Raw genomic sequence first — 228,667 nt, forward strand, 5'->3', positions numbered from 1 at the left:
GGTGCGCAGAAACTACGCGGCGCTTGGTCAAAAGTTACCAGGTCAAGAACCTGGATAGCCAGAACTAAGGAGCGCTTGTCCCTGAAGTCGGGTTTCACCAGGTAGCCGACCTGGAGCATAGAAACTACGGAGCGGTTGTCCTGGAACTCGAATTGCACAAGAAAGCGGACCCGGAGTGCAGGATCCAGGAGATAAGAGAACTCGGTACTCGAAATCTGCGGAGCGCGATTCTGATCCGTCCGCTCTACTGCGCGATTGTTTCCAGACTGAGGAATCCGGCTAGCTGATTACTATAGATCAATGACGTCAAGGGAAAAAAAATTTTGGGTGACGTCACTTTCTGAACATCCGAACTTTGGTATCGAACTTTAATAATATGTATGATGTATGAAGTATGATGTATGCTGTATGATGATATGATGTATGATGTATGATGATATGATATGATGTATAATGATATGATATGATGTATAATGATTTCAGTTTTTACATTTCAGACAAGAAATACGCACTTTATCTTTCCTGCCGTTTCCAGACTTAAACGGCTAGGCCCTTCGATGGTCAGCCGGCGACTAAAGATATATTCTTCAGTCAACGGGTCAGCTAATAACGCTGCCGTTCTGCGACAGTTGGATGAAAATAATTTTTGCTCGTACCTTTCGAATGTGTGTCAAAATACACTCGAAGATTTAAGAAGCTTCGTTCTATCTTTTTCCTATCAAGAAACAAAATTGCCGACAATCACCTTTTTAGGTCTTTAAATCAGGACGCTGCATTAAATACTGTCTCTTGTACGGAGCATATATTTCATCTCGATCAAAATTAGCGCATCCGTGATGTTTACAGTTACTCTGAATTTTTTTCCATACGAACACTTTTCGAAAAACAATTCTGCTTTTCTACCCAATGCAGATACTTCACTTGCGACTAGCTAAAACAGAGTTTCGATTCTATGCCTACGAAAATTAAAGATCGAGAGAGCAATTGAACAGTTGTTGGAATAATTAGGAATATTAATGTTATGGAATACATCGAGCGCGTGTCGAATCGAATCCCATTTCGAAATGAACAATTCTTGTATTTTCATATTATAGCTGATGATTTTCGGTTGTCACACCAAAGCTCATTAGGGCAACAGTCTTTATATTCTTCGGTCGACGGATCGGTACATATGAAACGGGATGAAAATGCCAGCGAAGCAACACACCCTAACTTTGTACAAATCCTGCGCCCAGTCGTACCGCTACCAATCAGTACGGTAGGTAGCCAGTAAATATCGATGTATACTAAGCTTGGGGGAATTTTTCCAATCTTCAATTGACAAGGATTGATATTTGACATTTTGATCTTTCACGTAGCACATGAGCAGTTGTGTCATTAAGACACAGAATCTCGAACCATTTGGGATATCAGATGAGAATTCTACTGAGAAACGAAGATACTAGCGTCATCTAGTTGTAGTTTCACTAAATACAACGTCCACGTTTTGAGTTTCGAGTTAATCGCCTACTGCTGGTGGGTGGAAAGATACTTGGTAGCTGGCTTTGACGTGGATTGAGCTTAACACATTCAACGCTATCTCGTCATTGGTTACGTGGGTTACGTGTTAAGCTAATAAAGATCGAACAGTGGACTTCAGCCTCTCAGTTTATCAGTAGTTGAAGCGAAGCTTGTTCGTTCTCATTCGTTCTGTGATCTACTCCTTGCATTTACTTGAAAGTCGTGAAAAATTCATATCTACTCTTGATACATTTTTTTACTCGCAAGTGTTTCCATTCGCGTCCTGCATTTAAAATGGTAAGACTAATTGCTATTTTTCAATCGATTTTTTTTTTTTTTTTTTACAAATCAAGTAGCCTGGGTTATTGAATTTTAGTATTACATTACGATATAGCGGTCTATTAACCTACATATGACCTTCGTGTATCAACTATGTAAAACTATGTTATGACGTGAGTGATTGTTATTGATTGCACTGTCAATGAGTATTATGGTCAATTTCAGGAATATGTTAATTAATTTCCCTCAATTTTGATGAATTTGCTACGATGCAACCTATTTCTTACAGGTAAAACTCCCTCTCAAAAGTGGTCTTTGTTAGATTAATCAAAATATACTGTGCTTCGTTTGCTCCCTCTAGTATTATCAAATTTCATTGGTTTAAAAAACACTTTTATTCCCAATGAACTTTTGGCCCCAACTGTGTCTGAATATTTACGCATATACTAATTAAGTAACAACAGCTTATCATTCCAGCAGGAGATTAAACCTGTTATATAATTGATAAGACAATCTAGAGTTTAATCTTTTTAAAAAAGTGCTCTACCAACAGATATTGCACAATATTGTAAACACTTGACAAACTTAGTCGATAATTTTTACATAGTTAATCCCGATGTAAGCTAATAAATTTTATATTCGTCAAGTATATTTGCAATGTTTCAGTAATTTACAATGTACCAAAGGATGACACTTTTGTGCCCAAAATGCATGTCACATGACTGATATGATTTGTACATAAATATATGAATGAAAATTTATAAATAAAACTATGAAAATTATCCCACATCCATTCTAGTTGTTGTAGTCAGGCTTTTTCTCATCCTTTACAATTTTTACGATTATTGTCCACAATTTCAGGCTGAACCAATAAATGTCGTCGTCACCGGGGCTGCAGGTCAAATTGCGTATTCCTTGCTGTACCAATTGGCAGCTGGTTCAGTTTTTGGACCCGAGCAGCCCATTAACTTGAGACTCCTGGATATTCCACCAATGATGGAGGTACTTCAAGGCGTCGTTATGGAGCTGGATGATCTGGCACTCAACCTTCTCAGGGGTAAAATTTATGCATTATGAATCTTCAATTTCTTTTTGTATTATTGGTACATAGTATGCCATATTAATTGTCTAGTACTGAAAAACAGTTTTTGCAAGTTGTCATCAGTTAGTCATTTGTTACTCAACAACTGTGTACCATTACATGACCGACCTGAAAAATCAAAGATGACCTCTTCTTAGAAGCAGGGAATTGAACTTGAATTCCTGTTTCAATACTAAATACATATCTACTTAAAGCTTAAAATATATTGTTAAGTTATATAACTAGAAAGATATTTCCAGCCGAGTAAAATTAGGTTGTTTATAAATACAGCAATTTTGTGTCTCATGCTTGCCAATGAGCTTGTGCATATACCTACTTAGTTGAACCTCTACAAAATCTGTAGGTATTGTTCTCATTTTAAAATTATTATTGTCCATCAGTTGAAAGACTAAAATAGTCCTTTACAATGTACGGTTTTCATCAAATGTCTGAACATAACTTTATTATGAAATTTCCATTTTCTGTAGTGTAAAATTTACATTCAAGCATCTAAAAATACATCGATTCTCATCAATAAAATTCATCTGAATACTACCGTCTCTATTTTTCATCCTCAAGTTCTTCAAGTTCAGGTGAGCATGGCAAGCAGCCAAAATATCTAGGTGGCCTCTAAATATTGGCTGTTGCATAATATATCCAATAATTGGACAATATTTAGTTACCAACTCTTGAGTTGCCATAAACAGTGACAAACTGATTATTTACTCATTTTTGAATATCATTCACTTTGCAGAAGTAACGCCCACGGCTGACCCAGCAGTAGCATTTAAAGATGCAGCAGCAGCTTTCCTTGTTGGCGCAATGCCAAGGAAACAGGGCATGGAGCGCAAGGATCTGTTATCAGCTAATGTGAAAATCTTCAAAGTACAAGGAGAGGCACTGGATAAATTTGCACGAAAAGACGTCAAAGTATTGGTTGTTGGCAATCCGGCAAATACCAATGCTCTAATTTGCTCGCACTATGCGCCTTCAATTCCAAAGGAAAACTTCACAGCTATGACCCGGTTGGACCAAAACAGGGCCCAGGCTGCCCTAGCTGCTCGCTTGGCTGTACAGGTGAATAAATCATAGTTGATTTATTTATCAATGATTTCCTCGTGCTTCTGAGATGTAGTTGGCACTGTATTTTGTCACTAATTCCTAATTCAAACGATATTAGTAGAAAATATAAATGTAGATCCAACAGTTTCCTCATTTTTTCGCTATTAAGCTGTCTCTTGGTCTTTTCTAATATCTTCTACCCTTCTTTTCATTTCAAATAGGTTGATCGCGTCCAGAATGTAATTATCTGGGGAAATCACAGCTCCACCCAATATCCTGATGCGCATCATGCTTTGGTTCACCTTCCAACTGGAGCGAAACCAGTTCCCGAAGCAGTTAATGACGATGCCTGGTTAAACGGAGAGTTTGTGGAGAAAATCCAAAAACGCGGAGCAGCCGTTATAGCTGCCCGGAAAATGTCTTCAGCTATGTCAGCTGCCAAGGCTGCCGGAGACCACATGAGAGATTGGTGGATTGGTACACGGCCTGGAAAATGGGTCAGCATGGGTGTCGTATCCGATGGAAGCTACGGTATTCCTAAGGACATAGTGTTTTCATTCCCAGTCACGATTAAGGATCATCAGTTCAAGATTGTTCAGGTAAGTGGGATGGAAAATATTTGTAGTAGCTTTATCTTCAAATCCCTGTATTTAATATCGTATTTAATACCAAATACCAGGGTCTGCCAATCAACGAATTTGCAAGGGCCAAGTTGAATGCAACAGCCAAGGAGCTGGAAGAAGAACGCGCTGAGGCCAACTCCGTTCTGGAGCAGTGACTAGACAGAGGGTCTACAATTGCAACGAGAAGGAGAGATCAAACACCGGCAAAGCTGTAAGCTTACTGTAGCAGGTTGCACTGAAATTGTATAAAGCAAATCGGAAAAAAAAAAGAATAATTATTCACCGTTGAACCATGTTATTTTGTATCGAAATTCTAACTCTGTTTTATATAAAGTTGGGTATGTGTAATATGCATAGCATCTTATATATATATGCACTGTAATTGAATTGCTAATCGCAATTATTATTCATTAGAGGTATGTAAATGCTCAAAGAACAGGTGAAGATAAAGGGCAGCATTTTGCACTATCGAGTATACTAGTGTCTATTTAAAAGCCAATTTTTTTTACGCCTAGCATAACTTTAGTTGTCTGTTCTTAAAAAATATCGAAATTCCGTATTCTGTATTTTCAGCTCGGCATAAGTTTCTTAACTTGCATTTACTTAATACCTATACAAAACAAATATTACTAACATGATCAAACCCGCGTAAATATGCAGTCTACGCCTAATATTAGTATTAATGTATTCCAATACTAAAATAAAAAACTGTAGTAGACAGTTTGTGTACTCGTGTAAAGTGTTGGTAGATGGCAAATAAACTCTTATCAGCAATGGGATAGGAATAAAAAATGTTTCTTTTATCTCTGTATATTTACCTAAATTTCCTTCTGACCTACCTCCGCCTAGCATGCGAGTTAGTTGATTTCGGATATTGAAAACAACTTCTTCATTACTGAATTATTATCAGAGTCATGATCCTTTTGAGTTTCATCACGTACGTACCACAAACTAATTTGTTTTTACAGTTTACTGTGTCAACTGTACGAATTACTTGGATTCTTTTTTAGTTTCGAAGAATTTATTCTCCCGCAAAGCTTTATTCACATATATTTATTCATTAAACTTATACAAATAATCATTTTCCTTACAAGCTTTTATAGTTTGTCATCACAGTTATATCGCGGGTGAAAATAAATATTTCATATCAACTTTTTATTCGACATATTTACTTTTGATGCACGTAACATTAGGCAACTCAAGTTACACCTAAAAGTGTGAAAGAAAAATTTTAGCCGTTTATCATCTCGTATTATTAACTGTGGATGGGTTTCATTTACCATATGCGTAACTCATTTTTTGTTTTACTCACTGACTCTCCATTAATATTTTCAAAAACGTAGAATTTTCTCAACAATTATCGATAAATTTAATGTAGGTTCTGTTATTTAATTTAGCTTTTCGAATAGCATCATAGTTTCAATTGATCAAATTCAGTAGCTAGAGGAGTTCGAATTTCTTGAAAGTTGAATGGTGCTTAGTTTGCATTTTTGCTATATGCTGTGTCGTATTGTCACCGACTATTACCGCATTTTCGATTCATCCGCGATCATAATATTAATAATTTGTTGAAATTTTTTAAATATATTTAACTCTAACGCGACTCTACTAATTATTACATACCTTACGTATTACTTATAAATGTATATTTTTCTTTATACTTGTGTATACTATCTTGTTAGTACTTCTGGCTACATTTTTACACCACAGATAATGTAACATATTTTTTTATTATTTTTCCCCAAGATTCAATGTTAATAATAATAATTTATAATACAATAATAGTTACTATTCTGCACTTAATATTGTTAATTATTCTTTTCTTGACATTTATATTAACTTTATATTTTTCTTTCTCTAATCACTATCATTATATACTGATTTACGTTTATTTTATGTTAATAAATATTCAATTAGATGAGCATTAATACCATATTGTATGAATATGTAAAGTATGCTCCACTTGCCAAGTCTCTATTGTCTGGATAAAATCGTAAACTCCTATTTGTCTAATTTAAAGATAATTTTGTTTTATAATAAGTAATTCGAGGATATCACAATAAAAGCGAAAAACAAATAACAATCAATTCCCGAAAATGCGATAATAGCGAATCAAAACATGGCGTCTGTTCTGTAATGTCAGTAATAGGCGCAATTAAAAAACAAAAAAAAATATATAAATAAAGAATAAATCTTTGCGGAACAGTAAATTTCAATTGTTTCATTGTTTTATCCGAAACAACTAGGGACTTAACAACTGTCTAGGATGAAGACGCATCCATGTATTGAAAATATAATTATTCACCAAGTGCGGCTGTTTTATTACATAAACTATTTTCTATGTAGGTAATATTTATCACGAAAAAAATCGGGTAAATATTTTTATTGGACGACAATTTTTGAGTTTACTTTTCACATTTTTGTATGTTTTTCTGTTTTGCTTTAATTGTATTACATTCAATTTGGGATTTCGTTCAGTTTACGCAGAATTTTCTAAGTTATTGCAGCACAGAAAAGCGGTGTCACACTAGATATTTACTCCCAACGCTCACAAAATTTTTCCTTCTCCCCGAAAAATAATTTTCTGTATCCTATACGCCGAAATAAAACAAAAAAAATAAAAATTATTTTTTACTACTAAGAAATGGTTGCAGTATTTTTTTATTTGGTTTCTACAAATTGACTGTTGCTAGTGATGCACAAGTCATTTATCAGAGCTTGTGTTTACACTTATTTAGGCATGTGTTGGTACACGTTCAAGCTACTTTTTGTCAACGTACTGTTTAGATCGTAGCGCTTTTAATTTAAATTGTGATTTTGTTTTCAGCACAACTGACTAATGATGCATTATATAAGCATACAGACGTACATACATATACGAGTACATAGTAACATAAATATATGTACATGTACGTGGGTATGTAAACATAAGTATATATGTATAATATGTATACTTTACAGATATGTATGCCAATAACTACTAGCATATGGTCTAATTATCAACTGAAACGAAAAAGGCTTGTTTTTTATTTATCAACTTATTATAATCATTGTTAATGCAATGTTATCGAGTTTATCACTGACTGAAGAAACTTATCAAAGTTAATAGTTTTGATGCATCATCTCTTCAAATTAAAGAATAATTTCAACCTGTTTATATATTCGTAATAATGAGAGATGTACAGGTGAAAAGTTCTTAGGTAAACTAACATCTAGAAGTCATTCCGAATATATTATTCATTATCAATTGCATATAATTATCACAAATATGCCGAATGCGTGTAGATGAAAACAATTCTTCTCAAATGAAATTATACATACAATATATGTATATATACGTTTTATTATATATTTCATATATAATATATAGGGGCATTCCACGTCAATTCGCCGGGCCATTGGTGTAACCCCTTCCGATCTTGATGTTCAATTTATTTCGGATTCTGTTTGGCCCAAAATATGACCCCAACTTTTTGGAAATTTTTATCTCATTTTTAAGGTGTTGCACGAGCTCAAAAATCATAAAATTGTGATAAAACATGAAGAGGTAGTGTTTTCAAATTGACGATTTTTTTTCACAGAAACTAGGACCCAAAACATAATTTTTCGTCCTAGTCCGAAAGTGGGCCGAGAACTAGCATTGTTGATTTTTTTTTATTTTCAACAATATTTTATTTTATTTTGCGGACGAAAAACAAAAAAAAAAAAAACATAGTTTTTTCTTGTGGAACTTGTTTTTTTTTCCTTAGATTGAAAGTAGATATAAAATAGTAACTTAGTAAAAAGTAGAGCTTCTTCGACAATTTTCGGACCTCTTTCCTTATTTTATAAACAATATTATTTTGTTTTTCATCCGCAATATAAAATAAAATATTCTTGAAAAAAAAAATCGACAATGCTAGTTCTCGGCCCACTTTCGGACTAGGATGAAAAATTATGCTTTGGGTCCTAGTTTCAGTGAAAAAAAAACATCAATTTAAAAACGATCCCTCTTCATGTTTTCTCACAATTTTATGATCTTTGAGCTCGTGCAACCCCTTAAAAATGAAATAAAAATTTACAAAAATTTAAGGTCGTATTTTGGGCCAAACAGAACACAAAATAAATTGGACATTAAAATCGGAAGGGGTCGGGCTAATGGCCCGGCGAATTGACATGGAATGCCCCATATATATTCCACGTATAACATATATATTTCATATGTATACTTCATTGCGAATTTGTGATAGATGTTCACCTATCCCCATTCCTTACATAGTATAACTACCTGTGGTTGTTATCAAACTTAATTCAATCCATAAAACATAGACAGTTCATTTTTTCGATGACTCAATTTTGTTTTCTCTTCTTTTTACTTACCCACAAATACAAACATTTATTTTCATTAAGTTACAGAGTGCCTAGTTCAAGTGGAATCCTCTTTCTCGAGTTGCAGCCAAAAGCCTCACCTTTAGAAGCTCTTCAGTTGGGTATTCTGGTAACTTTAGATAATGCACACATGTGTTTACTGAAGGAAAACCTCCGGACCCAGCGTCAACCTTACGAACCACAGTTAATCTAGGATGCAGGTTGCATAGGCCACCTGGTGGCAATGCTGAACAACCTGTCGCAAACTGAAGAAAAGCTTTCCGCTCCGGTCCCGTAAGTGATAGCAGCACATTCACAAATCGTTGGAATCCAGGACTGTAAGAAAAAAAGGAAATAAAATGAAATTTGACGAAACTTAAGCAAGCTGCCAACATCATTTCCCATAAGTTGATGAGATATTTGCTAACCTTTCTCTAGTATATCCCAGTTTGGGCTCCGTGTAATTCAGTAAGTCCTCCCTGGTCCAGTGAGGGTCCTGTTCCCCACATAGCATGGCTCTAATTTCTTCCGGGCTGAAGGCGTGTAATTTTTCCATTAAAAATACCTTGGAGAAGCCAGCTTTGAACGCATCCAGCTGCCTGGCGATACCTCGTTCCAAGCAGTATTTTACTGTCAGATCTACATATTCATGGACATTATCTAGCGTCACAGGAATATTTACACTTCCCTCTTTCAGTTCAACTTGTTCGTGTTCAAAGATTCGCGAACTGGGGGCATAGCTCATTGTCAAAGCCAGATCTTCAATGGAAATTGATGTACCAGACGGATGAGTGATGTGTAATGAATCTCTTACTTCCTCTGTTAATGGACCGTCAGAGAGAGTTCTATCGCGTCTTGACACTAGGCTTTGGGTTTGTTTAAGAAACTCGCCTCTGACCGGATCTACAATGGCTAAATCGTCGATGTTAAGTATACCATCATACCAAGGAGTTTGCTCAAGAGAATATTGTGCATCAAGTTCGCCTTCTTCGGAAATGAAACTACTCGCCATGCTGGATGGCATACTCTCTTGTGGAACTGTATTTAACCCTATTCTTTCGTTGACATTGTTGGTGATATCTCCGCGACACATAAGTTTCAAGAAAGGTTGGGATAGCGGTATATCCACAAGTCTATTATCTTGTAAAACTTTGGCTAAGAATACACCTAGGAACCAGAAATACCGGACAGCCTTGTCGCAAACTGGCGAATCTTGAGGTAATGGAGCTGGGAAAAGTCCACTTGGTCTAACGACATAGTATCCTGGCGGACGAATTTGTTCCCCAGGTGGGCAGGATTTCTCTTCCTCGCAAGTTTGCTCGTCATCGCACAACCACAGGCCTAAATCTTTGCGTTGTAATTCAGCGGCAACTAACGCAAAGAATTCCAAAGTAGGTCCAAGGCCGGTGCCTTCTTCACCAACAAACTGCACCTCTAGTATGCTCTTACGGCTTGCATGTACCTGTAAACGGGAAATAGTAATTCGTTCCAATTATAAATTAGCCATTTTGAACACAGTTCTTCAAGTATGTGAAAAGTGAAAGTTCCTTACTTTGAGCACCTGCTCAGCCCAGTCAAGTAATTTCTCTCCCCTGGGCACACTGACCCTCTCGTGTTTTAGTCTACCTACTCTAAATTCATGGCTATCGTCTCTTCGGGGACTGAGCCCTGGCGCCCTTTGCCTTTCTAATACAGCATCTCTTTGAGTTTGTAGCCAAACTATTGACCTCGATGCTCCGAAAGCTGTGCAACTGAAGTACAATCTTCTTGTCTCGAACGGTAGCAAAAACGGGCAACTTCTTGCTAGCTCCTCGCACCAACTGGGTAAGGCTCCAGCTGCGAGGGCCAATGGATCTTGAATTTGCTGTACAACTTTGTTTGTAATTTTTTTCGACGTGAAATCGTCTGGATTGACCCAGTAGCTTTCTGAACTACTCTCGTCCATAATAGTATCTTTATTCTCCTCACGCATCGCGCTCAGTACAAACACATGTCGCAAAAGTTGTAAGACGTCTTCTACTGTACAGGCACTTGTGTTCTGTATTTGATTCCGTGAGTATAATGTTATTATGGGCGTAGCACGGCCGGATGATTCCTCGTCTTTAGTTTCTTTGTAAACTATTCTGTTGGATAAAAAAAAATAGAGAATTAACAAATGGTCGAAGATTATACATATAAAATTCAAGTGTTTTTGTTCGAGATTTTTTTTTTCACATTCCCGATTGTTTTATACGTAAATGCGGAAACTATGTATTACGTGTAAGTCGGTTCCCATATCCTTCTCAATTTCTCCTGTCTGCTACCCAATTCTGTAAGCTGCATTAGCTCTTGAACCACCTGGAATATTGTAGACTGAGGTTCAGTGAGAGGCACTTCAACATCAGGAATACCAGGGAGTCCTGGACCTTTCAGGGTCAAAGATAGTTTAGGACTTGTCGGTAAACCTGAGCGTGTACTCATTTGTAGTTCACTGCCTGGTGGCGGAACTTCGAGATCTGTCGTCTGCAAAATCACATGAAAAAAAATAATTCGATTAAATGAACGGTAGAATCTACGATACCACACACGTAAAAAATCCAATTTGTTAGCAAAAATTTTTCATGAAAAGTACCAATTCTTACCTGATTAATATTTGTCCTGCCCGGCCTTGGGTCGAAAGCAGGTATTAGAGCGGAAAACTGACGTTTCAGCACAAATTCATCATCCCAAGCTCGTCTTTTAGTAGGCTGAGGCTGTGCTTCCTCTTCCATGAACGCTGCCAATAGGTTGCGACTCACCATCACCTCTTCATATTCACCTTCACCTCCGTCACCTTCTTCTTCATTTTCTTCATCGTCTTCCTATAGTTACGCGGAACCAGTATATGTTGGATTAGAAACATAGTTACGGAAGACGAATTTTTGCGAGCTTTACTTTACATGATTAATGCTGGCTAAATACCTCTTGTTCATTTTCTTCATTATCATCATCTTCTTCGGCAAGAGCGCCATCTTCGTCATCTTCTAATTCACCTAACAGAGTTGGGCCACCTATACCACGGCCACCAACAACACCAGTTCCTGCGACTCCGCTGCATGATTCGACAAAATCTTCGACACTAACCTGGAGCCACAACTTCTCATTACATTAAAGGAAAGCCCCGATCAGGGGTCTTTCTCTGTCTTCCATTTATCACGTGAACAATAGTGGCCAATAATCTAATAGCGATATTTTGAAAATTAAACAATACAGTTTTTTTTTCAACATTAATACGAAACTTCACTTTGTCTACAAAATCATAATTTTATTAATTTTTTGACATAAGTGAAAATGAGTAAATCGATTTCACTTGTCACTCACGCAATCATTTGTTTCATCGTTAGCATGGCACGTAATTAATGAAGGCAGATAAGAACCAAGCTGCCCTGGAGGAAGGAATGCTAAGAATAATATTGATGTATGTAAATTGTAAACATTACAATTTACTGAACACGATAAGTACTGTAACAATAGTTTGTTGGAAGACAAAAAAATTCATGTAGAAAAACTTGTGCCTTCAATATTAATTCGAGTGGTATAAGACAAAATTTGACGTGGTGTTTCTGTTCATGTCATTAAGGATATGCCAGGAATGGAAAATATTTCTTAAATCAATAAAGAAAGTGAAGCTGGTGAGTGTGTAACTTAAGATAAAAAGCAGTAGCACTACCTACTAGTCCACCTCCTATTCTAATTGCATTGAATTCAAATCAAAGTACAAACTTCATCATATCATCTTACCTGTTCGCTGTCACTACTTGTACTAGTCAGAGACATAGTAAGAGCTTGACCAAGGCTAGGTCCTGTAGTTGTTGTAACTCCACTGCCTGCAACTTGGCCACTGCTAGTAAGACTTGGATAGCTTTGAGCGGTGCTCAGCAAGCCTCCAGGGAAGTTGGAGCTCAATGCTAACCTCACCAAACTAGACACAGAGTTTGGCCCGCGAGGATTTGAACCGGAGTTTGAGTTTGGAGCTATGTGTTGGCCACCTGCGGGACCTAAAAATTATTAAAATACCCAACTAATGCATCATCAGAATGAAACAAGTTCTCATACCCTATTTAAAAAGGTATTCCAAGTGTAAAAAGAAAGAAACACCTACTTGTAACATAAAAGTAACTGAAACAGATATTAAACTAAAATTGGATATAGGGCAGTTACACAAATTCAACTGGGTTCTGAAGCAGTGTTCGAAGTTTCAGTGTATCTTTTTACAACTATGCGAAATTACTAAGGAAATAATTTTAATGGATCGTTGTCCAACTGCAAATGTTTCATACCTCTGAATATTGTAGTTTGCAAAGATTTTTAAAAAAACACAAACTACATAGCATAGCGTAGACATTTAGAATTCACGATGCATAAGAGACAGAAATATATTGCAGAAACGAACATGTTTGATACATCTAGCAGTATGAATGTGTATAAAATTTTGATTTTGATATTCTATTGATCTCAAGATTTAGAACTTCAAATATTTGAGGCAACCAACCTGACAAATTATCTTGTTAACTCTTTGAGTTACACATTTCTAACGAGACTTTGAAAATCTCAAATGATATTCCACTATCCGATTGTTTTGGCACAAGTTTGGGTTAAGTTTTATTATTTATTACAAAACTTAGAACCAATTTTGAATTAGGAAAAATAGATCTATGAGGGGTTAAATATACTTCATAAATACCAAACTATTTCTGCTCCAAAAGCCATTACATGGTAATAAACTATTCTGAATGGAAGAAAAAAAGACTTTGATCTGGGGAGAGCATGAGAGTAAACCAAGCAAAGCAATTCGAAAACAGACCCAAAGTTCGTCTGCGAGCCATTGCAGCAAAAGTCTCTAGGAATCCGGTAGCTGCTGCTGGTTCCAAGGTATTGTTAGCTTCTGTACAGGTAAGATTTGGTACAGATACAGACATGGGATTTGTTACTACGATGGGACATCCAGGAGCATTCTGAGATGACGAACTAGCTTCTTTGTCACGCCCGCACTCTTTCATGTCTATTGTAACAAATATTCCATGCGTGATTTTTTGATGAATTTCAAGTGGAAATATTACATAATTTACAAATCAGCATTCAACATTTGCAGCTTCACGAATAAGTACTCAAGCATCAAGTATTTCTGAACCATTCTCAGGTTCCTAAAATATCGTAACTACATATTTGGCAATTAGTAAGAATTTACCTATACATATATATATATATGCATATATTTGAAACGATTCAAAATGCTCAGCTTCACTGGATAATCGTAAATTATTATTAGACTGCAATGTGACGTAAACGTGAAAAGAATAGATGGGAAGTGAAAATCAAATTTTATTAATTCTAAGATCCAAAACTTTTGCTTCAAAGTCAACCAACTATGATAATTGGTAGAGCAGATGGATTTCACATTCAATTACTCACTGTCAGTGATTCCTGGATGATGTCTAGTCACGGGTCGAATCCTCATTGAACTCTCGTCAGTCTCACCAGACACGCTAATCCTAACAGGAACCAAACCGAGTAATTCCCCACTCAAGAAACTGTTAGTATTATTACGCAACCTGTCTGCACCTTCGCGCATACGATCCAACACTTCTGCTGCTTCCAAACTCAACAGACCACTCGCAGGCTAAAAAAATTGTTCATTTTTCCAATTAACCAGGTGAAGTTTGTAAATAATTTATACGATCCAACCAGAGTTGAAGTAACTCAAATGAAAGTGGAGAAGAAAAAAGTATACGTAGCGGCGCATTTGTCGATACTATGGACGTTATTAAATTAATTTGTGTGGATTAAATCAGTGCACGTGAAAACAGCTTGTGTGTTACCTTGTTCCCTCGAACTGTAGGAAAGTGAGGTTTAGAACTGTTTGTAGCACGATTACTGTTGCTGTTAATTGAGTATTCAGTATTCAGCGCAAGACTTTCAACAATAGTTGCCAAGTCACTGGTTGCATCGGGTCTTGGATGTAAAACAACAGACAGTTCACCCGCTGCACTGGCAGCGCCTTCTCCAGTTACCGCTACAACTGCTTCTGCACGGGCCACTGACAGGACGCTCTCTGCTATGGACTCTGCTTGCTATTTTCACAAACACAATTGGTACACAATTCTCTTGTTAGGCACAAGATTAATTTTTGAAAAAATAACCATGCGTTGTATTTGAATTCTTAGTTCCCCTGTCAAATTGTACTTTAAATTTTTATCTTTGAGGTAGTCACAGCAATAAATATTTTTTGTAATAAGAGGGTGATAATTGTTACATTATTTCAAATCAGAACTTTGATATTTGAGTCAGATTAAATTCTTTATACCTGACAGTCAATAAATTTATCGACCTTACCTTTGCAGCCAAATTGTCAGCACTAGCGGCTTGGTCTGTCGATGCGACAGATCCTCGCATCACAGCATCTGTACAGTCTGGTAAACTGGGCGTACTGCTAGACTTCCTGCTGGTTAGTACACTTGCACCATTTTTAGTTTTCATGCCATTTTCACTTTCCACACCTGTGCTCACTAGCCTTAAGTCGTATTTTCCTTCTGCACCCATGCGATATGAGTTAGAGCCACCGTGGTCCCAAGTTACATCTATCCAACCATTGTGCAATTCTCCCGTTACTGTGCCTTCTCCTGAAGTAATAAATTGGGTAAAATTTCTTTATTCCTGACCAGATAATACAATCAGATATCCGATAGTCTTTTGAACTCAATATTTTGGAATATCAGGTTCACCTTAATCGGATTTTTCCACAATATAATCATATTACAGTTACAAGGTAATGTAATTTGAAGTGTGACCAGACATCTAAATATCTATGAAAAAAGATAACTAACCCGGTGGAACACCATCCTGTTCTCTCCATTTCCAGTCAAGTCCTCTGGCGACACGTGCACCCGCAACCAAATGCCTAAGAACTTGAGTTCTGACTAATCTCCTTTGTCTGCGAACGCTCGCTTCAGCTTCCCTAGCAGCTCGACCTAAATCTTCGCATACTCCTGTGACTTCACCATAAATTTCCAAGCCAGACATGGACAGATAATGCGTTTGACCAGACGAGTTTTTGCCAGTTTGCTGTAAGCGAAGATGACGCCAACCCTGAACCTCTTCAGCTGGAGGTTCAAGAGTCCAAGTTGCTGTACTTCCGGGTTCATTGAGAGAACAGTCATCAACATGCGTGTACAAGGTAGTCCAGTTTATCCCATCCTTCGATACCTGAAACATTGTTACATTTATTGGTTACTGACTTTATTCTAATGACTTTAATCGGCATTCTTTCTAATAAATTGACCAGAAACAAAAGCATTTGTTGATTTATATCATAATCGGCTTACTTGCAACATCCAGTTTCTCAAGGCACTTCTGCCATATCCTCTGGCATGCCTCAAACTGTACGCACTTGGTATAAGCCATACACCTAAGTCTACTGAGAACCAGGCCCGCTTGTCGTCGTTTGTGTGACAATTTAAAGCTGATGTATCGCGACTCAAGATGTCTTCAAGTCGGCCGTAAGGCAAAATACGACCATCACTGGAAGTCACCACAACAAGTCCATACTGGCCCGGATTAACCCACTCCGAACTGGTTCTGAAATAAAAATTAAATTTTTTGGTTTTGAGACTTAGACAGTTAAGAATTCTGAGATTGTTTCTGTTAATTTAGTTTTCTTATGTATTATACTGCCAAAAAAATGCTTGCGTTATAACTTACTTGGCATTAGTTCCAATCCAGTATATCAGTCCGTTCTCGTCGAAATCATACTGATATTTGAATGACATTTTGTTACCCTCTTTCAGTTTTTTGACAAAGTTAAATGTGGATCTATCATGATCATGCCATTGCTTTGCAACCATTTTCAACAAGTGATGTTCCAACTGTTGTACAGTGCTCAACGGTTCCATTTTCAAACCTCTGCCAGACCGGTCAATCAATGCACTTTCACCGGCTGCTTTTTCCAAACGGAAACGTAGCCTCCTTGTCAAAATCTACGGGTGTAATTTCAAGTTGACTGATTGCAAATTGAAACTGAATATTTTGTTACCTGACGCAATCATTGAAATATAAATTTTCATTACCTGAAGTCCGTATCCAGAACCTGGTGTATCGTACAAATATACAGGAAGTTTTTCGATTGATTCTAGCACAGAAACGAGCTTGTGGACTAAAACTTTGGCAGAACTCTGTTCATGATTGATATCATTAGCTTGGAAACAATTTTTGAACAATGCTATCCTCTGAAGCCTCAATTTAGTAGCTCTCAACGATGGTGGTTGTGGTCCCGGTGGCGCAGCTAAAAGTGCGAGTAAAGTCTGCACAAGTCCACTAGAGTGCAACTCATAAGCTGAAACTTTTCCTTCTTCATTCAACAAGATCTTTAGTTCTTCCAACGTATTTTGCAACACGTTACGCCATTCACGATTTCCAGACTGCTGTTTCTGACAGGCCTTTTCTATCTGACTAACAATGGTCCCAAGTTTTGCCACCACTCCACGAGGTTGAGCCTGAGCCACTTTGAAATAACGCTCATATATTTCTTGCGCTTGACTCTTAACTTTTTGCTTAATCGCTTCAAGCTTAGATCGTAAACGTTTTCCACGCTTGCCTGCCCAGCCAGCTGCAAACTCGGGGCCTGTAAAACAATTTTTTAGTTAGAAATATGGTGACCCCCCAAGTTTTATTCTCACATTTCTCACGATATCAAGAAGAATTACGAATCGTGGTTCAAAGTTTTACCGTCAACTTACCCAAGCTTGTTTCAGCCGTAAAGGAATGTTTGGTGCCTCGATTAGATTCGAAAATAAATCCAGGCAAATCTTCTCTCAGAATAGTTGCTTGCTGCTGTCCGTCGCTGTTATGGATGTACAATTCACCTTCTCTTCGACTAGAGAGAGACCAATTTCCAACTACCAATCGTGCCGTACCAGGACGAGAAAGAAGAGGCTGGCTTATAGAATTTGGTTTAACTTGAGTGCGAGCTCTTTGTAATTTCTCAAGAAACTCTCCACGATTTTCTGAAAAGTTCAGTTCGGTATAAGCCAACGTCGTTGTGGCAATTATTAATTTTTATTGTATTGGTATCAACACTATGGAAGTATAATGAAGTACGATACATCTCTTAAACATGTTTATACATCCAGGATTATTTAGACCACGTTTACGGTTATTGTGGATTTGCAATTTTTATAGATGTTTCACCATATATTTTATAGACTAGATGATAAGTCAGACTACATGCATTAACTGAGTTAGATGGAATATTAAACCATTAATATCGTGTTTCACACATTATTGTTACTTTTTTCTTTCTATTGTTATTGTTCACAGTAATTATACTAAGAATTCAGTGGTTCCTTTTTTAGAAAATGATGGTTGAAAATTTTCACATAAACCTACCGATACCTGGAAATACTAGATATTGCATATACGATATCAGATTGCTTGATGTGGATCTAGGTTTTCCAAAAATTTCATACATGTGATAATATAATACAGTTATTGATCAAGGATTCATTTAAAAGACCACATACCTTCAGTAGTGAGCGACTCTGTATTCCGTCCTTTCCCTGTAGGCAGTTAGTAAAACGAGTTAACACTTAATCTATATGCTAAATTCTAAAATTATTTACAAATGATATATAATTAAGTAGTAGATGAGTTTAATATGAACAATAAATTTGAAAAGAAAATAATGCAAATGCAATTGATACAGATTAAAAGGCATGTTAGACCTTACAGGAGAATTGTATTTTGTTGACGAATAACTCACCCGTTGTATCCGTACCACCTTCTGGGCTACCACTCGAGTACATTGTGGCCAGTTTACCATCGAGAATAAACCTGAACCAGCCATTACTTCCGTTTGACAATTCTAAAGCAGCTGCGTCTGACCAAACATACAAACAATCACGTCCCCTGCAAATACACCAATCCCTCCAATGATAAGCTCTGCCAACTAGAAGTTCCCTAGCATCTTCGATGGTTTGTTCTTCCCCGGACTGACTAGTCTCTGATTCTGGCTCTGTCGCCAATGTAGCAACTTTGGAGAATACACCTAGTCTTGCGAAATGTTCCAAAAATTCATCTTTTCCTTTCACCATTAGATCTTGAATCATTTGGAGGACGATCAAATGCCCATCTTCATCTTCCTGTCAACATTAAATTCCAAATAGCTTTCTTGAGACGTTTTTTTATATATTATTATATATATTCAAATATCGTAATTATCCAAGTGATCGAGATGTAAATATTTGTATCAAACTTTCACGAGAAGTGATAGGTTCAACATTCTTTCCAAGCCCAAGAAAAGACTGATATTAATAAGCTATCTGCTGCTATCAGACAGTTCTAAGTTATATTTTGGCGTAGAAAAAATTATCAAATTAATAGCAGAATATAAAATCATTAGAATGACATTATACTTATTACTCGTATTATACAACAGAATAAAAAAAATCACTCAATGATGAATCACATTATGGTGATATTGGGACATAGTATGCGTTATTACTTTCAAGAAATAGTTTAATATTACTCAAAAATAACAAATCTCACAGCAGTATGTATTAGTTTGGATTTGTTAACACTTTCATGAAAAAAAAAGGTCATATGCATCTACAGTATTCAATACAAAAACTTATAGAATTCCATCTCGCAACACTACACAGTAAAAAAAAAAAAAGAAGAAAAATCAAAAGAATAGAAGGATGACACAAGTGAGTGCCTTTACTCAGCTGCTTTCACATCTTGTCACTATAATGCACATTCTGCACCTGTGAACTGATTCTATAAAACTTCAATGAGTTTCATTGCTTCTCCAAAGCGTAGCTTGTTACAACACATAAAGGATTTGAAGTACGAACTCTGTATTCTTCTCTCACGGAATATGTCCTGTTAGTGACCACACCAGCAGCAGGCAGATGGTAAGTACGATTTAAAAAAATTATGAATACACATATGTTTGTTCTCAAAAATTGTCATGAATTTTTCAATATTTCCAGTTATTGTGTCTGATGCTATAAGAAGAAATATAGCTTAGTAATAAATTTTGTTCAATCTTTGTGTACCTGTTTTTTTCGGACAGTGGGTTTGATTGCTGCCGCAATAATGAGGGAAATTAGAATCTTGCAAGATGTCCCGCAAAAGTACTGTTAAGGTTTTAGGTCGTCTTGTGCGATCCAATTGGAATCGTGATTTACTTTGATAATATTTTCAAAAACGGTCTGTTTAGCTATTTAACGTTTGAATTGGAATAACCAATTATTCATGTCGATTATTATTTTCATCTCTCTATGTTATATGAAGAGAAAATGAATAGGAAAGGGAACGTTCAAGCAGAGTGCAAGAGAATGGAACAGCAGACGTTACCGTCTTCTCGATAATGTACTTCTGGGTACTAGAAGACTTGCGCGGAAGAAGGCAGGGCAATTTTGGGCCGACGAATGACTTGGGAGGCGATGGCGATATGTAGATCTCTGCCTCCTGCGAACAGTCTTACCTAAGTAAACGTACCTGCCTGCTGCCTTTTGTGATACACTCTTCACATTTATCCATAATTACCGTCACAAGATTTACAAAAGATTTGCTTTGGAAATAAAAAAAGGGATAAGCCGCTGAAAATATTTTATATCAATAATTTATTTTCATAACTGAACTCACCTCGTTATCCAACACAGTAGCGATGACCTCTACCAGCGTTGCGCCGCAATCCGTTCCTTCAGATCCGCATGCTTCGACAAGCAGCTCTGGCTGAATGTAGTGTACCATTTTTCTGATTAAACTTAGACTAGCTTTCCTCACACTGGACAGCATGGTGGACTGAAACGTGGCACAGAAAACTGGCAACAATCTCTTGAGGTAAACAGGAGCCATCTCTGGATCACCTTTAGGCTCGGTAAAGTTCTCAACTTCAGTTTCTGGTTTTCGATTCTCTTGATTAGGTGGCAGCATCCACTCCCCAGGAGACTGCAGTATTGCTGCAACTTCCCTGTGACCTTCGTCGACACGTTCTCTAGCCTTGTCTAGTGGTGTTTTACCGTCTTCATCCCTCAAATCCGGATTAGCACCGTGTCTGAGTAACACTTTTGCGATAGCTGGCCTTCCAAAGCAAGCTGCATAGTGTAAACTGGACGATCGTTGGCCCTTGTTAACGTCCGCTCCTCTGTCGCATAAAAATTCTACCATTTCTTGCGTACCAAAAGCTGACGCCCAGTTCAAAAGAGTTTGTCCAACGTCATCCATGAAATTAACTTCTATACCACCAGAGTCTATGGCTTCTATTAACGCGTCAGTATCTTTTGATCTAATACAGTCGATTAACTGTCTATGAGATTTTTCCCCGGCACTGTCGAGCCTCCTAAGTCGAGGCAATAAAGGACCAGACGGACCCCCCGCTGCACCTCTACCTAGAGCCGATCTTCCTTCAAATAATAGAACTAAAAGCAAGTCTACTAATCTCATTGAATCTAGGGCACATCTTTCATCGCCCTTTAAAGCTTTCTCTATTGCGTCAGGCAACTCCGAACGAAGCAAGTCGTGCGTTATCGATGGAGACCCTCTGCACAATGTTGATAAAAGGCTAATTATCGTTGAAACTGAAGCGCAAGACTTTGGTTCTGGGGCTGGAGCTGTCGATGTTGTAGACGGGGGTGGAGTTTTTGTGTTACTTGATGTAGTAGCTGCAGATGCACCAGGTCCAGCTGCGTTTGATAATCTGTGAATGTGGGAATGTATATTTTCAGTGAAACATGCAACCTGACAATTTAGTTCAGCTCGACAATACATATGGTTTTCCAAACTTACCTATACAGTAATTCAGAAACTAAGCCATGGGAAGCTAAAGGGGCAGGGTCAACACCTCTTCGCGAGAATCTATCAGCTAACGAGGCGAAACACCTCAATGCACCGTCAGCAACATGGGCATCTTCATGCCGCAGTAGAGTGGATAAAGCTTCAACGCAATCCGGCAATGCCTTATCCTGTGGCTCAACTTTTCCACACAAACGAGAAACAACTGCCATTGCAGAATGCAATGTGTCACGGTGTACTCGCGCTCCATGTTCACGTATGAATGACAAGGCACATGGTAGACCGCCGGCTTCAAAAACTGCTCCTGCTTCTCTAGCGCAAACAAGCTCCAAGACCTACGACAGAATGCAACGATACTTTAATATTATAGTTTCAAGTCAAATTATGAACTGTAAATCTGAATTTCTGAATTGTAGAATATAATTGGATCCTTTATTTCACAAATACAGCTGTAGTCTATGATCTATATGCACACAGTTATAAACAATGTAACTTTTCTACCTTGATACACTGTTCAGCTAAATCTCGACTGGCTCGAGATCCAAGTCCTGCTCCAGAAAGACGACCGCAAATCGCTTTGACAGCACCATCCATAGAGATTACTCTTCGCGTACATTCTGCCGATACATCAAGATAATATGTGATCGCACGAGCTGTGACCTCCAGCACACTATCAGGGGCAAGTTCATCCAAAAAGATGCGACAAAGGGCCGGGAGAAACGTACGTGGAGGACAACTGGAAGAAATTTAAAGTTGTTATTCGTTTTATGAATTTGATTTATTTCAGTGCTAATTCAAAATTCTGGCTCAAAATTTCGTCCGTTTTTCAACATTATTCACTGAAATATTAGATGTCAATCTCGAAGGAACTCACCTTTCAAAACATCTGTCAACATTATCAGACATAAGTAACAACATGCACAGCTGTTCTAGGGCTATAAGTTGCATATCCCTTTCGTCCCCTTGACCCATGCTGAGCCATTCTAGTAATGTTTCTGGGTCTACTTCTGCCATCTGAAATAACAATTACATGATACTGAGTAATAATATACAAATAGGAGGTCCATTGTTATTTTTATTATTAATTGTGCATTTATTGTGTATTTGAGACACGAAATAAATTCAGCAGGGTCTGCAGAAGATGTTGCAGTATGAATCTATTTACGTTACAAAATATGTGATATCGTTGCGACGAGAACACGAAGTATAATTTTGTTACAAAATTCTGTAGCGATAGTGAATAAATAATCTCTCATATACTCTTATGCAAACTGCCGACGCATTTGCCAAAGTGTCTGTGATACATGGCGTAGTTTTTAAATAAATAAGTTATCAAGCTTGTATCGTGTATTTTGGATTAACCTGAGTTACTATAACATATTGATGTTCTATAATCATAATTTATTGACTATTAACAGGAATATCCTAGAACAATGGGGTCTTACTCCAACATACATACATACACAATTGTAGAATAATATACATACCTTTTCAGTGCTGCTCCAGGGCTGTTCCAAATGTTTGAATTATTAAGTCTGAAACATAAAACAAAAACTTATTATCATAGCAATCAAAGCTGTCAACTTTCAGCGATTCAGTGATAATGTTTACAGTTGATAGCAAAAATCAGGTAAATTTAGTCTCAAGAGAACACAGTTTGGCCTCGATAGAATAAATCGTTAATGTATGATATACGATGTCAATTTCAATATAGTTTTAGAGCCATAAGCTTTTTTGGCTTATTTTTGAACTCAATATTATTATGGTTGGTTTTTTGAAGTCGTATCACAGCAGTGAAATAATTTTGCTAAAATATGATCTGAAGTAAAGACTAGTAACGAATCATATTTAAAGTTAAATGTTTGATAACTGTAACAATTTTGCAGGTGACTAACAACCAGTTTTAAAACGTATGTACATGAGGGATTATGATCTTCGAATCTTTAAATTTTCTAAAATTTCCTCAAGAATTTGGAAGTTTGTTTCTGGTATTAGTTTAACATAGAAATACGGAATAGTTTTTAATAAAGAAAATGTTTCGATTTAATTTGCAATAAAAATTTACATAATCACTATAATCAAAGTTCGTAAATTAGACTACCGTGATTTAGAAACGCATGTTAATCGTGAAAACACGTGGATGTACAACCTCAAAAAATATTTATCACGTAAAAAAAAAATTATCAGCTTGATGATGAAAATGATGAACTTATGACATAATCTTTCTACTTTTGTGCTATAAGGAAATAAACATGTTGATTTGCTGTTTGAACGAGATATTATGATTGAATCATGATTCGTTGACGATAAAACCTGTTACCAAGCAAGGTTTGTAACCAAACTCTAAATCGGTAACCTTTTTATAACATCATGTGCCTAGATCGTTGAAAAATTATTCATGAAAATTAATTTAGCAAACTCGCATTCAAGTTTCGAGATACTAAATGCAAGCGAAGACAAAAACAGAAGTTCTAGATTTTGAGTAGAATTATTGATAATGGAAAAATGCAACATTTAAATTTGTTGCACAATTTTCTGCAATCGATAGCAACATCAACCAACGATGCTAATTATTTTCTCTGAATCAAATTTCAACCAAACTGAGCGAGTCGTTCCTATAGACAAGGATTGTGACATGGTCTTCCTTTGTGATGTTAAATAAAACGCAAGAATACTTGACTGGGCAATCTATTGAGTCATACAAGGGGCCGAATAGAGAAATTAGGTAAATTTATTCTGCTTTCGGTTTAGTGGATGATGATGATGGTACTGATAGTGGGTAGAAATGCGACGTGATTGTCTTAGAAGTGTAACAGAAAGATGTTTTATTTTTCAAACGAATTCTGCGACAAGGTATAAACATACCCGCGCACACATGCGAATATACTTTCGAGTTCACGCACGCTGTTTAATTCGATGGATAATAGTTCGTATTCAGTAATGCAAATAGAATCAAGGCCATTGTACAATATAACGAATAACAACAAAGGTGCATCGTGGCCCGAGAGGAGAAAATTTCACGGGTATGAAAGGCATCGGGTAGAATTTCGGAGCTTATGATTAACAGCAAAAATATTTGTCGCAAATACCGGGCGCTCGGAACGTATAACTAGAATAACAACGTTACCGATTTGCATGCGGATCGCTCGATGGACGGGACACACGCTGCTAAATGACCGATTAAGCGAAAAATATATCGTAACCCATTTTAGCAAGAACGATGTTGCCGCAATACATACGTACGTACCGTTCCTTAGTTTTCCATCCTCCGTAGGTCGTCAGGTCGTCATACTTCCTCGAAAACAAACATTCTTTCCTAACGAATTATCGTCACTCTTGTTTCGTGCAAACTACCATTCACGACGCCTATCGAAATACCTACTTTCTTCACGACGAGACACTATTTTCAATCGTGTTTTCGTATTCTGCCATTTACTTGTGACGTGCATCCAACGTCCCAAGGGTCTCGAATGTATTGAAAGCTCGCATAATGGGAGCGACGGAACGACAGCCAGCGATGCGTGGTCATGTGACCTTCTGCGCTGACGAAATTTCCCGCAGCCATCCGCTGTGACCGTAGCGCTTCGCAGCTATCACGGCGGCGCTTCAATTCAAACTTTACTTTATCGCTTACCGAGCGTTTGCTTTTTTTTGACGTTTATTAGCCTCGTATTATCCTGCTACTCGCCAAATCTTGACGCAGACTTTATCTGAAATCCAACTTTTCTACAATTGATAAAATTTCATCATTCGTGAAACACTATGGAGTGTATCAGGCTGATAGATACACTGGATCTTTTAGGGCACGCCGGTGTTTGCGTGGGTACCGAAAATTCTCAGCTCCTTCAAAACTCTCTGATAATTCTACAGAACGAAAATCATTTCCGCAAATGCTATTACTGGGGACGAATTAACGGGATACAGAACGACTACCACGTTGCTTATGGTTATGAAAAGGAATGTCTTAGTGGTCGGATATATTTTTATAGGTGAGCAGATTTGCAAAATTTGTGTCACTATCCCCGTGTACCGTACTTTGATAACATTTTGCAGTGAACTTCGATTATATTTCAATCTTTACAATTAGTACAAACTGCCTGGACTGGCTGTTGATGCCGAAAGTCACAAAATGTGGAAGGTTTCTAACACCGTTAGCGGTGACAAGATTCGAAGGTGATCCATCGATAATCACCAACGTTTATAAGGCGAATCCACCTTTTCCACCAAACGAAGATTCCAAACGGCATTATGACGTACTTTTCATCGTGAAATTTACTTGACCCCAACATTCGATCTTCTAATCAATTTACAATAATCTAGGGACCTATTCCAAAAGAATTAAAGGAAGAGGATCGCCTGGCTTCGCTTGTAGATCTAATAAACGAAGATGCGTTCGTCGTTCCCAGGGGCGCTTGGTTCAAGGCTCCCAATGGAGAAGTAATAGAAAATCCAGGTTTTGAAGGGATAACCCTTACCGAAGCTCAACATCTAAAGTCATTTTTGCACGCCCGACTTCCGCAGCAAAAGTGGAATACGAATCTGCTGACTAGATCAGATTACAATTACGCTGTTGATTTTCTAGACACTATCGACACGGATGTTCCAGAAGGTTCGAACCATAGCTGGGAGTTTATTTCTCTAGAAAAACTTGAAAACGAACATTTAATTTATACTCCTAGGATGCTGGGATTTACAATTCCTGCTCGGATGTCGTATGGTTACTTTACACAGCCTGTACTGGCCGGGAATGACCTTTTATCATAAATTAAACTCACCTCATTACGGATCAATGTACATCGGATATGGAAAGAAGAATTTAGATGTACCGTTCATGGTTTGATATATTTCGAAAACATCTGCCTGAAGAATAAAAAATTTGTTCGCCCTTCAACGATATTTGAATCGTGATAACAGTGATTGGATTAATTTCCTGTAAATGAGATTGTTAATTGATTCAATTACAGGCGTACAGTTACCTCAATGTAAGGAAACCATTTTACATGATAAATATATTTCATAAATTTAATGACAAAATCACATTCAATTACATTTATTTATTATCTTGAATTTCGAATCAAGGTATAATAGCTTAACAAATTATGCTAATTTAATTGAAAGAAATTTAGGACAAACAATGGGTGTCATCATTCGACAAGTTGAAATTTAAATGTCGCAGAGAAGATGTCAATAAAAAGAATGCAAGGTAAAACATTTAGAAAATCGTAACTTACAATTAAATTCGGATAATAATCGCTCTTATGAATTCTAAGAATTTCTCTATTGAGTAATACATTACCCTCCCCCAAACAATGCCTGCAATAATTATGATTAATCTTTGTGATGTCTAAGGCCAAATTATTTGATTTATTACGAAATGTTAATTACGTTGAGATTTGGATACATTTATCAAATTAACATTTTTTAATTATACATATTCCAGTTCTAAAAGTTTTTATAAAATGGTAACTGATGTGATAACAGAGTATGAAATTAATAACAATGACGGACAGATCAGACAACCCAAAAAACAGAATCTCATGATCTATTACCTATAATAAAAATGAGTCGTCGATCTTTTTCAATTTCCAATACTCTCAGATTCTCGCGTACACTGAATCAATATATCTGCGTTCAAATATTTTATATGCCATGAAAAAAGTATTTAACATTAGCTACCTACTATATAAAGTAATTTTTGCATTACCTCAGTATGTCGAGGTTTACTAATATAGACCAGTTTGGGTCTCACAATCGTAGAACTTTGTGTATAAAATGGTGAAGAAAAAGCTCATGAAATTATTATAACGGTAATATTGGATGACAATGTACTAGCCCTAGAGCGAATTGTAGTAAGACCGTATTGCAACAAGTAAAGAGAACAATGTAATACACAAATTTATATTCTATTTTTTGTGGACAGATTCACATTAATTGTTCGATTGCACAGGACGCGATATCATCATCTAAGAGCTAATACAGTTCTGTGAGTAATCGTTTTTAATAATTTGTATATTTTGATTTTGATACATACCGCATACAGAGTTTTTAGCTCCTTTCAGGACACAGAAGTATGTGATCTGTTAGACAGAATACTCAACTTTAAATTCATACTATATAATTTGTTGTCGTCTACAGCGAACCACTTTTTTGGATTTGATAGATAGTCGCTCAGCTAGGTTTCCAGGTGGAATCGAGTATCCTGCGCTGTACAGATGAACCTACATGTCTAGAATGGAGCATAGCACTCTGTATAACGTTAACAAATCACAAACGATATGACATGCAAGATTTATCGATTTAGTTTGTTTAATGCTTCAAGATTAATTCATGTTGTGGATCTGGGAATGGACTGTATTCAATTTTGTAAGACATGGGAGGAAGAAGGAGAGCAAGCAAGGAACAAATTCATCAAGGATAGAGGATGTCATAGTGGCCAGGTCGGTAGAGAAGGTGAACAGCAGGCGGTACTCCCTCTGGGAAGTCATGTGCTGTTGCTTCTGTTCCAGCACCTCGATCCATGTAACGCACTTGGACTCCTGTTCCCAAAGCAGCACTCATCGCTATAATATGGATGTGGTCTGATTCTTTGTACATTGGCTCCACTTCCTGTATTAAAAGAAAAATGATATCATAGTGAAATGCATTAATTGAAACATAATTACTCTAAGTGTCACTTTATAAAACTTTGTTCGAATTGATGCGATTTGGTAAAGTCTGACATCCACGATTTTGACAGGATTTAAAAGCAACAATCACAAAGCCAGTGATAGTTTCAAGTGTTTCAGATTTGCAGCTTCTATAGAAATGATGTTAAAGTATCAGCTATAGTTTTTTTATACATTGAGTATTAACAACAGACCTGATGGCAGAACTCAGTAACCGTGCGATCTCCCTCGATAAAATGCTGATAGAAGTCAGCCTCGCGTTGCAACTGGCCAGATGCGATTAGCCTGAGATAAACGACAACATAATCGGAATATCCTTGTTCATTAAAAAGCTTATGGAGCTCTAAGCGACTAGCTTCGGTACCAGCACCCACTTTGTCGATGACCTCCATGAACTGAAAGCACAAGTTTAATTGAAGAATTTATCTGAAACTTTTGGTGTAATAATTCTAAACAGAATTTAAAAGGATATGTAAGAGGATTACTTACCGTGTCGTGAAAGTCTTCGACAGTAAATTCTGGGAATCCTAAAGAGACAAGATTATCTTTGCTCTTAAGCGCGAGCTCCCTGAATTTTTCAAATTCATCTTTAATGTCGATCAGTCTTTCTAGATAAGCGTAACTGAAAGCACGGAAGAAGCAATTGCCGTCGGGTCTGGTCCTCCGGATATAAGAGTATTTTTGTCCTAAGGTTTTAGCTTTGGAAAGATAAACCTCATCCTCCAGGTATTCACGCTCCAAACTTTGGAGCGGCTCCTTTTCCCCTACTAAAGCTATCGACTCGGAAATCTACAACGTGGAAGCAGAGCTGGATAAGTTGCTGGAGAAAAATTTCCAGATTGAAAAAAAATAAATAAATAAACTTTTAACCTCTTTTTCGATTCGCCGCTGTTGTTGCAGGATCAACTCATCTTGATTGACTTCTGCAACAAAAGTAACAAGGTCAGTTGGTACGGATGATTATTTATACAATTATTCTGTTAGCGTTGACGACCTGTGTTTTCTGCCGGCTTCTGTTGCGATGGCTTGTTTTCCATATTTCGGGTAATTTTCAAAGCTAATTTCACAGCCACTGTTGGCCACTGTCAAATCAACCAGCCGAAAACAAAAGCCAAATCCCTGTTACGGCCATTCATTGGAAATCAGATGTTTTTCGTGCGGAATCCTAGCGAGGCTTGCCACTTATTTGAAATCTATTTTACCCACGGTTGATAATACAGAGAATTTTCGAAATCACTCGCTCCACCAATAAGCACTCCCCGTATGTACGTACTTACTGTCGGCAAGAAAAGAGAACCAAAGACACTTGGTCATGGCGCGAAATTTTGTTTATTTAGAAATAGGCACGCTGACTAACAAAGCTAGAACTCGCCTTTATAGTCTAGGTACTTCGATTAGGTTGATGGTATGAATGCGAGCCGAATCCAATTATCGAGATCCGATACTGTTCTCTATGGTCGCAAGTAGAATTATCTAGATATTTGATCAATTCAGGAGGTAACAAAAAAAAAAGAGAGAATCTTTGGAATTAATTTTCACTGAACCCAGTTCGGCAAGCCATAGGATGATATCTAAAAAATTATAACCACATTTAAAGTTACGTCTGTAGGTATTAATCAGGTGGCCTTTTTCCTGGAACATATATGATCATTTCCCACAGGGCAGAAAGTGCATTGGAATATTCAAAGGAAAGGTGGAGTATTCATATCTACGCCTTGTTCGTGATATGTAGCGAACGGATTTGTCTCGAGACTGTGAGTGCCCCAGGGTGCGTACAAGGCAACACAAACTCTGATCCACACGCTGACAAAAGTTCATCAACCTGGTACACAACGCGCGGGGATCACGAAAAATGACAATAACCAGACGGTATGGTGATTAAGAATGTCTCTTGCTCGAATCCGTACTCCATTTACCAATTCCGTAGAGAATGTTCGATGTTGTCGAAATCTATGTGGATGAACTGTGGTTCTATTTTTAATAGTAATCTTCATAATTTATACGTACTATCGTGATTTCCTGCGAGATACATCAACGTGATGTAACTCAACGTACCCATTTTAAGAGTAAGCCATTACCCACATTACATGAATTCTAAATTTCAGGAAGATTTTCATAACTTGGATGCAAAAATGGTTCTTTCGATCCAAGTATCCAGCCGCAGTTTATAAAATAATAAGAAAAATCTTACTCGTGCATTTCACATGTGAATGTTCTCATGAAATCAACATGGCCATCGCTCTCTCACTTGCGATTTTATTTCGGCTGTACGACACTTTCGTGAACTCATCAGTTTTTCAGCGGTATTTCACGCTGAACAAGGTGATGGCAGGAATAGCTTGATTATGATTTCACATTCAGTATACGTCTGAAAACTCATGTCAGAATTCATTCGAAATTCATTCGTACCTGCTGAATACCGATTAGCTCACATGATTTGTGATTGGATTTACTTGAAGAAAGTAAGCCGTCAAAGGCCTGGTATTTTTTATAAAATATGGCAGAAGCCGCAGAAGCAGTTCTTGGATATCCTGATTTTTCAATTACGTTGGCTTTGGAGATAAGGTTATGTACGCTTTTGATATCAATTTACCGATGATCGTTGAGAATGTCACGCTGACTTGAATGCGAGCCAGTGAAACAATGCACCTGGCAGGTGGAAAGACAAACGGCTATTGAAAAACAATAGCTGGTAAAACAGACAATGGACCGAGGAGCGTGAGTTGTGGCGACTCCAGGGGGAGGAAGGTCGGTTGATTTATACGGGACAACGAAGTCTCCACAGTCGACAGACCTAAGTGAGTTCGTCTTTTCCCATGGTGTTGTAATATGCATGCTTACATCCCCCAGTACTTTCGACGGGGCATTTTTCTCCTCCACGTATCTTCCCAACAGATCGCAGCCCCTTCCCCCGTTTCGAAATATACAGGTTATCTGCTCTCCTGAGTTTTCCCGGGTTTCAGCTCGACGTAGTTTGTATTATACGCGAACGAGTACCACATTATGAAACGTAAAACGTAGAGTAATTCGGTGGCTTGTTTGCACTGGTCCACTGGCTTTCATGCGGTTCGCTACTTTGGTCCGCATTATACATCGCCTGCAGCTCCTGAGCAATTTCTATTCAAACTAGTAGAAACTCAACCGCGATGGACCATGTGCCGTAAATAGGATGCACCGTAGTGCCGGTGTTCATCTCTGTGCATTCACAAATTGGCTACGAAATTTTTTCAAACTAGTAGCTAGCAAACTATCGCAAACCATGTGGTGTTTTATTCTTGAGGCGATTGATAGTATCGAATGAAGTAATCATGCGGAGCAATTGTTGGCCTATGTACAAATTCATGCTCTCGCTTCCTCGTTATGGTCCATCCTGGATATCCGTGTCAAATGTGTTAATCAAACGATTCGAAGCTACAGACGTCAGCAAAACGTAAATTGAGGATCAGGTCAGCTGCAAGCTCTGGTCGCGTCTGTTCAGCAAAAGTGGAGACGAACTTTGAGGGGCTTCGCGGAGTAAAAGCCGAAAACTGGCTGCGAACCTGTGGTTAAGTATGGCAGCCGACTACGTGAAACAGAAGGTAGCGTCAAAAGGAGAGTGGATATATGCGAAGCAGAGCTAACGGGTAATTAGTGATCCCTGTATTCATGGGATCATTATGATGCTAATACCAACCTAACGCTCAACAGCCCCGTGCAGAGGAGAGTTGCCTTTTCGGGAAATACTCGGCGACGATGACTCGACCCAAGTCGACGTAGTTGATCCTTGTTGAACCCATTTGAAGCAGGTCTCGTAGCTCCGTACATGGTGCAGGTGCTCGGCTGAAATAGTGCCAAATTCCGAGGCTAACGACTAGGAGTTTCAGACGCAATATGGTTTCTCGGTATCGGACACTGTCCGCGTGAATGGTCCGTTCAAATATCGTTCGAAAATTCAAATATCTGGGGTCAAGAGGCTGCGCGGCATTAATAATCAGCCCGTTCTGCCTGCCTGCTCCATTTGCGTCCCCACTGCTATATTTATACGCCATGTATGTACATAGCTCGGTTAAGTACATGAGCGCATTATATAAAACAGCACCAAGTAGGGTGAAGGATTATTATCGCGTCTCTGGCTCGGTCTCTTTCTACTTTGCTCCCTTCTGCGACGGAGGTATAAGGTAATTCCCGGAGGGTTCTGCGGGCTTTGCCCTTGGCCCAACTTTACCCGCCTTGACGTATCAACATATCTATACACTGCAGCGCCTGCTTCCCTTTGACGATGGAGCGACAGGACGCATGTATTAATCTTGGTCTTGCAGACTAAGTTTCTCTATCAGTGTCTGCGAGAGCGGATAAGTCGTCGACTTACATTATAGATTAGGTGGCAGTAGTCAGCAGGAACAAACTTATCTCGATCGTGTTCTACGTATATACGCGAACGAATGAATTGATAAATTGTTTCTCAGACTTTTTATTACTCTTCAAATTTTTGAGAGGAGCGCCACTTCGGAACAATTCGAACGATTCAAACTCTGTCTTTAATTAATTAACTCAATAAAGTCCGTTAAGCGTCTTACATATTCATCTTACATAATACGTTATGCTGGTCGTAACGTCAAGCCTGAAAAAAGTTAATATAAATCTGCAAGTGATTTAGCACACGGAAAAAAAATCATATTACGCGCAGTGTACGGTAGTATAGAAAAAGTAATCGATCCTCCTGTTTCAAAGACTTCGGTGGTAATTTTGTGGGCCAAATTTTCGACCAGTTTTATATTGCATCTTATCTCGTTTGAGAGGAACGTCGAAAACCAAAGGCTTGAATTTCGAGGCGTCATTACGGACGAAGTGAAGGTACAAGAGGGATCTTTTATGGGATATAGAATCGCGGGAAGATTGCGCATTGAAACTTTGGGTTTGACGCGACGGCCTAATGCCTGAGGCTTTTGGGCCGAGGTTGATACGGTCAAACCGCACCATGGCCGCCAAAGCAGAGCGAAGTGTTCCTCATTATGATCTCGTTAAACGTCGATGGAATCCCTTACCCCATCGATTCGACCGGCTTCACGATGTCGCCCATTTTACGAGCCATACCCCGAGCAAAGAGAATGTAATGATTTACGAACAAGCTTTGCTACTCCTCCCCTACCGTGTATTCTGCAAAAGCTTCCATGAATTTATCTAGATGGACGCCTCAAGCCGCAACCAATCAAGCTGCGTTTTATCCAACTACCACCGCGAAAATCGGTCGCAGATTTTCTTCTTCGTTTTGCAACTGCCATTTGCCGCTGATCGAGTTAGTCAGAAATTACCTGCATGTATAGGAAAATGTGTATGGGCATTTCTCATAAAATTCCGAAATTTCAGATAGGGCTTGAACGCAATTTTTTGTACTGAGAAGAACATTTTTTATCGCAGAAATCCGAAGTTTCACTGAATAAGGTTTGTTTAAAAGTAGTGGTCTTCCATATTTTTGTTTTTAGGATACAGAAAAATGAGTTTGAAATAATTATAAAATAGGGGAAACTTCTTTTGTCTTGCCATTTTTTCGCTATACATCTGTTCAAAATTAAGAAACATGCTATATAACCTGATGATAAACAATGAAGAAGTCCAAACGACAATTTTATATAAAGTTAATAAGATATGTATAATATTGCATAAGTCATTCCCTCGTACAATCGTCATCCCCCTTACTTTTGAATGTAATGAAGAATGGCCGTGAGGGAATGACGAATTCGAACAAAAGCCACAGAAAACACCGGCACATTGTCTCAAATTGCTTTAGCATTTTGTGTATGAATTTTATTCCCCAAACCGCGATAAAAAATTAAAACATATGCATATATGATGATTTACCTTTATATACGTACAGTGAGATAATAACGAATAAAAATGTAACTGTTAAATAATTTCGACCAAATGCTTTTCTGCAAAAACTCATTTCAGTATTTTAAAAAACCACACATACATATCAAGGATGTTACCAGGTTTTAAAAACTTAAAGCTGCGATCATAAATCGAATCTTCGTAACACGGTGAGGGAATGATTTTATTTAACGGGATATATGTTTAAAATTGGTTATCTGTTTTATGTATTTGTCAAGATTTGACGTACAATTAACACTCGTTTTCAAATATCTTAGCAATATTTAATGATTAAAAATATTGTTACATTTGAGATGAACAACCAAGGGACAATGACTTTTAGAGCAATAAATTGACCAAATTTTTTTCTTTCTCGGTTTTTGTCTCTCACAATCACAGTGTCAATAAGTTGCTTGTAAATAAGAATGTTACATCGATAATAAATCCTTGTGGCTCAGCACTAATGACTCGGGACTTAAATTCCGGAATTTAATGAGAAATACCCATGTAAGCTTGCGAATAACCGTTCATCGTACAAGTTTGAAGGGAAACCGGCTAGCGCTATACGGCGTGAAGTGCAGCGTATCTGATTACTTGCTCTTCAGTGGTTGATATACGAGTATATTGTGGGAAACAGTGGTAAGACTTCGATCGCTCGGTTCACCGCAGTCAGTTTCCTGCATCAGCATAAATTTCATCCACACCCACCTTACGCTGTTCGTTGGTTTAGAAACTTTGACGAAAGTTGGGTATCGACCTTCAGTAAACTCTCCATGTCCCTCTCTCGCAGCAAATCAGTCATATTGTCCGTACATCGCAATATAAATTTTGGTATCATGGAAGAAAATTTTCTCATCGTCCCTCCCGTTTTAACTTTAAGTCACGTTTTGCAACAGCAGCTAATGGAAAACAGACCAAAGAACTCTCGATGGGTTTCGATTGTGCTGCAGAAGTTTCAATTGACAAAGAAGATGCGAAATTTCCCTGCAGCCAGAAGCGATGGGTATAAACAGTAAGATTTATCATAGATATTTTCACGGTGTCGCAGTTATTCCCTGTACCAGCCGATTTCAACCACCCTCAAAACGACTTTAAGAGTATATTTTACAGCTAACTGTCTGGACGAATTTAACAAGCCCAGCGTGAAACCTTTCTCGCCAACTGTCTGCGGCAAAGCGGATTTCCCACCCTTCGTAAAAAGTTTTTTCAGCATGAGAAAAATACGCGTCTTTCCATTACATATAATTTGTTTTCTATTTCCACAGTCGTCACGTTTTCGTTTCTTTTTTGCGATAAGAAACGTCAGCCGTAACGCGCCGCTGCGATGTATTACATTTATTTATTCACTCGTGGAAATATTGGTGTTGATTATTGGTATCTGTACAAAGGCTTCGTTGAGAACGGCTAGCAATATTTTCTAAAGCCCGTGTACTTGTAAAATTCTAACGCCAATAAATACATCGGCGAAAGATAGACTCTGTGAATTTTAAATCGTCGCGGGGAAATACGAATCTTCTGGTCTAGATTCAAATTCCACCCGAATACATCGATATACATATATGTATATATGTTCATGATCTGCATGTGAAATTTGTGTATAAACCCATTGCGTAAGTATTTCCTTCGCGATATCTCAGCCCATTGATCGTTAAACCCTCTTGGTATCGAGTTGCGAGGATGTTGCGTAATACGGATAAGCCATTCGTTATACAGGCAGTATTATAACCCGGAATATATTATCGATCTTGAAGCGCTGTGAATATTCTTGACAAATTCCACTCTAAAAAAATACTCCAGGGTCTCGATTCAGTTCCCATTCAGAAGATGTATGCAGAGTGTTTTCGGGTCTGCCATCCAACCTGCCGTGTTTTAGATCGTCCTGTTTTATCAACGACCGTGTTATTTACGGATCAGTAATACAAACTGCGAGATTATCGGTATATCGATCCTTCGCTGTAAATCGCTCCGGCCTGCCAAGATTATTCAAATTTCAAGCCGTGGAGCAGGATCGCTGCCTGTGATTTATACGTTAGTAGAAATAATTTTTATGAGACGAGTTTCAATATTCTTAACTAAAAGTCAATTTTATACATAATCTCCGATCCGATTTGTCCTGCAGCGCTGAAAGAGGAATAAGATTTTTCGCAAAATGAGCATGAAAAATGCGCGAACCGAGGAACTGGAGGGCGTCGCGTTTCTCGATCTGCATCAAAATCGCATATTTTTCTCTACCGCAGCAGCGGCTCGCTTCAGATGCACCAAAAACTAGGATTTCGAACCTGCAAGTTCATTCGGTAGACAACCAAAGGTTCGTGGTGAACGACTCGGCTAGCAAGAAGTGTAATTTACGAGTTTTCGCTACAGCTGGATCCTAGCGCTTTTTCACGAAGAACGATCCATAGGTATAATATGATTTGCACCTTCAACTCGTGCAATTTTCCTACGACGGACAAAGTCGTTGAAAACTTTTCCCCTGGTTTTCGAATTAGAAAACTCCCCAGCGAAGCCCGAGTATCACGCATTGTATTTACGATCATGCGAACCACGGGGGAAAAATCCTACCGTGTAGTGTAAATTACAAGAATCTGCGATACGTGCGATGTGCAATAACTCAAGACTCCTGTCGGCCTCCATGTACACACGTACATTCGGCGAGCATTAGTGCGAGCTTTGCAGTGCATCGCGGCACACGGTCACATGCAGGCGTATAACACATAAGTAGCGCGAAGCTTTTGACGGCTGAAGCTCGGGTAGTTTTGGCCAAGAGCCAAGAGAGATCGCAGATTTTCCGCCTCGGCTGTAATTTCAACTTTACTTGGCGAAATGCTCGAATGCAGTTACTTTCAAAGAGCGAGCCTTCGAGCAATTATTTCAGAGACGGAGCCGTTAATAGGAAGTCGGCATGTGCCGGTATCGTTTCAAAGAGTTCCGCACAGCTATCGGCCGTTTCCAATTTAACGATTTTTACTCGGACTACCGGAACAAAAATAAAGTGCGAAATGTCACAAGGAGGAAGCCGTTTACCCGTCACGTTCAAATTGCAACCAGGTATTCAATTCTTGTCACTCTGCATCAAGCTTGTCGATAGTCTATCTATGTAACGCTGTACCAGCCGTCGTTCAAGAATGGATATCCTCTTAAAAGTGATTGGCCATTTCAGGATTTATCTCGTGTACTCACGTAGAGAGCCTTCGTGACAAACGTCGACTCTCCTCCTTCCTCCAGTCTCAGAGTTTCTTCAAGATAATAACACAATCTTCGGTATTCGCAATCCGGGAAAAATTTCAACATATTTCTTTCAAAGGTTTATATATGCCTATCCACTTAATTTCTTATTGAAAAAAAGTTTTCCATAATTCAACGTGATATTCTTCAAGCGAAAATACCTTGGACTCAGCAGCCCGTACAAAGTAACGACTTCTTCTTGCGAAATTTCCTCGCAAACATCACATTATATATACGTCTCGTCCTCCTGGTGTGTCTGTAATCTGCTACTCCAAAGTAACGGCTCCGAGATTTGAATGGAAATAAGAATCCGATTGGGCGAACCTCTTTCTTCGTTATTTTTCGCACGGGTTTGCAGATTTTTCGGGGTTAGATCAGATTGGAGAGTCGCGTTCCAAGCACTTCATCGAACGCTCATCAAGTGATTCTCCGGTCTGGCTTTATCCGGTGATTTTCCAATCTTCGGCAAATTTCCCCATACAAATGATCGAGTGTATGGAATAATCGAATCATCCAAAAAGATTGATCTTATGCTTCGATCCATCCCGAATTGTAACATGTAATCGTAAATTCCGAGCCAAGTTCTTTGAGACAGCTAATTTATCGCATTATACATACCAAGGGTTGTATTTTCGGGGGTGGTTTATACCGCCCTTATGTTTTCACGTTATTATTCGGGTTGACAGAGTGTGTGTGTGTAATACGGACATGCAGCGTGAGCTTTACGCAAGGTTCGGCATACATACCGAGCGTGGAGTGGGTCATTTTGACGGTGGGGAAAATCGGGGTTGAATTCCAAGCCTCGTATGGCATCCATCGAGTAAGTACCATCTCGCTTGTCTGAATTGGTCGGACCAATGCGCGTTCCGGGCTTGAGGAACGGAAGGTCCTTTGCCACATGACCGTGTATACGTACCGTGTTCCGTTTGTACGCAACTTGACCGCATACATCGAGGGTCACAAAGGCAGCCGCTGCGTCGCAAAGAGGCCTACAAAGTTGGAGAGAGAGAGAGAGAGAGAGAGAGAGAGAGAGAGAGATACATAGAAAGGGCCGAGTCGTAGGTCACGCGATGAAGCGTAATGCGGGGTGCGATCCTTCAGCCTTTTATTTCCCGAGCCTCACGGTCCCCCTTGAAAAAAATGAGGGACAAAACGAGAAATAAATTTACAAAAAAAGCACACAAACAAAAAATAAAAAATAAACATACGGATGCGACAAATGCAGGGAGCTCTTCATCTCTCCGTTCGTCCCTTCGTATGTGACGTAAAAAAAAGCATGTAAATTTAAACGTTGCTTTTTTTTTTACTCTACAGTTTTCTCTGTCATTTCTTTGTACGGAAGTTGGACTACTCATGAGATTTATGGCAATTGCGAAAGGATATTCTCTCGACGAGCACTAAGGATGAGTGTGTTTGAAAAATTCAAGCAGTCTATTTTCTGAATTTCCAACGTTTACGCCCGCTGAATTATTTCCGACTGTTTGGGCAGCCGCGTCTATACCTGCTGCAATATTCTACCCACTTGCGTAAACACCGTGCATATCACGTAGGGCATGGTGTACCATGCGTGGTGCATAATAGATATATAATACGAAACCCTGCAGCCCGCATGTAGGATGATAATTTATGCGTCAGGCAGTCCGCGGTGGTGGTCTGTGTCGAGGTCCCGAAGCTCGTTACGCCGAACAGAATCTTGGTGTTACAGTACATTATACCTGACACACATCGCTACAGAATCACGTGCGGGATTGATATCTCAATGGGGTGAAGTCACTAGTCACCGTGAATGTTTAAGAGGTCGTAACACCTTGTGTACACGAAATTAAGGATCATTTTCTCCAATTTATGTGACAAAAACTAATCGATAATTTTTGATTTTGATTTTCATACATGTTAAAATGTAATGTAATACAAGACTTGAAGTTCGGGAAATTTTTGTTTTTTTCCGTTATTCTAACACGAAATGGCGGTGGAGTGGCTGATGAAAGGAAGTTTCTTTTTTTCCACAAGCAACCACCAAGAGAATAGCTGTTATTGCATTTTTTGAATTTTTTCCTCAGAATTGACGCCATTTTTCGAAAAATTTGTATTCCTGAAAACTTCTGATTTTGACATCTTTTTATAAAATCCTTTTCATTTTTTACTCTAGATTGAAAATTTTCCTTTTCGTCAACCTCTCCACCGGCATTTTGTTTTAAACCGATTAAAACAGATTTTTTTTCTTATACTTCAAGACTTATATTAACATGTGTGAAACTCAAAATTGAGAAATATTCATTCATTTTTCTTAGAGAAATTGGAGAAAACGACCCTTGATTTCATGCACATGAAGTGTTATATTACCCCTTAATACGACACGGCGACGCAGCTATAATGTAACGTGTATATAAATCTTCGTTGATTGGACTGCACTGAAAATAGAGCTGCTAGCAGTACAGTGAAAGAAAATGGATGGTCTGCTCTTACGTGTCGTGAGGAAATTTCTATCGATTTATCGAAAAAGTATATACTGGCAGTTTTTTGATAATAATAAAAAAATGTCTGGCGCGCGTTTGGTGGAAAATCGGTGGATACTTGATTCGCGAACAAGTATCAACGACTGACACGGTGTACGTCGAGTAAATGTATCTACTGACGAAATGACACGGATCCAAGGAATTCGACAAATATTCTGGTAATTGGGTTGACTTCAAATACCGCCGACGATGGTCTAATGCCGAGATCAGGAAAACGGTTCGGAGAATCGTTAGTGAAATATATATAAAGGAGCGTGTAAATATTGGAGTTTCATTTTGAGATTGAGGTTGAACTCGTTTGCCAAGGGGAGATGGGTTTCAACTAACTCGTTAACTTCGGCCGTTAAAGATTCCGTGAAATTTTCATTGATATTTCATACGCGATCGCTCGTGCTTGCAGTTCTTGAATGGTACAAACGCCACCTCGATCGTTGACAGAGACGAGATGAAAAAGTATAAGTAAATAAATAAAAATAACGTGAGCCTTGTACGATTTTTGGGTGAAAAATGTAACCGTTTCAATCCGGCACCTCTTATAACCTGACCCTGCATCAAATCGCAATCCGGAAATCCCGTCACGCCGAGTAGATAGAAATATGGAATCCAAACGTAATTTGCAATGTAATTCCGCAGCCCAGATACGTTTAAATGAATTACACGTCCCCGAGCACGCGGCATATTCTGAAATGTAAAAAAATCTGGGGAAGATCGGTGCCACGCCGCATATATTTATACCCGACGTCGAATCCTCGGTCGTGTCCGTTTTACTCGTTTTTCACGCAAGCTTTGCCCGGCCAATTTTTCACCCTCATTTGAATGTTCGTTTTGCCATGAGCGCAGATAAGGGAAGAGCGTGACCGCTTCGTTCCGCCGCGACTCCGAATGGTTTTATTCCAGGTGCTCGAGTGTCGGGTGAAAAAGCTTTTCACCAAGACGCCCGGTAGGACCTTGCACAACTCTATCGCGGATCTAATCAACACTGTCGAGATCTAATAACGGTAACATCGCCGAGAATACGCAGGTCAGATCGAGGCAGACGGGCAAGGGTAAACAGCCGAGGCTCCCTAACTCGACCAGCAGGGTTTTCCATTATCCGGCCAGGCTCCTGAGCGACCGGCAGTTCGACCCCATGCCGCTATTGTGGTTCTAATTAAAACGGTCAACATCTAATCATTGTACTTCTGAGGGGAATGAGTATGAAGGGCCATTCGTGGCTGCCCTGGGTCAGACATGGTCGGTAACTAGGAAAGGAAGGCCCGGCAGCCAAATCACAAAAGCTCCGGATGTGCATTCGAGAGTTATTTTCCCGCCTTGGACGATAGGCGAAGAACGTTGGACGCGAGGGGAGAAATTAAGTTGGGTGGACAACTGACTTCGTTAACACTTAAAGTGGGACTCCGTGATTTCATGAATTCAGGTGACTGCACGTGACTTCACGAGACTCGACGAGGCATTTTGACACCGTGACTTTACGACTTCAAAAAACTTCACGCGACATCGTAACTCCATAATTTTACGACTTCAAGTGCCTTCAACTTACTTCGCAAGACTTTTTTACGGTGCGTACCTGCATCTAGATTCCATACGTTCGATGTACAAAATTCCTGTACCGTGTGAATTATCGGCGAATACGCAGCAGCCGCCGGAAATTACATGTGCATATAAAACGTTGTTCGAAAGGTGTTAAAAAGTCCAATTCCAGAAGGCGTAGTGTCAAATTTCCGGAACCATTCGCGCCGCCGGGTCTTGACCCAATCAGGGTACTCGTCGATTAAAATCGCGGGGGTTTCGGGAATGGGAAACAATCGGCAATAGTGCCGAAAGCAGGCTTCGTGGAGGGACGGACAAAGGCCGACGCGATGGGTCGAACGGGTATGTGCGGTACGTACATTGTACATGTATATAGGGTTTAGCCGCGAGCTTAACCGATTTAAGCGAGGTTCCTATGTAAATTGTGCGAAAACACGCCCGGCCGAGGAAATGTTGCCTTTGTAATGACATCGGGTATTTAATGCTGCGAGTCACGAGCGCGCTTCACGTTGGAATACTCCTGATCGCTAAAATCTACCAAGCTGCACGACCTACATCGAAGCTACATGGTAGATACGCTCAAGCGTCATTTCGAGACTTCGGTGAAATTCCCGCATAGCTCTAATCGCCTCTTACGTCAGACAAACTGCGCCAGGGGAGGATTCGATCACTCCATGTTCAACGTGAACACCCGATTCGAATTTATCACCCCCGTGACTTGTCGTTCGGAATTAATGTTTTGCTTTTGACGCGTGTCCGTTCGGATATTTTATTCGGCAGCAAAAGGTTTTCTCACCTCCGTTTGAAGAAATTTTTGTAAACGCGTCGCGAAAAGAGAATCTTTGTATTATATACCAAAGTGTCCATTGTGCGATATCCATAGCTCAAATGGTTCAAAGTTCTAAGCCTCGGCATTGAAGTTAATTTCGTGTAAAAATTAATTTTCAAATGTTTTTAGTCGCTGAACTCGTGACTTCGCAACAAAAGTTCGAACTACAATATTGGAGAGAATCTCACTGGCTGAATTTTGAATTTTGAATGGCAGTTCTCAACTCGGAATGATTTCAGGATCGAGTCAGAATCATTAAATGTAGCTGAGCGGTGATACTTTGAAACGAGCACGGAACATTCGGATCAGATGAAAATCTCCTCGAAAATCAACAGGTGAGATAGTAAAATATCGAATGACACGGACCGAGCTTTGAACCCTAAATACACAGAGAAATAGAAACTTATGTCCATATCTTCCCTGATACACGTTTCGCAGAAAATCAGTTACTGCAACTATTTACTTTGGCAGGGAACGTATAGCGTCGTCCGTGATGGAAGGTTTCAGAGTCGATTTGGTGCGTTGTACCAAATCTGTTCACTTCGACTTGCGTTCACACATCGAGGTAAACGATTCACACAGCATTGAAACAGAATTTTTAATTGTAAGCTCGCGTGAATGCCTTGTATTAATTCCAGTCTAATTTGGCTGGTATGACAGACATGTTTCACCGAGACATTATTCAGCCTAATAAAATTGACACCGTTTTTCATTAAAACCCGAATTAATTTTATTCACATCTAATTGCAGTACAGAGTCGGCGAGCCAATGTTCAAACTATACCTAAGTTACAAGAATTTAATGTAAGGCGAAACGTGGAGGTAAGAAGCGAAGAAAGCGTGGAACCGTCATTTAAACTCAACGAAATAAGTTATTCGGACTACCATTTCAAGGGAGTATTTATTCACGGCAAATAAAACTTTGCCTCTCCTCTCGGTCTCGTTTAAATTAAACACATTTCGAGTCGAGTTTATATATTTCGTCGTAATGAATCTAAATTCGCTTGGCCCGAATTAGTAATAATGAATACAATTATTGTTTCAAGTACAATGAAGCAAAAATGATACCGTTCAAATAAGTTCGCAGCGCACAATCGAGTATTCGCGTATTATTTACCGTGGATTCGCAATATCCGTCGACAAAAGAACGCTAATCCATTCAATATTCACGAATGTCGGTATAACGAATGGAACGAAGTAGAAAAAAAAAGACGAATTCACGATCGAGCGAAACGAGGTAACTTTTGCTTTTGCAAAGTATGCGAAAGGAACAAAATCCAAAGGTAAAAAAATCAAATTCCCAAGGGTGTAACGAAATGTTCGTCCGAATTTACATTCAACAAGTTCTTTCGCTTAACTTGAGTCGTAGGCCTCTTTCCCTTCTTTCACCATAAAGTTAAGCCGGCCATTCGATCAGCCTAGTTTGTTCATGGGTATTCCCTCGGTGGCCGTTCCGTTAGCATACCCGGTGGATACTTCAAACAAACTGAAAATTATGCAGATTACTTGTCGAACGCGAATGGCCGGAGTGCATTAGAGAAATATCGTTTAACGTCCCGTATATCACAGTTTGCTTTGGCCAAACCAGAAATTTGGTTGGCTCGGTTCGATTTTGGGCCAGCTTTTCCGGTTCTGGTCGAAAATCGAGCACGTGAAAACCTCGATGAATTGAACAAAGAGAATGATTGATTTATTCGCGGGATGACACCGAAGTGAAATAAAAAGTTGTCCGAGCCCGTTTTACAACCATCGTGATATTTTCTTGACGTTACGAGCTTTCCGCACTTTCTTTACATTTTTAATAGCTTCCACGAAAATTCTTGACGTTCGTCGCAACGGGTCGTTCAATTAATTACCGCAGCTAACGTCGCACGGACCAAGCGACAGAGCATTTATCTAGATGAGATAGTAACGGGTGAGAGTCGTTATAATTTACAGCAGTGTTGACGATGTTTGCGCGATAATTGCCAACCCCCTGCAATGTCGAGGCATAAAACAGCCGTATAACTGATTGTCTTCGCTTAAATTAGCAGTTTGAACCAACATTCCACGGCCACGGATTTTATTGTTTTTTAAATTTCGTTTTGTGCAACGATTTCCTACAAAATTACCACTTAATTTTATAGACGAGTAGATCATACAGAGACGAATGAATCCACACACTAGACTACAAAACTCGTAATCAGCCGGATAGAAGACCGTGTCTGTTAGTTGTCCTCATTGTTGTTCGTCTCTTTGTATTTATTTTTTTTTCTCTTCTTGTCATTTTATCAATTCTTTTATTTTCTTTCCCTGGACGCCGAGTCACCGGAGTGCAATTCTCTGACAGGCATTTCACACCATCGCGAACACAGAACGTATTATTTCGCGTTGAAATACTTTGTGATGGCGTTCTCGAGCTTTTTCTGTTCAATCAACACTCTACGGTTGATTTGCCCAAAGCGTAAAGCAATTTTTTTGTCCTCGCACGTTTGAAGTATAATAATTTTCAATCACGGCGTTTCATCCACTTCTGCGAGAGTGATTCTAAGTTGTCACGAAATTGAGAGAAGTTTCTACCGGACTTTCCGCTTTCATTAAAAATCAGGCCATTTTCTCCAGAGAACAGTTTTCATCGGTTGAATCAGCTGGTCAAATAAAACTGTCCCCGAAATCCCACCAGACGAAACGTCGAGGAAAGTTTGATACCTTATAGAACAGGACATGAATCATTCTGCAGGGTCTCGTTAATCTCACTTTGTTTAACTTGTTTTCAAAATTGGCCAGGTCAGGACACCGAATTCCCTCCCGACTCCGCATCGTAGGTACGTGAAGGTTATAAGCGGAAGTGTTGGGTCGGAGACTAGATCCGCAGGACGTCGATTGCGCCGGTTCTCCAGCCTCGAGCAGAAACTAACGGCGGACTTTCAAGGCCTGGGGATTTGCAGTGTCTGATATATAATACTCGGAGTCCGCCCAGTGTGGTCACCAAAATTTAACGTACCTACCCCGGCGGACTTCTGTATAAACTTTGTTTGACGGAGACCGCGCACGAAACTGGGGCTGGCTAAGTCTATTTGCCTGCTTGTTTTCATCAAACGTACGAACCCCGAGCACTTCTAACGTGGAATAACATGCGTGATGTTGATTTGCGGTGCCGAGATTCCCGCCTGCTTTGCCTGGACTTAACGCCGAGAGACGACTTCGATCTTCGACTCCTCCGCTGACTCGTGACTGCGGGAGGAAGAAGATGCAATCTAGATTTTACATTTCATGTGATAAATGTACGGACGGCACTTCTTTGGAGTCAAATCTACATAAACTGTGGTCGATCTACCTCTAAGCATATCGTAACTATTGTTATCGGATTTGTAAAACTTGCCGCAATTATTGTAGATTTAACTCTATACCCTCACGGAAAAAAAACCCAACTTGGGTCTATATTCTTAGCCCCGAGTTTTTTCTTATCGGAAATTATCGTTATCTATGAGTTGGTGGTACGAATTTACACCCAAGTTGGAGTTTTCTTTTTCCGTGAGGGTAAAAAAGTGCTGTCCGTGTATCAATCACGGAAGATATAACGTCTGAAATATTTTTCTTGCGTGCAGCTCTGCCGATTGTTTCAATCCATATGATTTTCTATCTCCAGAACACTCTTCTCAGATTGTGTAACGCGTATAAGTTGCTTGCATAAGTTACTACCTACAAGCAACACCGTTCAGTGGTAATTTTTAGTCATTTAAATCCCAAGGGTGTACAGCATTCCGTATCTTAGATCTGCGTATTTATCGTGTCCTGACCATTTTTCAATCCAAACGAAACTAACCCTGCGCAATTTATACAGCCTATATTACACCGGCAGACATAAGGAAGACATTTGTGCAAGTTTCATGTGATTCGGTCCGTTGGTTCTTGAGTTTATCGGTAACAAACATACCAAACAAACAAAAGCTTTTACGTAATAGTGCAGATGGATACTTGGAACAAGAGTCTCCCCCCTCATCCCACCATCCCCGAACAGTTAGGGGATGAGACGACGGGAAAGATTGTCGAAAAGTTTGGCGAGGTTTTTGTACTTTATCAAAGAACTACCGTAACTCCGTGGAAATATTCATCGTCACTCTTCCGATGTCAATAACAATCTTTACATTGTGCTTTCCGTTATAATTTATATTTTAACTGAAAAAGCACAAGAAGAAATGAAAACAGAAGGGAAAGTTTTGCCACTTTCCGTGATGAAATGTCAACTAATCTCCCCGCAGGAAAGAGTCGAGCTTGCATTAAAACATTGCAGAAAGAGTTGTACAACGCTTTCAGCAATTAGCTAATTGATGCTTCATGGAGTGTACAAGGAACTGCTCCAGGAAAAGTTTTCACATTTATTTCCGAACGGATAAAATATCGCGAGGTGAGGGCTACCCGAGCAGTATAATAATATTCGTGCTGTGTATGAGGCATTTCACCTGAAACCGACCTACCTGTGACCCTCGCGATCTGCATTTTTTTTATTTTCACCTATGGTGTGGAGTTTATTTTGAAAAAACAACTTTCATCGGGTTTCGTTTTCGTTTTTACTGTTTCCGAAAATACGAAAACCTAATTTTCAAATAAATAGCTCCAATCGATTTCTCATGAATTTTTTGTTACAAGAAAAAAATTTTTAGACCAACATGGAAGTCGGCAAGCTTTTGGTTCAGAAGCTACAGGCGAAACAAGCAATTCCAATTCGAGAAAAATCGTATTAAATATAAATTGAAAACATTCGAATTCATATTTCATTCAATTTTTTTCACTTGTGGTTTAGAAGCTGCAAGAGAAATCAGTAATCGAAAAATGAGGAATAACGAATAAAATATGAATTTGTATGTTTTAAATTTATATAGATGATTAATTCGATATTTCTAAATTTTAAATTACTTGTACTCCTACAGCTTCTAATCAAAAAATCTTCCCGACTTCTATCTTGGTCTCAAAATTTTTATTATTCAACAAAGAAACTATGAGAAAAATTTGAAGCAAATCAATTGAGGCTGTTCGTTAAAAAATTGGGTTTTAGTGTTTTTGTGAGCAGACAATAAAACCCGTGGTCCAAAAAATCTAAACTTCGGTGAAAGATATTTTTTTGTACACTACACCATACTAAAAAGAACGCCGACGACGAGGGAGTTGGATAGATCGGTTTGGGGTAGAATGTCTCGATTGTATAGCTTCGGAGCTTTGCGACGAAAAATGGATTGCAGCCGAAGCTCGGCAAGACACGATAATTAGATATCAACCGTTTGTTAAAATCAGCGACGATGCCAAAGGTCGATTCAATCGCCCTGAATCCCGGAGACCAATAGAAAATCCTGCCCCGCCCCAACATCGCAATGACAGCAACACTACAGGTAAATAAAAATTAACTGCGACAAGGGTCATAGAGTAATTGGATTCAGTGGTTTACGGGGGCGTCGAGGAGGTCGAGGAAGGTCGAGGGCCTCGAGGGCGATATGAGGGCGCTGCAGGACGTCGAGCGGAGCGGAAGCTCTTTGACGGATTTGCGGAACGGCTGGGTGGCTTTCGCAAAGGCGTCCGACACCGTCGACTTTCTCTTTTGTGCGACATGTAAGGCTGTTGCCAGCTGTTGACCCGCTAATTGCTGGTCCACGCCGGAACCTACATCTCGAGGAGAACGCGATGCGTGGAGGCTCTTTGAAATCTCAAAGGGTTTAGCGCCGAATTTCCATTACCCTTTCGGAGTCTCTTTGACGGTAGATTCATCGCGGAGTAACTTATTTACCGAAAATTTTTCCGCGTTGCGGAAATGCAACGTACCTTCTACTTTCCTTCTCCCGATCTTACCAACAACGTATCGTAAGATAATTCATTATTCACAAATGCAGATATTATTTATTCGAAAGTGTTGACGGAATTTCAACCCTGCGTAACGGAACAAGCGGAGGAATAAGACCAGGTCAGATTTACTCCGACGTTTATACATCCGTCCATTCGTTGGATTCTGTTTCGCAAGTTGCGGTGGTTACACCTTGGCTTTAGATTCGCGAATCGCGAAAGACGTCGTGGGATTTTGATACATGTATTTTTTTTTCTTTACTCATTCATTCTTAGCTACTTATTTAGGTATTCGAAAAGGAGAGGGACTGTATCTCTTCATCCGGTGATCACAGTCGCGGAACGGTTTCAAAGGGTGGAACAACGGAGTGAGCTTTTGCCGGAGGAAAGACCGTCGGCAGTCGGTTCTCGGGAGTGGATATACCGAGTCCATTATACCGGTACTTCCTGATCCTTCCGCGCACGACATATTCTCTTCGTAACAACAAGTCCAGATTGAATAATAGCTGCAGCGTGTAATCCGAGCAAGAGAATTGTTGAGTGGTTGTTTGAATGGAGAAGAAGAAGACTGACTGAGGAGCGAATGGCTTAATATTCGTGTCGAATAAACACAGCATCCTTCTGCGTATACATCGTAAGTTTACGTATAAGGATCAAGGGTAAAACGTGCATACAGCCCACCCATTCTCTCGTGTGCTAAGTAAACATTTAATTCGGTTTCGCGCTGAGCCGCGGGTAGGGATTTGCTTTTTCGTTGTAAAGTCTTCGAAAGCTCGAGTGTGGGGTAATTTAATCCCCGAAGGACACCGCCGTCTGTTTCGAAATATTACTCAGACGGTGCGCGTCTCGACGATGCTGCAGCGGCTCGGAATCACGTCGTTAAAATTCAAGTAACAATAATTTTCCAACCGCAAGATATACCCGTGAGACTGTTTCAGGGGGCTCGGAACCTCGCAGGTCGAATAACTACCCTGAAAACGAGCCAACGCGTATACCGAATTTATCTCGACAACGAACGGAACTCGATCGATTACAACGCCTCGGTCACAACCAGAAATAAGGGGGGAACGATCGAAACGGGTACCCGCGCCAAGGCGTCCTTGGGTAAAAGCTCGTCGCAGACTTACTTCGAGAAGTTCCTCGAGGAGCGACGGGAAACTGCGCGATCAAGTATTTAGATCGTATCACAACCCGCTCAGCGCCGCTCGCGCATATAGGGGGTAATTTGACGTCGTGCAAACGGTGGGAACGTGATAATCTTGCTTACAATTAGTACGGTGTATAACATTAATCACACCGCGGGGGTGGAACTAACCGAATTCGGGTGTACGTAGAACCTTCGCCCGCTCACCGTGACTATATTTTTATTTCACACACGCAGAGAAAGCGATGGACAGTCCGATTTCACCATTGGTAAGTTACTGTTTTTATCGAAGCAAACCGCGGCGAAATTATTACACTTTCTCGTTCAACATTTTACCGAATTTTTATTTTTAATTCACCGCAGAAACTGTTACACAAAAGTGGACGTCTCCTCGGGCGACTGTGTTCTTTTTTTTTTTTTTTTTTTTTCTAAGTGCATTTTAGCGGTTGATTCAACAGAGAACAGGTTCGACTTCATGTTTCTCTACTCACGCATTATTTTCCGTCCTTGGAAAATGATGGTTTCATATTTTACAGTCGAGGGCGGGAGCATCGGGGATTGTGGGAAAGAATTGACAGGCTCGATACGTACGAGGGGTTCGAATTCTTGAAGGAAAAGGTAAGTTCTGGGTGTCGTTCAGCGTAGATGGGGGTGAACTGATATACGAACTCCGGTAAAAATGAATGACTTTGGGAGTAAGAATGTAGAATGATCGGAATATAGAAGGGTAACAATGCCAAATTTTCATGGACGAGAATTTGTTGTTGTTTTTTTTTATTTGAAATTGCATAGAAAATTGAAATGTAGAAAAAACAGAATGACTAAGAATATAGCAAGTCTAAACACAGAAATTGTCAAAGTTCCAAGGGTTCTATGTATTTTGGTTTCTTTTATTTAAATTTTTTTATAGTTTTCGTTTTTTATGTATCGCCTTTCTAAATTTTGAAATTCTATACAGGCAACACGAGTTCTGGCGTCTTTGGAAATTCGACATCGTGATTTGTGACCTTTCTATTACCTAAACTTTCAACACTTTTGCCCCACGCAGTGAAATTCTGAGTGACAATAAGAGACATTAAGAGGGTAAAAACACGGAGCCGAGTGGCGTGAGAATAAGCAATTTTCCAGAGCTCAATAAATGTCTTCGTCTGTGGAAATGACAATTATAATTGTTTCCTTTTGTCTTTAACGCTTCTTAATCATTTTCAAAGTAAAGTAGAGATTAAAAAACTTTATCCTCCCTCGAAAGTATCACGGAGGGCATAAAAGCTGCTATTTTAGACGCTAAATAAATTGCCTATCTCTTGGCCGGTTTTTCTCTTTACCCTTGTCTTTTTTTCCTACTTTTTCTGGAAAAGTACACAGCGTCGACGCGCAGCGCGGTTTCTTGTACAATAGCGCCTTAATTAATTCTCGTGGGGGGGGGGGGGGGGAGGAATCCCCGTCGCGTTATCCCCCCCCCCCCCCCCCCCTTCTCCCAGCGCCCTTCACTATATCCATAAATTGTGCTCTCCTCATCCGCAGACGCGGTCCTTTTGTTCCCATGCCCGTGCAAAAGTAGAAATCGCTCGCCAACAAATGTATACATGTATACATATGTATGTACCTCTATACGTATACATATATACGATATAACGTTGGGAAATCGTCGTAATCGCCCGGGTGTATTTATAGGTGTGTTCGAGGAGAGTAAGACGGCCGCTTATCATTGCGAATGAAGGTGAGAGGGCGGAGAAGACAACAGGCTTTCGGAGAAATTGTTGTTGAAAATGAGAAACAAAAAAGGAGGAATTATATGCGAGGAAAGTGGGAATTATTAGAAACACTTTCGCGTCGACGTTTCAAACTATTAAACGATTCGTTTAAAGTTTTTTAAAGCCTTCGTTTGTCCCGTCGAATAATATAAAAATTGCTCGTTTCTCGAGTGCCTGGATAAGCGATCGGATTGTATGCTGACAATAGCTGCCAGTTATGCAAATTTTAATATTTCATATTAAAACGAGTCAGCCGGGAATTTCCGCGATTTTTTTAATGGCTCGTAAACTCTGCGCTGCTTTGAGCTTTTCGCGGCTTATTATTTATAAGCCGATTGTGAAAGACAGTCGAGGATTGAAGGGGTGAAATGCGTATGAAATGACTGTGGCGTGATTTGCGAATAAAAATTCGTGCCGTCCCTGTAATCTCTATATTTATCAATTTGTCGTACATCGATACTCGAAACTCGCCTGTGAGCTTTCCAATCCGGTGGTAACGAGGTCTTTTCACTTCGCAGGCACGTTGAGGGACCGCGGCGTTTATAGGTCGTTCTCTTACAAATGCCTACCTACGTAATTCGCCTCGAGAAGAATGAATTGAAAAAAGAGATAATAGAGAACAAATTACTGCGGGCTTAACCTGCTACGAGAATGGCGCCGGAGATAATTCTGCCGTTTTAACGTATACAATATCCCGATTCTCCACCCCTCGCAATTTTTCTCCAACCCTCAGCTGCGTGTCCTTTCTTACCGATTCTTTACTTCGCGTGAACTTGGTTTTGTATCGTTTTGTTCTGTCCGCTGCATTTGAACAGCTTTTTCTAAGCCCGTTGATTGAAGACCTGGAGAATTTGTTTCAACCATATTTTCTGAGATATTTCACTGCCGCGGTAAAACTGTCAACGATGGATCAAATTGTGACGAAGAAATACGAGCTTTTACGATGCGGGAAGGAAGACACGGGCTTTTCATCGCCTATCGCAGCGAATAAAAGTCCTGAGATATACCGAATAGGAAAAGCTCGCGAAAATGTAAAATGTCACTGAACTCCGGCGTCGAAAAAAATTCACTCCGCAAACTTTACCTTCAAAGGTTTTTCAAATTTTCCGGTTAAATTGTGAGACAGTCAATTTTGATAATTATTTCCGTGAAAGCCTGAAAATTTTTAATTGCACGAATCCATGATGTGGGGTCAGTTCAAATTATCAGCTCTTAGACTGGTGTTTAAAATTTTTTTTGGTGACATGTTTTGTGGATGCGAATACTTTTGGCGCCATATTTTGTTGGCCGAATCGCTCTCGTTGCAATTTTACAAAAGACACGATTGCAAATCTGTTTATATTGGTACGTCCGAGTGGAGAATTGGAACAGAATACGTGGACAAATTATTATTCCTGCGAGCTTCCGAAAGTGGTTTTCTCGCGAAAAGTCCCGCGCTACGCAAAGTAGAGGGAAAATTGAAACTTAATCTCAGTTGCGGTATTTTTATAATTCAATTTTCCCGTGTGTCTGCCTACCTGCAAAATTACTCAGTTTATAACGGTGAAGAAAATTTGCTGCCAGTTTTTATACCGGTCTTGCCCAAAAACGAGATTAATTAAAACCTTTCCTCGCGATTCTTTGTCCTACATAACCTTCGGTCCCCCCTTCCCGACGGCGGTATAAGCAGGCTTTGCGCGATGAAAAAGGGTCCAATCGTGAAAATTGATTACACGAACACATCTCGGATATTCGTTTTGCACGCGATGAAAGCGCGTATAAACGGGAAAGAGGAAATCATTTCGTACTCGCAATTTCCTGTGTATACCTGCATATAGAAAGTGAGCAGGCATGAAGTACACGAAGAGATTTGAGAATTTTGTTACCTTTGAAAAAGTCTGCAAGCTTCAGGATTCATGTTTTCTTTAATTATTCGCGAAAAAAATTGCAATCAATTCTCGCCCTTGAACGTATATGGTACTCGATTTTTTCTGACGCCTTAGTGACGCTGCGTTTGGATTTCCGTTCAACCGGCGTTTAAAGTAAAAGAGAAGAGAGAAAATACAAGGCAATCGTACGATTCCAGGAGAGGATTGAACAAATTTTAAGGGTGCAGAAACTGTCGGAAACAGTGAAATAACAGGCAAGCGTCATTCTCAAGGTCTGCTAATGTCACTCTAATAAATGTATAAATATAACGGTGCACGGTCTTCTATCCGAGTCGACAGAACTGGTGGAATCCAAGACGACCGCCTGCCGAGAGAGGAAATTAATGGATATCGATTAGAGGCTAATCAGCATTTCCATCTTGGTCCGAGCCTTCGAGCGAATTTCTGTTAGATACTCGGGAGACGGAGGCTGCGTAGGATTAATTAACAATGATTAGACGACGTTCTTGGCTTCCGTGAAACAAAATTGACAAATTTTTTCGCTGCACCGTCTCGCTTGTAAATTCATACATGTTGCAATAATTAACAAATGTAACACGTGTGGCTTACCGACTCTTCAAGGCGCGTCACGTGACACCATTTAACATCAGGTATGCATTGCCCGGGGCTCGGTTAATGCCTATGAATATTAGATCGCATAACCAAGTTCATTCTCGTTACGCGAGGTACGTCGTATACCTATAAGTGCAATCAGGGTGCGTCTCGAGCTTCCGTATAACGCCCAGGCATACAGACGTTATCACTACGCTTCGCTGATAAAGACATATCGTGCCCCCCGTCTAGTTCTGATTCACCGTTAACTAAGAGTTCGTTCCACGCTAGGTAAGAATTGCAAAATTGGAAAAATTTCAGACGCCGAGTCTTTGTTCTTATTTATCATCAGCAGTTCGTATGTTCGCATCTGTACGAAGTGAAAGAGAATTAGGATTTTGGATACAACATAAATACAAATATTTGACGATTCGATCGAAACCGTGCAACTTGAAAATAACAAGTTGCGGTCGATGCTCGCCTTTTTGTTCGGTATTATATAAAATATTTTCTAATTGAGAAAGACTTGCTTTTGGATTACAATATCGATGAATTGGTCTTTGTTGAAATTTGACGTCCGAGGAACGGTTTTATAGCTGTAGGCGTGTTCAAAATGTAAAATCTGTTATCCCCATAAAAATGCGATCCTTTATCACACAGTATGCCTACAGCTACGAAAGGCCATAAAAAGTTTCCCAAGGGCTGACAGCCCGCGGTTAGGCTCGTAAAATCATTCAAAAAATCATCAGCGCGTTGCTTTAACGACGTTGCGGAAGCTTTACGTCGTTAAATGGTGGTAAAATTTGACCAAGGTTGGACTGGAATTCAAATGAACCATGGTATGTGGAAATCCAGCCGAGATTCTTATATGAGAAACGAATCGCTGTAATGTTATTACGGTTCGAATGCTTTAGTCAGAGAATTTTAAGTTCGGTCTGAGGAGAAAAATTTTTGAAAATAAAAATAAAAAGAAAACGTGCTGCGGTGGTTATTGAATCGAGCTTTGCAAGCCACGGTAAATTCTCCTCCCCAATGCAATTCTATTTTTCACGCAATCCATTTACTCGCACCAACTGCCCAGTTCCCTAAATCCAAAAAGTATAAGCACCATTTTCTCTTCACTATACCTACTGTATTTAGTCTTACACGGGAACAACATTCGCGCAATCACCCTCGTCGGATGTTTCGTGCTGAAAACACGCGTTGTCACTCAAGCGTAACATTGAAAACAGAAAAGCACTGCGCCGCTAGTGACTCGTGACTAGCGTGAAATGTTTGAAAAATTTTACGTGAAAACACGATTTTGAAAGAGCGTCGAAGGCTGAAATTCCCGGAGGGACGAGTCATTTTTACTCGGTAAAAAATACACTTACGCACTCGTATTCTCCTTTGGATTCCAATTAAATTTTATAAGTGCTCGTCTAGCTACACTGACAGGGACAAATTAAGCTTTCAGAAACTAAATGAAGAGAATTTGAAACGTTCCATAAAGTTTGGCGTATTTATACCGCGAGCGAAAAGGAAATGACTTTTTAGGATGAGGAATTTTTTCGCCAACGGCGACGGCACTTGCCATCGATTAAATTACCGCGCGTGTATGTGCATTAAAGTCGGGACCCAACTCGGCTGGTGAAGATGTCGCGATAACTTTATCGGAGGAGTTTACGCCGATGAAGAGATGCGATTTAATTTCCGCGGCTATTCAATTTGTCGGCAACTGATGACACGCTCCACGTATCGCCGGGCTAACGACTTTCGGTTGTATATGGATGGCGTGTCTTAGACAATCTAGTACCACGGCTCGTGCTAATTGCAAGCTCCGGGAAGATCGAGGCACAGCCATCTTGGCGTCTGCACTGAAAACAAATTAATTCGCTACGCAGCCAACTCGGGCATCGGCTGGACTGACGGGGCAAAATTGGATACCCGGACCTGGCCCAACAAACCACCGCAAATGATCCGATGGATCGGAGCGGCTTAATTACACTTTAATACATCGCCGCTGCCCGCGATCCCTGAATTTGAAGAGCGGAAAATGGCGGTGCACTTAATTGAGGGGTGTGAATGACGTGGCGGGATGTTCGTTTTTATCCTTGCATTATTCGGGAGCGAAGGTTTTTACGATTCTGGATGGATTCGATTTTTGCATACGTCTTTGCAAACTTCAACATATAATCTGGTTATCCGGAAAGACAATCGACACCTGTCGTAGGATTCAAACGCTGATTTTTTATTTTATCATCACTATAAATTTTGATGACTCGGAAAAATTCATCGTTGATATTTGCGAGTCGGAAATGAAAAACCAAATTTGACGTAATATCAGGGTGTAGATCAATTTTTCGATCAAACCACCTGGTTGTCGTACAAGGTTTGAGGAGTTAGCTGATTGTCAATTTTGCGTCACAACTTACTCTTCTCTTCAAAAAACATGCCGTTTTCGATCGAGTGTGGGAATGACCGAAAGAAAATGTAGTGTAGAAAATATAGTTGGTATATTTATACTAGACTGAGAAAAATCGTAGAAAATCAATTTGGTAGAAGTCAATTTGGTTCGAAGGTGTACAATAACCGCTGAAAAATAAACCTGTGTACTGCATAAAATGCGGTTCCGATGTTAAAACAGCAAACGTGAAACGTGAATTTTTGAAAAATCTCCGGTATTCGTACTACTCGAAGATAGAAATAAATATTTCCATCCCTCGGCAATCAGCTTTTGCCACATAATAGCTTCCTCAAGGGGCACCAGTATTTCACTTCAAATTTCCTCTCGCTCTCTTTGGCCGCGATAAAATAGAGCCGAACGATCCGACGGTTCAGCGAGTTCACGAGTGACCAGGCGAGTGGATTTGATCCATTTAATGCAGGTGAGTAGCGCTTGGTGGGTATTTGTTAGCTGGATTGGCCTCTCAGCGGGTTGCGATATCGCAAAGGCAAAGGGTCTATACCTAATACGATTCCCATAGAGCCGGAAATCTCGGTGGCGATGTGACTTGTACGTCTTGGAAGCGTCACTCCGTTCAAAGTCCCGCATTGTTGCTTTTCCATCGGCCATTATCGTTCACGTCTCAATTGCAAAGCCGCGATTCAACTTCGCGATTCGATGACGTAACGAGTTCAACTTAAAGCTCATCCACTCCTGAACGTAGATATACATTAGGGTGCTTCGGAACAAAATAATTTGCAATTTTCCACCGTCACACCACCCTAAAAAGTTTGTTTAGGGCGAAAGGAAGATTCCGTAAAACGATGAGCGTTCTGCGTTATGTGGAAGATCGCGCTCATTTGGTTTTTCACTTTTTTTGACAGTTTTTTCAATTTGTGAAGAAACACGTTCTGGCACTTGAATTATTATTTCTTTCCTAAAATTTATATTTAACCCGAAATTCACGGTTTGTAACACAACGATACACGAACCGGGAATCTTATTCTCCTAAATTAAAAGCTCACATTAAATTGTACCTATTTCGTGAGATTCAATTAATAATGAAACAAACGTCAGAGACACTTCTCAAACATCAAATGGATACTTAATATTAAAGTGCGGGTCTTCTTAGTGACGTAAATTTATATTAGGTATTAGCTATAAAAACAAAATTTTATTCACGATTCGTAATGGATTTATAAAAATGTAAAAAAATGAAAAATCAACGATCTTCCGCCTAACGTAGAACGCTCGTCAGTTCGCAGAACCTTTTTTTTAATCCAAACAACTTTTTAGGTGGTGTCATGATGGAAAATCACAAATTGTTTTACACACGTATGCGCCATTCGTAGAGTCTTGACCGACGCCCTTTGTGGTCGTGTGTACAAATAAAATGCATTATATATAGTGAGCTAACAGTAAATGCAAATTGACGCTCATTTGCATAGTTCAAAGTTCAAATTAATTCCCCACCGAATCAAAGAGCGCGCCGAGCATGCACGTGCATTCGTATATATATATATATATTGTTATTTAGATTGCATATACGAGAAGTGCGGCACGTGATCATATGTGTAGGTATACGTACACCTTATATATATACGAGTAAAGTTATACGCCTCGCCGTTCTCGAGCTATAATTAACTCTGCTTTGATACGCTTTGTTTTCAGGTTTGAAAAAAAACGTTCACTTCTCGGGAGACCCGATTTGTCAGTTAATTATCGGTTCTTTCTTCGCTACCGTATTTCACTTATCTCTGTGAATTTTATTCTCGTTTCTTTACTCAAGTCACGAATAACCTGATCAATATCAAGCCAGACGCTAAAGTACGTGTCACAAATCATAAAAACAATTTCTCTTCACTTTTATCGACAACTTGACAATTATGCACTTGGTGACGTTTAATTTCGAAACAAGTATCAATCGTGTAGGTATATACCTACTATGCAGTGATTTGATTTCTGTTATTACACATCAGCGCTGATTGTATGTCAATTTGGTATACGTGCTAATTATTCCATCGTCTGTTCCGCATCGGAATTTTTTTACGTCTTCTGTCAATTACACTTTGCGTGCAAATCGTTGATATTTCGAATTTGCTCAGATTCATTTCCGTCACAAACAGTACGCCTGAATTACGTTACTAAAGATTTCATCCAAGAAACCTACTTATTAATTTTTTTAAACCGTCTTATTCCGGGTCTCATTAATCCTCGAGCTTTATAACCGTTGCGATTGTTTTATGCAATTCAGCGGTTTTTATGAGACAGATTGTATATTAAACAAATTATTGAAACCTGAGGCGTTTCCGATGCAGTAAAAATTTGCGAGGGAGTAAAGTATTAAGTATTTTCCGCGTTGCGACGAAGTCGAGTGAAATAAAAGGCAGGTCGAAACCGTTGTCCGTAACCGCGTTTCGTCCTCTTCGAATAACAAACAGCCGAGAGGGAAGATTGATTGTACCAAAGGGTAGCTATCCAAACCCTGGGCAACTTCCGGAGGTTCGCAGTTAATATTTTCCCTCAAATAAACCAGCGAGGATCATGAGCGCACCGTTTAGCTCTGGCCTGGTTTGGAACTGCGCAGAGAGATCAGTTACGGTGAATGTATCGTCCCGACCCTCCAAATCTGTTTGTATCCACTCGAACCCAGCGCGGCGTTCCAAATATACTTTTAAACGACACCTATACGTTTTGTATGCCGGCCTACGCCACGGCTAGAAAGTTCCCACAGTGTGAATTTTTGTCACGAGAATATACATCCGAAACACCATACACGGAATTTCAATTTTCCTCCATTCGAACGGCAGGGGGTTAATCAGAGTTTCCAGTTGCCGTATCGTCACAACCCGAAATTTGACGGATGATCGTCCGTACGAAGATGAATATTCCTTTTGGGGCGAGATTGTGAGGTTGAAAAAAAAATTCTATCCTCTTTGGCATCGTCCGCACTTTTCTTGGTTCTTCGACCCTTATTTTTCACTTGCCATTCTCTTCTCCACTCGTCATACGTCTCAACGTCAACGGCACTTCACTCGATCGTATGTTTCGACGTTTATTTTTATTTTTTTTTCTTTATACTCCGCAGAAAAAGCGGGCTTCGAAATGGATGAGACTTGGATTTTTATTACAGCACGTATATACGTATACACATGTGACTCGAGACGAGAATTTTTTAACGAATTACTCCATCCGTGTTATTTTTATTTTTATTTTTACGATCGCTAACCGCTTTCAACTGCACTTGTGCCGTGGATCGACGTACGTGGCAGCACGTGGATTTTTATTAGATTTTCCCAAAGCCTCGGAACATTTTTCTCGAGTTCTCGTACGCGGCGTGAGCGTAGCGATTTGGGGTGAAGGGCGAATTTGCCCCGTCTTTTGTTCTCCTCTTTTCGTTTACTTTTCCCCGGTCCAACCTGCTTTTTTCTTTCTCTTATTTATTTATTTCGCTTCGCTTCTTCATGTTTCGTTATTTCGTTCCTTTTACTTCTCTTTCTCTTTCCATTGTTTTTTTTTTTTTTTATTATTATTTTTATTTTTATTTTATTTTTTGTTCCGTTCGTTCTTTTATTTTTTATTTTTATTCATTTTCATTTTGTCTTTTTTTCTCAAGACAAATGCTCCCTCTAAGTAGCACATCTGTTGAGTTTCCATTCCTCCTCGACGCCCCCGTTTCCCACCCATTCCCGTCTCTTCCCTTCCCTTCGACGAGTGCCTACAATGTTTTATTCAGAAGAAAACCCGGCCGCCCCGAATGGTCTCTCTCCATTTTGTATTGCTTTTTTCCGAACATTTATTTACACGCAATCTAACGTCGGGGATATTTTTTGCTCCTGTACCAGCTCGGCAGGCATTTTATATTTCTAGCCACTTCGGCTGGCACAGATAAACGAAACCATCTTGCCAAATGAAATCCGTGTCCTTTTGTTGATACTCTTGAAAGCCGGAGGATGAGGAGAGCGAGAGTCCTTCCAAATCGGGGAATTATAAATCTCAATGGATTTTAAAGCGAAGCGGAAACGGTTCGTTACTCAAATTGACGTTTTCGCTCGAGCCGAGGCGGAAGAATTAGGTGGATTTTAAGATGAATCCGAATCGGGGATATCAGAGGGCAAATGATACGTTAAGCCTGATATGGAGGAGGGTCAATTTTCCTTACATTGGAAACCTTGCTGGAAATTCGCCGTGTTGAGCTGCTAACATCGCGTGAGATCGTCCGGCAAAAATTACTGTTAAGGGATGAAACGTTCCGAGGTAACGCCTGATGAGATCCTCGGGCAAGGGACTGGCAATCGGTAGGTTTTTAAATATTAACGAATTTCCGAGTATTTACAGCGTTGAACGTCGGGAAAACGGAGAAAAACGCGGTATCTACAATTCTACACACCTCGGACGGGATTCCAGTGAGGCTGGTAAAATTCTTTCTCCTGAAATCGGAACTCACGAACACAACTCGGACGACAAACCAGAGGTACGAATGAAAAAATTGGCGGGTAATGTTTTTCCTCATTTTGCCCCCTACTTGTTCGTTCTGAAAAATCCATCATAAAGTTTGGAGCTTCGGTTATACAGAGTGGAACTTTGATAGTTTATAATAGTTTCCATCGAAGTGTTGTAGGAGAGCGAGTTTTAAGTAGCTCGATAACAAAGTTCTTCTGGTGAAAATAGGGTAATGTAGGTAACGGGCGTTGGGGGGGATGAAAAGAGACAGAAGTCTGAGAAAATAAGAACGCTTCGAGACGTCGTCGCTGAATAATCTGCGGGATGTGTTTCAGACTCAGACTATACTTCTTACAACTTTCGAGAAGTTATAACAAACGTTAAATATCTCGACAGTATAATATAGTGGCAAATTCGAAACTTTAACCAACGAACTCAGTGCCGTCTATTCTAAGCGTAATGATCAATTACCTTTCTATGTACAGGTACCGATAGAAGAAGGTCGGAGCGAGGTAGAAATTCGGAATTTGAAGATTGACGAATGCGCCAAATTACGAATTTTTTGATGGCGAAAGTTGAAGTAAAGAAATCAAACTTTGACGAAACACCAAAATTTCTAATAGTCTGAAACCCGACGCTCAAAGTTCCGAAAGTGCTAAGTTTCGAAAACGCGAAATTCCGAATGGGCATAACTCTGATAAGTCAAAGTTCCGAAACTGCGAAAATGAGCAAAATTTCAAAATCCGAAACATCGAAATTCTGAATGATCATAGATTTTCAGTTCTGTGAATTTCTGGTTGGGTGAAATTTCACCACTTCGATTTTTCATTGTTTCGAATTTTTGATATTTTTAAGTTCGGTTTCTCTGATATTTCACACCTACTCGTTGAGCGAACTAAGCTGCGTGAGTATATTTTATTTTTCGGAATTTCGTTCTATCGTAAATTGAATTTTCGAAATCTTTCATTTCGGAACTCTGAGTCGTCGGATTTCCGATCATTTCAAACTCTGTTGTTTAACAAAAGTTTGATTTCTTCACCTCAAGTTTCGCCACCAAATAATTCGTAATTAAGCATTTTCGGAACTTTTCAATTACAGAACTTCAACCTCGGCCCGGAAGGTCATTTTCTTCTTATTACGGGTGGTAATGAAGCCCAAAGAGAGGGACGATCATCGGTCTCAACTTCTCGAGCAGCGAGACTCTGCAGGGTGACAGATATTGCAGGGTGTTTATTTCGGGAACTTTCCATCGGAGCGTACTCAAAGTCACGTTCTTCTTGATTCACTACACCTTAAACTTAAGCTTGGCAATTTATAACCGGAACTGTTTTACACTCGCGATACACACCGTCGGGAAATACGGTCGAGCAACAAGTGTTGAATGTAAGCCGAGCTTTAGGCGACACTTCCAGCATGAAATTTACCGTCTTCCACCAGGCTTATCTGCGACGGCACTTATTGCTCTCGTTAAGTACCCGATGCCGTATCCATAACGCGGCTACAACGAGCCGACTATCGGCGCTGCAGAAGTGCTCGCTGTTTCATGGGAGTTTCAACCTTGGAAATTTGTGGCTGATACGACAGACTTTTGTCCGTCGTTTCACCGAAGCACCGATTACTCCGCCGCGATTAAAACCAATCCGAACGCTCTTTTTTCATGAGCAAAGAATGCACGAGTTGTTTTAAAGAAATTCTTCAGTTACGCGCAGCTGTATAATCATGGTTAAGTAGGCGCACACGTGAAGCTGGATATCCGACGAGTGAACCTGGGGCAGATTTTACTCTCGCGAATGGAAACGGAAATGGAAATGTTTATTAAAAAAGAAAGCACCGTTGCTAATGGAGAGAGTTCTTTTAATGCCCTACGGCGACTTGTCAGCAAAATCTTGTTATCATTATTGTTGACTTTAGTATACGTAGCTTTGCTGCGAAAAGCTCGTCCGGTCTTTTGTTTTACGCTGGCGAAAATCGGACCGCATCTTCTACTGCCGACTTCATTTGGCCAACTATCTCGAGGCGAATTACGATCGGTAATTCACGAGTTAACTCGTAGACCAAGGCGCCGACTAATTGCCAGAAAATTATCTGTCTGCGGTTTTACCGAATTGCCCCACTTTTACCACCGCCTTAATTATTTACTCTCTTGCCCTTATGTACGCCTAATTTGATTATTTGCTTGTTTCATGTAATTGCAGTGCATTTGTACTCGTCTCGTTCACCGTTCGTTAAAATGAAATACGCAATAAACGTCTACTTTGTTGATCTAAATTATGACGACGGATTTATCCGCTCAATACATAGCTAATACGGTGTTTTGGAAAACCAACTTAACCAGCTGAAAAGGATGTTAATTTATTCAAACTGAATTAGGCGTAATGTAATATCGGACCTGAAATGATCTTCTCAACTCGAGTCGAGAAAAGCTAAACTCCCTTATTTATAATACAGACAGAGAGTGAGAGAGAGAACTTGCGCAAGCCTAAATTGAATAAAGGAGTTTTTACTAAGAAAATATGTAGTAGCCAGCGTCTACGTATCCGGTCAGTTAAATTATACACGCGCAGTTGGGTTCACAAGTTCTTATACACGAGTGCCAATTAGAGACTACCCAACTTTTTATCGTTACGGCTTTGGGTTAGATTTCTCAAGAGCGAGAGGGCGTCCCTAGAGCTTTAGGCGTGAAAGAGGATTATAGCCAGTGGGAGAAGATATTTTTTCTTCCCTTGCACCTTTATAGGGTCCCGGAACTCGCAAATTTTTTGAAAAATTCAACACCATCGTCGTCTTCGATTCGGCGAATCGCGGCGTCGAGGAAACCGAAGATATACACGAGGAGAAATCTCTAGTTTTGGTTACTCGGCAGTCCTTAACTTATAAGTATTTTCATTTTTTATCGTAACTAAAAAATATAGTTCTGGATACGTAAATAAAATGAGATAGGGTATGTATATTACTATTCCATTCGATTATGGTCACTTGTAATGCGTGTTCATGCGACTATTGTAAATTGGCAAAAATTTAGTAAACTAACCAGAAAATGCAGTATCGATAGCTTATAAGATCGCACTGAAATAGTTACTTCGTATTAAACTTTCTTGTGCTTCGAACATTACTAAAACTGTTGTTACAACGATAACTATTTTATTACAATTTTCTAGTAACTGTAACGAATGAAATTTTTTCCCACTAGGATTTCCTTTCGCTGGTCTAAAAGGGGAAGCTTCAGAGATAACGAAGCTATCTCGCTATTAACTCCACTTTAAAACAGTAATACGGCTTGGCGGTCGCCCGGTTTTATGGGAGCACATAATCAACCACGATTAGGAAAAGGCGCTTAGGGAGAGCAGAAGCGTAACCAGAGAACAATTTTCTTCCGATCCGTTCTGTTTTCAACGCATCCGTCCATTGATATTTATACGTATCCATAAAACTCCCGATAAATCCAGAGTGAATATACAACGTTATACGCGTTGCAGGGCAGGCGGACAAATAACGAGGAGAAAATTTTCTCCTCTCTGCACCGGCCGACGCTGTGGAACATTATCCGAATTCCACGGGGAATTTCCTTTTACGAACCGCCTCCATCGAACGCGGCGTTGCCATTACCTCGTTTTCCCGACGACGTTTATTTTCATACTCTGGAGCGCGAATGAGTCTGCATAATTATCCATTTTTGACTTGGCAAGCGCGTTTCGTCGCTTTGTCTCGATTGCGCGACACTGATCAAGAAAACTGGATTAACGAGAAAGAATAATCTCAGCGAGTATTCGATGTGCCTTGGTAACTTCGATTGTTATACGTATAAGAGGGTGTCCCAAAATTCACGCAAGAAGTAATTTTGACAGAGAACACAGGATTATAATTAAAAATTGTATATTTTTTGTTGATCCGTAAAGTATAGAGCATGGGATTATCTATGGAAATATCGGGTAAATGGCCTCGACGTCTTTGCACTCTTTTGTTCAAATTTTCCTGCACGCTTAATTTCCGTTGGACTTTTTTATTTGATGTTTTTCAAGTCTAAGGTTTATTCCAACAAGCCATTGACCAGCCACGACTTGACGGAAGAAACTGAGCGCTGTATCAACGAAATTCAACCACATTTACGTGAAACGGTCGTGGAAAATTTCAACAACAGAATGCGTATGTGCCGGCAAAGGCGTGGTGGCCATTTATCCGATATCCTGTTCCATCGTAACCCTGTATACTTTACGAATCAGTAAAAAAATGTACAACTTTTAATTATAAACCTGTGTTTTTCTATAAAAATTACTTCTTGCGCGAATTTCGAGACGACCTTTACTGGTGAATACGGTAATATTACAGCACAAGTTTCCGACTAGCATCACACTGTCGCGCTTTGTTCAGAATCTGATCTCTGATGCTGCTACTGTATCCAGAACACAACACTCGCTGGGTATCGGACTACCTGAGTCAGAAATTCAAACGAAAGACGCTCGTTTTGGAAGACGAACTCAATTCTGCAGATTGTCAAAGCCTAGAGCAGGCTGCGATTCTCGAAACGGAAACTCCGAGGCGAGGATGCAGGTTGCAGGTATAAAGATCATCCACGAGCACTGGAAACGACGGAGAATGCAGCTTGGCGAAATTCTCGCTCTTGCTTAAGCTTCGGAAAGTTCCGAAAGCCCTCCAAGCCCCCTTCTTCTCACTGCAGTTCCATTCACTTCTGTTTGCCAGAACTTTGTCCGGGGCATTGGACGACAATATGTCCGTGAATTGTTATCGCAGAAAGGAAACGCATATCGCGAATTCCGATTCTTTATCCTTGCGCCGACTCTGATATGGATTAATTTCTGAATAGGAGAACGATTTTGCCGGTTATTGTAACTGATATGGACGGCGTGCGGGTGAAGAAGTATGATGCAATGTCCACACGACAGAAAGGTCACGATGTAGAACTTTTCAAGAAGTGAAAATATGTTTCACAGAAATATGTACGGAGAGCCAAATTGCAAAGTCGTCAGAACGAATAATAGGGACGAATTAGCAAGGCAAATACAACACAGCCAGAACTCGGACGATTTTGGATTTTCGTTTTCTTCGCGAAATGCTAATTTGATAAATTTTTACTATCCTGCTTGTATTTTCGATCTCGATCAATTTCGCATTATACGAATTAAATCTTTATCTATATGAAAATTGGATATTTCGATCTTTCCATTCTTAGTTTATTCTATACTTTTTGCGTCCCAGTGATATCGACATCTGCACAAATCACGGCAGGTTAAAAATTTGTAAATTCATAAGCACCAAGATGTGCTTTAGTTCTCCGTTTCGATCGGCAATCTTTGCGCAAGCACGCACGCGTCGCTAAAGGGAAAAATCGTAAAATATTGATGGGTCTGACATTGTCGAGGCAAACTGCGGCTAACTGGCGTTATCGTTAACTGGATATTTGCATGGTAACTGATGTTCAATACTAAACTAACCTTGTAACCGGCAAACCGGCTGCAGGGTTGCGAAACGAACACATGAGCTCGCCTTGGGTGAATTTGGGTTGTTCTCCGTGTTTACTCAGGTTACACCCACCGTCGCTAATCCAGGTGCGTTTCAGGGGCCGCGTTTGAATATTAAGATGTTCCTCCCGCGCTGTTCGCCCCTGACAATGAGTCAGGTTAATATTTCAGGCCGCATTAACCGTCGGTTAACTTTTAATGAACAGAGAGAGAGAGAGAGAGAGTCTCGACCGTTTCGGTCAGGCGATGAAACTTGTATTCTCGAAGTTCATTCGAAACTCGTTTACATTTTTTTACATTTCCAAACTCTCGATCTGTTCAACAGGGTTCGTACGCGCAGAGAAAACCTGGAAAACCGGAAAAACTCTGGGAATTTCTTACAGCGTGGAAAAGTCAGAGACGGTCGGGGAGTTTCGAAAGTAAGACTGGAATTTGGATTCTGTCGAAGTAGTAAACTCGTTCTTGTAAAAAGTACCGTCGATATTGAGAAAAAAAGTTGCACCAAAAATTTTGCTTCGTCCGATCACTTCATACATTCTACGTATATAACATGATACCAAACCTTTTTTCGTTTTTTTTTCTCACGAAAAATCGCAGGCTGTTGTTTGTAAATTGATAGTCAGACAGTAATAACTTAGTTACCAGATAATATTGAAGGTATTAGTTATAACGTGTAAAAAAATTGTCACTAATCAGCTGCATATTTCACCAAAGGTTACGGGAATAATCATATTTTCAGGCTGAAATTCCTGGATTATTCGGGAAATTTCAGATTCCAAAAATCGTACGAACCCTGAACTTCAAGGACGGAGGTCCGGGCGAAAAAGAACTCACCCATAATCACCCCTCAGAGTTTTCTTCTAAACCGAACGAGCGCGAGGGGTGAAGGAGAAATTTCTCGGGAGTTTAGACGGGCGAAGAAAGTCTAAACCGTTCCGTTTTTTCAATTTCTACCAACCGCTCGCAAGCCCATCGGATATATCCAGAAAGCGGATCTAGAGGTATAAGGTATAAGCGCCTTTCCGCGTTGCCGAACTTTCGATTCAGTGAGAATCCGCAACTGTGACGTATCTGCTAATGCCTCCGGTGTCACGTATTGTGTCGTTCTCGTTGCCGAAGGGTTGCGCCCCCGAGATTTCACAGTCTCCGCACCGGCCTGCATCCAGTCCTTTTCGCATTCTCCCTTTCCCCTCCTTTCAATCAACCGCTCTGCTTCTCACAACCTCACATGTACGTTACAGTCATTCCTTTTCTTCGCGACGCTCGTCTCTCTGGCTCCCGAGTTCCAAGAGACATCGACGAAGGTCGTAAGGATCATCAAAAACGCATCATCGTTTCGGAAAGTACATCCAACCTCCCGGCGTACTTACGAGAGATAAGATTTACCGCGCGGGTGTGCTTATGAAGCTGTAATACGAGGATTAGATAACTTCCAGTTTCCTGGAGAGTCCTTAAAGCGGCAGTGAACACACACGCATCGTAACAGGGGCGGCTGATGCACGACCATGCGAATTTAGTAAACAACGACAGCGGGTAGTTTGTTAATTAATCGCCGCCGTCATTGCAGAGAAATTCGCGTGATTTGGAGAGGGTCGTTTCACGATCGACGATCCTCGGAGTTCAGCTCAATTCTACCCGGATGTTGTGCTCTGTTCGAACCTCACCCCGGAGAATGAGAAGAAGTAAAAATCGCTCGCCTAGGCAGATTTCTTCGCCCGAGATTCGCGCCGAAATTCAGAGATACACTCGAGCCGACAAGGGACCAGAGTAAACTCTTGCGAAACCTTCGGGTGTAGTGTAAGTGCCTTTGGGTAGATATATTGTAAGTGTGCCTAAGTTTCGCACAGCAAAATGGTTCGAAGTTAGCCGCCTGATTCTACAAATTGTCGGAAGTTTATCTCGACGCAGCCGAGTAGCTGCTGGTCCTCGACCCGTACGAGTGATCCTCGAGAAAGGACGTTCCTTCGTATTCCGGTTGCCGGTGCAAATCAACTACAAATGCCGATTACTCGAGACTTTGGAATCCCTGAGTAGTCGGCCGACATTCGCGACTCGGACAAGACAATTCGAGAATTTTTGCATTTCGGTTGTGCTTGTCATTCAGCTACGAGCAGATTTTTCGAACGGGCAATTTGTAACTTTTTTTTTAGAAATATCGATGCCTGAACGAATCTAATAAAATTTCACCGCGAATTTTGAATTCTTTTATATTGTAGTGTCGAGCTTTGCTGAAGGAGAAATTTGGGCACAGACGAATTGAGTGATAGCTTACCAGTTATTGACACGTTTAGATCCAATTATCGATCCTTTAATTTTCCAAAATTATAAATTGACGGCAGAAATTCTGAATTTCTCGATCAGACTAAACCAATTAAAAACACTACAAATTTATTTTTGGCAATTTTAAAACCAACGATCAAACAGATACAACCAAAAAAGGTACACAATTGGGACAAGATTAATAACTGGTAAAATTACCTTGCACACGTTTTTTGTTATCCAGTGACATACTTACAGCAACCATTATCGTGAAAGATATAATTTCAGACGCAGTGATACTCAGCTGGATACTTTATTTTAGATCCCACGGGTGTTCTATGTCCATTATATACCCATTCTTGCCGAAGTTGTATTGGATAGGAAAACCCAGCTAGGCCTAGGGTATATGAAATTTCTTTCAAAGTATATACACATACATATATATACGTGCGATCCAATAAGTTTTTCAGAGATGCGGCGGCGCGGACAATTGCAAAAGTTCGAAGCAGTTTAATCGAGGTGAAAGATTTATGTATTGCTTCGATAATACCAGAATGTTACCTGCGACTATACGTACACGCATACATAGATTTCCAATACAGTGCCAGAATATATCGCGTGGCAGCAGCAGCAGCAGCAGCAGCAGCAGTGAATTTATTCATGAATAATTTTCGTTCCAAGTTTCTCTGCGGTATAAGGTAACAACAAGAGCTTTGGTCTCTCGCAAGTTTTAGTAAACAACGTCTTTATTCGCGATCTTCGATTATCTCCGTCGTCGTTGAATCTCAGGCCCGAGTTTCGGAATCGCGGTGTCCGTAAGCTTCTACCCCGGTGAACGTGTAACTAGGCTGCGTTGCCGGGAGGTAATTATTCAGCCTGAAACTAGCCGATTGTTTAATTAGTCATTGGAGCCGACGGAACGACGTCACGTTTAATGGCGACGAGCGTGTGCAGTCGTAAACTCAATTTCGCCGAGCTGTTCAGCGTTACCGAGTTACCTGCAGTTTCGAGAGAGACTTAAATTCCTGTGCAATTATAACGCGCACGGAAATCCGACCAATTCAAGTCCGATGCATTAATTATCCGAGTCGATTCGGATTTTCACGTACACTGCATCGGCGACAATGAATTTTTTTTTCCACCGCACACAGTTATTAAAATCCTTTTACGATCCGCGCGGCTACGATGTTTCTGATTTACATTTGTTTTCATACGTCAAAAGTTACGCGACGTCCGTCCGCAGCAGCAGCCTTGTTTGTGCCGAGCTGGAGAAAAAAGAATAAATAAATAGGTAAATAAAAAAAGATTCCTTGATTATATCGCGGTTTCTCGTTCCGGTGAAACTGCCTCGTTGATCTCTGTCGAAATGGGCAGAAAAACAATTTTTTTTTATCCCTCTTTCCCCGGCAAAATCCCGCGTACGCGAAATCGTGATATTTTCATATTTCGGCTCGGTTCATATACCGCAACGCTTATTGCGTTTCATAAATCACCCAACTTAACGGTTCTTGCAAATGAAGAAGTTTTATCACGCAGCGCAGAACTTGCAAGCTCGAGAGAAAATCTCCGCCCTGAAAGTGACGTGAATTTCTGTTTTCTTATTACGTCTGCAATTAGACGGGTTTACTTGATTTCGCAATGACAAGTCTGTGCCGGGGATTCGTTGAAGCGCAGCGTTCTAGGTGCGAATGTGTAGTTTGAATGGGAAATCAGGAGATTAGCGAGCCATTCCTAGAGGGCGGTAGACCGGCGGCGGCAAACAGTTGGCGTTGAAAATAGTTGGCATTCCGCACTTAGTAATTAGTTAACTTGAAGTGTAATTGCCCCGACACGTCGACCCCGCCTCTTTACTTTACTCGCATCGTCGACTCTGCAGTTGGTTTGTCAAGTTGGAAACTCCTTCCGGTTTGTACCCGAAGTTATTACCTGCACCGTGTTACATTCTGCTGCACTGCTGTAGATGTATTATATCTATATTAGGTTGCTCCTTGGTAGGGATGTTTTTGAATTTCTATGCTGACAGGGACTTGAACGCTTTTAAATTATTAGAAAAAAAAATTCCCTCAAAAATCGACCACGCTATGTCAACTCTGAGATAGTCCGCTTTGTGATCGAAGTATTTTATGGAAATAAAATGGGAAAAAATTTTGTTACTCTTTGAAATTTTACAAGACGTTGACGAATATATCGACAGTAATGGAAAATACATACTCTGGTAAAAAATTGCTCGCTCTACGATCAAGCTCTGACGCATAAAACGATGCGTAAATGAAAGCGTTCATATGTTGATTAACGTTCAAAGTTTAACTTGTATGAAATTTACATTCCGTCAAGTTTAGCTGCGAAATAAATAACTGCAACGTAAAATGTATTGCATTGTATTTTCCAATAATTGTCGGTATATTCGTCAACGACTTATCAAATTTCAAAGATCAAAGAAAGTATTTCTCTAGTCATTTCCATAAGATATACTTCGATCGCAAAGCGGACTGTCTTGGAGTTCACGTAAGGAGCTCATATTTCCGGGTAATTTTTTTTTATATCAATTAACAAGCAATTGAGCCCCTGGGGGTATGAAAATTCAAAAACAACCCTATTAAATATCACCCTAATGTTATAATGTTATTCTCATGTGAAATCCACCGACCACCTATAAATTTTCACCACAGTTTCCGTCGCTGATTATTTTCCTTCACCCGCTGACCGATCAACAATCCATTCACGCGTTAATTGCTTTCGCTGTGAAGCCATCTGGACCGCGTTACGTTTGGTATTTGCTGCTGGATTCAACCTGGTTCGAGCGAATGCTGGTTTTGGTTACAGCTAGTTCCGGTTATATCGAACCCGACAGGAACGTAGATACGCCGACTTGGTAAGTGGATTCTGGTCAGGCATTTCATAAAGGAAATACCGTTGTGGTTCTGGAACCCGGCGCGTCCCGCTTAACGAATTCTGCTGCAGCGATCACGTGGATTAAATTTTACGGACAGCGAAGAAAAATTGACAAGCAGATCAAGGCGAGTGCAGGAATTTTATGGCGAAATCTCCGATTTTCTGTGAAACGTGTGTAATTGACTGATCGTGAGAGCAATTCGCGAAAGAATGGAAGAAGACCCGAAAACGACGAGGTTCGAAACACTCGACGGCATCTTTGGAGTGGAGATCAACTTTTCATCCCAGATATTCCTGCAAGCTGCTCAACTTCCCCTTAAAGTTTGTCGATTTAATTACGAACCCTATACGGCTGCATAATTTACCGTGTGATTGAAAGTTCTGCAAAAGAAACGCAAGTATGCACATGTGACGCTGCACGTGGAACGAGAGTCTCTATTCTTTGGTAAAGGGAGAGTAAATTTGTAATACGAAAAGTTTTAACGACCTCCTAAAAAGTTGGTCAACTCTTCCGAAGCAGGATGAATTCGCGGAGGGGTTGAAAAAATTGGAACGTGTAACGCGAACGGTGATTCGCGTTTTTGAACTTATTTCTCGGCAGCCCCGGAAGTACGATACCCGTACCTAAAGCTTACGGTGCTTCTCGCTGTATGGTGGAAACAGAAACGGAGGAAGGTATTCCATAACTTTCGAGCACGTGCCGAGAGTCTCGCGGTTGTAATTCTGGTCCGGTACTTCGGGCAGCTGGATTATTATACACGCGGTTTCGCATACCTCAAATCCGCCAATTTCATTCGAAGAACATCGAGTTTGGTCTCAAGGATTAAAAAAAAGTAAGCCCGTTTCCATGTTTCCGAATCAATTTCGATCCCGAGACTCGAGGGGTTGTAATTGGAAAACGCTTCGGGCGTTTCGTGGCGAGTGAACCGCATTCTTGAAAATCCTGTCGTGCGAAATTGGAGGAAAAAATCGAAAGACGAAGAAAGTTTCCGGATACAGCTGCCTCGATCACACTCGTCCTGCGTGTGATGAATGTACGAATGTACGAATGCTTACCGCTGGATTCGTAGTTCGTTATATTTCGCCCGTAAAGAGACGCGCGATTGGCGATGCTGGGATGTTCGGGGGTTTATGTTATGACTGGCAGTAAAATTGGTAGGTGGTCGTAGGGCACCCCGGTAATCGTGGGAAAACTTTGGGCATCCAGATAGGACGAGCTATCAGTTGCAAGATGGGAGGATCAGGCTGGAAGTCGTCTACCGTCGACCCTGGTCGAGGGTTTTCCGACTTGCCTGGAATTGCAAGTGGACGAGATATGATCCGCAAACTCAGGCATAACGAGCCGAATCGGAGACTTTTACGCGACGAAAGAGTTTCGCGCTGAGGAGGATTTTTACACATCCGGTTACAATTATATCGGTGAATCGACGATCGGCTGGATGAATTAAGAGAGAAAATATGGTACGTTGTAATTAATGCGAAAATTTTGGAATTGAAAAAATTTTATTCGCCGCATTGGCTCTCACGTAATATTTTAATATATTGTAGGAATGTAAAATTCGTGATTTGATGTATCTATATAATAACATTTTTTTTCTCGTTTTTTAAATCGAATACATTAAGCTGTAAGGATGTTAATTTTAATGCGCCTTTGTGTAAAAAATCTACACACGTACGATATCTTTATTGATCGGAAATATGAGAAGGTGCAGATTTTTACTTTTAGACAATTAATTAACACGTATACAAACTGCGGCTGGTTTTGCAACATAGACACGTATTACATATATATACATATATATTGCAATTATGTGTGAAAACGTGACGCAGGAAATCAGGTAATGAACTTCACTGAAACAATTTGACATTTTAATTTGCGTATATTTTAAGTAATTTTACATGAAAGATATTTTTGTTAGGTTATACATTTATTATTATATATTAGCGTTTATAATTGTTATGTTATTGAAAATTTCATTAACATATTTACGGTTAGTTCATTTATATATTTAATGTGCAAGCGAGCCTACAACATTAAAGACGTAATTTTAAACATCAGCTTGCCAGTGCGCGGCGCCCAACTGCAATTTACAATCTCGATGAAGTTTTGCTCGTTAATCGAGAACGGAGACAAGAAAATATTTTCCTTTTCGCAGCGAGAGAACAAAGTGAATAGTTTTCATCGAAATATCGGTAACACTCGATGTAAAAAAATTGCAACTCGAAGGCTTCAACATTCACTACAAGAATCAATTTCCGTCTTGCATTTTTTTCAAAATTTTCAGCCTCATCGTCAATCACCGATGATCCGGAATTTCGCTACTCGAGTTAATCATCGCCTGCAGAATAACGCGCACGCAGTAACAAGCAGGATGAAATTTTATGAATAAGAATTTTAAAGATTACAAATTTTTCCTAGGCCACCTCAAATTTTCATTTCAATATCAGATTAATTCTTCTTACCAATCTGCTAAATAGTAGAAAATTTGAAACGGCCAGTATGTCATATTTATTAATATAATATTATATTTCTAGCGTTTTAGAAAACGGATCTTTTTCTTTATGTTGTTGTTCTTGTTGTTATTATATGAATAAATTTTCTATTTTAATTTTGTATATAATGTATATATATATATATAATATTCTATTTATTAAGGAATCAGAAATATTCACGAATAACAGACACAGCACGTTGTTTCTTTTTCTTCATTAAATTATTCTTTCTGTATAATATATATATATATAATATATATATATATAATGATTATTTATAACACGGTGTTTTTCATTTTTATTCACGTTTCCGTTTCTTTTTTATTTCCGTTTCTTTCTCCCCAAGCGCTGGTGTAATATAATCTCATGAGATACATTCAACGATAGATTATATAATATAATATGTAACTACATAGTAAGTTGTCTAAAAACTTTTCTTTTTTTTCTTTTTCATATTAATCTTTATTTTGTCTAACAGTTAATTAGTAATCGGTTAATTTCATGCCAGCAGCGCGGCTTATTCCTCGCGTTCGCCATACGTTTTAATTAATCAATACGTACCGCAATTGTCTAAAATTCTTTATTTCTCACTATTTAAATGGTAACATACAATATGCCAAACTCGATAATTTTATCCGACTAAAGGACAACGAATCAATAGACTTTACATCGATACGTGTAAAAGAATAGAACACTTAGAAAATTCGTTGCTCCTTTGGACTACGTTCCTGCATTCATTACAGCGACAAAAAACAACGGTTAAAATTCCCGATTATTTTTTATACCACATCTGAGTGGTAAAATCGATACTTCCTATAATTATGAACGCAGAATTCGTTAACTTGCCCCTTCAAATATTCAAATTTCCCTTAATTATCAACCGCCCGCCGTTAGCTCCGAGGACACTTGACGTAACCGCGATTGAGACTACTAATCAATATTTAATAAATTAAATGCAATATTCCAAAGCGAAGTAAGCGAATACCGTACAACAAGCTGCCTGGTGGCACAAATTCAACTTGAAACACCGACTTTATTTTCTAATAGTTACTTCGATATGTACGTGCAGTGTGAGATGTGTTGGTGTTTTTTTTTTCTTTTTTTCTTCTTCTTCCCCTTCTATTCTCTCTAATGGTGAAACCGAAACGAACAACTCACGTATTTCTAGTTATTGAATCGCGCGACTGATTGTGAAATTCTGACGATGAGTAACGCGAATTACGTCGTATTTGTATTACGTATAAAAAGCGCCAAAATTCAGAGCGAAAAAAAAAATTGTAATAAACTATTTATAAGTAAATGAAATAAGAGACCGATAAAACATTCGTTTTTCTTTCCTTTTTCGTTTTTTTCGTTTTTTTTTTTTTTTTTCTTACTGCGAAAACGGAATAAGGGCACATTTATTGTACACAGAGCGAAACAATGTTCAGAATTGTACTTTTTCTAATATCGTCATGTAATTGTGTGTATATTATATTATGCATATAATTCTATGTAGTATCACTAATTAGTAATTACATTAGGTAACGATTTCTTCGTCTTTTCTCATTTTTTTTTTTTTTAATTCTTTTTTTTTTATGTTAATTTACCTTCTCACGTTCTCTTTTCGTCCGACCCTTCTTATACGAATCTTAAATTTATACTGAATCTAATTTGTGAACCGAACGCTATACGTGTAGGTGAGAAATAAAATATATAATTTATCTATGTACAGGGAGTTTGTTCGTAATTATTTTTAAAATTTGAATAACACCGCGGGCTGATTTTGACCGAGAAATTTTAAAATATTAAAATTTATTACGGATAGTCCGGAGGACAAACAATATTTTTGTAAATACCTGATTTCACTAACCATTTTTCTACGACACCTTACTTATCTATTTCAACTGATATCACGGGATATCAAACTAGATTTCTCTCGACTAGAAAAACGTTGATCAGATTCTAAACAGTTGGAGAAACGAAGTTTGCGTTATTCGACAAAAGCATCAAATTTCATGTTATACCTTGAGCGTACATGTCGAATTTTCAAAATTCACGTTATGTGGATTTTCACATTATGAGCACCACGTGAATCTGAAAGCTGTTTTCTCTCTAGGTATAATGGTATTTGACTTTGTTTTTTAACAAGCATTGTACAAGTTATACACGTAAGACGTACAGGGTATATCCATCAATGGTGCCCGTGTTGCACATCGATTAGTAATATTATCGGTACATAATGTAAATTTTATAATAACAAGTTACAAAGCCCTGATCGATTCGTACATAATGTAAGAACAATAATATATAATATAACAATTCAGAATAATAACTAATACAAGAGGATCGATGGATTGCGAATGCAATTATAATACATGCCTATGCATATATATGTTTAGGTACATGTTTGCCAAGTATGCTTTTTGATAGTATACGTTGCATATTCGTGGAACGTATTTTTTTTTTTTTTTAAGCTGAATCTCGCTTGTTTTAAGAAATTCAAATTTACCTATTATACACAAATAGTTAGTTATTTTTACGATTAGATTTATCCACTCGAGTTTACGTTTGCTATTAATTATGAACGACAAACTTGGCATATTTAAGTGAGAAAAAGATGGTGGTGAGCTGCAGTCGTTTGGATGAAAATCGATAACAGCTGTGAGAGGAATTATGAGACGTGAGAGCAGGTGAAAAATGGAACGGAGAAATAAATCATCTTATAATACATGGTAATAAAAGTGAAATAAATGGGAGAGGAGTATCTACATCCTTAGCAAAAGAGGGTGCTGATTGGTCCGTGCGAAATGCGCCGTGTTTTGTTTTGTCTTGAATATATTATATATATATATATATGTGTGTGTGTGTATATAATAATTATAAGCGATCCCTTTACACTTATAAACTTTGCTTCAATTTCTTTTATACATATTACAACACACGGCACTAGGTATTTAGTGTGTATATGACAATTTATCCTTTTAGTAACGTTGTGTGCAATTAATTTGATTCCAAAAGCATTAATTTGCATCAATATGAATATAGGTATAATCATATTGTTTGTGGTAGCGGAAAACGTAGACAGAGATAGATATAGGTAGGTGTTATTAGGTATGATCGCTTACCTACGTAATCGCTTAAAACGTAGTTTTTCAATTTATTATAATAGTACTTATATTTGACTCGATAATAATTAATGCGTTGTTATTTTTCCTCTTATTACCCTTCTTCCTATTCCTCAATTCCGTTTTCTTCTTCTTCTTCTTCTTCTTCCTCTTCATATTCTTACTTTTTGGCATTGGCGTACGGTCACTTCGCCGCTGAACTCTGCGGGCCAAGTAATTATACTATTCGGAAATTTTGGACCTGGTGAAAACAGTAGCTTAAACGAGGTTGACTCCCGCCATGAAATCCTCCCGCAGGATGGGAACCACCGTCGCCCCAGCGGCGGCCCTCCTGAAACAGTGGTTTAGAAGAAAAACCTCCTGGTTATTATACATCGGAAACAACACTTGTTACGACATCACGTATCATTACGCTGTACGCGTGGCCAATGACACGCCAGCAATTAAAAGATCACCGTGAAGGACAGTTGTTACATACACTTTTATCTCGACAAAATTCCTCTCTTGCAGGACAGTGTAATATTCATGTACAAAAGCAGAAAAGTTCCAGGAATTTTACACTCGAACTGCCAACTGCGATGATGCGTATAAAATAAGTGAAAATAGGTTCAACTTCAGGATGACAAAAAATGAGAACCCTCGCGTCATTTCAGGTGTAGGTTTCAACTGTCAAGCCGATTTAACCAAACCGCACAATGTCCCTACGTATGGTCCGAGAGGAGCCGTAAGAGCTTTTTTTGTACCGACAACCCGCGTACGTTTTTTCTCCGATATTTCATTTTCATTTTTTTCGCACCGCGGTAACTCGACACCCTCTCGCATACCGACAGTGAGCCAAGTTGTACCGAAACTAAAAGCGAAGCTCGAACGGACAGCGTCTGGGCTTTGATAATTTGCGGTAACCTCACGTCATCAAAGGCACGCTCGTATAACTAATGATTTATTTCACCAAACAGACCCTCGGAGCTTCGTGCCCTTGAATTTTCACTCGGTGTCACTAAAAAGTTGTCTGAAGTAGTCGAGGAGAAGTTCGCCAACTTTCAAGGCACGAGCTTTTTCACCGGCGACACGTATTTAGCAATGGTAATCGCTTCCAGCGATCGTTGCAAAAAAGCACCGGTTATTTGGTTTTTAAGAAGGATTCGACCGTGTGTGAAGACGGTGAAAGTGCACGGCGTTGTAAAAAATTTTCGTTTTGCGTAAACGAATTAAATAAAAAAATATCCCGAGTTAGACCCACGTCACGAGAGGTCGAAATATTTTTTCTTTTTTCTTTTACGAAGACCTACGTATCCAAGATTCTTCCGCATACAAAGTTGAGCTCAAGATCATTTCTACACACGTGCGTGAAGATCTCCCTGGTTCTCCACCACCGCAGTCCAGGCACAAGGACGTCGAGTTTGCGGGAATGATTAACGTTTCAGCGTGACGCGCACTGTTCGCCATCATCGCTCCGAGCGTGAGTTGGCGACATCCGATGTCACGTCGGCCAATTTCGAATGTGGTGCCGGTGAATATCCGAGAGCGTTGAGGGACACTCAATTGACCATTCTATCGGATAATTCGAATGAGCTACAGGTATGGTCTGAATACGCGAAGCGTAGCTCCAGCGGCGCAAGCTGCGGGTGTAAAATTACACCCAGATATCGTCACCCTTGGAACAAACACGAATGCACGAATCATCGTACCTACGTGCAGTTCGCGTCGGTACTCACTTGTTGAGCCATGAATATTCATGTTTTGTAGGGACTCCGGTTCAGGTCACCAAGGCAATTCCCCGCGGGCAAGTAATTGGTGAGGACCTGTTCCACATGTGTCTCCACCCGTGCCAAAGAACCTGCATTATAGAGACGCGGGTGCTGATTGCCCGAAAAATAATTCGGGAGTTTCGCGGGCTTGCACAGCTTTTGTGGGTTCTGATTGAATCGGGATTTCACACCGTTTCAATCGGCGCGGAGGTGCTACGGGAGTTGGTAACGATCCAATCGAGATGCTCGCGTCTAGGTGCTAATCTAGCCCGATTAGCACCGGTAATCGAATTTAAGGATTTTCGAATGATGTAAGAACGGCATTAGGAATCCCACTTTCCGGAATTAACCTTGCGTGTCCCTTCCACCTTGGATTCGCGGCCTTTCGGAAAGGTGGCCGTGCCTCGAAACGCCTGAAAGTTCTGTGCCTTGAGCCGTAAAACCGATTTTATCACCTCGTGAAGAAACGGTCATTTCTCGACACCGGGTCATCAATTTCCTTCGTAGCGGTCAGACGGGGTCAATGCCAGGGTAAGCCTACAATCAAATCCGCCAATTTCGTAAGGTCTAACTATTCAAGTGCAAATAGCTTTCGATCTGGTAAGGCTGTACGGTCGTCTAGACCGGTTATTGCATCGAAAGACCCCCAGGTCGATACTTTCGATAGACCGGCAATGGCGTATATTTCTATTTTCATGCACTTATATATACTTTTGTGCGATTTGAGAGGCTGGAAAGGTTCGCGTCGAAGGTGGTGAATTGTTTATTATAGAACTCGGGCGCCCGAAAGACGTTATTTTTACAATATCGGATTCCTAAGCCAGCCGTTTCGATGTATACTTTGATATAGAATTGATTTCAATTAAAAAGTGAATCGTGGGTGTGATGAAACTGCTAGAGCAAAACGGTTCTTCTTTCACCGTTATTGGCAACGATTCAAGTGGAAAAAAAAAAAAAATCGTCAACGTGATCATAACTAGCGTCGTAAATGTTCCTCTCGAAGATTTTCCCATGATTCAATCGACTAATATAGTCCAAGATAGTAAACGTCGAGCGTCTACTACTGTTTGACGTCTGTTCTTTTTTCACATCGTCCAAAGTCGAAACTAGAGGGAGAGACGGATGGGCAGCTGCGTATAATCCAATTTTAAAGTTCCCTTGTATTTTCAGAAGCTGCAAGCTTCTTACAACCATTGTTCCAATTATTATCGTTGGAATTACGGTCTCGCCCTCTGAAATATTAATTATTCAAATCTGTTTCAAACTTCTTACCCAAAGAAGTATCTGCAGAGTGGGTGGTGTAAGGTTGTACCAACACGGATCAATTCTTCGAGAATACTTTACGTGGAATACCTGACACCAGATGTTGCGGGAGGTTGAATAAGAGCTCAAACTTGAAGGAATTATCTGTAGAAAGTTTTCGTGCTTATGCCAAGGTTGTAAGAACTTGAATCTGAATCTTACCCCCTCCCATCTCTGTACATATCCGAATAAATGTCAAACGAACGATTCTCTTGATTTCAGGATGAAATGTTTCGAATTAGAGAGAAACAAAACTTCAACTCACGTATCCAAAAACACGAATTTGTAAAGCCTACGAAGTCTGGCTTCATCCCTATCACAAATGCTTTTCAGAAGTTTCGTCAATAACCGATTTCGGTTCTACGGTGAAGGTTTTCACACTTTTCTTCTGATCTAAAGAATGGAAGAAAAGTGACCCTAAATTTCCACACCGATTGCTGCTACAGGTCACTCGAATTCCCAATATCTGTCCTGAGAAACGTGAGTTCCTCTGCACACTTTGATCACTTTTGAAATTTGTTTTGCACTTTGATGGAAATTTTGTAACAGGATTTGATTTCTTGCTACGAATCCGATCACTTCAATAACCAACCTGCAGCTCACAAAGACGTCGAAACATGTGCGAAAACGACAAAACCTCCCGGATAGAAAAGGTGATAAAGTGCGGTTGAAAGGGTCATGGAGCAATTTGGAAGGTCTCAGATCGCCGGAGGATCAACGAGGTGCTTGCGTTAATTCTTCGAGTACCTACACGAAAAGCCGAGAGTTTCACATATTGCGGCTATGCGCTTCTTACAAAGGGAATAGACGAGCTAACAATAAGCTGCTTGTACTTTTTTGCGGACCGAGTGTCGAGCTGCCAGGCCACGCCGCGTTAATAAAAGAGCACAGTAGCGGGAACGAGAAGGGAGAATAAAAGGGGAAGGAGGAAGAGTGTGTTGTGTGAGGAAATAAAAGGGCGAAGAAATTCTCCCGGAGTTACTGGCGCCGTCTGTCAGCGTGCGGAAATGAATTATTGCACACAGCTCGGGTCGTCGCCGATGAAGAGGAGCCGGTGTTATTCATTTTATAGACGAAGGCAGGGCGAGAGGTGAGAAGACTCCCTGTTTTGTGCATTTATAGCTCTCTTTACGAGACACCCGGTCATCCATACGTGTTGGATCGGGGAAGGCGATGCCAGGTGGTAACATATCGATGACGCAAATATCTACGCTCATATGTGTAACTCCGATCGTAAAACCACTGGATTAGGTGCAGAAGACTCCGAAACGATCCTCTAAGTTTCGTATTATGTACCCCGTGGAGTTCTCGAAGAGAATTTCTGACATCTGTGATTGGGACTCGTTTCATCGATATTTTACGACTCGCGTCGTGCGGCGAATTCGGGGCGTTAAACTATCCGTAAAGATCGGCGAAGGGCAAAATTACGTGATTCTCGATCACTCCGAATCGCGCACTCAGTACAGCAGAAACATGCTTTTAACGTTAACGCGTACTTTGAACGGGTCGGAAAAATTCTTCCCTTCTTTTCGAGGCGTTTCTTTGCCCTGAAAGGGTAGTTTAAAAAATGGAGGGTGGTTTCGACTTCGCTGATAGTTTCCACGCGGTGCGTATAAATTAGGACGTAGAAACTGCGAGTTTTGAACTAGCTTCTCGATTCTCTGGGCAGTCTGGCCAAAACTACGGCTGGAAATATCCCGCAACGATTACCGGGCAGCTATTATTGCCATTATCAATGGAAGTTTACGGTCAGTTTCAGCGGCTCAACTGCGAACCGAAATTTCAATTACAAATGGTCGGACAACACCGCCTGAGTTTGCTCGATAAAGGAGATAAATGGGGTATTTAATTGACTCGATATTCAGCCGCTCTACTTTCTTTTTCTTTTTTTCTTGCACTCCTTTCGCATTCGCGGCTACGATCAGGATTTAGGAGATTCCATATGACAGATAGCGAACCCCTTTCGCCAATTTATTCTCACCTTCGGGAAAACCAATATCTTGCTTATTGTCGTAGATTTCGCCATTTCGCGTCGCTGTTATTAATCACGTTTCGTCGCCCCAGGCTAGATTCGATCATCAATTTCTACTCCCCATCAACCCTCACGCAGTCATTTTCCCACAATCACGAGTGACTAATTCGAGATGGAATATTCGAAAGATTGCGGCTCGCGCGTCGTTCCGCGTCTGCAAATTACGACTTTACAATAATAAAATCCGCCAAGCTTCCTATCTCGTTAATAATTCATGTGCGCAATAGTTCGGGTGAATTTTTACGTGGAGGGTGAGTTTGAATTTTTTCCTGGAACAGATTTGTTCCGCGGGTAAATTACGGCTGGGACGCTCGGTTGGCGCGGTGCGGATCTTTATTCGTCGATTGACCCCGTGGACAAAAAATGCGAAATACGTGAAACGGAATGATTTCTGCGGCTATATCTACTCCGGCTGTAATCCACGGTCGCAGGTGGAGGAACGGAGAGCAATTTCAATTTGATCTCGGCGCTCTTCGCGCGTGGCTCGGCTCTCGAAGCCTCTTAAGTAGAATCAAGTAGGTACCTACTTGGCTTTACAGCTCCAATTTTACAGGTTTTACAGACTGATAGACCTGCAGTTTTACTACCTCAACGGGATTCACGTTCCCCGGAGGTAATCACTCTGCGTACCCGATCAATGATTGAAAGTTCCCATCGAACCCGATCCGCTTCTTTAGCTCGTTTCAATCGATCAATCCGTCTTCTCGAATTGTTTATATTTTTATTTATTTTTTTATCCCGGCACGGACGGTGATGTACAATGAAAGAATTTTCATTATTTTTCCGAGTCACCGTATTTTCAACGCGGAGCTTCCGGTCTTCTGACATTTCGTTTTATGATAATAAGCAAAAGTCAATTTGCTTCCCTGTCGTTACGGACTTGCAGCGACGGGGTGAGATTGGAGTGTGTATACATATATACGTATATTGTGCATAATTGAAAAAATTATTACCGAGAACAGATGAGAGAAGAACGAGTGTATCGCGTAAGGAAAAAATATGATTCCTCGAGGGTCGTTGAGACGCGGGGGAGACTTTGACGTTCTAAAATCTGCCTCTCTGGTTATTTTGCAATTTATTTGAATCATTTCGTGCTTCATTTATCCGCTCGTTCGCCTTCCACGTTCATTTAGTAGGAATTAACTGCCGCACAGGTGCTTCAATTCCGCAGGGCAACAAAGAGTGGAAGAAAAGTAGACACCAATTAACGTGGGTGGAGATCTCATTCTCTTTGTCTCTCTCCCTCTCTTTCTCGTTAGGTATTTCAAATTTCTCCTTTCGCTAATTAGTGCGCACGTAGATTACAGAAGAGAATTTTTCAACTAGATTAACGTCGTAATTACTCGACAATTTTGACCCTCTCTATTGATTTTATTCTCACCCTTTAAACCGGTTCAACTTCTGTCGCTGGTTTCACTTCGTTTCGGACCCAGCTGGGCTAACGAGCCGAAAAAGTTTCTCGTGTTATTATTATATATACACTACGAGCAGTGTATGCGAGAGTCGAGTTTCGGGCTTGTGTCAGAAAAGCGTTAAAAAAATGTGAAAAAAAGAAAACGAATGAAAAAAAAACCGGAATCGCACTCAACTTTGCGGAAAAGTTTGCCAAGTTGTAAAGAAAAAGATGTGCGCGTTCACCGGTAACGGCGCCCCTCGTTTCTGAAGCAGCTTTTATTTGCGAAAAGGAATGTAGGCGACTTGCATAAGTACGGGGCTTCGGGGGCGTGGCGGTTAACTATAATTTAATTAAAATTCTGTCTACTGAGATTACTAATTAAACTTGAGATTGTTTCGTTGAAACCTTTCTTTCCTTATTTTTTATTATACTCACCGTGAATAAGTGGGCACTGCAAGTTTTAAGAACCAAAAAAAAAAAAAAAAAAAACAAAACAAAAACAAAAATAAAAAAAGAACAAAAGGAATAATCTCGGGTAACAAAACGAAACACGCACCGGAGTGAATTCAACTTTTCAGTACGGCACGTATACATATATAAGTTATAAGTTCTCTTTCTCCCTTTGAATTTCACCTTTTAAACTAGTTCTATAAAATGCTCGTCATGCAGACGACGCAGAGCTTTGCCGTACTTTTCAGAGCATTGATACCCGTTCCGCGAATCCATTTATTGCTATCGCATTTCTTACTGCAATGAACAGATTTGAAACACTTTATACTGCAAGTGAGGAACCTTGAAAGTCCGTGTTTTTATTCCTTCGTCTCTTTTGTGCCACCGAAAGTTGAAGGAGAGGTTCAAAAATTGTAGAAAAGTTTGCGCGAATCACCGTTTACGACGAACCGCGCGAACTTTCTCTCCGTACAACATTTCCACCAGACTGAATTGTGGATACGTTGAAATTGCGCGAGCGTACGTACAACTTTTAATTAGGTATGCGTAGATCCGAAGCTGGCCGTAATTCGACCTTACACCACGCCGTCTGTTAAAATCTAATAAGAACTTGGAGTTATTCAAAATGAGACGTATCTGTGATCGGGAACTAACGAAACTTTGACTCACCGTGCGTTAATGTACAGAGTGTGCAAAGATATCGTTGAAAATTTTATTGAATCAATTATTCTTCACGTTACTTTGAAAGTTGAAAATGCACCGTATAAAATTTAAGAATGTACGTAAACGTCGTTACTGAGGAGTCATTCTTGTTCATAATTCCTGTGCAAGAGAAATCAACAAACAAATAAGAAGAAAATCGAGTGGAATTATTACTTTCAATTATTTTCAACGTGAAAACTGATTCCGAGCAGTGCGAGCACAGAAAAAGTAAAAACGACTTAGAGTCTGACCACACCGTGTCTTTACTACTTGAGGGCCATGTTCATTGAAAAATGTACGTTGTGTTGGCCCCTAGTTTTCATTTCATGAATTTGTGCGAAAACTTGGACTAAACCATAATAACGTAAGAAAAAAAAATGTAACGAATGACAAAATGTAGATTCCCATTAATGGATTTTCAACCCACTACTTCGAAAAAAAGTAACACAGTGGTTGAAAATTTTTGGCACTCTTTGTGGACGGTTGGAATACAATTTATTGGGTGTTTGTCGGGCTTTGTGTTAATTGAACGGTAAGCCTTGTTGGATCCGACCGTATTGATCATTGATAAATCTGTAGGGGAACGGTATGTTCTCGCTCAGTACAGAACAGATACATATTTGTTAAACAATTGATTGGTTTGCCGACGTGTACAGTATTCCACGCATATTACGACTGGGTCCGCAATATTCGTAGCCGCCCGATGATCAGTGCTGGTAGCCAGTCGCTAGCTGGTCCGAATCAGGAACCTAGCATCCTACCTTGGGTTTAAACAAGTCCCGGGAAATTGTTAACGAGGGGGCGGAACGAACTACCCTCGCAATTAAAAGAGTACGCCCTCGGTGAAGAATGCACCCCAATTATAATTGACTAGAGATAATATACGGGTGTCGGGTATTTTCGCAAATTTTTTTCATTCCATCCGATCGGCAAGAATTTCGGCGTCGTTCCGAGGCGGTGATAAATTTTCGACGGAGGAAAGCACTAATTATCGAAAATGCGGGCCTCGCACGCGTCGTCGGCTCATCGTCAGTCGCTCGATGCACGTCGAGTACTGTTGCTGTGGCTTTTGCCGCGGAGTTTGTAGCGGCGTGGTTCCTGCGGCGCGACGCAATTAACATGACGTAATTAATAATTAATCTGCAGCTGGGCGATGCCGCGTTCCTCGGGCTTGCATGGAAGGGAGAGAGAGAGCGAGGTAGAGAGCGGAAGAGAAGGCTGGAAGGTATATTCCGCACGGTGGAAGGTTGCAGGCTGCAGCCGCGATGCGATATTACAGCTTCGCTTTGCCACTTTGCAGGAGGGCAAAATTATCCGACGAAACGAAACGCGGCTCTGTGCGGTTCGTTCGCGAGGGACTCGAAAGCTTATCGAATTAAATGACGCCCCTGAACTTCCGCCATCGCACAACACTGCACACTGAATATCGCACGCATGCGACAAATAGCCCGACCACTTCCCGCTGGATTGGAAATATTCGGTCAGAGGTCATCGATTGATGGATTGATCGCTGTGCAGGCGCGTGTATACCGTTAAGTTAATTCTCCGGCCGATGCGGTATAGATTAAACGTAGATCGTCAAAGCTGCACCTTCGTTGAGAAGAGCAATCAGCGCGATGACGCGAGTATAGACTTCGTTTTCACGAATTGTCTGGCGATCGAGTAGACGAGAAAAGAAGAAAGGGAAAAACTGACCCGCCTCTGAAAAAAAAATTCACCGCAGCGACGAAACACCGAAAAATAAAAAAAAAAAAAAAACAAAACGACGGTATTATAGATAACGCGGAGATCTATCCCCGTCCCGTGAAGAGGAAATGGCTGAGCTTTTTTGGCGCGAAGAAATAAATTCAAACGTTTGTGCGTAGCCTGATCCCTCGGAAAAGTGCTCGTTTGAAATATACGTGTGTTCGCCGTTTTTCTGACTGCACTCATTTGTCGGTTCCTGTTTTGAACCCCGCGTAGCTCTTAAGCTTCTGCAATTTGTCAACGCTTCATAGGAAATATACCGTTGAAGAGTTTCGCTGGATGCACACATTTTGGAAGAATTTTCTTTCAGTATTTTATTATTCTTTCAGTCGCTTAGCTTCGAGAATAGAAACGAGATGGAGTCCCTGCAGTTGGATCTTCAATTTCCCGGTATACGATTGTTCGGGATATTAATTTCCTATTCCTTTCACAGCGGATGGTACGGATAAAAGTCTCTGAAAGGTATAACGTCCAGTCCCATTGTCAGGCTAAATATATGTTACACATATATATATATGAAAAACATAGAGAAATGATGAATTTAAGGTTGTGTAAGTTTGATAATCCAATCTGAATTTCATAAAAGGAAGGAAAATTGAAGGAAATTATACTAATGCGGATATCTGATTAATCCTTCCATCAACTGGCCGACTGCTTTCGATGACGGTGTATCGTGTGGTTACACACGATTCGATTTCCATCGAATTAAATACGAGATAAATATCGACCTTGTAAGATGTGAATTTTTGTGACAAGGAAAGCGGAAACGCAGTTTTTAACCGCAAGACGGGGTTCGTCGACGATAGGCGAAATTCTCTTCTGCACACTTGATGCAAATTAAATCGGTCGAGAATGGGTGTGATTTGTGTGGCGACAGTTGAAACGCCGATGCTAGTCCGCAGGGGTCGGAAGTGAGAATGGAAGCCCTTGAGGGAAATTCACGGTCGTGTTTACCGTCTTGGTCGTTTGAAAAATGCTTAAAAGTTTTGTCGGAGCGGGTCGTTCGCCGAGTTTGAATTCTCAAAGTTTCCGAAACGTCGAGGGTTATAGGTGTTTGTTCACGCTTAGCAACGACTTCGTCAGCGCGAGTAAAGCATTCCGTCATTTTATGTGCGCGGCGAGGGAGCAGAAACGAGAAATTCTTCGTGCTGAAAATTCGAAAAAAAATAAGCGTGTATATTACGGTTGAGCGTAAGAGGGAAAAGTGGCGTTTTTTCAATATGGCCAAAATAAAGATGTCGCTTTTGGGAAAAACATTTTTTTGGAGGATGTCGTGTAAGGAATTTAACGGAGAATAACAAATGGCTCCAATTCCCACGGGCTGCTTAGCACCGTCGGCGTTTCCAACATCGAACCTTGGGATACACACTCGATTGAACGCCAAAGGGAAAGATTGATTTATCGGTCACGCGGCTCCGGTAACCATTGGTATTTACAACATTGGCCAATTCCAAGGCGGCTCGATTCAACGGGCACAATAGCAGAAGCCACGCCACGGTTGTACTAAATCGACGAAATTCGAGGCATCGATTTCCTTGAAATTCCCTCGGTATGTCTACTACCGTTTTCCTTCCCTCCCAGCTTCCTCTTCGCGAATGATTTCCTGCTCAGAACTCCTAAACAAATTATTTCACCGATAGATTTGAATATTGGCTCAAATCCATGGCTTTGCAAACGCTCGCGGCACACAATGACGACGAACGACGAATAACCACGTCGTACGTTCACGAAGAATCAAAGATTTATACACTGAGACTTGTAGTTAGAAACAATAGTTTCAGAGTGAGAAGATACTATCAGTTGTACAAGCTCCGAAACATGGTGAGAATAAAAGAGTTCGGTCACCAAAAAACGGTTGTTTGTTTATTAATTCGTTGCAGTGAATCATGATAATCAATAAACTAAAATCAATCTGAGAAAGCCAGAATCTTTGGTGATACATATCTCGGTGTGAAAAGTGGAGTATCTCATATTAAATAGGTGAAACTACAATATACAGGAGTCCTTACAATTTTCATTATTAAGAGCTTATTCGGAAAATTTGACGTTGTGAGGGGTGATTAGAAATATTGTTAACGGGTAGCAATCGACATAATGAAGTAGGCTCACGATAATATATAGATAAAAAGGTTTCGTTACTGTTAAAAAATTGAGGGCTCGATGACTGATATTATGCCTCCAGAATCCAGTCAGCGGATGGCTTGATTTATAACATCTCCGATGCGCGTTTTTCAATCGAACAAAAGGGTTAACGGACTCGATGTTGGGTTCGGAAATTCAATTTTACATTCCGAATTTTCGTTTGCGTAGACAGAATAATTTATGACCCGAAGCCCTGGATTTTCGGGCTGTATGATAATTAAAAAAATAATCTACTGCCACGTACTGGGATGGAGAACCACGCTCATGGCTGCGAGGAAGAATTAGTGCGTTCACAAATCACTGACTGCAGCTCCGATCATTTATTATTTTAGCCGTAGAATTACTTCGGGCTTTCCTGCGAGCTTCTGGCGCTGATCCAAAGGCAGGTGGTCAAGGGGATCTGCGTCGAAGTCATCGGCTCGTCTCATCAATGATTTAAGACTTGTCTGAATCCAAGGCCGGCGGCAGATGCCGGAACGTCGTCTCGTGTGATGTTTTATTCTCCGTTATTCCGTAGGTACGGAATTGAAACCCCTTCGGGGTGATCGCTGTGTGCGATGCGCCCTCTCCCAGGCTTCAGGTTCTAGACTCATCTCTGAAGAAGCTGTACACTCTTTCATCTTACCTTCATCAAGACGAGCTGCTCTGAGTCAACGCTTATTAGCTTACCCCTTGAAATGTAGAATAAGCGCGCATAAATTGCGATCCTTATTCTATGCAGCTTGCGTCGCTTCGCAGCGAGCACTCGAAGATTCATATCCCGATATTGCAGAGCTCAGACTCAAGCGAATTCAGCCGTTTATTTTATACACTTAGATATCAGGGGATTTGTTTTGTCAAGATTATTTTACAGAAATAGCATCGAATTCATGGGCGCCAAACGTGGCGGGGTTCGTGTTCCGAATTTGAAAAGTTGCGAAAACGCCGGGTTTCAAATTATTTCGTGGCAAAGCTTGAAGTGAAGAAGTCGAACCTTTACAAAACAATAAGGTTTCGAATGGTCGGGAATCAGAAGGTTCGACATCTACAAGGATCTATGTTGAATAGGAAATAATTATACCTACGTGGTGAAAACTAACAAGTTTTCACGTGGCTCAGGTGAAGGTGAGACGATAAGCTTCCAGCTATCGATTTTCAATGTTTCAATCGGAAGCTGTACGAGAGAAAGAGAAAGACAGCAAAGGAGCTGCAAGCTCAACTTGATAAGTCGGGAAATTCTAACAGGATTCTTTTGAATTACGTACAATTACGCTTTGCAGAAGCTTGCAGAGTTTCAATCAATATCGACGAGGTAACTTTTTGTCTCCTCCTTTTTAATCGTTTCGAAAAAAATAAGAATTCAATCACAAGGAAGGTATCAAAAGTCTACCTAGCCGATTTTCTTCATTCTGTGGTGCATATTGTAGCAATGGATGAAAATTACCCCCAAAGTCCCAGCCCCCAAATAATCCTTTTTCTCGAGTTAAATTTCACAGCTAATTCTTACCCCGTGAAAGGATGAATTGGTATGCGAATAGAATTCAGGTACAACGTTTTTCTTCATACACTGCAACATATCGCAGAACTGTGAAAATCGGTGAGGTAACCTCAGTGCACTTGAAAAAAAAAAGGAAAAGAAAAAAATACCATTGCTACGACTATCACAAGAAGTGCTTTGACTTCACTGGACTTCTCGAAGACACCAGGGTAACTTATAATAATTTTTGTGAAATCGGTATGAACGAACAAGTTTGGTCTCTTTGTACGTCGAATTCTTCAAACCATAACATTGCAGTGAATGCCAAATGGATCGATTATCGTGCTTCAACCCTCCGCGCACAATCCCAGGGGCGTGGATCCGACTCTGCAACAATGGACTGAAATATCGAGGGCGTTGAAGAACACGCGAATCTATCCAGTGATCGATGTGCCTCACCTTGGCTTGACAAATGATAGTTAAGGCTGATAACACTCGAGGAAAGACGCGAAAACTTTGAGTCAACTGACACTGTTTCTGCTTCACAGGTGCCATAGAACAGGACTCTGCTTCCATAAGGATATTCGACCACAATGGCCACCAGTTTACAATAATACAGACCTGTTCCAAGAGCCTGGGACTTTACGGTGAGGAAATAACAGAATATAACTAGCATCATGTTACCTGGTAGTTTTTTACGATTCAGGGGAACGCGATGATTCTTTGGCGTTCATCACGTTTAGTGCAGAGGAAGCGACCCGAGTAAGATCCTAGCTGAAGATTGTCATCCCCCTGTGAATGGCCTCCGTATTGAGATCAGTAATTTGCGAAACGTGATAAGATAACAGAATGTTCCACACTTATACTCGTGTATATCGGTCTGCGGAGGAAAAAATTATACCGGTTCCTCTCGTTGTCAAAGTTAATCGATCGCAAGCCATAACTAACTCGTTTAAATGTTAAAAGCCGTTTATGGCATTGCAGCTGTAGCGGGTGTCAGAAGCACGCGTATCTCCGAGAATTATAGAAATGGTTTCGGGGAGGATTAAAGGCACGCAGGCAGAGCAGCCTGCGCGTAACTCCCGATGCAAACTCGCTTTGTGTGTGTTATACCTGTGGTACAGGGGGACAGGGTGAAATATCCCGGCACACAACCCGCGATGTCGAACAACGGGATCCCTCCGCCCACCAACTCTGCGTGTGTGTATTATAAGTGTACATCTCGAACCAACCACGTCCCGAAATGACCGACGTAGTTTACGAGGGTTAACTACGCCCTTCGTGGACAGTTAAATTTCCCTCGAATCCCTCCGACGGGGTAATTCAATCGCGTTTGGTTCCAATTACAACGGTTATTGTACGAGCCTGCAGTCTTCCGATTGTGCTTTGATTTCCGAGAAAGGTTGAGCTTCCGCCAGCTCTTTGTCGCGCGTGTTAAACGCGGTATGATACCGTTACCTTGTTTCAGAACCAACCCGAATGTTCGATACCTTTATTACTGTCTCCAGGGTCTGTGAACGAATTGTACCAGGATGAGATGGTCTCGCTCATTTGTTTCGACATTTGAGGCTTACTCGAGCTTGCGGCTTATTAGCCAGAGAACCTAAGGTGTGCCCTTCGCCTCCGCGGTCGGTTCGAAGTGCATTTGAGCACTCGGTCGCGAAACCTGAACGTCACATGAATTTCATGACACGGGGTGGCGCATAAGACCCGAGATCCCGAGGGCTCTTGAACCACTTCGGTAACGGTGCTGCAAAGATGAGCCGTTCGGTTCGGACAAGTGCCCGCGGGGACAACAGCCCGTTTACCACCCCGTTTACCGGACATATTTATTCATCTTTGAATGGGAACGCGGCTACCGATAGCTTCCGACTTTACGCTCTGCGAGATCCGGCGACGTGTTGACTAAATTGCGGTTTCGTTCACACGGCCGTCCCTTTTTCGTACCTTTTATCGTCCTTGGGTCGTTCCCGATCTGTCCGAGAGGGTCGTCGAGTATAAGCTCTCCGCGACGAATGTCTGAAGGATTTTTTGTCCAATACATACCCCTAAGACATTTCGGGATAACGCAATGTCTGCGGATTATGGTCAGAGCCCGGTTTCACTCTAGTCGAGATCGGTCGCAGTTGGAAGAAGAATAAACAGCTTGACGAGTCATCGCACGTGAGGGACTTTATCGCCGCGCCACTGAGATTTGATATTGTATGGATGTTCGATTCGTTATCGACGGTTACTCTGACACATCTTTCTTGACTCGTACCAGCATTTTGCAGATTCTTCTTACAGCACTCAAAAGTTGAAAGTTACGTTCAAGTATCTAGGTAGCGAAGCTTCTGGCGTTTGACTGTCGGCAAAAGCTCGATTATACGCGGCCTGTTCGATGTTCTTATCACTCGAGGGTACGTTGTGGAATTATAGAATTGAGGATGGCGCGAAAGCTCGAGATTTTCCGTGAAGCGATTAAGACCGTATTCTCATTCGAGTGGCTTTCTTATATCTAGTGGAAACCATTCGGCGAATCAGCAGCGCAGCGTCTTCTTTGCTGGCTCTGCAAAAGCGCGGATGGTTTACATGGAGCCTGGAGGCTGTAGAAGGCGGTGGATAAAACCGTAGATGAAATTGAAGGAACCGTGGTTTTGATCACCGGACTCAATTCCGTGGAGGCTACCTTTTTTCAGATTAAAGCGACAGGGATGTGCACGGATGGGAAAGAGGGGAAAACGCGAGAAACGAGAGAGTGCAAAAGTGGCAAAGAGAGAGGCGAGGGGGCGGAACATCTTTCCGAACATTGATAGATGGTATAAGGTATGAGCATTGGGAATGGCGTAGGCAGATGGAAAAGAGAAACATTAGGATGCATAAGATTGATCGGAGAAATGTGTAACTTGAAATATTAGCCAAAAGTATGATGCGAGATGTGGGCTTTAAGCGAATAATCGCACCCTTATTTTTCACCTTTCAATACACGCGTGCACGTACAATCTGTTTTGGAACCGAGCCTATCAATCTCAAGCATCGAAAGTTCGGGGTGAAGGTTTCTGTCATTCCGGTGGCAGCGGGACTCGAATCAATAACTCGACGAAACGGCGTGCAGGGTGAAAGGAAAAATCTGACTTTTCGTTCGGTTCGTTTCTTTTCCACCAAAGTTTTAATCGTTTTTTCTGCCTCGCTGAAGAGTTTCACAATTTTTCAGCACTTCGGTAGGTATATTATACCGAACGAGTCGAGCGGTGCGTGAGAACACGAAGAAAGCAGTCAACGTTGGAGATTTCGTCACAGGACAGTCTCGAGGGGTTGCCGTGACTTGGCCAGAAACAAGTTTCGGAATTGGTTTATTTACCATTTCGTAAATATTTCTTGCGAGTGGCACATCGCACGGATCAAATGTAACAGCTTGACTCTCTTGAAGAATTCCGCAATGCTGTCGCGAGAATCAATAGTCGGATATATCCAACGGTATAAAGTTTGGCTGCAGATTTTTCCAATTTTCTCATCCTATCACCTCCCGATAAAATCCACCACATTATCGATGTAGTCACAGCCAGGCGATCATTGTTCGTCCTGACACATATTGCGCTACCCTCCTTCAAGCTATCTTTCGCTTCGACAACACCAATCGAAACTGTGGTCAGGTTTATAAGCCTCTGCTGACATTCGCGTGCACGAGGGGTTTCGCCGTCACGGTTCAAGCAGTCAATTCTCCAAATAGTGCAAAGTTCAAGCGGCCCAAAACTTGTCACTTGGCAACTTGTATCCCCGTCCAAATGCCGCGGTCGTCTTGTAAAGTATACAACAATACGGGTAAAATCGACGGAATTCTCGGACCTTCGAATCTTGTTTCCCAGCCTGCTGCTTGTTTATTGAGACAAGAGAAGTTCGAATACAGTCGATCAATTCGAAACCCTCGGAAGCGAATGCAAATTTTGATAAAATCATTACGTCCGACACCCAGATCTCAATTCGGTTGCTAATTTTTTTCTCTTGCTTTAAAGACTTTCTTCATTTTCGTCTTTCGAGTTTTCATATTAAAAGCACGAAAGGAACGTTCTGGGGTAACTATCCGTCAGCATTGAGATGCTAGTTTGAAACTAAAAGAAGCTCTTTAATCCGGCGCTTGGTAACGAGTCTTTTCACAGATATGCGAGTGCACCTCATTAACAAATAACGTTAATTAAAAAAGTCTCCATCCCCCTCGTCTCTTTGAGCCTCGCGAAATTCCCTTTGCCCGTATGATATACAAATTTAATGTATAAAACTCGTGCCAGAATAATTCCGAGGAATTGTTTACCCGTACCGAAATACGTTCCGCGTTGAATGAACGAGATTTTCCTCCGGCTTTGATGATTCTCAATATCGCGCGAAGTGACGAATGAGAAGGATGAAAAAAAGGTCGATTGAATTTTCGAAACTAAAGTCCCGCATGCTGGAGAAAAAGCGAAGAACTCTGGGGGAATAATTTCTCCGCTCGGAATGCGAGCTGGAAGGCCAAATTGGAAACGTATATCTTGACCTACGCGCCATCAGGTTTCTGTGAGTATGGCAGCCAATCCTCGCATGACGTCGGGATAAAAGCAAACTCTCGAGTTCACATGACCCCAAGATTTTCGCAGAAAAAGGCCCGGAAACCCCTTCGGTCGCTTCCATTCTTCTCCGAAGGTTATATTGATCCTCGCTCTAACAATTAAGCCCGCCAGACTCACGGATGTCCACCTAAATCTGAATTTGTCGAGGGATTTTACCGACTGGGGGTGAAAAGAAGGCCGGAATTTTCATTCAAATCGGACGGTTTTCGTCCCCCCCCCGTCCATAAATCCTTCCCCGATATACATATATACGTATATATATGTATAACAGCGGCTCCCTTTGAATTTGTGCCGCAAAACAATGACGCTAAAATCGAATCTGTAATTGTTATTCAAGCTCCGCCGGATGACTGCGTAGAATTTCAGTCCAGGTATGTTTAAATCTATAAGCGGGTCTGGAACCGAGGAGATGTTCCTCTTGTCGAATATGCAGCGCTCACGCTGACGTGACGAGAATTTTCGAGCACCCTGCATATATAATATCCGTGCCGAAATGTAAACGCTGTGGTTTGCGCTCCGGGTCAAAGGGAAGCACAAGCTCTCGTCCTGAATGGTGCTCGAAATGTCAGGGTACCCGAGTGTTGAAGTCGATCATTATTTTCCTCGGCTTTATCGCTGGTCACCGAGGCCGTCAACGAATTAGATCTGCGAAAAAACATCATGCGATTTCGAAGGAGCTCGTCTTCGTTCCTCGCTTTCTCAACAAAGCTAAATAAAAGCTGTTTACGAACAGAACGGTGTCTATTTGGGATTTTCGGAAAAACATCTAAGCTCGAAGAAGAAGAAGAAACCCTCCCTTTTCTTCGGCTTTTATTCGCGGCTTTGCAGGCGACTACGGGGATGACTAGGACCTTGAATCACCCGGGCAAAAACCGAGAGCCGAGGGACGCGAGGACGACACTTGGACGAAGCTGCAAGCTCGTTACCGCCTCGCGTTTTGCAGCCACCGGCTGGGGTGACCGAACCTCGAACTTTGTCATAATTAAGCCTCCCTGCCAACTGGAGTGACGTATTGTTCATACTCCGTCCCCGCAACTGAGACACTACGTACTTCTCACCGCTTTCTACTTCACGCGTCGGGCACGCTATACTTCCAGGCTCCACGCACGCGCAAGGGCTCGCGTTTCAATAATCACGGAAACTACGTACGCGGGCTTATGAATTCTAATTAGCTGCATAGAAATGAAAGATGAAAAACACGTCGGTTTTCGAGGGTTGGTATGAAGCTCACAATCATTGCAGTGCGAGTTGCGTCACTTGAGCTGTGCTACGTTGATCTAACGATTTATAAAGAATCGGGCCGCTGAGTTTGTGATGTTAATGGTAACGATGCATTTTTATAGCAGTACTGACAAGGAAGTTATCCCGTTGTTCGATCTCGCCGATTTGATTCCTTTTATAATGTGTTATAGTAGACTAAAAACTAAGAGACACGTATTTTTTTTTATCCGCCATTAAATGCTTTAAAGGGGTGAAGCCACCCTTCAAAGTAAGGCATGTCAAAAGGCGATTTAACAGTTTTTATGTCGTTATGCGAAAACTTTTCCATTTGGATTGGTTAAAAATTAGTATGTTCTTCTGGGTGAAATTTCCAAATTACATTGGAGGGTGGCTTCACCCCTTCAAAGTATTTAATGGCAGATGAAAAGAAAACAAAAAAAAATGCGTGTCTCTTGGTTTTTAGTCTAGTATAACATATTATAAAATGAATTAAATCGGCGAGATCGATCTTGGATACCTTCCTTGCGAGTAAGCACACCGATATTTTTTCCCGTTCACGTTAAAATTGCGAACTTCAGCATCGTCCCAAAGAAGTCTTCCAACACTCGTGTGTCATGGCCAACGACATACCAGGCGGCAAAAAGTGTGGTGGAATAAAGCATTGGTACTCACTGCGCGTGAAGCAGGCCATGTATCGCCGGTGGTATGACTTGGTGCTGGGTATGTGGCGGCAGGATGGACTGTCGCTGGGAAGCCGTGGTGTGAGGAGAGGCCGCTTGGGCCGCCGCCAACTGAAGCTGGGACACTTGGGGCCCAACCGGGGCCTGAGTTCCAGGCTGCAAAGCTCCGGCTGGAAGCTGGAGCGCGGCTTGAATGAGTGGTGCCGGAGGCTGAGGGTGCGTTGGGTGCGCAGGGTGTGCCGCTCCCACAATTGAGGGTGGCGGCGGAAGCGGCTCTTTGTTTTGGGCCGCACGAGCCCGAGCCAGGAGCGACATCACGGTCCGCTTCGTCGGCGACATTGTTGGACGACCTCCAGGTAGTAGCGGTCGCTTCCGGCCCCCTGCCAACACATGGATTCGTACTATAATGTACTGGACACGTTGATAGATCACGATGTACATGCGAGGGGGGTGTTGGGATGTCGTGAAAAGGAGCGCGAACGCTGGTCTATCAACGCTGTTCGAGCGACAAGCATGCCTGCCACGACTCCATGGGAACGAATCGATGAGGAGTAGTTAAGTGTGGGTGGTTCACCATGGCAGCCGTAACTCGAATTATATTCAAACTGAGAGGGCATGCAGGTGTGTCGTTTGAAGTGCAACCAGCGAAGGACGAGGAGCGCTTCTGCAAAGTGCATCGTGGTTATGGTGGTCACACGGACCTTTTCATACTCTCGGCTTTCACTCGCTCATTCATATTCGTTTCGCATGATAATTCTTGTTGCCATTATTGCAAGCAGTATTGCAAGTATACACTGCTTGTTGGCTGAGTTCTTTACACTTAGCGATCCGAGTTACGAGTTGTAGCAGTTTGCAAGAAGCGAGGAACGAAATGGAGAATTCAGGAAATTTTTAAAGCAGCTAGACGAAACATCGTTTGGGATTCCAGTTCTCTGAAGGAGTCGATTATCCGAGAGAGTCGTTGGAAATTTATTCGCACAAGAAACGCGATATGACCGGGAAGACAGTCGCTGCTCTTCAAGTGGTCGTCGAACCGGTTAATTATCGTTTCGTTACAACCCGAAGAACGAATACGTTCTCAAACAAATTTTATTTTCTGACGATTCCCGTAAGCCAGATCGACGTATTCCTCGTCAGATTTTATTTCTGGTTGGTTGTAGGTGAGCGCTTGAGTTTTCAAGACTGAAGTATTTCAGTTTCAAAAATATCTAACTCGAATAGTTGGTGAAATAAAATGAGACGCAAGAAGCAACGACTGACAGGTTCCTATAATAAGCCACCACTTGTCTCGTTACGGAATGCCGAGTCGTGTTCGGATAACGAACAAGTCCGACGACCGTCTAACCATAGCTTGGAAGGATTTACTTCCTCGTTTCTCAATCTTCGAGGCATTTCATTCGCTGAATCTTTCATCCGAGAGATTCCGTGAAACAAAACTGACTTTCTATTATTCACGAGAAATCCACCGATCTGGCTTTTGAGGTCATTCCGTGTTAGAATTTCGTTCCAATTTCACGAAGAGTTTGGAGATTCGTTGAAACTGAAACGCGGCGACGACGGCGATAAACCGAACGCGTTTTCAACTAATTTCAGCATCAGATATAATCGACTCGCGAGTAATTCTCGGGATCAGAACTCGCGTTGGTGTTCACCTAGCGTTGATGTTACGGTCTGAAGAACGGTACCCTGTGTTTTGAGGGTCGCCGGATTCGGCGGCGACGGTGTTGGTCTTGGAGTCGAGTCTTGGCCTTCGATGGACGCCGCCGTGGTCGCAGCGGTTGGAGAATTCGCCGCGTCCGAGCTGAGTTCAGGACTGGAGGGCGCCTCCGCAGCTTGCGAGCCTTCGCGTCCCTGTGTGCTTAGGATCTGCATTTCCCACATTTGTTCCTGCCTGATGTCGTCGTTGTAATCCTAAAACCCAAAGACACACGAAGAGCTTAACAACTATCTTTGTCAGTTTAACCCGATTCTTTCCTTTTCTTCCTCTACTTATTCTTCTTATTCTCAACAGCTTTACCCGCCGAACTGGTGCAGAACCTCACAAACGAGTAGGGAGTTAAGCCGCTTATAGAAAAGAGTTTTTTTTTCTTCTTCTTTTCGACCCTATATTACCGCGCCTGTCTCCCGCCGACGCAGAAGTCGAATTTCTCTTCTCCTCTCCGATTCTATTTTTCTTTTTGCTTTTGGATCAACATTTTTTCCACCCTACCGCTGTAGACTTTTATGGTGGGCCGAAACTTTACACTGTTAAATCATTGTTGTCACCATGAGCATAGATGAGGTAAGCAAAATTATGTTTTACCGCAAACTTCGCTTGTGAATTTTGCTGGTCGATTATATTAGAGAATAAAGAGTGAATTTCACCATCGGTGGCTCTTAAGAGACCGAGCAATGGTACGAAATAAATTTTGATACCTCCGAGGCCGGCGAGGGATTCAATCAGTTATGGCGAGCCGTTAATTAATTAATGAATTCTCTTTTAGACGGCCGTTCAACCAGGGGTGAAGATGAATTACGTTAATTTCGTTAGCTGATAGTAAAACGAGTGGCAAAAAAGCGGGAGTGCGGCGTATTTCATTATCCCTTATGAATCTTCGTTCAGGAATTCTTACGCATCAGGAACCTCGAGGTCTTCTCCTTTTCACGAAATTAAACGCCTTCACGTCCACAAAAGAGTTTCAGAATTCTTTCCATCTTAAGATCAACGATCTGTAGGAACAGATATCACACGAGCGTTATATCGAGAATGAAATCGGCGAGAGAACCTCGAAGAATACAAAAGCTCGTGAAACAAAAGTCGGATTTCTTCTTTAGTAAAGGTTGAAATACGAGGAAAATTTTTTACGTATGAAAGAAAATGAGGTAAAAAAAAAAACGAAAAAACAAAAACAAACACACGTACACGTATCGCTGGCGCAGAAAATACTTGGAATCCCCGCATTATCCACGATTCGTAGAATCCGGTACGGAAGCCCAGTTGAGCGAAAAAATCCGTTCGCTTACAGGTAAATCCCTCGATTGGTAAATTTACCCTTTTCAACGGAAGCCCGACTTTCGTTTCTCGTTCGGATAAAAAACATGTTGGCATTGAAAATATATCGTTGAATGCCAGCAGCTGGTATCCGATAGGTCGGAGGTAGATGGGAAAAGGAAAAATTTCAAATTTGATACCGAGAAATGATTATTCACTCACAATCAATGTATCGGTAACAAGGTATACATATACCTAAGTATCGGTAAAATTGTCGTTGTAGGAAATTTAACGTTTATTTAAAAAACAAACTTGTACAGTATTAGCTGAGACAAAAAAAATTAAACAAAATTTTTCTCAAACGCAGCTCAAGTAACACAATGAAATTACTTCGTGGTTATTAAACGTATCAAAAACTCGCTTTAAAAATACCGTATCGAAAAAGGTTTAATTTTGTATAATGAGCTAACAAATCGGAGGATTTGAATTTTGGAAGAAAGTTTCTCTCTCTCTCTCGTTCTCTCTCCCTTGTACTTTCACTTTAGGTCTATTTACCTTTATCTATTTTTATCTCTTTCTCTAGTCATTCTTTTTCATCCTTAATTTTAACGTATGTTAATTTGTCGTTGGTTTTATTGTATTTTATGCCTATGCACACGATTTGATTGCATGCGCTTTTCGTATGCCGCCTCTATCGTAAACACTCACTCACTCTCTCTGCAGTTTTCTCGCCATTCTCCCGCAGACCGTCCTCCGGTCTCCGGGGAGGATGCAGACCGCGCATCAAGAGGGAGGCTGCACAATTTTCAGACAATGAAATCAAGAGCCGTGCCTCCGATAAAGGCTGGGCGGGGTGATCGAACGATGTCGCACAGCCCTGTGGTGATGCGGGGCGAGGGTGGGCCGGGGGATGATTACCGCCATCTCGCCGCGACGCGGACGGGGAAGCCCCGGGGCTTTTGCCGGCACGGATACGATCAGTGATTATAAATCGACCGGATGGCCAAGGTGTTCCTTTCGCAATCGGATGTTAGATATGACGTCGCCGTCGCGGAAGTCGCTAACCTCGCGTTAAACGAGCTGGCGAGCTTTCGTGAAATCGTTTTCGTCGAAGAAATAACAAGTTATTTTCAATAGCTATGCTTCCTGAAATTTTATCATTTCAGTCAGGTCTTGTTCGAGTATATAACCTCGTAATCTGAAATCTTTTCTTATTACCAAGCGGAGGAAAAAATTACTTTAACGAATTGAGAACATTTTCGTTTGATGATAGAAATGAATTAATTGCCATCTGTCAGCGGGATTTTATACAGAAATAAAATTGTCCGTCAAGAGGAAGCTGAAGATATTTTAAGCTTTCTAAAGGAATAATATTTATTTAAAACCAGTCAACATCCGTCAGAGACAAGTGAATATTTTGTGACTTCAACGTATACTACAATGTGAAATTGAATAAATATTTAATTGACGTCCCGTAAATGCATTTAACTCATGAGATCAAACGAAATTTTCTCATTTCAACCCGATAAGATTCTGAAGGATAAGAACCGAAGCTCAGAATCAATTGGAGATTAAGAAGGTCCGTATACAAGGATGTTGCTCGGCAATTTTTTATTTTGTATCTCATGGGATGATTTTTGTTTTTCGTTTCAGGATCGTCGTTTCAGTTTCATCCTTTGAACTTTTAAAGTTTTTCGAGCCGACAGCGATTTCAATTTTGCCAAACCACAACGTCAACCTTACGCTCGATACAAAATACTAAAATTTATTATTCGCAAGTGTTTTGACGGAATAGGCGATAAGCTTTTATGCGAAATTGTTTTACACTCGAACTGTAAGCTTGGGTTATTTTACGAGCGTAGGTAATTTTGGTTCAAAGGTACAAATGTATCGTCACACGATATGCTCGCATTAAATACGCGCGCATCAAACTCACTCGTGTAATGCGAGAATTTAACAATGGCACGTCGTTGTTCGCCTGAGCGAAATGTTTGTGCGCCGGCTCCATACCGAAACTTCCCTCGGTTTACCATAGAAACGCGAATTTCGAATAACTTGGCTATTTTAATGGGCCCCAACGCACATTGTACGTACATACATACATCGCGCAGTGCCGAGCGTACTGCAAAGTAAGGGTTGAAAAACGATAACTTAACCGACGAAGAACCAACGCTAGGAATGCAAATTTGAAATTTTTGCAAACCCGCGGCGTGGCTACGATTTTGAAGTTTAGTGTAAAAAGATGCGGAACTTCTTATTACAAATTTACTAATTTTCGAACCTGTAGGAATCGTGACTCGGTCAATGATCGTGAAAGCTCAAGAATTTGAAGACTCCGGTTTGAGTCCGGCTGATTTCATTGATTTCAGATCCCTTTCGGTACCCATCGCGCAGCGGGTGGCTCATTAATTCGATATCACCTTTTCAAGCGTCACACAGAAGACGTCAAAGTCAGAAACACACAAGCGATGAGAATAACTTCATACCCCACGTCTGTACGCGACAATTCGGCCAAATGTCAGCTCGCAGGCCGTTACTTTTCACCCGTCAATACAGCGACAGCAAGGATCGGCGTATCCTTTCTCGTCCAGGGCTCATTAGTGCTGCGGATGGTATAATCGAACGTGAGGACCAAGAGGAAGTATCGATCCGGTGCTAATTAAACCGAGGAGCTTGCGTCAGTGCGTCTTTCAAAATTCTCGAACAGCTTACTTTTCTGCTTATCCATTCCTTCAACCACACTGTAACCGTTCCGAATTGCACCCCTAAATTTGCCTCTCCACCTGCTCTGTACATATAATTGGCTGGATTACCTCACAAGCGAAAATAATGCAATGAATTGTTGCGTTCCCAGGTGTAGCCCTCTCCAATTTCTGGGCCGCGAAGAAAAGGCGGGAAAGAAAAATTAGGGGGTTGAAACGACGATTCGTACCGCTTAGACTTGCGGGAAAAATCCTTCCGCGGGCTTCCGTCGTACAAGCTCAGCTGGTAATAGCCGCGTCGGGTATAGCGAGAGTTTGAAGCGAGATTATTTTCAGGAGGCGAACCCCCGCCGTCCCGGGACAATTAACTCTCATTTCTCATCTCGAGGCGGCCCACCCCCAACCTCTCGACCTCCCGTCGGCCCGAAGGGAGCTAAGCGCTCTTCCAGACTTCCCTGCAAGGCTGCAGAGATCCTGCAGGTTATAACCAGAGCGATCTTTTGGATCTTCTTGATTGCGCTATAATTGAATCTGACTCACTCGCTCTGCTCCTATACATTTATATCTCCTTCGTCACCGACGTTTTTTACGCCGTCGTATCATCTATTCGCACTAGTCTGCAGGTATTCCAGAAACGGCGCATGATTACGACGGATTCATGCATGGGTTACGCGATGTAGGTGTAACGTAATCATTTCGTGTTTTCTGGGTTGTTTTTTTTTCCATACCGAGAGGATGGGGGCGGGTTTTTTCTTTCTCAGCAAATCTCGCCTCGTGATCTCACGATTTTATATTTCAGTGCGAGTTTCAACGAGAGTCTAGAGATTCGCTCGCTTGACAAATAGGTACCTGATAAAATCTTTGCTAAGTCGACTATATTTGTAAACTGATGCGAGATAAACAGCCTGACAAATTTATATGGTTGAAAAAACAGTCCAAGTTCGGGTAATATTGTTCGTTTCGTGTTTTTTTTTTTTTTTTTTTTTTCACAATTCACAATCAACGCCGTACACCAACGTCTCTCTGTAAAACGCGCCTTTGAAAAACGTATACGCTTTTATTTTCAATGTAAATCCATTATCTTCCACGGATAAGGATTATTTATTTGTTTTTTTTAAACTCACGCAAACTCCCGAACTGCCCAATGGCAGTAACTTGTTAACTTGTAACTAACGATCCGCGTTGAGAGCATGGCGGGCAAAAGTTTCATTTTAAAGCTATTTCCAATATAAAATTGAAACATTAGTTATCAAACAACGTGCATTGAAGAATTTTGATATTTCAGAACTCTAAGAAATAATAATATTATCGTTTATTTTCAGCCTCGGGGTTACCATCAAGAATCCAGAACATTCATCCGAACCACAATGTACAAGCATAAATTTAATCGCAATATTTTTCTTGACTCTAAAATGTAAAAGTTCTAAAACTTTTCCAAGATTGTTAAAATTCCAAATTTGGTTATTAATGGTTAGACTAATTGAACCGTGCACCGTAAAATAATTCACCGGACATTCGCTCAAGACATAAATTGGTAATGGAAGAACCGACTCGTTTTTTCTACGCCAAGTTTATTTCACTAGGCGAGTTTTGCTACACGGCTGAAGGTTTACTTTTTCATCACGTATACGAAATATTTCAAACAGCCGGATGGGCATAATAATTGGTCAATATTGAGGTACCGCGAGGATTTTACAAAAAAATTTTCCCCTATATATTCTATCGCACGTTTCATTTGGCTTGTTTGCAAAACACTGACCAAAAAGGAGACCCGAGGTCACCTCAAGTCGGGTCATTTGCAGTACGAATCCTCGGTTAATTAACGACCGTGCTCTGAGGATAAAACGTTGGCTTAGGACGGCAGGCTGTGTATACGTGTTTGATTTGTCTCTCACAATCAAAATATACTCCGCTTTGAGCTCCAAGCCGAAGTAAGTCCGCAAACATTACATGCGCGATCGATATTCTAACGCTTCGGTGTATTATAATCACCGCTGACAGAGTCTGTCGATTTAAATAAACGACTTCAATCGGTCGTCGTGGAGTGAGTACAGTAATCAGTAGTCAAAAAACGGTTGTTCGGTTAGGAGAATAATACTCATCAACCAAAAGTATCGAAGATCGATTTTAAAATGTTGAACTGTAACCGATGAAATACGAGGAAAAAGGAAAATGGAGTATTTTCAGCTGATCGTGAGGTGTTCATCGGATCGAAGCGTACATTGACCCGGCTACGTTGCGTATATTATATGGAAACATACGTATATGTGTATAATCGACGCGTCGCGAACGGCGGCGAGTAATTTTGTGCCTTCGGTATCGGAATGCCGGCAATTTTTTTATTTTTTTTATTTTTTTTTATTCTCTGCTGACAATAGTTTTCCTCGAATAAGCGCGAGAGGCCTTTGTTGTGTCGAGGAAAAACTGCAGAGTCGCGTGTCGCGTGGAAAAATTCACCCGAATCGACCTGCCAAACGCAGAATGAGCGAAATGAATCGCGAAACCGTGACTGCATTCGGATTCCTGCAGATATCGGCCTTCGCATGGTGAAAAACGCTGAGATGCGGGGGTGAATTTCAGTGGCAGTAAAAATGAATAAATCGGAATAATAACGGCGCGCATGTATTCTTGGCAACTGTTGGAACGAAGCTATAATCGCATGAGACGGCTCGCCGAATCGTCGACGGTGAAAATGTCATCGGCAGTGCCTTTAAATTCTGCGTCGTCGTGTCGAAATAACGTGACGCATCCGAGCGAAGTGCCTGATAATTGTAGTTGTGTTCGGGTCAATGAATAACAATTTTTTTTTTCATTCGTAATTATCATCAATGACGCGGACTTGGAGGCGTAAATTTTACAGCGAGTCTGAAACGCGAATCATTGCTTGAAGTGATTCGATTGTCGATCGAATAATCCGTCATTATCGCAATCTGATCAACGTAACTGACGTGAAGTCTCGCCCGGTGATTGGAATCGAATAATTTCGTAACGGTTTGATAATTCGTTTCTATGTCGCGCGTTCGGAAATATGTGTGACGATATTTGACGGATCATTCGAACTCACGGGTGATTGGAAAATTAATGAAAAACGAACGTATCGGTGGTGCAATTAAGCGATTTCGCGGAGGATATTTTCGCCACTTCCGTACACCGAAAATTCGTTTCAAAAGCATTTGATCGTTGTAACACTGGCACTCGATTCGGTGGCTGTATTCTCCTCACGTATGGGTGTGTACGAGCCTTTTATTTCAACAATTTGAAAAGGGTGTGTGACACAGAGACAGGAATACACTTCCCTTCCGAAAAACGCGTCGGGTGTTAAAAATTTACGGAAATGTGGAAACACCATGGGTCTCTAGCAACGCGGCACATATTCCGAACAAATAAACCGTAACAATGAAATAACGGATTCACGTCTCCCGAAGGGCTGAAAGAATGTGAAATCGATCAATAACTGTGAAAACCACGTATAACGACGCTGCTGGCCACTGACGAAAAAATATGATTTTTTTTCACAACAATTATTCACGCCGACCGGATGATTTGTGATGAAAAAGTAGTAGCAATTACAGGGATTGGGATAATACCGGAAGGTGGCAATTAATTCCAGCATAATGGTATAGTTCGATAATGCGTTACCTGCATTCGTTATGTACTACTCTACAGTCGTATAATATTCATTTCGTTAATTAGAAAATATGCGCCAAGCATCAGCCTTAGAAATTCAATTAAGAGGAAATGTGATTGCAGGTTCTTTCTCGATATAACTTCGTTATGGAACAAACTGGAATTTAATTAAAGTCCTCAAGACCTTCATCAATGTCATAATTGCCGTGGAATTATCATTATTGTGACATTAATGATTACACTCATATCAGCAGCAGCCATTATTCGATGTCCAAAATCTTGTCAATATTTAGACAGATGTATAGCACAGATATAATTATCCCAACGAGTTGAAATCAAAGTCAATTCTTCTCGCAATTTAATCCTCATATTCGTATAATTTCTACAGCGACAAAGCATGCGATCGTTTGAATCGCAACCGAGGCTCGAGGATATAATGACATTAAATTTTGCATGAAATCCGTGTGAACGCAAAGTCGAGGCTAAAGAATTATCCCGTTTCATGCTTACGAAGAATAGAAAAGTGGAGAGAAAAAAAAAAAAAAAATCTCTCTCTCGTCCCGCCGCGGGTGTTTCCCCCAGGAACCCCTTTGGAGTCGTGCGACTTTCGATTGTTTCCCGGTTCTTTGGAAAACATCTGCTGCAGTCCTTTCCCGCGGCTGTATAACAAACTCGATAATTCCCCAACGGTATGCTGGAAAAAGCGCAGGAAACGAGACGAACTCGGGGAAGCCGGAATTCGCGAATCCCTGTTTCAATCTTAACTTCTCAACCCAGTTGAATGTACACTCTCGACTCGGAAAACACTACAGTTAAGGCTGAGCGTTGAAACATGAACGGATTATAAATTAAAACGCAACCGCGGACGGTGTGCGCAAGTCGAGTCAACCCGCTTCACGGGTCATAAGAATCCCCGCGGGGTGTGGAAAATTTAAAAACACGGATTTGTGCGCCTGTAACCCATTGGAACCGTTGTTGCTTTTGTTGAAACTCAGCCCCAGTTTGTTGCAAATTACGCCCTTACCTTTCAAACTTTCCAAAACAATAGAAATCTTTGTTTCTCAGAGCTTTCAATACCCGCCTTTGTCAAAAACTGACGTATAATTTCAACCTTGAAGAGTTTGCAGTGGGATATGAATACTTTTGGAACTTGACAAGATCGACGGATTCCAGCTCAGGTTGTTCGCTACTTTGTTTAATTGGGATTGAATATTTTTTTACGGATATCGAGACATTTTTTTTTTCCTCTTTCACGCAGAGTGCATGAAACGAGGTCAAATTTGAGGTCAAGAGTTTAATTATAGTAGGCTGTAATAATTAGTTTCTCAAACATTTTCGTTCAGAAGTGTCCCAATTTAGTTTCGGAAGGTCCCTTCGCAAAGATCGGTATCTGTAGAGTCATTGAGAAGATAATGAAAAAAGTCGTGGCACAGTGAAGTTTCTCCGAATCGTCGTAAAAAGTACCTACCAAGTTTGATAACTCGGTAACTACTGTTGGAGTTTCTTAAAATTGCGACTTCTACAGGCAAACTATATATAATACAGTCAAGACAAGAGAGAAAACACGGAAATATAATAAGCGCAAAGAATTCAACGAAGGAACCGAAAACCGTAGAAACGAGGTATGGACTTATGGCGGAATAAAAGTATCCCCATGACTCGTCAATTCGGCGTGAAAATGAAAATCGGAGAGACGATTTCAAAAATTAGTCGGTAATGAATTAGTTGATAACATGTCTCCAATTTCGTCAGTATCGAACGGTTTCGAAAAAGCGTTTTGCGCGAATTCGACAAGTTTTTCAACCAATTACGTGACGCTCAGTTATTCAATTTTTCTTACCCTCGACTTGTTTCTGAGAAATTTATTCTGCTGGCACCGAAACTCGTTCCCAGCGATCGTTGAAGCGTACACAAAATTCAGATGTTGAAAAGAAAATGGTAACATCTGCCAAAATGAGGTGTAAAACCGTTTTTCATAAACAACCAAAAATATTTAAGGCCCAATTTGAAGACGCGCAAAGAATGTAAGGAGCAATATTCTAACCTCGAAGAACTTCTGAACTCGTTGGGAACTAGTTCAAGTGAATCGTCACGCAGAAGCGATATTATCGTGTGAAAATCCCCCTCGTGGGACATCGGCTACTCTTCTGAGCAAATACACACCTTTGAAGACCACTTTCAACTCGACCTGCAGGACGAGCTTTAACCGAGAGGTGAAAATAGCCAATTGCAGCGGCGAGCAGCGTAGCGGCAGCTTTCCTTGAAAATGATTAAACGGTGAATGTACGCAGATATCACTCACGCATTCCGTCTCAGCATCTTTCCGTTTCAACCCAACCTTCGATATCCATTACAATCCTCGAGCAAACGACGGGCCATAAAGCTCCGACTGTACTTTTACCGCCTTTATACGCGTTACGTCATGCGGGACGGGGTGTACTTACTGGAGCGCATATCGTATTATACCAGGGTAAAAGCGCAGAGTAGGTGCGGGTGTAAAAGAAGCATCGGAAAGGTATGTCACGTAAGCACTTCGATCCGACTTACGTTATGTCGCAATCATTCGGACGCTAGTATCAAACCTCATAACGATATATAGGCAGCTGGAAAGATTCTAGAATGACAAATATTCCTCATTTTTGTGGCGTAAGAGTGAAGAGATCGTGCTTGCAGAGCACGAGTGTAATAAGCTCACTTCAATCCGTATTCACTTGTCTGTGTCTTTGTCGAAAGAAAGTAAAAAAAAAAAAATATAAATAAAAATGGAGTTAGAAGATTTCTTTTTTCCATTTTACACAAAACCACGATTTAATTAATCCTGCGATGCCTCGTGATGTTACATAATTGCAGGAAATTTGTCTGCACACATCTGCAGGGAAATTAAATCGGAAAAAATTACGACGATAAAGTTCAGATGCACCGGTTGTCAGACGAGAGCTTTTTTCGCGGCGCAGATGCGGGCGGTGAAGTTGAGGCTTCGGGCTGCTGCATGTGGTGAACTTTGGAACAAATCGCGCTTACCGCGATATCGCGTCCGCAGTTTTCCCAGTTTGACGTTAGAAAAATAAGACCGTGAGTTACGAGTCCTCCGTGCCATGCTAAGAAATCTCCACGGGGGCCTTTAAAGTATAAGTTACCCGAGTAAAAATTTAGCGTCTACATTTGACCTTACCAAGGTTCGTACAAACCTACTTTGATGCAAACTGAACCTAGAAATCCTAAATTGATCCTTTAACTCTTAAAAATTTAAGAACAAACCCTACATTGAAGCTTCAACTCCTAAAAATCAAAGTTCCAAACCGTACTTTGACGCTCTCTGTAGACGATTGAACCTATTCTGACGATATGTTTGACACGAATGGACCTGTAAACTCCTCTACAGAAATATTATTACAGCGATATTGAAGTGTTGACATTGAATAATTCAAGGGCTATTTCGACATAATTTTGATCAGTTTCAATAACGTTGGAAAGTTAAGTATTGCATTTCAACTGTATTTATTCCACGTTCTTACGAATACAAAAACCCCTTTACCGATTTAATATACAGAAAATACGATCGAACTCACGTGTGAGCCAATTCTCATTTATTGGATCTTAATTTGATTCCATACGTTTTAATCGTATTTTTCGTATTTAAATCACAATCGATCAGAAACGATGGACTCGCTTTGTCATCGGAGTAGGATTTTGAGCGTTAAAGGAGGGTTTCAAGCAAGCAGATTCAACCCACCTACCTCTCGAGGGTTAAAGAAGGTTCTAAAAAGACCTTGCTTTGAGCCTAAGCTTGGTAAATCAGGAAATTTCGGACATTTTTAGCGCCAAAGTAGGATCTGATATCGCATTGAAATAAAACCCAGTTTACTATCTTCGAACCTTACGTAGGTTTTAAAATAGGCGGTAAATTTCGACTCGAGTACACGATGCAAGTAACGAGCGGGATGCTGCGACGAAGATAAGACGCAACCGTCGAAGTCTGCGGTCCGGAGCTTCGGGTTGTTTCCGCCACGCGAACGGACGGCCCCGATTAAATTATCCGGGGAATTAAGCTTTGGGGGAACGCGGAGTAATCGACAGCCTTTGATCTTTTCACCTGCGGCAGGCAGTTTCTCCAGCCAGGCGATTGGATTTACGTGTTTGGGGTGCGTATAATTATCCAAGGCGTAATTCACGGTCCTGTATTACTCCGCGAGGATATACGTGTACGTATGTAATATGTAACGTATACGAAGTGCCTCAAAAGCTATTACAAGTTCGGTGAGCTTTTGAACCGCAAAACCGAGCCGAATCTCTCCCAGATTCCGCTCGGAAGTTTGGGGCGAATCGTTCGTGATCTCTGGTAAACACACGTGCATATATTAGAATCGGAAACACGGTTTGCTCGCCTTATTAAGGTTTCATCTGCACTTTAACCCTTCTCGGCAAGTTGGGGCTGCTTTAATCACAATGGATTTAGGGCCTCCCTCTCGAACCACATATTCATGCTTAAAACACCCCGCCGGAGACAAAAATTACAGGAAATACGGGGCTGGAAGAAAAAGTTATAAAAATGTTTTCAGCTATTTATTTATCGTGTTACTTATACATATAATACACGTACTCTCAGAGAATATTCAGGCCGAGTTGTACCGTGTAATACTTTTCCCAGCGCAATAGCGAATGTAACACAAAATGGAACGGCGAGTGTTTTTCCATTGAAATAAATGTGGGACGTAACAACCCCGTTGGGATAGCGTGTATAAATAATTCCTCCCTTTCGGATTAATATTGTAATTAAAGCGATCCGGCGGTGCCTATAGGTAATACAGCGGGGGTTGAAATCTGGGATGAAAATAGAGGGTGTAGAACTTTTTTCGGTCACTTTTTCGCGTCGGATGTACACGCGGGGTATATACTCCTTGACTTTTGACGGTACGGGAATAGGAGATAAGATCCCGCGGCAGCTTCGAGTTATCATTGCTTCTATAAACACGGCGTCTCGGAAGCGGTCCGGATAGCGATGCGAATTCATTTTCCCGGGTCCCTCGGCACGGGGCTTGTAATTATATGAAACTCGTCGCAGCCTAGCCGGCAGGTTATAATGTTGACAGTGCAAATATGAACCGCTCACCGCTAACTGTAAACCGGTCTTTGTTCCGGTTCCTCATTCCGCGAAGGTTTCAACCACCCTCTGCATCCCCTTGCAATTAGTCAGAGGTGAAGACCTACCGGAGAATAAAGGGAAGGGAGACGAGAGTGGAGGAGAATTGGGTAAAAGTACGTACACCCCGCGGAAATGACCGCTGTCAACACCCAGAATGCCATAAACCCACGCCTAAGCCGTCAACGATAGCCTCGCCTGCGGCTAAACCGCGAACAAATTCGCCTTAATTCGCTTCTCGAGTCTGAAATAAACCGGCAATTTGCATACACCTAAACATCCCCAGGTCGGATCTCGGTGTTTCAATTGCTGAAGAAGATCGATACTGGTGGTGGAAAATTAACGAGATTTTGACTGAAAGGGAATAACCAAATAAGAATAACGAAACTGTCGCCAGCGAGTTGTTGAATTACACTCGGCCTGTTGTATGCTTACTGAAAAAAAAAGAATTTTGCTCTTTAATCCAATTATCTTACGAGTAATCGAACAATATGTCATTTTACAACTTTTCATTTGGTTTGAATATTCGTGATGGACTCTTGTTGATTTTTTTTCTCACAAAATACTCATCGACGAAAAACATCGAACAAATGTAGCTCTCCAAATATTTTAGAGCTAAAGTATAGATTTATAAGAAAGAAAAGAAAATTCAAAATAAACGTTTCAATGTGTTCCCTTCGAGAGACAATTACACAACTTTCGCAAAATACTGGTTTTCTATGTCAATTTGTTCTTCATTTTATTTAGTTTCTTTTTTTTGTCATTTCGATCGATTTGGTGTACCATTTGAAACAAAAAAGGAAAAGTCATTGAAAAAAAATTGGATTCTTATAGATTTAAGCTGTTATTCATGCCCATTTTCTGATACGTAGTTACGAACTGTTGCAAGCTTTCAGGTTACGAATTCAATATGACGGATCTGACGGTAGAAAGAACTCTGTTCCGTACGATTATCGTCACTCGTACTATATTTTGTTACAACCGTCAGGACAATTTGATGTCGGTGTAAGATTATTAAACTGACGTTAAGGTTATTTATTTAATTATTTTTTTTTTATTGAACAAATGTACGAGTTGACTGTATTTCAAACTGTAGATTCAATGTGACATAAATTACCGAAAAATGTAAACGTGGTATATAATATATTATTATCCTTAACTAAACGACGCCAAATAGTTTATACTCGTGGCAAATCGATATCTAAATCGTCGTGAAAACTTTTTATCCATCGACCGTGGTAAATGGAATTTTTCTCAGTGCGCGTATGTTAATAATATCGAGTCGCGTTACAACGGTTCGGTGAACCGGCACGAGGGCTCCGATCGAACGGGGGTAGGTGTTAACTGGCTGAATATCCTGCTCTGTGGAAGTCGAGGGGTGATTCGAAATTGTCGAGGCAAGAACCCGAGATACTTCGTCCTTTATATCGGAACCGAGGTAGGTACGCGGTTTACGGGCGTACGAATTTCCTCCCGGCGTCGTTAAAGTAACGCATAAGGCAAGCCGAGTCGAGTAAAGTCAAGGCAAGTCAAGGCAAGTCAAGGCAACGCCCAGCGAAGGGCAAGGCTTTACGCCGCGCAATCTTCACCCTCGCGACACGGCTACACGTTTACGAACCAACCCCGCATCGAGTCGTTTCACTCAGGGAGATATCTAGGCGCGTTGGGTTTCAAACGACTCTATAGGCGAGAGAGATACGCGCGGTCGGATCTCCGTTTCGGTGGGTACCTACAAGATTTATGTACATATGTATCTGCACCCTTCCGCATCGGCACAATTTGCTGTGCGAAGTTGGAGACACGCGGGAGAATCGCGCCCTCGGCTCCTCGACGTTTCGTCGCAATATTCAACGCGTTCGAAACACGCGTGCAATCACTCTGTGAATGCTAATTGATACCACGAGAGATTACGATGTACCGTAGGCGAAGAGATTCCGTCATACCGTCGCAAAGGGTGAAATCAGCTCTTTTCCATCCAGTAGTCTTCGTAGATGAAAGACGCGTCAAAGCTTTCACGCGTTAAAAGATGGGTGAGGCTAACGCCTCGACCGATACTGTTGTGAAAACAGTCTTGTTTCCGACTTTTAACTACAAACACGTAACACATCGCCAACAAAATCATTTTCGTTCATCAATTTATTTGTGCCTGTCACTTCTCTCCGCTCAACGAACTCTGTCAGGTATTTTCACAGTAACTTCCAAGAGAATTGCAATACCACGCATACCGTATTTGCAAACCACCATAGTCGTCACGTAACAAGTGACGCGTCGTTGAAACAATGATTATACAACAACAACTTTATGGTCTTTAATGACGATGCGAAAGGTATGAAAATCAAATTCACGGTATAATAAACTGGATCAAATATCATCCCCTTCGTACTTATCAGCTTGTACGATTCTTTCACCGTTTAACGGTCAACTTCGAACCATTTTTACATCCATGTTCGTACATTTTAGAGAACCTTTCAAGAAGAGAACATCGCGAATTGAGCACGATAAGATAAAAGTCAAACATGAGTCTACGATAAATTCTTAATCGGAAAAATATAAGCGAGTGCAAACGCAACGAGTCAGATTCGTCACGGCAACGGAAAAGTCGGGAGGTTAATATACCGCAAACATGATGTGAGTTCAATACACGCTGGACAAACGGTGTACGAAATATCGGAAAAACGTCGTACAAAAGCAGCGTTGTGGGTGCGTAGCGATATCTCGGAACGGCGGCCACAAAATTTGACAGTGACAAATACCTCATAAACTAGTGTTCAAAGCGACGCGCGAAACGACCGGTAGGTATACTGTCCATACTCCATGCAGACGGCCTGTCGTTTATTGCAAATTTAGCAGGTGCGTGAGGGATGTGTACAAATGCCAGCGACAGAATTAATCGTCCAGGTTTTCGGATCCCGGTGCGGTTTTCCCTGATTCCTACGAGGCTGAAGTCAGTAACATCATAGCAATGATTCGTGCTTCGTAAAAGTCGTTGTTTCCTAATTTCAGTAACCTCTGAGATGCGATAAATTATAACGAGGCAAAAGTACTTTTGCATATTTGTAAAACTTGGCCACTTCAAAGTCATTACAAAATTGCAAAGTAGTGATTTTTTTCCTCCAAAGTCTCGTTACGCTAACGTTACTAACTTCAGCCTCGTCGTTCCTGCGGTAAGAACAATCGGGAACATCCGGTATTCAAGATCAAAGTTGGATTCGGTCGATCTAGAGCCTCGACTCGTTTGTCGTCTGACTTTCGCGAAATTTTCCTACCGAATTTGGCAGGTCTTCGCCTAATAGAAGCTTGCGTTGCGCACCTGGAACCAAACTTAGACGCCGCAGATGATAAATAATCATCCTACTTCATATTTTAGCCGGTTCCGTTCCGTTCCGTTCTCCTCCTAAAATGTATATTATATATATTTGTGTATACATCACCCTGCAAGACCAAGCATCAGCCGCGATGCTGACGCGGCATAGAATCTCTCTCTCTCTCTCTCTCTTTCTCTTCTATCCTTCTCCCTTTGTCGAGCGTTTCTAGAAAGAGAGGATCCGTGCACGTGCGTAATGGATTACTGTGCGGAAGTTGCGCAAACCATATGCGAACCGCAAGAATATCCAACTGAAAATTCGGGAGAACCGGAACCAGCTCGAAGGGAAATCAACCCCTGGCTTTTCGGCTCACCGACAGCAGCTGGTACAACGCTTCTCTCCCACTAAAATTTCACCCCCCATTTCCAAAGGCTCGCTAAGATTAGATTTCACTCCGCTTCGCGGTTTTTTTTTATTTTTTATATTTTTATTTATTTTTGCCTCATACTCATTTTTGACTCGAAATATTATCGCGATTGCCGAATAAAGGAATTGCCAATCAATTGCGCAGCAGACTTCAAAAGCCGTCGAAAGAAATGATAATTTCTGTTAATATCATACCTCGGGCATAAATACATAATGTATGTCCATACATATATACTATATATATCTATAAAACGTACAATTGCAGCGAAATACGAATTAGTCCCACGGGATTACGTATCGCGTGCCGGACGCATAGCGAGCTGTGTAAACGTATGTAAATTGAGCCAGAACGGCAACACTCGGCACGGTAGCTGTATAATAAAACATCAGTCTGCATGAGTCCCCAGGTTTAACTGCAGATTAAAAATGAATATTCAAAAAAAGATTTTATTTATCGTCTGCCGGACGTTTTCAGGTACGTCTGCAGGGCACCGTAGGCATTACAGGTATTGCAAGTATTGTACGTTCATGTTTTTTTGTGGGTGTTGGAAGAGTGTCGAAAAAGTCCGCAAAGTTGTTCGTGCGAGTAGAGGGTGCGATATAAAGCATGGTTGAACCCCTCGGCTATTCGAAATTGCGACGGGAGAAGTGTGACCATAATTCCGTAATGCAAGATTCTTCGATAAATTTTTTTGCGATGGTCAATAAATTACGCCGACGTGTACAGAGGGTGTTAGGCGTACCCTGAATGAGAAAATTTCAACCCTTCCGAATTTCATAAATTTTTTCATGTTGATTACACGTTGCGCGATTGAAGGTTTTGTTCCGGCATCGACTCCGGGCGTCACAGAGTCAAATCGAACACCATCAATCGTCGGATGTCCGGCGAATTCGCGACGCGAGTTAGCTGTAGGTATTATTTCGCAACGTGGCGATCCCCATGGCGACGCCGTTCGATTTAATTATATGGCTAGAGGTGTGATTTTGTGTGCGTGTGTGTGTGTGTGGGATCCGCTGCAATTGCAGCGTTACATTCTTTCCGCAGTTGCGCGATTTCGTGAAAACATGATATTATACCTAGGCTCGTCGGGTTGAAACTTATGGAGTGCCGGTGAACATGGAGGAAATTAATAGGAATATTTTTACGCTTCCGTTTCCGCTACGGTCGTATTTCTTTCGCAAATTGTACCTCGTACATGTCCCACGTGACATCCCTGGTAGTACGTCTAGATTTTTCACATTTCCCGTTACCACCTTGCAGTCCTCCAGGAATTCTTTGCAAAAGCCACAAAGCAGACCCCTCGGGGTCGGGAAAAACCTCCGATATTTCAAGGTTTTCACCTTTTCACGGGATGAGTGTAAAAGGTTTTCGTATTTTGTTGCCCTAATTAGCTCTGAAAGCTGTTTCATCTGTTGTAAGCACGAGTTACGTAGAATCCCTAGAGGGCGGATGGTCAACTTTCCGGGTGAATCGACTCGTGCTTCTAAACTCATTGACGGCAAATCGTGACTCAGATTTAAAGGTTCAAGGGTAATATTTTGTCTCTCGTTTAGGTTCGAGAGGGACTCTCGACGAGACTTTTGAATATCGCGAGAAGCATTCAACGACATTATTGCCGTCGGTAAATCGAGGTGCCTCATCCAGATTTTAAGGAAATTGGTATTCATGCCGTCAATCCCGAAGGGGAAAAAAATATCACGTACCTAATGGATGAGAAATAGCGGGTGGAAAATGCAGCCGAAACGTGGATAAGATCCGAGTGGCTATGAAATTTACGAACCTCCCAAAGTGGTGATTACATACGTCGGCTGAAATACGACGTACGATTGCCTCCCGTATGCTCCTGCAATTTTCGTGTGCAGGTAATATAATAAAACCGGGCTGGTCGTATAATGAAACTGCCGGCTTGGCGGTTTTGAGAAACGACGCGTGGATAACCGGCTCATCGTCGGAGTGCCGGAAGCGGCGGTGGAGAAATTCAAGTATTATCGGGCTGAAACAGGAAGTATAAGAGGCCGAACGGCAATGTAACGTCGGAGAACTCACCGGAACCAAAAATCGGCGAACTTCAGCCAGCGCGTAGGCGATCCTCGCGTGAGCTTCGGCCGGTGTTGCGTACGCCGATATCTCGACGTGGAGGTCCTCCATTAGGTGTGAGAATTTAGCGTCGCCGCTGAGTCTCAGCTCCTCCTCCTGGAATAATACGAACAGGAATCCTGTACACGATACACACACACACCACCAAGTTTCATCAAAGTTTCAAGAAACGCCGAGTATAAATGCCCGTGAGCGAAGAAGTTCTTCCCGGTGTAGAATATATATTATACGTGTACACGTACATGCGCATATTGTATATATAAAAGATGGATCCGTTATAAGACGGATTGAAAAGTTGCCGCAGGATGTCCGCGGATATATTGCAAAACTTTGCCGCGCATTGACGGAAGTTGTTTGCGGTGACCGGCTGATATTCGTAAATTTAAAACGCGCTGCACCCGCGTCATTGCATCGGGATTCGCCTCGTGTCCCGTGGGAATTTGGCGACCTCTCTACCCTCGCAAAAGTACATCTCTCTTCCGGTTTGCGAAATTCTTGCACAGGTTCAGGCTGCACAGCGAGTTTGCACAACGCGTGGAAATCGTGTCGTGTACCGTTATATCTTTCATGCGTTATTCAACGTTACGGAAGACCGTTCCTTAAGGACCGACGGATTTACGACTGTAGTTTAAATGTCTTTTTTCTTGCAGTATGAGAATATATTTTGCCGAGCCCTAAATTCTCGGTTACACGTGCACCGCGACTCGGATTTTCATACGTTGTATTCGCACTCGTCGTTGCTGCTGAAACCGACGAGGGAAAGTCGGCAGAATTGGAGTGGAAAAAAATGTCTGGCCGTCCGATTGCTCGAAGAAAAATACGTTCTATGATGCATAAACGGCAACGGCCGACTGCTGGTCAACAAAACCGTTCGTAGAAGTGAGAACGTTTTCCGGGTGAAGGAAATTTATGGAGCAAGGGCTGATCCGAGGGTTTCGAGACCGTTTCGGAGTCAAGTTTTTCTTTCGATATCTCGGGACGTCAAGTTGACGCGACAGTTTTGCGTTACGAATGGCAAGGAGTGGATGCCTCGAATCAGTTAACGACTTGGCAGAGATGCTGTGTGTATGCGGGTAACAGCGTTTTATTCTCCCTGGTTTTAGGACCCCTAACGATAAGTTTTGTTTACAACTTTTATCTGAATCTATAAAACCGGACCTTCGTCGTGAGGTTGTATTTTTTTTTCTTTCTGTTTTCTTATACCTATAGTTTTATTTTTTTTTATCCTCCTTACAAACACATCCTCCGCGCGGCTATTTTCGGTCTCTACGCCCAGTTGGTTGGCCTCTAAATCTTCACGTCTGCAGGCCGATTGCTGGGTGTACGTACCTTTTTTCGTACCATTTCGCACGAAATTATTACTCATTTGTAAAAATGGGTATCGCGATACAAGGAATGAGGGGAAAGGAGAAAGAAAGAGAGAAAAAGCGCTCGACCAGTCACCGGCGAGGGGTGAATAACAGGGTGACATTTCTCACTCCGTTTATCAAGCGAGCTAACAATTTGCGCGAACGCTTTCCGGCTAATCTTCTTCGCGGGTGAAAAATTTAGAATTCCATTTCGGGAATGTTATTTTCTTCTCGGGTGAAATAGAAGAAAAATAATCTTTCCGCAAATGCACGCTACAGCAGCTGTATAACTTTAGTTGCGAAACTATGATTTGCAATTGTTTTCCCAGTGGAAATCAGGATCATATTGTTCTTCTTATTCTTTATTTCCCACCATGTTTTTCAAACGTAGTCACGCAAATTGCTCGCCACATTTCGCGTAAATCCGTTGAATTATTAACGCGTTACTGTATTTTTTTTTTTTGTTCCAAAAACGTGTACGAATAACCAGAGAGCGAGCTGATTTAATCCGGTAGAACTTACGTGTATGTTGCGATGAAAATTCACAACGAGCCGAAATCAGGAATGAGAAAAGCGCGCTCGCCTTTGATTCGCGTTCCGACGAGGAGGGAAAAAGAAAGGAGAAGAAAAAAGTTTGGCGTATTTTCGAGCCGATTCACACCGAACACGGAGAGAGCGTAACTTCACTTAACGTGTCGTACACCTTTACAATTACTGCTCGGTATATCCCGAAAATGCATCAGACCTGCCATGGGAGGTGTTCAGAGAGGCTGGTCATTTATAAAGCTGACGTGCTTTTGCGGACTGCAGGAGCCGAGCCATCAATTCGGCACGTTTAGCTCGTCGCGAAGCTCGCTGCAGTTATAGTCTCGTTCTTTCGCGATCGATTCGAATCTGCAGCAGCATCGACGCGCTTTTCGATAGTCGTTAAAGCGTCGAACCGGTGCATGCAGCATCCGTGATCCATGGATCCCGGAGGCAGAGTCAGGACTCAAAACGCGATCAATTCCTGTTATCGGTTGGTTCGGAGCGACGTTCATCCATCGTTCGACGTCGACGTGACTTCACCCGTGGCTTTCGGCGTCACCTAAGTCGCTGTCGAGTCGGTACGTTTCTCAGGCCTTCGTTTTATAGACGATCGCGTTCTCGCCTTCAACAATGGTTTAACAATGAGGCATTGTCGTCAGCCTCGCCGGCGACAAAGCGTCAAAGTGACTGTAAAATAAAATTTTCACCTTTGCGCCTAGCGAGTGTTCTGACGGATTTCCTCGTTTATACGAAACTCCGCGATCCCTTTGTTTAAACTCACCGACTTTGTCGTCAATCCAAACCTGCAATTCACCGCTCATTACGCATTTTCTTCACCCCGTGAAAATCGCTTCCCCTGGTATCCCACCTCTTTCTGGTTTCCCGCGAATCCCAACTATGCAGATCAGCGCGAAAATTCAACGCCCCTTCGGTCGTCCAGAGATATTCGCCCCGGGCGTCGCGACGCCTCGACGCGCGAATCTTCCTAAGCGAAAACCGTTCGGAACTTAAACGTTCGCTAATTTCCACCTAGGATTGTGCATCTAATCGCGTTTTGATTATTAAACCTGTTATACACAAAGCCCGCCGATCATATAATCAGACCTACGACTATTTCCACTTCCCGTCGTTTCGTTTCGAATGAATAATCAATCGTACCAGAGGCCTATTTTCATTCCTGCGCCGATGTTTCGAGTGCAAATTGAGAGTTGTACTGTACTATATCCAACCCGTGATTTGATCAAGGTGAAAATTATTACAAATAATCAAGCGAAGCCCTGAGTTTCAAGAAAACAAGTTCTGAATTACTCGCGTGTTAGTCAGAAACGTCATAAGCGAGTATTGGTCCAAAAAAAAAAGAAAAAAATATATTTTCAATTTCGGAAGAGATTCAAGTGTCAGATCGGACGCTCAAACTGCTCTTATTACAGATCGCAACTGCCAAGAATCCAGCTTCGTTGACAATGCGGGAACAGCACCAATCGCACGATCGTCGCATGGGCTGCATACCTGATAGTTAACTGTGATCCATTCCTCGCGGTAATAACCGTACACGATCCGGACACTATGGGTTTGCCGGCGTGTTAACTGCCACAGACACAGTTAATTCCACAAGACTGCGTTGCCACAATTGTAAGGTAGCTGCAATCAGCTATACCAGTTGTCCGTTAATTTGCCACAGCTATTGTTATTGATCCTGATTAAGGGAAATTGCAGCTATCGGAGCCTCGTCTCAACAGCTGAACAAACTGTTGATTATATTTTCAAATAGACCGGCACGAAGAGTACGCTATAGCGATATGCCAATGTGGCTTCTCTCTCTCCCCCATTTCGGTTTACAGTGATTGATCACGTTATATCTCGCTTAAACTGGTTCGGATCATTTCCACATTACTCACTGTTGTAATTAAGCAAAGACTTTCGTTTGAAACAAATATCGAAGCTACGCGTGGACATTGAATCGCGTGCGTCGCGTTCTATTCGTAAAGCCCGACAGAAAGAAATACGAAGTCGTGTAATGTTTGTGTATAAAGAGAAAATTATCACGCTTCCGGCTGTAGGAGCGATCGGCTTTCGTTGCAGCTTCCGGACCTCGAGTTTCGCGGTTGAATTCATTTGCGCAAGGGGAAACTAAAGCTAATGGTTACATAAATTAGGCGACACATGCAGCGGCGGCGAGACAACGACCTTTATGGGGGCGTAGAGGACGAGTTTGCTCGTTGCGAAATGACACGATAATCTCGACTTAATCTCCCGACGACGTGAGCCAGCGGACGCCTGGATGCAGCTGGGAAGATTTCGGATAACGGAGAGACGAGCGGTTAAAGTAACGGAGAAAATTTCCGCGCTCCGCACGATCGGCGAGGGAAGTATTTGCCGCGATTACATTTGAATAATCAGAAGCAGGTGAGACGCGATGCGGCGGGGCTTGGAAAAACGATACTAATTAAAGGTAAACCTGGAAGCACGAGTGCGCGAATTATCCTCGCTTAGATAACTGCCGGCGGTTCCTGCTGGATACGGGATGTATCCGGGTTTCATTGCTTACCCGCACCGAAGCCTTAATTCCACGAGGGAAAATCTCCAGGGATCATATCGAGTCTTCCTGCGAAATGCGGTGTGATTAACCGTCTGCAGGGTGTGTAATGTACTTGCAGGGTGAATTGTTTGAGGTAATACAGAACAGATTGCTCTAGTCTCACGAGCGCGTAGAAAGCCAGTTAATAAAGAACGAACGTTTCCGGTTTTTACCGATGGATAATTTGTTCGCTCTGCGGACAACGTCTCGCCGTAAAGAAAAGTACAAGCTTTTTGTTTGCTGTAACATATTTCGAATTCCGTATTTATCACACCAAGCTTAAATCTCTGTGACGGAAATTCCCATGGGTCTTTACGACTTCGAGTACCTATCCGGAAAATTTATTAGTCTTTTATGGACTGTGATTCAACGTTTGCGAATGTATATAAAAGAGAATTCGGGGTTCGAATTCCTTTTTGCCGCAGCCAAATGCGGTTTGGCATAATTAATGGTTACAAAAAAAAAAAAAGTAAAAACACACGTTCTGGATAATATACAAACCAGAAATTTTTTCACCGACTCAACGAAATACTGTTGAGTCGAAAAAATTTTCACGAACGTTTCATTTTATCCATTAAATGACGATGTTTGGTCGAAATAACAGCACTGAAAGTAGAACATTTTTTCAATGAAATACTAACAATCCACTTTGCTGTGGAGTGAGTAATTTTTTCCATTGAATACAGACACGAATATCGAACGTATTTCAGAAATAATTGTTTGTTTATCGCAGAATTGGAAAAAAAAAATATCCAGGGAAAGGATTATTTTTATTTTCAAATGCGGCCGACGCAATATTTTGTTAATTCAACAAAATACTTTTGTTGGACAAAATACTTGTGACAACTTATAATATAAATTGAATCAAGCCTTTGAACGATCATGCTGATTATCAATTTATTCAATTTTGTATCAAGAAAATATGTGATTGAAATCATTAAAAATTTAATCTAACGTTCCTCAATCGTTTTGTTTCACAAATACGAAATTGTCGTATCAAAACAAATTGAGCAAACGGGTATTGAATTTTGCCGTTACAAAAATCTTTTGCATTTATTGAAACATCAGCGTTATTCAAGCGCGCAAAACGTATTCTCCGAATTATATCATTTATACTTCTGTCGACTTAAAATGTTGATTCACCCGATATTTAATGGTTCAAAGCCGAAAACTTATCGTTGCGTGTGTAGAAGTATAAATTCAACATCTGTTAATGGTTCTTGTTACATGAACTCCAAGTAAAACGATATTTAGCTGACTCAATTTTGAAAACACATCAAAACGTTCACTCAGATCAATATTTCGATCGATGGCGACAAGAAAGGGTATAAAAATCTATTTTGTTGTTTCAAGAATTCCTTTCCCTCCGTGAACAGTAACGGGGGAATCTAAAAAATGACCGCGAAAGAGAAAGTGAGAAAAAATGCAAAGACTAAGGACCAGCAGGCAATGAATCGGGAGAATCAATTCTCTTCAGACTCGTTACTTCCAGGCTCATTGCCTTCCTAGTGAGGCTGCAGCCGACTGAGTAGTCTCTGCTTGATCCCGAATCACTGTTAGATTGGTTATATATGCCGATTTCTAATGCGGTTTTATTTTCCGGATCTCTCGTTTGAAAGGTTGATACAAAAGACTTGGTGCCATCGGTGGGTGAGGAGAAATACCACATCCCGAGTCGTACGAATGACAATGAACCGGAAATTACGAGAGTGTTTCTGTACGTGTAATATTTTTTATTCCGACCCGAACTCATCGCCTGCAGACCGTGTTTACACTCATATGCGAATGGCATTTGCACAAGTGTAATTCGTTAATGTTCTCCCGAGTTTCCCGTGGGAAATTCAAAGTCTTGCAGGCTTATTTTGAATATATGCACGTTCGTACGTTCGGCGTACAGTATTGCAATTATTGTATAACGTTGAATTCGTTAATGAAAGGGGGAATGGAATGGAAATCTGGATTGAAACATCCCTGTCAGTGTCGCATCGCGATGCATATTCCCAATACTAGATTTTCATCATCGATGCACCGCGCATCGGCTGTAATCAATCTGAGTGCAACGTATCGTACGCCGTTAAAACTGTTACTATAATCACGTTTTTTGCCTCTCACAAATTTCATTAACAGAGTATAACCGCCATGCCGGACTCGTTCGAATCATAAAATACGTATAACAATCCGCGGTATAATAATGACGTGGTATATTTGTACGAATGTGAGGAAAAGGACGTAAAATACAAGCGTGTTCATTATCAGGCCAGCGAAACTTTTCTAGCCTGAATTTTTTCGCGTGCGGGTATAAAAATAACTCAATTTTCAAACACCTCGCGAATTGGATTGAAATAAAAGTGGCTAGAGTAAGCAGATGTTTCGCAAGGCAATTCCGGCTCGGTGGGATGCAGCAAAGTATAAAGACGATATCAAAGGTGCGGTCTGGTATATCATGCATCTGCTGCAGCGGGTCTTATTCAAGTATTCCTTCGCGATGATGAAATAAACGCGATGCGGATAGCGGTGTGCATATTATTCAAAGGAAGCATTAAAAGTGTAGAATATGAAGGAAACTAAGGAGATATATCTGCGTGTAAAACCGGCGTCTTGACGGGGCTCGTCGAAACGAGAAAATGCAGAGAGACGCCTTCGCCCCGGGTTTTTAGTTATTCCAGTGAAACTGGCGGTGCAAGTGGGGAATAAATTTTCTACGAGAAAATTGATGACTCGATTTGAAATGTATCATATGTACGACTTACACGTATCACATGGCTTGTCGAACCGCACGCCCGTCTTATAATAATTTTATACAAGCGTTTTCAAATCCTGCAATGGCGCGATCGTTTATAACGATGAACTTCCTTGCATAACTCGCGCTTTGCAGGGTCGATTATCTTTGCTCGGTCAAATATCATCACGTGTTTGCTGAGAAGGGAGTAAATTCACGGCCGGATTCAGGGCGGGGTATATGAAAGGAGGGTGAAAATTGAGCACTGTGCCTACGCCGTTAAGAAATTTGCATGCATAAATTTGGTGAGAAAAAATCTACTCCTCTCATAATGGCTATTAATTGCGAAAGCGTAAGGCAAAGCTTCTACGAATTTATTAAAGAACCCCCGGGTCCAAGGTCGTCCGGTGACCCGAGTGCTCGACTCTTCCATCCACGAGCCGAGTATTTAACCCGAAATGAGGTGGGATCAAATTACCGGAATACATATATTTTGGGAAGGTAAGGCTGCAGCGGAGCGTGACTGCGAGGATTTCATCGGAGGAACGAGGAAGCGACCGTGGGAGGAAGAAGTTTATAAGAAATAAAAATTAACAAGGCTGCGGGCAAGAGTATGAGAAATATTTCCCAATTCCTTCGAAGGCCGAACCGCGCTCGGAGCTTTTTCATTACGGGGTTAATTGAAATTTAACGACTTTGATACCTGCAGCGAAATTTTCAAGAGAATTAATACAGCGCTCGTCGGGATTTCCCGATCCCCGAAAATCGCCGACGAATTCGTTTGCGTAACGGCTCTTTCGTCCGGATTCGGGAGATCTTTAATTATCAATAAATCGGCCTGGACGAGGGTATGAATAATTGTCCGAGACTCGATTGCGAACCCGACTGCCAGCCGGACATTCTTGTTCTGTCGCACAGTTGCGCCCCGTAACTCTTTGAGCTAAACGGTTTTAGCCACAGCGTGATTAATATTCGCCCAGCGAGGCTGCTGCTGCTATCAAGGACTTCACAAAGGGTCTGGTTCAAGGCACACGTATGCGGTACGGTCGAGGGGCTGACCGACCTAGGATAATCGGCAAATTCGCATACAAGTCCCGAAATCGCAGGTAAAAAAGTAAGAGAGAGAGAGAGAGAGAGAGAGAAAGAGAGGGAGAGGGGGATAAGGGGAGAGAGAGGCGGGGAACCGGGCATTGAAGATAACAATGACTTTTTACACGGTGCTAAAAAGATCCCGGTTTTCAAGCGACCCGTTTTAGCGTCACTTCACCTCTCTTTGTTTCACTTTTTAAGCCCTCTTGATGCCCCCCGTGGGTCGGCGGTTCCTTCAAATTTGCAATCGACAATGCCCTCGGAAAATTTCTCACCTTTCACCCCCGAATTCAACCCCGGAGCAAGCGGCAACCGATTCCCGACGGTTGAAAATTGTCTGCGCTAGTTGTTCGCTTTGCTCCGGTTTCTGCACTGCTACCAGATAGGGAATAAATGCTTCTGTGACAATATGCTGCGACACACGCACGAACACAAGCGTACAAGAGTGCGTGAGAACGTTGGTCTGTATCACCGGACAATTCGAAATCCCATGACAAATGCAACCCGCCGGTTTCACCGGCTTCGCCGGGCAAACAGCATATCTAATTTATAAACCATAGCCACGGACGTAGAGCCTGCCTATCTTTGGGCTGGCTGCTTGTTCGATCGGCGGAGTTTCAGAACAGTGCAAACTTTGATACGTTGTGGTGATGCAGGTCTAAATTAACTAAGTTTAGTTCGATTTCAGAATATTCATTCCACGGAACACGCCGGATATTATATTATAAGTAAGTATGTCTGCCTGCTTCGGACCGTTGGACTTGAAAATTTATTCCAACACGTTTTCAATTTATATGCAGTAGGAAAACAAAGAAATCTTGTCGCATTTCCTCAAAGTTCTGGTTATGCGATAACGGAGACAGGGAAATTCTTCGCTCAGATCACAGCGACATTCATAATCCCGTTCGAAGCTGCGAAAAGCGAACGACGAAATTGAGACAGGTGAAAAATTGTTCGGAATGAACGGTTCGATGACTCCGAATGTGAATTATGTTACGTACCAGTGAAATTTTCATTCAGCAGATCCTAAACTGATCGAAATATGGGATTCTCTACGTGTCAAAGCGTGCTTTCTATATTCTTATTTTTCGCGACTCTGAAGATAAAGATTTCCAATTTTTGTTTTCTCACATACTCTTCGAGTAGAATTTAACCGTGATTCTAAATTGGTCCAGGTCCGTCAACCTTACCGGTTCGGATCTTCAACGACTCGAGAATCCGCGGTCTCGGCTGTTTTCAGGCTGGTCTTACGAGTCGCGTTTTAACGAACCGCGAGATAATATCAAAAGCATAAACCGACAGGTGCTGTCCGTCGCAATTGCGTTCGGGTATGAATAATTTATCATCTTGACCGCGTTACGTTTCCACTTTTAGAATTATTTACGATAGTGCGTGTAGCGTTAACTTATCGCGAGCTCAAAATCGCTCTCTTCTTTATTCGTAATTTAACCATTATGTATCGTATTGAAACTAAGAAAAAATTACGAACGAACAGTGTCCAACGATTCCGCAGTGTCGATATTTTTCAGCTGCCTGCTTTTCGTCGCTCTTGTAAGTTCGCGATCGTGTATTCCGTAAGTGATTTTTGTAAAAAATCCGGGGTGAATGGACGCGAAGATTGCACCGACCAAGAATGGTTAATATTCCCGGGAAACATCGTGGCCTCTGAACCGCGGACTTGGGAAATCAATAAAAGAGTCACGCTTTCTGGTAACGAGTCGAGCCAATAACGAGAGAAGCACCGTAACTTCCGGTTTCCCCCTCCGAACTAAGTGAAAATCTATGAGAAATAAGATCCAGGCTTTGGTATTGAAAGATATAACGCGTGCTTTGTCAACGTGAAGTGAGGAAACGGTGAAAAGAATCTGGGATTGGATCAGCTTGCGAAATGACCAGAAAGGCAAATCGTTTGAGAGAATTTCAGACTCTGCGTTACGTAGAACTTGTAAAAGCAAACGAAGCCGCGTTGGTTCAGAGCTGGGGAAAGTAAAGGAAAAGAGAAATAAAAAATTTAAGAAAAAAAATGAAAAAGAAAAACGAACTTGGAATCACCCTTCCGGTGCTTTTTACCCTCAATTTCGACTGACGTCTCGCTGTATTACTTTTGCAATTTCCTCGATGTCACCGCGCGTATCGACAGAGGAATCAATATCAATGGCCGCGTTTCTATTTGATTGCTGGACTCCTCGCACGTGTCGGCCGCAGCCACCGTCTGGGGCTACGGTGATAATGGCGACGAAAAATCTATTAGCCATGACCGAGGTGACCGTGCATTCGGCAAACAACGGAGCTGCGAGAACACAGACGAGGATCGAGGGGCTGATCGCCAACCTGAACCGCAATTCCACCGACGCTTTCCGCCGAATCGATCATGCCATTAACTACTCTTTGACCGCCGTAAGTCCGCAGAATCAATTGGTTTTTACCCCGGAATCCGTCATGCGCAGCCGGCGATTCGAATGGTCCATTTATATATACAGTGTCCAAAATTTTACTGGTGAATAATTTGGCAGAGTGGTCGGTCAGGAATCAACACTTTTTCGCTTGTTTCGTCAGACGGTAGTCGCATATTTAGGATACGTCAAATTCGTACACTCGAAAGCTCTACGAAGATTTTCGTGAAAATGCAAGAAATTATAAACTACAGACAAGATTTCGAATTTTCATTTCAAATTACTTTCAAGTAGGTAAGTGAAATTCTAGCAGATATGTTCTACTCAATCCCATGAATTATTCCGTTGCGAACACTTTTCTCCGTCATCCCACCAGCGATGATATATTATTTTTCGATCATGTTAGTACCGATTTTGATAAAAACATCGCAATTTTCAATTTTCTATCGAAAAAAATCGATTCCAGTGAAAAATAGCTTTTACTCAGTAAGGCAAATATATATTCCGTCGTGATATCGAACAAATTGACTGGAATTCTAACCATTTCAAAGATATTTCGAAACGAAAACTCGATTCCTGAGCTACTGTTCACAATTTTGGTATTTTTATCTCTTGAATTTTCAATATGGATGAATTCTCAATGTTCGACCACTTCGTAATGTCGTCAACAACAAGGCATTGAATTTTGGTTTCGTCAAATTGATTCCAGACTTTCCTCACGACTTTCAGCCAATTTCATATCGCGTTCGAATTCACTGGCACCTTCACGCGTTAAAATTCTCTAGATCGAGGCGAGGATCGATCGCCTCGACGTCAGCGGCAGCGATTTGATTATAAACGAGTGCAGATCGCGGAGCACTTCGGTGGAGTCGATCGCAGCCGACATCCTGGTGAAGGCCAATTCCTGCGTCAGCGACACGGTCGAGTCAATCGGAAGACAATTGGACGAGACGTATTCCTTGATTGAATCAATACCGGCCAGGATTAACTCTGATCAGAACCTGGCAAGGACGCGCGTCGCTGAATACGAGAAGACCGAAATGGCGCTGCGGAACGCGATCGTGATCGCGCGTTGCGTTAATCAGGTAACGATTTGGCCGACAATGAGCGAAATCGCGAGGAAAAATTGGAGACAATGTTTATTGCTTCGGGCGAAATATTTATTTTGGCAGCATGCTGATTGGACGTGCTGCAAATATTTTCCAAAGAGGAAACGACACTTTTGCAACATATCGTACAATTGTATGTACGGTCTACGTTGATTTACATCCGACAATAGTGCCTGATTAAACATTCAGCGCTAATGATAATTCGGTTGGCTAATCGTAACAAGTTTATTAATAATAAATTGATTATCCAGAATATGCAATCAGCAGTAATCCAATATCGATAACCAATCGTTTGCTTGTATATTATCGAATAGGACCGATGTTTCCAAACGGTGTTTTGCAGGCCAAGGAGCGAATCCTATCCACCATTAAAGACGAACTTTTAACGATTTGCAAAACGACGCTCTGAATCAGCTGTCGAGTTGCGGCGTCAATTGAACCGCTTCATAGTTCGCAACAGGGACTAAAGTTGTCTACGATGAAACAAAGACCTGCGTTTTTAACTCACTGCAATCGATCTCAAGCATACGTTGAAAAATTTGTAACCGAGTCGATGCAGACGTTGTTAATCCTTCGATGTCACAATTTCATACATAAATTATTACAGTAATTAAAGAGATGACTGATGAAAGGGTGAAGATCTTATCCCAATTCTACACGCCAGTGAATAAGCTGTAGGGCAACCGGATTACGATACCACGTTTTTCATATCTACACCCTTCCGCATGTCAAGAAGAAACGCGGGCTGCATGGTTTTTGCAGAAAAAGGTCAAGGCGCGTTGTTGGGGATAAAGCGGTTCGTCGAGCTTAACCTTGGATTGATGATGACGATGATGATGATGATGGCGACGGTGGTGTCAGAGATCGCCGGGTCGCACTATGCGCCAAGATTTCGAATTTGGTGTGGTGGTTTGTTTTTTCTTTTGTTTTTTTACAACGCAAAAAGACCTCAATGGACTCGAAGAGCCTGCAACAAGCGTCGTTTGTTCGCAGTTTTCAATCGACAAACTCGCCGCGACTACCGAGCATGCAATTTCCTGTGAAAAATTTTGAAATACACGTTCTGTCTCCAGGGGCGAGTTTTCCTAGCCGTTCAAGTAACGCTGCACCATATCTCGGAAGAGGAATTGAATTTGTCGAGAAAGGAGGGTTGGCCGCGAAATGGCAGATACCGTTTGAAACGTCAATTTCGTCGAACTTTTGCGGCGAGACGTATCGTTTCTCAATTTTTATAATCGGTATATGAATTCCTTTCCCATGCAATTTGATTGAACCGAGTTCGCTCGGCTGCTCGCGAAATATGAGAATATATATTTTTCCCGTCAAAGTAAAACAAAATAGTATATGAGGAAAAAAAATACAAAAATATCGAAATCCTAAGAGGTTGTTCCTCGCGCATGGATACGCGTGCCTTTTACCGAGGAAAACGATACGAGGGATAGGAATGGATGGAAAATAAGGGGCCCCTCAAGACACGGGCACAAAGAAGTACACTTCGCCACTTTGTTGAATTCAATCGAACCCGGGACACTGACCCGTGTATCGATAAAATTTTAGAGGGAAAAAATGACAGCGGAAAAAATTACGCCTGCTGTGAGCTTTTTCACCGGAATTCAATTGTTTTCTCGTACGCGTAGAGCGCGAGAACTGTCGAGGGGATTGACCTGGATCCAAAGTTGTGTGAATAACGTTACGTTCAATTTAGTAGATTACGAGCTGCTGCTGCTTGCGGTGTTTCAAATTATAGCTAACTCAAGGGGTTAGATAATTGGATCCTGCTGCTCTCGCACTTCGGGAGGCAATATCGCATATGTTTGCATCGATGCACGAATGATAAACCATCACGCGTTTCTGTGCTTCTCGTGTTATACTTTAAAAGGCGATAAATTTGAGCCAAGGGAACACTTGGCTTGAGAAATTAGTTTCCAACCTCCTCGAGAATTATCGTAGAAAAAAGGAAGAGTGATGGAAAGGGAAGGAAAATATTGTGCGGCAATATTGTCGAGAAAGTTTGTAAGGTTTACCGAAGAAACGATTAGCTTCTACCTACGAGTACGTACCTAGGAAAGTTCGCGAGAACACGCGAGTGCGATATTTTAATTAAAATCAGGGATCTTAACGACCGTGTATCTATGCCGCGGCAATTCACTAGCGACGTCAAAGTAGATCATGGATGTACACCTCGCATAATTATGTAAGCCGATTTCCGTCTCGCTTTTTTTATCGCTCTGCGCGCGTTTGAAGTTCGAAAAGTTCTGCTGGCGCTTGGATGCAATTTTTCCCGATTGCTCGACTATCCTTTTCCCGGTTCATTGTTGTAATCGTATTTTACATTCTCGAACTTTTTCTTTCCTGCACAGCCCAACTCCAAATGGTCTGAAATATCGTACGCTTCAGATAACTTAAATGGATGATTTTTCGAACAAAGCTGAGCTCAGAGTTACGAGCTTGCGACTTCAGCACAGCTTGATATTGCTAAGACTGGAATATGCTACGATACTCGACATGAGAAAAGCTTTCGCTGGGACGTATTAAGTTTTTGTTTTGCCGTAATCCGACTTTGAAAAGTAACGCGACGGCTGAACTGAAGCCTGAATAATTATACTGGATATTTTCCGTGAAAGTAAGACCTACCGAAAATGATTTCGATCGCCAGTTGTCTGACAACGAAGGTAATCCGGAATTTAAGTTGTAATAAGATTACAACTTTTCGCCAAATAATTCGATATCCAAATGTTTTATTTTTCGAAAAGTGTAATGGTCGTACAATTGACGAACCGTAAAACTACTTATGTCAATTCAAGTTCTCAGTTCTCAGTTTCAGTAAAATGTCGACGTAGTGAAAGAATAATGTCGTTGAATAAAAGTAGTTCGACGGTGAAACGGGCAGGGTAAGTTTTTACGATACGGGATTAATTTTGTTTCCTTTAGTTTCCAAGTAATCGTGAATATATAGGGGAAGGTAGCTTTTCCCCAATTAATCCTCCGCGAACAGGCAGATTGGCGAAAGCTTTTACCTATCGCTAAATTCGCTAGATAACGAGAGCAAAAAAAAAAACAAACAAAAAAACAAAAAAATAAAAAAGAAAGAAAATGCAGGGAAAAAAGATGAAAGAAGATAAAAGAAGAGGGAAAAAGCCAAGTGATCCGAGAGAGATATCTCCCTCCAAAAAGCCCGTCAGTCCAACCATGATGGATGAAAAAAATAAACAAAAAAAAAAAAAGACACGCGTTTGAACGTTATTTCTGCAAGCAGATTTGACTGCACGTGGTAAAGGCTGAAGAAAAATTTGTACAACTCTACGTCAAATGGGCTCAATTTAAGACCGGATCGTATGCATGAATAATGAGCGTGTGTACCAAGTATCAGAGATATAAGTCAACGGTGCTCGTTCCGAATATCTCGCCATTTTTCACCCTGCTTTTTCCTCCTCCCACCGATATTCTCCTTCGGGTCTTCCACCAAGGTTCGATGATCCGATGATGAGGTGCTAGAGCACAATGCACAAGTTCGTTGCAAGGATTGCACAATGCGGACCTGGAGGCGTTCGCACAATACAAGGGAATCTAAACTGACGTAACGTACAACGTTGCTCGCGACAATAACGCATTATTAGTTCGTCGTCACGGAAACACGAGCGGCTCCTGCTAATTAAATGCCGATTCCATCGGTTGAATTAAAAAGTATCGACCCGGAATGCGAGCGTATTTCCAGCGCCGGCACTTCCGCTTTTCGCATCGAGTGCCGGGTGGGTTACAACCAATGAATGGTGAAATCGACCAACGACGTGTAGCGTGTACATCGTACCCAACCAGTCCCGAGTCCAACCCCGTCAGTCAATTTTCTTGATAAACCGGGAAACTGCCGAACCAAACTTTCTTTACCTCCTCAAAGAATACATTTCCCAAAAAGCCCCGTGATAAATATCCTCTCTTATATACTCCACGGCGTTCGTTGGAACGTGGTTTATCCGCAAATTGAATGGTTTCGCTATATCTTTCGGTCCGCGCGATAAAGGACCGGCCACTTTTGAATCCAGAACTCTCGTTCACTCTTAAACTTTTCAAATTTCCCTTGTGAAAACGTTGGAAACGCGGCGCGGCTTCGCCGTGTCGGACCGCGTGCCTGGTGGGAAAATTTTTCACCGGCATCAAAGCGAGTTACGAAGTTACCAAAATCACATTACATCCGGAAAAATTTTCCACAATTCATTACGCCCAGCATCGCGATGCCTGAGTTATCGAGCCAGAGGGTGCAGTAATCCACTCCTCTCTCGTGAATCAGGAATTATCGCAAAATCCGTAACGACCGTCGATCAGGATTATCGTTAATTCAGATCAGGCTCTCCTGCACCTTGTGCACGGCTTTACGTGAATACCCCGCACCAACGGAGGAGTGAATTTGCAGGCGCATTATTTAAATTCAGGAACCGTCGTTGTTCGCCGCCTTCGAATTGCCGCGTCGGTGGAAGCTTGGAATCAAGCTGAGTGAAAGCATTGATCTAAATCGACGACACCCAGTTCCCGCGCAATTTCACCGACGGATCGCAACAATCTCGCTTAGTCAGCGATTAACTGCAGTGTAATTCGGTTCCCAGGATTCGCAGACACGAAACAGCGTCTCCGTTGCAGCCAAAGCAATGCGCGTAGTATCGGCGATGCTTGTTCGCAGCGATGTCGCGACACGCCGGAACGATTGCTTCGCCTGGCTACAGCCTGCGGGACATCGGTCGGTTATTTATTAGCTCCGAGGGAAGATGGGCTGTTACCGCAGAGCAGGTACATCTCGCGCCCCGGGAATCGGCCCGTTCGCTTTGTAACTCCCAATCCCAGATTGCTAATTGCAGTTTCTGGCGAACATGTTACGCAGGTTGGTACCGGGGTTGGGGTGTTATGCTAACAATGTTCAAAGGTTCAACGTTCACCAGCGATTCGCTTCTCACCGAATACGTGTTTCGATAAATTTTTCTTTCACGCCTGACGTACCAGTAACGCACGCGACGTATCGCGCCGTTTTTCATCGGAGTTAAAAAACTGTACGCACGTTACGCGGTAACGGATCTGTCAACACGGCCCGAGAAAAATTGGCAGTTATTAAGAAGCTTTGGTTCACGCTAGCTTTCTGCCATTGAGAATATTTAGCAGTAGGAAAAGCTGCTTTTATTGTCATGCGGTCACGTTTTTTGTCTTTTTTTCACGCTCGAACAGAAGCGAAATATAAACCTGCGCGAGTTCCCGCTGACAAATGCAAAGTGTCTAGTCTACTGCTTGGGGATGTACTTTTGAAAATGAATGGCTCTCACCTTTTGTCTGTCCTTCATGGAACCGCGTCCCAAAACAGCCATTTTACACATCGTGTCTTCCTGTAGTCGCTTCAGAGAATTGCCCTTAGGTCCCAGGAGTTTTCCAACGAAGTTGAACTGCAACAGACGTAATCATAAGAATTATGGCGTAACTTGATTTTTTTTTTTTTTTTACTTTTCCTCGTATACTGTACGGCACAATTTCTAGTCATGTAACTATAAACTAACCCGTTTTCCCTTGAACACAATGCGGCACAGTTGTAATTTAAAAACCTCGTTCGCTCACGGGTTCGATTAAAACTTATGATTGAGCAAGGTAACCGCAATTATTCCCAGATCCGTCCGCCACTTTTCGCTGAATTGATGTCAAGCCCATAAAAGTATAGTTAGCTGACATCAAAATATAGTAGTTTAATTATACTAGAAACAAGCCAGAAGAACAGTTTTTCCGTGATAGTTTTCATCACTATGTAAAATCCCAAAACAAAATCATCATGCAAAGGTCAAATGAAAACTCCGAAACTGATAAGACTTCATAGCCAAACGCAAAGAATCGAGAGAAAAGGGGAATAAAAAAAAAAGCATTCTGAAAACCAAAAAATTTATAATATCTGTTTAAAATAAGCATAATCGTTTATTTAGAAAAAGCAACGAAGAGGTAAAAGTATGGAAGTTCAAATTAAACGGGACATGGCAGTTTTTCATGCTCATCATTTGGTTGTGAAAATATCAAGTTTCAGATTTTTTCATCGAGCCGTTTCCGAGATCATTGCGGGAGTTTTTCGGACAAATCGAAAAACCGATAGACCAACATTTTTCTAAAAACCTGTTCTTCAGTTTCCATAGGTTCGAAAACGTAAAGATTCGTTGTAAATTATCTTAAAACGTGGCCAGGGTTTTGCAACGAGACACGCACCGCTGATTAGAGAACTGAACCAGTTCCAAAATTCCGCGTCTTCGCATCCACAGAGCAAATGTAACCCAAGGAGTTAATCATTCCTCTTCAAACAATGTTTCGACACAAAAGTCAAGCTCGTATTAATTAAGGGAGTTTTTCAATTACGATCCTCAGATTTCCCTTAACTCGCATAAACCCTGACACCATAAGTTCCTGAAAGATGCACGAGCAGCTTCAATATTTTCCTTAGAATTCTGTTCTGGAAGAGCATACGGTGTACGCAGGTGTAATATAATAATACTCGCGCAATTCGCGTAACATACGAGTATCTAGTTATACACGTGAGTAAAATCCTGCAGGCAAACTTTCCCAAGAGTAACTTGAGCCACAAATCAGCAGCGGCGCTGCCAAGGCGTTTCTGTATGACACATCGCGTAATGCTTAAAGCACAGTACCTGCCACGGGGCAGCTCTAATTAAACGGATCTGCGCTTCCGTTCCGGTCTCTCGGTGCCCTGCATCTCGGCTTCTAACACTCGTACATGTAGCTGCAATGGCACAACGGCCGGTGCCGCCAGACGGTGACCTCTGCATCTGAGGTGGAGTAATACGATATACTTAAAGCCCTTTCCGGAGTAGGCATGCCGGCCGTAAAGGCCGGGCGATATAGGCAAGATGGTGCAGACTATCGCGAACTTTGTTTTAATCAAGGTGTAATATTATATTTTCATTGTCCAAGGGGTTCGATCGCCGGAGGTTTCTGCCGACCCTTCCTCCCAAAGTTTGTCTAATTCCCGAAGAGGGTGGAACCAACAACCCGACTCGCTTTACGAGATCACGGTTATCTAAACTCCGCGCCGATTTCGAGGATCCACGTCGAAGTCGTGATTTTGGTTCGACGATTCGGGTGATTAGCCGGGTGTAATAAGCTGGTATTTTCTTAATGTCGAATTAAAACGCTAAAAGTGCGGAATTACGTTGCACAATCAGGATCCTTTGATCGAGCTTAAATTTCATCCCGAGCCGTGGAAATTGGGTCGTTCGCCCACGCGGCGCAATCATTTGCATATTCCGTCTCTGAGATTAATCGAGCTCGAAGCTTGCGCTGCCCGTTCACGCGACAGTTGATCGACCACGAGCATGAGTTTCGCCGGAATAGATCAAATTAGGCCAAATCCAGTCGCCTGAAAACTTCTCTCCGCAAGACGGGGAGGTTTTCGAACCCTGGCACACAAAATCATGACTTTTTCAGTGATTCCGGCTTCGGATCGAAAAAGACCGCCTTCGGGGAAGGTGAAAAATTGTTTTCTCGCGCAGGGTGTATAACCTTGTTTTGATCGTGATTTTATACACCGTTGCGTTAAATATCCGCGGATAGCGCCAGGCAATCTTCTCCGTCGTAGAAACCCAGCCTAGGATAAAGTGACATTCAGGCTCATCTTTACGAGAGGAGATTGCATAATGGGCTCGCTAATAAGCAGCTGATACACAGCGGCGGTTCTGCCACGTCAGCTTTTGCTCCTGGCTATGCAAATAATCGATGAAAGACGAGGAAAAACTGGCACCCTTGCAGAAGAAGTTATTATTTGTTTTCTTTCTTCTTAAAAAACCGGGCTTTGGTAGGAAGGTACATTTTATTTTTTTCTCTACATTTTCAAAGTTGCAGAATTTCTGCGGTCTCCATTTTCGCACTTTACTTATTGTAACCGGTTAAACAAAAAATTAACTTCCAGAAATTAACATTTATGGTTAGTTACAGGATTTATACATAAGTATGTATCAGATTTCACTTCTCACATCACATGCATCGCTCTAATTATATTATCTCCATAAAATATACAGTCAATTATTAACAACACCCCAGCATTTGTCTATTTACTCCTTTAAGTTTTGAGTACGACAAACTATCCGAGTCACCGTCGGCATCTGCCTCGGATGAAATTAAGTCTGTGAATTATTGTTTTCGGTCTATGACTTAACAGCCTGTTCATTTTTATGACCACACTACAACGGAAGTCCATCTAAGCCAGGCTATTATGATCGGGCGATTAGGCATGTTAACACCTGTTTTTTCGAATAACCTCAAAGAAACTCATCGTCTTGTTCCAACCTCTCACAGTATAGCGTAGGAGCGACAAGTCGTTCAATTAAAATTATCCCACATGCATAGAATCAAGTAATGCAATCAATCAACCAAATTACCCTGCAAAATAATAAAATTAAAAAACACGAGTATAAATTAGCCAGAGATGTGTATCAGACATCGCCATTGCTTTATTCGGTGATTGACACCTTGAAGAATCCCTCAGCGCACGATTTATGCGACCGAAACTCCCAAATCAGTTTGATATGCCATTGAATTTAACATAACACGCAGTGTTCGATTTTGGTTGGACGAACTGGAATGTTTCGACCGTATCAACAGTTGTGGATATCAGATAACGTTTGCGTCAAATAAACGTCGAGTAGGTAACTAGGCCAGAATACACGACCATTTGTTCGTTTATTATACAATATAATATATATTTGAGCATGTATTTATTTGGATGAACATGAATTTCCTCCCGGTTGAATAAACCGTATCGATTACGCTACTCAATGCAAATTACGCCAACTATTAATGTACGTTGTTATAAATACGACTAGATAAATACCTTTGACGTAATCCGTTATTCAGGACTCGAACGATCGTTTGAATATTAATCAGTTAGTTAGAATGGCAGGTACGTTATAATTTAAAGGGAACCGATTCGGTTCGCAGGATAACCGCGGAATGATGCGAGATACAAACGTTGATTATTGAGGGATGCAGCTGTTTGTCGTCTGGGGGATATTCGGTAATAAGTCATGGTCCGTACAACATCTGGTATAACTGTTTCACTACATCTACTACAATTTATTATTCGCGCGTACGAACGGGTGAAAAGAGCTGAGCTATCGGATCCGTCCGCTACACGGTGTAACAAACTGAACAACCTTTCGTTCCTCTTTCAAAGCGGGTAAAACAGATACGTGGTAGGTTGAATTCCGAAGAGTATATATCTCCCTCCGAGACTGATAACGGAATTTGTTTCCTCTCTGCAGCTCGGTCCTTTTTCAACCATCGACCCGCATGAAATCATCTCTGTGAGTTCTGCTCGCCCCAAAGGCCGCACCAACTTCTAGATTTTAGCACCTATCTGTAGGTCGACCATGACTGCGCGACACCAGAAGTAGCTAAACGTGTCTCCGGACGTGACTCGATCAGGATATTTTACCTTCACGGTAAATCGGAGGCAGAGAGTCGCCCGGCTTGGCGAGGTTCCATAGGCAACTAAGTAAAACATGCAGGGTGTGAGAAGGCAGTTCCTGGAGGAAGGCGTTAATGGGCGGAAGGTGTATGGTAGTTGGTACCTATAACGCTGGGCTTTCCAGGAATTCTCAGTGTCGCAGAAGCGTGCCGATAGGTCTCTTTACCGTAAAACTTTACGCTGCATGTATGTACTTTGTCTGGAAATAACGATGGACACGGGCTGCAGTCAGGGCTTATGGCACACATTCGATAAAGTGTAATGCCTGTGAACAGAACGAACCCGTTAAAGAACCCTCGTTAAGCTCTGCTAAATTACTATTCGCCTGTAACGGTCACGGAGTCCAAGTTTTTTGCAAACATCTTTCACGTCTCAAATTGTACGAGCCTTCCACTAAGCTCACCCCTCGTTACATCAAATTTTGTTTTCCAAATACACAACAAGGTGAAGTTTGAAGGTGGTTCTCAATTTTGACAGGCTGCATGTGCACAAACTTCAAATCTTCTACGGGTAGTTGGCCGAGGGTCGTTATTGAAAACCAGGTGCTCACTTCGCTGAACTGGAGCATAGCTCACGTGCTGTTCATACTACATGGTGTAGGCCGTTACACTGCAAATTATTTTCTCCGCAGTACCGTCTACTCGTTGATACATTCAAGCTCGTTAATCACCTCTCCGTATCCTTCCGCAACAATTAGCCGACGATTTTTACTGGTGGATACTCATCGAGGTCTGCTTGAATCGTTGTTGTATATTTCGTGTTGGACATTCAAACGGAGATAATCCAGGAAGCCTGACACTGTCCATGAACCAACATCATGGCCTCGTAAAGAGATCTTCCCAACAGCACCTTCAGAGCGACTGTAATACTAGCAATAATTCACAGCGTCAGCGGTAGTAACAGCACATTTGACATTTAGCCTTTCTAAAGCGGTGGCAAGACCAGTCCACTACAGGATACTCGAAATATATTTAGAGTTTTGGTTTTTCAAGGTTCTTACAGTTGTTTGTCCGGCCTTGAATCACAAGCGCACAGACCTTGAAGTCGCTTTTACGAGATTAATTTAAAATAACAAGAAAGCAATCACGTTCTCTGCTAGTATTCAATAAAATCGAAACCGAATGAATGAGAAAAGGAACGTACGTGCATGGAATGACTGGTGCGAATAATGGCGAGTGTAGGAAGTTGAGTTACGACATACACGAGTATTTTTTCCGTAAGTACTACATTGAAATTGCTTGAAGTGTACAGTACACGTAACAGTTTGAGATGCAGAAATGTGCAGTGTTTCCGCGAGACTTTTAATTGCTTTAACTTCAGGCAGCGTAGTTAGAGTGTAGGACCATAATTAAGCAGCTTCAACCCCTCTCCATGCATGATTAACGGCTCAGAAGTGCAAGAAGACTCGTTGTTGGCACTCGGTAGTTTCGAGGTAAGCGCGTTGCTGCATAGCGATTCTTGTTCTTATTCTCGCGTGCCAGTGTATAGTCAGTTCGGAAGTGCATTTCCTTCAACCCTCCAGCGCTGGTTTATGGGGTTTAGATCCACCTTCCATCACACCCTGCACATTCTTTCGTCAGGGTGATACCGCACCGCTGCAAACGGCGAGGATAGGGAATGCCATGCTTCGATAAGCACCTTTTCTTGAGATCGCCATAAAAGCCTGGCACTCGAACCCACTGAATTATTCCTCTGGGTTTCCGAATGTCAATTTTCTTGTAAAACCCACGATATTGAACAACGCCAGGAACTCCGAGGATAATCCGCGTATCTTGGTTGGCCGTGAGTTCCAGTTTTCATTCGTCGAATCGTCAAATACAACTTTCACAATTCCATGGTGCACGGGCACTTCTAGAAGATACCTGGCATACGGTGGCATGGCTGTGCTGTACATTCGTCTTTGGCGTATTTGGAAACATTCTGATGCGGAAAGGATCTCTGCTGCTTCGAAGAATAGAATTTGCGGTCTGCTTCTTGGAGCGAGAAAAGTGATAACAAAGTGCCGACAGACGGTTACTCAGGAAATTTAAATTCAAACCACCGCAAATTGGGTAAGCAGCAGGCGCGCCTTCAACAAACTGACACAGCCCTCGTTGCTTCTTGTTTCAACTGACGAGACGTACTACATGACGTTCCAATTCACTTTGCCTTCTCGACCGTTAATCTGTAACAACCAACTTCGAGAACCGTAACTGATGGACAACGCTATAGTCATAGATTTGATAATTCGACGATGGTACGGTTTCTAAAGCCACAAATTCTCGTCTTTGTACACTTTGAATTGTGATGTATGAAAACGGAGTTCACTCATATTTACCGTTCCCAAACACGACAAGAAGGAAATCAAAATGGCTACACTGCACTTTGTCAAGCCTCCCTCTCGCTCTCCCTCCCTTTAGGAATGGAATCGCGAAAACAAACGAAGAATAAATGGCGCCCATGTATTTTGCTTTCGCGCAAACAATGCAATATCTCTACGAAAGTACGGTTGACTCGAAATTCGCTTCCAAAATGACCTCGTGTGCAGCCAGGTCCAGTTATCGCGGGTGCATCGTGACCGAGTGGCACACTTTTGGCGATAATATATCCCGCGAGATCCGTAGAAGCAAATGATTTCTCCCTTTACCGTGGTTACGAGGGCGGGGGAGTCGCACGGCGAACGGATCCCCCAGGACTTGTGCCGCCAGAAGCAAACGGAATGGGTTGGTGTATCTGAATTTTGAATGCAAGCGATCCATCCCCGTCAAACCCATATCAGTTGCTTCCTCAAAGGGTCGATATATTCGCGGAGCAACACCGCGGTGCCACCCCTTCCTCCCCCTCAAGCATACATCCTTTTGCTTCTATTGCCTCAGTTGTAGTCCCCCGGAGACTCGGGTAAATTTTCACTCTCGAAATGCATAAGTATCGCACGACGAAGAGGGTTGTTGTCCAATCACAAGCCTCGTCGAAGTCGTCGCTAAGCTTACATTGGGATCTGACGATCCTGAAATGAGATAATTTATGCGGCAAGTCGGAATGAGGCTGAAGAATGAGACTCTAATGGAATTGCTTCCAACTCTCGACTCTCAGTACCGATAGGAATGCTGAGTTTTCTACGACTCGAGCCTGATCAAAGAGAACGAAGGCGAGTGGCCTCTGATCTTCGGCACTCCCGGAATGTGGTATGAACAAAGACTCGCCGTGGTGCGAGTCGATTACGGAGTGATTCAAAAAGTTTTATTTGCCACGGCACGTTTGCCATGCGAAAGTGAAAACGTGAATCGGAATGCATCAAGTTGAGTTCAGCTAAATATCTCGTTACTATCGGCTCCGAGACGTCTTAGACACCAACTCTTTGAAATCAGAGGAATTTCTTCAAGTTGACGCGTTTTATTTCTGAAAGGGGAACTAACGGACAACCTGAATCCCTCAGAGCCCGACAATGGGGATACCTATTAAGGATAGTGATAGAACTGTTTGAACACCCGGAGATTTGAACAAGCTGCATTCGAGCATTAAACTGTTCCTGAATAACGTAAAAAGTTTTCACTGGACACGGGTGAGATTAACTGTATATTGTATATAAGTGTATCGAGAGAGCGCGAGAGAATGGAATAGAATACACATATATATATAGATATAATAATGTCCAGGTAGGTTGGACAGCAGGTGGAGCAGATACACGTAGAACGAAGAGTAAAATGCGCAGAGGAAAAAAGAAATGATGATAGAGAAAACAAGTACAATATAAGTAGTAACAAAGAAATTGTCTTATGCATAAAATAAAAATAAAATAAATAGAGAGAGAGAGAGAGAGAGGGAGGGAGGGAGAAAGATTCGAATCAGCAAACAACTCGTGCCAAGTTTACCAGAAGTTCCATGACCCTCTGATATTGTTGTACCGTAACTGGATTGAGCATTTTGAGAAAATTTGATTTATCGACAGTGGGAAGTTAGGCGATTGGATTTATGTGTTCTTCAATCTCTCGAAATTCAATTTAACCGTTCAAAATTTCGTCGCCAAAGTGACGCTCCTCGTCCTGTCGTACCCGGAAACAAGGATGATTCGAGCTCTCTTAATCTTGACGGAACCATGGCCCTCCTCCCTTGAGACCAGCAGCCTTCGACCCCCGTTAGACTCGGCGCGGAGCCTGAGTGTCGCGCTAAGGAACCGCGGCTCTATCGCCACTTAACGAGCCGGATAATGCGTCGCCCTGTTTAACGGAGGCGTCAAACGACCCCGCAAATTCCCTGGGAAATCTAAGTGATATTCGGTTAGGGAGAGACCGTATAAACGGACCAATCTGTCTCGGTACCTTACACGCTTCCGGTGGGAGCCGCCGGCACTCTTTGCCTTCGGTAAATTGCCGCCTCATCGCTGCTTCGAGAAAATCGCAGGTACTGAAATGCAGAGACAGGGAGATGGTCTGGTTGTCGTGGAGTTGAAAATCGTGCGACTGGAACTAAGTTGGCGATGTGTTTTCTTGCCGATTACACAGAGGTGAATCAACTTTCAACGACCATAAAGACGTGGGCTGAGCATCACGCCGATTTCTAGCTCAGCTCGTTCCTCCTCTACACCATCCATCCGACAGCGGGCATTACTATTCGCCCAATTTTCCTCGCCGTAGTGTTTTCCCGAGACCGGGCGAAGCTATTACCACCGAAGGTCTGACCATGATGCCCGCGAGGTTGGAGAAGACGGATTGATCCATCCCCTCAGTGTCTGGTTCTCTCTCTGTCTCTCTCTCTCGCACTCCCGTTCCGACTATCCGCACTCTCTACCCTTCCGTACCGGTAGTTGCGCTCATTCCTCTCAGTCTACTTCGGGAATGCCTCCCAGACCAAGTTGCTCGACGCCAAGGGGCTGACCCGGCAACTCGCATCTTAATTAACTCATTCTTATTTGTTGCACAGTGCGGGAAGCGACCCACTCCGGCTCTTTACCTCCTGCCATGAGCTGGTTTCATCTCAAAGCCTGACTCCGCGTCCTATCCAACTGGTTTCCTTTTTTTTCTCTTCTTTTGCTTCACTCCACGACCTTAATCAACTACGCTCCCGTTATGACTGCGTTAACAAACAAACTAACAGAGATAATTGAATTCAGAATAACTCAAAGGGAAACCGTGGAACATCGCTCGAGCCATTTTATTGCGACAACTGCATTACGAAACTTTCAAATTATTCAAGAACTTCACTTTTTCAACTTTTTCAACGGTCTGCGTCTTTTCTATTCTTTCAGAGTCACGCGTTTCAAGAGTGAAACTTTGACCATCGGCAAATGTGGGGCTTATAATTTACTTACAATTTACTTTCCAATGACAAGAAACAAAGATAATACAGAATTATAATACGAAATTAAGTTCAACCGAACTTCACTTCTCATCCATTCGCGTTCTTGTAGCGCATACTTGTTCTTCGACGTGAGAAAAGATATTCCAAACTCGTAACCTTATACCTAACCATTTACCAGGTTGAAAGTTGGCGCCTTTGGTAAAAGGTCCGGAGTAACGGGTTGCCTTATCCAAAAGTGGTCACAACTTGGTTATCCTCTGTCTTTAGTTCAGCTGGCTTCCGGCGATACCGTTTAGTATGCAAATAATATTAGCAGAACCATGTCGAAAAACCAAGCATGATCTTTAACCTACCGACGTATTATTCAAGAGCTAAAGGGGTGCAACACTTATTGGAAATTATGTTACTCGACTTCTTTCAGACATCGATACTTCGATAACTTGGCCCCGTTTATGAAGTTCCTGAGTTTACAATTATCGGAAAAGGGTCTCCAGAAATTACTTTTAATCGTAAGACAAAAGTTCGTGGTTCTCAAAAATAGCAAAAAGATAACGAACGCTAATTCCATTAACGAGTATAAAACTTACGAAGATTTGAACTCAGCAAAAAACGATTTGAAAGAAAATTTGAAAGGTTCAAAGGTACTTCATTGAAAGAGAAAAAGATTAACCAAACAATTCGAAAAAGAATTCAAGGGGATCGCAAACGTACCAAGACTCCAATGAACAGTCTTAATAATTCAACTCGTGAGTACGGCGTACTTAACGAATCGATGAAACGTCTTAAAAATCGATCAGTAGTCTCCAAGCAATATAATAGGTGTACAGCTGCGTTTGTGGTTAGTCGAGCCGGATAATAAGTAGCCTTAGCTCTGCTCATCACGTTGTATACAAATGGCCTACATGCTTATAAGCACGTGAACGCTTATGTCTGCCGAAGCGAAAGAGCCGGCATCGAAATACCGAGCCGTTGACGCCAGTTTATACCGTATCTCTGCTCTCCGCGTTGGAATTGATTGATCGTAGAGAGTGGTTTGCCCGACCGCGTGGTGTAGGATCCGCATATGTTTCGAGAAATAACCCGGAGTAGAATTCATGAGATCCATTTCATTAGAAGATTGCTTTCGGGGAGCGTAGTTTGGTTCGTTTAACACGTGCGCCATTCCTACACCGCTCTTCGACGTTGCGAGGGACCGATTTTCCCTTCCTCAAGTACGCCGGGAGAGTATTCGAAGCAAATTACATAGTTAACGACAGCGGCAGCGATTCGGAGTGATTTTGGTTCGACGAATTCTCGTGTAATAAATATTTACAGATCAAATGAAGCAAATGAAACAGCCAGGCGCGGAACCGCCGTAAGATGAGAATTGGGACGAGGAACGAAACTCACCTTTGGATGATCCCTGACGGGGACTTGAACTCTGACTGAAACTTTAATTGGCTTGTCCCTTGTGATGTCCACCATCCTTCTCTCGCCCCCTTCACCGCCCCCGCCGCCCCCGCCGCGAACGCCGCCCCTGCCGCCTCCGTTGGAGTCTGTAACAAAGTGAAAAAGAAATCAATCGATGCTTAATAAATCGAGGAACGGGCGTCGTAGGAGGGCAATCGGAGGTTTCGTATTGCGAAACCTTCGGTGAAGTAACAATTATGAGGATTTACCGATGAAGTTGCCGAGCCAAAGTATCGTTACGAAAATCTGTGAACTTTGGATATCTGCCAAAATCAGTCAACGCTACGCCCATATTTAACCCGACAATAACACGCCTTGGTAGAAGTTTTTCCCCGCGCAATCTTTCAATCGGCACCAATTGTGTAAATATATATACGGTACCTACTTATTATATACGAAGTTACGGAAATTTTCACTTTCTTGAATAACCCCCAGCGGCGCAATATTGGGTGAAAGAAACGAACAAATCACGCAACTTTCTTTCGAGTCTTGAATATTGAATCGAAAAAGTTTTTAATCGTTAACCTTTCCGCGCAACAACAAAATCCACTCGAGAGATTCATCGCCCCGAGTTTACAAATTCTGCGTATAATTGCAGCAGTCACGGTCGGTTTCCTTGCATGGTATTTCAGTCTTGCCGCTTCAAAAGGGCAAATTCGTTGTAACACGCAAGCCGCAAGCTCCGATCCACGGTCGAGAGTTTTACACGACGGAAAAAGTTTCGCCTCTTCAAGAGGAGGTTGTGCATCTTCGAGAGATCGGCTTAGTTGGATATCTAATCAATTTCCAGAGCGGTAAAGCGATTTGAATGAACCGGTGTTTCACGGATAATGTATTACCATATCAAAATGAGCTTTTTTTTGTATTCACAATGACGCACTTCCTATTTTCCGTGCCAGTAGCTACTCGCCTTAAAGGTCTCTCGTGCTCGGTACAAGCCTATACTTTCTAACCTTTCCTTGACATTTCACGATTCAAGGAGAACAAGATGCGAGTATACTATACGAATATTCGTGAGCTTGCATCAATTCAAGCCCTCTTCCGACGAACTGCATAAGCAGAGCAGGTAGGCGATTTTTTGTGTCCGCAAGCTGCGGTACGCGGTGCAAGGTACTCTCGAGTGAAATGCCAACTTCGCTGAAGATTCATGGCATGTTGAGTACTTTGGAAAAGTTAAAACGGCAAAGTTTCAAACGAGCACGATAAACATGCAACTCTCCCACCTTACAGCGCCAGCTTGTATCGAAGCACTTAATATGCATATAACATTCTGCTCTGGTTTAAAACGTATACGAACAAAAGACAATGTTAAAGGTGAAGTAAAAAATGAGCTTGAGGAAATAAACAAAACAGAAATATAAAACAGCATATACATGTGTGTGTGTGTGTGTGTGAAACGTGGAATAAAATAAACGAGATAATAAACCCAAGATATTCTCTGAATTATATTGTCATGCGATGAAAGCAGAGAACTTCTGGTTATTACTCGTGGACGGTCCATATAATAACACGTCGTTATATCACCGTTGAAAAAAATAAATCGCCACCATTTACAACCCTCAGAATTTTTCACGTCTGGAGTTCGTTAAAATACGTCGTTACGAAACTTATTTGCACGTCAGCGTAAAACTTATTGTGCATTGAAATTCCTCGTAATAACGACGGAATCCGAATGAAAATGTTGACGCCTTACATCGGTAGCAAAGTGCAGTATTTTAAATGCGAACAAGAGGAATATCCCTTGCTGTGAAATATGACTCGTAGACATTCACACGAGAATTCTCCCTCGCTCAGGCAGGAAGTGAAGATTGCCCGTGAGTTTCTCAGCCTCCTACGTCTTATCAACGATTTTTCGGCTCTTCCGGCTCGTCAAAAGGACTCGACGTCGGCGCGGACATTTATTGGACAGAATAAGACAAATGCGTTTGGCCACCGGATACGTTGTGCGGAGTGGATATATTTATATGTTAACTATAAGTTAACGCGGGGTGATTTATGAGTTTCATGGCGGAGCAGCAACACCTTACTAAATTCGCGCTTGTTGCCCTCGCAGCGGTAAATTATTCGGCGTTGAAGTAGAAAAAGTAAAGTACGGAAAAAGGAGAGAAAGACAAAAAAAAAAATTGAAAAAAATTCTTTTGGACATTTGGTATCTGAAAGCAAAAACTTTATCGCAAAAAATGCTACCCAATCCGCCCGAATGTGCCAAAGAAAAAGACGGCTAACATGCAAAATGGGTTCTGAAATACGCCAGAGGTTTGAATATCAGGATTATGTTTATCCCACTCGGAAAGATCCAATCGTGACTCTCGTTTATAAAACAGAGTTGCCGCGCCTCAGAGCTTCGTTCGTTCGGTTCGGTACGAGGCGGAACAACGTAAAAGGCTTTCCAGACGTCACCGCTAAAAACCAGAGCGCGCCTCGATCTTAGATCTGATTTAGTGCTTCTGAAATCTAGAATCCAGACCTAGGCACGTAACAGACAAAGACGGAGAGCCTTAGCTGAATCAATGTCACTCGGGAAGATGTTTCGTCCTATTTCTTGCTCCCGCACCACCGACAAACAGAATTACCGGGTCGTGATAGATCCTGCAGCCTTTGAACCGAGGTCAAGGAGCTTTACAAAATCAGTCATGGGCCGTTAAGCTCGAAGATTTGCCTTGTCATGTCATTGAAATCCCAAAATGTATGGAAACGAGATCACGGAGATTACTGAGAAACAGAAATAATAATTGAATCGAGAGTTGGCTTGGTTCCAGAAATAACGGAGTATTTTTGAGTGAAACAAAAAATGAATGAAAATACTGAAATTACTAGACAAGCTCGCGGAGTGGAATAACCGCAGCGGCCGAATTGTGCTCCAAATCATGACGAGTATAACTGGATCCGTAAATTACTACCGCTTATACCGTTGGTTGAATTCGGAGAGGGAAGACTATGACGATATTTGATCGTTAATTTATGCCGGGTACAACGCGCATTGTTTCCAATAAGTGTCAGTGGCGTGCATCGCCTCTCGATTTCAGCACGTCGCGTCGATCAAAGCATATACGTTGCCCCCCTGTTCGATCCTGATCGAGCCTTTATCCTCGTACGTTCAAATTTTCATTCCCGGCGTATTTACCTGTACAAGTCCGATAGCAAAGAGACGCATTCATTCATCTCTGGGGAACTAATGAGCGCGTGGACTATTGATGTAGGAATAGATGGAAGTGCGGAGGCAGATGGATGGAAAACGACGAAGAGCTAAGAACGTAACTTTGATTGGAGCGAAGAGAGAGGGAGAGAGAGAGAGAGAGAGAAAGACGGAGAGAGTGACTTTGGAATCAGAACACGTCGATAATGTAGAATATCATGAATTATGCATGAGAGCGTGATACTCTATGGAAATCCCATGTATTTCATGATATTATACATACACTCATACAACCAGAGCGCTGTAGCAGGTCGCGAGTTACAGCCAGAGTTTATACACGGTACGAAATGCCGAAATTTTTTTTCTGTATTTCAGGATTAAATTTCCTTATCATTCGAACAACCAGCTTCCGTGTTTCCGGGTAGACAAAAAAGTTGTCAGGCCTTCGATCAAGGCTGCACGTGCCGGATTTCGTTGCCCATTCATACCGTGTCATTCCGTTCAAAGAGTTCTCTACACCTGATCCAACGCAAAGGTGAAAAACCGTCAGTGTCAAGAACAGCTCTACCAATCCGTATTCGCCGGAAACTCTAGACACCGAAGCGATCTCATTTCCTGTCGAGCAAGCGAGGATCCTCCGCGAAATCAACATTCAAAGCCACCACGAATCTACCGGGCTAATAAATTTAGATCTCAAGAAGGCTTTCCGCGCCCAGACTTCGAGCGGTTAAAGTGTTTCGCTTCGGGGTTAATTACCATAAACTCTAGGTCACCGCCCACCTTCTTCCTTACTCGACATCGCTGCCGCTTTTCCCGCATCCTCAGGCCGCTGGATCCTCCTCAGCTCAAATACCGGGGTGTACATGTCGAGGGTGACGGTCGCGCAAATACACCGTATTAGCCGCCACGGGGACGAAGGGATGCGAACTCCGAGAGTCAGACAGCGTGTCGGATAGTTCTGCAGGAGAAAAGCCTGGCGAGGACCCAACGACGAGAAAACAAACGGGTTCGCGAAGGAGCGGGGGTTTAGTTTCGGATTTAGTGTCTGTCGGATAAAAATTGGCGAAACTGCCGAAACGACAGTTGGCAACAAATAATTGTGTTTACTCCACGAGCGAGCAGCCAGCGATATGAATTCGTAAAATATCCAGTTGCGCATAGACGACGTCATTTGCGAAAGAAACACCGCCCTTACAGAATACATAGCACATCTTCCAAATTCAAAAAGTTATCGTTTTCAATTATAACGCGGAGACTGCCAACGAGACCATAATTATTTGTTTTCTTAATCCCCTCTGCATTCCGCAAAATGTCAATGCGGGATTTCACACCCCTTCGCATCACAACCCTTTGTATCGTGACAGAACGGTGGGCCTCCATTTGTATGTGGAATTTTTTTTAGAAATCCGCATTGTATTTCTCAAAGAGCAAGTTGAATGGGTTACATAAATTCCGGGGCCCTCTCCTGCAGGCTCTGCTTTCTACCTCGTGCTTGGGTTGGTGGAACAAGCCGTAATTTTGAGATAACTTAACTGCACGGAGGGTGAAGCACGCGGCGTGTTGTCGGCCTGCGGTTCGACGGATCAAAGCGCCGAACTTTATTGGAAAGATCTGACGTGGTCTTTGGTTGATGCTGACGAGCAGAAGCCGGATTGGCGAAAGATCCGTGTCAAGTTTGTCCGAGAGTCGGAAGCTTACGACCGGAATTAGTGTTTCGGTGCCGGTATCGATGGGCCAGCAAAGTTTGCAAGAGCATTAATCGCGGAACAAGGTATTCCAGTTTTTGAGTATACATTTGCGTTCGCAGCGGATCAGAAGAATCTACGGCGTGCTGCAGAGAATACACACGGGGCTGAGCGAGCTTTTGAGTGTGTATTTTTCCCGCCGGAAGCAGATTTGGAACTGCGAGGAAGAGGTGAGGTACATTATACGATGTTCACGAGAAGTCGCAGGATGTCGCTACGGATAGGCAGGATTGATATTGGATGTTTCAGCGTTTCGCCGAATGTGGCTGAGGACGGGATATCTTAGCTCTGCATCGTATCGCGAATCTGCGCCGTTAGGATCACCTTATCGAAACGCGTGCCCGACGTATAAAATTTTCAATATGCCAAAAACCGCTCCGGGTTATCCTCCTCTACCCGGTCCCAGCTCAAACTGAGTTTGACGTTGGTATGATTTGCGAGCTTGAAGATTTATCGTGCCTCAATTTTTCCCTCATGCAGTCCGTCCCTTGTCTAGCCAAAATCGCTGGATTATAATCCCCCAAAGAACAAAGCGGCGCATGGATGCCTGTTCGGGAGGATTACGCGTGTGTGTAATACATATATAAGAGCGCGTGCATGAAGAATACGGGGTAAATAAACCAGGGCCATTCGCGATGTTCGTAAGAATTGTGACACGCACAGGTTGTACGTGACAACGGTCCCTGTTCGATCCGGGTCGAGGCTGTAACAAATTCAGGACCTTTTCCGCACGAAACTCTTGAATTTAGTACGAATATACACTTGCACAAGCTACAATAAAGATACATATTGCGTATGGATACCCTACAGGTGTGTATACTTGGGGTGCAACAGCGACAACAAAAGCTCCCCTAAATTGGCGCGACAAGCGTGGGTATAAGCGGAAAAGCACGCAAGCACTCAAAGGTGGGAGTTTGCGTTAACTTAACGACAATAACGTAATAAACATACTACACACTTATGGGTGGTTAGTTGTTTGCTGTGAAAATTTTAGCGCTTCGAAGCACCGAAAGACATTAGTGATCTGCAATGATAAAAGGAATTTTACGATTCCGCGGATAAAGTTTCGAATTTTCCACAATACAAGAATAATTAATTCTTAGGTAGGTCGAAGTTCGTACAAGTTCGATTAGAATTGAAACCAAGCACGGACGCGCGTGTATAAATTATAAACAAGCGTATTAAAGGAGAGTTCCGAAGTACTTAAACCCATGCGTGACTGTTCGAGCCAAGCTCGATCATTAAAAGTTGAAGCCAATTACAGAGAGGTTTTTAACGGTACGAGCGCAGGAGCTCGATTGTTGATGCGACGGTAGAAAACGTGGAAGAACGATGATCGTCGTAACGCCTGGCCAGGATGTACGACCAGGAATATTACTCGTCGGTTCATATATGGGATGGTGTTGCCCTGGGAACCGTTGTCAGACGCTTCGTAGTTCCTCGCTCACAGCGAAACCCTTAGCTTTACGCTCTCGAGTTTTGTCGCCCCAGTGAGTACGCCGAGTTTTGCATCGCACCGAGAGGAAAGCTTAGAAACGATACCGTCGTTTTGCACTCAGGAAATCCTCTCTCCGGTGCTCCGTTCTTCCGTCAACTTCTGACTGCTCGACGCTCCCGGAGATGACGCTTAACGCCCGAAATGGACATCGGTCACATCATGTTCAACGATTATCTTACGAAGACATCGCTCGTAAGAGCACCCTGCACGACGTATTCACACCATTATGCATTGCAAACAGAGTTTCTATCTTTAGTCGTATCTTGGGAGTGTGACGATGATTAACCCAAACAGACCGCAACGGGTCTGATACTCGTGTTACATGAAAATTGATGAGTGAGAATCTCTCTCTAGCAAAATTACTCGGCTTTCACTGGATCCGAGTTGTCTGGTATTCGGTCTGCACAACTGCTCTGACTCTCAATTCTGCTGAAAAGAAACCTCTGCTATTTCATCACAAGATTTGACAAGTTTTTCAGGAGGATTTCCCTCGCTGGATATTTTGTCAAGATTTTCTCGGTTCGGTCAACCGAGACTTCAGCACTACGTGAAGAGTTGAATACGTAGTATACCCAGTCTGTCAGCATTTGTATTTTATTCACTTTTCAAAATAAAATCATACGGCAGGTTCTCTCGAGAACGTTATACATCTATGAATCGATTTCTCTCTGAGCCACTATCTCCAAACTCGTTATCTCCGTTATTCAATTGTGTGCACATTCTACTCAAACAACATTTTACCCAGAGACAAATACGTGTCGATTGAATAATGCAGTGGTTGACTAATCCGTTCATCCCCTTTCGATTGGTATTTGTCACGAGTTTCGTGTTGCCGTTAGAAATTCATGCCTCCCTCCCATCAGACATTTCGCATCTCTCCCGGTTTCATAATTATCACAATATCAATTTCTATCGTAACACGAATGCTTCGCTTCGTACAAATGAATAATTTCGATGAAAATGAGCATTTAATTCATAGTTACAAAGATTTGCTAAAATATTCACATCCGGTGGGAAAAATTCTCAATGGAACGAAAATCGTTCATGCTGATCGACGATAAAACCATACACAAGGAACTCGAAGAATCTACTCGGAAAAAAGATTCTCGTAAAAAAATCGTGCGCTGATTGTGAGTGAAACACCGAAAGCCTAGAAAGTTAGCAAAGCGGTAAGAAGTGCCAATCATACCATATGGCCATCGCTATAACCTTCAACGATACAGATACTGGGGCTCATGACGGATTATGGTCTGTAGTATCTTCTAACACAGATCTCCAAACACATTTACGTAATCAAGTAATAATAGGTTGCTGTAGCACGTGATGTGTGATGATTTGCCAGGGTTAGTAGCTTTCACTGAATTTCATTGGAGGCATTTATTTTTCTCCTTGTAGCCCGAACTAACGCATCAGATACCTCGTTCAAAGAACGAATCGAAACGTCATAAAGTTCAAATGAACGTTTGAAATTTTTTGTGGAATTTACCTTTAGATGAAATTAACGACCAGACCGTACATACTTGTGTCACATTCAAAGGTGGCACTGGCACTCGTACCAATCGATATTCGATGGAGTGCCAAGGGTGAAAATGTTTTTCATCGCAGAGTGGAGACGTGGGCGTATCGCGTGTTGGCGGCACAATTTTCTTCCACTCGAAAAATCAACCATTGCAAAGTTAGGCCGGCTTGAAACGCCGTGTAGGAACAGAATTTATGGGAAGATAAGTCGGAACATTCCTGCTCGTTCCCTGCTCGCAAATATAAGATACAAACCAGACGTCTGCATTTACCTCGAAGTGCTTTCCAATCTCAATTTATTTATTCATTAATTTTTTTCTTGCTGCATCTCTAGCTGTAGCGAATGAAACTATCAGACACGACATGCGTGCAAAGAATCCGAACGATAGCGTTTTTCGTATCAGATATAAGCGGCGCAGCTGCATCGAGTATCCCCGAGATTTATTTCGAAATGGAAAAATCGCGAGTGTTGACTCGACAAGGCGGCAGCTTTTCTGCATCTCGAGGATCGAGGACGCGGGTTGAATCTTCTTTATGCATCTCGAGAATCCGTCGCTGCAAGGAAGTCGAACCAGCTCTGCGACTTGAGTTCGAAGAAGCTGCTGCTGCTAAATACCAACCAGTTACGTACCCGGGACTTAAGACTGCGTGGAAAGGCTTATCCTGCATTTCTATGCTGCTTGAAGCGAGTCGCGGATTAGGCAAATACTTGAATTTCTCGGTACAATACCGTCGAACCAGAGAACGAGCTAGGAAACATTTTCAGGAGGGTGCAAGGCCTCCGAGATTTGCTGACACGCCTTTGAATCCACCCATTAAGGATTTGCGAGGGTTTCTGTTGCTGTCACGGAATTAACACAGATGAAGGTGAATTCGGAGTACGTACAACGCCGTTGCGTGCGTCGCGAAATTCTACGAAGTTGAAGTTCGTTACGTCAATATAACGATGCACGTTCAAGAAAAAAAACGTTACTTCGCAACTTCAGGATTATTTGAAATTCAGTAATTCATAATTCAACCAAAACGTACTCATTGTGTCTATAGACTAAACTTTTTCAAAATCAATCCAAAACTGCAAATTAACGAGTTTTGTTTCGATGATTTATCACGTTAATGTTACCAACTTCAATACTGTGAAATTCTTTGGTTAATTCTATGTCAGAAAATATGGTGGTAAAAATTGAGACGTCGTACACAACGAGCAATCCGCAATTTATCACTGCTCGCAGCTACCGTCCGTAAGGATAAATTAGCTCAGACCTGCACTGCGCAGAAGTTTCTGAATTACGTTTTTTTTTCTTATTTATTCCCACACACGTGTCCTTCTCATCTCTGAAAAACAGTGCAGAGATGTTAGTAGCCGGGCAAAAAGTAGATACTTAGCAAGAACGAAGGTGTAAACACAAGCCACAAAAGTTTTGCGTATACATTTAGCCAGCCATCCGAGTTCGCAAATCCTTTATATCCGTGCAGAAACTTCGGACATGTGTATACCGCAAACAATTCTCCACTCTGCCAACTTTCGTTTCAGCCTTTGCCGATCCTGTCATATCCTTCAGGGCCCGGCGTCGACCCGTCAACCGTTTTCAAGACGGCCATAGATCCTCGAAGATTATTCACCTGAGTTAGTTTAACCGCTGGGGAGAAGTCTGCGCATTTGACCGAGTCAAGACTAAACTGTGTCTTCCACTTTCGGTGTGGACCACTAACTCACGTCACGAAGCGATGGCGTGCAGCTGTACAGTTTCTCCGATTGCGAAAAGCGGCTTCAAAGTTATTTCTTGACTCAAAATATCGCTGCTCTGGCGTAATTGTTGACGGATATATCTCGCAATTATCAGAACCAAGTTCCGACGATTTATGCCGAGGCAATTTGCAGATTAGATCGAGCCATGTGGTGACTTCGGATGATCGGTGATAGGCGGACAGGTAAGGCTATAAATGAGCGGAATCGTAAGCCTCAGGCTGTAGTCACGGGCTGTCTTACAGGCGTGAAGACTTTATCGAAAGCCTGATGGATGATTCGCTCGGTGCTGCTTGTTTGGCGAACAGTGTAGGCTATAAACTTTCGAGGACTATGATCATCAGTCACCCCACATCACGTACTACGTGAAAATCTAGAACGATGTTGAATTATATATGAATAAAACAATTCTCGCTAGGTTGATACCTCAGGTCGTGCAGTGATTTAATCAAGTTCACGTGCAAGCATCGCGAGTACTCGAACTAAGGATACGATTGACTTTGAAAAATATCGCATTCCTAATACCGTACGTATCTCAGGTATCGGATGACTTTTACCGCGAAATGAAAGCCTGTGACGGGAAACGATCGTGTTACAAAATTTTGCATCAGCCAATCCTCGCCGACGCGTGGTACTTGTATTTCACGGTTTATGATCTCGGAGGCCCTTATTTTTCGCAGAGAAACCCGGTGGGAAACACTTCTCTCAAATGTAACATTTTCCATTTCATTGGAAATGAAACTGCTCTCGCGAGTTCGTAGGTGGGAGGAAAAGAAATCTTTTATTTGAATAATAATCATCGCGCAGTCGCGTTTTCGGAAAATTATTCAATGATAAAACATCATGTCAGCGTAACGAGAATCGGACTATTTAGACATACAAGCTTTATGGAAGTTCTCGTGCTGATTAAACGTACCAAGAGGAAAACATCATGGCGGATACGTGTGAGGACCCTTTTAACATCCTGGGGATGATTCCCACGCAACATTTGTAGAAAATTGCACGAAAGTTAGACGGAGGTGACGTGGCAGGGGTACGAGGGCCGGAAACGCGAGGAGTTTCTCCCTGTAATCTCGATCTTATTTTAGTATAATCCAGGATCTTGTCGTAATATCATTGGAGCCTCGAGTGCTCTTCGCTTGCGATATTAAGCACGTCGTTACCAGAGCTTTGGGCCAAAAATTTACGCGTTGTGGAAATTGCGGTGTCAAAATTAACGCCGCTCGAAATCGACGTTCTTCGGTGTTGTTGACGACACCAGGAAATGACGTGTTCCTTTCGGTAAGATAACACTGGACAGCGTTGGATCCGTTACTAAATTACGTCGACCACCGGGTGAATTGAAATTGGAGGCTGAAATTCTTTCACGGCGTCACTGTGACTGGACGCGAGCACGTATTAACTCTTTGAAATTGAATTTAACCATAGGCTGGTGGTTGGCGCGTCAATTATCCGTCGAAAAGTCAAATGAGGCTTCGAAAGTTCCCGGCAAATGTTTTGGCCGGCCAAATTTGCCCGCGTTTCAGAGTCCGTACTGGAAAAGTTTTTCTTTACCATTTGAAAACTCGAATGCCGAGTTTTATTTTTCGACGTGACACTGATCGGATTACTTTTGACATGCGAGTATACGGACTATAAACCGCTTTCCAAAAGGTTCCGAACTTTTCTGACCGTTTTCACCGTTCGGGCGTAATCACTTTACGACGCATCGTGTAAACTCCCTCCGATATATCGAGTCAAACAGCTACCTCGAATAGAAACGATCGGATAACTGGTACATGGATAGAAATTCACTCCAACTCTCGCGCGATGAAAATATATCTCGCTTGGGCACTGAAAGGGTTGATCCATGCGGGATGAAATACTTTAACAATCAGCCGAAAACATTTCAGTTTGGTTTTTCTCAATTCTTCCTCAGCCCGATTGAGTCCAGATTTTTCAGATCACTTTCTGACAATCAGGTCTAAGCAGCAATGACGCAATCCTTACCGTCATTCAATTGGCGGCTAAGTTTGTTACGACGATTCCGCTGACGATTTGACGTTTCTAGAGCCCATTATCAGAATTACTGGTGTTGCGGATAGTGTCGTCGGGGTGTGACTGAAATATGAATTCTGAACAAGCCACGTCGTCGACTGAATCGATATTAGAGTTCACGAATCTGCAAGCAGCTTCCATAGTTCCATCCCTTCACATACCTGTATATATATATATGTATACCTTCGAGTCCCAAAGGCTGAAAAGTTTCACAACGCGTGATATATGCTATGTATATATAGATATTGTGTATACTTGGACCATCTTTTCTGCGAAAGCGAGTTTTGATTAGGGTGAAACCATAAATAGATCGAGAAACTTGAACCAAATCCAAGTCGAACGCGTTGACTCATGCCGCATGAAAATTGCTTTAAGGTAAATTGAAATAAAGACCTATGACTAATGAATGGGAATTTAATTCTGAAAAGGTCTGAAAAAGGTCTTTCGGCGGAATTTTTCGTTTTTTCAGCTGAATATTAAAAAATAATCGTGACCTAATAACTTGAAAATCAAAAATGAATTTGAGTAATCGAAGTATAATAGTGCGGACGTAACGCGTTGTTTATATGCGGTAAGTCAAGAATAAATAGCGTCGGGGACGATCTGTCTTTTACAAAGTAAACCAACACAATTCTTGGCTGGCGCTTATCTCGGACATCTGTTGGCTCGATTTTCGTCCACCACAGACGGTACAGCGAGCCGCGATCTGTTCCCATTGCTATTTACGTCCCGTCCGTGTAACCCCTTGACCGTGCCGATTCCGGAATTAAAACAAACGGTTTAAAATCGGTGAATAAAATCCGAAGACTCGAACGCCTCGAGCTTTCGACATTATATCTGCGTATATATACTCGTAAATTGAACTTTGAAGTGTACGTAAATTTCGAAAATCTTACAACAATAGTTTCTCCGAGATGTAGTGCGGTTTGAATTTCACTAGGATTTGTCGCAGCACACAGCGTACCTACCGCGATAAGTTCACAAAACACTGCCGCAGCTGGGCTTCTAAATTTGTGAAAGCCTGTGCGGGGGATTCGTAAACTTCATCCTGAAAAGATGCATTTAATCATCTTCCCATTCCCCAGCTACCGACCTGGATCCACGGCCGTCGTCTTAACCCGGGAAACCTCGAACTGTCGGCACTGCGCCTTTTCCTCGATACGGGAAAAGCTGTCTAGTCACGGAGTGTGTGCTGAGCCTCATGCCGGTGACATACACCGAGGCATGATCACGAAATGGCGCACTTCGGCTCCGACTCTCCGTAACTTCCTTCCCTTCTGCTCACTCTGACAATGAACCGGAACAGCAATAATCCGCAACAATTCTGCGTATTCTCCTTCGCCCGGTAAGCTTGCACGTTACACACGCATCGCGAACGAGCTTAATAAACTTCTATGCCAGATTAGATAAGTCCATATCATCCCGCGGATTCCGTGTCAAAGTGATTTCAACTTGGTGTATTATAAGCGGATGTTGTTGTTGTTTTTTCGTATCTCTTTTTCTACCGAGCTTGGTTATCAAGTTGAGGGTGAAATAAGCTGCGGACCATATACAGTTTAGGGTGGTTCTTATTTTGGTCATGTCGTAATTTCTTTGCTCTCACCCCCCAAAAGTAATCAACACGTATAGAAGAAAATGTGGCTAAATTTCGAAATTTTCCCGATGCCTCAAACAAGCCCCGCCAAGCAGACAAATTTTTTTCACGAAAACTGTTGATTATTTTAAAACCGATATATTGTGAATGAATTTCTTACGGATTTTTTGTAGGAAATTTAATGCTCTACAAAAAAGATCTGTGATAAAATTTTTGTAATATATATCTATTCTGTATAAAAATGTCTTCATTTTTCGTCAATAACGTGATAAATATTAGATTTACGAAAATGTTATAAGACATTTTTCGTAACATATAGTTTCATAGTAATTAACAATTTCTTAAGAAAATTTCGAACGCATGCATTTTTCCATATAAAAATTCAATTGCTTGGCGAAGCGTGTTAGAATTATCGGAAAAATTTGTGGTTTCAGCCAAACTTTTTTCTATACATGTTCATTACTTTTGGGAGTTGAGCGTCAAGAAATTCCACCATGACCAAAATAAGAACCACCCTAATACAGCTAGACCGATAAATCGTCATCGTTCTCACGCGATCGTGAGATTTAATCATCTCACGGTGTTGAGCATGTTTCTTGGCGTAAGATAAAAATTTTGCAACAGCTGCAGCCTGCCCACGTAGCCGTATATTAGCGAATCAGCTACTCGCACGTATGTATGGTGTAAATAAATGTACGAGATTGATGAGAAGACGCGGTCAGATTAGGAACCGGGCAGTTTCACTGGCATATCTCTCGTTCTACGTACCTAATACTATTACCGGCAGATCGATACCGTCGGAAAGAGGGTCATTTGTTTCGATAAGCCCCCACGATCTCGAACCACCACCCAAAAAGAACGCCGGGATCAGGATTCATTCGATCGGGCAGATGCACCACGGCCACTCCTGAACTCTGAACTAGACGCACGTAGTTTGGTAATCTGGAATTTCGACGAGGTAACTCGATACTATCTTACCGATTTCCCGCTTCGTTGCAGCTTCATCGAATATATATATGATCTTTTGAGTGGATTGAAACTCCGCAGTTGAAAAAGACTTTTATTCTCGTATTTTATGATATATCAGAGCGGCACGTTCGACTTCAGATACGAATTTTCGATAGAATGGAATGAAAGTTGTTCATTTTCAGTTGAATATTGACAAATTGTGTCGCAGAAGAGCGGAAGAATCTAGTCGCTCAATACGGGGAATATAATTGTCTCGATATTTGTTCCGAGATCCAGAAGAATTTTCGAATCTTTAGTCTTTTTGAAATCGGATCATATTAATATCGAAATCTAGTTCCGGTCGCGAGTAAATCTCCTTGAATTCTCAAACTTTTGTTTACTCAGGCTAGCGGATACATGCGGATAAAATTTAATGGTATAAGTCGTAAAACGTAAAGGAGGGTATCGGCCGTGTTGCTTGAATCAATATTGTTCAAAAATAACATGATATTCGTGTCGGCGAAAAACTCTTGACAAGTGCTAGTCAATCACTCGATCATTCGGTCCAACATCCGTCTGTGCCAGACAGTATAAATATTCTTTTAAACACAATATAAAAACAGAAATTTGTCCCTCGTGTCTTGAAGATATTCACGCGTGTTAGACTGTGAAGATCAAAGTGAAAAATTTTCAACCACCGTAAAACCGGATACGCTGATGAAAAATGAAAAGCAATTTAACTTGCCGTGGAAATACGTAACCAAAATAAAGTTTACTTTGAAAAAACAAGGAAGAAAAAAATTAAAGAACTCTTTTCTCTGAAACTTTTAGCACGGTCACGAATCGGTGTACGTAGCCTACGTAAAGTTGAAGTTCGTAACGCATTCGCAATGATGCATGCTGAGGAAAAATCGTTACTTCGCAATTTTGGAACTGTTTGAAATTCAGTAAACCGTAATAAAACAATACATACGCATCATTGTTACTAATTTTAACCTCGTTATCCTACCGCATTATTCGGAACAGCTCAGAGGTATTCAATCATCGTGAAAGTTTCTTTTTCTTTGCTCCGAACCCCTGATTCTAGTTAGTCGAGATTCTGGATCAACTTTGACGTTATATACGTGCACGTGCGTAATCGCGTGCGTTACCGGATGTCAAGTAATCCCTCTAATGATCACAGGGGAACGTCGACTGCGAACGTACCGTGAATTGTCAACTAAAGTTAAACAATCATGCTCGGCTTCTTTCACGCTTCAAGTGCAATCACGGATTGATTTGAGTGAATCGGATGGCTGAACAAACAGCTGCTTCCCCAGCCTGCAAATCCATTTCGGCATCAACGTTCTTTCCACGATTACGCTTGGCACAATCCTCTTCCAAAATGGCTACGGCAATGATTAACGTCGGAGGTGTAAGATAGGTTGTTACGCGTCAGCCTAACAATGCAGGCTGTTAGTCTAATTAGTCCAACACGTCCATTGCAGTCGAAGCGTCCGGTTACGGCGGCGATTCAATTGGTCATTTGTTAGAGACGGACGTAACATCGCGCAAATCCGACGCAGTGTGCTTGCACGTGATGATTTGGAACAAGTTGAAAACAAAAAAAAATAAATAAAAAAATCTTTCATTCATCCAACAGTCTTGAGGCAGGAAGAAGATCGCGAATCCAATTCGCCTGATTGTTGCTTAATTCGAGTTGGCACGGCTGGCGAGTTCTTGACCGTGAAAACTCAACGCTGCCAGGAAATGATTGGAAGAGGTGCAGCTGTCTAATGATATTGGCGAGCCGTTGATCCTCCCCGAAATTTTTCTTAACAAAGAGCCTTGAATATTTCTCTGGATCAGTGTGGATCACTGTGGTTCACTGTGTCTAATGGGCCCGTCAGACGCGTCAAGATTCGCTATTATTAAAAAAGAAATTCGAATACCTCTCGCAAGCTCGAATCGTCGAATCAAGTCACGTCGTGCCAGGTCGATACTGTTGGTATATTCCATCGAATCCGTAAGGAAATAGATGTTCTATACGTCTGGCATGTGGCTGCCGTACGGTAAGGAGATCAAGACGTAGAGAAATAGACATATGTATATATAGATAGAGAGAGAGAGAGAGAGAGGGTGGTCGGATGATGAGATAAATTAAGCGCACATATCCAGACTTCGTATAATACCTTGAATCTCAAACAGTCGCTTTGAATATCAAAGACCCGGTGCACGTGATTAAATCAATTTTAATTGGTCCGGCTTCTCGCGAAACGGGCACAACGCGCAGCTTTGACGAGGCTACATGCAAACCACGTCCGTGAGATTCGATGCTAAGATTTCTTAACCATGCAGGTAAAAAACCGGTAGGATCCCCCGAAATTTATCTCCAGACAGGTGCGCGTCGTTTTTTATACATCGTACATGACTTCCATGGAGCACGAGAAGAGAAAAATGGTGAGGGGTCGCAGGTGGCTGCGATCACTTATTGGATGGCTGCCATTTAACTACTTGCCAAAGTGGTGACGGAGGCTTGGAATTTTTACGGCCTGTTAACAAGATGTTGCAGCAATAATAATTATTTTCTCGCTGCTGGAAATTCTGGAATGTTTAATATTGATGGACGGTGTTTAACCAGTTCCACGGGAATCACGCCTCATGAACACGTCGTCAAGTTAGAGCGCAGTTATCACTGTCACAGCTTACTTTGGCCCTTCTCATCGTTTCTTTAAGAACCTATCCAGGCTTCTGGTAATACTTCAAATATACGGTATATTTCTGTTAAGAGCTTATACTCGAGATAAGTCTTATACGATATCCATTTCACTTTGTCCCGTTGCAATATTGCTCACGGATATATAATGGTAACGGATTACTATCGAGACCATTATATGAGGCAAAAAGGTAGAAGGAGAAACGAATCCAGAGTTCTTCTCAGACAAGTTTGCAGTCTGCATTCAATTATCCGGTGATCGATTCCGTCGTCTTTCACCAAACTGTCAAACTTATTGTCCTCTCATTGAACGATACTTACAGCGTCCTCTGCACACTTTTTCTACATTAAAAACGCTCGTCGAAATTTTTTTCGTATTTCATTTCATTCTCCTTGATTTTAGTCAGACATCGAGAAACGAGACTCACTGCGAATTGGAATATTGGACACTTTCTTATTCCTTCGAATCGATTACACTTGGCTCAGCTTTCGCGTAGGTTTCTATACGTACAAATTACACAGTTGCTTAGCGATTTCCGTCATTCATCGCCACCGTACATGCCTTGGTGTACATATACTGTACTTTTCTTCCTCGTACAAACTGTCAATTATTTATCAACCCTTAGTAGCTCGAATACTATCTCGTGGCGGAGCTTTATCGACACTTGGCTGCTGGTAGATGGGAAGAAGATATTAAGGCACGACGAACTTCTTCGACTTGGATGAGACTACGAGGTCACCCGCCTGCCTCTCTCGGCGTGGGGTCGAGTGATTTTATACCCCTGAGGTCGTTGGATGATTTAACAAACCACGGAATTACGTGTGCCTACACTGCGTTACGTCACGTTGCGCAATTATGCATATATAGTGCTAGCAGCAGGCGTGTTTTTGCAAATTTCAAATTACGTTCACTTCCTTCACTATTTTTTTTCGTACACGTATACCTTCTCGTGATTTACATAATTGCAACCGCGTGTCTTAAAGCTGCAGTGCAAAAATAACACCGCGATGAGGGCGAAGAAAATTGCCGCTCGTATAAACGTCAAAGATCGAGAGGATGGAAAAAAGAACCTTTCCAGGAAGAACATTCAACGGTGATTCGATTACACCCACCCTCATATCCGATACATTTATACGATATTCAAGCCCCCTCATTCCTCGCTTCGATGACCTCGGTAACACGTCAGACGCTACGAAAGGGGATAGAAAGCCTTCCTGCAGGGTCAGTAACGAACGAATGCGTATTTTTGCGTCGATAAAGGCGTAGGAGGAAAGTAGAAAGAGGAACATGAATAGGGCATGAACACGGATTTCGCGCGGCAAAAAAGCAACGGGCTAGTTTTAATTAGCAGGGTAAGAAAAGAAAAAAAAATAACAGTTAGGGGAGAGACTTAACGGGCTTGTTTTCTCCGAGACTGTTCGTTCGGAACCCGGACGGCGCATGCAGGGTAGAGCTGGCTCGGAAAAATATGGAGGAAAAACTGGCGCGTCCTAATTATATAAAGAACGGAAGAAGCGAGGTGGAAAATTTTATGAAAGTGCCCAACGACGAAGCCCAAGACCAACACCGCAACGGGCAGCTTCCGCAGCCGCAACCGGCTGACTTAAGGGGGCTTTCCAGTGTGACAGCCCGAAAAATCGCTGTTTTTCGCGATTTTTTTTTTTAAAGAAAAAATAATCTAATCGGTCTGGTTTTTTTTTTTGTATATTAATTGGGTATTGAAGAATACAAAACAATTTTTTAAAGATCGATTTATTTATTAATTAGTATCTATAAAAATGATGAAACAATTGTTGCAGAAAATGCACTTGGATGTGGTGGCCACATTGGGGGTCACAATTTTGATCTGAGACAAAAAACACAAAAAGATTATTGATCGGTATATAATTGGCTTTCGTGCTATGGAAGCTTTTTTCTTTTTTTTTTTTTTTGCAAAAATGGCGCCGGTTTGAACAAAAAGTATCGATTTTAGCATTTTTTTTTGGCAGTTTTTTTTACAAAAAAATAGGAAGATGTCAAAAAAAAAAAAAAAGCTTCCATAGCACGATAAACAATGACGTTAAGAATATTGTGTAAAAAATTCAACTCGATAGCTTTAAAACTCTGCCCTCCAAGTTGGCCACCGTTTTGAAAAATGCTGTTTCGAGAAAAACGCGTTCAAAGTTTCAAGTGAGGAAATTTTAGGTAAATCGTTTACTTACGGTCAATCAGCGATGCCAGGTCCGTACAATATCCCTTCTGCTTCTTCGAAAAGATCGTGCTCAATGGATTGTTCAATCCGACGAGCTGTCCTCGCCTCTTTGCTATCCAGGGAAGCCCGGCGGTTTGCTTGGGTGATGCGCGCATTCTTGTATTTAGCGGCGAAATCTGCGGCGCTCGGCCCTATCGTGCATCCCATCGTCTCCAAAATTTTTAAAATTGGGTCGTAACCTTCATTGAAGGTGCACACAGCACACTGCGTAGCGATTTCTACTATCTGCTTGCCGCAGAATACGTGCTTTGGGGCTAGTTGCCACACACAGTGATTGATTGATTTTCAAGAATTTAGCACGCCATCCGCTTTTTTTTTGAAAATTGAGTGCGACAAAAAAATAAGTCGCGCGACTAATTTACGGCTAATTAACGGCAAATTATGCAATAGTCCGAATTCACATTTTTGACAATTGGCGAGCCAAGTTCATGTACGTGCAGGTAGGAACAAGACAATAGAAATAACAGTCGCACGGGCAGACGGCCGACGCGGCAGCTGTAGCGCTCCGTTGCCTTTTTCCAAAAAATGCTGTACAGTAACCGAAATAATCTGAATTTCGGCATGAAAATTTCAGGGAATATTCGGAAGAGTGTATACTATTCGATAAAGCAAAAAAAAAAAAATCGATTTTTTGAAAATTTCACACTGGAAAGCTCCCTTAAAACATTTCGTTTCGTAAATACGTACCTGTATCGCCCGCGAGGCGTTGCCCTTAAATTTGCATTTACATTTCCGCGTTAACCGTTGACTTTTGGGCAAAAAGCGCGGGATGAATTAAAGGTAAGGTAAGGAAGAGGGGGAGGAATAAGGAGGGAAAAGCCGAGTGACGTCGTGCCAAGGAGCAACCCTCTCAGCGGCGTACATCTTTTATACCATCCATCCCATTCCTCCATCTGCATAAAGGGAAAGCTTTCTCTCCCTCCCTTTCTCGTGATAGATCACATTCTCTTTACAGACTTCTTCTCTACACGTGCGACAGCATCCCGCTACCACGGATTGGTACATTCGCATTCCATCCTGCCATTAGCTCACCTCTCCTCCTCTCTTCGCCGGCTGGAAGCATTCCTCCAACCGAGTTTACGTAGGTACCGTAAGAAGTGATATGTTCTGTACAAGATCTTAACTCGCACTCGCACTCGTCTGTTTCCTTTTCACCTTGTATATGTATATACGGAGTGTGTGTATACAGGCTTCACTCTGCGGATCGTCATAATTGATGGAGTTAGCGGAGAGGAAAATCAGATGAACCAAACACGACGGGGTAGATTTACGACTCAAGGTTAATGATATCCTGCCGGTTTATTTATTTTTCATGCAAGGGCTGTGCCGAGGGTACCAAACGAGGCTAATTTCATTTCGCTTTCTCGAACCTGGCTCGCCAAGATACCGCACGCCGAGCTTTCGAATTAGTTTTTCTTGCCTGGTAATCGAGTATGCTGTCAATTTTCCGAATCGAGTCGTTGGAAAATCCGCTGATTCTCTAGCTTGGCTCACAGATTTTCGGGGAAAAAGAAATTATTCCGAATACACGGTTCAAGTGACGGACGTAAGTGTCGAGTACGGTCGAAAATGTAATTGGAAACTGCCCTCGTAGGTGCTACAACGAATAGGAGTTTAATATTTGCCTGAAATTGACACGAGTTGAGAAAAGAAGAGGGGTAGAAAAAGCGAATGAGGTGAAATGCGTCCGAAAAAACGTGAATGGCCGATCAGCGCAGTCCCGGCCGTTTGCAACAGACACAAATCATCCCCGCAGCCTCATCTGTGTTGGACAGCTGCCACTCACATGTCCCATTAACACGCTGTTCTCTCACATCTTTTTTCCTGTTTCACGTGAGTCAGTGCCATTATTTAAATTTGTGTTTGTTAGAAAGTTTGCACGACCTTACCAATCGCTACTCTCACTCTGGCTCTCACCGATCAGCATTTTTTGAAACGGTAGGGCTCCTAATTCATCGATATTGTGCTAAAGCCTCGAAAAATCGTGAAATCTATCCAGAGATGTTATTTAAAATTTAAAAGGCAGTGCCACTTTTTGAAGGATTATTATTACTATGCAATATACAATATAGGTATATATATATATATATACAAGTCTCTCAAGCAATGCAAATTGGAACAGCGGGCAATGGATTCATTATGCACGTGACCGGTGTGCTGAATATCCAATTATTGCGATCCTCCGGCGGGTGAAAACTGAGAGCTGCGGTACTCTAAATGTAAAGTTTGACTGCATAATTATATTCTTCAGCGAAACAGCCATTTTTTTCCTCTAGCCGGAAAACGTGGCTCGAACATCTCAATCCAAGAAAATTATAACAATCGGCGATTTTCGAGTAGAGAATTGCTTCGACATAACGTGACACCGGCAGCCCTATGAATAATGTGCTTGGTTTTGGCCAACGAATCAATTCTGCAGAATTAAGATGCGATCCTGATTCCCTCAATATATGTTGCGGATTCTGGGGCACGAGCGGACGGGAAAAATGTAGCAGCTGGACGGCGATCATTGTCAAAGTACATCACACCCTCATCTCGAACCCAACCAAAGGTGACCTTGGAGACAAGCCCGGGCTCGCTAAGCCACAGCTTCCACCAACAACTAACAGGGATTGACAGTTGTGTCCATTGTTCACTCGGATGTGACTTCAATGTACCGGGTATGACTTGGACGTGGACTCGGAAAATTTATGCATCGAAAAGTTGGCGCGGACCTTCTGCAATGATTGACGTTGCCATTGAGAGTAATTCACGTTACCGTAAGACATTGATTACGTCGAGCTGGACAATGGCGTTTTTCATTTTGCTGAAATCTTGACGTCCCGTGATTTAAACTAGCCTTTTTTCTACTGTAATCTAATCGTCGTCGTGCGGATTAAGCACAAAAATACAGTAGGTATGCGCGAATAGAATCAGCGATCACCGAATTTCAGTTTTTGCGACAAGATAATGATTCTTGAGCGTTGAAATGGTCGCTTCACGTTTCAATATCACGTTGAAATCAGGTCGGGATACACGGTGAGCGACTATAGCGCTGGCTATCAAAATAATTATCACACTGCGGATAGAAGGTCGCCTGGAGGACCAGTTTCGCGTCTAGGAAAGCTCGGTGAAACCTTTCCCGAGGCGACCCCAATCTCACCTACCCGTCCAAACCCGACCTTCAAGGGTTACTCGAAAAAGCCTTTAGCTCGAATTTCGCACCTCACCGGATACGCGGTACTTTGACGACTAGGTAGGTACACAAAAACGGTGCCATTAATTATAAAGATAAAACCTGCAAAGCGCGCCCAGAGCGACACACAACAGGAGAATAAAAGAAAACTAGCGCAGGTTGGCGAGCCGGCGGTGCGGAAAAACCGTGCTGATTTGGCAGTCGAGTAGTTTGCCATGAAGAGTGTGAATAATTGCACCGAGTCGTTGACGACGGGACGTGGAAACGGGAAAAAATAGGAGAAGTGAAAGAGACCGGCGAGGGAGAGAGAAATGCAAAGAAAGAATTCAACTCCGCGGTATAAAATCTCTTCATTGTACTCGCAGTTTACCGGTTTGCCTGCATAGCTTCTGCATGCGGTGCCAGATGACCGAGTCGGAAAAGAAAAAGTCCGCCGTTTCAAAGCCGCGGTAAGTGCTTCCAACGTTGCGAGGAAATCTGTGTATACGGAACGATCCATCAGGCTCTTCGGAATCTTCACGTAGATGCGTATATTTACACCTTTTGGCTTTTCCAGTCGCAGCTTCTCTCGGAATTCGTGCATGCTGTACCTCCAGGAAACTTTTCTTTACGTATGCGTATAAAGCTCGTACTTATCTACCCCGTAGATGCAGATGTGTAAGCTCTCGTAAAAATCGGATGACTTCTTCGAGTCGGGAGTCTCTTTCATTGCCAATATACCGTGCGGAAAGATAATAGTATTATGCATGTATGAGCACAGCTTTACCGACATGAGCTCTGAAATAATTCAATTCCAGCTGAAACGCTAAAGCTGAACCGCGAGGCGATACATTTTTAGGTATATCGCTTTTACGTCTTGAGAAATCGATCAGGCACAAACGCTTTTCGCTTATATTAGTTAGGGATTCGGCCGAAGGGGTTTCAGACGTGTTTTCGGTCTCTGCGTTTTCACACCCGACCTTCTAATTACCCCCGACTCATCGAGTCGTAGAAATTCACCGTGAAAATCGGTCGAATCTCCAGAAGCGGTAAGGCGATAGCCGCGAGTTTCAATCTTCGTTTCAACCGTACGCGGTTCTCAGTTAGCAAATGTTCTCGCCGCACGAGATCCTGCGGTCTATCCGAGGCAACGAGGGTACATTCGGGGCTTCAAAACTCGGGGAGATCCCGCAGGATTAATTGATGATTCTCGAGAGATGTAAGGAGTTCGCCGAGACCTTTCGTCGCACTGTGAATAGGAAGACCAAATCGCGATGAAAGCTCTTCGCTCTCTCTTTAATTCTCCTCTTCGCTCTCCGTTTTACCAAGAAAAAGCAATACCCTTGAAACGGAGAACTCGGCGACGTTGAAGTTAGCTAGACCGATTAGTAATCAAATAAAATTTTGCAATTATTAAACATTCAAGACCGTTTCGTCGTTTGTCATTAGTACGAATTTGTAAGTCAAATCCAGCATCCCTAACGTGAAACAAAACGGGTGGAGGAATACAGCAAATGACAATTCCTTGCATACGGATAATGGAAGAAGAATTAAGAAGCTGCAGGAAAATAACGGCGAAAAAACAAGTTGGCAAAGGAAGTCAATTCCAGTTTCGTTGTGAATCAAAGCAGCTGAACGAGATTCGGACAAAGCTCTATTTTGGGGGATTTCGGGGTAAAAATTAGTTCGGCAACTTTCACTATTTTCCGGCTTCGTTGACGACTAGCTGCGCTAACCACCCGGGGGCTTCGGGAAGTCGGCGTGATCTCGACGACGAGCTCCAATTTCCTAACGCCAGGCTGGCCGCCGGATTGAGACTTTCCCCTCACGGATATTGAGTATTCAGAGTCGAGGAGGAGCCGGGACACCTACGTCTAAGGTCTTAAGGTGCTGCCAGTCTTAAAGGCAACGTGTTGCATGCTCCGCTCTCCGACCTTCGATATGCTGCACAGGTTCTCGGCCGATACTCCGAGCGTTTGCAGAACCCGTAGAACTGGCGATAAAGAATTCCTGTTCCCTCACGAATAACGAAGGTCGACAATCCTCGCTCCTTTTTCTCTGGCTTCCGGTGTACAAGTTACCGCATCGTTAAATTACACAACGATTCGCTCCAGCGTCGACCTGCCGTTGTATATTTTTTGCTCCAACTTTTTCCCCTCTTTCAATTCTCCCGCTAGTGAAAAAGCATATTTGCCGTGTCACCTACGCGACTGCGAACCACGTGAGAGCGACTTTCGCGTTTACAAACACAAAGTAAAGCCGGGCAGGAAAAACACACCGAGAAGATGGATTGTTCCGATGTTCGCGGACTTTGTACAAGCTCTGTACGACAAGTTGGTCGGACTTCGAACTCATCTGAAGTCTGGCGATACTTCGGTGAAATTTTTAAAACTTGTTCAACTCGCAGACTAGCCTTTCCGATTTTCGTTCGTTCAGCTGTCGGTCTGACCGGTTGAAGACAAAGCGAACGTATCCCATCGGGAATATTTTCTTATACCGCGGGATCGTACGTAAAAGAAAGGATGCCGTGGAAACAGACGCGCGGAAACCCAAAAAATGGTCCACGTCGGATCCCTTGTCCCGTGTCACATTCATCTTCGACATGGATTGGCCCGAGTCGTCTTCGCGTACGTGTCCAAGGTCCCGAGGAAAAGTACACGCCAATAATATATATCTCAATACGAGGTCTCTGTAAGTGAATGGAACGAACTTGGAACTAACACAGAAGGGACCGGGAGTAACTTTGATCAACGGAACACGCAGTCTTAGGGCATCGAAACTAATTGTTGGATGACCAAGGGTGGTGCTTATAACTTTGGGGTCCGAACCCGTCCTCCCTCCATTCCCGAGGGAAAGTTATTACAACAGTTTCTGCATTACAGCGCATCGAAAGCCCTTCGGTCTTTATGCTTTGCTCTCTCGCTCTTCGATCCACCTCGCTAAAATATTCTCATCCTTCTTTTTTTCGTCACCCTGTACATCGGACCGCAAGGTGTGAGCTGCGTATACCCGAATTGCGTTCTACCTCGTTCGCGAGGAAATTACATTTCTGAAAAGTTAAAAACGCCTCGTGAACATTTATACACATTACATACGCATCCATAATCCATATACAGACGCGGAAAATTCCGTTTCAAAGTTTTTCGCTTGTATATTGTAAATGTTATTTCCCTGATGTTTTCTCGTTGTCTTTTCAGCCGAGAAATTTTCGTTTTTCCACATAATTTGTCAACTCCGCTTCCGCTGCCACGCTGAAAAAAAAAAAAAAAAAAAAAAAAAAAGTCGTCTGACGGTGCCTTTCGCGTTTTTGAACACGTCCACCGAGGCTCTCTAGTCGGTGAAAAATGCCACGACGTAATCCACGACCCTTAGATTCGCATTGCCGGTAAAACAGAAATGTAATCTACAAGGATAATGGTTTTACAACTGGCGTAAAGGGCGATTGAACCCCGCGAAATTCTCCCTCGAGAGTTGTTCCATAGACGGGTTGCATAGGTATGTCCGTAACCGGAAGGACACCCCCTCCCGTCGCATTAATTATAGCAATAATTATCCGCGGGAGAAAAAAAAATTTCTGCGCGAATTCGTATCTTACACCTACTGTCGCTACTCTGATGAATGTGACATTTTGATGGAGAGCCTGAAACGAAACTCAGACGTAACCCTTATAACGCAACGTAGACGACTCCGCGTATTTTATTCCTGATGGATCGCTCGATTACGGGAGCGATTTTTTTTTTAGTAATTCCCGGAATCCGCGGTCTTGCGTAATGCGAAGTAACGCGCGCGGTTTTCCGAGCTCGGTTTAATCGAGCAATTGAGGCGTGTGCGATGAAGTTGCCTCGCGATACCGATTTGCGAATAAATGGTCCAAGCGCGAAAAGCGAGCGTACTTTGTTTTTTATTTTTATTTTTATTTTCATTTTTATTTTTATTGTTATTGTTATTTTTTTTTTCACTCTCACTTTAATTCCCCTCCGTTTTATCCCGCCAAACGAAACGAGCCGAAAGACAGATGCGGATGTAAACGGGCCGCGTCGAGACGCGACACACATAGGTAAATGCCGCGGTAATCGGGGCGAGAAATGCAAGGGTAGTTAATTATAGAAAGCCGGGTAATTTTCGCTTGAGCAATCGCGCGCAATGAGTTTATGACTCCGAAGTACGTACGTCGGCCGTTTTGGCGGACGGCCAAGCTCGGCGTTCTCGGTCAAAAACGGTTGACCGGCCGAATTATATCGAGCACGAGGATCGCGTTTGTGAGAGGTGTTTTTTTCAGAATTAACCCGCTAAATATTCGCGGTTGATCCCCCGCGACCCCGCAATTATCGGCATTGACGCTGCGGGCGATAGCGCACATCGATCGGAAGCTCGATATTTTTTTCTTTCGTCACGAGCCGTTGAACGAATTTACAAGGACACAAAGGGACGCGAATGTCGAATAAAATATATTCCCCGAAAAAAACACAAAGGGTAAATTCCGCTGTGCCTCCGTGTTTACTCGGGCTTTCGATGGGCTTTTCGGGGTTTCCGCACGCAAAATTCATCGCGAATTAGTTGCAACCCTCCCTTTCGTTTGTTCTTGAAATTTTTTTCGACCGATCAATAAAGCCCATCGGGACCGTTCAGGGTTTCAAAATTTTTGCACCAGTGCAGACGTGAGAAAAGTCGTTGACGAAATACGAACCATTGAATTTCACACGTGCTTTCAAAGTTTGAATCATTGAAAATCTTTCGGACTCAGGCAGCTAGCTTCGACGCGTAAAAAATCAATTAGCGTGTCACGGTTTAGTGAAAACTTGATTAAGGTGGGTGTATTGAAATTCTGCACATAAAGATTTTTTCATCACGCGCTCGCGGAATCACGGTACGAATTTCGTGGTGTGAAAATCCGACGCGAGTTGCGTTCAGAAAAATAAATGACCTTACGTATAAACCAGATAGAATCATTTTCAGTCGTTGATATATCATACAAGATTTATATTTTTAAATAAATACACATTAAAACTTACATATTTGATTCAAATGTGTTTATACTCACGATGAATAAGAATTTATCTACATAACGTGAAATTTTTCTGACTGCATCTTGTATTGATTAAAAACCTTATTCTTCTGGATGTAATCGAAAAACATTTCATTTACTGACAAGACGTCTTGTCATACCCGCTTCTGAATGCATCGAATATTTTCAAATTTGAATTGCAAACGCATAATACAAACAGCGCAAAAATCCTGGAACAGAAAAAATTATCGGCAGGTGGTGTTGGTGTTGGTGTTAAAAAAATTATTTCTACGAGTTTCTACGTTCACGTGTGAAACAACGGCGCCGAGTCACTAAGTAGAAAGAAATTCTTCACAATTCACGAATTATGTAAAATAGTATTACAACTAGCGTGATAATTCAAGGAGGCAAATACAATGAAAAGAAATATAAAACTAGAGTCCTGTATGAAATAAAACTGCGGAGATAGTAGAGAATTCAGAGGGCGAGCCGAGGCAATTTCGGTGTGCTCTGAGGAGGACCTGGTTAAACTAAATTCTGGTCCACATTCGCAATGCAGCCCTGTGCTTCAGCGATTTGCTCAAGTCTGCGTGTATGCAGCTACGTGCACATTGGACGCGTAAATATAGACAAGGTGAGTAAACAGCCGGTTAGAAACAGGTTCGAATCCTACTCGCGCCGAGATAAATCGTTAAACGGACACAAAGGGGGAACGAGTGCAAGTGAGGTGAGCATAATCCGCGTTTCTAGCGTAAAGTTTGCACTTGTGCTGGATTTAGAGAGATATCGGATCTCGAACCAGCCAATGAAATGAGCGATACGTGACCGAGGAACCAGGGTGTCTTCCCCGCCCTTCGACGAGGCAAACACATTTCTGCAAGTGCACCATTGGCAGTACCTACTCTACAGTGCAATAGTAAAAAACGACGATAAATTTACGTCACGAAGGTATTTGGAGCAAGTTTTATCGCAGGAAGCACAGGTTCTGTCGTTCCGATGCAATGAGCAGAAAGTATTTTCACATCTTCGATGGAGTTCGGAGTGTGGTTGTGAGTGAATTTTTTTACAGTTTTGCCAAAATTCAATGTGTGAGAGATGCATCGAAGCGATTTTCCAGTTCCATCGTTTCTGAATAACACTTTATTTTCGTATTGTTTGAAACTGTCGACACGTGTGAACGTCGATTCAAAACCTACGTGAGAGGTTATTTTTCATCATTTTTGTTTCACCACCGTTTCGACGACAGATACTTTTCGCACTCAATAACTGCAATTACACAGCGAATGTCACTTACACGCTTTCGCCAATGAACCAAAAGCTCGCTCGACTTTTGAATGAATATAGATTTGCGGGATTTGTTTGTTGGCTGAAGCGATCGATTTCTCGCTAATTGCCGCAGGATTTTTCAGGTATAATATTTGTTCTTTTACCACGTTGTTAATAATGCTTCGGTTTAATTTTCAAGTGCAGTTTCACGTTCGTATGAAAATTCGGGAAAAAATGTATTCGGAATGGTGATAGACTTTCACGAACTCTGAACCACTCGACTCAACTTCACATGCAACACCGCACATTCACACGTTTAATTCGATTGTGCTCAAGGAATTTTAACGAAAAATATGTACAATATTATACAAACTTGAAAATATTAAAAAAACTTTGTTCACGCACGTTAGCCAAATTTTTTCATACATCACGACTTTTCAATATTGTCAGCACGAATGGGTGATCGGTTCGCTAAAGCATCCAAGCGTCGATAGAATCCTAAATTTTCTCACCGCTGAAGTGATAACATAAAGAACCGACGCACGCACCCTGAGCAGTATCCAACAACGCGAATTCACGAGGATCGTTGTTTTCCCTTCTTTCGCAGCCTTGACTATAATAAAGGTTGAAGAAATTCGGAAGAGAATAAAGAACGAAGGAAAGAAAGATAAAACAAAAGAAAAAAAAAGAACAGGGAAAACGAAAAAAACCTTTACGTATCTACCGACGCGACGTGACTAAGAGCGTTTGTCATTGGGTCTGTGGCGACAAATTTCTGGCTTCGCAGGGTTAAAACCACACAGAAAGTAAATTTGCTTTAGCAAAGAGCTGCGTGTGTCCGCGTATATGAAATGCAAACGTCGGTTGGAAAAGAATTATCTAATTGCCTGCCAACTCTAAATGACGACGGTGCGTTTCACATTTGGAAACGACTAGTAATAAAAGGTTGAAGGAACAGAGTTGTAAAATCAAAAATCGTCCAAGGGTCTTGATCGAAATTCATATCAACATTTTTCTCGAGTACTGTAAATTCTGGAAGCTTTGGCAAACTCATGGTTGATGATCACTGTTCGAACCTCGATCCCTTAAACCATCTAATCCTGCTGAAAAATGGTGCTGTGCACCCAACAGTGTATTGTGGAGTTTCGTTTTTTAAGATAATGAAAACACTTGGAGCAATTTGAGTTTCAGGGTCTTATTATTTATAGTCTCAAGTACATTTAGAATTTTTTTGTTGACATTAATAACAAAATGGCGGCATCCCCTCCTTGAACAGCAAACATGAAGCACGAATTTCTCGAAACCGTTAGAATTAACATTGGCTCGAGAAAAAAAATTGGCGTTTCGAGGAATCGCGGGAAGGAGTAAAAACAATGTTCAAAAATGCGATAAGCTTTAGAACGCACGAGGCGTGACATATCTATCGGCGCGTCGCCGGAATAGCAAAGAAAGGCACAGGTAACGCTAAACTTTTCCTCTACCGATGTCAGGACGGTTATTTACGTAGTTGCCGAACAGTTTGAAGCCAGTAAATCTTTCTAGGTGCTTGCAAGTTCCACCGCTCCCTGATACCACGACCCCGCGAGTGAATTGAATCCGTCGAAGACGCTGGCGTCGCGGCGTCGGCCGTCTCCAAAACTCCCGGGTTTTCGAGAGTGTCATTTTATCTCGTTTCGTTACGTTTTATTTTACACCCTCCCCCCAATTCCGTTTTACGCTCGGTGCTGCTTTTTCGGCTAGCGTGCCTCCCTCGAATCCCTTTCTTTCTCTCCGCAGCTTTCGCCTCGTCTTCATGCACCGTTTCCCTTTATTTGGTCCGTGATAATTTAACAACAAGGTTGCATACGCTTTTGCCGAAACAAAACGAGGACGGAAAGAAGTGCCTGAAATTCTCCGACGATTTCAAGCCCGGATCTTTTCTCTCAGTTCCGGCTGGTGGTTCACGTAAAAAATTCCAAAAAATTTCAACCTCTTTTTGCGTCATGGGCTAGCAGCTTTTCAAAAATTGATCCCAGCTGATCCGATCTCAAGACAAAGTCCGCTAGGATCCTTGATATTTCTTATTGCTCAGAGTCTCGCCAACTTCTCGTCAGTAATCGCATTTCGCAGATGCTGTACAATTATTCTCGTCATTTAAATTAACGCGGTATATAATTGTAATATCACATCCTGGTCTCAAGTTTTGAATGTACGTAAGTACATATTACAGCTGCGATACCGTCTTCTCGATGTAATTATAACAGGGTACAAAAGCAATTTTCAGAGGTCGTTAATATCTGTACACCGTTTCCCGTTTCGCGAATGATATAACTTTTTGGGAATGCATAAGACTTTCGTGAGATAAGATTTAAAATTAGGCTGAAGTTAGCAGAGTTATTGTAATGACTAACGTTTCGGAAAAATCGTTATTTCCACAATTGCGGGATTGTCTGAAATTCCGTAAATCAAACTAAGGCAAAACGTGTTTTTATATTACGATAACATAACTACTTCAAAGTCACTATGAATTTACAAAATAGTGATTTCTCCTCCCAATATTTCCTTACGTTAAGATAACATTCTTCCACCGACAATTTTCTATGCAACGCTTGCAAAAGCAAAGTTTGAAAAAATTGAAAACTAAATGGAAAATCAATTAGAATGAAAATGGTGGAAAACGGCTTACCTAGATTTCATTATCACTTCAATTCGTCACGGAATTTCTGAATTCAATAAAGATATAGAAAACAAACAAATTAACCAAACAGGGAAGCATGGCAATTAAAGGTTGCGAACTACAATATGTATAGGAATCGAATTCAATTAATAATTTCTGAGATAAACGATCCTCGGAGCCACGATATTCGATCGATCAATGTAATATATCGGCCAGCTCTATGGCGGATAGCAGCATTTATTATTCAGCAAAGTTTTCCGAACTGGTCCGATCCATTCCCAAGAGAAATACATCGGTATTTCTTCGGGTCAATTTTCGTGATCGCCGGAGAGTTGTTATTTACGTTGGTGCGTGTAAGGTTTATATATCTCTAGGTGATATATTTGTATATATTGTTACAAAGGGTGAAATCACCCGTTTTGCCCCCTTTTAATGATCTAGTAGTCATCATAAATAAAAGACGTTTATAATATATTTTATATATATATATATATATATATATATATATATATATAAGCGTATATACAGTGTGTTTGTTGTTTGGGAAGAAGTTTTTCTCTTAATTACAGATTCTGGCCGCACAGTTTGCCAACTATCTCTCAGATTCCCGGATTCTTCGGTGATGAAGTACACGGGTACCAGCTTATATAACTTATCCACCTTCCAACCAGCTCACGCCTATTTTTTTATTTTTCCTTTTGTTATTTTTTTTTTTTTTTTATACTTCTTCTGACTTTTCTCAGAAGAACAAACTTTGCTCTCAGTTTTTATACTCTTAGTATCTTGTCCTGGAGTTGCGGAAAAATTTATTGCGACAAGTGCTCGGTGACTCAAAACCCCAATTTCATCCCCTTCTCCCTTGACCTCAGCATCAGTTTTTTCATCAAGTCGGACAGACAGACCTTTTACACCCAAACATCCGCCGCTCTTTTGTCGAACTCGACGAATCAAACTTAAAAATTTCGGAATCTTTAGTGCGTTTGATTAAATTCCGATAAAACGGGTGTCCCAGAATTTCCACCAAAGTTTTTTGCGCCGATTCGCTGGGACCGAATCCCCGATACGGTGCGGTGCAAAATTGTGTCACAATTTGCAGGAAGGTCGAACGAGAATACAAACATGCACTTGGAACGTGGCTATAACGTTACTTTTGCGCGAATGCACAGGCTTGTGAGATTGCTTTTGGAATTCGATTGAGAATTGGCTCGCTATAACGGGTCAAGGATTCGAGGGTGGAAGATAATTATTTTTCGAAGCTTACGCGCACGTCCCGATAGTCGCAGATTCATCGTTAACAAGCCTGAGGGAAGTTTGACAACATTTTCTACACTCGGCTTTTCTATCCGCAGCACGAATCGCGCTTCTGCCATTTTTCGCGCGGCGACATCGTCACGTACCTACGTCTTGGAATTCGATATTTTTGATTGGCGCATTTCCTCGCTCAGCTGCCGCAGCTTGTCACAATGAAATGATTGGGATTTAGCCGAGACACGCGCGTGCATCCTGAATTTTCATTATTCACTGACACTTTATTCCCGTGGTTGACGACGTTCAACTGTATTTGCAACAGGTTCTTAACACGGATAATCCCTGCTCTTTTCCGCGAATTTCCTCAATCACATCGCAAGCCCGAAGAATCGTTAAAACGCGGATACGCAAGGCGTTGATTTCGACCGGACGAAATCCGAGTTCTGGGACGACTGTGCATGCAAGGAGCTCGAATAGGATTAGCAAGATTTGGCGAGAAAAAGTTCTCCGCCGATAAAAGAAGTGGCTCAATTTTATCCTGCATTAGTATTCCGCAAGCCAGCCACCCTCGAAACTCTCTCCTTAATTCCGTGCAATATTCCTACGGATTCCAATCTTCACCGAACAAACCGAAAGAATTTGCATCGCCCCGTTTCATCGGCGAACTTTTTTTCATGATATACCTACCTGGGTACCTCCGACCGTTCCGTGTTCCATCTCTGTCTATTCTCTATTTCTCGCTGAGAAGAATTCATTTCCCCGCAATTTCCTCAGCACTATCCTCTTATATACTCATACACCAACGCTGCAGAGTATTTACGGAATAGAGAAGTTTTCTCGTTTGACATTATATTGGAATACAAAAAGATCGCGGTTGAATTCACCGAGCTGCTGACTTTCAAACGGTGCGGGGGAGAGAAAAAAAAAAAAAAAAAAAAACATGGTTTCCTTAATAATCTCCCCGTTTCGTTCGCGGTTTTGAAAAAAAGAGTGAAACGTCGTGAAAATATAACGGAGAAAAAAAAAATCCGTCGAGTGTTTTAACGGGGCTTTGATGTCGGGGAGGTGGTAAAACTTTTTTAATCCGAGTTGAAATTGCGGAGTGAAAACCGAGTGATTCGATTTCTCCGTTGTTTTTCAAATACAGAATTTTTCACATTGGAAAATAATTCAATGCTGTCTCCGTCAGGCTTATTTTTCTTCGGGGTTTCCTCCCACGAAACGCGATCTTATATCTCGCGCTTTTCTCCTCGTTGATTTATTCATATTTTAATTCAATGTGAATTCGATCCTCCTTCGAACTGCAGGCTCGCAACATCTTTCGATGAATTCTCCCTCCATTGTACACCGCGTATTGTATTCTAAATGGAGATTAAGCCCCGCACGTTTACGGCCCTGGGAGAATAAAGCCGGAGATCTTCTCGTCGGTATACATTGACAAAAATTACATTGAAATTCCCGAGGAAAATTTGCTCCAATAATTTTTCTTTCTTTTTTCCTCTCCAAATAAATTTGAACAGACGGTTATTATATATTTCCACGTAGTCGACGTTGGCGCATGTTTGTAGAATCGGTTATGCTTGCTTTCTCGTCTCCTCAAGATATGACGGAAAAATATTTTATGCCCGAGCCGTGTCTGCCGAATATAATTCCGCATTCTTCGATATTATCCCCCCCCCCCCCAGATTTCGGTAATTTTTCAATGACAACCGAAGAGATTCTCGCTGTGATAAAACTGTTTTTTTTCTCTACCAACCTTCGCGAAGCGATAAATTAAAATAAACCGAAACTGCCGCCGCCTAACGGAACCAATCAATTACCACGGATACTGACTATTGGAATGTTTTCAAAAGAGTATAATTAGTGATTGCACAACACGCACGCAGACGGACGAAGATAATTGAAATTGAACGTTTTAAAATAAATATCTGAAAAAGTTATTTTTATACCTTCAACATCCAGCTCGATCGATGCTTTACATTTGTTACATGGTCGAGTGTATAAGGTGTGAAATTTTATTCCACGTGCAAAACCAGTCGCAATTTCTGATCCGCTACAGAGACTTGAAGCGTATCGGTAATGCATATAACACCCGAGGCAAGAGTCGTTTGAATAAATCAAATGGTCAACGGTGTATCAAAATTGTAAATCGCGTTGACCGTAACTTTTGTAGATCAAAGGCAAACACGTGACGATTGAACTTAATTCTTCACACGGTGAAAGAGGAGAAAAAGTATAATAAAGGAAATTGATAGAAACAAATATAACACGTATATATACATGCAGACAGGTTGTATAGACTCTCGTATCAAAGAGCTAGCGGGTATTTTATTCCTCGAAATATCGCATGGGCGTCGGTTCGAAATCGAATCGCTACGGAACAAGGTACATGTATACGCAAGGCTCACGGATACAATGAATAACGAAAAAAGTGAAATGGTGAAAAAGAAGAGAAAGAAAAATTGAAAAAAGAGAATTGAAAAATAGCGAATCCCGTGTGACAAAGCTGTCAGTATAGGCGTCGACCGCCTTTTACGGGCTCGCAATTTCTGTTACCAGAGGCATAAGAAGTCCTCATTTATCTGGCGCCGGCATCTCTTCGATTCTGAATACCCACGCCGAGAGATACGCAGAAATAATGTACGGATGAATAGGCGATCGTATTTCGTCTTCGGAGATTGGACGCCTGATGGAGAAATAATCAATTCGAGCTCGGAGAATCTTCAACGCTGATTTTCCTCTGCCTTGGTTCACACTTCAAATAAATTACGATTTCATGAGTTGCTCGAGAGCATATCTTACAAATTTCAATCGATACAAAAAAATTCAACCGATTTACTTTTTCACTGTATAATCGTGCAGTAATACTCGTTAGCAAGCCGAAAACACTTTCGTTTGAGTTCGCACTTTATACTCGATGACTCGATGAAATGAAAAAATATTTGTAAGTTTGTACTCGTACATCGCTGTTCAGGGACATAAATTCCCATTGTTCACGTCTCTGGAACCGTAGCGTCATTCAAACTTCAAAAATAACCATTCGTTGATATTACATTCGGCAAATTAAAAAAACGCAGTAGAAATGTCTTCTATAAATTGACAGAAATTTATGAAATTATTTCTGCAGTTCCACCACCTTGAAAACGGAATAGTAAATTCTACCACGACGGCAAAAAAAATTGACGAAACACTTTCGAAGGGTGTAGTTAAAGTCTGGAAATTGCGAGTACCCGTTGCAAGCAATTTCCTTGTCGCCGCAAATGGTCATTTCCGGTACATGCGCTTCCACCGGCGCAGTTACAAAACTTTATTTCCAAGTAATTAGAAAACAGCAAGTACAAAGTTAGCCGGTGGGCTTTACATCGTGGGCATAGAGTCCCGGTCGATGCGTTACTCGTAAACAGTCTTGGAAACCTAAACAAAAATAGGGCCTGCAGGGATCGAGGGAGGCAGCCTGGGTCCAGATTACATTTTCCATCCTCTCCATTCCGGCGTAACGAGGTTTAGTTGGCTTGAGTGATGCCCAAAAGCTTCTTGCGCATATCCTATTCCATGTAATCAATACGATTACCCATATCTATTATATAATATGTATAAGGATATAAATATATCGTACATGGCGTGTATCCTTTCAGGCGACGCACTGATTGCAAGCTTCTTCGCCACCGAATGAAATTCAGATGAAAGTTCACCAATTTTCCGTACATATCTGCATGCGTAAACAGCCTCGCGATGAGCTTTGCGAATCTCTCAGCCCTTGCTGAGAAACGTCGGAAAATCCAGCCTGCCGCCTTTGGGTTTGCAGCGATGCGAAAAAAAGTCGATAGGAATGATATAGTCTTGACGAGTTTGTAATTAAAAATATCGAGGAAATACCAGGTCGAGAAGGTTGTGGGTTCATTATGACGAGGGAGGAAAGACTTGAACGAGTCAATACCGGAGATTAATATTGATCGCTACATTATGGGTATCTTGCTGCGCGGACTGTACCAAGAAAGATGGAATGATGTCGGAAATAAGGATAAAGGAAGCGCTGAATTAACCTTCAGCTGCTAATGAAAATGCATATAAAACGTATCGACAACGTATCGTGTACAAACTACAGGTATAGGAATTATTAGGAATCGCTGATTGTGAGTTCAACGGATGCGAATTAATAAATCAATCCTGCAAGTGCGGAACGATTTGCACTCTCCAGTTGAACTCGAAGCGCGGAAATACTGATTCAACGGCAAAACGCAAGATCCAAATTGAACTGAAACGAAAGGTTCAACGATTGCAAATTCAGAATCGACTCCAGAGACGAGCTATTTCGCATTTGGTTGAAGAATTCATCAGGGAAGCGGGGTAAGAAGCAATGAAATAATTACCATAGCTGGGAATTGATTGTGCAGAGCCATTGTGGCCGGAACTGGAATAGAAAAGCGTTATAAAAGTGAAGAAAAAAGAGCACCGCGCTGCTCTGATTCCCTGACCTTTGACCTGCAGACCAAGTTTCGTACATCAATTAAGCATATTAGTTATATTTTCACCAGTAAAAATGGAGATGAAACTTTTTGTTATAACTGGGTTATGCCTCTGGAGAATTTTATAATAACGCGTTATTTCACTACTCCAGCTTACGACCACTCTTTCAAATAACAGCATTTTAATCCCAGATTTTTTCTACATTCATTTTCAACGGTGAATTTACTGAGAGGGATCAACGAACGAGAAAACATCATCATCTGGGATTATTTATCTCGCTCGGATCAGACCGGCACCCGATCATCCGCGCGTTAAATTTAGACAAAAAACGGCCGCGGTGAAGGGTGCGAGCCATGAAAGAAAGCGGAGCGGAAATTCCTCGGTTCCCGCAGGTGAAAGAACGAGGAGCTCAGTAAAGCGTCAAGGGTCGAATCAAGATGAATGTTTCAAACTCGGCGATGGAGATTCGTCCGAGACGTTACTAATGCTCCTTGGACCTGCCTTCGGGGAGTGAGAAGGGCTGGACTAGATTCAGAGCGGCGACACTAAAGTTGCCCCAGGACTGGGTGTAATAAATCCCTCGAGATATTATGGTGGGAACCCAGATACCCAAATATGAATTCCCACCCCCCAAAAAAAAAATGAATGCCCAAATATCGGAAGCAGCGGACACTTCTCACCACGATTATTGACGATTTTCTTCCGCGATTGTTTTGACCGCAGTGAAAACACGATAATCGAATGATCGACACGTAAGGATTCAGAAGAGAATTAATAATGAGGCATGATAAACGATCATCGGTTGAGTGAAGTGTTTTTTTTTTTTTTTTGTTTTGTTTTACTACTTTTAAATTTCTAATGAAAAATATCTGCAAAGCGAACGGAAAATTCTTCACGTCCTCGATGCCAAATCCCAAAAGCTCGAGGATGAAGGCGAAATTCCAATTCCATCCGGCGAAGCTGAAGTGTAGGAATTGGAATTGCGAAGTTGTCTCAGCGGGTCCGACTGACCAAATCTGAGAACAGAGTGGCAGAAAGTTTATTCGAGTGGCCTGCCGGAACAGAATGGGATTCTTATAAGGATGACGCGATGGGGGAAATCGTCTGGCATGCCTCTCGAATCTATCGGAGCGCGATGATAAAGGGTGTGTTTCCTTTTACCGGAGAAGGTACAATTCAGACTTTGATCGGAAACACTTCATTCCACCGGACGTCTGACCTCGAGAGGAGAAATTTTCTCGCCTCCGTCTCCGTTGCTGGACCAGAAGAACCCGTTCGCCTATTGCAAATTGATAAGAAAGGTTGTCGAAAATTCTTTTCCCTATCGCTCTTGCATCGCGGGGCAAAGCCAACCGTTTTCACGGTGCGTAAAAAATATGCACGTACGTGTCTTTTCGAAATATAGCCCAATCAAAAATCCAATACTCGACGTTACAATTAATAGTTACCCTGGAACAAATTTTCCTCGGTCAAAATTACTTCGCCGTAATTCAGCGCAGTTGTTAACAGTTCAGAAGCAAATTTGATGCAGCGCGGTGATCGTATAGCTTTCTCCGGGATGAGCCAAGCGTTCACCGCGGTACCACTTAATTTACGACTATGCAATTTTGCACGTGCGCAATAAACATCCTTCAATGAACTCGTTACACGATTTTGCGGAGATCCTGCGGTAGCATCAATAAATCCTCGTATTTTACGTTTTCCTTTTACGTCTGTCACTGCCAAAGTTTATGCCAGGCAAGATCATCTTTTTTTTTTTTTTATTTTTTTTTTTTCTTTACTCTTCCAATCAAAACAACACTCGAGCCTTGAATTCGTAATCTGATTGTATATTCGAAGGCGCTATCCAACGATCTGAAAAGATGACGACTCGGCAGCTGTCGTATTTAATTGTAAAAATTGATTTTCAAATAATGACATCGAAATTGACCAGTCTTTGCAAAGTATTCAATTAGGTCAAAAGGATCAGCCGCTTGATTTTCCGTACGCGATGTTGCTCAGCCATTCCATCATATATAGAATGCCGTCACGAAGGCACTCGTAACTCATTCTACAGAGCAGGGTCAAGTCCGTACAGGAAATAAAAACAGTCGACCGTAAAATAAATCAGTCGTTCGTGTCCAACCTGAATATCGTAGGTTAGAAATAAAAGCACAGCTGAATAAGTAAGATACGATCGGAAAGAAACAGCATCTCGAGTTTCGCGCGGTCTCGCTGGATATAAATGGACATGCAAATAGGAGGCATCTTCTCGGTAAATCGTGAAACATCAGGCGTGGAAACTCGGGTGACAGGATCGCTGCATAAAGCATAGAGATATGGAGTCACACTGGCAAGCACGTGTTTGATCACGATAGCCGCGAGGCAGGCGAAGGGTTGATAAAAACTGTGAAGGGGTTGATGGAACGAATTTTGCGGTACCAATCAAGGGCTGACTATTGACGATTTCACAATCTTGCCTCAGGATGTTGAATCAACGCATTTTACTGTCTTGGACTTATGGCAAAACTAGGATCGACACGAAGTTGTCGGCTTGTGAAAGGGAATCTTAACTCGCGAAGGGTTGAGGATGGAACATCAGCGTCCGCCATTCGCGTCGGGGGAAAATTGGTATTTTATCGATCACAAGCCGGTCGACTCGAATCTCATAATTGATTGCGCGTTGTAATCAAGTCAACAGTGATACGTCATGCGAGACAGGCTGGGGGTAAATCATGACAGAGAAAAAGAGATTCGTCAACGATTCGTGTACCGCGGGGTTGTCCTTAGCAACGCGGTTGTCAGGGTAAACAACAGGAAGCACCGACCGCAGGGAATCCTGGGAGAAAATTCAACGTGATGCTCGGCCCTCGCCGCGGGAAGAACCACATATACATTATTTATTTAACCGTACGTGCAATTTGGTATTCAAATTTTCTACTGATAAACTATCTTCTGTTTCAATATCACATCGACGAAAAAAGCAAACACATCTTACTTCTGAAAGAGGATATCATAGAGTTCAGCTTTACAATCGTCGCTTGCTAATTACGCGAAGCTTTTTACTTTTACGCATATCGAACAAAGTCATCGTCGAAATGGCGATGGCTTTAAAAGACCGAGATGTCGTTGTCACAATTCCCCCATCCTGACTTCCGCCCGAGGGACAAAACGTACTTACGTCGCCTTGGAATTTTTACGATCGACATAAAACATTCTATTTTCGGGGTGAATTTAAATTGCGCATTCCTAATAAATCACGGCACTAATTTCTCAGGAAAATTAGAAACACCGCGTATATATCGCGTCGTAAATCTGATATCATTGATCATCGGCGGTGGTTGTTTCAATAATTTTCACTGATCAACTTCCGGCCCCAAGTCCGAAGCCTTTGCCTCGGGAGGTTCGACGTCCGTGATGAACAGCTTAGTTAGATGAGGGTTAATTATACTGGTGATTACGTTACGCCGGGCCAGAATTAATTAATGATTAAATACTCCCAATGCTGACCGCGTCAATGCTTCGAATACATACCCGTGGTATATGCACTGTACATACAGGGGGGGAAATATTAGTTGACCGTTTGTGTTTGCAATCAGGGTTCCTGGGGAGAGAGAGATGATGTTTAGAGTTCTAATCACTCAATTTCATCGCCGGAATTATTGCAACAGAGTATAACAATGTGATTACCTGTATTAAACGGCCGCGCGTTACATCGCCGATACGATTGCTCCACAAATCTGGCCTCCAGTTTACCTCGTTAAAATTGGCGAGCGAACAGAGAATCGATTCGATTTCAAAACAGGAGGCTGGGAAAACGCAGCCGTTGCGTCTCTGCGCGTATTTTGGAAGCCTCGAGCGATGAGGCGGCGGGTTTGGTACAGAAACGCTAACCGAGGGGTGGCAAAGATAACAAGAGCAACGGTGGTGAAAAAGGGGCTTTCGATGCTGCAACCATAGTCGGCGGACTAAAATTAGCCAACCAATTTTGGTGATTCCATCTAGCGGGTACAGGCGAGCCGTTTCGAATCCTGGAAACAGGGAGCAGTCCGCAGCTCGGGGAAAAAGCCGGCATCCTCGTTTCCGGTATGAGGGACGTCGCAAACACTCCCGGAGTCCGCCATCGCGACCTGTAACCGAGCGCCATTCGCCGTTCCGAAACTGAGTTTATCTCGTACTGCGGTTTGGATCCAATCACTGCTCTCTGGCTCACGCATCTGCAAATGTCACAAAACCGCAACCGCGAATGCCGACGAGAACGCTGGCGAACCGATTGCGGTGAGCTGGAGACCATTAGCGCAAATAAGTTGGACGGTTTTCGCCCTGCAGCCGCTTTTTGCCTTCCGGTCTATACTCGCGATGTTTATCGCAGCCCCCGTAATACGGAAACTTTTTCAGCTCCGATTTTCTACCTCCGATCACTGCCCAAAGGTAGGACATGTGTCCGGGTGTGGGTGTTAAGTAACAAGCACGTTTCACTGACCAAACGTTTTTCATCTCAAACGAGATACGAAACAAACTTTTGATCAGACGTCGCTTTTAGTTTTTTTTTTTTTTTTGAAAAAACCACGAGAAATTTTATACTCTCAGTCTTAAATCTACATCCTTATGTTACGTGGATGATTTCCATCTTACTCGAGTACTTAAAGCTGATTGCCTCGAGGCCATTAGCCCAGCCGGTTCCTGACTATTTAGCTTCACGTCGAGAAAGCTTTTATTCTACGTCATTAATCTTCCCGCGGATTAATGCTGTGAACACCATAGGGTCTCCGGAGTTTTCAAGACGCTGCTCGAATCATTATTTACTTGTTTGCCGAGGTGTCTAGTTTTGAGAAAGAACTATACAGAAACCGATCAACTCCATCAGCATCTTTCGATGACAGTTTAAAAGCGACGGTCCGGTTACACTCGACTTATACTTGACCCTCTATCGCGCAAAGATTCGATTCCGAAAGGGAGAAGCGGGCAGAAATTCGCGAATAAGCGTCAATTTGATTACAGGTATTTCACAGAACCGGAGCCTCGATACGAAGAATCCCGAAATTGGGTTGAGTTGAGACCCAGGCGGATATTGAGCTTAGCTGCTTGAGTATCAGACTGTTCACAGCTGGTGAACAATCACTAATGCTCATAAATATTCGGGTCTTCAGTGCGGAACAAATCTAGTCCCTTTTCATTTAATTTTGCACAGAATTCAGGAAGATATCGTCGTGGAGGATTTTCAGGCGACTGAGACCGAGAGAAATCCGTTGAACCAATTTCCAAGGAACCTCTTTTTCGGAGACTTTCTTATTCCGTCTTGGGAAACGGTGAACAATGCATCGGGTTCCGAAGCCCCGCGTATCGCAGACTTCAAGAACTAATATTTCACTTTTATTTAGCCTCTCCCAAGTTCTCGAGAGCAGGCGCAGACGTGTGTGTCATCATCTTCAAACTTTCTTCGATATTCTCCTAATATTTTTCAAGGAGCTTCTGTTTGTCGTTGGTGCGACAGTGAAAGGCGTGCACACATCCACTATATCTCAGGGAAAACGTTATTCTTTATTTTTCGTCTACACTTTCCTGTTCACACTAAATTCGATCATATTCCTATCCCTGCATCCGTATCGCACACATGTACGAAGAATTCGGCTTTTTAGTGAAACTTTTTAAGCTTCGAGCGTAATTCTTCGGTCACTAAATGGACTGCAACAGCTCTGACGTAGATATTTTCTAATCGATTGAACCAGCGAGCCATTCAGCTGGTTAAACATCCCGGTTTCGTCGTGCAGGCAGCTGAAGCTCAATTGACAGAAATGTCGATAATATTCAAAGACAACTTTCCCCGCCCCTTCCATTCAGTTGGGAGATAACTCTCCCTCCCTCTTTCTCTCTCTATTTCTCTCTCGCTTGGACACGTTGGGCAAACATCAACGCGAGTATGACACACCTCGAATCTAACCACACGCCTGTTTTTCCTCCCACGCCCAGACAAATATTCGCGGTAATCCCTGTGATGCAGAAATTATGCATTAATTTATTGACACCTAACTGCCAGGCAACTACTCAAAATAAACCGGATCGCCAATATCGTCTTAGGCAGAATGATTCCATCAGTCGCAGCGCTGTTGTAACATCTACGGTACACGTCAGCTCGAATTCAAACACCGCGTCGACTGTGAGGAAATGGGAATAAAATTACCGTTTCATTTTCACCGAGAAATAATTCGCCCAGAGGTGGTGCAAAAACATTGTAGAAAAAATTATTTTTACTTATTTTGCGCCAGGGACCGCCGAAAGATCGACGTCTATGGACCTTGATTTCACCCCCAACTTCGTTTCCGGGTATAGCCATGAACTCGCGTCAATCATTTTCAAATTTTCTGGGTCAGAGATTTTACTCGCATCAGTGCGACTGGCCGATTTCACGATGGGGGTGTCGAGCTGAAAGACTCTACGTGTGAAAATAGATACGTGAAGTGCTCACGCTGGTTTGTGACAAATATTTTACTACTTACACAAGCGCGATGGATTCTTAATAATCCAATGTTTAATGATTATTTGAATTCAGTGGAGAAATCAATGAAAAAAATATATCAAATGCATAATTCGTGATGTGTTTGCTGCGGATAATTGATGTTAACTAGATTTCACTTTGGTTCTAACTGGTTCTAGATTTTTTTTTTCTTTCATAAGTGGCACGCAGGCCTTGCTTACATATACAAAGAGGCACAAGAGCGGATAGTTCTGAATTCTATTGGTTCGTCCCTTTCTAGGGGAGAGACACTTGTCTTCGTTCACACGAAGAGTCGTTGGCCTTCGACTTGACGTTCGCGGCATTGACTCGGATAGCTTACAATTAGCGAAGACTGCGGAGGCTTCTTTCTCTAAACGTCGTAACTTGACAATACATGGTTCGGTGCTCTTTGTCAATTTCCTCGTTGCCTATGCCGCTCAGGACTTCGAAACCTGAAGCCCTCGGACCCTCCAGGGATAAGCGTGTTTCACCGAAAGCCTCGCGACGGCGTCAGTTTCGGATTCTCTGTCCTTCAACGCTGCTTCGGGAGACGCAGAGGTTTTACCGAGAAAATTTCGTCGAAGAGTTTGTTCCGTAGTTATAACTATGCGAACGGCGTAGAGACGTCAGCGACAGTTTATCCCTCGGATATTCGAGCCTCAAAGTTTCTCTTGCTAAAGTTCTTGGTGCACTGTAAATTTTCAACCCGCCATCTCTCTGCACGGTGTCAATATTTACCCGCCATCGAGCCGTGGGCAGCTATTAATTAGTTGTTAACTATTGATTATCAGAAAATTTGCAGAGTATAAACTCGCACCTGCTGCTACAGTCATTATTGTACGTGAAGAAAAGCGGGTGAAAAGTTAGAAAATTCCAAAGCAAAAACTTGACGAACAGACATTTCATCAAGTATGCTCTTTGTCACAGGGATTCTCTGATCCACGGACAAACTTCCAAGAGTACGAGTGGGAAGAAAAGATTGTCCGGAAAGTAAAAAGGGTGTCCAATAAATGTGGAGAGAAATTTTTAACGAAGCAGAAAATGCAAACTGGAGATTTACTTCCGAACGGTAGGACAGATTCTGCTGATCGTGAACCGTGTTAAATTTCAAACCAAACTCGTGAAGAGAGTGAGCTTTGTGCTTTTGCGGTGTCACGGAAAATTTTCGGTTGGTCAAGGAATTATCATTCACTTGCTGGGCAACCGCGTACCTATATTTTCGGTATAATCCGGGTTCAAATCCGAATAAATTTATCGCGTACCTTCCTCCTTTTTCCACGGTATGATTAAGGACGACGCAAGCTTAATTCGTAACAATTTATAAGAGAAGTAGCGGTAATCCCTCCTGGTAACGGAAGCTACTAATTACGTGTGCCTGTCGCATATATATTGGATGAGGTTCGGTTGGTGCGGCCACAAAACACATGCTGTGTATGGTAGCGGTGTTTGCTCATTGTTAGGGTGACCACATGTAATGCGAAAGCTGTATTTACCAGATGTCGCAATACAGAGCGTCGTAGCTTTGTGCCGTCATTGGAGGTGCCGGTGATGCTCGCCAACGCGAGTGAGTAGTCCTGCACTCTGCGGAGGTGCGCTGTGCAAGCTCGGAGCTTTCGGTGCGACAAACAGACCAAACAGAGCGATTCGCAAGCCTCGGGATTATCATTTGTTAACGAAACTCATACCTGCCGTCCTCGGAAGTCAAACTGTTACATCAAAAGCGGTTGGCGGAGTTCCAGGTGACTCGAGGAACTCGTGGTAAAGTCTACCGCCCCTTTGACTCAAGCCTTCTCCCGGCTCCGCACCACCTCTTGTTGTGTCTCATAAATAAATTATCCTCGCCCACCCACCGATTTCCACGACACACTCGTTCTCCGTGTTTATATCGCAGGGTATTCTCAACTCGGTCTCAGACGGTCGTTTCGCGGGAGAAAAATAATTCTCCTCCAGCTCTCGTATGAATCGAACAGTACGACGGGTCTCATTACCTACCAGTCACTCCAGCCCCGCGAGCAGAACCAGTTCGATGCATGTAATGGAAATATCGAGCCTGATCCATTGATGGATACGTTTTTTATTCAAGGACTGGCACTCGAGCTTCGAAATCTTGAGAATCGAACCACTACAAGAATGTAAATAACGCAATATTGCCTGCTCGTTTTTCAATTCTTGAGAAATGAGCAATCCGTCAAGCTCGCGTCTTGGAGTCGAGATTCTTGAGATATTGGGCAAAATAGGATCACGATGAAAATCGCCAATTCCATATTACCGAAGACTCTTCTAGCAGATTCGAGCATTCCTAGTTTTCTAAGTTTATCAAGAAATCGCTTAAGAACCAATCGACTGACATACCGTATTCGCAAAGAGTTGGTGAAAGCACAAGCAGACTTGCTCTAAAGCTCGGACATTGTGAAAATGTCATATAAACTTATTTCTATGTGAAATTAAATACTGTCTGATTACAGATTACCGAGAAATTGCGATCGTTGTTTGAGGAATAATAAGATCGTTTCTCCAACACATTGTATGACCTGATCTAACCAGATCTAATTCGATGGTATCCAACCAGATTGAATTCTTGGTATAGATCCACCCCAGCATTTTCCCATGTGTTAAGGAATTTAATTTCCTTCGAGGGTATAATGCCACTGGGGCTTTAGGAAGACTAATGTTTTGAGTAACTGTAAGTCCGTGATTTCGAGACGAAGCGTTATCCAAAGAGTCGTCGCTGCCCTGGGCATTGAACGGCATTGAAAAGCTCTGGAACGAGGCTTGCGAGTCTATTTTACTCTGGGATAAAGAGACTTTGAGACTGGCGTTCTCGCCTTTGATGCCAAACCAGAGAGGTCCGGCCACCCACTTGATCACTTCCGGCTGAGTCTGTACGAACCGGTGGTTTTTTCCCTTTATATATACGAATCTGCGAGAGTCTATATAAAAAAAAACTAATAAAGACGTCCCGCCGACGTATCGAACGTGCTTTTCAATCGAACCAGCGCATCTAGCGCTTCGATTTCGCTATTTTTCACCCTCAAATATACCGAGAGAAAGAGAACGGAAGACAGAGAAACACCTGCTGCTGCCTCCCACACGAACGACTCCCGGCTTTGCCTTATTCTAATTTTATCCCCTCGACTTTTCGTTCAGATCGACCGGACGACGAACGCGACTTTCAATTTAACTCCGCGATTATACGCCGAAATTTCTCCTTTCGCTTTGCTATAGATTCTTCGCACAATAAAGTTTTTCATTCAGATTATAAGTGACAGCTTGATTTGTCGGTTTTGGACTCGATGCTTAATCCCTGCAGCGATAATTAGGGCAGCTTTTTGCTACGCTGTTGCTCTCCTCTCACTTTCGTTAATGGGAATTCCACTCACCGGCTCGCTCTTTTACCGCAGATAGTAAATTCAGACTCCCTTCTACAGGTTTGTGTGCTCACGGCAAATAAGCAGAGAAAAATTGGATACCCTCAGCCAGCCGAGCCCGCAGCTTTTCGTTTGTATGAAAATATTTGGTGAATGTGTTTTTCGTATCAATTTACGGTGATAAATTTCCCCGAAGAACTGTCGAAATACTTGGTTGATCTTCGGGTCGATCCCAGCTCTATATCGCTCGGCATTTCGAGCATACGCGAGTTGATTACGTCCTACACGCATGGCTTCGCGCTGTTAAATTCAGGGTCACAACGAAATTTCGCATTTGAATTCCTCAAAATTCTAAGGTTTCTCGGAGCAGATCTCAATTTTCTCTACACGTGGCATCTGTTTCAGCCCACGGTAATTTGATCAAAAGTCTAGATGCAGACATTTTTTATTCAGCCGTTATTACCGTGAAATACTTTGGGTAAAAAGACTTGGAGTATGCTCCTAAATAACAAATACTTAATATCAATCACACGGTACTCGAGCAGAAAAATTAGCATCAATTAACCGAGTTCAGCAGCGGAATTTCCACAATGGAAAGATAATAATGAGAGAAAACAATTGAACAAATCAAATCTAATAAATGAGTGAAAGCTGGCTGGAGAATCTGAATAAAACTGCCAGAAATGAACCTCGCCTTCTCTCTGCCTCGATTTTTATTTTCTCTCTTCTTTATATTTAGGATAAATTGACTCATTTGCAATTATGAATAAGAATTCAATCATCCGGAACGTTCGAGGCTTGCGAGAAAAAAAAAACATTGCCTCGTAAAAAATCGATTGTGCGAGAAAAAGGAAATGACAATAATAACGATACCAATTATTTTCCAGAGAGCTTTGAACGTCGGAAATAAGCAACGAATCCCGCATCTTCTTCAGACATACGTTCCGTATATCTCGCGAAACAGACCAGCGCATACGTTCACGGTTCCATGTTTAGAGTATCGGATACGGCTTGACACGGAAAATCGATCGATGACGTCAAGAAACCCCGCCGCGAATATATGAAGCGAATATTCGCTGTATGTACCGTGCGTCTTTCTTCCTTTAAACTTTCCTCCCTCAAACAAAACCGTGAGACCCGGCTGTATCTTTCTCTCCGTCCTCCTCGTCCCTCTCCTAAAATCTCACCTCTTCTTTCTTTACAACCCGAAGTCTGGATTCCGTAACTCCTAAGGTTTAGGTAGACGCCTCTCTCAGGCATGGAACGACTCCGAAGAATACATTCGACCCTTCACTCAACAGCCGGATTCTTCTTCGCTAAGGCTTGAAAAGACCCGTGGAATATTTCCCTCCGCGAACTTCCTCTCTGCATGCGCGTATTGATGGAAGACGTGGAAGGGGCGGCGTCTCTTCCTCTTCAAACAAATTCGCAAAATCAGATTTCATACCATTTATTCTCTCTCCCTGCGCGCCGCGTTTCTCATTTCCCTCGTGCGCTCACATTTTCCAAATCAACCAAACACTGATTTCGAGATCAACGAAATTGGTATTACACATTATCATGCCAAGAGGATCTTCTTGAACTTGTACACTCGGTGCAAAAATTCTTGACGACGGTTCAGAAAAGCGTGCAGTTTTATTTCCAACGTACAAGTTTCACGAGTCAACGAGAAGGACGATTTTTGCAAAAAGTATCTACGATCCTGACAACGTGTACCCGAAATGTCAGTTAACTTTTGCCAATTGCTTGTGAATTTTTCCGTGCGACTTGATTATGCACTCGGCACTGTTATCGCTGACAATAAGAGACTCACACTCTCCGATATAACCAGATCAAACGTTGACGGTAGCGGCGTGAAATTCTACGTTTATAATACGGGTGTAAAACGTGAACGAATTGTCGAGTTCATCTGCTTGCCGCACAAAGTGAGACTGCAGAGTTATCCACGGATACTTTGACAGAATTCAGCGTCCACGATGCGTGCAATCTCATTTGCAGAATGCATATCAGCGGATAGCCCGGACGAATGAGCACAAATTTCAAACGTGTCGAAATTAATCGAAATGCATACCGCGGGCGATAGAGGAACGCAACGAATCGAGATATGCGATTCGACGTGGTCCGGGATGCTCGCATCGGCGGAAGTGACAACGCTGTTCCCGAATCCCGTAGGACGAGTTGGGTTGTTCCCAGTTAGCCACGGAGAGAGTTCCCTTTGGTGTTGGCTAGTTGGAAACTGGATTACTCCGGTGGTCGGAGTTGAAAATGTATTTTAGGAAAGTTTCTATACAGTCGCATTGCACAATTGAAAAGCACCTGCGAGCCTCGAGCGGCGGGACAGTCGAGCTTTCGAGTCGACTTCTTATATAATCGCGGTCTGAAACTCGAGCGTCCGGTTCCGGTGGTATCGTCTCATTGAATAATTGCTTTCCGAAGAGAAGAAGCCTCGAGTTTTGCACTCGAAAGAAAGAAAGAGGAATTTTAATATTGAAAGGATTATTCGAATTCGCGGTAAAACGTTATGCCTGTAATAAGAAGCACTCGGTTGGAGAGCTTTCACCACCCGAAGTGGTTCACCAACAAGTTTTAATTTAGCCGATGGTCGATTAGAGGACACCCTTAAATCCTCACTGATTCGTATACGGATAACCGTGCAATCTGTGCGGGTTCTTTGAGCGAAGCTTGAAACGCAATCAAATTGACTGACTGAACGTGCGAAGAAGGAATCAATAAAGCTTAATTATATAAACAATACCGCGGGTATTTCATTTGCGAAAAATATTGCTATTGCTAGCTCAGTTTTGTAGCGAAAGCCTTTTGTTACCTTCACTTCTCTTTAAACTATAAATTTCATTCAAATTACATGCAAATTTTTCGAGACCAGCGAAATAAGACGACTACTAGTTTCGACGAGAGGCGGTTTTTGCAATTTAAATTTAATACTTGAAATATACCTCGTAAATTTAATATCTGGAAAAATAGAATGATGACACGCAGTGCATGGAAATGCATTTCGATTAGTCGATGACTCGTCATTTTTAAATCCGATTACACGTCTTTTCTGCTACTTTCGTTCAACGTTCATCTCAATTCCGACATTCTCCGATTAACCGTGAGCAATGATTTTGGAAAACGGACGTAAAGCGTAGAGCTTAAAAACGGATCAAGGCGTTTGTTTGATCTTCCGGTCTTTGAAAAACAATCCGGCAAAGCCAGTTTTGAGATTTGGTAATTTAGGAAGGTGGGTTTCGGGAGATGAGGAGCGGAGATTATACGTGCTGTCGAAAGACGGGCGAGCGATTACGTATAGAAAACAAAAACACACGATTCTCGTCTGGCACGTTTCCGTCGTCTTTTTAGTAAGACGAATTGATGACACGTGTGCAACGGGAGACGCTTTCACTTGTACGAGTCGTTTCGGAAGAGCTTTCGAGGCCTGGCCGGCAATAACAGCCTTACTTTTTCAGTCCCGCGTGGAGGAGCGAACGTGTCGGGCATGTGGGCCGTGGGTAGAAATAGACCTAACCTACTCGAATTTCGATTCAATTTCAACTACGTGCCGCGCTCCAAAATCCACGAATCGTATATTTTTCATTCAAGAGGAGAATTCAAGCAACGCTGCACCAGCGACAGTCTTTATGATCGCGACACGCAAACGCAAAGTGCTGGTTCAAATTGTACGCGATTTACACAAGTGTGTAGAGAGACTCGCTCAAAGAGACGACTGACTGCGGATTTGCTTCAGCGAACGAGCTGCCGCCGCTGCTGTTGCTTGAGAAATAAAATACGGCCAAATTTTATCCAACATATTTTAATTGCGAGCGTATAATAACTCAAAGCTTCACGACTGCAAGGCTCGTGAATGTTAGAGGTGAAATTCTTGTTACCGGGGAAAATTTTATTCTGATTTATAACTCGTTCGGCGAGAAATGTTACACGCAAATGGTAAACGGAATCATCGACCCGGTAGCGTGCAGGTACATATCGAAATTAACGGCGGTGTGCACTCCCCGCCTGTAATTAAGGCCTGCCTTAATTAGCAAGGAAGCTCCTGAAACGCGTGGGTACGAGTCACCCTGTCACATCATCGGCAATGATCCCCATTCCACGGGTTCGGTGTAGATACTCGTAATATTTATGTAAGCTAACAGCTAGAACTGACAACGAGCTTTCAAGTTCAATCAACTTCTTCGGGCGTAGACCCTCTTCAATTATCTACGCATTTGAATAAGCATTTTCGCACTTATCACTGTCAATTTCAGTCGTTATTTATTCATCTTCTAGCCGCTTGTTATATGCGTATATATATACATATATATACGCTGCGCACCCTGAGCGTAGGAACACCGACAGAATTTTTCAAATATCTCTCTCGCCGTACGGCAGCGCTGCGACTCTTGGCAACAAAAAAAAAAAGCAAAAACAGAAGAAGAAATTCACGCCGAAATCCAGAAATAAAACGTGCCGGCACACGCGGACTTTAGTGAAATCAAGTTCTGGAGACGGTTTCAAGTCAAATTCGTGGTCATGATTTATTCCCGGGCTTCAAGTCGTATACTTTACGCTTCATCTCGGGACAGAAAATCGTCAGGTTTTAAAATGATTTAATAGAAAACGCTGGATTTACATCATAATTAAGCTTCTATTCTTCGTAAATCCAATAGCACTGAGCTCATTACAGTTTTGACCTATGAAAAGCTTTCACGAGATAATATATTGACTGCAGTAATTGATCGTCGATTGCAGGGCGTTAACTTGCAGCAAATAAACTGCAAATTTATGACACATGCAAAAATGTCTGAAAACAATAATCGCTCCTGCGATTTGTACGAAAAACGTTGAGGCTACGCAATTTAAGTCCTTGAAATTGCAAGGGCCTTGCAAGATTCCCTCAACGGAATAATTAAAATGACATTTGCAAAAGAAGAACGAGAAGAGATACAGATGTTATAAAAGTTAGAAGGACCTGAGACTGACGTGAGGGAATCCAAGTTGAAGAAAAGTAAAAAGGAATACGATAAAAATTCATCATATACAAGGAAAATATTTTTGAGTAAACTTATTACGAGAACGGAGCGTCTCCCCCTCCGACTATGATTTAAAAGTACCGCGTGTATAAGAGGGTGAATATAGGGTATATAATCTAATGGACTGTGCGATCCAATCTCTTCTTCGTAACCACGGCTGATTGAATTTTTCCAGTTAATCGGGGGCAATTTAAAAAGGTCAAGTGAATGCGATTTTAAAGCAGTCGCTTTGTCCGACTGACTGGCACTCGGACAAATCGATCCTAGGACATATCTAGAGGCTAAGAATCGCCCTTAATTCCGACGTTTCATCGTCTGCGTGTGTAATTCCTGACGGAGAAAGATAATTTGTGCGATAATCGCGTAATAACACCGTGTTGCGTACTCCGCTTTCATATTACAACATTCTTTTCCTTTCAATTAATTCTTTTCTCTTATCGATCGCAGCGTATTGAAAATAATCCGATAAAGTTTCTCAATTATCGAGAGGGACGAGGAGGCGGCGACGTCTTCGTTTCGACGGTTTCGACTCAACGAGTGCAGGACAAACCGATAATAAACGAGAGGTGGTTGGAAGGAGGGAGGTATAAGGACGAAGGACCGAGAGGGTTGCGGGTCGAGAGTCAAAAGACCCGTCAAGTTTTCCCGGAACCCTTCCGAGAGACTGCCTTAATTTAACTTCTTCTCATCCTTCCTTCGGCGTCCTCCGACCGTCATCGTATACGCTCAATATTAAATTTGGCTTAAAACGAGGATCCCCGCAAACGTCTCACCGTCAACGAACAGACCGGAATTTCCCTTCGACGGATATAATGGAGAGAGTCGAGGACGAGAGGACTTGGCATCGACGCTTTTTCGGTTGAAGATGACACGGGTATTCGCTTGGAATAAATCCAATTGACGTGATTGATATAAAACTACTTAGGTACCTACCGTTTTATCCATCACCCTGGGTTCAATTTTCGCGTCAGCTCCGATTGCCGGTAAAATGGTTACCCTGACCTAGTCGTTCCTCGGTCCGGACCGAAACTCACCCCTTTTCTTCACCCTCGCAGCTTGGAGAGCGTTATTTTTTATTTTCTGCTTCTCGCGATAAAACTTGACATTTATTTACACAAGTCCGTTCCAAGATCATGACGATTCGCTGCTCTTTACCATTTATCACCAAAGCGTCGTGAGTTTATTTCGAACTGTATTTTCTACCGATTATTCCCCTTTTCTCTCTGATATCTCTGAACAAGGTACGATATCGCTCTCCGTAGTAACGAGTGGAAGAGATGCTTGACTGCAAGAAAAAACCTGCTCTTTAATCTTAAATTATAACTCTAGTTTAACCCTAATCGGGAAATCCGGCTGTTCTTTGACAGGAATCGACAACCGACTCTCTTCGGGTACATTTAGGTGAGAATAAATCGCAACGGGTTTATGAAACGGGGGCTTGGAAGCTGTGCGAAAGTTGTACGTGTGTGTGTTTAGAGTGCGAGGCGGGTAGATAAAGTAATTTTCCCAGTTTTCATTTGCCTTTCGTTGATTCGGCCGCATTTTAAATCGGAGTTACAGCTAACGAGATGTGTGTATATATTTTTTTTACGCTACCTGAAAGCTTCGTTAGACCGACGGAAGCTCGGCCGGTTTACGCGTTGACCTGAATTAATATTTCACCGGAAACAACAACGGGGCCTTAATAATTTTCAGGACTCTCACCAGGCTCGGTTATATTTGTGCTTCGCGTTGCTTTTTCAGAAATATACTTTTACACTTCGCATCCCTGACACGTCAGTGATTGTTGGAAAAAGCTCTTTCGTGAAAATTTCACCGGCACTGTACAATTTCACTCAAGACAGCTTCTGATGCAGTTTATAACTTATCGGTTTTCGTGGGAATTCAACTTACTTGAACTTCGAGAGCTGTGCTTGAAACTTACTGATTTGCTCAGTGACAATTTGAACAAAGAAATAAATGAACAAAATTTTAGTTGTGGAATCCTAAAGATATTTCGTTGCAGGAATATTCGTAAAACTACTTGCTTAATGAATAATTACCGAACGAAATCAGTTTCGCATCGTGGAAAATGCGTCGCGTTAAAACGATCGCGTAACCGGCGATAAAAAAACCGATCGATTTGAAATCAAGTTGGGACAGAAAGTATCCCCGAATTCATCCCATATCGGGTATGAATAACGTTCCGAAACTTCGTTGGAAACTCGGTTACACGTCCATCGATAAATGATTTTCCGGGCTTTGGGTGCTTACAAAGATTTTCCGGGAGGATTCGCGGCAGATGCCCATCAATCACGCCTCACTCCGCAAGCTTCGATGCTTGCAAGCTCAGCTGAGAATTCGGAACGAAGCCGTCCAAATTCTATGTCAATTGGCCCCTGCATGACCGGCGAAATATTTATCGCCTCTGCACAGAGACAGCCGGCGATAAAATCCCGGCCTGCTTCGGAGGAAGCTTTAATCATTGGGCCAATTGAGCCTCGCCTCGGGACGAGACGGGAACGAGCGAATTCTGCTGTTATACGCAGGCAAAGTCAACGAGCTTACCGTGCTTCGCGTAAGTCGTGTAGTGCGGATGATGCCCGTGCTGGGTTCCCCCAATTTCCGTTTCCTCCTCGCCGAGGTCCATCTTCATGCGGCTACGGGATACGATCACTGGACAATTCCCTGGGGAGGAACCTGCTGCCGCCTTTCGGGATGCGTGTCTCTGCTTTTAAAGCACACTTCTTTTTCGCCGGCAATTAATCTCGGCGCACACTCAACTCGTTACGCAGCAAAACCACTCCTTGCACTGTGAAAACTCTTTGAAGCTCTCTTTTTCTTTTTATTTTATCTAACCGGTAAAATTCACCGAACTTTCGAGAAATCCTTGCGGTACTCGACGCTTTATCATTTGGAATAAAAATTTCAATTCCCGCACTTTTTACATAAGCTTTATATTATTTTATCGTTACTTAGGGTCGATTAATGGGCAACGAATTTTGCTTTCAATTATTTCTTCCATCCACTCGGTTTACAGACGATTTTTTCAAATATTTCTTACGTATGATATCTTTTCCTTCTCTTTCACCGTGTGATTAATTATTATATTTTCAATAAATACTGGATTGTCATCGCGTGCAGCACACGGCGTTAATTATAACGATAGTTACAACCGGCCGGTATTATAGGCAACAGATATTTTAGATTATACTTCGATTTATTACATCGATATATTATAACAAGTTGTAAAAATTTTAAGTCTTTATTTTTTTAATATCTCTCCCCTCGCAATGGTGCGATTTTATTTTTTTAATTTTTTATCTTTCTCGGGTGTATTTGGTTGTCTTTTTATCTCTTGTGCGATTTAAAAAAATAAAAAAAAAAAAAACACACACAAACACCCTCCGTTTTATCGGACGCACTTACGGTTATCGGACCGTTGAAAAGTTATTGCGGCGGTGGCGAGAAGAGGGGCGAAGGTGAGAGGGGATGAAAACTTTCTCGTCACAATTGTACAAGCTCGCTGCCGAGAAGCGGATAGTTAAAAAAACGAAACGTTTTTGGTGAACGTGTGTAGCGAACGAGCTTGACGGATCAGATACAGAAAAAATGTAGAAATTGTCGCTTGTTTTAAAGAAAAGAAAAACTTTCGTCGTATATTATTGCTCGTTAAATAAATGCCGGCAATGTCAATAACGCAGGTACAGCAGTGGAGGATAAATTTCCGTCAACATGCGTCGCGACGCCTGTACGTCGTCGCAGGCGTCGGAGGGACAGAGCGCTGATTCGGCGCAACGATTTAACGGCGTCGTGTCCGACGTTGAACCAAGAGCGCCGAGCTTTCGGTCGAGACTGAAGCGTCGCGGCGCCCGGCGTCCCCTGCTCGAATCAACGGCGCCACTATCGTCTCTTTGACGACGGTGAACACACGCACACGCAGTCTCGCCGTCAAGGGTGTAACGGCAGGAGGCGTTGATGACCGCAGGTGAGAAGCGGAATTCTCCTCCGATGCGCGAGAGGAATTTCGCTCTTTTTCTCCTCACCCATAATCTGCATTCGCGAATTCCGCGGCTGCCGGCCGAGCTTTATTTTCCACGGACCGTAATTTGTCAGGTATCACAGGCGCGGTTTTCCCCAGGCCGCGCTTCGGAGGTGTTTATTATCGTTCGAAAGCTCGAGCCCTGCTGCAGCCTTGAATTCGTCGTTTTTCTTCCGACGCTATTACCGTGCAGCAATGTTATTCCCCGATATCCGGTAATTCCGAGCTCTTCAAACATCGTAAATTCTCCGGGCCCCTTGCAATGTTCGGGTTATTTCTGACTGTGAAATCGCACTCATTGTCAAACAATAGATCGACGATGAGCAATCCGGGTCCCTGATTTTTCCATTTTCAATGGAACTTGCCGTCCAATCGCTTTGTTCACAGATATACGTATAATACCGTCCGGACTGAATTCGTAGCCGTTTCTAATTACCCACCGACAATACACCTTCGTTTCGACGATCGGCCAACGCTTCGTTTCAACGTGCTTATGACGTCAGCTCTCAGCGAGAGTGACGCGGACTGTAATTGTTATTGAAAGCCTGCTGCAGCGGGTATCGAAGATTTTTCAACGGGTTTCGATCGAGGAATTATTTCCAATCACCAATCAACGCGCCAAATTGAATCGAGCGACGATTCGAAGCTCGGGATTTCCAATATCACGTTTCGCGAAAATTTCATAAATAATCTGAATACCAGCTTTCTCCTCGTCCTGTAAAACCGTTTCTTCATTCGTTCGCCTTTGAAACTTACGAAAAGCCCGCAAGCTGCCGTATTATCACAGTGCCGAGCATCGCCACTTCCTTACTCGTGCTAAAAGTTGGAAACTTGCAGGACGTGCGGAAATCAAGTCGGTACCTTTTTGTTCTACATTCTGCTGGACTCGAACTATTCAGAGTGTCCTTATGGCGACAGTTTAAACCGTTTCAAGCAGTTTTGTGTAAACGGCACGCCTCTACGCTCCTTAAAAAATGGAGTTCAGACTTCTTTGCCTATCTTGGTGCAAAATAATGACGAGACAACGCCGACCGATCAAATTGGGTGACAATATTGGTGTAAAATTTATAGAAATTGGGTATATATCGCCAAGGATTGGTAAAACATGTCGAGTATACATATTCAAATTTGAGTGTGAAATGAAATCTGACAGAGCGAAACAGGATGGAATCAGATTTGGAATTTTGCTGAGACGACCAATAAGATTGCTGCGGGGAAATTGCAGCGTTGTGAAAATCGGATAAAAAATGATGGAATTCCATTTTCCAACATTTCCGCCCCCTCGGTTTGAACATAAAGCAATTGCGAGGTTTGAACGAATGGCGACATATTTGGAACGAAAAGCTCGGGCTCTTCATTCACGCGCGGTTATAAACTTTATCTTTTTTTGTTATTGGTTTTGGCTTTACAAACGCGACAATGCTATCGGGAATGATTTTGCTTGATCGCGGATGAAAGAGCTGGTACAAAGTACATTGGCCCCGAGAATTTTCCGTAACTGAAAATGCCGGGGGTGGAGGGGGGGGGGGGGGCCACTTTATTATAGTCCAAGGCGTTAAAAGGGCGCTAATGAGCGTTAAAATGGAAAGGAAAGTTACGGGAAGGAATTCGTGTCTTCGTCGTCGTTTCGCATTTAATTTTCCTCGTTTTTTCCTCCCCCGCGCGTTCTTGTCCGTAATCGGCTAATGGAGCTGAAAACATCCAGGAACCGCAAGACGGTAATTAACCGATGATTTCTGGCGAAAGTATTCCCCTTGGAACGCATTGTTGCCTGCCGTTTATTGCTACCCGGTTGATAAATATTTATCAAACGAATATAACGAAACTGCGGGGAGATAATTTTGCGGCAGCTTTAAGCTTCCGCGCGAACGCTTTCGTTTGTAACAATGGCAAAAAATAAAAGCTCCGACGCAACGAGCGACCGCGACGCGACGACTCGCTCGTTACTCGCAACACGTAGCCGTAGTCGTATAAAGCGTCCATGCCGCGGTAATACCGCGAGGTATTTCAGCCCTCCGCTATCGTATTTCGAACAATGGAGAGGAGCGAACAACTTGTAAGTCCCTTAATACTGAAAGGCTTTTAAAGTGAGCCGGTGGTGGAAAGTTTTGAATAATCAGCACCGCTGAACTTAACATCTGCGCGAGATTCGTCATATCACGCCGACTGCGACGAAGATTAACTTCCGTCGAATGACGTTTAATTGAATTTCAAATCGACCTCCGTCATCCGCGGGATTTATACGTCGCGGAATTTGACGTTTTTGATATTTCAAACCGCCGTGGAGAATTTCGGAAATTTGCAAACATTTTCCCGCATTTGTCGTGCTTAGGTATGTCTTATTTTTACGACGCTTGACAAAATCTCGGTGCGAACCGTGTAAATTCGCGAAACGTCAGGTCAACTTCGGAAATCCGATTTTCACGAAACTTCGGACCACATCGTCGAAAATATTGAAATTTTCAACAATTTTAGACACCTGTCGACAAAATGGGTCTGGCATCTACCGCATGCCGTAAACTTACAAAGCGTGATATAAGCTTTGGAAACTTATTATCCGTGAAAAATAAAACAAATTAAAAAAGCACACACACACACACACACGCACACACATATACACACGTTACACCTGCGGGAGAGGAATAAAAAAGGGATGAAATTCCGCAGGGGCTGATTTAAATCCAAACAACGAATCTTTCCCGTGTTTCGAGGTGGGCCAGAAAATATCCCCGAAATACCTCGAGGGAGCTGCATCTTAATCATTACGAGGTTTGTTCTGATTTTCGTTCCGCTTTCATCCCCGTACCCGCGGCTCATTTATAATCCTGATTAGATTCCGCCTCTCATTTCTTTCGCGTATAAAGTCCCTGAGCAGTGACTCGCCGTACCTTATTCCGGATCCCCTCGGTGTTTTTCGCCACATTAATCGGGGAAGCTGGTCGAACCCTGGCCCTTATTTTGACGGGGATTCAGCGCGTGACGCGGGTCAAAGGAGAAAAATGTCACGGTCGGGGGTTTCGAGGGTCGGAAGAAGAAAAGAATACCAAGCCGCAGGCTGCGCCGTGAAAGAAGGCCGAGGGTTCCGAATCAAAAATTAGGGCGAAGAATCGGACCGCCGATGAAATATTTCAGGGCTGACGATCGCGTGTGTAACGAGACCCGGACCCACGAAAGATTTTCGAACCCTCGATAATTTCTGACGAAAGCAAACCTTTTTCCGCGGAGGTGAAAGTCGGAAAATAATCGGCCATCGGCTATCGCGCCTGTTTTCGGCCGTGTTGGATGTCATAATTTCGGTAAACAGCCGAACCGCTCTAACCGCCAAATATCCACACTGCACGCCACCAGTTGAGTGCCATAATCATGGCAGAAGGAGCAATATGACGCGCGACATGAAACGCTATATGAACGTCCGCCTGGGGCACGGTAGGATAAGAGCCGGGTTATTAAATGCGGCGAAGCTAATGCGCGTCGTTTTACTCCCTCGCCTCTCTCCTCCCCCTCGTCCTCCTCCATTTTCACCCTGCACGAGAGATGATCGTCGACCTCAAGGTGCCCTCAAGGTCGGCGATTGCAGCCGACGGAATGAAATTATCGACGAGTGAACCGCTTTGCAAAATCTCACCCCTGCTTTCCTCGATTTAATTCCCTTCGTTCTTCGCATATAATTATTATAATTATTCTGGTTTCGAGAGGGGCGAACAATTTCGGATTCGAAACGCCGCCGGAATCGGATGTTCTTTACCTTTTTACCAAGGGCTTTGGAAAAAATCTTGGAGGAGTGAATTTTTCAACGCTGCCGTATTTCAAGAGTATTTTTTAATAACGCGCTGGTTTACTATCGACGTTTCAGGTTTGATTCGGGTCTGTTGAATCTCCCGTCTAGCGACTCGATGCAGCTGGAATGAGCCGGGTTCTCTTTTTCCGAGCCGCGGATGACGACTTTCGTAAAAAGCGGCCGTGAGCTGCACCGGAAATACGATAATCACTTGCCGCAATTTCCTTAACGCGACGAAAGTGCAACATAAGCGATTTTTGTCCACCGATCAGCGATGCAAATCCGATCTAATTCACGAATCCAAAAATACCTGCAGAAAAGTCAGTTCCGAGAGTGTAGAAATTTCGCAAAAGACAAAAAAACCGCCGAGCTCTGATCCGAAACCCGCGGCGTAAGTGAATCAAAAAACGCAGACGCAATCCTTTCGCCCTGAGGATAAATTGGCATCGATTCAAATCGTCGCTCCAGACCGCGTCGTGTCCTTCTCCTCTTTAATTCTCTCTCCTTATCCTCTTTGCGAAGGGTTGGACGGAGCCCTCAGCGGCCGAAAGTAAATCCTGTTTATCGAGGAGTCTGAGCTTTTTCTTCTCCTCTCCTCCCTCCTTTCCTCCACGGCGTCGAGGTCGCTGTTTGAAAAAAATGTATATTCTCTTCTCGAACCTTTTGTCGGATAATATTTTTCCACGTCAAAAAATTCTTACGTCCTACAAGCGTGTACCTTTTCCCCGCAAGAGAATTTCCCGCCTCCATCGGCCGGCTCTGAATTATCTCGCCCTCAGCCTGCCATGCGAGTCCTCTGAGGAATCCTTATCCATCCGTCTGTTCGTTCATACGCGCGGACTCTCAGCGGCGAGAGTTATCCCTAATTTGTAGCGGAAAACTCCGAGACTCCTTGGAGCCTTCTCACTTTTTAACAGGATTTCTCCCCCTTTTTCACCTCATTCAACTTCCTCTCCGACCGTCGTTTGTTCCAGTCGACTTTATTCAAACAACCGGATCCCGACCTTTTTCTTTCCTGCTTAAAAACTAAACCGTTCCCTCAGACTCCCCGTCCTGCAGGATAATCGTACTCGGATTAAATATACCTTAGGGTGAAAAAATTAATCATTGCATCTCGCGCGAGGCTCGGAGCGACGCAAAACCGTTCTCAAATTAATTTCAACCCGGAATTTAATTTCAATAATTTAAATCCTTGGACGATACCAGTTCTCAACCATTATCCGAGCATCTTTAACGATGCTCAGCTTTCAGCCGTTTCACAAAAATTCATCCAGATTTCCACCATAGCTTGTCGTAAATATATAACATTACCGGAGTTTTTTTTATTTCTTAAGCAGTCTTTTCTCTCGTCAGACGATCCTACATTCCATTCATTCCGAACAAATGGCAGGAAAATATGATAAAGCGTGAATCTCCGGAGTATCAAGTCAAAATACGAGGTTACGTCGTAGTTCGGTGGTGGCTGCAACGGAGTCAAAGTGCCTACCCTGCACCTTCGGCCAGAACAAAGCAGTTAGTTTCCCCGAGTACAACGCGGTTGTTACGGACGAGGTTACTTAGCAACAGGAGTTTTCCCTTTTGGTCTTCCCCAACAATTGTCTTCTGCACTGTTGACGACTACGTCGTTAGGCGAGTAGACACAGAAAGAGAAGAATGGCGCAGAGTCAAAGCTTCACCCCGTTTCCAAGCCGGACTTTCAGTCCATGTTCTCGCAATTCACAACATCTGCAGCGGCGAAGAGAACTTTGCCGAGGTTTCTCATTCACTCTGAAATCGGATTGAGCTGCGAGGTTGCGGAACTGCCGGCGGAACGCGGTATTGTGAAATTTTTGCACCAGAACCAGGAATGCGGTTCTTACCTAGGAAATTGCCGTCTGACGAATCCTTCCGATGACCGCGGCCTTCCTACTCGAGGATACGTCCATGCTTCATCCCGACGCTTCGCGGTCTTATTTTCTGTCGCTTATTGTTTTCCGCGTCGTTGGATCTTCGGCGCTGCAGACAGTGTTCGCGAATTCGCGTTCAACGACGACGTCCAGTAGTTCGGAATGTCGAGGCGTGAAGATCTTATCAGCCACGGATGTTCCTCGCGACCTGACGTAATGCTCCCCAGTTTAATCACGACGCTCTCTTTCCCCCATTACAGACTGAAATATGTGACGTTGCTCATAATTGCAGTTTACCCGCAGCTTAAGAGCACTTTAAACAAACTTCCTCGCTGCACGCCGTCCGATATTATTACCGCCTGCAGTTTCTGAGCACACCTTGTAAATGTTTAACGGAACCTGCACGGAGATGCGAAATTTCCGCACTTGGGGTAAAAATGACCAGAGTTAACGAATGATTCTTTCATCGATCGGCAACCCGATTCGACGTCGAATCGGAACGTTGAATTTCTCGAAAATGTTGTCTGGAGCGTTGCAATAATTGTTATTCGACCAATTATTCATCGATTTGAAACCGAGAACGAACCCGTCAAGTTCGCATGCACTTGAAGATTTTACTCCAAGATTCACAAGGTTCTGGTTTCAACAAGCACTCGAGATGTGCGATTAAAGATTTATTCCCGACTCCTCCCGACGGATGAACCGAGCTGAACGCGATTCTCCGGTTTCGACTGTCTGATTGGGGGCTGGAAGTGAAATAAATGCCGGATACGTGTGTCCATCGAACGACTGCGCCTTACAATCGGGGATTTATGATTCCAGCGCGTGACCGATCGGCAACTCCATCGATAATGTCACCCTCTTGTAATTTCGCGAGGGTTAGGCGCGGTGCAAACCGTCTTTGCAGACTCGACCTGGTTATTCATCACCCGAAATGGGGACCGGATACGTGATCTATTTCAAAACGCCATTAATTCCGCCACCTGCAGACCTTCGCACCGAAGTTGGCGCATTAATTAAGACGCGAGATGTCGTTAAGCTGCGAATTCGTTAACAATTCTCAAGTTGAGAATTAACGCTTGACGTGAGAAGGACTTCTGGCGTGATCGGGAGTTGTTTCTCGGTTGTGATAACTTGGACGACTATTGTCGTTTCGCATTATCGCTGAAGGAGCGACGAATTTTTGCCGGATGACGGGGTTCGACGCTTTCCGATTGTTTCGACAGAAACGAGAAATGGAAGTTCGGAAAGCGAACGAAAACACGAAGTCGAGTTCCGAGTATAAGTACCGTGCGATTCGGTATTTTTCTACCCTTACGGCTATCCGCGTAGCAAACCTGCCGTGTCAAAAACCTCGGACGAAGATATTGGACCCACAGTCAGAGAAACGTCTGACCGCAAATCGTCGTCTGATCGACTGCGAACAATCTTGTATTTTCTACAACATGTTCTTCTCGCGAGTCGCAAAAGTGTCGATTAAATTTAACAATCTTCGCACACCGAGATTAGCCTTTACGTGTGTTTCACCTCACTAGTGGAGTAATTAATCTCCGAAAGCTGCTGGCTTTGCTCGTCGCTCGTATAACAGACGTGTCACTGTGTCCGCTCCTGATTACACCTAATTCATATATAAAACGTGCCGTGTGGGAGATTTTAAAAATCACAATTTTTTGGTTTGCTGTTGTTTTTCTTTTCTACCGTCTTCAGAAACAAAAATATAAACGGTATACAAACAAGAGTCAATTGTACTCATTAATTACTTAATATTTTGCTTCATTTGGAATAGAATTTAAAAGTATCGCACACGCAAGGCGGTCGAATATCCTTAGTCCTTCAAAGCTCTCGTACAAATATTGAGAAATAATACGACTTGAAAAATTGACTTGAAATTGGGTATGAAATGCGGTAAGTAAATTAAGATTAAATCCTTGACGATAATCCTATACATCTAACCTTGAAAAACCCAAAGTAGTAACTCCAGTGATGAATTTCGTAACTTTTAGGGGCAAATTAATCGGATCAAAACGATACTAGACACCGGAGTTTTCGCTGCCCTTCTCGCCTGGCAAAGGAGCAAAAAGAAAAGCCTGGTTCTCGGAGTACTCGAGTATATCAGGGAGGTATTTAATGTTTAACGGTGAAGTTTCAGTTCCCACTCCATGCTGAACCAACGCAAGCTCTGCCGACATCCGTTACGGGAATAAATGCGTACGTGTGCACGCGTGTGAGTGGCGGGGGAAAAAGCTGCTGTTCATAAACCAGTTTTAGCACATAATTAGCGAATCCCATTCGGTGCCGGGGAGAGACTTTCGAGATAGGGGATAATTAGAGAGCGGGCAATGACGGTTGCGTAGTTATCGCGTTATTCGCTGGGCGAGGTTCGGATGGAAGGCGATAGATAACGAGGCGGGGGAAACGGAGGGAAAAGGCGGGCCGATTGACGGCATTTTTCAAACTTTCCGAGGACCGGGTCCCCCAGCTTATGCGATGTAAAACAGTCGGTTAAACCCCGGAAGTCGATCGATCAACGCGTCTTTAATCTTCAGGCGAGCGTGCTTTTAGCTTGTATCCGCGGAGTCGCGACGCTGTGCATTTTTTTATACCTAAAACCGATCGCGATACGCGTTGCGAAACTTTTCATAACTAATAGCGCGAGACGCGTTTTGAATTTCGCTCAAAATTAACATCGACAAAGTTTTTACCCCCTTGTCTTTTTTTTATACCTTATACCGCACAAAAAATTACGCCTTCCAAAAGGGTATCGACAGCCTGAGTGAAAAATTACTCGAACATCCTGCGGGAAATCACGTTCGTACGAAAGTTGGAAAAAAAGAAAAAAACAACGCGTAGCAATATGCAAACCGAATGAACTGTGTAAACTTTGCTTGCGCACGTGTAATATTCATCATGATCTGCAGCCTCCGGATCGATTCTCATGCGAAACCTTTTACCATTTTCATGATCACCTGTATATTCTACGAATTTGTCACATGCTTCACGGTTCAGTTGGAATTGTTTTAAATTCTTTTTCATTTCTTTGCTCCCCCCCCCCCCCCCCCCCATATTAATTATTTTCGTCAACGTAATCTGCACACACGCCATGTTTTACATTTGTTTAGAAACGAGGGTAAAATTTTACTAAAATATTCACGAATTAGCTAAGTTCCAAATTTCATAAATTCAGTTTCATAATTTCAAAATAATTAATTTTACACGAACATATCGTTGGTCATCTCGTAATTCGTATTGCGAATACTTTCAGTGATCTCTTTCACGTACGTTTTAAAAAATGAAAAAGGAGAAACGGACTTAGAAAAATGGGTATCGATTAATCAAACCGTGTGTAATATAAGCACAGGTGAATTATTATTGTAAACTGAATTCGAAACGGTTAAATTTGCCAGGTATCGAATATTTCCATATACGAAATTTCGAACCCAGAGTTCAGTCGCATCTAATACCCCGCGGACAGATAAGGAGATTAAAAGTTGCATTGCATTTAGTAAGTTTCCAGTCAAATCTTATTCTGCTTATGTAAATTACCCTCGTGCAAAACTTGATTGTAGAAATCTGTTCCATTTTCTTCTTGCGTGAAAAGTGTAAGCCACGAGATGTGAAAAAAATGCAGCGTGTCTTGAAAGTCCTGATGGATAAATGGGAGGTTTGTGCGGAGTTGAATTAGGTTTTTACAAGCTCGTTTCAAAACTGTCCAAAAGTTGCCCTGCTAATTCTCCCGGAGCCGAAGCTCTCAAGTGCAGAGACGCCGCGTCGCAAAACATTAAAGATATCAGTATCGCCCAGAATTTCCTCGTAGTTGGAAAAATCGGAGGAGTTATTTCACCTCGACAAACAAGCCCGCGGATTTCCTTGCAGAATATGACATTATATAGCCGTTGTATACCTGCGGTACTTTATACACGTACCGGATTATGAGGTAATTGATTTATGTCACCCGGAGTTATACACGCAAGTCACACAAAACTCGCTGCCAAAGCTAAATCTAATTTGTCGTCTGAGAAAGCCTCTATATGCCGACTTTTAACTTCGCGAGTAAATCTTTGCTCGGTAAACCGCGCAAGTTTCCGGACTTTCTTGGTTAATTCTTTATCGCTCAAAGGCAAAAATTCCACCGCAATCAGGTGTACATACACCTCTCCCATAGTCGTTGGCAAATAGAATTACACTCCGTACCGTTTACCCAGAAATTGACGCAATTTTCTTTTCCCCGATTCTCTCAAGCGGCATCTGCGTCATTTCGCACTCTAATACTTATTCGATTCGCACGAACATGCATTATGCACACTCCGTGAACGTTCGCCGGCTTTTTTTCTCCTCTGCCCTCGTAAAACTGACACGATTGATTTTACTCGCTCTCTCCTATATTCATTTCAATTTCTTTTCGTCATTCTGCAGCGCAGATATTTCGCTAGGGTAGAAAAATTCCCCGGGTGACTCGAAAATTCGCTCAAGGATTACACCGAGCTTCTCTTTCGCTTCGAGGACAAACGATGTAATTCACGTGTCGGGTGGATTTTGGCGTCGGTAATACCGAGTAACAGATGTACTCTCGGGTTGAGTATCACGCGGGTAGAGAGAAGGAAGGAGAAAATGCCCGATACAGCGGCATCAGCTTTGCCAAAATGATATTAATTATTACCTAGTGTAAAGGAAACGCTTCTTCCGTCGGGCGATGTCGCACAATTATATACAACAAAGGCAACGTTTTCATGCTCGCCGAATTTATAAACTCTGGTCGCGTGCCTAGCCGCTGATATTATCCCGGTTCCAGCTGCGGCGAAATCTCGTATTGAAAGAGAATTGCATTTTTCTATTCGCCTATGAAAACGTGACGTGAATTGAAAACGCTTCTAAGCTACGTCGGAACCGGAAGAGAATTGAAAATTAAAAATCCGCGCATTCGCAAATTGTGAAGATTTATCGTGTACGTATTTTTTTTTTTATTACCTACGCTTCTTTCCGGTGATCGTGCAGATAGAGCGCACAAATTTTACAATGCTTTAGATTGAGACTCTCCACTTTGTAAAAGCCGAAGATAACGACCACGATATGATACGCGAATGACAATTGGAACGCTCTTATTGTTCAGCGGAAGACGGAAATCAGCTTTTCGTACCCTTACTGCGCGCGTATAATAAAATTCGTAACGAGATGGAAGATAAAACAACGAGCATAAAAATCCAAGAATTTCCTTACGTTTCAGCTACTTTAACTATGAGTACGAGAGCACTTTCATCCTGCGGGACTTTCAGCGAAACTTTCACAGTGGGTTCAAAGCGCACGACGCGACGTGGAATGACTTATAGGCTTCCGCTGATCCACGTGTCTTGCTTTTAAAATTACTGAAGTTTTTTGTCGTGTAAAAGAAAAAAGAAATGTGCCGCCTATCTCTGCGAGCTGTGAAACAGTTATTTAAAATCCAGGATTTTTGAAGAAGAATTGATCGCAAAGGTCATAGACGTATTATATCAAGGTTGAGAGATGTGCGTTGAAATTTTCAAGACTTTAAATGGTTCGGTGTGTTATATATAACCTTTATAATCGAAAAGAATCGCGGGGATTTTCACTACTCTAAACCTTTTGTACGAAAAAATAGGTTCCGCTAAAACCTCCAAGCACGGAATTGGATTTCTTTATTCCACCACGACTAGCCGGACCAACTAATCAAAAACTTTGCAACCGTTACATCGAACCTCGTTAAGTAATCCCAGTAAAAATAAACCACACCTACATCAATGGTGAAAAGGAGCGGAATTTCCCTTCCGCTCTAGGAAATACACTCTTTATTTTCTTCTACATTCCGCACTCTTGTTTTTCGAGAGATCACCATCACCTTCCACCGCGATCCACGCCCTGGGAGATTCTTTAACACACCTTTGCAGGTGAATAGTTCGGACGCAGGTATTCGGCGCTCCGCGAAAGCTGCCGAGAAAGTAAGCAAGGGTGTGTTCCGGTGATGGAACGCCGTTTGATTACGAGTTTCGCGTCAGAGGGTGGTAAAGATTTCGGCGTGAGGGTTGCGGCAGGATCAGGATTCCCGTCGAACGAATATTCCCTGGTGATATAACGGAATACGGCCATCGGGATATCCAATGACCAAATATTTGCGGGTCCACCACGAATTGTTCCGTAGTCCGCGTGGATGTCGACCCTAATTGCGTACCGCGAACTACGTGAGGGTATTTCTTGATCGAGTAATCCTCCCCTCCCGCGAAATATCAGACGCGATATGATGGGCGTCCAGCTACGCGTCACGGCGCCCTTTATTCGATATGCTCGCTTCCACGCTGAACGGATTAAGTCCACCGTTTTATGACCCCCTCCCCCCCCCCCCCCCTCCCCCTTGCACCCCGTACTTTACGTCGCGCGTATTACGTTACCGGCATGCTAACGCGCCTCGAGGCTGCACTTGGAGAATACGCGAAATGGAGCATATTCCTGGACGAATGGATATGGGCACTGTTTCACTGCAGCATTTTACCGTGGCGGCTGTGGCCGCATTAAATCTAGAAGGTACGATTTTCGATAAACTTTTAGAGCCACTTCGCCTCTCGATATGGCATCGATACTCTACCTACCTGCAGTGTGAATCAATTTATACCTACGTATTTTATCTCGAAGAGAGCTTTACCACCACCACCTGGAAGAGTGTTGAGGAGACCGTATTTTTGAAACACCGGTAATTTTCCGGAACTCTCTTAACGAGATTCGAAATCACGAAATCGACCGGAAGCGAATTTTAAGCTGAAATAAAAAATTTATGCCGCAGAAACAACGCTCTCACGGCGGTGAAAACCCGCGGTGTAGAAACGAGCCCGTGGTGACAGTTAATTTTAACGCTTCATTCAAGCGAGCTTGCGTGACTCACATAAAATTGTAATTGTTTTTGGATTTTTATCACTTTTGGTATTACTCGGGGCTGCGGGCAATTGCCAACGCATCGGTATACTTGAATTCGTTCAACTTATGGCGGAAAATGAATTTCAACCAAGGTTCGTTTACGCGCAATTTATGGTAGAACTGATTTAACATTTGTCGTTAATTTCTTCCGGCTTAATGCGTCCGTGTACTAGAAAGTAGGGAGTTATATTTAAGCCTGAACCGAACTCGCGGAATCTCGAGGACATAAAGGAGCCGTCCTCCATTTCCTAAATCACTCGTTATTGTATATAACCTGCATTCACGTCACAAGCACGGTACCATTAATCAAAATTGACCATCGTCGAGGACAAGGGTGAAGAGGGCTTTGTCAAGCGGCGCTCGTGATGGCTCCGAGAGCGTTGTTTACAGCACACACACACACACACACTCGCAAACACGCTTGCGCGCCTATACGCGAGCCCTAAAAGCGGGGTAAACAAGCTGTACACACAGTTTTATGTCCCAGCATCCAAACATAACTTGTTCAACAAATCCGGGATGGACCCGAACCCCGAAAAATCGTTGGCGACATCTGGCACGGGGATTAAAAGAGTAGGGCTGCAAAAATTTTCCACCCTTCTCCGTGCTGGAAGCAAATTATCGCGTTCCTTACGCGAATGCTTCTCTTCGTTCGGGTAGCATTCAAACGGTATCATTAGCCAGCCGGACCTGTAGCTCGTTTCATCTGCAGCGTGGGGGGAGGGGGGAGACAAGCAGCCCGGTGAAGGAAAAGACTCGTGCGTTTCAGCAATAGCAGCTATAGGCGGTGCGGGAGAGTTTGCTAACGGTAATGAGAACGAACCCGGTTTAATCCGGCCAAGGTTTAATCCGGACTTCAGTAAATTAATCCTTCCGGAATAAAATCACGTCGAAGAAGCTTGTACCGTGGTCGGAACGAATCGAGTAGAACGATTTTTCAGGACTTGAAAAGCCCCCCCCTCGGTAGGCATTTCGCTGACTGCAGTCGCGTTTCATCAAACCTGGCAAAACCGTGGATCCGTGTCACAAATGATAATGATTGAAACGTAGGGATTCGGTTGGAACTCTAAAAGACAGTTTACGGCTCAATTCAGGGCTGAGTTGACGGAGTCAACCCCGTTTTATATCCTTTACCCGAGGGGTGAGGGGAGGTGATCAAATAAATATACATCAATTAGGCCTTCCAGATGCTTCCGCGATTGAAAAAGAGGGCAAGGTTGACTCGTTCCTCCGGCAGTAGAAACTTTTCACGACGTCCATCCAGAACTGTTGCAAGCTTAATGCGCCTTTCTCTGGTCTCGTAAAGTCAGGAGAGAAATTGCCAGGCTCGTCCACCGTGAAGGCGAGTTGTTCCGTAAGCACACTGTCCCTCCAAACTTAGACGCAGTAGGTAAAACCCTCGCCAGTGTTTGCCAGGGACAAGTACTGCACGTGTGCACAATGTACACCTATGTCCACACAGGCACGCTCCACGCACGCACCCTTGACGAGAAAACTTGACCCTCTTAACTTCAGCCACGCGAAATTCTCTCCCTCTCTCTCTCCTCCACTCTGAATCCGAACCGTTTTGTCCCAAGCAGCAAAGCTGCAGGCTTACGTACAGCTGCGAGCTTCTGCAGTAATCTGATACTCGGCGTGAAATCTTGAATAAACTATCGATCACCCGAATTGTAGGGTGAAGATATTAACTAGCACCTAAAAGCGAGTAAATCCTGCGCCGAGCAAAGAGTGCTTCGAATGAACTGACAATTTGCGATCTCGGAGAGTCGAGGGTGGAAAATTCCCAGGACTGAACGTCTATGACGGTACAAACTAGCTATTGGAAGACTATAGAGACCTATGATAAATGTTTAGCTTGGTTGATGTGAAACGATCTATCCAACGAAGGCGAACAACGACTCGTCGACCTTTAACCTTTGAGAATTATGCGAGGGATCCTGGGGGGATGAAAAGGAGTGAAACCCGAGTCTGATCCAAATGTCGCCCAAAGTCTCGCTAACGATAATTCGTAACGACGTTTTGTTCCTCGTCCCAAACCGTGGCAGCGATGTTTCCTCGCACGAGCGAGCAGACGTACATCTGGCGAGGTTCGCGGCGTCGCTGAAAGCCCGGAATCATCCGAAATCCGATATGCATCGGGGTGTGGACCTCCGATTTCTTCATAATTTGTAAAGTGCGAGAACTCTGTTAAACGGTAAAATAACGAAGGAAACTGTCAACTTTCACCGTTTCCAAGTTGCTTCGAACGTCATCCGGACCTTTGAATCCCGGATCAACCTCTTCGACTGTACACCCCCAAACAAAAGACGGCGGCCTCTGTCCTTATCAGATATTCGTTACTGCTGGGCATTCCGCGATTACAAATGCGTCCATCAACAAATATATCAGGACACAATAGCGAGTCGCGGCTTTCGTGCTGTATAAAATTCCCACGTGCAAAATTATCGCAGAGACCGGTAGGTGATACGTGCAGATTGAACTGATTTTCAAAAATGGCATGGAGTTTTGTGGGAATGTTTTAAAGGGGGATAAAGCTTGGCCGATCTAAAATCATACCTGTTGTTAGGATTTTTTTTTTTTATTTTTAAGAAAATGATAACACTTGGAGCAATTTGAGATTGAGGGCTTTATTAGTTGTAGTTTGAAAAACATTTGGGAATTTTTTCATTAAAATTGATAACAAAATGGCGGCATGGGGCACATAAGTAACGAACGACCACCTTTTCAATCCGGTCGCGCAGATTTCTCGGTCGATTTTTAACCTATCAACTTAAAATTCCGACGCAATCTTTGAAACTTGTTTATCGATTCGAGCTTGTTGCTAGATTTTTGAATTTCAATCCCAAAATTCTTTTCTGCAAATTTTTGTAACAATTTTTTGGTCGGAAAATGACACTTGTTGTTGATGACCTTTTTTTTTATCTATTACAAGTTGGACAGTGACGTCAGGAGATGCGCCACCACAACAGTCCTCGAGTTCGAGAGTCATTCGCTACTTATACGCGCCATGCCGCCATTTTCTTATTAATTGAAATGAAATTTTTCTTAAATATTCTTGAAATTATATATAACAAAGCCCTCAAACTGAAATTACCTTGAGTGTTTTCATTTTCTTTAAACCCCCCCTCCCCTCAGAAGTGAGGCGTCCATACCGACGAGCCGAGATGAAGATACTCACCCCGAGGGCCGAGGGACTCTTTGCGCCTTAAGCCTGCAGCTCCGGTGAGCGAAACCCGTTGCGATAACGGGGGTCACCGTTCACATTCCCATGCATTATTCATTCCGGCGCGGCTGAGGAAAAACAATCCATCTGCGTCCGTTTGCCTGATCCCGCTAGCGCTGATGCTCGTCGAGCCCTTAAAAAGTCGGATGAAGCGAGCCTTGGGAAAGGAGTTCCAAGAATCCGCGCTGGAAGTATCCTGTTTTTCGGGAATTAATTTTTATCAAACGGGACGGAAACAGCAATGCCTACATCTGGACTTCGCGTGGGTTGAAATGCCGAAGAAAATTTTCACGAACAAGAAGGTAACGTTTCTCTCTCTGCTCATTCATTCTTCCACTCGCATACTTGACAATTCGCGTCTTTCTCTCTCGGTTGAGTCGACCGATTTTGCTGTCACCTGCACGACATCTTCGTCATCTGTCAGCCACTGAAATTAACGCGCCGCAATTTCTTAGACTGCGTAAGAAGAACCAATACGGTTCGACACTACGAAACGTAGGTTTACGCTTTACTCGAAACTTTGATGATTTTCAGTCCGGATGGGTAAATTTATAATTCATCACGTCGATACGAAGTCATAAGCCTTTTTTCAAACAAATATATTTTCATTTCTCATAATACATTTGGATTCCATTGAATTACGTGTATAATCGTAACGAATGTTCGCACGGCAAGCATCGAAATGTACCGGTTTGGTCGAATTGCGTGATGAACGCCGATAAACAAATCATCAAATCCTGCGATTAACCTATTACTTTTATTTTCTTCTTTAATTGTAAGACACTGCAAAGCTTGCATGTACTTGACAACTCAGGTCTGAAGCTTCTTCCTGACATAACACGAACAAATCGGGGCTCTGATTTGCAAAAAGTTTATGCCGATAGACGTACGTAACCCAACGATAACAGAATTTGGAACGATACGAGCGTCCCTGACGGCTTTGGAGTTCCCGGCCTGTTATCATCATCATCATCGTTATCTCAACATTATTTTCATTATCTCTCGCGTGCGTGTAATCGGGGAAAAAGTTGGGATAACAGAGGAGAGACGAGAGAGTGCGTAAAATGCGGAGTAAAAACAGTCGTTAACATCGGCTAGAGGTCGGCCGTCCCGTTTTATCCTCTTCCGTGGGGTCGGTCAAAGTCGACGAAGTCTTCTCACGCCCTGTATATCGATATACTCGGTATTTTGAATGAAAATTGATTTTCACGAGCCGCTGCACACATCGATGCGTGATTGATCGAGAGGGAAAAACACGGGATAAAATATACCGACATAAATTTGATCCAGGAGAAGCTGTTGTTCGGCTGTATCTGCAGCATGTGGCCTCCGTGTGTAAATATGCATACGTTTCGAGCCTCGCTACGCGAACCCGAAGCTCGACTTCGACGCCTATCAAACACCTGCCGCCATTGAGATGTCGTCGGAAGCGAAACAAAAAGGTACAATGACCTCTCGATATTATACTGCTTAAAAATTGAAACTCCGTGAAAAGATACGCAGAATTATGGAAGGGTGGGATTGACATTAACCCGGATGTAATCTTCGATTTGAATCGACCGTTTCAGGTTCGAATATTAACAGAGGAAAAACATTTTGGCGAGAGAAGGTGGAACGACTTTGAAGGTTTAATCGTAATTCTTGTTTGCTTTTCATTCTCCTATCAAACCGTTTACTTTTTTTCTTTCAACCTCGTTAGTCCCACTTTGTATTAGAACTTTGTGTATTAGGGGATGACCGGGATTACCGTTAGAGTAACCTTGACTGTTAACGAGTGAGATAAAAACAGGGACAAGGGTGGTAGGATAAGGACGTAACTTTGGAAAAGTTTTTACCCGCTTTAATTAAGGGCAGACAAGTTCAGAGGTATCACCCTGCGCCCGAATTAAACTATGACAATATCTCCGACGACGCCGAGATGAAAGAGAGAGAGAAGTAAAAAAAAAAAAGAAAAGAAACAAGAGCAGGAACGAAACGTCAGGAATGATAGCTCGCGCTGCCAGAATTGTCGAGCGTCAAATTTATTCCGAGCTCTCCTCTTCTCTCGCTGTATAATATCAATGTCATGTATATTATATATATATATATATATATACACACACACACACCTCAATTCCGAAAGTTCTAATTCGAGTTTAAACGAGCACTGAATAATTAGGGACGGCTTCCAGAGTCGTAAATAACGAACTCAATCCATGCCGTGTCCTCGTCAATTACCTAATTAATTAGCCATCGACGAGATTTAATCCCATATTCAATTACCCGGAATTCGTGTAGCGGCAAACTGATGAAAAACACAACAGGTAGACGGTGTGTACCTATATTACTTTATCAAAGTTTCGACGAGACTCGACGAATCCGCGAAGCCAAATGATCTCCCGCAACAGTTTAAAGGATGAGCTCATCTCCGAACACCTTCTTGTGTGTATAACAATATAATCATATCGGAAGTTTGAACGGGTGTTGAATATAATTAGAAACAACTTCTTGAGCGATGACTCGGTAAATTGATCGGACGTTTTTTCCCCTTCTTCCTCACCCGCTGATTATAAGTACATACATAGTTAGCGCGAAGCTGATGAGAATTGATCGGAATTCAAATTGACGTGTCTTAGAATTAATCCGAAAACTTGATCGGATGAGGAGGAAAATTTTCATCAACCGCTTTCGAGGATCGCCGGTGTGAATGTGAATTATTTTCAACGAGAAGGTTTCCTCCGTTGCAATTGTTGGGTCAAGTCCGAGCTGCAGAACTATCCGCGAAATGCGAACGGAAGCATCCGGACAACTCGGCCGCGAGTTCCATGAAAGTTTTGCAAAATGACCCGGACGCGAAATCGTTACCGATAGAAGGTTCCTTCGCTTCTTTACGGACAGGGAGAAGAACTAAAAGGACCTGGTAGATTAGCAGATCGTGTTTTCTATGGACAAGAGAAGAAGAAAAGGGTAAGAGACAAGAATGTACCCCGGGTAATCCAGCGAAGTAGGTTTTCGCGAAGGTGTTCAAGGCACTCCAAAGTAGGTACGGATAGAAGATGCGCTCCGGTCTATTGTTAGCAGGGAGTAGAACCGTCTTTCGTTTGCAATTTTAACGTCACCGTACGTCTGAGATTCTCGCGTCAGTTCGCAGAAAGATTCACTCCGGGAAAACGTTACCGCAATCTTTTATCACGCCACTATCTGACTCGCGATACCTGCTGTGTGTAAAATCGATTTATCTCATTGATTATTCGGAGGTTGGATCCGGAGAATTGGCTTTCAGGAAACCGACGAGGTTCGGCTTGAGAGAATAGATTCTATACCGCAGATCGGACGAAAGAAGCCTCTCTAAATTTTCGAAGATGTAACGGCAAAGATTTTTCCAAAATCCAGCGATGAAAACAACGAGAGACGCACTTGATAAGCCTTCCTTACTTTAAGATTATAAAAAAAGGATTATTAGCGTCGAAGTATGAAACAGTGTTCTGCAGTTTCCGGTATAAGATCGGGAAAATGGCGTGCCAAGCGTGTATATATCGGCTCTTTGACCTTCTTGATACATCGCTCGGTTCACCTTGGTCCAAGATAAGGCCGCTCCGCAGAATACCGAAGCCGCGAGTTTCCACCGACCTAATTCTAAGCTATATTTAACCCTTCCAAGAGGGAGCGAGAGAGAGAGAGAGTTGAGCCTATTGCCGCTAACAATGGATTCGGTCAATACGCGAAGATCAGCAATTCGGCGATCAAGGGCTTACTAAAACGTCGGATAATCACATCAACGCAGAGAATACGGGGAGCGCAATTAAGCCGTTGGCGTAAACAACGCTGCAGAATTAACCGTGCGAATTCTGGCGCAGAAGCGCCGCGAAAATCCTCGTTTCATTTTTCAATTCTCCGGATTGGTTTTTATTTAAATTCCGTTTCATGTCTATCCTCGCCGCTGATTATGCGCACAACGATACATGCTCGACGGGATTTTCATTATTTCCTAGGAGAATAATTATTAACTACGGCGGATAATTATTAATCTCGCGACTATGCTGTGAGCTGCTACCACCCTTAATTTTTCCTCCCCCTCTCCGCATCATGCTTAATTTTTATTCGCAAATAACAGCTTCATTAACCCGCAACCTGCTCACGACGCGCAGCGTAGGTTCATTCCTTTTTAATTCCTCCCAACCATACCGTGAAAGCACAACTTTTTATAGCCGATAAACAGATGTTGAACGTGCATCGCGATTATCCGTTACGATAATTGCACCCTCCGTCTCGCAACCGAGATAATTCAACCGCCGTTCACGCCGCCGAGTTTCGATCCTGCAAATTTTGACACTGCCACTCACACTCATCGGTTATACACTTGCGTTGAAGTAATATAAATAAAACGGTCGTTCGGTACTGAATTAAGCCCAAATATACAGACACCGCGGAAACGAGCGTTCAATTCCCGTTACGTTGCATTTGCCCCGTATGCATGGTCGAGCTTTCTCTCGGGGTGGAGGCCGGAGGATCGATAACAACCCCAAACGTTCCGATTTCGTATTCCATGTTGTGCAGCGAAAACCGCGTAGGCGGCGGTTGCGTGCACATACTTACGTGTATTCGAGTTGAACGCTTTCTGGTCGCAAGCTCTCTTCGAATTTCGACTCCATCGGCCGCTCCTTTCCTTCGGCTACTTTTCCCGGTATTTTTTTTTTTCATTTTTTAATCACTTTAATGCACCGTTCGTTCTTCTTGGCAATTTTTCATTGTTACTCGACTGTTCCGCGGAGTCCCCATCAATATTCCGCGCAACATCCTACCCGCCTCCATCGCGGTCTTCCACCACCCCGTAATCATCATTGTGTCGACTGTTTCTTCTCGTTAAGGGACGTGTTCACCCTGAAAGACGTTATTTTTTCAACAACCGGGGTGTCTTAATGGAATTTTCTGGTAGTCAGGATCTGCAAGAAACAAGGTCAGCCAGGCCGCGGTTTAAGGGAAAATCTATCGATTGGCGGGGTGACTAAGGCTGAGTACGTGATTTTCTGGGGAGGGGGAAATTCCCTCGTCAAGAAAATAATAATTAGCAAACTTGAGACGCGCAAGTGCAGAGCAACGATTGATCGTCAGGGCCGAACATCCGAAAATATATCTCGACATTTGTGTACACACGTATACGATCTATAAATCTTTCAGAGTTCTGCAAACATGTCATGTCACTTTGCAACCGGTTGACGTGATGCCGATACTAACAAGTTCGGCAAATGGGCTACCGCTGCACATTCGACAGCCCCCGTCACACTTTCATCCGTGCAGTGGTGGGATGCATTGCGATTATACTCGACTCTAAATTCGAAGTGCTTCCAATTTGTTTCGCACTGAAAACTGAAACGGTCCCGCGTGACTCACGTGTCGAATCGACGGACATGCGGTCTGCGGTGAAAACGGTCGTTGCTGCGAAACGAGGCCACCGATCATTCCCTGCAGTTTCGAAGGGAAAGGAGTCTCGGAGGACGAGGAAAAACTAATTTACTCGAGGCTAGCTGGCGTTTAACTTGAGGCAACGACTCTGTCGGGGAGAAAATGTTTTTAAACGTAAACCAGTGATGTCTCCCGACCCCCTGTTTTTAGCAGAGCGAATTCTGCAGTAATAGGTGAGACGGAAACGGCGAATGACATTTCGCGAAAACGTGTGTGTGGCTTTATTTCTCCAAACGCTTGAAATGCTGCTGGGCGACAAAAGCGTCGGGCTGTTTGGACAGAGGACAGGTGACAAAGGACCAACGGAGAACGACAGTATATAACAAAAAGCTGAGAGAGCTTACCTTTTGTCCTTTCTCAAGTGACACGTATGCTCAGTGGAGCAAAAAGCCCGCCTTATCACATCGAGCCTTACAGATAAACGCCCAGAGACGTACTACGTGGTACTAAATAAAACAATTTCATCTTGCGGAATTTCTCAGGACCACGTGTATAACATGACCGCTCGGTATTCATCTCGAGGATGAATTCTGGAACTCTTACAACGTGGAATTCTCGTTGGGATTAGAAGAAAAGTGCGGAGAAACTTTCAAGAAGAGTCCCAATTGCCTATGGAAAATTTCAAAAACGCTTGTAACGTCGGACAATCTGCATAAAGTGGATTTGACGAGGGACTGCAATGAACGGAACGACTATGCCTCGGCATTGAGCCGATTGTACGACACACGAAGGACGGTCGTGGGTGAACGGGCTCGTTTCCAAGGCACGTCTAAGTCATATAATTAGTCGGTAGACAGTTGCAATGTCACCTGTCCGCATTCAGCCGCCGGCTAAGTGTTTTACGGTGCAGGCGTGTTCGGAGTTGGGAAAAACGGACGAACTAATTAAGCGAGTCGAGCAAATTGCGGTGGCTGCGCAACTTTCCTCGAGAGTGTGCATAAGGATGTTCAGTAAACGATAGTCTACGAGCACTTTTGCCGAGTAGCTGGAGGCTATCGGGGCATGCACTACGTGTCCGTTATAACCGGTGTGTCTGTTCAATAATTGATCTCCGTCTGGATAGATTCGAAACGGCGGTAAAAGCAAGGAAACATTTGGAACTCGGGAGGAACGGACGTTCGCTGAAACTTTGCGAGGAGGATCGAACCGACTTCGAGCTTTCTCGTTGCCCGATCCGAAAATATAACCTCGCGTCAAACTCTCCTGCACCGGAACATTTGACCCGGGTAAAAACAGCGCCCGACTATGATTATAGCCACACGTGAAGCAGCGATCCTTGCATGGAGAGGGAGCTTCGAAAGCTCCTGCTCTGTTCGCGTCGAGGAAACCCGCGGTATTTCCATTTTAATCGACAGATTTTTCCGGAAAGCTGTTCGGGAAGTTTTCATTCCAGACTGGAATAACAACCCTGATGCCGTTAGAAGTAAAAGCAGCTCGGCGGCTGGGGTGTATTACGTACGGATAGAGAACTCGGTGTTTGCATAAAAATGAGCATAACCTGGCATCACCGCGACTTTAGGGCTCGGTTCGCGGAAATATAACCTCTTCAGCCGAGAAAAGCTGTTGCTAGAGACTCACGGCTTACTATAAATCAGCTGGGGAGAAAAAAACTCACGGCATATTTTCCTAATAACCTTGGAGAATACACTTCTCGACTTCACTTTATATTCAACGCTCTTTCATCGTTCAAAAAGTTTGCTCATCGGTAGCTCATCTTCATTTTCTTTCACAAAAGCTCGCGGAGTTCAAACGTGTGACAGTTGCCGACTTGTTCACGGTGTGGGAATTGTTGGAATTTGTCGGGACGGAGAAGACATAAAGAGCGGAGAAGAGGACCCAGAGTAAACCCGTCCAATTGCTCGCCGCGATTTGAAAGTTCGTAATTGCTTGGCGGAATGTTCAAAGAGTTCCGTTCACGGTTGTGCCTCTGTACCGAATCAGCGAAGGTGGCGTTGGTCACATTTAAATGTGCGAGGCCAGCTCGTGGCGTCAGATGAACCGCATCGTTGAATTCTCTTTGATTCCGTGGCTGCAAGTGCTTATCGCATCGAGTTAAGCGGACGGTTAAACGTGTTTTAAATTCTTAAAGGTCTGCACTCGGCACTGGGACGGTCCCTCTTCACCTGACCTTGTCCGTGCGCCAAGAGAATCTCTCCGATTTATAGCCCTGGGGCTGTTTTGGGTCCTAGCCAAGTGGATCTGCCCGAAGTATGGACCAGACTAGGACGCGGATCGGGTCGAACAGGATTATCGATACCCGGAGGTAACAAATTCTCAGTAATTGAAAGTTGAAACCTCCGAGAGTAAAGTACACCTGGAAAACGGTCCTGATCGGATCTCGCGCGTGCCCGTGGCTTACTTCATGCCGCACCGTCCGATACCGCAGGCTTAAGCGGAGCAGTGATCCTTCGAAAGCCGAGTTCCAGAGCAAGCAACACTCTCGGATGAGTCTCAGAACTTCGTCGAATGGATTCGCGGATTTTCATTGGGGCTGGACGACGCTGATGATCGGTGAAAAAACGGGCGCGGTGACGCGAACGACGCGAATGTCATTCGTAGCAGAGGGAGAGGCACCGCATGTTCACCTGGTGGATGAATTTTACATGGTCTAAGACGGTTACATACCGTGCAGGTCGTTCGTCGGAGGAGGCCTACTCTCGCGGGACGGTCGTGAACGCCGCTGCGACAAGACACGAATGTAATTTTTAAGCTCACCAAGGAGTGAAATTTACAACAGCTGCCGCATGGCGCAACGGAGGAGAGGAGTGGCGAGGGTGGCGTGCCTTTCACGAATCGTCATCATCATCTGGGAGGGGAAAGATGACTGCCTTCCTTCCTCGGTTGCGTCCGGCATCCGTCCTCTCACGTGAACCGTCGGTGTCTCGAATCCGCGGCTCTTTGTTCCCGCGACCCCTGCCGTTCGCGCGGATCAACTTCCGGGTAAATAATTGACGCAATCACGCCGGCGGACCGTTCTTGCACCGACTCAAGATGAATAGAGAGAAAATATCAGCTATTGTTATTTTTCCGCCTTCTCCGTCCTTCGTTTGTTGCCCTTTTTCCGTCGCTCCCATTACTCTCGTCGATCCGATTTCATCCCCCTCTTCCGCAATCTTCATGAATTCCGGGACGAAAGTAAATTGAGGGTAGCTGTTTCCGAGAGTCGGATAAACTCGTGACGAGCCGATAAATATCTCGATCACTTTTTTTACCTTCAAATTATCGCTCAGCTGTCTCTGGTTTCCCGGTCCGGAGCTCGGCTACTTTATCTATTCTTACAAGCAAGGTAATAAGCGCATTGACGGGCTTGTTGCACTATCACTGGATATCGAAGACCCAAAAGGTGGACGATCCGTTTGTGGGATTATCCCTCGGCAGCTTTGGTAGCATGGATCAAACAAGTACCGTCCTTTGACTCTCGATGATACACGCTGAATAATACAGCCGCAGAGCTTTACACGGGAAGCTTGAAAAATCACTGCCTCCGTCCTCTTCCGCTCTTGAAGCCACCCCTGTTAAATCCGGCTTCTGGATCACGGAGTGATCGCCCATTGACCTCCATATATTCCTACCATGGCTCTCGGACTGATTGTGAGGCTGCTAGTTCAACAGTTCTCTATAGCTGCAGTAGAGAATCAATGGGGCGAATTCTCGTCCACAGCCAAACCACTCTGCACCATCCGACATATGTTGAACAGTTTCCTTCTTTATTTTGGTCTCGCGTATCGACGAGATTCGGTCGTCCTTAAAGCTAGAAAACAGCTCAAAACGCTCTGCTCGGGACTAGCAAGGAACACATTCCAGGACCATCTCTCCGATTTGATTTCTTTTGCAGCATGATATATAGTTTTGTAATTTTTTATCAACAAACAGAAACGTTGCAGCGTTGGTTTCGTTCAAATTCATCAAACGCATCAAGAATCCAGTCCATTGGCTGCCCATATTTGGGGGTCGTTTCCACCCACTTGAAGTGTTTAATGGTAAATGTTTAGTAGTCTACTATAACATATTGCAAAAGAAATGAAATCGGAGAGATCGACCAATGGGATACCTTCCTTGCGAGAGTGAAGTACACGCATACGTATCTTCACCCTGAGCTCTATAAACGTTGTACACATGTCATTCTCGTACTTCCGGCTTACAGAATCATACAACTGAACGTGACGAAAATCCGTGATGCGCGCTGTTTCTCCTCGCGGAGCACGACGTAAGTATATGATAAAAATGTAGAATGCATGAACGAAAAGAAAAAACGCATCGTATCAAGTGATTGAAGAACTCGTCGGATGACCTCGAGAAGCACTATCGAGTTGTTCACGTCCATCTTCGGATACCGTGTGACACGACAACACCTTCCGAAAATGGCTGGATGACTTTCGCAACGACAAATGCCATCTGCACACGACTGACCGAATGACTGGCATTCGTCGAAGGGTTCGTCAGCTACGATTTCTTGGAGGATTTCGTCCCCGTTTCGATGGCATTCTGCTGCTCCGATCTCCCTTCGATCCGTGGAGGGCGAGTATCTAGGAAGAGCATAGCTTGTTCGAGAACTTGCCAGATATCGTGAACCATCCACCGCAGCGAATTGCACCGAAGTTCCTTTCCGGCCGCAACTGGGTCCGTCTGCATACGAGGGATGCTCAATTTTTCATACCGCAACCGTAGATCCTCTAGGAACCGAGAATGTGCAGCAGGTTTCCAGTGGCTACAACATTTAGAAGGACAACCCGCCAGACGCCTTGTTGCTCACCCGCATGGCGAGGATCGATGAAATATTGAACATAATATACGAGCCTTCGTGCAGCGCATGGATATTATCAAACGACGCTAAATTCCTCGGCTGTTTCTTCGTCTACGTGCACCGAGTTATCGTGCATCTCCGGTGAAAATTGCCTCAGTTTTGTCAAATTGGTTGTCAGAGTTCAGGCCTGGATATTTAGGTACAACGCGGATTACGAACGCCGTGGATCTCCAGTCGAGCACGGATCTTCGCAAAGGCAGGGGAACTGAGAAACTTGTTCTCATAGGCGAGGCGGAGAAGAATTCATTCACTTTAATTACATATTGGAAAGTTGAGTTTTTAAATACGGCTTCCTGGACCTTGCAGCGTAATTTTTTCACGACTTTACAGAGCTCCCTTTAAGATATATAATTACTCATAACTTTTCAGCACCTGGTGAACGAGAATTTCTTACACATGAAATTGAAAGTATAACTGAATCAAACAGCACGTTTTATTATACCTCTCTGTAATGATTCTAATTCCTCAAACAGTACATTCATTGATCACTTTTTCTCTACTTACACCCTGATCGAATTATCGAACAATTATTGAATCGTAGTGGGACATGGATTTCTAGTCTACGTGGCTTCGCATGCTCCGATTAAGTTTAAAAATCTTGCTTATCGGTTCAATAATCAATGGACAACAACAGGAAATGTTTTCGATCAAAGATCCCAAGTTCGCAACTTTAACGGGATAAATTTTCGTCTCGACGACGTTCACCGGGGTATAATAAGAGGCCAGTGTATAGCCGGATGAGGTGGTTCGAAAAGATTGAAAATCGAAACGCGCATATCGACGGGGGTGGATGGCGGACATAACCCCGTACAGGCGTGCAAAAAATCGAGGCCTGCAGGCCTTCCGTAAAAACGGAAACAACTCCGGCGAACCGTGTCCTAAAGCGCTAAGGGTTCCTTTGTCCTCGTAAACAGTCCGAGGGAGTCCGATTCCGTTCACGTATGTACGTAGCATGCACGTACACACATGTGAAATTGTATTTGTACATACAAAGCCGAGTATGAATGTATGCACGAATGCAACGCGGAAGTGTGTACTTACCCTATGCGAGAGAACGGTGAAGGAAGAAGGTGGATGGCGGAGTTCGTTTGGACCCATAAAACGGTAACGGGTTCGAGTCGAGTCGAGTTCGAATCTGCAGGTCGAGGCTTCGAAAGATGCCGCGAGGGAAAAATTCACCGCTGATACCCTTACCGATTGGGTTTAAATATTGATCGGAGAAATCCACGGCGATTAACAAGGGAGCTACCTTCTTTTTCCATTCTAAAAATCGATGTACGGTTGGATCGAGTGTCGGATTTCAGGATCCTCGGGCGATGGGTGCGAGGAACTCTGCAGGGTGCGCCTGCATTCCGTCGTCATGGGTTAGTCAACGCGTATGTATTATGCCGTGAATATTGCAGCAGAGCTTGTCTGGTAACCCGGTGCTTGGCCGAAAGCTCGGAGCGGTCAACGCGATCAAACTTTTAGGGGAGGCTGGCTCGGTTTTCCATTTCCGTGTTTATCTTCCCCGCAGAACGAGAGCTGCCTGCTCCTTTGGGACACCTGCCCAGGTTAGTGGGTCGCACGTTTTTTGTCATCCCTGTGATTGCGAACCCTGAATGTATCACTGTTTTGAAGAATGTCGAAACCATCGGTCTTTTCGCTGAATTTAAGGTTCGCCCTGACACGTGACTTTACGCTGCTCGTACGGTATGGTGAAAGTTGGGGCCGGGTTGAAGATCCGAATTTGAAAAGTTCCCGAAGAGCCTAAATCCGAATTATTTTATCGCGAAAGTTGGAGAAGAGAAACCAAACTGTTACCAGACAACAAAGTTTCGAATGGTCGGAAACCCGACGGCTCAAAATTCCGAAATGCAGCATTTGGACAAATAAAGTTTGGACAGAGTAAAATTGCGAAAGTTGAAATATACTCACACGGCGTGGTTTACGCAACGAGTGGATGTGAAAAATCATAAAAACCGAAAACCAGAATTACCGGGATTCTGAATAAAAAATATCGAAAATTCAAAACAAAGTGGTGAAATTTTACCAAGACAGAAAATTCGCAAAGCAGAAAATCTTCGATCATTCAGAATTTCGATGTGTCACAATTTTAAATCCTCTCATTTTCGCAATTTCGGAACTTTGAACGTCGGGTTTCGGATCATTCGAAACTTTGATGTTTCGTCAAAGTTTCATTTCTTTACTTCAGCTTTCACCACAAAAAAATTTGGAATTTGACGCTTTCGAATCTTTTCAAATTCGGAATTTCAACCTCGCCCCTGAAAGTTTATTTTCTGAAGAACTTACAGATCGTTGACATCTTACCAGAATCAAATATCAAAGTTTTGTCGTTATTTTCCTCTGGCGATCGTCGCAAGTAAACTAAAAAAGGCATCAACATAGTTGATGTTTACGCATTCGGTCTGAAAAGTAGAGTATTTTGAAAAATAATCAGAATCTTACTTGACTCGTCAGATTAAAATCATTTCTCT

At 42.4% G+C, this 228,667-nt stretch overlaps 5 protein-coding genes across 17 annotated transcripts; 2 read left to right on the forward strand and 3 right to left on the reverse strand.

The window, feature by feature from the left end:
• Window positions 1–1,540: 1,540 nt before the first annotated feature.
• Window positions 1,541–4,802, forward strand: LOC124177461 (malate dehydrogenase, cytoplasmic). Its single transcript, XM_046559845.1, has 5 exons — window positions 1,541–1,797; window positions 2,641–2,836; window positions 3,615–3,937; window positions 4,144–4,521; window positions 4,602–4,802. The coding sequence occupies exons 1-5, from the start codon at window positions 1,795–1,797 to the stop codon at window positions 4,698–4,700; spliced, it is 999 nt and encodes a 332-aa protein (XP_046415801.1). The 5' UTR covers window positions 1,541–1,794; the 3' UTR covers window positions 4,701–4,802.
• Window positions 4,803–8,689: 3,887 nt separating this feature from the next.
• LOC124177450 (E3 ubiquitin-protein ligase HECTD1) lies at window positions 8,690–25,201 on the reverse strand. Of its 8 annotated transcripts, none has more exons than XM_046559809.1 (24): window positions 24,950–25,201; window positions 23,190–23,237; window positions 22,577–22,716; window positions 22,204–22,438; window positions 21,697–22,037; window positions 20,554–21,607; window positions 18,665–19,043; window positions 18,426–18,461; window positions 17,643–17,909; window positions 16,974–17,527; window positions 16,609–16,883; window positions 16,233–16,485; window positions 15,735–16,113; window positions 15,244–15,530; window positions 14,730–14,981; window positions 14,323–14,530; window positions 13,715–13,912; window positions 12,652–12,899; window positions 11,833–12,006; window positions 11,514–11,732; window positions 11,150–11,394; window positions 10,445–11,015; window positions 9,321–10,354; window positions 8,690–9,228 (listed from the first exon to the last, which is right to left on the reverse strand). In XM_046559809.1, exons 3-24 carry the CDS (start codon window positions 22,714–22,716, stop codon window positions 8,946–8,948), a joined length of 7,632 nt encoding a protein of 2,543 aa, XP_046415765.1. In that variant the 5' UTR covers window positions 23,190–23,237; window positions 24,950–25,201; the 3' UTR covers window positions 8,690–8,945. The 8 variants fall into 8 exon arrangements, with proteins under 8 accessions (XP_046415765.1, XP_046415762.1, XP_046415764.1 ...); XM_046559806.1 differs by having other exon boundaries at window positions 12,652–12,908; XM_046559808.1 differs by having other exon boundaries at window positions 12,652–12,908; window positions 24,946–25,201.
• Window positions 25,202–25,464: 263 nt separating this feature from the next.
• On the forward strand, window positions 25,465–26,723 carry LOC124177462 (radial spoke head protein 9 homolog). Its single transcript, XM_046559846.1, has 4 exons — window positions 25,465–25,691; window positions 25,790–25,955; window positions 26,023–26,311; window positions 26,382–26,723. Exons 1-4 carry the CDS (start codon window positions 25,465–25,467, stop codon window positions 26,540–26,542), a joined length of 843 nt encoding a protein of 280 aa, XP_046415802.1. The 3' UTR covers window positions 26,543–26,723.
• On the reverse strand, window positions 26,711–29,526 carry LOC124177463 (ubiquitin thioesterase otubain-like). Its single transcript, XM_046559847.1, has 5 exons — window positions 29,362–29,526; window positions 29,238–29,290; window positions 28,857–29,156; window positions 28,562–28,762; window positions 26,711–28,308 (listed from the first exon to the last, which is right to left on the reverse strand). The coding sequence occupies exons 1-5, from the start codon at window positions 29,402–29,404 to the stop codon at window positions 28,111–28,113; spliced, it is 795 nt and encodes a 264-aa protein (XP_046415803.1). The 5' UTR covers window positions 29,405–29,526; the 3' UTR covers window positions 26,711–28,110.
• Window positions 29,527–74,937: 45,411 nt separating this feature from the next.
• Window positions 74,938–199,414, reverse strand: LOC124177458 (KH domain-containing, RNA-binding, signal transduction-associated protein 2-like). Of its 6 annotated transcripts, none has more exons than XM_046559835.1 (7): window positions 198,666–199,410; window positions 144,226–144,371; window positions 133,373–133,489; window positions 116,254–116,400; window positions 97,721–97,946; window positions 96,028–96,415; window positions 74,938–76,914 (listed from the first exon to the last, which is right to left on the reverse strand). In XM_046559835.1, the coding sequence occupies exons 1-7, from the start codon at window positions 198,751–198,753 to the stop codon at window positions 76,836–76,838; spliced, it is 1,191 nt and encodes a 396-aa protein (XP_046415791.1). In that variant the 5' UTR covers window positions 198,754–199,410; the 3' UTR covers window positions 74,938–76,835. The 6 variants fall into 6 exon arrangements, with proteins under 6 accessions (XP_046415791.1, XP_046415789.1, XP_046415788.1 ...); XM_046559833.1 differs by having other exon boundaries at window positions 74,938–76,908; window positions 97,688–97,946; XM_046559832.1 differs by having other exon boundaries at window positions 97,688–97,946.
• Between the last annotated feature and the right edge of the window lie 29,253 nt (window positions 199,415–228,667).

The sequence above is a fragment of the Neodiprion fabricii genome, chromosome 3 (genome assembly GCF_021155785.1).
Source record: "Neodiprion fabricii isolate iyNeoFabr1 chromosome 3, iyNeoFabr1.1, whole genome shotgun sequence".
NCBI lineage: Eukaryota > Metazoa > Arthropoda > Insecta > Hymenoptera > Diprionidae > Neodiprion > Neodiprion fabricii.

What these genes read in the sequence shown, in the direction of transcription:
- LOC124177462 (XM_046559846.1), top strand. Translation starts at nt 25,465, where the DNA reads ATGGAGTGTATCAGGCTGATAGATACACTGGATCTTTTAGGGCACGCC. An exon ending in ATTCCAAACGGCATTATGAC is followed by an intron (nt 25,956 to 26,022) that starts GTACTTTTCATC and finishes ACAATAATCTAG; the next exon opens with GGACCTATTCCAAAAGAATT. An exon ending in CGACACGGATGTTCCAGAAG is followed by an intron (nt 26,312 to 26,381) that starts GTTCGAACCATA and finishes TTATACTCCTAG; the next exon opens with GATGCTGGGATTTACAATTC.
- LOC124177450 (XM_046559806.1), bottom strand. Translation starts at nt 22,716, where the DNA reads ATGGCAGAAGTAGACCCAGAAACATTACTAGAATGGCTCAGCATGGGT. An exon ending in GTTTCTGAATTACTGTATAG is followed by an intron (nt 21,608 to 21,696) that starts GTAAGTTTGGAA and finishes CCACATTCACAG; the next exon opens with ATTATCAAACGCAGCTGGAC. An exon ending in GGGCTGAGCAGGTGCTCAAA is followed by an intron (nt 10,355 to 10,444) that starts GTAAGGAACTTT and finishes TCCCGTTTACAG; the next exon opens with GTACATGCAAGCCGTAAGAG.
- LOC124177463 (XM_046559847.1), bottom strand. Translation starts at nt 29,404, where the DNA reads ATGGAAAACAAGCCATCGCAACAGAAGCCGGCAGAAAACACAG. An exon ending in AGCGGCGAATCGAAAAAGAG is followed by an intron (nt 29,157 to 29,237) that starts GTTAAAAGTTTA and finishes TCCACGTTGTAG; the next exon opens with ATTTCCGAGTCGATAGCTTT. An exon ending in TTACTGAGTTCTGCCATCAG is followed by an intron (nt 28,309 to 28,561) that starts GTCTGTTGTTAA and finishes CTTTTAATACAG; the next exon opens with GAAGTGGAGCCAATGTACAA.
- LOC124177461 (XM_046559845.1), top strand. An exon ending in CTGCTCGCTTGGCTGTACAG is followed by an intron (nt 3,938 to 4,143) that starts GTGAATAAATCA and finishes CATTTCAAATAG; the next exon opens with GTTGATCGCGTCCAGAATGT. An exon ending in ATCAGTTCAAGATTGTTCAG is followed by an intron (nt 4,522 to 4,601) that starts GTAAGTGGGATG and finishes ACCAAATACCAG; the next exon opens with GGTCTGCCAATCAACGAATT.
- LOC124177458 (XM_046559832.1), bottom strand. Translation starts at nt 198,753, where the DNA reads ATGAAGATGGACCTCGGCGAGGAGGAAACGGAAATTGGGGGAACCCAG. An exon ending in CCGTCAGGGATCATCCAAAG is followed by an intron (nt 133,490 to 144,225) that starts GTGAGTTTCGTT and finishes CGTCTGTTGCAG; the next exon opens with TTCAACTTCGTTGGAAAACT. An exon ending in CCATGAAGGACAGACAAAAG is followed by an intron (nt 116,401 to 133,372) that starts GTGAGAGCCATT and finishes GTATTATTCCAG; the next exon opens with GAGGAGGAGCTGAGACTCAG.